The sequence below is a fragment of the Myotis daubentonii genome, chromosome 3 (assembly GCF_963259705.1).
Source record: "Myotis daubentonii chromosome 3, mMyoDau2.1, whole genome shotgun sequence".
In the NCBI taxonomy this organism is placed as follows: Eukaryota; Metazoa; Chordata; class Mammalia; order Chiroptera; family Vespertilionidae; genus Myotis; species Myotis daubentonii.
In genome coordinates this window covers 59,029,531-59,304,624 of record NC_081842.1, presented here as the reverse complement: position 1 = coordinate 59,304,624, position 275,094 = coordinate 59,029,531, and the positions used below count along the sequence as shown (strand labels likewise).

The window sequence follows — 275,094 nt, the reverse complement described above, 5'->3', positions numbered from 1 at the left end:
TGAGGCAGAGTAATTAATGGTGCTCAGAAGGAGGAATGGCACTTGACTGAGGCATGTCTAGCGCAGAATTATGAAAGATAGGAACGCTTCTGTCATTGCTGAATCTGGGTCAAATTTCACTATAACCACCTTTTTCTTCTTCTTATGTCTAAACCAGTTATCTTTAGCTTCAAGGGGGTGGTTATAAAGGGGTTTGCCATCCTCTGTTGTCTTCTGTTTGGCTTTAGGATTGCTGTGTAACCAGAGTAGTAGAAGGAGGATGAGTCCTGCAATTTGTGCTGAGAACCATAACCTGGTTAACATTCTTTATTTAAACTGAATTTATTGGGGTGACATTGGTTAATAAAATTATATAGGTTTTGGGTGTACAATTTTATAGTACATCGTCTGTATATTGTATTGTATGTTCACCACCCCAAATCAAGTCTCCTTCCATCACCACTTATCCCCCCTGTGCCCTCTTCTACCTCCCCCAACTGGTTAATATTCTTTTAAACTATCTCTGACATTGAATCTTCAGGGAAAGCCTCAAAATTATATCCTGCATCTCTAGATCTCGGATTTAAGCCATCTTCAATTTGTTCATTCATTCATTCCACTATTTTTTGAGTGGCTGGAATGTGTAAGACACTATGCTAGGCTCAGAGGAGGAAATGGTGAACAGATACAGTCTGCCTATGAAGCATATGGTGTAGATAGGCATACAGACCAAAGAACAAAAGCAAAATAAGCAATCAAAAAAAGGCAAGGAGAAACCAAGATGGCAGCATAGGTGAACACCTGAAATTGCTGGCTCGCACAACCACTTCAAAAACACAACTAAAAGACAAAACAAACATCATCCAGAACCACAGGAAGGCTGGCTGAGTAGAAATTCTACAACTAGAAGGAAAGAGAAAAGCACTGAGACTCAGAGGAGGTACGGAAGTAAAGTGCAGAGGTACGGAGGCACGCGGAGAAAGGGCTGGCAACTGAGGATGCAGTTGTCTTCTTCAATCAGGAGGGAGACACAAACTCCTGACGGCCCTGACTCCAGTTCTGGGCGAGTCTCTGGGGACCCAGACTCATATGGAGAGAAACTGGACTGTCTGGCAGCAGGCAGAACTTGAGGGTGGCTTTCTCTCAGAGGTGCTTGCAGCGATTACCGAGGGTCACTGAGACCTGGGACCTCTTAGGGCAGGGCTGAGGATCAGCCATAGCTGTTTGCTCTGCCCTGTTGATTCCCTGAGACCCTGCCCCACCCAAGCTGCTAGCAGAGGCTTTTGCATATGAATGACCTGGCCCATTGCAATCTAAAATTACCTAACAAACTGCAGCAGGGTCAGAGAGACCCAGATCATCCAAAAGAAGGCTCAAGCCCCACAGCAGATTGCATTGCTTCACAGCTGGGCCTCATCTGGGCACCTCCAAATCCCAAACAAAGAAGAGGAATCTGCAGGCCAGAAGGGAGTGGCAAGAAATATTCAAAGTGATGAATGCCAAGAACCTACAACCAAGATTACTCTACCCAGCAAAGCTCTCATTCAGAATTGAAGGTCAGATAAAGAGCTTCACAGATAAGGAAAAGCTAAAGGAGTTCATCACCACCAAACCAGTATTATATGAAATGCTGAAAGGTATTCTTTAAGAAGAGGAAGAAGAAGAAAAAGGTAAAGATAAAAATTATGAACAACAAATACATATCTATCAACAAGTGAATCTAAAAATCAAGTGAATAAAAAATCTGATGAACAGAATAAACTGGTGAATATAATAGAATCAGGGGCATAGAACGGGAGTGGACTGACAATTCTCCGGGGGTAAGGGTGTGGGGGTGCAGAAAGAGACTGGACAAAAATCATACACCTATGGATGAGGACAGTGGTGGGGGGGGGAGTAAGAGCAGAGGGTGGGGTGGGAACTGGGTGGACGGGGGCTATGGAGGGAAAAAAGAGGAACAACTGTAATAATCTGAACAATAAAGATTTTAAAAATATCCTATCTAATAAAAGAGAAACATGGTAATTGGCGAACAACCGCTACCCTTCCCATTGGCTAATCAGGGCGATATGCAAATTAACTGCCAGCCAAGATGGCGGCCAGCAGCCAGGCAGCTTGAAACTAACATGAGGCTTGCTTGCTTCAGTGACGGAGGACTCCAATGTTCCCCGCCTGCCTTGCCAGCCTCTGAGCTTGCAGTTTAAGAAGCATTGTAACAAATATAGAAGCTAAACAAAACCCCAGAAACCTGCTTTCAGCGAGCTGGGATCTCAGAGCTGGAGTTGATACAGAGTTTCGATTATAGAACCTAAACAAACCAGATACCGGCTTTCAGCAGCTGAGGCCTCAGAGCTGGAGCCAGGCTAAAGCTGGCCCAGAATAAAAAAAAAGAAATAAAAAAAAGGAGCAGTTGGGAGCTTCAGTCCCAGCCTGAAAACAGCCTTCAGCCCCTCACCCAGACTGGCCAGGCACCCCAGTGGGGACCCTCACCCTGAAGGGTGTGTGACCAGCTGCAAACAGCCATCATCCCCTCATCCAGGCTGGCCAGGCACCCCAGTGGGGACCCCCACCCTGATCCAGGACACCCTTCAGGGCAAACCAGCCAGCCCCCACCCATGCACCAGGCCTCTATTCTATATAGTAAAAGGGTAATATGCCTCCCAATACCAGGATCAGCGGAGCCGCGAGGCCTCCCGGAACTGGGATCAGTGTGACAGAGGGCAGCGCCCAAACCCCCTGATCGCCCTGCGGCTCTGTGTGTGAGAGGGGGCGGGGCCACAACCTCCCTATCGGCCCTGCTCTGTTCCTGACAGGGGAAGGCGCCCCAACTCCCTGATCGGCCCTGCTCTGTGCGTGACAGGGGGTGGCGCCACAACCTCCCCATCGACCCTGCCTTGAGTGTGACAGGGGCCTTGCCCCAACCCCCAAATCGGCCCTATCCTGAGCGTGACTGAGGGTGGCATCGCAACCTCCCAATCTGCCCTGCTCTGTGCATGACAGGGGGCGGCACCCCAACTCCCCAATCGGCCCTGCTCTGAGCCCGACCAGGGGCTGCACCTAGGGATTAGGCCTGCCCTCTGCCACCTGGGAGCAGGCCTAAGCCAGCAGGTCGTTATCTCCTGAGGGGTCCCAGACTGCGAGAGGGCACAGGCCGGGCTGAGGACCCCCCCCCCTCAAGTGCACAAATTTTTGTGCACCAGGCCTCTAGTATATATATAATAAATAAATAAATAAATAAATAAATAAATAAATAAATAAATAAATAAAGGCAAAACAGGCCATTACAATACACTGTGGTAAGAGCTCTGATAGAAAAATTGCAATTATGAAGTGCTGTAGGAGTAAGCAGCAGAGACATACAGGTGGCGGTTGGGGGGTGGGGAGACAGCGTTGTGTGTGTCCCAAGGGCTTAAATATTGTATTAATTTGCTAGAGTTGCCAGGACAAAATACTACAGACCTGGTGGTTTAAACAATAGACATTTGTTTTCTAACAATTTTGGAGGTTATACGTCTGAGCTCAAAGTGCTGGCAGGGCTGGTTTCTTCTGAGGCCTCCCTCTTTGGCTTGTAGATGCCATCTTCTCCCTGTCTTCACGTGGCCTTTCTTCCCTCTGCTTGTTTGTGTTCTAATTGCCTCTTTTTATAAGGACGCCGATCATATTGGATGAAGGCCCATCCTAGTGACCTCACCGTAACTTAATTGCCTCTCTAAAGACCACGTGTTCAGTCACATTCTGAAGTGCCAGGGGCTAGGACTTCACCACATAGATTTTGAGAGGGGAGACACTTCAGCCCATAACAAGCCTGAAAGGTAACGAAGAATCAGCCAGCAAAATGGAAGCACGGGGAAGGGTTTTCATCATGAGCAGAGGCAGAGAGAAAGGCAACCTGGGAAAAGTTAGCAGGAACCAAATCAGAAAGAGCTTGTGAGCCATGTTAAAGAGCCATGTCCAGTATCCTATGGACAATGGAACCCTATTAAAGGGTTTTAATTAATAATACAATGTGATCAGCCCAGCCAGTGTGGCTCAGTGGTTGAGCGTTCTCCCATGAACCAGGAGGTCACAGTTCAATTCCTGGTCAGAACACATGCCTGGTTTCAGGCTCCATCCCCAATGGGGGATGTGCATGAGACAGCCAATCCATTATTCTCTCTCATCATTGCTATTTCTCTCTCTCTCTCTCTCACTCTCCCTCTCCCTCTCTCTCTGAATTCAATTAAAAAATATACTTTTTTTAAAAAAGAATACAATGTGATCGGATTTACTTTGTTGTTGTTGTTAATTCTCACTGGAGGAAATTTTTCCTTTGATATTTAATTTTTAGAGCGAGTGAAAAGGAGGGGGAGAGACTGGGAGAGAAACATTGATGTGAGAGAGACACATCAATTGGTTGTCTCCTATATGTGTCCTCTAAGACCAGGGGAGACATATCCATCATGCCTTGCTATCAGGAAGTAGCTGTGCTTATCATAAGACCCTATTTGTTCTTATTTTCTCTTCTCCACGAATTGTGTAACTGACCTTGTTTCTGTCTTTGCTTTGGCTCCCAACGACCTTAAAAGCCAAATCTGCAGGCTTGCCTCTGGCAGCTAACCCCACCTTAGAGAAGTCAGCAGTTAGTCTAATCACCTCACCATGGCTTTATTTTTTTTCTTTCTTACTCTTATTTTTTCCCCTCCTCCAGTCCCAGTTTCCTCTACATATGGTACAAGTGTATCTTGTGGCTGTGTTTTAAGCACATAGGCATGCTGATTTAAGTCCCTTTTAGAATATCTCAGGATGGAAACAATCAATTCAAGGTGGAAAATCGAAGGTCGTGATTAGTGTTGTGTGAGTTATATTTAAACCCAGATAGGTAAGGAATGATAGCCAAAGCTAAATAAGGATTCTGTTTGCAATTTCAAAACCTGCTTCGGTTGTTCCACAGGTTTATCAATTCTGACCTGCTTCCTGACTCATTCCTAGTCACTACCCATGACAGAGATTGGCAAGGCTCTGGCTTCTCACAGGTGATGGGAGTGCCCTGCCTTTGTAAGCTGTTTGTCTCTCTAGAACCCAGCCATTTTCAGTGTAAAAATACAGAAAATATAGGCCCAGCTGAATCTGTATGAAGAAAAGAAGAAATATTCTTACCATTCCTGCATATGTGGAACTATGTTTTATCATAGTGAGACACAACGAGGCAAAGTGATAGACTAGATTTTTCTTTATTTTTGGTTACTTAATACCATTTAAACTGGTGGTTAAGTTTTATGATTAACAAGCACTGTGAACCCAAACTGATCCTCAGTTTCCTCAACTGCAAAATGGAGAACTTGACCAAGACATGCTCAGCCAATGACCTTCAAGGACACCATAAAACTGCATTAGAAGTTGCCTCTTGTCCCAATATGAAAATGGTGAGAGCTGTGAATTTTCTGGGCAGATGCTGTGCTTGATAATCTAGGACAGTGATGGCGAACCTATGACACGCGTGTCAGAGGTGACACGCGAACTCATTTTTTTGGTTGATTTTTCTTTGTTAAATGGCATTTAAATATATACAATAAATATAAAAAATATAAGTCTTTGTTTTACTATGGTTGCAAATATCAAAAAAATTCTATATGTGACACGGCACCAGAGTTAAGATAGGGTTTTTCAAAATGCTGACACGCCGAGCTCAAAAGGTTCGCCATCACTGATCTAGGAGGTATGTCTGCCATGGAAGAGATTAGAATCAGATCATGGACAAGATAAACAGAAGTGTTAATAGCTGAGATAATGAGAATACATAGTGCAAACCAAATGCTAAGAGGAACCACAGAGGCTCTGAGTGGTGTAGTTTTTGAAAGCAGTACTGAATGTAAGTTGATGGAGAAGAGGAAACATAATATCCCTCTCAAGGGGCATCACCTGAGCAGGAGCAGGAGGCATAAATGAGAATGAGGACCTGGTGCGAGAGACTCGGCTGAAGGGGAGTTCTGAGAGAGAAGGCTGGCTCAAGAAGAACCTTGAGTACAGTGGGGCCTTGACTTATGAGTTTAATTCGTTCAGAGACGGAGCTCGTTAAGGAGCTCGTTAACTCAAATTACTCTGTCAATTCAATGCAAAAAATCGGCTGAGAGACAGCTGGTATCTCAAAAAACTGGTTAGTCGGACACTCGTAAGTCAAGGCCCCACTATACTTGGGTGAGAGTTTTAAGAATTTAGAATGACCCAAGCCATTTTGGCTCAGTGGATAGAGCGTTGGCCTGTGGACCAAAGGGTTCCAGGTTCAATTCTGGTCAAGGGCACATACCTCAGTTGCAAGTTCCTCCCTGGCCCGGTGCCCTGGTCAGGGCTCGTGCAGAAGGCAACCAAAGGATGTGTTTCTCTCACATTGATATTTCTCTCTGTCTTTCCCTCTCTCTTCCGCTCCCTCTAAAAATATCCTCGGAAAATGGAAAAATATCCTTGGGTGAGGGTTAAAAAAAAAAAAAAGGAAAAAAAAAGAGAATTTAGAATGGATTTGATAGATGATAGGAAATTCCCAAGTTATGGAGCAACAATTTTTTTAAGGTTTATGAGGAAGAGTTTGGTATTCAAGAAGTACTAGAAGGGTGGACCCAGCTAGGAAATGTCAGCAATAATCCAGTAAGGAAGTGATGAAAGATTTGATGGAGCAGTACTGAAAAAAAACAGCGGGGAAATGTGAATTTGAGAGAACTTGTGAAATCATAACTGCCAGTGTATTTGAGTAATTTCTAGCAATATTGCCTCTGGGTTTCTGTTTTAAGTTGGAGATTTCCAGCACCTCAGAAGTATTATGCCAAGACATAATTATTCAGTTTAATGTAAGTTTGGGATTGCTAATGCTCTGTTTAAGTCTTTAGAATGCCCACTATAAGAATAGAGTATTTCTAAATATCAGTGGATGTAAAATAACAGCATATTTAATGTCCAGCTCTGCATTGATCCAGGGTGGCTGGATCAATGTAGAGAGGTTAAAAGAAAATAACACAGAAGGCAGAGACTCCACTTGTTATAGAGAAATATTGATCAGTTTGGCTTTTGATTGACGATGGGATAGTGCTGTGACCATCATCTGTCCCCTGCTGATTACAGAGCTTCGCCTGCCCAGACACAGAATTCTCAGCTGGAATTGGTGGCATGGCCATTGAGCTAGGACAGACTGCTTTTACGGACCGGAACATTACGCCCCAGTTGGATGTTCTACAACAGGAACCTAGTGAGATATAAATCAACAGGAACCTAGATATAAATCAATATGCAAAATTGATTTATATCTCACTCAATATGAATTGATTTATTGATTTGATTTATATCTCACTCAATATGAATAGTATGGGTTACCAATGTCTGCATTAGCTCTTTCCTTGGCCTTTTTTCATTCGTTTTCTCTTTGTAAAAATGGCTTTCATGTAGCAATGGACTGCTTGTCCAGATTTCTACCTTTTCACCTCCTTACTGCATCTATAAGCTTAGCACACAAACATTGTAAGTTGCTAAATTTAATGCACACAAGAATCACCTAGGGAGCTTTTTAGAAATGCAGATTCCAGGGCTCACCCTAGAGATTGCAATTTAATAAATGTGGATGGGGCTGAGGAATTTGCATTGAACAAGCATCCCAGGGGATTCTGGTGTAGGTGGTCCCCAGATCCTATGCTGGGAAGCACTGCTACGTTGAACCCAGTGTGGACAAAAGGAGCCACATGCTAACCTGACAAGCTCATGGGAGGCCTGCGTGGCAGTCTTGCAAACTCAGAGACCTAAAGTAACCACAAAAGATGGTCTGAAAATTAAATATTTAACTACAAACAGGTTATAGTGGGTAGTCATGTCCTAGGCTGATATTTTCCCTGACAAAGATCAACTTAGATCTTTACTGAGCCCATTTGCCTTTTTGCCTCTAAGATAACATATCTGGGTAACGTGTCTGGGTAACTTGTAACTTCCTTCCCTACCCCTCAGGGCACAACAAATGGCACCAGGACATTCCCTCATTGTTATTGTTATCAAGTTAATTGTCAACTGTTAATTATGTTAAAGTATCCTGTATCCGTCTGTGTAAAAGAAGCACATGTCCATCATTTCACTTTTTACCCTATCCCCGAGGTTTCCCCTGCTTTGCTTTATCCCACCTCCTTAATCTATCACCAATGGGTTTCATGTAACCCACCTACGTCCCTTTCCTTTGATTGCTGTGTAAAGGTGTCCCAAAATTCACGCAAGAAGTAATTTTGATAGAAAACACAGGTTTATAATTAAAAATTGTAAATTTTTTATTGATTCATAAAGTATATAGTATAGGGTTATGTATGGAATAGCATATCTGGTAAATGACCTCCACGGCTTTGCTGGCACATATGCACTCTTTTGTTGAAATTTTCCATGACCATTTTTGCATAAATGTGGCTAAATTTCGATGAGACTGATTTTCACCTTGATGGCTTGGTTAATCGACAAAATTGTCGCATTTGGGGTTCAGAAAATTCACGAGTGATTGTTGAGAAACAAATGCATCCACAACGTGTCACTGTTTGGTGTGGATTTTGGGCTGGAGGCATCATCAGACCATTCTTCTTCAAAAATGCGGCTGCTCAGGGATTAACAAAAGAGTGCGTACGTGCCAGCAAAGCTGTGGAGTCCATTTACCTGATATGCTATTCCATACATAACCTTATACTGTATACTTTATGAATCAATAAAAAATTTACAATTTTTAACTATAAACCTGTGTTTTCTATCAAAATTACTTCTTGCGTGAATTTTGGGACACCCTTTATAAATACAGATGTAACCCTCCATTCTCTGGAGCATTATCTCAATTAATTGAGGTTCTGCTTCCCAGCATATGTCGACAGTTTGGCTCAATTAAATTCACAAAAATTCTTTACAGGTCTGAATTCTTTTTTACGTTAACACCAGCAACACAATTAAGACAAGTCAAAGTCAAACTCATACATTAACATTGATCAAGATACCTTTGAGAGCATGGCCTGATGTTCCTGTGTGAACCCATTTATCCCAGGGCACAAGCATGAAAAAATCACGCTAGGAGACACCTATGACCCCAGTGCATATTTCTACAAGGACAGAATCTTCACCCCAGAGAGGCACGGTAACTTTGATTGCATAACAGTACTCCACCCTGTCATTTATTGTTAGTCATAAAAATTGGCAGCCAACTCCAACATCTCCAGGTCACTTGATCAGTATCCAGGGTCGGTAAACTCCTACAATTGCCTTCTCTGTCCCCTCAAAGGGCAAAAGCATAACTCCACTCAGGGACCAGGCTACTGAGCCAATATTTGAATGATCCCTGAGGCCATTCAAAGGTTTCTGCATTGTTCTGAGAGCCCCCAAAAGAGACTGTGGCTGTTGAGATCAGCAGTTCCTTTGTCCTGTGGAGAAAGAGGAGGAGATTAGGGCCATTGTGCTCACTTTTGAAGTGGAAGAACCTGCAGAGTGCTGAAAGGTTTATTCTTGAAGGATCTTTGACAACCTCATTGTTTCTATAACTCTCCAAACTATCCTCACACCCTCATCCTTAGTATGTTAGCACCCAGAGCAGCGGTTCTCAACCTGTGGGTCGCTACCCCTTTGGGGGTCGAACGACCCTTTCACAGGGGTTGCCAAAATACATCCTGCATATCAGATATTTACATTACAATTCATAACAGTAGCAAAATTACAGATATGAAGTAGCAACGAAAATAATTTTATGGTTGGGGGTCACCAGAACATGAGGAACTGTATTAAAGGGTCGCGGATTAGGAAGGTTGAGAACCACTGACCCAGAGGGTGTCCTGGGGCAGGCACAGCATGCAGACTTTTTGACTTTAGCTACTTTAATCCCACCGTCATTCTCAGCACATCTGCATAAGCTTCATTGAAGTTAGCCATGTGACCACTGGGGAGATTAGGTAAGGATCACCTGGACTAGGTGGTGAACAGAGAAATGGGCTGTGGCCTTGAAAAACGGTTGGAGGCCTTTGTTTGAAAGGGACTGACTTGGGAAGTTCACAGGAAGAAGTCAGGGATTTTCTGTAGCCAGACCTGAGCCAAAGTCTTAAGACAACTTGTGACCTCTTGAGTGAGCACCATGTCATCCACATTTGCTGTTCTCAATACATGGATGGGGACATTCCATGGACAGCCATCTGCACAGCACCCTTTAGATTATCTAGCAAGATACCTACATATCTCCAAGAATTGTCAAGCACCTGCCAAACATTACAATGAATGAAACACCTTTCTATGTAGTAATGTAGAACAATATCCAAAATATACAGTTAGGGGTAAAGCAAAGTATATAATAGTTTATGTAGTAGGGTACCATTTATAAAAGAAAAGTATATGCTCACATGTATATATGTTGGTGTATCATTAATTATTTACATACTAGAGGCCTGGTGCATGAAATTCATGCATTGTGGGGGGAGGGTTCCCTTAGCCCAGCCTGCACCCTCTCCAATCGAACAGCCCTCTCACAATCTGGGACTGCTGGCTCCTAACCCTCACCTGCCTGCTGGCCTGATTGCCCCTAACCACTCTGCCTGCCTACCTGATTGCCCCTAACCCCTCTGTCTACCTGCCTGATCACCCCAAACCTCTCTGCCTGCCTACCTGATCACCCCTAACTGCCTCTGCCTACCTGATTGCCCCCAACCACCTCTGCCTGCCTGCCTCATCATCCCTAACTGCTCCCCTGCTGACCTGATTGCCCCCAACTGCTCTCCCCTGACAGCCTGATCGCCCCTAACTGCCTCTGCCTCGGCCTCCACCACCATGGTTTTGTACAGAAGAAAGTCAGACGACTGGATGATGGCCAGTCGACCTGGTCTAATTAGCATATTACCCTTTTATTAGTATAGGTAGATTATATAGGATAGGATTGCTAAAATGGGGGGAAAGCCTTTTTCAGCAGGAGGAGATGCTCTTTGTAGACAAAAATACATAATCTCTATATCTGACTGATAGCCAGCCATATGCACTATTCTGCCAAACCAGTTATTAAAAAATTGAACTGCTCTCTTACACCTTACACTAAACAGCTGTTGCCCTTAAAACCCCACCTCAGCCCCCACCTTAGGTTCTGCCTTCGCAGTTCACCCAGATTTGGTTCTGATTGGTCGCTTTCTATGCCTGTCAGCGTCAAAAGCTTCACCTCCTAAGCAGCCATTGGCTCTTCTGGGAAATCCAGAAGGCCCTGCTGACAGCTGTCTCTCTCTCTCCAGGCCTATCTCTGGGCCTGATCGCAGCCTCCGCAGCAGCTGCGGATCAGGCCCCACCTCTCTCTCTCTCAGGGCCTTGCCAGCAGCCACGGAGGCTGCAGATAAGGCCCTGCCTCTCTCTCCAGGCCTCTCTCTGGGCCTGATCCTCAGCTGCCGTGTCTGCCTCGCTCCCCTCCTGCCGCCCACCCCCCTGCCATCCCCCCGCCCACCTGCCGCCAGCCTTGCTGTAATAGGAGCCTGTGGGCCACAGGGGAGGGACCGAGAGGTGCTCCATGCACTTCCTGGTGACCAGTTGTCCATCTGGTCATTTAGGTCATGACGGCCTAGGCTATTATTAGTACAGATTTGTATGTGTAAAGAATGTCTCTGCCTGGCCAGCATCTCTCAGTGGCTGAGCATTAATCTATGAACCAGGTAGTCATAGTTAGATTCCCAGTCAGGGCATATGCCGGGGTTGGAGGCTCGATCCCCAGTGTGGGGCATACAGGAGGCAGCCTATCAATGATTCTCTCTCATCATTGATGTTCCTATGTCTATCTTGCTCTCTCCCTTCTTCTCTGAAATCAATACTATATATATATATATATATATATATTAGAGGCCCAGTGCACAAAAATTTGTGCATTCGAGGAGGGGGGAGGTCCCTCAGCCCGGCCTGTGCCCTCTCACAGTCTGGGACCCCTCAGGGGATGACCACCTGCTGGCTGAGGCTGCTCCCCAGGGGATTGGGCCTAAGCTGGCAATCAGACATTCCTCTGGCAGCCCGGCAGCCATCAGGGGATGTCCACTTGCCAGCGGGGAGCAGACCTAAGCTGTAGTTGGACATCCTTAGCACTGCTGAGGAGGCAGGAGAGGCTCCCACCACCACCGCTGTACTGGCAGCCATCAGCCTGGCTTGTGGCTGAGCAGAGCTCCTCCATGTGGGAGCTCACTGACCACCAGAGGGCAGCTCCTTCATTGAGCGTCTGCCCCCTGGTGGTCAGTGTGTGTCATAGTGACCATTCATTCCCAGTCTTTCTGCTGTTAGGGCCAGTTTGCATATTACCCTTTTACTATATAGGATAGAGGCCTGGTGCACGGGTGGGGGCTAGATGGTTTGCCCTGAATGGTGTCCCAGATCAGGGTGGGGGTCCTGCTTGGGTGCCTGGCCAGCCTGGGTGAGGGGCTGATGGCTGTTTTCAGGCTGCCTGCACCTCCTTCAGGGTGGGAGTCCCCACTGGGGTGCCAGGCCAGCCTGGATGAGGGGCTGATGGCTGTTTTCAGGCTGCCCGCACTCCCTTTAGGGTGGGGGTCCCCACTGAGGTGCCTGGCCAGCCTGGATGAGGGGCTGATGGCTGTTTTCAGAATGCCCGCACCCCCTTCAGGGTGGGGGTCCCCACTGGGGTGCCTGGCCAGCCTGAATGAGGGGCTGATGGCTGTTTTCATGCTGCTCACACCCACTTCAGGGTTGGCGTCCCCACTGGGGTGCCTGGCCAGTCTGGATGAGGGGCTGAGGGCTGTTTTCAGGCAGGCCAAGCCTGCAACTGAGGCTCCCAGTCTCTCCTTTTTTTCTTTTTCTTTTTTATTCTGGGATTTATTTACCTTCTGTAATTGAAACTTTGTTGCGGCTCCAGCTCCGAGGCCGGCTGGCCAAAAGCAGGTATCTGGGGTTTGTTTAGCTTCTATAATTGCAACATTGTTGCTTAGAGTGCAGCTCAGAGCCGAGCCGCAGCAGGCGGGGAACCTTGGCTTCCTCCATCACTGGAGCAAGCAAGCCTCATGTTCGCTTCAGCTGCCTGGCTGCCGGCCACCATCTTGGTTGGCAGTTAATTTGCATATCACCCTGATTAGCCAATGGGAAGCATAGCGAAGGTATGGTTAAGTACCATGTTTGTCTATTATTAGATAGAAATATATATTTAAAATAATAATAATATCTCTGAAGACCAGGAGAAGCTGGTGAGTAGAGTGGGAAAGGAATAGAGTGGTTGAACTCTCTCATTCCTTTTGAACACTTTTATCATATGTATATGTTACATATTCCAGAAGTTGAATAAAATAATACAAATAAATATTCACACACAAAAAAATTTTACTTTTAGATAAGTTGCCTGCAGACACCCTCATACATGGACAAAAGGGGGAAATGCAATATTGTTTATAACAGTAAAAAACTAGAAACAATCAAAATATTCATCAATAGGGGAATAAGTATGTAAAATATGGAATAGCATATAACAGATAGAGCAAGTAGAGATGATAGATCTATCATAAAATAAAGTTAAAGGAAATTAATTAGATTGATCTGTGTATAAACATGGAGTGACAAAACATGTTAAGTATTTAAAAGCATATTATACAATGTATTAGAGACCTGGTGCACGAGATTTGTGCACTCGGGGAGTCCCTCAGCCCAGCCTGCATCCTCTCGCAGCCCGTGAGCCATTGGGAGATGTCTGACTGCCAGCTTAGGCCCAAGCCATCAGTTGGACATCCTTAGCACTGCCACAGAGGCAGGAGAGGCTCCTGCCACCGCCACTGCACTCGCCAGCCTTGAGCCCGGTTTCTGGCTAAGCGGTGCTCCCCCTGTGGGAGTGCACTGACCACCAGGGGGCAGCTCCTGTGTTGAACATCTGCCCCCTGGTGGTCAGTGTGCATCATAGCAACTGGTCCTTTCACCATTCAGTCAATTTGCATATTAGGGCTTTTATTATATAGGATGGCTAGCATAAGATTCAGCTAGATTTTTTTTTAACATACTAAGTCAAAATATAAAAATAGGCTAAAAGGATACCAAACTCAAACTGTAGTAGGGGGGAGGCAGGGTGGTGTTGTAATAATTTATTTCTTAAAAACAACTACCAGAAAAGATAGAAAGTAAAATGACAAAATGTTATAAGTTTGAATTCTGTCTAACAGGCATATAAGTGTTTGTTGCTTTATTCTTTGTGTTTTTCTATATTTTAAACAGCTCTAGAAATGTAAATAAATGTAAAATAAAATTATCCAGCCATGGCTTTTTACTTTCTTTGTAAAGAATTTTTTTACTTTCTTTATAAAGGCGAGTAAATTCTAAACATTCAGTCTTGACATTATTAATAAGTAATCCTTTAAAAAAAATTTCTGTGAGAGGTTTTCGGGAAACTCTGGCTGTGGCTTCAGATTCCACTGCTCAGATGCAGCAGGATGGAACCATCATGAGAGAATGCAGGGAGTATGACTCCTGCTAAGGCATGACTCCTGGTGCACACCCACTATTCACCCTCAGTCCTTCGTTCCTCTGAATTCCTGTTAGCTACTCTGTTGAGGAAGCAGGAAGACTTGTCTCAAGGCATCCTCATTTTCCTGTGCCCTTTGCTCTTTAAGAAAAATAAAACATTCTGTAGGCGGAGCTTGTGAACAACACCTTCTTTAAAAACAGGAGTCTCCACGCTTACCTGACCACTTCAGTTCCAGTATCCTGCCCAGCAAAGAACCAATTAGCCAAAATGATGCCTGGAGGTTTAACTGAAGCCAAACCTGCCACTCCAGAAGTTCAGGAGATTGCTGATGAGGTGAGTGATGCAACCCATGGAAAGGTTTGACCCAAAATCTTAGTTCCTAGGTTGGCCCTGGATGATGTGGGTGAACGTGAAAATCAGAACACTGGGAAATGTGTAGCTTTGTTCAGGCTTTTTAACAACTAAAAGTCTTTTTAGATGAAATCTCTGATAACCCCAATTGTGAGAATGATCTGGAGGAAGCCATGTCCCTTCTCTGTGACTCAGTTTCCCCATTTGTAAAAGAAGAACTTTTTATTGGATGATCTCTAAAGCTTTTACAATGTATGATTCTAGGATTTCTAACTGATGAAACATTTTTAATCTTACCAATTGGAGTCAACATGTAATTAAAGTCTGAGGTTATTAACAATTTGACAAACTAGACTTCAAACTCACTGCAGAGAAATATTTTTAAATGGTTGAATGGAGAACAACATTGTAAAGGCAATCCACTTACAAATTTCCTACAAACTTGGCCAAGTAGACAATGTCTTAGTCTTTTAGTATTTAGAAGATGGAAAACTAGTAGAAAAGAGAAGTGGAATAGTCTATGGTGATTCTGAAATTGATGATGGTGAAAACAGAACGCTAAATGCTTTTTAGCAAGTTGATATGTTTTTTTCTAAGTGTTTGATTAGCTATCCCCCATATAATAAAAGTGATTATATTGCATATTTTATGAAAAGGAAAATATATAAATTACTATTTTAGGATTGTATCATTTTCTGTTTTCTTGTATCATTCTTTCTTTCTTTGCCTCTTTGATGCTTCATTCTATGCCACTGTTGAGCCAACAAGATCAGCTTCTTGTGTAAGTGGAAGAGATGGGGTCCCCTATGTTAGAGCCCTGAAAAGCTCTCTAAGAGATCAGATGCCTGGAATTCTACCATTCATTCTTTGGGGCTCAATATTCCTCTTCTAAGAGTCCTTTTGAAAAATACATACCTTGGAGCTTTCTTTTTCTTGGAGATGATGATATTAAGTCATTGATACTTTCACTTGAATCCCTGTATAGGGTCAGTATTCTCAAACTTGAATGAGCACATGAATCACCTTGGGGGCTTGTTAAAACGCAAATTCTGGCTCAAGTAATTCTGGGATGAGCCTGATAGTCTGCATTTACAACCAGCTCCCAGGTGAGGCCCATGCTGCTGCCCGGGACTTCACTGGCCTGCAGGACCAGAGCCACAGTATCCTAAGAGACCTATGAGAGACGGGCTTTCTAAACTCAAAGTGCTGCCGAAAGCTTCTCAATTTCATTTGTGAGATGAAGATAGCATCTCTTGCCCTGCCGATCTCAGAGCTGGAAGGACTAAATGAGATAACTTGCATAAAAATTACTTGAAAACAAGAAATAAATAGCATAGATGAGGCGTCACAATTTCTTACTTCAAATTTTTGCCTGAAATCAGCCCTGACCCTGGAAAATCCCTATGAGACTCTTCAAGGATCAGAACTGTAAGGGGTTGGGGGATAACAGAGATTTAAAATATAGAGGATGCAGAAAATTTTAATGATTTTTAAAATTTTATTTATTTTTAATTTTTAAAATATATTTTTCTTGATTTCAGAGAGGAAAGGAGAGGGAGAGAGAGACAGAAACATTAATGCTGACAGAGAATCATTGATTGGCTGCCTCCTGCACGCCCCACACTGGGGATTGAGCCCACAACCTGGGCCTGTGCCCTAACAGGGAATCAAACCATGACCTCCTGGTTCATAGGTCTATGTTCAACCACTGAGCAATTTTAGTTATTTTTAAAATCCTGTCTTGGTTAGCAGCAATTTTTTTTAAGAAGAAGCTATAAGAAGGCTTTATGGTTAATAACACCCATCTGGTGCTCGCTTCAGCAGCACATATACTAAAATTGGAACGATACAAAGAAGATTAGCATGACCCCTGCATAAGGATGACACGCAAAGTCATGAAGCGTTCCATATTTTTTTTAAGAAAAAAAAAATTTTTGAGCATGTTTTCATATGTCTCTTGGCAAAAATAAAATATAAAAAAAATAACACCCATCTGTGAGCCAGGTCTTAAATGATAAATTTAATTTGAAAGTGTGTTTCTTGCTGCACATCTCAGGCTCCAATCTTGTCAGAGAGTAGAATGAGAGAGAGGTATTTACAGTAGCTACATCACCTCAGAAAGGTACTTTGCAGGTTTTTTTGTTTTGTTTTGTTGTTGTTGTTTAATATATTTTTATTGATTTCAAAGAGAAAGAGAGAGAGCAAAACATCAATGATGAGACAGAATCACTGGTGGGCTGCCTCCTGCACGCCCCCCACTGGGGACCGAGCCCGCAACCCGGGCATGTGCCCTAGACCAGAATTGAACCCAGGACGCTTCAGTTCCCAGGCCGACGCTTTATCCACTGAGCCAAACCAGCCAGGGTAGTACTTTGCGTTTAAAAAGCTTTCTCCTCCATTCAACTTCTCATTTGATCTTTAAAACCTCTGGGGCAGGGAGGAAAGGCATCGTGCCCATTTTTCAGAAGAGAAAACTGAGATTCAAAAATGTTAATAACCACCTTGTGAAGAAGCTAGCCTATCTCCAGATATTTGACCGCCTGCCTTTTCTATCCTACAGTGGCAGGAACAGGGAGAAGTACATGGGGTGAGGGAGATACCCTGGGGAGATAACATGTGGCAAATTTGCTTCTCTGTGCAAGCAGCAGGCCTCAGATTTAAATCAATATGAGAAATGGATATCAATGACTCTTTTCTCTAATATCTCTCCTGTGTCAGCACTGTATTTTAGAGTATAGGAGATACAGAAGGACTGTAAGACATGGCTCCTGCCCTCAAGGACTTTCCAGTCCATTTAGGGAAATCAAGATATCTGGAACATATAAAACAATCTCCAGTTAAGTACTTTTTTATAATCATAGGATTTGGACCAGGAACAAGATTAGAGATTGCTTGTCAAACCTCCTTACTTTCAGGTGAATAATTACTGTGTGGTAGTTCAGCTACTCAGGTGTTAACCTCCCAATTATCCTTTATCTTCCCTCTCTCACAGGAGCGAGCCTTAGGGAACAATTTCCGATTAAGTGTTGGAAGATAGAGGAACAGTCCATTCGGAAGCACTTTATAGTTTAGGAAGCTCTTTCACACCAATTATATCATTTGTTCCCCCAAAAACAATCCCAAGAGGCAGATATTACTATAACCACTTTTAAGTGAGTAAATATAATTAACACCTTCAAGATTATAGAATTTAGTTAGGTCCCCCGGCAGAGCCTGGCAAATCACATACCTAGTATGATTTGAGGGAGTCCCAGTCATTTACCTTATAGATTTGTTCCTTTGATTTTTTAATGTATTTCTATTTTGAAAAATCACTCGTTAAAATGCAGGTGTTTGGGGGGGGGGGGGGAGCTGTTTATCAGCTTTCCCTGTTCTTACCAGAGAGCTTCTTAGTGGAATGCCAACTGAAAGAAGAACCCCATTGGTGCCGAAACCGGTTTGGCTCAGTGGATAGAGCGTCAGCCTGTGGACTGAAAGGTCCCAGGTTCGATTCCGGTCAAGGGCATGTACCTTGGTTGCGGGCACATCCCCAGTAGGAGATGTGCAGGAGGCAGCTGATCGATGTTTCTCTCTCTCATCGATGTTTCTAATTCTCTATCTCTCTCCCTTCCTCTCTGTAAAAAATCAATAAAATATATTTAAAAAAAAAAAAAAAAGAACCCCATTGGTGAGGGAGGGGGAGGAAGGGGGAAGGTCATCTCATAGAGAGGGGAAAACATCAAAAAATAAATGAGCCCTATCTAGTTTGGCTCAGTGGATAGAGTGTCAGCCTGCAGACCAAAGGGTTCCAGATTCAGCTCCAGTCAAGACCACATACTTTGGTTGCAGTCTCCTTTTTGGCCCAGGCGCTGGTCAGGGCTCATTCAGGAGGCAACCAATCTATGTGTTTCTCTCACATCGATGTTTCTCTCTGTCTTTTCCTCTCTCTTTCACTCTCCCTAAAAGTCAATGAAAAAATATCTTCAGGTGAGGATTAACAAAAAACAAAATTTAAATAAAAATAAAAAATAAATGATAACTGCCTGTTCAAGGAATTTGATATCAAAATGAAAGAGGGATGTTAGATGAGGTCAGAAAAAGATCAGACAAAGAGGTTTGGGTTCAGAAGATGAGCATTTCTGAAGGGAGAAGAAAAGAGTTTCCTCATTCTGAAGATAGCAGAGGCTGGATGGTAAGTGCAGAATCATTACCAAAGAGTTTTAAGGGTGCTTGGGACCAGAGTACACCTGAAAGGAACCTCCTCTTCCAAGATTCTCTATATCGGGGTCCTCAAACTACGGCCCGCGGGCCACATGCAAATACAAATATTGTATTTGTTCCCATTTTGTTTTTTTACTTCAAAATAAGTTATGTGCAGTGTGCATAGGAATTTGTCCATAGTTTTTTTTTTAAACTATAGTCCGGCCCTCCAACGGTCTGAGGGACAGTGAACTGGCCCCCTGTTTAAAAAGTATGAGGACCCCTGCTCTATATCATTTGAGCATCTTGGCTATAACCTTCTTCTATCCTCTTTCCTATTTTGGGAGACAAGTTGTCACAAAATAACAAACCTAGTCTCTTCATTCAGAAAACATTGATTATGTACACAGTACTGTGTGAATTGTTATAGGGAGAGAAGGATTTTAGAGGGTATAAAAATAGTCCTGTCCTCAGGGAAATTTATAAAATAGATTGGAGATAAGAGATACACACAAGGAAATAAAGAGTATATATATACCTCACCTATGAAAAGCCATAATACTGGGTGGGGCAAAAGTAGGTTTAGAGCTGTGAGTAGGCAAAAGAGTTTATTCTTGTATTATGATTTATGTACTATTATGTTTTTCACACAAACAACTACACCTACTTTTGCCTCACCCTGTATATGTAATTAAGGACCAAATGAATGACCCTACTAGCAACAGCTTCTGCACCATTATCTTATCTTATTAAAACCATTGGGTAAAAAATCTGAAACTGTTTATGGGCAGGAAAAAAAATGTTATTTCAATAATTATTTTTAGAAATAAGAGCTATTGTTACACAAGCATGGGTACATACACATAGAACACCCACACCAACGCACACACACATACCTAAGTCAAACCTGATTGTTGAATACCATTCCTGGAATATACACTGATCGTGATTTTCATTTGCCAAGACTCCACACAAACACCCCATCTGCATACCATATGGACACACCCCAGGGCTTAGCATGTCATGGCACTCACTCACACACAAATGTGTGTTCTACTCTGACTATAGCCTCCTCGTCAATCACCTCTCCCACTGCCCCACACCCAGAGAACATGCCATTCAACCACCTACTTCAGAACACACATAGGCCCACCAGATCACTCACCCAGGCTGGACCTATGTGGGTGGTTCCATCCTCTTCTCCACCCCGATTTCCATGACCTGGTGAGCCAGTGGCATTCCAATCCTCAGTTAGAGACCATGCCCACTGCCACCACTTCCTCCTCAGCTTCTACTCTGGGTCCAGGAAACTTTGCTCAAGGGGGATGCAAACCCACAAAAAACTCACCCATTATAAATCTATGAATTCATGCCAACAAACAACCACTACAGAACCTTGGGGCTGCCAGAACACCATCTTTGTCATATCCTGTTGGTCCTTTTCTAGAAACTCCACAGAGATGGAGCTGGACCTTATGTCTCCTCAGTTCCTCAACCCCTCCCATCACCTTGGCCCCTCCAGCCGGTGTCTCGGTTCCTCTCTTAGAAGATCACAGTCATCCTGTGTAAGAACACCCCAGTTTACTTATCTGCTGCTGATCTCATTCCTCCCTCCAATCTCAGACTTTGTCCTCCTTTCTTAAGCCCTCCTCTCTTCTGTCAGATGCCATCACTTCTTGTACACCAGGTGCCTTGCCCCAAAATTTCTCCTTCCCTCAAAACATAGACAACAAATGCCCACGAGTCACCTCTCACCAGCCCTTACTGTACTTTCACGCTGCTACCCAAACGCCCCTTCCTGACTCTCTAAAACTTCCCAAAATATGGTCTATCCATGCTGCCACCATTACCGTTCGATCCATTCTTTCCTAAACCATGCATAATTCAAATGATTCTGCAGACTGGTTATAGATAAGATAAACTCCTGGGTGTTGGGTGCAGCGTGGCTGGAATCCTCAGATGCCAGAGAACAAGGTGCCAAGGTTCATGCTCTGCAACAATAAGAAATGCTGAACAGCCCTGGGGTAGATGTGTTTTACCAGGTGCTCCTCCCTGGCAGCATCCTTCCCCTAGCTGGGGCCCAAGCAGTACACCTACACTGTTTCTTCCAGCGCCTCAGCCACCACCAGGCGTGGCGGGCTGAGAAGGGTGAACACCAACTCAAGGTCTGTTCAGCTCAAGGTCTGTCAGTTTTCCACCAGGCTCCTGACCACCACTTCTGTTACCGGGAAACCCCCAGGTGGGCTGGGGCTACCTGTAGCTCTGTCCAATAATGAAGGCAGGGTTGAATCATATAAGGCTTTTATTGAGGAGGCCAGCCAACCAAGGAGACAGGAAGCTTACAAGCATCCAAAACCTGTCTTACAGCAAGGTGCAGGGGACAGGATTATAAAGGGGAAGGAGCTAGGGTGAGGCTGGGAACGGATGCTGCTACATGCAGAATTCAGCTATTGTTCTTGGTCATCAGACGATGAGATAATGCTTGACTCCTGATGGGGACAGCCTGGCCATGCTTAATGGTTCTGCTTGCTTGCTGGGTACACTGGACACTGTCCGCAGCTGAGTCACCTCCTCCATCACTTTGCCCGGGATCAAAGGGAGTATGCAGGTGCATTGGCCTAAGAAATGAAACTTAGAAAAACTTAACCCGCTGTTCCCATATAAGAAACTTAACCCTCTGTTCACATTAGTATATGTATTCTAAGATTTAAAATTAATATGATTATTTTTCAGATTAATTCAGATGCTCTATCAGATTATAGTCTCCCCCTCCCCCCCCCCCCCCCCCCCCGCATCACTCCCAGCTGGCTTTCACCTCTTAGCACTCATTCTGGGGGCCTCTCAGCACCAAGCTGCTTTCTGAAACAGGTTTGGCTGAGCAGCTTTTTCCTACTCTCCCCCTTTTCCTGTTCCTCAGCTTCAATCTCGTCACCTCAGGTTCATAGCATCCCACTCTAGAACAGTACAAATCTGTTTTACTGGAAAGGGGGAGAGTTTTTACAGGTAATAAGTAAGTAGGTCCTCCGTATCCACGGGCTTCACATCTGTGAATTCAACCAACCCCGGATCAAAAACATTTTGGAAAAATAATCCCAGGAAGTTCCAAAAAGCAAAACTTGGGTTTGCCACGTGCCAAGCTCTATGCCGAAAACACAGGACTGAAACACGTGGTGACCTATATGCAAACACAGGCTATGTGCAAATACTGTACTCTGCTGTTTTATATAAGGGACTTGAGCATCTGCAGATTTGGGCATCTGCAGGAGGTCCTGGGACCAAAGCTCCTCGGATTCCGAGGGACGAGTGTACAGCGAACCTGGAATCAGGGCACACACTCGGATAGGAGCAAGCCAGGACCATCGAAATCAGCTCTCTCGTGGAAAACTCTGGACTTACAGACTGCACTGATACAATGGAAAGGTTACAGATTTAGATAGGACAGATAGAAATAAAACTTCTGATATGTGATAAAAACAAGACCAAAAGAACAGACACCAGAAGGAGGACAGATAGCTGCAACAGATAAATCAGGTACTTAAGTTGTCAGGCAAGGACTTGAAAACTTCAAGTAACTATAATTAGTAACTTATCAGCCTCAAGCAGTCATCTTCTCACAACCTCCGTTCTTTGTAAAAGAGGTTTAAATAGATAATTTGGGGTTTTGTGTAGAGATTAACCCTTTCCAACTCTTTCTAATGTGAGTGGTACACAGTGTTGGCTGAGGGTTAGGACAGGGGCAGCAGACAGTAACCCCTTTCCTTACTCAATTTCTCTCTCCACTCTTGCCCATCGTTCTTCTCTCTCTCTCCTGCACCCACTTCTTCCCATTTCTGGTTTTTTCTCACTCTTTGTCTTCTTCCTTTTTCCATTTGAAGCTTATTTTATCCATCTCAGGATTACGGGAGAAACGAGTGGTAGGTAGTCCATGAACTGTTTGCCCCTCAAAAGTGGTCTGAGAATGCCTCGTTTGCAAATGTCTTCATCTTTGAAAACGGTTCTGGTACCCAAACTGAGCCACCAAAAGAAAAGTATTCAAAACATTTAGCGACTGATGGGAAGGCCTGGATGGCCTCGAGAGAACCCTACATGCACTAGAGGCCTGACCAGAGCTGTGTATGCACATTAAATGCTTCAGGGAAGGGCAGGGAGGCAGTGTCCCAATAAATAAGGCATAGCAAGCAACACATTTATTTCCTAGTAAATAATAGAAAAGGATTGAGATGAAAGGGGCACAAACATACAAATATAAAGACAACAGGAGATAGGTAAAGACCGCCTTAGAGGCACCGACAAAACTTTGGAAGTTGAAAACAAATGAACATTGGAAAATGACTGAGCCATCTACACAGAGCCTAAGCCACAGAGGGGACCGTCTGAGCCAGAAGCAAGCAGATTCACATGCAGAGCTCTCAACTACCTCAAGAACCAGACAATGACTAAGAGGAGAGTGCGGTGTGGGGCTAAAGCCAAGAGGATTGCAGAGAGATCTGTATGAGGGGCAGTTAGACTCCTCTCTCACTGTCCTCCATCCTACAAGGCAAGCTACTTCCTGTCCTCCACCCCAGCCTCTGCCAGAACTCTACTGTTAGCAGACACTGAGTCAGAGAGACCATGGTGGACGCTAGTAGATGCGGCCCAACTGAGAGCAGGAATGAAGGACCTACACTGGAAACTTGAATTCGGTAAAAGGATTCGGTATAGGATTTGAGACTTTCTTGCTCCCTTCTCAGGCTTGTTTCAAGAATTCTGACATCTAAGCTTATATTCCTCTATGATAGGCAGAATGGTGGCCATCCACATTTCTGAATCTTATAAATATGTTACCTTACATGGCAAAGGGACTTGCAGGTGTAATTAAATTAAGGATCTTGAGATGCTATGTTTGCAATTTTGAGTCAGGATTTTTTTTAATGAAGTTGTAATTACTGCTCTCCCTTTTCTATTAATCAAGGGCTTATATAACTATTACAGCTTTGCCCATCAAAACATTACTGTATAGTAGGGCCTTGACTTACGAGTTTAATTTGTTCCGTGACAGAGCTCATAACTCAAATTACTTGTATGTCAAATCAGTTTGACGTTGGCTGCGCCAACTAGCGATGGGTATCTGAAGCTGGCTCGTAACCCGAATTTTAGCTCGCAACTCAAAGCAAATAATCGGCCGAGAGATGGCTCGTATCTCGAAAAACTCGTTAGTCAGGACACTCGTAAGTCAAGGCCCCACTGTATTGCCTTACCATCATATCTCCACATTGAGTTGATGTACATGCAGCCTAAAGCAACAAAATTTGACCTTTTTGTTAGCCCATATAATCTTATTAAAGACTAGGGGGCCAGTGCACGAAATTCTCACATATTGGTAGCCCTCAGGGGATGTCCTACTGACGGCTTAAGCCCGCTCCCTGCTCCCCTTGGAGCCGGCTCTGCCCCTGCCCAGGCCTAAAGCCTTTGGCCAAGGCTTTAGGCCTGGGCATGGGCACCCTCAGCTCTGATCACAGGCTCAGCCCTGCCCAGGAGCCCCCTGGCTCAGGCCCTTCCTAGGCTGCTCAGGGCCCACACGGGGTCTACCTTGGAGTGACCTGGGTGCCCAATGATGTTCCTGGGACCCAGGCCACTGGTCACCTACATATGCAAATTAACCACTCTCTTAGTTGGGTTAATTTGCATACTCGCTCCTGATTGGCTGGTGGGTGTGACATGTGTGTGGTGGAGTGATGGAGTGATGGTTCATTTGCATGTTTCTCTTTTATTAGCGTAGATAGGTGTTTTCCTTTCTTGCAAATATGAAAATAGCTCATAGATCTCATTGTCATCATTTAGGAACTTGAGGTCCTAGATGTGTAAATCACATAAATGGAACCCAACATAGTTTTGATAATGTGTTTCTTTTTTTCTTTTCTTAAGGTTAAGCCACAGCTTGAAGCACAAACAAATGAGACTTATGAAGAATTTCAAGCCATAGAATACAAAACCCAAGTGGTTGCTGGAATAAATTACTACATCAAGGTTAGAGTTTAACATCCACTTTGGCACTAAAAGATATTGTGTTTCTCACTTTATGTGAAGTCCCCTGTCACCTCTAACGTATAACCTGTTTCTTCTCCTTGTCCTAAATCAAGATGCCCACCTAGCATACTTCCTAAGTAGTAAACTCTCAAATTTAAAAGATGACGGTATATGTATACCTTTTTGTTGTTGTTAATTTAGAAAGCCTTCTTATATTGATTCTTAACTTAATTTCCAAAAGTCGAGTAGAAAAAGATCTCATAAAAGTTCAGGTCCTGTTTAGCTTATGGCGATGGCTGCTTCATATGTGAAGAGGGAGACTGGAGGCCTGGTGGGGCCAGATGCTCTGCTAAAGCTTGCTCCACCTCAAAGCTTTGTGATTCTGCATGTCCTCAATTAAGTGGGACTAAAGAATGCCTTGAATCATTAGCTGGGGAAATAATTTAAAGCATTTTTGCCCTGTTTGCATTTTGATTATTATAATTTAAATAATCTTCACAACTCAAATAAATAGACTAATTTAAATAATTTTTGCAACTTAAATGAATAGATTAAACTTGTGGCACTGACGGTTTAGTTTAAAACAGTGAAATTTATTTCAGAGAGGAAGGAAGAGGGAGAGGGAGATAGAAACATCAATGATGAGAAAGAAACATTGATCGCTGCCTCCTGCACACCCCACACTGGGAATCAAGCCCGTAACCTGGACATGTGCTCTGACCGGGAATTGAACCATGACCTCCTGTTCACTCAACCACTGAGCCATGCCAGCTGGGCCATTAAAATAATTTTTTTATTAATTACATCTATAGCATAAAGTAAATGATTTATTGATCTGGTTCTAACTGAAGAAAAAATTTGTGTAGTTACTGAGAGGGAACCAGTCCAACAAGTCAACCATAGATATTTGTGAGCCATTTTTCTCCTTTTGTATTGAGGAGATGGTAATTCTGATTTAATAAATAATGACAGCCCTAGCCAGTTTGGCTCAGTGGATAGAGCATCAGCCTGCTGACTGAAGGGTCCCGAGTTAGATTCTGGTCAAGAGCACATGCCCGGGTTGTGGGCTCTATCCCCAGTGTGAGGTGTGCAGGAGACAGCCAATCAATGATTCTCTCTCATCATTGATGTTTCTATCTCTCTCTCCCTTTCCCTTCCTCTCTGAAATTAATAAAAATAAATTTAAAAATAGAAAAATAATAACAGACATTCAAATGTATTTATTTAATCTTTCCTAAATTATTTGACCAGGGCACAGTCTGGCTTATTTCTCTTTAACAAACAACTACTTAAAATATAAAATTTTTAAAAATATTTTTAGCAATGGAAATAGCATAAGTGGTGTTAACCAGCTCAGCATGAGAAAATCACAGAACTGGGTCATGTAACTGGATTAGCCCAGTTCTACCAAATTTGAACTCCTGAAATATGCCAGGCCCGGGGGTTGAGCCCATGAATGAGAGCCTGTTTTCTTCATAGCTGGAAAAGAATGCTTTCCAATGAAAAGATGATTTTATTCAATAAGAAACATTTCCTCCAAATTGGGATCATTAATACTTTTTAATTAATCTAAGTGAATAACTTTCACATATTAATTAGCTCATGTATTTCTTTAAAAACTCATCAGAAAACTATCTTGAAATTTTCCTCCCTTAAGATCACCTGCCCCCGACCCACCCCCCCCCCAAAAAAAAAACAAGAAAAAGAAAAAAGATCACCTGCCCAGTCTTAACCACAGTTTCTTCTCTTCCCTTCCCTTTTCTTTCCCTACCCTCTTTTCCCTCCCAACTCCTTCCTTCTGCTATCAAATTTCTGCTATTGGATTATAGCCACTGACCCCAATTCCCTCAGACTTCCTGTCAGTCTAGCTATTAATCCCTTTGCTCTGAGCCACTCTCTTGATTTAAGGTCTTGCTGGTGATGTGACCTTCTCTGTTCTTCCTCAAGTACCCACCCAGAGGCAGGTGGTTTGTACTTATTATTATTTTTATTTTATTTTATATTTTTTAATTTCTTTATTGATTAAGGTATTACATATGTGTCCTTATCCCCCCATACTTATTATTATTTTGCAGAGACTCAGCTACCAAGTTCAATAGGGCCAGTGATATCTGATATTCTTATATGAATGCCCGTTTAATGGGGATTGTAAAATTTTATCATTCAGTAAGATGTTTGAAATAGAGTTTCAATTTAATCACATTTTCTAAATGTTACAATAATTGTTATATTTTATTAAATTCATTTTCTGTAAAAAATAAATAAATAAAAAGGTGGGTGGTAAGAAGGAATTATTGTAATCTTTGGTCCTGGGTCTGAACTCTTGCTTAACTTGTCCTACTAATCAAAACCTGTGTGATTGCAGCTGCTCATCTTCTCTGAGCCTTCATTCCCTTATCTGCACAAAGCAAATAATAACCTACCTTTGCAGGGTTTTGTGTGGAATAAATGAACCAAAAATTTACTGAGCATGTAGAATGTACCAGGCACTGTTCTAAGAGCTGGGCTTGTATTATCTCATCTAATCCTCTCAACAAATATATTGGATAAGTATGATTATTTTTCTTGTGTTACTGATGAGACAATTGAACCCTGGGAAAGTAAAGTAACTAACAATAATTATAAAAGCAGAACCCAGCCCTAGCCAGTTTGGCTCAGTGGATAGTGCATCAACCTGCAGACTGAAGGGTCCCAGGTTCAATTCCAGTCAAGGGCACATGCCTGGGTTGCACACTTGATTGTCAGTAGGGGGCGTGCAGCAGGCAGCCGATCAATGATTCTCTCTTACCATTGATGTTTCTATTTCTCTCTTCTTCTCCCTTCCTCTCTGAAATCAATTAAAAAAGCATAACCCAGGGAGTCTGATGTTTAACTATTGCCTCTAATAGTATATGCCTAGGACAATTCTGCGGTTTTTCTCCCTTCTTAAATCATGTGGCAAATAAAGTGTGCCAGTTTAGGAGTCAGAATCACCAAAAAGGCTGTCACTTGTTTTTTTGCTCTGTGCATCTTTGAAAATGAAATGCAACTTATCTGTACCCAGATTATAGTCAAATATAAAATAAAACACTCCTTAGGGCCTATGCCTCTTGCCATGGCTTTAACCTGCCCGTTCTCTCATAGAATAAGGTGACAGGCTTATGAACACCAGGGGTCTAAGAAGGCGTGTCTAAGAATGCTGTTCCAGAAAAGCCATTGCAGCAAGGTCTTCAGGGTCTATAGATTCTCCCTTGTCATAGATCCATGCAAATAAACCTCCTTTCCCCCCCTTTTTTATCTTTCAGGTGCGGGTAGGTCATGATAGTTATATTCACATAAAAATATTCAAACCTCTTCCTCAACAACAGCAGTCTTTGAAACTCACTGGTTACCAGACAGACAAAAGCAAGGACGATGAGCTGAAAGGCTTTTAGTGGAACGTTCAAAAAGCGACTGGATTCCTTCCATTAATGATGGCATTGCTAATGAATGCAACTATCAATACAGAAACCTTCCTTTTTAAATAAATTAATCCTTTCAACTATCTGTCTATTGCATTAAATAGTCATTACCTTTTCTTTCTCAAAATCAATGTTATTGCGTTAGAGCAGAAATTCCATACAAATTGATGTCAATTGGAAATCTTAGTCAGGCCTACGCAACTGGCTGAATAATACTGCCCTCACCATGAGCCATCAGTGCCCTCTGGTTGCTGAGAATCTGACAAACCATCTCCACTCACATTTCAAATTTAAATCAGGTGTTTTACAAAACATTTTTATTTTGAAGCAATCTCAAACTTAGACAAGTTACAAAAACACTTTTTTTCCTGGACATTTGAGAGTAAGTTACCTATAATGATGCCCCATCACCAAAACTACTTTATTTTGCATTTCCTACAAACTAGTGTATTCTCCTGAATAACTGATATACAACCACCAAAATCAGGAAATTAACACTGCTCCATTTACTTGCATCTTATCACCAAATAACATTCAAATTTCCCTAGTCATCCCCAAAGTGCCTTTTATTGCAAAACTAGAGGCCTGATGCATTAAATACTTGCAAGGGGCTTGGCCCTCTCAGCCCCAGCTTCGTCCAGAAGGTCATCCGAAAGGTTGTCTGGACGGTAGTTCTGCTGTTCGGCCGTCTGGTGTAATTAGCATATTATGCTTTTATTATTATAGAAGATCGGGTTCAAAGCCATGTGTTTCATTTAATTGCATTTTCTCTTTTTTAACACCTTTATTGAGATATAATTTGCATACCATACAATTTGCCAGTAAAAGTATACAATTCAATGATTTTTGGTATATTCAAAATATGTACAACAATCATCACAGCCAATTTTAGGACATTTTCATCACCTCAAAAAGAAACTTCATACCCTTTGGCTCTCATCTCCCATCCTCCTCCATTCCCACAGCCTAAGTAGCCACTAATTTATTTTCTGCCTCTATAGATTTGCCTATTTTAGACATTTCATATTTATGGAATCATACAGTATGTGGTCTTTTGTAACTGGCTTCTTTCATTTAGCAGCATGTTTTCAAAGCCCATATTGTAGCATGTGCCAATATTTTATTCTATTTCATGGACAAATAATATTCCATTTTATTTTTATTATATATTGATCAGTTGGTGCATATTTGAGTTGCCTTCACCTTTTGACTATTATGAACAAGGCTGCTATATATATATTTATGTGTAAGTTTTTGTGTACACATACGTTTCCAGCTTTCTTAGTTCCTATGGTAACTCTATGTTCAATTGTCCAAGGGATTTATAGACGGTTTTCCAAAGCAGCTGCACCATTTTACATTCGCACCAGCAGTGTATAAGGGTTTGGATTTCCTCACATCCATATCAACATTTGTTATTACCTGACTTTTATTGTTCTTCACGCTATTAAAGATTTCCCACCCACCCCCACGCTTTGCCCACCTCCATCCAGCCCCCACCCACCCTCCCCCGCCCTTCACCACACTGTTGTTTGGGCTATGTATATATGTTCTCTGGCTACCCTCTTCACCATTTTATATTACCTGACTTTTTTTTAGTCTAGTCCAGGGGTGGGCAAACTTTTTGACTCGAGGGCCACAATGGGTTCTTAAACTGGACCGGAGGGCCGGAACAAAAGCATGGATGGAGTGTTTGTGTGAACTAATACATGTTAACACTGCTGCTGGTGGAGGAGCGGAGGGGAGAGCAAGAGAACCCTCCGCTCTTTCGGCTCCACAGGCCGGATAGAACAGCCGAACGGGCCGGATCCGGCCCGCGGGCTGTAGTTTGCCCACGGCTGGTCTAGTCATTCTAGTCAGTGGGTGTGGAGTGTTATTTAATTGTGGTTTTAATTTGCATTTCCCTAATAAGATATGATGTCAAGTATCTTGGCATGAGCTTATTATATATTTGCATATCTTCCTTTGAGACATGTCTCTTAAGAGCCTTTGCCCATATCTTATTGGGCTATTTGTCTTTTTATTATTGAGTTGAGAGTTCTTTGCATATTTTAGATACAAGTCCCTTATCAGATTTGTAATTTACAAATATTTTCTCATATTTTGTGATTGTCTTTCACTTCTTAATAGTATCCTTTGAAAAACAAATATTTTTAATTTTAATGAAATCCAAATTATATATTTTCTCTTTTGTTGCTCATGCTTTTGGGGTCAGGTCTAAGGATCCTTTGCCAAATCCAAGCTTATGATGACTTATGCCTATATTTTCTACTATGAGTTGTGTAGTTTTAGCTTACATATATATGGAATATAGGTTTTGGTCCTTTTTAAATTAATTTTTAAGTCAAGGTTTGTTCTTTTGTTTTTTGTTTTTTGCCTATGGATGTCTAATTGCTGCAGCACTATTTGTGAAAAGGCTATCCTTCCTCCTTGAATAACTTATGTTCCATTATCAAAAATCTGGAACCTATTCGTGTAGATCTATTTCTCATTCTCTGTTCTGATCATTGATTTATGTATCTATCCTCCACCAGTACCACACAGTCTTGATTACTGTAGCTATATAGTAAGTCTCAGCATGTAGAATGACCTCTCCCACTTTTTTCAGAATTATTTTAGCTATTGCATGCCCTTTGCCTTTCCATGCAAATTTAGAATAAGCTTATCTATATTTACAAATAAATTGCTAGAATTTTTATAAGAATTTAAGTTAATCTTATAGATCAAGTTGGAGAAAATCTATATTGTTACTAGGTTAAGTTTTTCAATCCATGTACACAATATGTCTCTCATTTATTTAGGTTCTCTTTTATTCCTTTCACCAATATTTTGTAGTTGTTGGCATAGAAATCCTACACACATTTTGTTCATCTTTTTCAGTAGTTAAAGGTATGGATACAACATCATTCTTTTGCATGTGGCTATATAGTTGTTCCAGCACCATTTGCTGAAAAGACTTCTTTCCTACATTGAATGGTGTTGGCTCCCTTGTCAAAACCAGTTGATTACAGGCACATGAATTCATGTCTGGACTCTCAATGCTATTCCATTAATCTACATATCTATCCTATGCCAGTTACATAGTTTTTGGGACTGAATTGTGTAGGAAGGAGAGGGGAAGTAGAAGTGGAAGAGAGGGGAAAGAGAAAGGAGGGGTAAAGGGGAGGGAAAAGAAAAGAGGAAACTGTTTTAAAGATGCCCTAATAACATCTCCCACCAAGCTGGCATAGCTCAGTGGTTGAGCTTTGATCTATGAATCAGAAGGTCATGGATGAACCTGAAGGTCACGGTTCAATTCCCCATCAGGGCACATGCCTAGGTTGTGGGCTCTATCCCCAGTGTGGGGCATGCAGGAGGCAGCTTATCAATGATTTTCTCTCTCTCCCTCTCCCTTCCTCTCTGAAATAAAAAATATATATATTTTAAAAATAGTAATCTACACTAATAAAAGACAAAGATGCTAACTGACCATACCTTTGCTATGCCTAAGCCATGCTCACCAGCCAATCAGAGTGACTATATGCAAATTAACCCAACCAAGATAGCGGCCGGCAGCCATGGAGCTGGAGCAAGCAGGAGGCTTGGTTGCCCCGGCGATGGAGAAAGCCAAGCTTCCCGCCTGCTCTGGCTGGCTGTGGCCTCCACAACAGGCAACAAAGTTTTAATTATAGAAGCTAAATAAATCCCAGATACCTGCTTCCAGCCAGCCTCCACTGGGAGCTTGGGTGGCTTGGCGCTGTGGCCAGCCTGTAAATAGCCATAAGCCCCTCATCCAGGCTGGCCAGGTACCCCAGCAGAGACCCCTACTCTGAAGGGGCTGTGGCTAGCCTTCAAACAGCCATCAGCCCCTCACCCAGGCAGGCCAGGCACCCCAGCGGGCACCCCCACCCTGAAGGGACTGTGGCCAGCTGCAAATAGCCATTAGCCACTCACCCAGGATGGCCACACCCTCATAGGGTGAGGGTCCCTGCTGGGGGGCTTGGCCAGCCTGCAAACAGCCATCAGCCCCTCACCCAGGCTGGCCAGGGACCCCAGCAGGACCCTCCACTCTGAAGGGGGTGTGGCCAGCCTGAAAAACGGCCATCAGCCCCTCACCCAGGCTGGCCAGGCACCCCAGCAACCCCCCCCCCCCCCCCGATCCGGGACACCCTTCAGGGAAAACCAGCCGGCCCCCACCCATGTACCAGGCCTCTATCCTATATAATAAAAGGGTGATATGCAAATTGACCCTAACAGCAGAGCGACTAGGAATCACTGATCACTATGACACACAATGACCACCAGGGGCCAGATGCTCAATGCAGAAGCTGCCCCCTGGTGGTCAGTGTGCTCCCACAGGGGGAGCTCTGCTCAGCCACAAGCCTGGCTGACGGCTGCCAGTACAGCAGTGGTGGTGGGAGCCTCTCCCACCTCCTCAGCAGTGCTAAGGATGTCCGACTGCAGCTTAGGCCTGTTCCCTGCTTGCAAGTGGACATCTCCTGAGGGCTCCCGGGCTGCCAGAGGGATGTCTGACTGCCAGCTTAGGCCCAATCGCCCGGGAGCAGGCCTAAGCCAGCAGGTGGTCATTCTGAGAGAGGGCACAGGCTGGGCTGAGGGACCCTCCTAAATGCACAAATTTTTGTGCACCGGGCCTCTAGTTAATCTAACAAGGAACATACAGAACCTATGCAAAGACAATGACAGCACCTCACTCTCAGAAATAAAAGGCTTGAATAAATGGATAAACATATATTGTTGCTGGTTAGGTAGAGTTCATATTAAAGTGAACACAATAATTAATAACAATAAATAGGAAAGAAGATTTAATAATGTGTGCAGGGATTCTCAATCTTGCTTACATATTAGAATTACTTAATTAAATTTTTTTTTAAAAATCCAGGTTGAGGTCCCACTGCAGACTGATTAAATGAGAATCTCTGGGGAAGAGTCCAAGTGATCCTAGTGTCAGCTGGCTTGAGTACTACTGTTATTTAAAGGAAAAAACAAAGAGCTTAATGGAAATATTTGCCCTTGTAATGAAGTTGAAAATATATTTCAAAGTTAAAAGTTTAGTATAAACTATTTCACTGAGAGTGGGTGAAAACAGAATAGATAATGAGAACAGAAAAAAAAAAGAATAAAAAAGAAAAAGGTCAGAAAATGTAACCCGAATCTGTTCAAGCCAGATTAAATAAAAACAGCACAAAAATAATTTTTTATTTCCTAAATTCTGTTGAAAATTTACACTTTGAGGGAAACAATCATTTGGATCTATGTTTAACATATATCATGATAAATTACAAATTTTTTTAAAACTGAGAAACTAAAATAGTTTAAAAACCATTTTAACCTAGGAGATGGCTTTTTAAAAGGGAGTGGCTTGTTTTAAAGAATAAGGTAATATTATTTGAACAATTACTAGACTTGTTCTCCAAGAGTTGGTGGGATTCTCAGAGTAAGAAAGAGAAAATAGGCCTACAACTGGATAAACTATTAATGAAAAAAGTGTTCAAAAATTAGTTGGCCATTTAGGGCTTATCCAAGTAAAGGAGCAACTTTCTCCCCAAAAGACCTAACTTCCCTTAACTGTACCATTGCAACTAAAGAAAAAATTACATTGCTAAAACATTTTTACCATCAAATTTAAAGTTGAATCTGGGATCGAGAGTTTTTACTCTGTTGCATAAATTATTTGGTCTAACCCAGAGAGAGAGAGAATGTGCTCTTGCCTCACAAGTGAGGAACTCAACCCCAGCTGTCTATCCAGCACCTCCAGAATTCCCAGCCACAGAGTCTGTGCTTAAATGACTGGAATTGGGCCAAATGAAAACTCAAAGGGCATAATTCTTCCCAGGGTTACAGGCAACTCCTGGGAAACGGGTTTCTTCACTTACGTAAGGAGTGAATCAATCATTTCTGCCTGGTTTCTTACTTAGGAAAAGGCCAGAGACTCTTCTGAGGCTTCCTTGGTTGGAACCTGAAGTTCAGACACAGTGAAGGTACCTAGGAAGCTAACCAAGCACATCCCCGGTGCTCTAAATAGTATGATAAAGTGTTGGATGAGGAAAGAATGTTCTAATGTCAGTGGAATATTTAAACATGGAGATATTGCTGGACCACCCGAATGTTCTTAAGAGGCTCCTTTGTTCAAGAAGACTTAATTTATTTTGTGTAATGCATGGATTGATCATCAAGATGCACCTGCTTGGGAATCTAGGAAATGACAGTCAGGCTTCATAGAGAAGAGGGACCTGTGCAGAACTGGGTCTCACAGCCAGAACTAGAACCCAAGGCCACTCTAGGAACCTGAGGAACTGTGCTGGTGGGTTTTCACCCCGGGCTCCATTATAAGTGGGTCTCAGCTATTCCCCAAACAGCTGTCTGCATCTCTGTCTCTGTCCACTTTCCCGCCAGCTCCAACTGGCATTGTCTCTTCTATTCTGCATGACTTTTCTCTGCCTTGTCGGGTGCATCCTCACAACTCCTGCTTTCTCAAAATATTGGGCTGCCATAGCCTCTATTGTACCTTATCACCACTCTCCTGCAAGCCTCACCTCTCACCGCTAACTACATCATTCTCTCTGTATTGCCCAGTTTCAAAGCCTGGAAGATTTTTTTTTTCTTTATTGATTAAGGTATTACATATGTGTCCTTATTCCCCCATTGCCCCCCCCCACTCCCCCCTCTGCTCGTGCCCTCACCCCCCTAGTGTCTGTGTCCATTGGTTATGCTTATATGCATGCATATAAGTCCTTTGGTTGATCTTTCCCCCTTATCCCCACCCTCTCCTGCCTTCCCTCTGAGGTTTGATGGTCTGATTGATGCTTCTCTGTCTCTGGATCTGTTTTTATTCATTAGTTTATGTTGTTCATTATATTCCACAAATGAGTGAGATCATGTGATATTTATCTTTCTCTGACTAACTTATTTCACTTAGCATAATGCTCTCCAGTTCCATCCATGCTATTGCAAATGGTAGGAGTTCCTTCCTTTTTACAGCTGCATAGTATTCCATTGTGTAGATGTACCCAGTTTTTAATCCACTCATCTGCTGATGGAACTTAGGCTGTTTCCAAATCTTAGCTATTGTAAATTGTGCTGCTATGAACATAGGGGTGCATATATCCTTTCTGACTGGTGTTTCTAGTTTCTTGGGATATATTCCTAGAAGTGGGATCACGGGGTCAAATGGGAGTTCCATGTTTAGTTTTTTCAGAAAACTCCATACTGTTCTCCATAGTGGCTTCACTAGTCTGCATTCCCAACAGCAGTGCATGAGGATCCCTTTTTCTCCACATCCTCACCAGCGCTTGTCATTTGTTGATTTGGTGATGATACCCATTCTGACAGGTATGAGATGGTACCTCATTGTGATTTTGATTTGCATCTCTCAGATAATTAGTGACTTTGAGCATGTTTTCATATGTCTCTCAGCCTTCTGTATGTCTTGTTTCAAAAAGTATCAATTTAGATTCATTGCCCGTTTTTTGATTGGATTGTTTATCTTCCTTTTGTTAAGTTGTATGAGTTCACTGTAAATGTTGGAGATTAAACCCTTATCGGAGATAACATTGAAAGCCTGGAAGATTTTTATTGTCTAGAGAACCTCTCTGCTCAGGACATGTCACAGGACACTGGCCAACTTAATCTTTGGCTGTTTTGGGCCAACTGCACAACCCTGACCAATCAGCATAGTGTGAAATGGGCTTTCAGTGGCTGCTCTTTCAGTAGCAGCTGTGGGGCAAAGTTTGCCTTAAAAGAGGGCTCTGGGGTGGCAGGTATCTGATCCATGTGACAAGTATATGGATGGTTTGATGGGTGGATGGACAGATAGTCAGGAATACTTTGTCCTCAGAAAAGTAAGGCATGATTGATTAGTGGGAGAGAGAGAGTCAATGTGGGTTGAACAATTGAGCAAAAAGAGAACTGCATTTGTATGTTAACATGTTTCACTGAGCTCTGACCTCTGTCTTTAGGAACCAAGTAATGGACAGGTCCTGCCCTGGATGAGCTGGCTATTAATGACAAGTCTTCCTTTTTAGGGAAATGATATGACTTTCCTCCAAAATTCCTGCACATACTTCTGGCTGTTCCTTCATAGAAGGTCTGATCTTCTCTAGCCTTTCCCTATTAGAATCTTCCAAGGTTCATCTCCCATCCTATCTAATAAAAGAGAAAAATGGTAATTGGCGTACGACGATACCCTTTTCATTGGCTCATCAGGGCTATATGCAAATTAACTGCCAACTAAGACTGGCAGTTAACTGCCAACATAGGCGCAATGCTGGGAGGCAAAAGGGGAAGGAGGGAAGAAGCTGCCTGCCGCTGACTGCAATCGGAAACCCAGGCAGCAGCCAAGAGCCAGAGAACCAAGCTGCCTTTGCTCGGAGAAGCCAGGCCTCCTTTGCCGGCTTCTGTGATTAGAGAACCTGGCCGCCTTTGCCGGCCCTGGGCCAGTAATGGGAGAAGCTGGGTGGGGCAGGGAAGAGGCAGATGTCTGCCTGGCTTCTCAGATCACTGATCACCAGTGATGGGAGAACACCCAGAGGCGGGGCCAGAGGCCAGGCTGCATAGCTGCCTGGGGACACCATCTGGACCCCAGGGGCGACGCAGCCAGGCCCCAGAAGGAGACCCAGGCACCGGGGCTGTTTTTGCCGCTGGGGCACGCAATCCGGTGCCCAGGTTGAGGAGACCCAGGGCCTGGGGCTGCGTCGCAGCTGGGGCACGCCATCCCGTCCGGGGGCGATACAGCCAGGCCCCAGAAGGAGACCCAGGCACCAGGGCTGTATCGCTGCTGGGGCACGCGATCCAGTACCTGGGCTGAGGAGACCCAGAAGGAGACCCAGGGGCCTCGCAAGAGGAGAGTCTCCATGGTCAGATGGCATGGTGTCGGGACAGGAATAAAGACCCGAGGTGACTCAGATGCCTGGCCACAGGGTTAGACCAGCCAGCAGGGCCTTTCAGTTGGGACTGGGGTGGGGGTGGGGCGAGGGAGGCAAGCCGGAAATAGAGAACTACAACTCCCAGGAGGCTTAGCGGCCAGGGCCTGGGTGCCTGGCTGTGAAATCGGATGGGCTGTAGTTTCGCAAGCCACTTTAAACTAGAGGCTTGCAAGGTTGGAAGTTCTGCGTTGGGAGCCAGGGAGAAATGGAGCTGGAGCAGAGAGAGGGGTCCATGGCAGCTGTGGGCTTTGAGGAGTTCTCAGCACCTCCCTGCTGGGAGCTGGCGCTGCCTCCGCTGAAGGTGGTCACATCCTGGAGAGCGAGCTTGAGACCGAAGTGGAGTTCGTGTCTGGGGGTCTGGGCAGCTCCAGCCTCCAGGAGCAAGACGAAGAGGAGGAGGCAGCCTGAGGCCAGCAAGGGCGGTGCCAACGGGAACTCAATCGCAGGAAGTACCAGGCACTGGATCGGCGCTGCAGGGAGATTGAGCAGGCGAAGGAGCGGGTCCTAAACAGGCTCCATCAGATATAGAGGATAACATGGAGACTCCAGCAGGAGTGGAGGTTCCTCATGAAGGTGCTGGACTCCTACGGTGACAACTACCGGGCCAGCCAGTTCACCATCTTACTGGAGGACGAGGGCAGCCAGGGCAGAGACGCCCCCAACCCAGGCAACGCTGAGAACGAGCCTCCAGAGAAAGAGGGGCTGTCCCCGCCCAGGAGGACGCCAGCGCCCACAGAAGCCAGCAGCCTGGCCCCTGGCAAGGGGCCCAGCAGTTGGAAGAGGCGGCGAGTGCCATAGGAAGGGCACTGGGCAGGAGTCCCGCTGACTCTGGAGCTGGTCCCCGTGCAGATAAAGGTGGAGGAAGACTTTGGCTTCTAAGCCCTCGAGGCTCTGGACTTAAGTTGGGTTTCTCGGGGGCCAGACAAGCTGCTGCCCTACCCCACCCTAGCCAGCTCCCCATTTGACTGACCCCCCAATAAATGGACCCGATGCAAAAAAAAAAAAAAAAGCTTACAGAGGCATGTTTATAGGATCAAATAGTATAAATATAGATGTAACAGGACAATAAAAAGAGAACCTGGCTATGATGATAACCTGAATGCTGCCTCTGTGTCATTCCTTCTTTGGGAACCCCTGGACCTGCTGGGGCTGGACCCCAACATTCCTCTTCTTATAAGGACTTCAGTGAGATGGGCTAAGGGTCCCACTGGAACTGCCACAATTTAATGTAATCCCCTCTTTAAAGATCTTATCTCCATATACAGGTACATTCTGAGGTTCTGGGGATTAGGATTTTAACATACATTTTGTTGATTACCCAAATCAGCCCTTAACAACCAGCATGTTTCAGAAAGTAGATTCCTACAGGGTTATTTACCAAACATTCAGAAGTATTTTTAAAAGAGCTAAGCCCCTCGCCCACCGTGTGGGCCCCTCCCAGCGAAGAGCGAAGGCCTGGGTTCCGGGCACCGGAGGAAAACTGGTGCCAGCAGCCAGGGGAAGGGGCCCCCAAGGTGCTCCAGATTGCGAGAGGGCACAGGGTGGGCTGAGGGACCCACCCGAGTGCACAAATTTTTGTGCACCGGGCCTCTAGTCTATAGATATAAAAGTCTAATATGCTAAGTGTCCTTCCCACTGTCCAATCGGTCGCTATGATGTGCACTGACCACCAAGGGGCAGATGCTCAACGCAGGAGCTGCCATGATGCACACTGGCCATTTACAGAGAAACGGCACCACGGACCTGGCACCGACAAAGCAACACTCAACTCTCCCCAAGTGAAACACAGGCTGTGCCACCACCCTGGAGTGACAGCCCACCAAATTGCAGCCAATGCTGCCATGGTGCAAAATGCAGCCCACAGCCCAGCCCAGCCCAGCCCAGCCTGCATACAGTGGCTGTGGGCACCGGGTAATGACGTCACATTTTTGTTGACATTCTGAAGACAAAACTGTCGACAGACTATGTCTGAAGACCAACTATTGGCACACCGTACCTCTGAAGCCAGAAGAAAGCGACGTCGTTGGCAGACTATGTCTGAAGAACAGTCATCAACAAGTGTGCCACGTCCAGCACAGGCAGGCTCGATGAGCCTGAGGAGGGGCGGCGAAGGATTAAAGAAGACAGACAAGAAAATACTGCTGGGGCTCGGTGGGATGCTGCTTCTCTGATGGAGAGACAGCACCACGGCCTGCAAACCGAGTCTTTATTTTATAGTCAGAGCACACAAAGCAAAACAAGGGGAGTGGTCAACATGTTTACTGCCGGGGTCCAACCCCAGCGGGTCCAGGGGTCCCCAAAGGTGTGGACGGAGTCGGCGAAGAAGGAATGACAAAGAGACAGCGTTCAGTTGATCAGCAGCCTAGCCAGGATCTCCAGCCAAGTTCTGGTCTCGATCTCCAGAGAGGTTCTGCTTTGGATCTCCAGTGAGGTTCTGTAGCCATGTTCCCTCACTAGGTTCTCCAGCCAGGTTCTGTCCAGGTTCTCCAGCGAGGTTCAGTCACCAGGTTCCAGTCAGGCTCTCCTGCCAATCTCCGCAGTCAGGTTCAGTCCAGGACCTTTTGCCATGCTCTCTCGCCAGGCTCCACCTCCAGGCTCCCCGGCCAGTCCCTCTCCAGGATCCTCCAGCATGCTCTCACCAGCGAAGTTCTTCTGTCTCTAGAGAACGTTCTGTGTAGGTTCTGTGCCTAGGCTCTGTCTCTCTTGGTCCTGTCTTCCAAGCCCCTGTGTTCTCAGTTCTGTCTGTTGTTGTCTTGTTGCATCTGTATTTATACCAGTTGATTCTAATCCTGTCAATTTCTATTACAAAGGTTAGGGCGTTTCTTATCTCCATTCCAGGGAGTAAAGATTATGTAGCTTAAGCATGATTGTTTGTAGTGATTAACTACCCGCCTGCCACTTAGTTAAGGAGTTTCATCCCCTCCCTGACTTCAGGGAAAAATTCCTACCTGGGGAAACAACATTTCTCAGGGAGGTGACCTTGGTTAAAACACAGCGCCAAGAAGGTGAGCAAACATATTAAGAACTGTATGCCATATATGCCAGGTCCCTTGAAACAGCAAGCATGGACCGGCTCCCGGCAGTTTACAATGTTCTTGTGAGTTTCACCTTATTTTGGCAGCACTTGCTGCACCTCCCACAGCCCATTAGCTACCTAGGGAGGAGCAAGGGAGGACTATAAGGTCAAGCTTAGTTATGCTAAGAGGGCTCTGCCCTCCAAGCTGGGACTTGTTTGTGGCCCTGCCACAGGTCAGTCCGAGACTTAACGCTATAGCCGCTCCCTACAAACAAGTACTACCAATACTGGTAGGAACTGCCTTCATAGAGAAAATGAGGTAAATGAGGATGCAATTATCAAAAGCAGTTGTGATGGAATGACTGTTACATGTCAATTTTGCCTATCCCTAAATTTCTCTAATGAAAAACCATCTAATGGAAAATTTACTCAATGTTGTAGTAAAGGCAAAGTTTGTCCAAATGATATAAGTTTTCCAGAATATCTTGCATATTTTTAAAAATTAATGATAAATGAAGATTCTGACAGTAAAAGTTTCATGGAAAATACTCATTGTTATATCATGTTGTTATTGTTTTTTATTAATCAATTTATATATTATTTTCATGTACATTTTACTAATTTTCTTTCATCTCTGACACTTCTATTAGAGAGAAAAGGCAAATAGCGATATTAAAATATTTCTTCTAATTAATTTTCCTTTCAATGTGCACTAATTCATGCACTGGGCCACTAGTCTCATATAAAGTACTTAGAATGGTGCCTAATTTGTAGTAAGCACTGAGTAAACAAGTTATTAGTAACAGTATACTCTTCATTCATTGAATGAATATTTGAACAGTCCATCGCCTATGGGGCTGTATTTAATAGAATTTTAAAGATAGAGGCTTAACCAAATAGGTTAACCACTCCTATTACATCCCTGAATGAACAGATAAAAACCCCTGCCCTCACTTAATAACAAGTGTGGTGACACAGTCTGGGGCTGGAAAGGCAACCCACAATGATGTTTAGAATCCAGTCTCCTGGGCTCTGAAACAGCAAGATGTCTCCAAACAGATGGATTGTGAGGTCCAACAGCCTCCTGGTCCCTCTTCTTCTCCCTCCTCCCCTGTCTCCTCCGGCCCAAGCCCTGCCCCACCCCACCAGAATTTTCCTTTCTTTCCCTGTCTCATGGGGTGCATCCTCATATCTCTTGCTTCCTAATGGAGGGTACCCAGAAAGGCACTAATATTTGAAAGTGATATTTTAAATTAAAGTATGCCTAACCTGCTAGCCCTGGCTGCAAATCAACATTTAGGGACATCCCACTAACTCATGTGGAAAACAGTGATTCTAGAACAGCAATCCTCAAACTTTTTTCAGAAAGGGCGCATCAGAAAATGCTGGAGCTTTAAAAACTCAGAGTGCAGAGCCCCACCCCCAGTTCTTCCCAGCAGGTCTGGAGGGGCCCCAGGAATTTGCATTTCTGCACATTACCAAATGTTGCTGTTATAGACAGGGGCAGGGCTGCATTTTCTGTTTTGTCCTCTGGTTAAAGAAGTTTTGCATGTGAACAAGATGTCAGGAGGACCAGCCACCTTTCCAAGATCCGCTGGCACTTTAGAAGCACACGTTTACAAACAACAAACATGTTCATTCGAAATCCTGACATTCTTCATTTACCCTGTGCATGCCGAAACAGCTCCTCTTGAGCACCTCAACTTAGCAACCAAGGTTGACTCATTTCAGGAATTTGGAAATCCAGCCTTTTATAGCAGGAGGTGACTTCAGAGAACTGGCCAGGCCCAAACCTCACCAAAAAAAAAAATAAAGCCAAAACTGGTTTGGCTCAGTGGATAGAGCGTCGGCCTGCGGACTGAAAGGTCCCAGGTTCGATTCCGGTCAAGGGCATGTACCTGGGTTGCGGGCATATCCCCAGTAGGAGATGTGCAGGAGGCAGCTGATCGATGTTTCTCTCTCATCGATGTTTCTAACTCTCTATCTCTCTCCCTTCCTCTCTGTAAAAAATCAATAAAATATATTTAAAAAAAAAATAAAATAAAAATAAAACAGCCCGGCTGGCATGGCTCAGTGGTTGAACATCAAGCTGTGAACCAGGAGGTTGGTTGGATTCCCAGTCAGGGCACATGCCCAGGTTGCAGGCACAATCCCCAGGAGGGGGCATGCAGGAGGCAGCCAATCAATGGTTCGCTCTCATCATTGATGTTTCTATCTCTCTCTCCCTCTCCCTTCCTCTATGAAATCAGTAAAAATATTTTTAAATAAACAAACAAATAAATTCTAAAAAGATCCAGTCTCTTTTTCTGTTCAGCATCCTTAATGTGTTATCTTTGAGTTTGTCACCACACAGGCAAGTAGTCCCCACCCTTGTCAGTTCTAGCCACTCTAACCATAACCCAGGTAGAAAGGAGGAGGAAAGGACAATGCGTTTATCAGGAAAGTAAGTTTCTCAGAAATGCTCCAGCAGTCTTCTGCTCATTTCTCATGAGCCAAAACTGCCTCACTGCTATCTGGAGCTGCAAAGGAAGCTGGGCACACTTCCACTCTAGACAAAATCAGGATTCTCTTTGGTCAGCAAGGGGAAAATGGATATAAAAGAACTAGCAGTATTTCAGGCTTACCCAGGCCAGGCACTGAGAATCACAGCGCCAGACCTCAAAAGTTGGCAGGGGAGAGGGAAAGCAGCCACGGAGAAGCAAGGTGAAGATTATGAAAGAGGTGTTGCTATTGGGAGCATTTAAAAGGGACGCCTAATCTGTATTTGAGAGGTCAGGAAAGGCTTGCTGACAGAAGTGATAGTTGAGACATGAAGTAGGACAGGGAAGAGAGAGCATGTGCAGAAGTTCAGAGGGGAGAATAGGTCTTTTCTGGGACTGGAGAGTGATGCCCTATTGGTGCGGAGCAGAGTGTAGGCAGGGGGCTGTGAAGTTGGGGGTAAGCAGGGACCACAGGACCAAGGACTTTGCAAGCCATTTAAAGAAACTGATGCTAATCTTCAAGACAGTGAGAAGCCACTGAGGAATTTTAATTAGGAGACAGATTTTGCTTATTCGTTTTAAAAAATGAAATGGGAAAAGAAAATCAATCTGCAGCAATTACCTTTAAGTGCCAGTAGATTTGCTGTCCTGTCCTAGTGCCCCAGGAGACCCACAAATTCTCCTAGACCAATCCTCTCCCCTTTCACAGGGTGGTCCTCAGCTGGCTGGCCACTGCATTTAGAGGCTGGGAACTCTTTGCTTAAACCTCTTACTAACATTTTGGGTTTCCTCCCCCACATAATGCTCTGGGGTAGTTTAGGCTTCTTCAGAAAATCCTGCCCCTATAAGGAGCAAGCACTTTTTTACTTCTTTATTCTTCAATGTTCATGTTCAACTATACAAGTTGTTTTTTAAAGAGTCAGTCAAGGCATAACTATAAGGCTAAGTACACATGGAAATCATGAGCTACCTAAGTAATCTCTAACATATTTTGATCAGGTCACCTAGCTTTAGAGAGAATATTCAATTTTCTTGATTTGAAATGAGACCACACATTTGACTAATCTCCCAGTTTACAAGTTACTCCTGGATGGTCTAAAGTAAGCAGTGTGGCACATGAGCAGGGCAGCACCTGGTACATTATTGCTCCACTTCCCAAAGTGGTATCTTTGGAGCACAACTTTAAAAAGAGAATGACTTAGGAAACTTCCTTTTTATTACTGAACTTATTTGGTACTAGAGGCCCAGTGCATGAAATTTGCACACTGGGGGGTGGGAGGGTGTCCCTCAGCCCAGCCTGCACCCTCTCCAATCTGGGACCCCTCGGACATCCCTCTCATAATCCGGGACTGCTGGCTCCCAATCGCTTGCCTGCCTGATTGCTCCTAACCCAGTGGCCAACAAACTGCAGCTCGCAAACCACATGCAGCTCTTTGGCCCCTTGAGTGTGGCTCTTCCACAAAATACCACGTGCAGGTGCGCACGTACAGTGCAATTGAAACTTCGTGGCCCGTGCACAGAAGTCGGTATTTTGTGGAAGAGCCACACTCAAGGGGCCAAAGAGCCGCATGTGCCTCGCGAGCCACAGTTTGCCCACCACTATCCTAACCGCTTCTGCCTGCCAGCCTGATCACCCCCTAACCACTCCCCTGCCAGCCTGATTAATGCCTAACTGCTCCCCTGCCAGCCCAGTTGCCCCCAACTGCCCTCCCCTGCAGGCCTGGTCACCCCTAATTGCCGGGCCATCTTGTGACCACATGGGGTGGCCATCTGTGGCCACATGGCGCGACCCTCTTGTTCAAGGGCATGAGTCAACTTGCATATTACCTCTTTATTATATATTTCAGTCTCTACTTAAATCATCTTTTCAAAGACAAGGGCAGCATGTCTAATCACCTGATAATAGTCACTTGCAACCTACTCTCCACTCCCCATTCCTAACCCTCCCTCCTTTTTGGGCATGGAACATCACTTTTAGCATACTATATAATTTACTTCTTTACCATTGTCTGTCTTCCCTCACTACCTGTAAACTCATTAAGAGCAGGTAGTCTTATCTGTTCTTGCTGAGTGATCTATTAATAGTACCTCGAATATGGAAGGCATTCAAGTGTTTGTTAAAGGAATTTGCAAATGGATTATCTCGGGTGTTTCTTCTATGGCTATCTTCTGTCCTGCTCAGGAAGGGCCAAACTCATCTCTGAACTTTCACACATTCTGTTTCCCCTCTTATTTTGGCTAAATTCTACCTATCCTCCATGGGACAAGGCTTGTTGTTAAGGCAGCAATTACATGTCAGACTATCAGTAGGTAATCAACTTTCAAGAGCAATGCACCGTATTTGAGGCTTTCAATGCCATTCACCACAGACAAAACATACTACTCATTTAGACTAAAAGTCACTCTACATTGCCAAAATTACACATTTTCATGTTACACTGGAATGATTCAGACATCTTAACATTACTAGGTAGTATTTTAGCAGACCTGGAATTCTGGAAAGGCTGTAATAAATCCTTCCCTAAGATTCTGTTTCTGAATTCCCACCTAAGCATCAGGAAGATCTTTGCTGAGTCTTATCTTTATTCTTGCAATTCACTCAAACATCCAATAATTATTAAGCATTAACTTTCTGTCAGGCACCCTTCATTAATAGGCAAGTCCTGTACAAAAATCGTATTTATTGCTGACCGTAGAAAAATATTTCTTGTTGAAGACTAGGTTAGCCCTAGCTGGTTTGGCTCAGTGGATAAAGCATCAGCCTGTCGATTGAAGGGTTCCGGGTTTGATTCTGGTCAGGGGCACATGTCCAAGTTGCAGGCTCGATCCCCAGTGGGGGGCGTGCAGGAGGCAGCCGGTCAATGATTCTCTCATCATTGATGTTTCTATCCCTCTCTCTCCCTTCCTCTCTGAAATCAATAAAAATATATATTTTTTAAAAAAGACTAGGTTACCATCTTCACAGAAGTAGGTATTGTGTATCAATACCCCCAATAACTAAGATAGTGTCTGACACACAGTATGTGCTTAAAAGTTCTATTAAAAGAATGGCAAGCACTTAATACTTGTATTGCTCACTTCCAACTGCATAATCTGACCAAGATCAACATACTACATAAGCCTACCCATGACCCAGTTGGTCAATCTCTCTGTGCCAGAGCCATGTGGCTTAACTTGTGGTAGGCAAAATCCTAAATGGCTCTCCAAGATATCCCACTCTAATTCCTCAGATGGTGAATGTGAAACATTTTATCTTTGATGTTACATTACCTGGTCAAAGGGATTTGCAGATGTAATGAAGATGCAGATTATCATGGTAGGCCTAAACTAATCACACAAACCCTGTAAAAGCTGTTTGTGTAGCTTACACCAGAAAAGGAAGTCATACTCCAAGAATGAAAAGGATTCAGCGCACTGTTGCTAGCTTGAAGAGGGAGGCAGCCATGTATCAAGAAATGTGGATAGTTTTCAAGAGGTTAGCCCATGCCAGCCGGCAAGGAAATGGGGATTTCAGTCCTAAAACAGAAGATCTCAATTCAGCCACCACACTGGAGAGGCAGGAAGAAGATTCTGAGAATGCAGCCTGACTGACAACTTGGTCTCAGAGAACCCAGCCTAGCCTGCCTGGGCTCTTGACCTACAAAACTGCATGATACAGGCGGGATTTTAAGCTGCTACACTGTAGTAATCTGTTAGGCAGCAACAAAAACTAATACAATCACCCTGTACTAAAAAGTACTGTTTTTTGCAAAGACCAAATCCTGACATTAGTTTTTTCACTGACTTACTTGATTACTATCATAAAGCCCTCCTCTGCCTTTCCCTTTTCTGAATTTGTTTTACTGCTTTCCTTTTCATGGTACACAGAAGTACTGTCCAGGAAAAAGTTTCCATTGCATTTGAAAACAAGAGAAGTTAACATACTAAGAGAAAGTTTCTTTGGACAGGATCCAGCCTATAACACTGCGCTTTTACTTAAGAGCAGTAAGCCTATAAACATAAAGGGATAAAATCATCAGCAACCAAAAAGGTCCATGTTCATCCCAATAAATTCATAAAAATCAAAAAGGTATAATACAAATAAAATCAGATACTAAAATTCTGTTCATATTCTCTTATATGAACTTACTGCCTCAACTTGGAAAACCATCAAATAAATATATACACTGAGTCAGAAAATTATTTTAATAGTTATAAAACATCTTTTTTTTTTTTAACAGAATCAGTATAAAATAGCAGTTGATTTCTCCATAATTATCAGAATGATTTATACTTGAGGTCTTGGCTAAGTGGGGCTGAAATCAACAAAAGGTCTTGGACTGTTGGCTCAGAGATCGTCCTGGAAAGCCCGCCTGGCTGATATCTGTCATGCTTAGCTCTTATGAGATGACACGGTCCTTTTAAAAAAAAAGTATCCTTTTATTCATTCTTTGGAGGCTTGAAGTGAATTCGGCAGCGTTCATTAAACACCTAAGATATTTAAAGAGAAACAAGTCATCGAGTTATCATGTGTAAATCAGGCCTGGGGCTAAATTAAATTTTTCATGGTTCACGAGGACATAATCGTTTGTCCCAGGCCAGCAGTTTTAAGAAGCAGAGTTTTCTCACCAGTTCAAACTGACCGACCAAGTGCTTTGATATGCATTTATAAGGCAATTTTAGTATTTTAATAAAATTTAAATTATTCAAGAAAAAAAGTCACAAACTAGCTTACTTAGTAACTAACAAACATTTCAGTTCCATATTCTGGACACTTAGACAAAAATACCTAAAATAAGTTTAAGGTTTCATCCTTTTTTTAAAATAACATAAAATGTATTTAAACATCGGTTGTGCTTTTCTAAATGAGTGCCAGATCCTTCTTACAAGTAGGTATGCTTGAAGGGAAAGTCTTTTGTTAAACTGTGTAAATTTATATAATGTGTTGTTCTATTTACTCTGCTTCCTAAAAATCTAAACAAATTACATATCATAAATGTTAAAAGAACATTCTGTGACTGTCCGTCAATATAAGATTGTGTTAGGGCTAAAATTAGTTTTTATAAGACGATTCTATTTGGATGCTAACCATATCCTCTGCACCCCCAACGCCCCTCCCAAGTGAAAACCCTCAGATGCTTATAAATGATCTCTATTCTTCTCAGGAGCCCTAGGGCTCTCCTCACTCGTCCTCCCAGTTCTCTCAGAGTTAAGATTATTTCATACCTTCCAGCTTCTGTCATTTACCACTTCTTCAACATTCAGTTCTGACTGCATCCATTTCAACTGCAAGAAAGGAAAAACAAACTTACTAATAAGTTATGAAAATTTAAATTAAAATCTAAAACCAAACTCTATAATGTTTTCCCAACAAAACCAGCCACCGCTCTTGCTTTCTTTGTTAGCTGTATTACCTGGGCTAGGTTTTGAAACCTCCTTTGACACACATTCTTTCTATAACTAATCAATTGTTAAATCTTATAAAACCCATGGATCTCAAGCTTTTCTGTATATTATAATCACCTTGAAAGCTTTTTAAAAAAAAATCTCAAATTCCCAAGTAGTTCACAGAAGAAATAAAAATAACCTATAAAGATAAATGGATGCAACCTCTATAAATGACAATTTGGAAAGATTTATCAAAAATCTATAAATTCACATGTCCTTAAACTAAAAAATCCCAGTTCTAGTTACTGATTCTACAATACAGATTTGCAGACAGCACAGAGGAATAAAAAGGATGGTAAAGAGGTGGCAATCTGATTTAGATTAAGAAAAAGGACTGGGGGGGGGGGGCGGGCAGGGGAGGGGTGGCGACGGGACAGAACCAAAGAGAGGAGGGGGACTATATAAGGCCCAAGTGATCTTGAAAGGCATGAGTTTTCTACACCTTGACCATACAGCTCCAGAGGTCTAAGGCAAAAAATTCTGAAGTCTTCCTAATTTTCTTTATAACTGCCAAACCTAATCATAAAAGTAGCCGATTCCATTGCTAGGTCCAGGTGTCAGGGCCCATCATATTCCCAGTCACCTCTGGTAAGAGAAACCTGAAAGGAAAGAACCTAACAATTCCAGGAAAAGGGCTTGAAAACATTCAGAAAAATTAGGAGAAAAAAGCAAGAACTACAGGTTGAAACAGCCAAGAGGTCAAAACCAGGATGATTTCCTCAGGCCAAAGTCAAGACCCAGGCCATCTGGGCAACCATGAGTCGGAGCCCCAGGCCAAAGAACCTGACCAACAAGATTGAAGCTCAGGCAGGAGGTTTGAGAACGTGCACATAATACAAATAAGACTGGAACTTTGTACTGACACAATGGCTCCTTGTAAATGCCCTTCCTTGGCTCAGAGCTGGTGTCAGAGTGTAGGCCAGTACACAGGACTGACACTGGGGAACACGGGGAAGGGCTGCATTTCCACGACTGGTGCTCTGCTATCAAGGAGCAACAAGCCTGAAGAAGCTACCTGCACATACCAAAGCCACCTCAGTTTTGGATTTCAATCAGCTATACGGACCAGAAATCATTAAAGCGTCACTGCTCTCTCAAAGCCTGGACTATCCACCAGAGAAGTAAAAGCTTCAAACATGCCACTAAGACAATCTTCATAATTGCTCTCAAATATTTAAAGGGATACCATGTAGCAATGGCTTTAGACCTATCCTATATAGCTCCAAGGGAAAGGTAAGGTGCAGTGATTTTACCCATTACAGGGAGGCGGGTTTTCACAATACATAAGAAAACCTTTGAACAATTACAAAGAGAGAATGCACTGCCACAGAAGACAGCGAATTCCTACCCCCTTAAGTAGTGGTTAAACAATATGTGGAAACCACTGGTTGGGAGATATTGTGAAGATGATTAATGTAACAAATATGGAGTCCCAGAGATCCCAAAAGGAAAGGAAAGGAGCTGCTAGTTTGTATCAGTCAACATGCTAGTTCTTACATACTTTATTTCATTTAACTCCCACCAAAAAAAAAAAAAAAAAGGAAAGCATAAAGTTAGAGTATTAACTCCATTTTACAAACTGAAAATCAGAAGTTTCAGAGCAGTTATTTACAAGGTTACAAAGCCAAGTGGTAGATGGGATTTACTTCCTTAGAGCTGTCTGTCTGCCTTGGTAATCCATGTTTTTTCTATTCTTGAACACTGCACATATTACAGCCAACTACTAATACAATTTCAATGCCACCATCATAAGGCTACCTTTGAGATGGTTGTTTCTGAAAATGCTCTGGGTCTTAAAAGAGGTAAATTTCTTCTCAAAGGTCACTAACAGGGACAGCAGTTATATAGTCCCAGCAAGGGATGTTCTTTTTCTGAGTTAAGGATTTAGGTAAAGAAGTGGGACTTTTAAGACTAGCATCTCTGTATATAAATTAAGTATGTCCACTACAGTAATCAGAATTTGACTATCAGCCACAACTAAATGTAAAAACACTGAATCCAGAGTCAGAAGAGATGGGTTCAAGTCCTGGTTCTAGCACTTACTAGCTTGTGAGTTGAGGGTGTGAGTTAGTATCTCTGAGTCTCAGTTTCCAATACAGAAAATGAAGACGTAGAGCTGGAACAGCTCTGTACAGCTGTCTCTTTCTGCCTGACCAGGTAGCTCAGTTGGTTAGAGCCTTGTTCCATTAGGGCACATACGAGAATCAGCCAATGAATGTATAAATAAGTAGAGCAACAAATTGATGGTTCCTCTCTCTCTCCAAAAAAAATTTTTTTTTTAAAAAAGAGCTGTTTCTGATTCAATAGCAAATAAAAAATTCAGGTTTCCTTATTTGCTTAAGTATTACTCATGGTTACCCTATCGTCCTATATGATATCAGGTAGAAAGCTACCTTTCCTGACTCACTGAGTGGTTTCTAAAGCTCCCCCTTTACAGAGGTCACCCTGGTGATTCTCTTTGGGTCCTAGAGGCAGAGGGCAGAACTGAGGGCGGGGTAAACTGTGTGACATGTCTAAACACTCACTGGTTTCTGAACTTTGCTCTCCACTAACAGTCACTTTATTCTTTGTTTGACTTAATTTGCAAATAGTGATTTTTCAGTTTCTGATGTACCAGTCTTGCCCTGCAGTTTTGTTTAATACCTTTAAGAGCCTGTTAAAATACAAACCCCAAAACAACTATATTTTAACGGGCATTATATAAATTATCTCTAGGCCTTCCTAAACACTAATACTATAGCAAGATGACCATTAGAGAAGAAGTCCCCTATTGAGAAACCCACCACTGATGAGTAAGCAGGTATGGAACACAGGGCTGAAGCAGCCTCATGACCAAAGAGAGCAGTGGAGACAGTGGGTGAATCCTGTATCCAGCGAGACATACAGCATCAGGGGGATGATGAGAAAGTGCACTCATCATGTGCAGCTCCAAGAACAAAGGCTTGAAAGAGATGACAAGGCCTCCTTTTCAAAGTTTGGCTACATCTACTAACAAAGGGCAAACTTCACAACTGTTCAGTATGAAAAACATGATTCGATCCCACAATGGATTTTCACTCACCTGACATGCAAGGCTCAGTAAGTCACCTGTCATGGCATCTTCAAATATAGACATTATTTTGATAATTGTACAGTGGTCATGTAAGAAATGCCCGTCCTTAGGAAATAACCAACATATGTAAGGCTAAAGGGGTACACCATGCCAGACATAATCTCAAAAAGGCTCAGGAAAAAAATGTGTATGTATGTATAGGTGGGAGGTAAAGGAAGACTGGGAAAGAGGGAGGGAAGGATAGAGGGAGAAGGGAGCATGGAGACAATGGATTGTGAAGCAGATGGAACAAAATGTAAACAAATAGGTCAATATAGGTAAAGAGTACATGGGAGTTCCTTGTACTATTCTAGCAACTTTTCTGTAAGTTCGAAATTATATCAATAGAAAACTACCCATTAAGAGACCGCCACACATTCCACGTAGAAAAATATGGTACATTTCACCTGTTTTCCTGACATGTCACATTTAAGGGCTATAAGAACTGTTGTTTCATTAACTACACTCTGACGTCCACACCTTATCTACATTATAGCTGAGTTTGGAAAATAAGGCTTCCTCTGACATAGCATTCAGAGGGCACTTGCTATTTTCTTAACTGCAAAAGCTACAGGAATGGGAGATTAAATGGAATGTCCAAAAAAAGAGCCAAAGACCCATAGCAACTTCTCCATAGTAAGGAAATAAAAATTATAATGAGGTTCTAGTATATCTGGTTATATTAAATTATACTATATTTTAACGGATGAAGAGGTTAATGTCCTGAAATTAATAATCTGTATTTAATTACTGAAGCAGTTTTTATACTGAAGCAAATTTCTACAAATAACACCAGAGGTGAATGTTTTCAAAGTGTAAATACATTTAAGAAATGTTTCTTCTCAAGTCAAGCCTCAGGACACAGATACAGATGTGATTTCCCTAGATTTTCTGGTGCGGTATTGGTCTGAATTAATCCTTTTACTTTTAATAGCAGGAATTGAAATAAAATATGATTACATGTTTCTTTTAGCTAAACCTGCTACACTGCATACATTCATGAAATGCACATTAATTTACCAATTTACCACTGGATATTTCCACTGAAAATGAAGTTTTAATCTCTTGGTAATTTTTTTAAAGTAATAATCATATCTTACTCTAAATTTTTCATGTTAAAAACTGTTTTATTTTGAAGGCTAAGTTTGGAAAAACTTTGCCTCAGAAATGTAAACCTTATTCAACTTACCTTTGTCTGTTCTTTTCTAAGTTGCTTTAATAACGTTAAATCGTCCAAATTCTTTTCTCTCTCTTCTCGGAGGTGTTTTACTACTGATGAAGTCTGAGCTATACAATTTTTTATAAATCTGTCCCTACTGGTATGAGCCTCCATCAACTAAAAGAACAAAGGAATGAAAAAAGAAAAAAAATCACATTTTAGTGTTGTTTTTTAAGTCCTTATTTTTAGACTACAAAAATGTAATACTTTCTAAAACAGTGTTTAAAAATTACGTCTATGGAAGAGAAGATTGTGCTAATCAGCTAAATCCCCTAAAAACAGATCAAAGGAAGCACCTCTGCCGTGCTCGGGTCGTGCTCTTCCTCAATAAGCTCCCAGGGCCTCCTGCTCTCTTCCTGAACCCCTCTTCCTGCACCCCCACACTGGACTCTTCGCCTTAGTCTCCTTTTCCCTACCACGCCCTTCTCTCCTCTTCCATCCATATGTTCCTCTACCCCGCACCCACTCTCACACATCTTCTGGGCCACTTTCTATTGGTATTATTCTTCCTCTCTTTTTTTGTCCTTTCATGCTTCCTTCAGCCTCATGTTGTCACCAAATACAAGGAATTATAAAGTAAGTGATGTAGAGCAGCTCTTAGTTACAATAAAGAAAAACAAAGGAAGTTACCTTACCTATGTAAGACAGAGCCCTTTTCAAGATTTTAAAGTTTAAGTATTAATAAGGAAAAATTATGTATAAAGTACAGATTATTGATTCCATCAATTGTGTGTGTTGATTGAAAGGACAACTGATAGAGCAACTTTTTACTAACCTTCATGCTGATGTAGCAAATCCAACATAACAATTCACATCTATTTTCTGCCTTGATTAATTTCAAACACCTTCCTATGATCATAGCCAAATTTTTATGACATCCTCAAAATTTGGGGCACAGAAAGAGCAAAAACACTAAAATACTATATTATCACCATTATAAAGGTACATAAATAACAGTGGTTTACCTACAACTAAAATTTGGGTTTTAACTTGCTCCGTGTAATTATTTCTTCTTCTTTCTGAAGAGAGAATAACCTGTGATAATTATAACAGGGATAACCCAACCATTATATATACAAAATACAGCACTAACTTAACCATTCTATAAGCATTCTTCATAAGTTATTTGAAATACATCTCCCAGATGATCATATTGGGACCCTATGGTTGAGAATGACTAGTGTATCTTTCACCTGGAAAGAATAAAACTTTGCAGTTCTAGAGTGCAGTACTAAAAGTGCATTACTAGTAATTATAAACCATACCAATGGAAAGAGAAGGAAAGTACAAGTAAACTGCCTGATAGACATTAACCTCACCTATAGTAAATTTCTCTAATATGCTATTTTTTTTTTCATTGTAACATTTGATTCACAAAGACAGCCTCAAGGCTCATATTCCATATTCCAATATGCTGCTTCTTTACTTGTTTACTCCTTCAGGTATAATTACAGGAAATTAAAGGAGCCACTGAGGGCAGGGAACTACTCTTCCTAAAAGAGAATAAAAAAGAAAAGAACCATCCTGAGAGGTAAGAAGTTCTTTTGCTGCGTAAGACTGACTAAATAATTAGCATTTCCAGGCTTCAGTTTCCCCTTTTGTAAAATTATGAGAAAATAATCACTGATATCCTTTCTACTTCTAATATTTAGGGGCAACATGACTCAATACACTGCTCAGATACCAGATGTTATTTAATCACATTGATATTGTGTCTAACTCCCCAGCAACTGGTGAAATAACACTCACACCAAATAGAAGTATAACAAAATAGTCTCACTTTTCTATCTGCATTTTAGTTTTTAGAATTTTAATATTTTTTCAACTCAGTTTTTCTTTAAATCCCTTTGGTTTCTGATATGATGGTCAGAAATCTCTCTCTTTAAAAAATATATTTATATATTTTTTTTTTATTTCAGAGAGGAAGGGAGAGGTAGAGAGAGAAACATCAATGATGAGAGAGAACCGCTGATCGGCTGCCTCCTACCTGCCCCTTACTGGGGACAAAGCCTGCAACCAAGACATGTGCCCTGACCAAGAATCGAACCATGACCTCCTGGTTCATAAGTCAACGCTCAACCACTGAGACGGGCCGGCTGGGCTTATTTTAATATTTTTCAGTCTGCATGCCAATGAGCTATCCACTGAGCCAAACCGGTTAGGGTTATTGTAATATTTTTAATTTTAATTTTAAGTTTTCAATTACAGTTGACATTTTTCTATCTGCATTTAAAAATTAAATTCAAATTTTGTCAAATTTCCTTTCAGTCTCTCTCACCACTAAGTTTCCTTCTTTGGTTGGACTTTCCTTTACTATTCTCCTCTTTAACTTGCCCCTTTCCTGTGGATAGACATCTAGCTGCAGATCACCCTCCTACCCTCACCTGCTTACTTCTCCTTCATATTAGCCTCCTGGGAACCCACTTGATGTAAAGAGAAATTACTGGGTAAATTTTCTTTTATTCTGTATAATCAATTGCTTTAATCTGGTTTCCATGACCATCCTTCAATAAAATTCAGAATTCAGAGCCCGTGCAAGAGGAATATGCCTGGACTTTTCTATGCACCTATGTCAAAGAAATGAGGACACTTGATAATTAGTAATAGATTACGTGACATGAGCCTAGCAGAGGAAAATATCGCACTAACCCAGGCTTGGCTCATTAGCAATTCAGATACTTAGGATTTGGTCAAAGGAGAACTGTTTCTGATCTATATGAAGTGCTTATCAAAGGAACTGAAGTAAATTTATTAAGAAACTTGGTAAAATGCAAGGAAGGCCTTTGAATAACGGGAAAAAAAATCCTGAACAGTAAGTATATTATAACCATATTTCCTTTGAGTTGGGGTAAGCAATTTTGAAACGAAGACATTGGAGTGAGACAGGAGAATGATTCAAAACTAGTCTTAAGGGGGTTATATCTAGGACTTTCGGTTTTATTTTATCAAAACTTTAAAAACTTCGTTTAATCTAAAATTTTCATGTCTTTTAATCATTATTTTAAAACAATGTTTTCTGTCTTTAAAGGAAATATGATGCCAACAGTTGTCCTAATTATAGTATGGGGTTTTTTGGGGGGTGTTTTTCTTTCTAGAGCAAAAGTTGATTCTAAGTATACTTCAAATTAAATTCTAATTTCCTCAACATAATTTGGTTTGTTTTAGTACCTTGAGAATGACCCTTGGTTAAGTATCATTCAAATAAAAAAAAAGCCCTGGCCAGTATGGCTCAGTTGGTTGGGCATCATCCCGTGCACAAAGGAAAGGCTGCTATTTAGATTCCCAGTCAGGGCACATTCCCGTGTAGCGGCTGGATCCCTGATCCCCTGTTGGGGGTGTGCAGGAGGCAGCCGACCAATGTTTCACTCATATTGATGTTTCTCCCTCTCTCTCCCTTCCTCTCTCTATAAATCAATTTAAAAAAATAAATCAAACAAAAATTACAAAGTTTTTGTCATAGCATTTTTTGTGTGTTTTAAATCTTCTTCCAGAACTTCTGACAAAATGATGTAAGGGGGAAGCATACCATTTAAGTATATATGAATCACCCTAAATCAATCACTATAACACCAATAATAGTTTGGAGCACTGTTCCAAGTTCATAGACGCTATATTGCTCAGGACTGATTTTTATGTTTACCTTGAGGACAATAAATATAGCTAGAAAAATTTCAGAGACTGAAGGGAATACGCTCTAATAAGGGGATCTCATAAAATTATTTTATTTTTACTACAAGTAATTTTTAAGATTTGGAATTTCTAAAACAAGTGCTTCATAATAACTTTGCTGATCATCTCCTATGAAGAAGCATTATCATTAGAGTGCAAATACTTGTTCAGCAGCTACAAAGGAAGGGTCAGGGACTAAAGTAAGTCAGGGTAACTACAGGCAGCTTAGACATTTCATGGAATTCCATTTCTTAGCTGAGACAATATCTGAAGGCACTCAGTGGTAACACTGTGCTGCAGATGGGATCCCTGGCACAAAACTACTTGGTAAACAATCTTTTGCATGATGTTCATGTTGCTGAATCCCTCTAGGACAGCGATTTTCAACCAGAGTGCTGTGGTACATTGGTATGCCACAAAAAATTTTAAAACATGCAACACCTGACTACTTAGTCAGGGGCACTGACCTCTTTTCCCTTAGCTTATCAAATGAAAAACTGACAGCAGCTAACACAACAACAGCTGTTTGGTGTGAATCAAAATTATACCTATTTTTTTTGTCAGATCAGCAAAAAATATATTTTTTGATATGCTGCAAAATTTTAGTAAGTAGTTTATGTGTGTCATGGAGATTAAAAAAAAGGTTGAAAATTGCTGCTGTAGGATAATGACAGAAAAATATCCAAACACATACCTAAGAATATACAAAACAGAAAGGTTCCAAATTTAGTATGCAAGGTTATCTTGGCTCAGCAAAAGGATAACAAGTAATAATAGCAATAACTAATAATAGAAGCATCAAGCATTCATATGTAAAACATTTAGTACAGTAAGCACTTTATATTAGCTCATTTAATCCTGGTAACAACTCTATGAATGAGATATTCTTATGATACTATTTTACAAATAAGGAAGCTAAGGCAGAGGTTATGTAACATGTTCCAGGTCATCTTCCTAGGAAGTAGCAGAGGTGGGATTTAATCTAGATCAGGAATCCATTTTGTTAATCACTACAATATAAACCTCTAAATCAGTGATGACGACGAACCTTTTGTGTTCGGCGTGTCAGCATTTTGAAAAACCCTAACTTAACTCTGGTGCCGTGTCACATATAGAAATTTTTTGATATTTGCAACCATAGTAAAACAAAGATTTATATTTTTTTATATTTATTTTATATATTTAAATGCCATTTAACAAAGAAAAATCAACCAAAAAAATGAGTTCGCATGTCACCTCTGACACGTGAGTTATAGGTTCGCCATCACTGCTCTAAATTAATAAAAACACTGGAAACAATTAAATAGGTTACAAAGATTATATGGGTAGTGGGGCGGGGTCACTAAAGTGATCATAATTTTTAGTTCTTTAGACAGCTACCCAAAGAAGCGAAGTGAACAGTCAAACAACCTCACAATAAATTAGGACTAGGACGATGCTCCCTACCTCCAAAACTGGGTTCTACTCATCAATGCCCACAGCCCTGTGATTTTCTCAAACCACTATAATGTACTTTCATATAAAAGCAGAACAAAAATAGCAGCAGTTAACCGCTTAAATTTAACTGATATGAATAAGCTCATCCAAACTGATTTTTTTTCATAACTGAGAAACGGACTTTAGGTTTTAAGAAATACCTTCTTTATGAGACAATGAATCCAAATAATAATCTTGCAGTAGAGCCTAAAAAAGCAAATGCCATTTGAACTTTAGCTTCTATGTTAAAGAAAAGATATAAGTAAACTATAAAAAATACTTAGCTACATCATTATTTCCTTCCGCTTTTAGAAAGTAAAGAGAAAAATAAAGGGCATCTTAAAGAGTCAATGAAAATACATACTTGAGAAACCAAAGTCTCAGGAAAAGACATTTATCTGTGACTTTCCTTCTCTCTCAACCACCAAATGCTTCTCTCCCCTTCCTAATGAGTAAGGGAAGAAAGGAGACACAGAAGGTGTGACGGGTTTTACCAGCTGTCTGGCTTCTCAGGACTGAGCCCTTCTCTTGTTTCACTATTTTACTTGACAGTTTTCACTCTCTCCTTCATTCCTTTGTATATAAGATTTTCTTAAGTTAAAGGCTTCCCAAGAAGGAGCCAAAAACAACCACTCCCATTCCTTAGAACCATCTCTTCACAGTCTCTTCACAGACTGTGCTTACAATCACACATTTCTTCAGTTGATAGAAACTAGGACAAAACTTATACACACCTTCAGGTATGAGCAAGAAGAAAACATAATGTCATTATTTTATCCACAGTTTAATTATAACATTTATCAAATGAGTTCTTATTTTGCCTGCAAAGAAACGCATAGAAGCACAAAAGAAAAACTCAAAAGATACACTTACAGACTCATAAAGTTGTTTACAGGTTTGGCTGGCATCAATTTTCCCTGCAAAGGAAGCTGTTGGAACCGTAGTGTTTAATTCATGTACTATTCTGTCATCAATCGTCCTCATCACCTTGAGTAATTCCTATATATTTTTAAAATAAAAGAAGAATAACCTGAATGGAAAGTTAAGTGATTTTTTAAAAAAGAAGCATTTAAACTAAAACATAAAGCTCTTGATTTTACAACCCTGTATGTTAGGAGTGGGGAAACCACGCCAAATATAGTGCAAATACAGGAAAACTTTCGTTACAAGAATTATATAATAGTAATTCTAATAATGGGTGCCAGCTCTGTTTCCTTGGCTCCAATGTGATCATCTTAAGGGTAAAGATTGTTTAATTCATTTGTAAGCCCACAGTACTTAACAAATAGTGTGTGCTCTTTGCATCTCCAGGGTACAGACAATAAAGTGTTCTACTGAGCTGGATTCTCACAGTCTCCAAATCAATCCAGCATAACTGCTTATTCCATTCCCTCTCTATCACTCTAAAATGTGATGCTAGGTAGAAAACTTTTGGAAAGATAACACAAGAAACTATTGGTAGTGGTTAACTTGCTGAAATTAATCTATTCCCATTTAGGCTTTTTGTTGTTAAGTTTTTGTTGTTTTTTTACCATGTGGTATAATTTTTGTGACAAAAATAAGTAAAACAAAATATGCTGCTAGAGAAGGAATCACATCTCTTCATGGCTCTCTTGTTTATAGAACAAGCAAGAATCAATTTTACCTTTCTTAGGATCTCTAGCCTCACACTTCCCAAAGACCTCCTCCCCGAGAAAGGCTCCAACTCTCAAACCAACCAAAAGAAAAATGATAACAGGCAAGAGGACTTGGATTTTGGTGAGTAAGCCTTCGTAGCATAGTCCCTTCTCCCAACATTTTGACTAGCATACATTTGTCAGAGAAATTGGGAGTTAGCTACATCCTGTCTCCAAATAATATAAACACTAGAAAAGGTGTAGTATACCTTTCTCTTTAAATTATTTCTTAAACCTGCCCCCTCCCCCCCACCCATAAACAAACATGATCTCTGCAAAATCATCAAGAAAACAGGAGCATACAATTCTAGGAAGAGATTTATTACTGACAACATCCAAGTTCACATTCTATATTAATGTGTATGAAAATCAGGGAAGTCTCTTCTATTTGCTAGATGGGATGCTGCCTGATTCATTAATCATTCAATAAAGCCAATTAGATCTTCTATTTCCCTCAGCATAACATTCTATTTCTTTCCTTTGCCAAACTTTAATCTAGACAGAAACCAACTCCTTTATTTCTTTCTTTAACCACTTGTTAAATATTTTTACTAGCATTAAAGCATTACAAATTCAAATTAGAAAAAAATTTTAAAGTTAAAATCACTCAGTTAACCATTATCAGTATTTTAACATGTCCCTTCAGTTTTTTCCTATAAATATCTATGAATATTTTTATAAAACTGAGATACTATGTAACAGTTTAAAGTCCAACTTCATGACATTATACCATGAGCATTTTGCCCTTGTTATTAATAATTATTTTATCCTGTGCAGGTAGCACAACTTTTCTGACCACTTCCCCATTAGTGAACATTTAGGTTGTTCCCAATTATAATAACCACTTAGACCACTAATCTTTCATTAGTAATTTAATGATCTTTTCTAGTTTCAATCTAGAAATAAAACTGCTTTTAGAAGGCTCATAATTTCGACTAATAAAACACAGGCCAACACCAGGTCTAAAAACAACTTCACTATCTTATCTCCGCTTCTTGCATGTTTCTATTTTTGTCAACAGCATCATCATTCTCTGTACACTGGAATTCTTAGGGGTTAATCTCAACATATTCACTAAGCAACTTTAAATAATGTGTTATGTACAGTACAGGATGTATCATGTCAGTAAATGGCAAATTCCAAACAAATGATGGTTAGCACTATTTAGAGTCAAAAAGTAAGTAAGTAGCAGAGAGGGACCTACCTTGTTAACTTGATCTCCTATAACTTGACTATTAAAAAAAAGAGCCTCTTTTAAAATCAAACCGATCTTCTGAGCCAACATTTAAGGTATACCCTTTAGATAAAGCTTTCCTTGACTGAGAGGCCTCAATAATCTTCTAAAAACATATGTAATTAGAGACAGTACCACACAGTTCACTCATTTATTAACTCACTGTTCATTAAAAAATATTCACTAATGTCTAATTTATGTCAGACATCATTCTAAACACCAGGACTATTGTGGTAAATGAAACAGAAAAACTCCTTGTGTTTATGGAGAAAAATTCTCGGAGATAGGCAAAATAATTTCAATAAAGTAGTCCCCCATTATTCACTGGAGATATATTCCAAGACCCCCAGTGGATGCCTGAAATCACGAACAGTACTAAACCCTATATATACTGTGTTTTCCCTTATACATGCATACCTTTTCACTTAAAGAAAGCCATTTATGGCTTCTTCTTGACACATCTGAATTGCCAGCATCACTACTCTTATGCTCTGGACCATTATTAATGAATACAAGCACTGCAATATCAAGATAGTAGATCTGATAACTAAGACAACTACTAAATGACTAATGAACAGGGACCAAAGAGATGATTCACTGATTCATGTCCTGGGTGGAATGGAGCAGGACAGCACGCTACTCAGAAAGTTGTGTAATTTAAAACTTATGAATTGTTTCTTTTTGGAATTTTCCATGTAATATTTTCAGACTGTGGTTGACCACAGGATGAAATCACAGATAAGAGGTTTCAGAAAACAAACTAAGGTAACAGGGATGAAGAGTGACTGGGTGGGATGGAAGGGTCTACCTTAGATAGGGAGATCAAGGCCACTGTGAGGATGAAGCATTTGAGCTGAGACCTAAATATGAATGAGCCAACTATAAGAGCATCTGGGGGAATAATAAAAATAATGAGACAAGAACAAACTCTGGGGTGTTTGAAGAACTAAAAGAACGTTAAGTGAGCTAGGAGTGAGTAAGGGAGAAAGTCATATAAGGTAAGGTCAGAGCAGAATAAAATGAAGGACAAGAGACCATGGAAACAATAAAGGATTCTGTTCTAAAGGTAACAAAATTTTAGGCAAGGGGATGATATAAACAACTAATTTTTTAAAAGATAACTTTGGCCGAAACCGGTTTGGCTCAGTGGATAGAGAGTCGGCCTGCGGACTGAGGGGTCCCGGGTTCGGTTCCGGTCAAGGGCATGTACCTGGGTTGCGGGCACATCCCCAGTGGGAGGTGTGCAGGAGGCAGCTGATCGATGTTTCTCTCTCATCGATGTTTCTAACTCTCTATCTCTCTCCCTTCCTCTCTGTAAAAAATCAATAAAATATATTTAAAAAAAAAAAGATAACTTTGGCTGCTATGTAGAGAATGCACTAGAGAGAGGAATGGAAACAAGGTGACCATTTAGCATACTATGGTAGTCTAGGCAAGATAAAGGTAGTTTGATAAAGTGGTAGCAGTAGACTTAGGAAGAGGAAGCTGGATTCAGGGTTTATTTTGATAATAAAGCTGATAGAACTTGCTGAATTGGTAGGGGTAGTGGGTGAGAAAAAAAATGGGATAACTTTTAAGTTTGAGGCCTGAGCAACTGAATGGATGTTGTAACATTAATTGACGATGAGGAAGAGGCTGAGGGGAAGAAAAGATTTAGGAGTGGGCAGATCAATAGTTCTATTGTGACTCACAGGGTATTTGATGATATTTAGGATTATTATTAATTGTATTACTTGTATTATGTTATACTTGTATTATGTTTAAAACTGTAACCTTTTAGCCTGGCCAGTGTGGCCCAGTAGTTGAGCAGTGATCTTTGAACCAGGAGGTCATGGTTCGATTCCCGGTCAGGGCACATGCCTGGGTTGTGGGCTTGATTGCCAGTGTGGGACATGCAGGAGGCAGCCAATCAGTGATTCTCTCTCATCATTGGTTTCTCTCTCCCTCTCTGAAATTAATAAAAATATATTTAGAAAAATAAACTATATATATAAAAGGCTAATATGCAAATGTCCCCTTGGGAGTTCAACCAGGAGTTCGATCGCTCACTATGACGTGTGCTGACCACCAGGGGGCAGTGTGGAATGAAGGAAGGTCCCAGCCGGCAGCTGGAAGGCCCTGATCACTGGCCAGGCCTAGGGACCCTACCCATGCACAAATTTCGTGTACCAGGCCTCTAGTAATAAAACTTGTAACCTTTTAGAGCTACAGACTGAAATATTTATAGAAAAATATCTATTTGGGATTTGTTTTAAAATAATCTGGTTAGGATGGGGGAGTGGTAGGAGTACAGATGAAACAAGAGTGACCATGAATTCATTGTTGGAGCTAAGGAATGGGTACATGGAACTTTATGATACTCTTTCTCCTGTTGTGTATGTTGAAATTTTTTAGAATAAAAAGTTTTTAAGTTCTGTTTTGGATGCCTTTTTGATATCTGAGTAGAAAGTTGAATATACCATTCTGACACTGAGTAGGACTAGAGTTATAGTAACAAATTGATGTATTTAAAGCTGTGGGATCAAAAGAGATCACTGAGAGACCATAGCAGTGAAGGGGACCAATGGACAAGAAGGAACTCCAGCATCTAAAACTACACAAGGAAGACTATTATGTCACAGAAGTCAGATGAAGAGAGGCTCCAAGAATGGTCAGCTGAGTTGAACTTTACTAAGAAAGATATGAACAGAAATTAACTTTTAGATTCAGCAGGGTGGAAATCATGGGTAACCCGGGCAGTCATTTAAATAAAGTATTTAATGGACTCAAAAGTTAATACGGCTTAAGTACAGATAGTAAGAGAAAACATGGTGTAAATGAGGACAAACCATTATAGGTCATATGATAGGATCTTAGTCTTTTTCCTGGGAACAATGGAGAACCAATGAAGTATTTAGGTACAGTGGGACTACATGATCAGACTTATGTTCTGCAATGATTGTTTAAAGTATTAAATGACTAATGGGCAGATGGCACAGGGATAATTCATTGTGTGTAGCTAGGGCTCCACATTAAAGTGTTTGGATCAGTGGATAGAGCATCAGCCTGCAGACCAAAGGGTCACGGGTTCTATTCTGGTCAAAGGCATGTACCTAGGTTGCAGGCTCAATCCCCAGCCTCAGTCAGGGCGTGTACAGGAGGCAACTAATTGATGCCTCTCACATCAATGTTTCTCTCCCCCTCCTTCCACTCTCTCTAAAAATAATGGAAAAAATATTCTCAGGTGAGGATTAACACACACAAAAAAGTGTAGAAAATGGAATGCAGAAGAATAAGAGTAGATGTAGAGATACTAGTTAGGAGACTGACACAGCAATCAGGGTGGAAGATTACCTAACTTGATACTGCCTAGGGTTTTGATTTACCTGGAACTTTAACCAATTTTGAATTTGATGGTAGCTATACAGTCAAATTTCCTCCAATAAAACTATTTGGACAGACTGTTAAATTACTTATACAGCAGTGGGAATTCATCTGCATTACTAGGTGATGAATGAATCAATCAATAGAACCTACAAATGTGGATTATCAACTATAACAATTCTTCTATGTGTGCTAGAAAATTATCAATATTTGACCTAGAAGAAATAAAAGATTTTTAAAAAAGACAAAAAAAAATATTTGACCTAGAGCTTGGTTTTCATATGGTACAGCCTAGCCACATGAGGTTCCTTTAATTAAAATTAAATAAAATTTAAAATTTAGTTCCTCAGTTGCACTGGCCATAAATGAAATGCTAGTGCAGTGATGGCGAACCTATGACACGTGTACTCATTTTTTTGGTTGATTTTTCTTTGTTACATGGCATTTAAATATATAAAATAAATATCAAAAATATAAGTCTTTGTTTTACTATGGTTGCAAATATCAAAAAATTTCTATATGTGACACGGCACTAGAGTTAGTTAGGGTTTTTCAAAATGCTGACACACCAAGCTCAAAAGGTTCTCCATCACTGGTTTAGAGACTGTCATATTTTCTTAAATTCAGCACTATCCATTAGATCTTTCTGTGATGGTGGAATTTGTGCTGTCCAATATAAGTAGCCACTAGCACAGTGATGGCGAACCTTTTGAGCTCGGCGTGTCAGCATTTTGAAAAACCCTAACTTAAAATCAACAAAAAAATGAGTTCGTGTGTCACCTCTGACACGCGTGTCATAGGTTCGCCATCACTGCTATAAACTAATACTGTACTTGTTCAGGGATTGCTGAGTACTATAAGCTATTCTTAGATGTCACAGAAAAGATACTAGAAAAGCTAAAAGATAAGGGAAATTTTCCCCAAAATTCTAAAGGGAGAAGGAAAAGACCTATAAACCCACTAGGCACACATTTCGTTATAGTGGAAAAAATGCTAGAGCTCTCAAGGCAACTAGAGGTCTAGAGCAGTGATTTTCAACTCTTTCCATCTCATGGTACAAATAAACTAATTCTGAGGCACACCAAAAAATAGATATGCCTATGTGACAAAAAGCAAAAAAAACAAAAAAAAAATGCACAAACAGGTATAATTTTGATTCATTCACACCAAACAACTATTATTGTGTTAGCTGTTGTCATTTTTTTATTTGGCAACCTAAGGGAAAAGAGGTCAGTGCCCCTGACTAGTCAGGTATTGCATGTCTTAAAAATTCTTGCAGCATACCGGTTGTAAACTGTTGGACTCTAGAAGAAAGCCTGGGCGGCCCTCACAGACTAACGGCAATGGAAGATTAATGTAGGTACAAAAGTACTGCCATTAAATGTGTCTCATTCATAAAGAATTACTACCTACCTGATGCCTAGCCCTAATCACATACCCTATCTCACAAATTCAACCAAGAAAATGTCCTTGGTAGCTTATCTATACTAATAGAGGAATATGCAAATTGGCCGGGATGCTGGCACATAACAACTAATCAGGATGGGGGTGGGGCCAAGGCGGAGAGCTCTCAGCACGCCTGCACCGGGTCTGAAGGGCACAGAGAGAAAGGGAGAGCAGTTAGGCAGTTAGGGGGATCAGGCCAGGAGGGGAGAGCAGTTAGGGGGATCAGGCCAGCAGGGAGGAGCAGTTAGGCAGTTAGGGGGATCAGGCAGGCAGGCAAGTGAGTGGTTAGGAGCCTGGGGTTCCAGATTGCGAGATGGATTCCAGATTGAAGAGGGTGCAGGCTGGGCTGAGGGATCCCCCACCCCATGCACAAATTTCATGCACCAGGCCTCTAGTATACAATAAACTGCAACTGAAGTTCACAGAAATACACACACTTCAGTGGTTCTCCATAGGCTACATCTTTGTGTAGAACCTGGAACCCTAATCAGCTTCAAAATGTCAAAGCATAACAAAGAGAACTCTTCAAATTTTATAGTGCCTCTACCTTCTCCTATCTTTCACCTTCCTCAAAACAAGAAGAGATTCTAGTATATCATGAATCTCTAATTTTAGACTGACTCTTTAAAATTATTTATGTACTTTATCTTGGAATTTCATTTTCTGTCTTACCTATAATTGTGGGGTAAAATCTCAATTTCAGTACTGAAAGAGTAATCATATTTAGTAGTAGGGAAGAGTAAATGTGTATTGTCTCTCTATAATTATACTATATTTCTAAGGTTAACCCTCTGGTAAATTCCTTTTATTATTTTGGGCAGCTTTTAGGTTTTATGGGCAGTGGGGGTGGGAAAAGGTCTATTACAAGTCAATAAAATACAAATGTACTCCAAAAAAATAATCTCAGACTTAACGTTTCCTTTCCACACCCTCTGCCTGTAGGCACCCAGTAGATCCCATGTGCTCTTTTTAGACAGACCTAGTTCCTCAAACCCCATTTTTACAGCAGTACTCATACTGTTCCTCCTAAGCCAGAAACAAAGACTTGCCTCCAACTGTCAAGAGTCCTCTGACAACCAGCACCCCCAGGCACAGGGACAGAGAGCAGCTGGGCATGTCGCAAGAGGAACCATAACTAATGCTAGACAATAGTCTATTTAGTTTGTACCTTATTATTATATAACTCAAAATCAACTGTGTATAAACGAATAAGTATTCCTAACAGAAATACTAATACTTAAACATTCTGGTAAGGAATACTGAGTTGGTTTTGTTCAGGTGATATATGAACTAGATCTCAGACGGTCAGGAAAAAAGGATTTCAAGGTAGCCACAATTGAAAAAAAAGCATGGAAATAACAAAGAGCATAATGTGTTCAGAGAAAAGTAGGCCTATGTGGTTGGACAACTGAGATCAAATATACATTGGAAGAGGTAAGGGTTTGGGGGAGAAGAAACATGCATGAATAAGGACAGTGGTAAGGGATATAACTAGAGAGAGGCACTTTGGGACTGAATGCCATGTTAAGTATTTTAGACCTAGTAATATAAGCCTAAACTTAGATGCATGGTTCAGATTCTAAAATTTCGAAGATAGCAGTATAAAGCCACAATATTATGGAGATTAGATTGAAGGAGGGATATATTAGAGAAAGGAATGACTGAAAATAAGGAGACCTACCACAAAGCTAGTTGCAAAAATAACAGAGCCTGAACAAAGACCATGGCACAAGTGATGAATTTTCCTAAAACACTTGCTTGATCATCTCACACCCTCTGCTCAAAATTGGCTCCTTAATCTCACCCTTGGCATCCAAGGCCTTCTACAACCTGGTTCTAATCTTTTGTGTAATCTCAATGTGCCTCCTGAATTCTAGCAATACTGATTGGCTATTTCTCCAAATACATAAAATTGCCTTATATACTGTTTTTTCTACCGAAAATAGCCCTGATCCTATTCACTTAAGGCCCAGTTCATTTATTTATTTTTAACTGATTGCAGAGAGAGGAAGGGAGGGATAAGAACATCAATGATGAGAATCATTGACCGGCTGCCTCCTGCACACCCTCTACTGAGGATTGAGTCAGCAACCTGACTGGATATAGAACTATGACATCCTGGCTCATGGGTCAATGCTCAACCACTGAGACACACAGCTGGGCAAGGCACAACTAAATTATCACCTCTTGAGTTATTTCTCTCTGAACTGTTAAAGCATTTTATTCATATTCTCAATATTTTCTACATTTTATATCCAGTCCACTGGGTCTTCCCAAGTGCCTGATAGCTAGCCGTAACTGTTTTGAATTGCATTGTGCCTTCCCAAAATTTCTATGTGACTATATCTGGAGATAAGGCCTTTAGGAAAGTAAGATAGGGTCCTAATCCCATAGAACTGGTGTCCTTGTGAGAGAGAGAAACCAAAGATTTTTCTCCCTCTACAAGCCCAAAGAGGCCATGAGAGAATGCAGTGAGAAGGCAGCAACCGGCAAGTCAGGAAGAGAGGCTCACCAGAAACCAATCTCGACAGGACTTTGATCTTGGACTTCTGGCTTCCACAACTGTGAAAAAATACATTTCTGTTGTATTTAAGCCACCATTTGTGGTATCTATCATGGCAGCCCTAGCAGACTAATACAATATTCAATAAATTGTTGCTGAATGTTAAAATGGGATTCCAGACATTCAATTTTCAACATTCTTTTCTGGATTTTTAAAAATATTGTATTTTTTAATTATTTCAGAGAGGAAGGGAGAGGGAGAAAGAGATAGAAACATCAATGATGAATCATTGATTGGCTGCCTCCTGCATGCCCCACACTGGGGATCAATCCCGAAACGCAGGCATATGTCCTGACTGGGAATGGAACTGTGACCTCCTGGTTCATAGATTGATGCTCAACCAGTGAGCTATGCCGGTCGGACTCTTTTCTGGATTTTATTTCATTTTGCAAATAGGATATTTTCCAGGAGTGCAAAGTCCAACTTTTTTTTTGTTTTTGTTTTTGTTTTTTTAATATATTTTATTGATTTTTTTTACAGAGAGGAAGGGAGAGAGATAGAGAATTAGAAACATCGATGAGAGAGAAACATCGATCAGCCGCCTCCTGCACACCCCCCACTGGGGATGTGTCCGCAACCCAGGTACATGCCCTTGACCGGAATCAGTCCACAGGCCAACGCTCTATCCACTGAGCCAAACCGGTTTCGGCAAGTCCAACTTTTATAAGAAAAATAAGAATTGTAAAAATTTAAAACACTTTAAAAACTCTTAAACTTTACACCTATATCCTGGCCAGGTAGCTTAGCTGGTTAGAGTGTCAGCCCAATGAGCCAAGATTTTGGGTTCAATCCCTGGTCAGGGCACATATAAGAATCAACCAATGAATGCATGAATAAGTAGAACAACAAAATCAGTGTTTCTCTCTCTCTCTCGACAGAAAATTGTGTGTCTGATTTTATCTAGCCCTGCTTCTTATTTATGTTATATTAGCATCTAAAACTTCAATTTTTTGTTGCTTTTATTTTATATCATCTGCAATTGTAGAATGAAAGTAATTTTCGCTCCCTGAGGCCCAGTTATTTGCTAACATTTCATGGTAGTTTTGTAGAGTTCAAGTAATAAATCCTTCATTAAAATTTTAAAAAATATATATATATATATGTGTGTGTGTATATATATATATATATATATATATATATATATATATATATATAAATAAAGCATGCACCTATACAGAAAAAAATCAGAACACTAGTTGTCAGAGGAAAGAAGGATGGGGCAAGGATTGACTGGAAGGGGCATGAAGAAACTTTCTGTCAAAACTCATTTAATAGCCCTAGCTGGTTTGGCTCAGTGGCTAAAGCATCGGCCTGCAGATTGAAGGGTCCTGGGTTCAATTCCGGTTAAGGACACATGCCCGGGTTACAGACTTGATCTTCAGTAGGGGGCGTGCAGGAGGCAGCTGATCAATCAATGATTCTCTCTTGTTGATGTTTCTATCTCCCTCTCTGAAATCAATAAAAATATATAATTTTTTTAAAAGGTGGATTGATGGGTAGAGATTGCTATTTGATAAATACAGCAATCACTGGTTAAAGAATCGAGATGGTAGGTACCAGTGTTCACTGTACAATTCTTTCAACTTTTTGTAGTGTCTGAATATTTTCATAATAAAATTCTGAAAAAAATACAACTAATCTTTATAGTGGTTAGAGCATTACCCCCAAGAACCAAAAGGGTCTCGGGTTTGATTTGGGGCTATGAGGGAGGCAAACCAATCACTGTATCTCTCTCACATGGATGTTTCTATCTCTCTCCCCCTCCTTCCCTTCCACTCTCTCTAAAAAAATCAATGAAAAAAAAATGATTTACAATTAACAAGAACAACAAAAATACATACAAGAAAATAAGAAAGAAAAAAATCAAAAGAAACACACACAAAAAAATATACGTGACTTGTTTCTCTTTGAAAGTATTCAGTGCAGTGCTTTTCACATTTAGGATACTCACACAGAAAATGTAATGGTTCCATAGCTTTAAAAAATTTAAACTGCTTAATAATTTGTGAGTAGGCCAGTTAAATTCATCTAAACCTCAATGCTATTCTAAAGCTTTATAATTTCACAGCACCTTCCCTTATGTTATTGTGTGCTGAGGCAATAGAGACAAATGTTATTCTTATTTACAATGAGGTTAAATGATGTGTCAAGACCAGCTCTGGGAAAGCAGTTCTTCTGACTTTTAGCCCAGGATATTCTCCATTATAAACCATGCACTTGGAAAAGTCCTAGAGAAAGTATCTAGAAACTTCCCCTAGATATCTAAAAATCATAATTATTTTATGATTTTTTTTTCTCTGTGAATGGAATGGCTTTGCACGACAGTTTAGCTTTTGCCCCACTTACAACATTTTAACTCCCAAAAGGAAAATCAGTGTTTTAACAGCAACAAGAGATCGTCTGAAATTTAGTTTTAGAGTCAAATAACATTACAGAGATGGAAAGAAGTTTTAAATATTACTTAACATAATCTTTTTTTACAGATTCAAAAGTTAATTCCCAAAGGAGTTAAGTGATTAGCCCAAGGTCCCAAAACTAATGGCAGAAGCAGTACTAGAACCCAGAACATCTAACTCACTAACCAAGACTCTTTCTCATAAACCTTAAAACTATCCTTGCACAATTATCTGAGTGTATTGATTCAAGTTAAATCACAGAGCTAATGTGACAAGACCAAGGCGACAAATGGTGCAAACCCTAACACGTTAAGCGCCACGTCAGTCACCGGTGACTGATACTATACTTTCCGACCGCACAGTCACTGGTGCCGCCAGCATATCGGTGAAATCGGAAAGGAAGACAAAATAGGCTTGGCGCTTAACGTGTTAAACGGTCCATATACTTTAGAATTCAAGTTTGTTTTTTTCCTACTTAAGGTTTTTACAAATGTTTGCATTTGTTGGGCACATGAATCATATTTGAAGTCAACTGCAGTGTTGAGCTAGTCTAAAAAACAGCTGAAGTGGTGAAGAGGATGCAAGTAATGACTTCACATAAAAAAGACCCCATATAAGTCCTTTGACCAAATGGTTTGTCAAAGAATTCGGTCTGTTGAGGTTATTTTCAAGAATACCACTCCCTACAAAATGGCTCAAAGCACAAAGCTGACTACAGATAGGTCAATGACATGTGAAATAATTTTTCAGTACATTTAGTTAAAAATACATTTGTAGCTCTAGCTGGTTTGGCTCAGTGGATAGGGCGTGGACCTGCAGACTGAGGGGTCCTGGGTTCCATTCTGGGAAGGGCACATGCCTGGGTGGCAGGCTTGATCCCCAGCGGGGGGCGTGCAGGAGGCAGCCCATCAATGATACTAACATCATTGATATTTCCATCTCTCTCTCTCTCTGAAATCAATAAAAAATATTTAAAAAAATACATTTGTAATCTAGACAGCAGCACATTTGTGCTTACAATGGAACAGATAACTTTCATTGCAACTTGGTCAAAATCCAAACCCCTGTTAATTCACGGGTTAATATTTAACCCTAGATCTCTGGTGCTTGTATAAAAGATACAGCGTTTTTCTTAAATGTTACATTCTCTCTAATGCTTAGAAAGGCCAGGGCAGGTACTGGAATTACTCGCTCTTCTAAGACTTCGAATGTTATACCCCAACAAAACAATAAAACTTGCGCCAAGTTGATTTATCAAACGAGTAAGCTCTCGTTCACTTTTTTTTTTTTTTTAAATCTCCTACAAACGCTCAACTTACAATACGAGAATGGCACAGGCTAGGTACAGATTTCGGTGGATGGCTAAAAGACTGTTACAATCGCTACCCACCGGCCCGGGCTCGGCTTTCCCACCGCGCAGCCACCCGGAGTGTCCCGTGCGGTTACTCGGGGCCTGGGCGGCGCAGAGAGAACCATGACCCCCAAGGAGTAGCCTGGCTCTCTAAGGCCAACCCCGCGCCCCCATGACCTCCAATGGCTCGGAAAAGGAGCCTCGAATTGCCCGCTTCTTCCATAACTTGTCCGCATTCCCTCCTAGGCCAGAGGCGGGTACAGGACCCGGGGATAAAAGAAAGGACACACCAGCCACTGGGAAAAACCCCATCACCTGGAACTCGGCGAACTCTTCACAGTTCACACCGCCACTGGGCGCCGCCATATTGGACAAACGCGAGGCCCCTGCCGGGAGCCAATCACCGCGGAGCAAAGGTGCCCGCGGCAGCGCCTGACAAAATATTTCGAGGGAAATCGGCGATAAAATAGCTCTCGTCTTTTCCCTGGTCCTCATTCACTTCGCAACCTGGAACTTTGCAGTCCTTTTCACTCCTGCCCCTTTGACAGCTGACTTTCATCGCAACTTGGCCATGTCCTCCTAGAAATGACCCCTATGCATGGACCGAAGAATGTCAGAACTTGAAGGGATTGTTTTACCCTAACCCCATCTTCTTATAAAAAGGGAAACGATTTCCTAGTCTCACCAACCAGATCCTTCGAGGAAGAAACCTGGGGTAGAAGTGGTTTTTCTTAACCCTCCCACTCCAATATCTGTCTCCCGTCCCTAGAGATGAGGGGCCTTTGATTGTTAAGAATTGGGATCACTAAGAAATGTCAAGAAAAGACATTTCTGACAATGCATAAGGGTTGGACAGGTGTCAGGTGTGCAAATGTTTGATTTCATAAAAATAGGTAAATAAGTAGGAAATAAACATGCTAATTTTTCAATTAGCCTGATACTCCCAAAGCCAACAGGGTATGGGGGCCACTGAGCCCCGGCTACGTGTTTTTGATAAAGGCGTGACTCAAATGTACTGAAATGCTGATTTACCTAGGCAGCGTGATGTCGGGAGTCTACAGTTGGCAAAAGTTCCGCAATGAATGAGCACAGTACTTTCCCTCTATTTTAAAGGAGTAATTTCTTAAGTTTCTTAAGATGCAAAGAATAATATTGCCAAGTCCCGTTATGCCCATGCTCTCCAAGAATATTTTAAGGACGCGTGGAGGACGCTACGCCAGGTGGGACCCGCCGGACGCGCCACTCACACATTCCACACGTCACCCACGTCCCAAGCGTCACCCAGGTCCCGCCCGTAAGCCCCGCCCATAGACCTGCTGCGTCACGCACGACCCGCTCGCTCCGCCCTTACGTCGCACACGCCCCGCCCGCCGTCGCCGCCTGAGTCCTCGTAGCGGCGCTCAGTGACATTGAATGCTCCAGCGCCTCCGCCTTCCCCGAGGCGCCGTGCCGGTCAGCGGAGTAGGCGGCCATGGGGAGCCTCCGCGGCCTGCGCCTGGCGGCGGGTGAGACGCGGGACGGGCTGAGGGAGGGCGGGAAGCCAGCTTGGCCCCTGGGGTTGGAGGAATCCTGCAGCCGTCCTAGGCCTGGAGGTGGTTTGGTGCCATCACGCACTCCCCTCCGGTTGCTCGGAATTCTACCCGCACGGTAGTCACAGTGGGAGCGAGCCAGGGCTGATCGAGCAAGGCTGCGCCGGCCCTGGGTGACGCTCGCAGCCTGGCTCTCCATCCACAGCTCCCACCAACTTTATGAGCCCCGTTCGCCCTGTCTTCCCACCTCCTGTCACCAGCCTCCGCGGAGCTCAATTCACCCGCCACCCCCAGAACTCCCTGGTTGCCTGATCATTCCACGCTTCTCAGGCTAACCTCTCCCTTCCCTCCGTTACTCTCCTTGAGTCTTGAGTCTCCCCCGCCCCCCATCTCGAGTGGATCCTTGCTGTCAGAGAAAACCTGTAGTCTGGAGTTTCCTACCCACTTAGTGTCTGATTAGGCAACGGAGTTAAGGTCCCACAGTTTTCTTAAAATGAGGGCTGCATTGTTTTATAAAAAGCAATTCTACAATTAAGTGCTTTGAACTTCTTCTACTGCTATGTAAATGCAGGATCCGCAGTTTGTTTTCCTAGTAGAAATTTGTAGAATGGGCAATGCTTTCTCGGGGAACCAGTAGAACTTGTACTTATTAGGGGCCATTTTATAGCTGAATGTATTCACATACGTTATTCTATTTGACTGATTTTTCATAGTCTTCTTAGGTAAGTTTTATCATTCCCTCTACATTTTACAAATGAAGAAACGTAGGTCAGAGGGCTAATGACTTGTCCAAGATCACTTCCCTTCACAATGTTAGAGGCAGGACATGAGCCTCCTCTCTAATTCCAACCTGTGCTCTTTGCCTTGTTCAAGCTGCCTATTCACAATGTGTATGTATTTGTCATCGTTAATTGGATCTCTTTGATGTGCAATGAGTCATGAAATGCAGAATTACTTAAGAAAAGGAAGCACACATCCATATGCAATTGGGTTTTCAAGTAAGATTGATGTAACAAGCATCCTGAACCAAGTAATGTATACCATGTCCTCCTATCCAAGGATTCAACCAAGCACCAATCAAAAATACTACAAAAAAAAAGTTACCTTGTTGCTGATATGAATTATGCAGTTTGGTCTATGATGGTTGCAACTCTACTGAACATATACACTGTTTTTCTTGTCATTATTTCCTAAACAATACAGTATAATAGCTATTTGCATAGCATTTACCTTGTAATAGGTATTATAAATATTCTAGAAGCTATAAAGCATTTGGGAAGATATGCATAGGTTATATGCAAATACTATGCTAGCCTATATAATAAAAGGCTAATATGCAAATCGACCGAATGGCTGAAGGACTGGTCACTATGACATGCGCTGACCACCAGGGGCCAGATGCTCAATGCAGGAGCTGCCCCCTGGTGGTCAGTGCACTCCCACATGGGGAGTGCCACTCAGCCAGAAGCCAGGCTCACGGCTGGTGAGCGCAGCTGTGGTGGCGGGAGCCTCTCCCACCTCCGTGGCAGCACTAAGGATGTCTGACTGATGTCTGTGGGGAGTGGGCCTAAGCTGTCAGTCAGACATCCCCCTAGGGCTCCCAGACTACAAGAGGCTGCAGGCTGGGCTTAGGAACACTCCCCACCCCGACTCCCAAGTGCACAAATCTCATGCACCGGGCCTCTAGTTTTATATAACTCCTTGGAGTTTGGTATCTGAGGAGGTCCTGGAACCAGTGCCCCTCAGGTACCAAGGGACTAATGTATACCTTACTCATCTGGAAAATTACTTGGAATAAGATACTCTAGGTGAGTGAAATTTCAAGTAGCTAAAGCTTAATACTTTAAACAATGGCCCTTTATTTTTAATTGTTTCTGTTGGAAATCTTTGCTATGCTCCCTTATCAAACAGAATATGAGCTTTTATGAGCTTGAATTTATTTGTTGTTTTGAAGCTATAGGTCAGAGTTAACTTGCAATACTTGGACCACTTCACAGATGAGAGGTCCTGAGAACCTCTGGAATTCTATAATATAATTTTTATTCAAATGTTTATGTTTACATACCTGTTTATGGAGAGTCCTTAGCTTGCATCCATTATTCAGATCAATTTGTACTCTTTAAAAGTATTGATACAGATGATTTGGAACTAAATAGCTACTGACTGACCCACACTAGTATGGGTTTCATGATGGAAAAGACTGTTTTATTTTTGCTAAATCTTCAGCACTTACCAGCGTCCAGCTCACAGTAGACAGGTAGTAGATATTTTTTTTGGATGAGAGACATTAGGAAGTATCATGGAACATGCTGCAGAAGTATCTCAGAACTTGCTTTTCCAAAAGTAGAATAAAATAGATATAACTTTCAGGACATTGTATCTTTCTACAGAATAATTACTAGGTCACAGGAATGGAAGGGCCTTATAAGAATGTTTCTTCACACCTTAGAAAAGTTACTGTCCTAAATTCCTTTGACTTGTTAGTGGATTTTAAAATGAATTTATTACACTTTTATACCAATGCAATGGACCATTGTCTGCCTCCTTGTCAGTTTAACCCACTTCGCAGAGCATTTCAATCAAGTTACAAGTCCTGTAGTCCAGTTCCCTAACTTTAAAGATGAAGGAACTTAAGGCCCAAGAAGTAAATTGACTTGCCAGGGGTCACATGAGTACAAAGGTGGGACATAACCAATATCTTCTGGGTCCCATTCTCATTTTATTTCCTACGTTTATAGTTCTTTTTGTTTGTTCTTGCTAACCAACCCTAAATGAGTACATGCCCATTTTTCCTGCTCCAGACTTCGGCTTTGCATATCTCTTCTCCAGGTCTTGCCAACAGGTTTTTATTAAGCACACACTTCGTGCCCTGTACGCTATGAAAGCTCTAAAATGAGTGGACTGCCACTCCTAGGGCTGGAGTTTATTGTGATGAACAAATGTACTTACATAGCACACCTGGAGAGATTATACATGACAATATAAAGTTTTCGATTACAGAACAGGTTTTCAAGTCTGTGGTGTCCTGGAGCCATTTCCTAGTGGCTTTGTGCACATCTCTTCCCAGTTTCACAATCGGTGATGTCACATTGGTAGCTTGAAGTCTGCTATGGTGAAGGTAATTGGCAAACACCTCAAATCAGGGCTTTTTTCTGCCAGCCCTCTCCCAAGAGCCTGCATTCCACTGGCTTTAAAAATTCAGAGAAAGGAAAAGCAGTATAGGTTATGATTATCTATTACTGAAGGCTTCATTGAAATGGAAAGGGTGGGAGAGTTCATAAGTAAAGATAGGGAGGGGTATAATGAGTCTGGAGATGGGGTATAATATGGGGGTGAGGGGCAAAAGGGCAGTAAGGAGAAAGGATGACGTTGGATTTTAGTCAGGAGGTAATAGGAGATTAAGTGTGGTCTTTTGAAGATTTTGAGCAGAAGTCATAAAAAAAAACATTTTTCGAAAATTAACATGGCTGCTACATACAACACTAATAGCTGCTGCCTATGAAGGTAGTGCAGTAATCCATGTGTGAAGTGATGATGGAAATGACACAAGACCAGTATATCTGGGATATGTTTTGAAGAAATTATAAGTATGACTGAGACAGAGTGATTTAAGGAAATACTTAAAGACTTGACATTTTTCACATGGAGGACTGAAGGAGTGTTACCCCACCGTCAGAAATGAGAAAGTTGGGAAAGGGTGCTGATTTGGCAGAGAGGATGGTGTATTATTGAGTCGTGGGTGGCACTGAGTTATAGGTGAGCATGGGACCTCTCAGTCAAAGGCCTGAAGACAAAGGAGGGGTACAGTTAGGGAAATATATGGGAGCCATCAGTGGGGAGCTGATTATTAAAACAGTATGGAGGAGTCCTCCCTGAGAGGAGTGTGGAACAGAGGCAAAAACTGAACCGTAGAGGCCTGACATAGTGTAAATAATAGGAAGTGGCAAAGAAGACATTAAAGAAGGTAGATCATAGAGGTCGTAGATGAAGGGAGAAAATGGTGTAGGATTTCAGGAGGGATCGAGTCCTTGTAGAAGGATGAGGTCAGTAGAGTCAAGTGGCTACAAAGACGGGAAGAGTGGGATCAAATGAGGTAATGATGAATCTAAAAAAAGTATGATTAGAAGGAGATCACTAATGTTTTTAGAACAGTTTTAGTAATGGGTGGGGGAAGGAATGTTGTAAAATGTGTGAGTGGTGAGGTTAAGGTAGGATACATGCCACTTAATCATTTGAGCTATGAAAGGAAGCAAATTAGTATTTTATTTATAGGAGCTGTTGAGAGCAAATAAATGTTTTGTCCAAGATAGTAGACTCGCAGTGCCACTGCGGTGTGATGAAATAGGAATTCTCACCTACTGATAGAAGTGTAAATTGATTCGGCCTTTCTGGAAATCAGTTTATTATAAACATTAAGAATCTTAAAAGGGTTCATATCTTTTAGCCCTCTACTACCAGGATTCAGTATAAGAAAATAATCAGAAATGTCATCAGAGATTAATGTAGAAAACTGTTTGCTGAAACATATTTGTATAGTGAAAATGTGAGACAAATCCAGCCATAGGGAATGACTGAATATTTTACAGCTATCAAAAGTACTTTTAATTAATATCTAGGAAAAGTGTTTGTGACATAAGTAAGATATGGTATTTATTATGTTATTATGAAAAATGTATATGGCCCTGGCTGGGTAGCTCAGTTGGTTGGAATGCCATTCCAATACGCCAAGGTTGTGGGTTCAATCCCTGGTCAGGGCACATACAAGAATCAACCAATGAATACATAAATAAATGAAACAACAAATCAGTGTTTCTCTCTTTCTCTCTCTCTCCCTTCTCTCTCACTAAAATCAATAAGCAAAAACATTTTTAAAATGTACATGTTGTGTGTAAGCATAGGGAAAAGTCTAGGAAAAAATACACCAAGTTATTCCTGAAGAGTGTGATTCTGGGTGCTTTTATTTATTTATTTATTTATTTGTTTATTTATTTATTTATTTATTTATCTTTTAGCTTCTAAATTTTTTTATAATGGGCAGGTGTTAACTTTTATGATTTCAAGTTTTTATTTTTTTTTAAGAGTGGGGAGACAACATTTGGCATTAAAAGGGCCATGGAAAGGAAGGATCTAGATCAGTGGTTCTCAACCTTCCTAATGCCGTGACCCTTTAATACAGTTCCTCATGTTGTGGTGACCCCCAGCCATAAATTATTTTCGTTGCTACTTCATAACTGTAATTTTGCTGTTGTTATGAATTGTAATGTAAATATCTGATATGCAGGATGTATTTTCATTGTTACAAATTGAACATAATTAAAGCATAGTGATTAATCACAAAAACAATATGTAATTATATATGTGTTTTCTGATGGTCTTAGGCGACCCCTGTGAAAGGTTGGGAACCGCTGATCTAGAGGTAGTGAGGTAAGTTTAATAAGAAGGATCACAGATGGAAGGGCTCACTATTTCAGAGTGAAGGACTAGTGTTCTCCTGAGCCTGTAGGGAAGCCTGAGAAAACAGATGGAGAGATAAGGAATCTGTTTCTGTCACAAAGCCAATTTAGGTCAACAGCTAAGGCAAGAGAGTTTCAAATCACCCCTGTTGGGAGTGGGCTGGAATGTGGATGGGGGAAAATGATCACCAAGGCGTAGCCCCATCTCACTGAAGTTTGGCCTTCAGATAGATGGAATTGCAAGACTTTTCCATAGAGTCCCCACTCCCCAGTTAAAAACTGGATAGATGCCAAAGATTTATTTATAAATCTGGGTTTTTTTCAACTCTAAAAGATTTTTCCCATAGAACTATTGTTACAAATGGTGATTAGGGTTCTGGCCAGCCCACAAAAACTCATTATCAATCTGTCTTGCCAGTTTTCCCTCAGTATTTTACACATATGGTCCTTTAGCTATCCATTTTCTTTACACAGTCCCCTTGAATACAGTGTTGCAACATGACGCCACCTAAAGGGAGGTTCTATGTTCTCGAAGCTCCCCCCCTTTTCCTCTACCCCAGGCCTGTCCTGCATTCTGCACTCAGATTGATCTTCCAGAAATATCATTGTTATTGTTTTCCTGCTCAAAACTGCTTTGCCTGTTTCCCAGATCCTTTTGGGGGTGTAGCAGACAAAAGGACTCTCACTGGGCGGGGAGCATGAGTAGCCACAATACCCAGAGCCAGTGAGCTGGGCCAGTACCATCACTTAGGTTCTGAGCCCTAGAACGTCAGTGTGGACCTCATTAACAAGGCAGAGATAGATTATGAGTGATGGTAGCCTGGCAGGCAGACCCAGAAGTCTATGCTACGTGCAAGAACAAGCACATCAGATTTAAAGCCAGACAAAATCCGTTCCTTGTCAGAATAGTTGCAGACGGAAAATCAAGCCATTCAGGTCTGATTTTTGAAAAGCTCAAAGCAAGTTAATACACGCTGTCCCCCAAAAATGTATACACTCTTTAATAGCTAATAGCTCAATTGATGTTTCTTTCTTTTCAGAATTAATCCATTGGAATTAATAATTATTCAAAGTGTATGTACATTTTGGGGGGAACATCCTGTATTTCAGGTTTGTTCATTTGTTTTGTTGTGGTTGGTCTTTGATGCAGTCCAGCTTTGTCTTTAATGTGGAAACTAAATCAACGGTTCTCTATTTTAAAAGAGCTCTGGGTGGCCCTGGCTGGGTGGCTCAGTTGACTGGAGCGTTGTCCCGTTTGCCAAAAGGTTGCAGGTTTGAGTCCCGGTCAGGGCACATACCTAGGTTGTGGGTTCAATCCCCAGTCGGAGTGAGTAGTAGGGGAGGCAACAAATCTCTCTCTCTCTCTCTCCCCCTCCCTCCCTCCCTCTCCGTCTCTCCTTTTTCTCTCTAAATATCAATTAAAAAACAACAGATCCTTGGGTGAGGATAAAAATGTATATATGGGGCATGGGGGGCACCGGGGAGCAGTCAATGGGGGGAAAAGGAGACTTATATAATACTTTAAACAATAAAGAATTTTTTAAAAATATATTTCATTGATTTTTTTACAGAGAGGAAGGGAGAGGGATAGAGAGTTAGAAACATCGATGAGATAGAAACATCTATTCAGCTGCCTCCTGCACACTCCCCACTGGGGATGTGCCCGCAACCAAGGTACATGCCCTTGACCGGAATCGAACCCGGGACCCTTCAGTTCGCAGGCCGACGCTCTATCCACTGAGCCAAACCGGTCAGGCGATAAAGAATTTTTTTTTAAAAAAAGTATATAAATGAGCTCTGGGTGGAAATAAGAGCTCTAACTTCTCTACATGACAGAATTATCCTAATTATTCTTCTTTCTACTAGGTCAATTAGAGCAGCTATAAACAAATGACATACAATTCATCATAATTATAAAATAACATTTTTTAAAAATATATTTATTTATTTCAGAGAGGAAGAGAGAGATAGAAACATCAATGATGAGAGAGAATCATTGATCAGCTACTTCCTGCATGCCTGCAACCCAGGCATGTGCCTGACTGGGAATCGAACCGTGACCTCCTAGTTCACGGGTTGACACTCAACCACTTAGCCACACTGCGGACATAAAATACATTATTGATGAGACAGTGTATGTATATGAACTATGCTATACTCAGGATAGGCCTACATGTAGCTTTGTTCCTCCTGAGACTTATAATTGATTGATTCACAAAACAAATTTTCAACGTTCCTTAGTCTTGCGCTTTTCCATCATAGCAAACATTTTAGGACTAGCAATATCCTATTTCAATTCTGAAAGGATTAAAGAGGCATTTGTGGACTATCATGGGTACTGTGTATTTAGATTAGAAGAGCTTTCCATAGGACACGAAAAGAGGAATATCATTTGCCCCAAGAATAAGCTTTTCCCAGTGGAGGTCATGGCAGCAGCCACTGGCCTGGAACACTAGGAAAAGAGAATGAGGTGGTTGGGCAAACAGTCTCACATCCCTGCTGTAGGATCAGCTCTGTGAGCTCTGGTCATTCACTGTGAGATCAGACAGTGACTGTGTTCCCCCACGAGGGTGGCCAGCTGCTGTGGAGGAGGGATGTGAAATAAGCCTATTTCAAGGGGATGAAGAAGGCAAGGCAACTATAGACCTGTTCACACTGCATGTTATTAAGAACTGAGTAGTGTATTACAGACTTGAGGGGATGCGGTGGCGGGGGGAGGGGAGGCTATAAAATCTGAAAGCTGGGCATATTCTACAGGGATTCTAAATTTACTGCTGATATGCCAAACTTAGAAGTAAAGCTGAACTGGTCCGTAAATTAACTGTTGAAAAGAGGGATTTTGAGCCCAGACAGAGGAGACATAGTATTAAGCTCTGCAGGTGTGCTCTGGCATTCATGAAGCTTACATTCAACAGAGACTGTGTTGAAGAGCAGTGATTCTTAAATATGGCAGCTTGTTAGAATCCCAGGGGTGGGGAACCTTTTTTTCTGTCAAGGGCCATTTGGATATTTATAACATCATTCGAGGGCCATACAAAATTTTCACCTTAAAAATTAGCCTGCTATATTTGGTCAAACATTTAATTAACTCACCCCTAATGGGTTGGGAGGGCCAGACCAAATGAATTCGTAGGACTTGATGGCCTGAGGGCCTGACTTTCCCCATCCCTGCCTTAGATAATCTTTTAAAAAATATTAATGTCCAGGCCCTGCTCCCAGAAATTGGGATTTCATTGTTCTGTGTTGGCCCTGTGTATTTTTTTTTTTTTTTAAGGTATTCTGGTGATTCCAGTATGCAGAGTCTGGAATCCAGGTTTCTAGAGCAGTGCTTCTCAAACTTCAGTATGCCTAAGCATCACTTGGAGGGCTTGTAAAAACAAGATTCAAGGTTTGGTGTGAGGGTCTGAGAATTTGTATTGCTATGACACTCCCAGCTGAGGCTAAAGAGCCTTGCCTTAGACTTTGGAGAACGTGATATTGGTTCCCATGTGTCTGGCACACAGGAAGTACTCAGCAACTGTTGAATGAATACGAGTATCTTTTTGATTCTCAAAATTTAATGTTCGTGTGAATCATTTGGATATCTCATTGAAAATTTTGTAGGTCTGGGGTAGGAGCTGAGATTCTGCCTTTCTCAAAGGCTCCCAGGTAATGTCAGCCACACTTGAGAATAGCAAGGTGTGACAAGATACATGCTATAATATGTAATTTTCTCATCTCATTTTCACCAGGGTACACTTGTCAGATGACCTTCACCTGTGCATCTTTGGTCTACCATGAATTGGGCACATTTCCTACCCCATTCCTTTCTTTTTCTCTCCCATTCCAAAAGCATATTGGAGTGCAAGTGAGTGAGTGACATTTTTATAGTGAGAACATCAAATTCTAAGTTTTTAATATTGACTATCAAGTAAATATTCATAAAACATGTATAAAGTAAAAACAAGATACAGTTGCCCTAGCCAGTTTGGCTCAGTGGATAGAGCGTCGGCCTGCAGACTGACGGGTCCCAAGTTCGATTCCAGTCAAGGGCACATGCCTGGGTTGTGGGCTCGATCCCCAGTAGGGGGCGTGCAGGAGGCAGCTAATCAATGATTCTTTCTCATCATTGATGTTTCTATCTCTCTCTACCTCTCCCTTCCTCTCTGAAATCAATAAAAATATAAAAACAAAAAACAAGATACAGTTAATACCTAAGTACTCATGTTTTAAAAATATTTTTATTTTGGAGTAATTTTAACTTACAGAAAAGTTGCAAAGGTAGTAGAGTTCTGTATAGCCCTCACCCAGTTTCCCCAGTGTCAAGATCTCACATAACCACAGTTCATTTGTTAAACTAAGAAATTAACATCAGCCCTAACCGGTTTGGCTCAGTGGATAGAGCGTCAGCCTGCGGACTCAAGGGTCCCAGGTTCGATTCTGGTCAAGGGCATGTACCTTGGTTGCAGGCACAACCCCAGTAGGGAGTATGCAGGAGGCAGATGTTTCTAACTCTCTATCCCTCTCCCTTCCTCTCTGTAAAAAAAAAAAAAAAAAAAATCAATAAAATATATTTTTTTTAAAAGAAATTAACATCAGTTCATTATTGTCAGCTAAAAGACAGACTTGATTCGGTTCTCCAGTTATTCTGTTGTCCATTTCCTGTTCTAGGATTCAGTCCAGGACACCACGTTGCATTTAGTTGTCGGGTTCCTTAGTCTCTTCTGATCTGTGACAGCGTCACACACTTTGATTTTCATGATCTTGATAGTTTTGAAGAGCACTGGCCAGATATTTTCTAGAATGTCTCAATTTGGGTTTGTTTGATGCTTTCTCATGATGAGACTAGGGTTATGGGTTTCGAGGAAGAATAAATAGCACAGAGGTAAAGTGTCCTCATCATATCATACTAGATAATACACGCTATCCACATGATTTATGACTGGTGATTTTGGCTAGTTTGTTTCTTTCTTGTAAAGTCACCAAGTCACTAAGTCCAGCCCATACTCAAGGGGAAATGAATCCAGGAGGGAAGAGTATCTACATGTATCTGGGATTTCTCTTTAAGGAAGATTTGTCCCTTCTCCCCCATTTATTCATTCACCCAGATATCAGTATGGATGCATATATGTTATACCTTAAGTTATAATTTATAACTGCATTATTTATTTTGTTGGTCAAATTATTCCAGGGTAGGTTCTATTAACTCAGCTCCTGTGTCCCGTTATATGCCCCCATCCTTTTGATTTTTGAACACTTTTTCTTTCTGGTCCTATAGGATGTTCCAGATTCATCTTGTATTTTCTCTAGAATCAGCCATTTTTCTCCGAGGAACTCTAGTTCCTTTTATTGGGTAATGGTATTTAGAAACTAAGATCTGTGCACTGAGTGTTCCTGTTGCCACAGAAGTGTCACTGAGTCCAAGCCGACTCAGTGGGCAGAGCTGGAAAATACATATATGTAAACTAAGTTCTATACACATAATTATGTCTGTATTTATATGTCTTCTGTCATCTCTCTATAGAATGTTTACAAATACATAATATATATAAGTATATGAAGCTAAAATAGTTCATATACTGTTCTCTGGCCCTGATCCAGCACCACAGGGTTTACTCTAGCTTTCCACCCTTGCTTTTGGAACTTCTTTCTCTGACAGTGAGAAACCTGGCTCATTATCTACCACTTGTTTACTTATTTGTTCAACCCTAGTATACGTGTATAGAGTCGTTTTAGAATTGTTAACCCATGCTCATATTTAAAAAATCTGCCAATTAAAATAGTGTTTTTGTATAGTTCTTTTTATCTTTAGTCTTAGTTTTCAGTCAAACAATGTTTTTCAAAGTTACTTAGGTCAGCTCCTTTTCCCCTCACCTTGAAGGTTATGAGGTTAGGTCATTTCATACATTTTAGTACAGTTAGGTACATTTGTCACATTCTGCATTCCATCCTGGGATTCCTCCAGCATCCTGGTTGATATTTATTTGTTTGTTTATTTATTATTGATTCTAGACAGGGAGAAAGAGAAACATCCATGTAAGAGAGATAATAGTACATCAACCAGCTGCCTGCCATATGTGCCCCGACTGGAGATCAAACCTGAAACCTAGCTATGTGCCCTGACCGGGAATTGAATCCCCAACCTTCCAGTGCACAAGACAATGCTTCAACCAACTGAGCCACACCAGCCAGGACCTGGTTGATTTTTTTAAAATATATTTTTATTTATTCCAGAGATGAAGGGAAAGGGAAAGAGAGATAGAAACATCAATGATGAGAATCATTGATCAGCTGCCTCCTGCATACCCCACACTGGGGATCGAGCCCGCAACCCGGGCATGTGCCTTTGACTGGAATGGAACCTGGGACCCTTCAGTCCGCAGGCTGATGCTAGCCACTGAGCCAAACCAGCTAGGGCGATATTTTTAAATTTACATCTGTTAAAGTTCTTTGTGATGTACAGTATTAGGAGTTTTAACAAATGTCATGATTTTATTTTTAAGCAAATTAATGGCAAACTTCATAGCTAGCAACACACCTGACAACTGATCTTGACAAAGGTTAAGAAACACTAACTTAGATCATCTTGTAAAAGCCTCTTTGTCATCTAGCATTCATTGACCCTTCATTTATCATCACTGATTCCCAGAGAGTGGTCATATCTCAGGTCACATAACTGATGCTTCTCTCTAGGAGGGTCTTGAAAGATTCAGAGAAAAAAGGCATCCCTGCTCTCTGCACTGTCCATCATGAGGTTGGAAAGGCTTTTTAGGGAAAGGAAGGGACAACAAGATAGAAGACAGTATTTGAACCAGCCTCATCCCAGCTGATCCATGACAACAGCAGTCGCCAACCGGTGGTCCGTGGATGACTGGTGCTCCGTGAGGTCTGAAAGGTTGGCGACTGCTGCATTACAGTGTCCAGCTAGCAACAGTACCTCTAAGGCAGTGATGGCGAACCTATGATGCGCGTGTCAGAGGTGACACGCGAACTCATTTTTTCGGTTAATTTTTCTTTGTTAAATGGCATTTAAATATATAAAATAAATATTAAAAATATAAGTCTTTGTTGTACTATGGTTGCAAATATCAAAAAATTTCTAGATGTGACACGGCACCAGAGTTAAGTTAGGGTTTTTCAAAATGCTGACACGCCGAGCTCAGAAGGTTCGCCATCACTGCTCTAAGGCACTGGTTTTCAAATTGTGAGCCCCAGGACCAACAGTATCAACATCACTTGGGAAATTGTTAGAAGTGCAGATTTTCAGGTTCCACCCCATACTCGCTGAATCAGAAACTCTGGAAATGGGGTCTAATAACATATATGAAAGTTTGAGAACTTCTACTCTTCTTTTTTTAATTTTTTAAAAAGGACTTTAGAGAGAAGAAGTGGGAGGGAGAAGGAGAGAGAGAGAGAAAATCATCAATTTGTTGTTCTACTTATTTATGCATTCATTGGTTGCTTCTTGTATGTGCCCTGACTGGGGATCGAACCTACAATCTTGGCATATTAGGACCACACTCTAACCAACTAAGCTACCCGATCAGGGCAAGAGCCTTTACTCTTAATATTAACCAGCCATTGCCAGTCACAGTCTTAGAGGCAGCTGTGAGGCTTCATCTTGACTTCCTGCTAAGGCCCTAGGGATGCAGAACTGTCAGCCAGGGACAGTCTGCAAGTTCAACCAGAGAGCTTAAGGGCTGTTTTCTTTTTAATTTGTATGTTTGTTTTTAATTGTAGTCCACCAGAGATGGAAAATTTTTGACTTGGATATCGGGGGCAAAATATTCTATCTCTTGGAGATAGAAAAAGAAAGCCTTAATAATACTAAAACTTTAATGCTTTCATTTTTTTTTTGTAATTGCAAAGTAAAAACTGAGATCACATCAAGTACTTCATTTTTTAGTGATGTCAGTTTTTTAAAATTATTTTTTGCATTGGTATATTATTTCTAATATGTATAATAAGTTCATATTTGTATAATTTTAGTTACTTATACCTTAGGGAGGTAAAAATTATTGGCATCTAATATGAAGCTGTAGTAAGAAAAATTTGGTAAATATTTTCTGATTTAGATAAACCCCTCATGCTTTCAAGTCCTTTTCCCCACCGCCACCTCAGGTACCTCTGTGATCTCAAATCCTTTTCACATTATTTACTCTGTTCCAGAATCGCTCTAGGGCCCTTGTACTTACTGTTGTTTCTGTTTGAAATAGCATCCCACCAGATATCTGCATGTAGATATGTATAGCTAGCTCCTTCACTTCCTTCAACAGCGGTTCTCAAAGAGAACTTCCCTGACTATCCTATCTGAAATTTCACCCACACACTCTACTCCAAGCACACAAGCACTGCATATCCCCGCTGTTCATGTTTTCTCTCTGGCACTTACTATCTAACTATATAGTTTTACCCTCCAATAGAATGTAAGTTCTACTGGAATAGATTTTTATCTCTTTTTGTATATTGCCTGGACCATGGTAGGCACTCAATTATTTGTTGAGTATCTCCAAACATGCGTTTATATGACCGATTGTTAATAGGTGTAGATGTGAGCATTTTTGCTTTATATTACTACCTAAACTGAGCTGAGAGGCAACTTCTGTTCTTAACTGTCTATTCTTCTCTCTTCTCCTAAACTGCCTGTGTTCTAATTAAGTGGGATGGGGCACCCTAACCGGTTTGGCTCAGTGGATAGAACGTTGGCCTGTGGACTAAGGGTCCCAGGTTCGATTCCAGTCAAGGGCACATGCCCAGGTTGCGGGCTGGATCCCCAGTGGGGGACGTGCAGGAGGCAGCCAATGAATGATTCTCTATCATCATTGATGTTTCTCTCTCTCCCGTCTCTCTTCTCTGAAATCAATAAAAATGTATTTTTTTTATTTTAATTTTTTAATTAAATCTTTATTGTTCAGATTATTACATTTGTTCCTCTTTTTCCCCCCCATAACTCCCCTCCTCCCAGGTCCCGCCCCACCCTCCGCCCTCACTCCCCACCCAGTCCTCATCCATAGGTGCACGATTTTTGTCCAGTCTCTTCCCGCATCTCCCACACCCCTTTCCCCCCCGAGAATAGTCAGTCCATTCCCTTTCTATGTCCCTGATTCTATTATGATCACCAGATTATTTATTCACTTGATTCTTAGATTCACTTGTTGATAGATGCATGTTTGTTGTTCATAATTTGTATCTTTACCTTTTACTTCTTCTTCCTCTTCTTAAAGGATACCTTTCAGCATTTCATATAATACTGGTTTGGTGGTGATGAACTCCTTTAGCTTTTCCTTATCTGTGAAGCTCTTTATCTGACCTTCAGTTCTGAATGATAGCTTTGCTGGATAAAGTAATCTTGGTTGTAGGTTCTTGCTATTCATCACTTTGAATATTTCTTGCCATTCCCTTCTGGCCTGCAAAGTTTCTGTTGAGAAATCAGCTGACAGTCGTATGGGTATTCCCTTGTAGGTAACTGAGTTTCTTTCTCTTGGTGCTTTTAAGATTCTCGCTTTGTCTTTTGCTCTTGGCATTTTAATGATGATGTGTCTTGGTGTGGTCCTCTTTGGATTCCTTTTGTTTGGGGTTCTCTGCGCTTCCTGGACCTGTAAGTCTATTTCTTTCACCAGGTGGGGGAAGTTTTCTGTCATTATTTCTTCAAATAGGTTTTCAATATCTTGCTCTTTCTCATCTTCTGGCACCCCTATAATTCTGATGTTGGTACGCTTGAAGCTGTCCCAGAGGCTCCTTACACTATCTTCGTATTTTCGGATTCTTTTTTCATTTTGCTTTTCTGGTTGGGTGTTTTTTGCTTCTTCGCATTTCAAATCTTTGCCTTGATTCTTGCGCTCCTCTGGTCTGCTGTTGGGAGTCTGTATAGTATTTGTTATTTCAGTCCGTGTATGCTTAATTTCTAGTTGGTTCTTTATCATAACATCGAGGGTCTAATTAGATTTCTTGAGGATCTCACTACATTTATCGGCGGCTTCTAGACAGTTCTTAAGAGACCTTAAAAGTGTGGTTCTGAACTCAATATCCTCCATTGACAGTTTTGTCCTGTTTCTTTGTCTCCGCATTTTTTATGCTTTCTTGGTGCACCCCCTAGTGGTCTTTGTGTGCAGTCTTGTTGTAGTTAAGCCTTGATTGTTGTCGGCAATACCGGGGGTGATTTGACCTCCAGGCTAACTGGCTATGAGAGTCCGCTGTTGTCTGCAGTGGGAGAGCTTCTGTGCTGGATCTCTAGGGCGGTGCTAATTAGCGTTTGCCTGAGGCTATCCGGCAAATGGCTCTGCACAGGGCTTGGGCGGGGTGGGTCCCCCGGGATCTACAGGGCGGGTCAGAGTGAGCAGTTATGGCTGCTCTCAGTTCCGTCCCTAGGGGCTCTGCCTCACAGAGTCCCAGCAACCGCTGCAAACCTTGGAGAGAAAGCTGCCTTCAAGTTCTGACCGAAGCCAGACAGTCCCACTTCTCCCATTTGAGTCTGGGTCCCTAGAGACTCGCCCGGATCTGGAGCTCAGAGTCTGAGACTCCCTCCCGATTGAAACAGACAACCTCGCCCTCCGCCGCCAGCCCGCTCCGCGTGCACTCCGCACCTTAGTATTTCACTTCAGCACTGCGCCTCCTCTGAGTCTGGGTATGATATTCTCTTTCCTCCTAGATGTAGAATTTCCACTCAGCCAGCCTTCCTGTGGTTCTGGATGATGTCTGTTCTGTCTTTTAGTTGTTTTTTGAAGTGGTTGTTCGAGGCAGCAATCTCCGGCGTTAACCTATGCCGCCATCTTGGTTTCTCTAAAAATGTATTTAAAAAAAAAAAAAAAAAAAAAGAGGGATGGGGAAAGGCAGTTACCAAAGGAAATAATTACTGATTCTTTTTTTCTTTTTTAAATATATTTTTATTGATTTCAGAGAAGAGAGAAGGGAGAGAGAGAAACATCAATGATGATAGAGAATCATTGATCGGCTGCCTCCTACACATCCCCCACTGGGGATCCAGCCTGCAAACCGGGTATGTGTCCTTGACCAGAACCGAACCCAAGACCTTTCAGTTCACAGGCCAGTGTTCTATCCACTGAGCCAAACCAGCTAGGGCTGTTGATTATTTTTCTGTTTCCTACTTAGAGAGCAGCGTTCTAGCTCACTGCCAATTACCTTTGTTCCTTTCTGTCTCAGTGCCTGCCAGAAGGGAGTGGGATAGGACTGTGAGATGGGGCCTGTAGGTCTAATGAAACCATTGGCTCTCTGGGGAAGATGAAAAAGTCCTGGAGATGGATAGTGGTGATGGTGAATTCTGGTGATGGTGTCACACCAATGTGAATGTACTTAATACCACAGAACTGTACATTTAAAAATGGTAAAATGTGTGTTATATATATTTTACCACAATTTGTTTAAAAAAACACAGTGGTTCTCAAAGTGTAGTTCCAAACCAGAAGCAGCAACTTCACCTGGTAATTTGTTAGGAATGCAAATTCCCAGCCTCCACCTCATAACTATTGATTCAGAAACTGGAGGTAGGTGTGTCCAGTGATTTGTGTTTTAACAAGCCATTCCAGTTATTCTCATGCACACTAAAGTATGAGAACACACCACTAAATAATTTTGTTGTAATTCTGAGAGCCATAAAAATCTTTTGAAGAGTTTTCATAAAATTTTCTCATGTCCTGGTAACTGCATGATTATCTTGGTCAGAAAAAGTGCTCTGGAAATGTTTTGAAGATTAATGTCTTAAGTAGTGTTTCAGAAAACAAACTTAACCTTTAAGAGTGCCTGCTATGTTTCAAACATCTTGCCAAATGATTCAACATTTGTTTTTTTCCATTTAATCTTCAAAGCAGCCCTGGTGAAGTAAAGACTACATTAACCACATTTTAAAATGAGGAACAGGCATGCTTAATTGTAGTGTGTACTTGCTGCCACAAGGTGGCACTGATGGGGTGGTTACCGGGACCCAGGCAAAGCTTTCTGGAATAACAGCCCTAGGAAACGGGAATAACTGAGGTCTCCTATGAAGGAAATCAGACTGCAGGTAACCACAGATCCTTGCACAAATAGGGTCTCTAACTTCTGGTATGTCAGAGTAAGGACCTCTGAAACTCCACTCCTATATAAAAATAATGAAAAACTGCCAAAAATTCTTAGAATCAATTTTTGCAGAACTCTAGAAAATAACCAGAGGCTTGTGACAATCCAAGTAGCATTTATCCAAGAAAAATGACTTAATCATGGTAAGAACAGCAAGCCTTGTGGAGTTTAACTGATTTGCTTTCTTCTCTCAGCTTCACAGTAGCCTTGAAAACTAATAGCCCCACAACCACAGTAGCTATGGAAACCAGCATTTTAGCACTGAAGAAGGCAGAATAGATTTAGAGTTCCCAAAACCCTCAGCCTCAGAGGATTTTTACTGCTTGACCTGACACTTCTCTGGAAACCCCCATTCACAGAGCTAGCCTCTCTCTCTCTCTCTCTCTCTCTCTCTCTCTCTCTCTCTCTCTGCCTCTCCCCCTCTCTCTCCCTCTCCCCCTCTCATGCTCAGAGCTAATTCAGTGCCACCAGCTCCCTGCCCCATGACCCCCACCCTGGAGCATGGCCCAGCATGCACACAGTTTTTCAGCAAAGACTCACAAGCCTTATTGGTGAAACACATTTAATGAAGTCCCTGTCCAGTTATTGGCTGACCACCAGGCTAACATGGAACATAGACTTCTGTGGCAAAACACAACAAAGAACATGAGAGACTATAGATCAGTGCAATAGAATTGAGAGTCAGAAATAAACCCTCACATTTTTGGTCAATTGATTTTCTGAATTGTGCCAAAACATTCCAACAGAGCAAAGAATAGTCTTTTCAACAAATGATGCCCTGGTGAAGTAAAGATTACATTAACCACATTTTACAATGAGGAACAAGAGAGCTCAATTGTAGTGTGTACTTTCTGCCAAATGTCACTTCATATCAAATATCACTTTAAAACCCACAGAATCCAGTGGAAGAACTGAATGTTGACATGCAAAAGAATACAGTTGGACTCCTCCTTTCCACACACAATGTACCAATATTAACTCAAAATGAATCACAATCCTGCCCTGGCTGGTAGCTCAGTTGATTAGAGCATCATCCTGATACACCAAGGTTGTGAGTTCGAATCCTGCTCAGGGAACATAGAAGAATCAACAAATGAATGCATAAATAAGTGGAACAAATCAATGTTTCTCAAAATCCTAAATAAAAGTATTTTTAAAGGATGAGTAAGTTGGCCTAGCCGGTTTGGCTCAGTGCATAGAGCGTCAGCCTGCGGACTGAAGGGTCCCAGGTTCAATTCCGGCCAAGGTCACATGCCCGGGTTGCAGGCTCCATCTCCAGTGGGGGGCGTGCAGGAGGCAGCTGATCAATGATTCTCTCTCATTGATGTTTCTATCTCTCTCTCCCTCTTCCTTCCTCTCTGAAATCAATAAAGAAATATGTAAAAAAAAAAAAAGATGAGTAAGTTAAAAAAAAAAAAATCACTATTTTAAATGTTAAAGCTAAAACTATAACATTCTTAGAGCAAACCTTTGTGACCCCGTATAACACCAAAGCTCAAGCAACAACAACAACAAAAAATGGAAAAGTTGGACTTTATCAAAATTAGAAATTTCTGTACTTAAAGGACATCATCAAGATAGTGAAAAGACAGCATATGAATGGGAGAATATATATGCAGTCATACCAGTTAAGGAACTTTCATCCAGAATATATAAAGACTCTTTACAACTCGATAATAAAAGACAACCAGTTAAGAAATGAGCAAAGGAGCTGAATGAACATTTCTCCAGAAAAGATATATAAATAACTATAAGCATGTGAAAAGATCCTCAACACCATTACTCAGTAGAAAAATACAAATCAAGACTACAGTGAGAGACTCCCGCTCACTCCCGCACTCACCCAGAGCAGCTTCCAGTCCCGTAAGCTCCATTTCATGGAAACCAAGATGGCAGCATAGGTTAACGCCAGAGATTGCTGCCTCGAACAACCACTTCAAAAAACAACTAAAGACGGAACGGACATCATCCAGAACCACAGGAAGGCTGATTGAGTGGAAATTCTACAACTAGGAGGAAAGAGAATATCATACCCAGACTCAGGAGGCACAGTGCTGAAGTGAAATACTCAGGTGCGGAGTACGCGCGCAAGCGGGCTGGCGGCGGAGGGCGCGGTTGTTGTTTTCAATCGGTAGGGAGAGCCCTAGCCGGTTTGGTTCAAGGGTCCCAGGTTCGATTCCGGTCAAGGGCATGTACCTTGATTGCAGGCACATACCCAGTAGGGAGTGTGCAGGAGGCAGCTGATCGATGTTTCTCTCTCATCGATGTTTCTAACTCTCTATCCCTCTCCCTTCCTCTCTGTAAGAAATCAATAAAATATATTTAAAAAAAAAATCAGGAGGGAGTTTCAGACTCTGAGCTCCAGATCCGGGCTAGTCTCTAGGGACCCAGACTCAAATGGGAGAAGTGGGACTGTCTGGCTTCGGTCAGAACTTGAAGGCAGCTTTCTCTCCAAGGTTTGCAGCGGTTGCTGGGACTCTGTGAGGCAGAGCCCCTAGGGACGGAACTGAGAGCAGCCATAACTGCTCGCTCTGACCCGCCCTGTAGATCCCGGGGGACCCACCCCGCCCAAGCCCTGTGCAGAGCCATTTGCCGGATAGCCTCAGGCAAACGCTAATTAGCACCGCCCTAGAGATCCAGCACAGAAGCTCTCCCACTGCAGACAACAGCGGACTCTCATAGCCAGTTAGCCTGGAGGTCAAATCACCCCCGGTATTGCCGACAACAATCAAGGCTTAACTACAACAAGACTGCACACAAAGACCACTAGGGGGTGCACCAAGAAAGCATAAAAAATGCGGAGACAAAGAAACAGGACAAAACTGTCAATGGAGGATATTGAGTTCAGAACCACACTTTTAAGGTCTCTTAAGAACTGTCTAGAAGCCGCCGATAAATGTAGTGAGATCCTCAAGAAATCTAATTAGACCCTCGATGTTATGATAAAGAACCAACTAGAAATTAAGCATACACGGACTGAAATAACAAATACTATACAGACTCCCAACAGCAGACCAGAGGAGCGCAAGAATCAAGGCAAAGATTTGAAATGCGAAGAAGCAAAAAACACCCAACCAGAAAAGCAAAATGAAAAAAGAATCCGAAAATACGAAGATAGTGTAAGGAGCCTCTGGGACAGCTTCAAGCGTACCAACATCAGAATTATAGGGGTGCCAGAAGATGAGAAAGAGCAAGATATTGAAAACCTATTTGAAGAAATAATGACAGAAAACTTCCCCCACCTGGTGAAAGAAATAGACTTACAGGTCCAGGAAGCGCAGAGAACCCCAAACAAAAGGAATCCAAAGAGGACCACACCAAGACACATCATCATTAAAATGCCAAGAGCAAAAGACAAAGCGAGAATCTTAAAAGCACCAAGAGAAAGAAACTCAGTTACCTACAAGGGAATACCCATACGACTGTCAGCTGATTTCTCAACAGAAACTTTGCAGGCCAGAAGGGAATGGCAAGAAATATTCAAAGTGATGAATAGCAAGAACCTACAACCAAGATTACTTTATCCAGCAAAGCTATCATTCAGAACTGAAGGTCAGATAAAGAGCTTCACAGATAAGGAAAAGCTAAAGGAGTTCATCACCACCAAACCAGTATTATATGAAATGCTGAAAGGTATCCTTTAAGAAGAGGAAGAAGAAGTAAAAGGTAAAGATACAAATTATGAACAACAAACATGCATCTATCAACAAGTGAATCTAAGAATCAAGTGAATAAATAATCTGGTGATCATAATAGAATCAGGGACATAGAAAGGGAATGGACTGACTATTCTCGGGGGGGAAAGGGGTGTGGGAGATGCGGGAAGAGACTGGACAAAAATCGTGCACCTATGGATGAGGACTGGGTGGGGAGTGAGGGCGGAGGGTGGGGCGGGACCTGGGAGGAGGGGAGTTATGGGGGGAAAAAAGAGGAACAAATGTAATAATCTGAACAATAAAGATTTAATTAAAAAAAAGGACTACAGTGAGAGACCACACCTGCTAGAATGGCTTTAATTAAAAAATAAAAATACACAAAAAATATAAAAACAAGTGTGGGCCAGGATGTGAAAAATTGTAACCCTCAGACATTGCTGATGGAAATGTAAAATGCTACAGCCTCTTGGAAAACAGTATTGCAGTTCCTCAAATGATTAACTGTAGTTACCATATAACCCAGCAATTTCACCTCATAGTATATGCCTCAAAGAAATGAAAACAGATGTTCCCTCCTTATACACAAACGTCCATAGCAGCATTCTTCATAATAGCCAAAAAGTGGGAACCGCCGGAACCAGTTTGCCTCAGTGGATAGAGCGTCAGCCTGCGGACTGAAAGGTCCCAGGTTCGATTCCGGTCAAGGGCATGTACCTGGGTTGCGGGCACATCCCCAGTAGGAGATGTGCAGGAGGCAGCTGATCGATGTTTCTCTCTCATCGATGTTTCTAACTCTCTATCCCTCTCCCTTCCTCTCTGTAAAAAATCAATAAATATATTTTTTTAAAAAGTGGGAACCACCTAAAGGTCCATTGACTAATATTTAAACAAAATCTGGGATATCTATACAATGGAATAAAAGTTGTCCATGAAAAAATCAAGTACTGATAAATGCTACAACATGGATGAACCTTGAAAATTTGCTAGGTGGAAGAAGCCAGTCACAAAAGGCTACATATTATATTATTTGATTTACATAAAACGTCCAGAATATGCAAATCCATAGAGACAGAACGTAGATTAGTAGTTTCCTAAGGCTGGGGAGAGGAAAAATGTGAGTACTAATGGATTTGGGATTTCTTTCTGGGATGATGAAAATCTTCGGAAATTACATAGTAGTAATTAGTACATAAATTGTGACTACAGTATACTAAAAACCACAGAGTCATATGCTTTAAAAGGATCAATTTTATGATATGGAGTCATGTAACAAAAATGTTCTTTCAAAAATCTTTACACAAATACATATGCCCATGAGAAGTCCACAGTAGTGTTTTTTATTTTATTGGTAAATATAATGCTTTATTTTCTTTTTAAAACCCTGTCATTAATATCACTTCAAAGAAGTTGCCCTTTGGTTTTTCTATTTCTGGATTTGCTGAGTAATTCCACATTCACCATGGTCAGTCCCCACTTATTCTGACTCTTACTTTCAAAGTAACGTAGCCTCATTTAAATCTATATTAAAAAGTTGGCCTAGTATTTTATTTTATTTTTGCTTTTCCCTCATGGGACAATGATTAGAATCTGGTGACATGCCCCAAGGTAATGGCACAGGAGGTTTTGTGAAGGGTCAGTGATAGAGGTTTCCCTGCCCTTCTTGATTCTGTGGTCAGGAACTGGGGCTGACGGTGTGGGGTCAAGGTCTTCCTGCCTCTGTGAAGCAATCCCTGGGTATAAAGGAATGCAATCACTCCCTGTGCTTTTGCCAGTCCCGGGAAGAAAATAAAACTCTGAAAGTCCTTTCTGGATGCGATGCCTGAAGTGAAAATAATAATAGAAACTAAAAATGAACTCAATTTCAATTACAGGAGGACCTCAATATTTCCATAGGCATCAAAGAAGGGATAGTGAGGATGCCCTAGGGTGGGAGAAATAACATTCAGGGGCAAATTGGGGTTACAGCTAGTAAGCAATTTGATACATCATAGTTATTTTATGTAACAATGCCAATTTTATAAGGCATGAGATTTCAAAAACATTTCTAGGTGTATTTAGGCCATTGTGGCCTATGTCCCAGGTTCTCCTTTTATTATTATTTACTGGGGTGAGATAGGCTAACAGGGTCATATAGGTTTCAAGTGTACATTTCTGTGATATATGATCTGTACATTGCATTGTGTACCCACCACCGGAAGTCAAATCATCTTTCATCACCATATATTTCTCCCTCTTTTACAAACCCTTACCCCCTTCCCTCTGGTAACCACCATGCTGTTGTCTCTGTCTCTGAGATTTATGAGAAGAAATCATATGCTTCTTAGCTTTTTTCTGACTTATTTCACTTAGCATAATATTCTCAAAGTCCATCCATATTGTCACAAATGGCAGTATTTCATCTTATGGTTGAGTAATATCCATTGTGCATACATCTTTATCCCAACTATGGAAGGACACCTTGGTTGTCTCTATGTCTTGGCCACCAGGAATAAAGCTGCAATCAATATAGTACATGGGCGAGGGCATGGACAAGATGGAGTTCACCGAGGCCGAGAGCAACATGAACGACCTGGTGTCCGAGTACCAGCAGTACTTTATGTAGAAATGTTTTTTAGTTTTTCAGGTAGATACCCAGAAGAGGGTTACTACGTCATATGGTAACTCTATTTTTAACTTTTCTGAGGAACCACCAGTCTGTTTGCCAAAGTGGCGGTACTGATTTACATTCCCATCAGCAGTGAATGGAGGTTCCTTTTTTAAAATATTGATTGATTGATTTTAGAGAGAGAGAAAGGGGGAGAGGGAGGGAGAGAAACTGATTTGTTGTTTCATTTACTTATGCATTCATTCACTGATTCTTATATGTACCCTGACCAGGGTTTGAACCCACAACCTTGGCATATCAGACGACACTCTAACTGAGCTACTGGCTAGGGCCAACGATTCTTTTTTTCTCCACAGCCTCTCTGACACTTGTTATTACCTGTCTTGTTGATAATAGCCATTTTAACAGGTGTGAGGTGGTAATGTCATTATAGTTTTTACTTGCATTTCCCTAATAGCTAGTGAATTGAACATTTTTTCATATATCTGATGGCTTTTTGTATGTCTTTTTTTCAATCCTCACGTGAGGATATATTTATTGATTTTAGAGAGAGAGGAAGGGAGAGAGAAACATTGATTGGTTGCCTCCCATACGCACCCCAACCGGGGATCAAACCTGAAACAGGTATGTGCCCTGATTGGGATTCAAACCTGCAACCTTTTGGTGTACAGGAGGATGCCGAGGCCAACTGAGCCACCCAGCCAGAGCTTTATGTCTTGGGAGAGGTGTGTGTTCACATCCTCTGCCCATCCTGTGTAATAAAGAGGCGGTATGCAAATTGACCATCACTCCAACACAAGATGGCTGGCAGGGGAGGGCAGTTGTGGATGATCAGTCCTGCAGGGGAGGGCAGTTAGGGGTGACTGGGCCGGCAGAGGAGGGCAGTTGGGGGTGACCAGGCCTGCAGGGGAGGACAGTTGGGGGGAACCCAGGCCTGCAGGGGAGGGCAGTTGGAGGGGACCAGGCCTGCAGGGGAGGGCATTTGGGGGGACCAGGCCTGCAGGGGAGGGCAGTTGGGGGCAACCAAGCCAGCAGGGGAGAACAATTAGGGGCAACCAGGCTGGCAAGGGAGGGAAATTAGGGGTGACCAGGCCAGCAGGGGAGGGCAGTTGGGGCTATTGGTATTTGCCAATTTAATTAAAATGTGCCTTGGCATTGGTCTTTTGGGGTGCAGCATTACTTATTGAAGAGACTTTCTTTTCTCCATTATATGTTTTGGCTCCTTTGTTAAAATTTATTTTCCCATATGTGGTTTTATTTCTAGGCTCAATTCTGTTCCATTGGTATGTGTGTCTGTTCTTCTGCCAGTACCATGCTGTTTTGATTATCAGAGCTCTGTAGTGTATATAATTTGAAGTCAGATAGTGTGATACCTCCAGCTTCATTCTTTTTCCCCTCAGATTTGCTTTGCCTATTTGGGTGCTTTTGTGGTTTCATACAAATCTAGAAATTTTTAAAATTCTATTTCTTTAAAAAAATGACATAGGGATTTTGATGGGTTATTGCATTAAATTTGTATATTGTTTGGGGTAATTATGACCATTTTAACTATGTTGATTCTTCCATTCATGAACATGGTATATCTTTCCATTTTATTGTATCCTTTTCATTCTTTTTTAATAATGCTTTGTAGTTTTCAGAATATAGGTCCTTCACATCTTTTGTTAAGTTTATTCCCAGATGTTTTATTTATTGCAATTGCAAAAAAAAATTGTTTTTTTTATTTCTTTGTCTAAAGTTTCAATTTTAGTATATAGGAAAGCAGTGGATTTTTGTGCATTAATTTGTATCCTGCAATTTTACTATATTCATTTATTGTTCCTAGTAGTTTTTTAGTGTTGTCTTTAGTATTTTCTAGATACAGAATCGTCATCTGCAAAAAGTGATAGTTTTACTTCTTCTTTCCCAATTTGGATGCCTTTCATTCCTTTCTCTTGCCTGATTGCTCTGGCTAGGACTTCCAGAACTATGTTGAATAAGAGTGGTGAGAGTAGGTTTCTTGTTCCTGATTTTAGAGGAAAAGATTTCCATTTCTCACTGTTGAGTATGATAATGGCTAAGGGTTTGTCATATATGGCCTTTATATTGTTGAGGTACTTTCCTTCTATACCCATTTTATTGAGTGTTTTGACCATACATAAATATTGTATCTTATCAAATGCTTTTTCTGCATCTATTGATAAAATCATATCCTTTTTATCCTTTCTTTTATTAATGTGGTGTATTACATTGATTGATTTGCATATGCTGAACCATCCTTGTGCTCCTGGAATGAACCCCACCTGATTGTGATGTATTATTTTTGAATGTATTATTGTATTTGATTCGCTAGTGTTTTGTTTAGGATTTTTGCATCCTTATTCATCAGAGATATTGGTCTGTCTAACCTTAATCTTAAAATCTGATCTTAAAATCAAAGTATGCCTCTTGATGGCAGTGCAGTAGGAGCTACAATGCCACCTTTGACATTTTGCTAAAAAAAAATTCTAACTTGAATCTGATCAAACCTCAAACATTTGTTTACAAGAAATAGGGGAGTTAGAATATGTTAATCAACACTATGGGGATGCAATTAACAAAATCTCAAATGAGGGAAATTCTGTAGAACTAATTACCTAGTTTCTTCAACAAATAAATCACACCAAAAAAGGAGGGGGTGACCTACACAGGAAGCATTAACCATATTCAATGTGTGCACCTATTTAGAATAAGCCAACTAAAATTATGAGCCCAAACTGAATCATTATTTGACTAAAATGTGATGATAACAAGGAATTATTTTATAGTAATACAAAAAGTTATTATTTGAAAACTTATTTGGGTTGAGATGCATACTGAAGTATTTTTGGAATAACTGACATGATGTTTTGGATTTGCTTTAAAATAATTAAGTAGGGGAGAAGGAGAGGGTGGGGTTCAGATGAAACTATACTAGCCACGTATTAATTGTTGAAACTGTGTGGTGAGTACATGGAGATTTGTAATACTACTCTGTCAGTGCTTAGAACTTAGATTTAAAAAATTACCAACCTATATCTAGAGGCCCGGTGCATGAATTTATGTACATTGAAAGGAAATTAATTAGAAAGAAATATTTTAGAGACCAGGGAGGGACCGTGGGAGGGCTCCAGGGCATGTCCAGCCCATCTCCCCGAGTCCCGATTGGCCAGACCCCAGCAGCAAGCTAACCTACCTCTCAGAGCATCTGTCCCCTGGTGGTCAGTGCACATCATAGCGACTAGTCGAGCAGTCAACCGAACGGTTGGACACTTAGCATATTAGGCTTTTATATATATAGATACAGTTTTATATATTTACTAGAGACCTGGTGCACAGCCTGGTGCAAGCCTGGCCTATGGAGATCATGCCGAACTGGCAGTCCGACATCCTCCAAGGGCTGTAGCAGTGCCAAAGTGGCAGGCGGCCAGAGACGGACCCAAACTGGGGCTGGGCGCCACACCACTCCTGCTCATCCCAGCCCCGCTGCACCTGCTGCCGCCAGTCGGTAGCACTGCCATGGAGGCAGGAGAGGCTCCCGCCGCCGCAGCTGCACTCGCCAGCTGTGAGCCCAGCTTCTGGCTGAGCAGCGCTCTTTCTGTGGGAGTGCACTCACCACTAGGGGCAGCTCCTGTCATAACGGGTCACTTAGGCTTTTATATATATGGGCTAGAGACTCAGTGCCTGAAACCCGTGCACTCGGGAGGGTCCCTCAGCCCAGCCTGTGCCCTCTCTCAGTCCGGGAGCCCTCAGGGGATGTCCAACTGATGGCTTAGCGCTGCTGTGGAGGCGGGAGAGGCCCCTGCCACTGCCGTTGCGCTTGCCAGCCATGAGCCCGGCTTCTGGCTGAGTGGCACTTCCCCTGTGGGAGTGCACTGACCACCAGGGGGCAGCTCCTGCATTGAGCATCTGCCCCCTGGTGGTCAGTGCCCATCATAGCAACCGGTCGTTCCGCCATGGGGCGGAAACCGGCTTTCCAACATCCCCTGAGGGCCCTGGATTGTGAAAGGGCACAGGCCAGGATGGGGCCACAGGAGGGCACCAGGGCATGTCCGGTCCATCTCATGCAATCCCAGTCGGCTGAACCCCAGCAGCAAGCTAACCTACTGGTCGGAACGTCTGCCTCCTGGTGTTCAGTGCATATCATAGCAAACGGTTGAGCAGCCTTAGCATATCATTAGCATATTATGCTTGATTGGTTGAATGGCTGACTGAACGACTGGACACTTAGCATATTAGGCTTTTATTATATAGGATGGCTGTGTGTATAGTTTTAAAATTACACATAACTCATGACTATATCCAAAGGTGATTTCAGAGAGAGGAAGGAAGAGAGAGAGAGAGAGAGAGGGGTGCATGAGAAACATCCATCGATTACCTCCCACATGGGGATCAAACCTGCCAGTTTCCTGTGTATGGATGACACTCCAGTCAACTGAGCCATACTGGCCAGGGCTAAAGTTGGTTTTTAATTGGAGAAATGTGACTTGGAAGGAGCAAGGCTTTATAGAGCCCCTTGCCATTGCAACTCCCTACCCAGAATTGGCCACAAGAATATTGGCAACTTGGTGTCTTGGTTTATCATGTCTGCGGGGTTGCTAATCTGTACCTAAAAAGCCAGGTGACATAAAACATAATATTTCCACCAGAACCTTTATTGTTATGAAAAGGCCTATGAGAAGTACTTCTATAAAACTTACAGCTGATAAAATGTTTATGTTATAAATTGCTAATTTTCTAATCAGCAACACATGTATATTTTAAAACAATACCAAGCATAGCATCCCTAAACATAGTATATGTAGCTTACATACAGAGTAGTATATTCATTTTCTAAATGGGTTAATTTTATTAAATGAAATATATACTTTGTGGGCATTTCTCATTTGGAGACATCAGATTTTCCTTCTCTGAGACATTTTTCTCTCTTTTCTAGGAAATTGTTTTAGGTTATGTGAAAGAGATGCTTCCTCATCTGTAAGGCTTACCAGAAACTCTGATTGGAAGAGAATAAATGGATTTTGCACCAAACCCCAGGAAAGTCCAAAACCTCCGTCCCGTAAGTTTTTATTACTTTTCCAATTATGGACGAGGCAGCTCCCAAAGAGTCAATTTGGAATAAAAAAAAAAACCTAAAAGAAGGTGGCCACTACATTATGCCTTGTCATGTAGTTCAGACCTCCAAATTGTACTGACATTGGCTGTGCTCACAGGTAGCAATTATTTCTTCATTTTCCTCATTTGTCATGTTTATTTCTTGCCTCAAAGATTGGACTGTCACTTTTTGTAGGAGAATAGATGCACCAAAGAATAGTAGTCTGGAAATTAAAATTATCTTTTAAGGAACCCCAAAGATGAACCAAATCAAGAAATGATGTTTTGGGTAAAATACAACCTGGGCTAAGGTTTGGCTTGGGCTTTAACTTCAGCCACGTTTAGTTCTATCCCTAACTCACACCCTTCTCACTCACCACTATAGGAAGAAGGAGCATAATTTACAAACCGTAGGGTCCTAAGAACAATTTGCTTGTTGCTTCTTCATGCTCGGGCCAGGCAGATCTTGGTGAGTGGAAAGGAATCATACTCAAAATATATTTATCAAGAGCTTAAAAATGTTTGTGCCCTTCGACCTGGTGTTTCACTTCTGGGCATGTATCCTAAGGAATAATCCCTACATATGGGAAAAGCTTTGAGTATAAAGATGTTTCAATTTTTTATATATAATAGGAAAATGAAAATAAATCTAAATGTCAAATACTCTGTGAATGATTAATTATGTATGTCAGATCTACTTGATGAGATTATGCATATGTTGGAAATGTTGCTTATAAATACCATGTACTAGCATGGGGAATGTTATAATGCTAATGAATAAGGCAGGAATTAAAAATTTTACATTGTGTGTAGCGATGTAAAATTAGCATGATACAGATATAGCATTACACATACATATATAATTATAGAGATAAGCCTTAGGAAATAAACCAAAATAAAAATATAGGGATTATGCTATGACAAGAAAATTAGGGATGATTTTTATCTTTTTCTTTTTTCCACATCTATACTTTCTTTTTTCACATCTATGTTTTCTTTTTTCACATCTATACTTTCTGAATTATCTTTAATGGGTGTATAGTGCTTAAAATGAGAAGGAAGCCCTAACTGGTTTGGCTCAGTTGATAGAGCGTCGGCCTGTGGACTGAAGGGTCCCAGGTTCGATTCCAGTCAAGGGCATGTACCTTGGCTGCGGGCACATCCCCAGTAGGAGGTGTGCAAGAGGCAGCTGATCGATGTTTCTCTCTCATTGATGTTTCTAACTCTCTATCCCTCTCCCTTCCTCTCTGTAAAAAATCAATAAAATATATTTTAAAAATTAAAAAAATAAAATGAGAAGGAAAAAATACTATAGTGACAGTTGTGCCAAATCCTGGAAGTTTCAGGTAAAACTACAGCAGCACTATTTCTATACTTCTAAACCTCTTTTCTCGCCTTTGGTTCTTTGGATGTTTTCCTTATTAACTTTCCTGTTCTTTTGCTGTTGCCTTCTGATGAAGTGAAAGGAACAGCATAAACAAAGGAATGGAGTGGGAGTGAGTGTGACAGGTAGGTAACAGTCAAGGAGGTCTGTCTGCAGTAGAGATGTGGGCAGCATGCTGCATTTGGATGAGACTATCTCCAAGATCCCTTCTAACCTTGACATTCTGTCATTCCCTAACCTTTTCTGCTCCTTATCTTCAATGACTTCCCCTTTCTTTAAAAGTCTTTTTCCTACGTCTGTGGTTTTCTACCCCTCTTACTCAACTGCCTCTTGGGCCACTCCATTTTCTCCTGTCCCTTTTCTTGGGCCATGCCTGAGGTTCAGCCCTTGGCCTCTTCTCATCTTTTTCACCCTTGCTGATGGTTATCTCTACTCCAGAATAATTCATGAAACCTACACAGGTGGCAAAAAGTCAGACCCAATAGATCTAAACTGGCACAAATAGCATTTTTTTGTTGCTGAATTTGAGAGTCATAATCTCACATAAGTAAGCTGTCTCGTCTTGTTTTTCTCACAGAGACTTACAGCCACAGAGTGCCATTACACAAACCCACGGACTGGGAGAGGAAGATCCTGATATGGGCAGGTCGCTTCAAAAAGGAGGAGGAAATCCCAGAGACTATCTCGTGAGTGCTGACCCTCGGGTTATAAGCAGCTTTGTTTCTCACTGATCTGTTTTCAAGGAGAAGCAGTTCCTTTGAATCTACTTAAAACCTGTCAACCCAATTTTAAAATAGTTTCACTTCTTGCCTTGGTGGTGGTGCTCAGTGGCTGGAGCGTCATCCTGTGCACCAAAGGAGTCACGGGTTCCATTCCCCGTCAAGGGCACATGTCTGTGTTCAGATTCAATCCCTAGCCCCAGTCAGGACGTGTGTGGCAGGCAGTCAGTGAATCTCTCTCTCTCTCTCTCTCTCTCTCTCTCTCTCTCTCTCTCTCTCTCTCTCTCTCTCTCTTTTCTCTTTCTCTCTCTCTGTTCCCCTCACTCCCTCCTTTCCACTCTCTCTAAAAAAGCAATGGAAAAAATATCCTCAGGTGAGTATTAAAAAAAATAAAAGTTTTCACTACTCTAAATGTTTCCTCTTTATCAAGTACCTGGGATAAAAACATCTAGGAGATCTCTCTTATCATTGATATGTCATGTAGTGCCTAGTGAACAGCATACTCTGAAGTCAACTGAGTTGATTTCTTCTTCTAGGTACAGGGACCAAACAGTGATGTTCACTCTTTTTAGGTTGTTTTAATCTGGGTGTATCAGTTAGGTACCAGTGACAATAATTATATTCTATACAATTCACTCAAGTCTTCAGACATAGGCATAAAAGTATTTAAAAGCAGCGTATTCCTTCTCTGGGATCCAGGAAAGAGTGCCTTCTGCCACCAAATTTGGGATCTTGGGGCTTTTTCAAAGTCTGTAGATGATGGGTACAGATTCCTATAACCCAGGGTTTCTCAGGTGTAATCCTCACCTGAGGATATTTTTTCCATTGCTTTGTTAGAGAGAGTGGAAAGGAGGGAGTGAGGGGAACAGAGAGAGAGAGAGATTGAGATCCACTGGTTGTCTCCCACACACATCCTCAGCACTGTTGACATTTAGTTGTTGAGGGCTGTCTTGTGTATTATAGGATATTTAAGCAGCATCCATGTCCTCTTCACCCTGTATATGCCAGTAGCACTCATTAATGACATCAAAAATGTCTCCAGCCCGACCAGCATGGCTCAGTGGTTGAGCGTCAACCTGTGACCCAGGAGATCAAGGTTGGATTCCTGGTCAGGGCACATGCCCGAGTTTGGGCTCGATGTCCAGTGGGGGTCGTGTAGGAGGCAGCTGGTTCTCTCTCATCACTGATGTTTCTATCTCTCCCTCTCCCTTCTTCTCTGAAATAAATAAAAAATAAATAAATAAAAATGTCTATAGGCATTGCCAGTGTCCCCTGGGGGGGAGGGGAATCACCCCCAGTTGAGAACCATTACCTCACTGATTGGTTGCATCTTGCCAACAGAGATTATGAGAAATAGATGCCATCTCCCCCATGGGGCATCATCCTCTTCAGAGACAGGGACTTGGGACAAAGCTCCTAGACAGTCCCTTCTAGCCAGGAAACTATTCCTGCACCTTCTGGTCTCTGATTTCAAGTTATGATTGTGAAAGATCTGGGTTCATTTAGAGTATCTTTTTCTAGGAAGATAAGTAGTATTTGCCTTCTCTTTACAACAGCTTTGAAAAAGAGCCCTTCTGCTTCTGCATGTCAAATTAGCACATTCTTTTCAGCAGGAGAAAATTACTTCAGCAGGAAATCCCTGGTCCTTCTTTGCTCAAGTGACAGTGTGCTTTCCTGGGAAATATCAATGACTTCAGTTTCTTGCTTATCCCAATTTCTTCCTAAAAATCCCAGCAGAAAACAAGCTGGTATAAACCCGTGGCTCTAATAGGTGCTATATAGACTTTGTTATGGAACACCTTCTTTAGTTCCCTTGTAGGCCCCTGGCCCTCAGACCCCCTGAAGCCCAAAGTACTGCCCAGTGAGTCACCCTAGAAGGCCTTTCTCTGAGCCCAGGCAACCATTTATCCTTGTGCTCTTAGTTCTGAACAGGCACTGCTTAACTTGCCCATTGGGATTGGTCCCTGTAGAATGGAGGGTAATATCACAGCCTTATTTATGTGCATTTTACTTTTTAAATGTTTCCTCAAATGTAAACTATATCACTTTTCATGAGGATCACAGCACATCAGTTGGAAATACCAATTTACATAAAATATGGTCAACATGGGTTGGTGGGATCTTAGATGTTTTTTTATATTGACTAAGGTATTACATATGTGTCCTTATCCCCCCACTACCCTCCCACCCACCCCCACTCATGCCCTCACCTCCCTGGTGTCTGTGTCCATTGGTTATGCTTATATGCATGTATACAAGTCCTTTGGTTGATCTCTCCCCCTTACCCCTACCCTACCCTATCTTCCCTCTGAGGTTTGAGCATCTGATTGATGCTTCTCTGTCTCTGGATCTGTTTTTTTGTTTTGTTTGTGTTTTGTTTTTAATTTCTTTATTGATTAAGATATTACATATGTGTCCTTATCCCCACATTACCCCCCCATCCCCTCCACTCATGCCCTCACCCCCTGGTGTCTGTGTCCATTAGTTAGGCTTATATGCATGCATACAAGTCCTTTGGTTGATCTCTTCCCCTTACCCCCACCCTCCCTTACCTTCCCTCTGAGGTTTGATGGTCTGATCGATGCTTCTCTGTCTCTGGATCTGTTTTTGTCCATCAGTTTATGTTGTTCATTATATTCCACAAATGAGTGAGATCATGTGACTTAATTCGCTTAGCATAATGCACTCAGGGTCCATCCATGCTGTTGTAAATGGTAGGAGTTCCTTCTTAGATGCTCTTAATAGAGCAAGTCAGTGTCCTTAGCAGTTGTCCCTGGTTTCTCCCACCTGCAGGCCCAGCTTCAATGCCTGGAGACTCCATCGCCACCTCACTGGGTCCCAGTGTATATGCTTTCAGGGAACTCCTTCCAAGCATTTTTTGTTGTTGTTAATCCTTATCCAAGGATGTTTTTTCTATTGATTTTTGGGAGAGTAGAAGGGAGGGAGGGGGAGAGAGAGAAATATCGATGTAAGAGAGTCACATCGATTGGTTGCCTACCACACGTGCCCCAACTGGGGCTGGGGAATGAACATGCAACCCAGATACATGCCTTGACCAGGAATCAAACCTGTCACCCTTCGGTGCATGAGCCAACATTTTACCACTGAGCCATACCAGCCAGGGCCCAGGCATTTTTTTAAAAAGACCTTTTTTTATTGATCTTTAGAGAGAGAGGAAGGGAAAGGGAGAGAGAGGAAGGAAGAGAGAGAGAAACATCAATGTGAAAAAACATTGATTGGCTGCTTCCTGCACGCCCCCATTGGGCATGTGTTTTGACCAGAAACTGAATTGGCGACCTCTTAGTTCATGGGTCGATGCTCAACTATTGAGCCACAACAGGCAGGTGGACCAAAGCATTTTTAAAGTACTTTTTGTCTTTAGATTTCAAATGTAATTTGTGTTAAAAACATGAGAAGGAAAAACAAAACAAAACATGAGTGTGGGGGAGAAAATTAGCACTCCAATCCCATCAGCTAGAGATAATCACTATTTATACCCTGCCTAGTAGCCCGGTTCTTTATTCTGGGACAACTAGGACTCCACATGCCCTATCCTGAAGCTCTACCAGACATTCAAGGTAATAGAACTTCAACCCACTGCCCACCTGCGGAATCACCAAGGTGAAAGGGCCTTTTCTTCAGAATTTCTTATTTTGCCTCTCAGCTTTCACACAAGAATAATAATCTAATCCTCAACTTTCTGTTAAGGCACGTGGATCTGTATTCAGCGGACAGGTAAGAAGAGGCACTTGAGAAAGAGCTGAAGTTTACTGTCACTCAATTTTAGTAAAACATTAGTTAAAATATAAACAAGGTTCAGCCAATATTGCTCAGTGGTTGAGTTTGAACCCATGAACCAGGAGGTCAGGGTTCCATTCCCAATCAGGGCACATCGGGGTTTCCAGGCCCGATCCACACTCGGGGGTGTGCAGAAGGCAGCCAACCACTGATTCTCTGTCATCACTGATGTTTCTATCTCTCCCTCTCTCTGAAATCAATGAAAATATATTTTTTAAAAAATATATAAAGGGGGTATTGTTAAAGGTCTTTCTTCTGATCTAGAGATATTTTTAAATCTGTTCCTGGTTCAAAGCAGAGAACATAAATCTGGGTATAAAAAGCACATTAACTCTCTCCTGTGTTTGTTTCCTTCTGAATTGTGCTTTGTGTTGAAACTTATGAGATTCATTATAGTATCTGTCAGGATGTTCAGGTAATCATTTTATCAAATAATATCCTCTTGAGAACCTCAAGGAGAAAGAGCTACTGATTCCAATTTTAGCACTGACGACTAATGTGAAACTTGAGAGCCAAAATCAGGGCCCACCATAGCAAGCATAGATTCATATGCCTCGCCTTTTTTGTTCCTGACTTCACTTCCTATCTTTACCCTTCTCCTTTTTTTCTCCTGTAAATTTGTGCTGTCTCACTGTATTTTATATATAAAGTGAGTTGTGAGAATGCCCAATCCTCCCTAAAGTCCTACAAGATTTCCAGGCCCTATCTCCTTTTTCATATTTATAGGCACCACTGCACTTCTGATTTGTGGTACACAAAGCTTTATATCCTGCTGGCAACTTCAGAAAGTTAACTCTTTCTCATGATCTCATTGTATTACTAGGTTTGAGATGCTCGATGCGGCAAAGAACAAGCTCCGGGTGAAGATCAGCTATGTAATGATTGCCCTGACAGTGGCAGGATGCATCTTAATGGTTATTGAGGGCAAGCAGGTGAGAGTGGACTTCCTATCTCTGTTTGTTTTCCACAAAGGGCCTATAGGAAATCAGGGATTGACTCCCATATTTATTCTCTTGAGAAGAAAAGGCTGCTTTTACACAAGAAATTATAAGAAACAAAGATATAATAGGGCCAAACCTAGGATCATGCCTGGGGATAAATAGCAAATCCTAACTTTGGCAGGGGGAAGGACTAAGTTAGTTTTCTGTAAAGTAAAAAGTATTCATCAATCCCCGGATGTCATAAATAATGTGAAACAAGAAATATGACACTGGCAGATTTAGTGATAGCTCTGTGCATGTCTGTAAAGCACTCTGAGTACATGGGTTTATTTATCCTCCTCCTAACTGCCTGAATCCTGATGAGCAATCTCATCACACTTCTCCACTTCAAGCTCAGCCAAGCTGGTCATATATCTGAAGACCATAGCTCCTAAGCAGTACATAGGAATTCTTTTATTTTAACATAGATAATTATTAATAGCATCACGAATTGAATACTTTGCTGTTGTCTCATTTGAACTTCACAACACTACAAGATCGGTACTATTATTTGGACCTCATTTCCAGCTGAGAAAATATAGCTTAGGAAGGTCATGCATCTCCCTAATGGCAGAGCCACAGTTTGAACCTAGACCTAACTGAGGCGATATTAAAATTGCTCCCACTGATATAATGATCAACATAATTTGATGAACAAGAATAGATCCAGAGACAAATGGTAGGGGAGTGGGGAGGGGGGTTAGAGAGCAACCAAAGGACTTGTATGCATGCATATTAGCATAACCAAAGACACTGGGCTTTGGAATGGCTGGGGGCGAGGGGGGGGGGGCTGCAATTTGAGAAAAAGGAGACATAAGTAAAACTTTAGACAATAATAAAAAAAAATTGGCTCCCACTTATTGAGTGCTTATAATATCACAGGCATTGTTAAACTCATTTACCACAATAACCCTAAGAGGTAGGTTCTCTTGCTTATCTGTACTTTATAAAAGAACATAAAGCTTAAAAGGTGTTAAATAATTTTCCCAAAGTCACATAGCTAATACTAGTAAGAAGATAAAAATTGAGAGCCAAGTATGCAAATCATCAAACTTTATACTGTACTATCCTGTGATTAAAATATAGTTTTATATGCAGCAGCACTGGTTAAGCCTTTATTTTAATACTGTGTCTAATTCCGTTTCACAGTTTACATGTGGAAATGGATGTCTTGTATCTATTATCAGATATTAAAAGAGGTTTTCTACAAACCCAGTGGTAAATGATCTCCTTCTCTGAAGAGTCTGAGCAATGGTCGGCAAACTGCAGCTCGCAAGCCACGTGTGGCTTTTCCTAAGCCTTAGGAGTACCCTAATTAAGTTAATAACAATGTACCTACCCATATAGTTTAAGTTTAAAAAACTTGGCTCTCAAAAGAAATTTCAATCGTTGTACTGTTGATATTTGGCTCTGTTGACTAATGAGTTTGCTGACCACTGGCTAGAGTAAAAGGGAAAGGAACTACCAGCTCTCTTTAGTCTTGGAATGTTAAATACTGTTAGGCTGACGTTCTGGGAGTAAAAAGGGCAGTGTGCAGACCTGGGTGAAGTTCTTTTGACAACTCCTCCTGCCCCACTTCAGTTTTTCTTCTGTCTCCCTCTTTGACCTCTCATGCTTAGTTCTGAAATCTGCAGAAGCAGGTGAACAGGACACAGGGGTTTCTAGAACTCATTATATGTGAAATTACACAGAAAATACTACCTTATATGGTGGTAGTATCACTTACTTGGTATTAAAATTTTTTTTTAATATATTTTATTGATTTTTTACAGAGAGGAGGGGAGAGGGATAGAGAGTTAGAAACATCAATGAGAGAGAAACATCCATCAGCTGCCTCCTGCACACCCCCTACTGGGGATGTGCCCGCAACCAAGGTACATGCCCTTGACCGGAATTGAACCTGAGACCCTTGAGTCCACAGGCCAGTGCTCTATCCGCTGAGCCAAACTGGTTAGGGCTGGTATTAAAAATTTTGAAGCTGGTCTGTTCATATAAGCTTCACATATAATGTAACAGGTCACAAGGAGGGAAGCAAGGGAAGAGGATGGTTGCCTCTCCCCCACTGCCGTTTGCTCTTTAAGGATGGAGTTTTAGGATAGAAGCTGCTGGAAGTCATCAATGATAATATTTGGGAAAGTCTGTGATCCCCAAAGCTGAATGGTTTTTGGTATGAAAGAATACAAATGAGTTGGAGAAGGAAAAAATGGTAGCAGCAAAAAAAAAGTAAAAGGAGAAAAAAGGGATAAAAATGAGAACATATTTAATACTAAAGGGAGGGAAAAGGGAAAGACAAGGGAATAAATTGTAAGAGAAGAGAGACAAGATTTAAAGAATGAGGCCAGGAAGGAAGAGAAGTGCTTGAATGAATGGACTGATGGACTGTGAAGCAGTAGAGGAAGCAGAAGTCACATGGAAGGGACTGCTGTGACCAGTGTGCATGCTCCAGACCATTCCATTCTCGTACTCTTGTACCATCGCTAACCTGCTGCTATCAGTGACATCATTCACAAACGGGCATAAATAATTTCTTGTTCAAATTTGTTTCATTTTAGGCTGTCAAAAGACATGAGTCTTTAACAAGCCTGAACTTAGAAAAGAAAGCTCGTCTGAGAGAGGAAGCAGCTATGAAAGCCAAAACAGAGTGAGAGGTATTCATGTTGGCTAGATTTTGAAAACCCAGGAAAAATGTGTCAGCAACAAGCCTGTCTTAAAAGAATGTGGTATGAGGATCCATTTCATAAAAGTTATGGTTTGTACAAACATACCATTTCCCTATTTCTGCTCTAGAGGTACAAATAAATTTTCTTAAATGACTTGTCTAATTTCACGGCTTTGATCCAGGTTAATGCGTCCTCTCAACTTTTTTGATTAAATGAAAAACGAGACAACTTATTTTGACTTAAAAATTAACTCTTTAGAGTCAGGATCCATATCTTACTTTACTTCCCATTACCAAAGTGATCTCTCCCCAGAAGTCAAAATGCTTATTTTTCTGCATTTCTCTCTCTCTCTCTCTTATTTGTATTCCTTTCTGGAAAGAGAAGGAAGGCCATCTGAGAACACCGCCCAAGTGCATCTTACAGAGCGAACCTCCTCAAGTGCCATGGTTCTTCTGAGAGCCCTGGAAAGCAGACAGAACACACTTTGCCATTCTGGGGTGTGCTGACATAGAGGCTTTTAGGAGCACAGTCCTTGAAAATGTCCTAGCAAGGTGATGATAATGATCTTGCCACAAGTTTCTGAGGACTTTGAAATCCCAGCATCATTGAATTGCTTGGGACCAGCAGTCACCTCTTCTGCTCCATGGCTTAGAATTCCTAACTGGTCCTTGTCCTGCTGCCTTTACACTAAACTTCTCAATTATGAAAGTCTACCAAATGCATTTTCTTATTAGTGTTGCATTTGCACCTGGTATATATCTCACTTTGACCGGTATGCCAAGCTGTCTCATATTTAGGTAAGGATGCTGGTTTCTATTTTAAATAGTCATTTATTCTCTCACAAATAATAGTGGATGACAAGTCCTCACAGCCATCTCAATCTGCTAGGTCTCCTAAGAGGGTTATAGCAGATTAAAATGCAGCTGTTTGGGAACTTGGCTTAATAAAATGTAATACATCAGTCTACCTAGAGCTTTATAACTATCTGATGTTAATGATGTTTGTCTATAAATTTTATTTTGTAGTAATTTGACCATAGCTTCTTTTTAGATACCAAATTCTTTGATTTTTATCACTTGAAAATTTACTATCAAAAAGCACTGTTCCTTACACATTTTAGATTAGTTTATTTTGGAACATTTATGTTACATCTTACCTAAACCAATGTTCTAAATATGGGTAAATTTTAATGTACTTCTTTTAAAAATAAGTAATCTTTCTTCATAAAACAATACCATTTTTAATTTCTAAAGTAGCATTTTAAAGTGTTGTATCTTGGAGTTTTATTGTAATAAAAATGTTTTCTTAAACCAAAGCTCACATATGCAGCAAGAATACACACAATCTTTTTTCATTTTGTGTCATTCTCCTGTTCAGTAACTTATAGTGACTACCTCCTTATGGATTAAATACAAATTTCTTGGCCAGAATTTCAGACCTACCCCTATCTAATCTCACTTCTCCCAGTACCCTCACATGCTAACTTCTCAGCAGTCATACCCTACTAGTAACTTTTAATATCTTATGTTTTTCAGAACTTGTCAAGCAATTCAGATTTAGTGAGCACTAGTATAAAATACTGTAGAACACAAAAGACAGTTTTGCTCTTGATACTTTCAATTAAATTACTGTTGTACTATCTTTTGCTTAATTTCTAGATTTTTTTTTTCATGTTTACCATGTCTCTAGATCAGGGGTGGGCAAACTTTTTGACTCGAGGGCCACAATGGGTTCTTAAACTGGACTGGAGGGCCGGAACAAAAGCATGGAGTGTTTGTGTGAACTAATATAAATTCAAAGTAAACATCATTACATAAAAGGGTACGGTCTTTTTTTTCAATAGTTTTATTCATCTCAAACGGGCCGGATCCGGCCCGCGGGCCGTAGTTTGCCCACGGCTGCTCTAGATAGTGGGCAGAAACCATTTTCCACTTTATATTTTATATAAGCCTTGTGTGAGATTATACTCAGATACAACAAAAATAATAGCATGGGGAATTGATTCCAAAAATTTAGTGAAAGCAGGCAAGGAATGAAGTGCTGGTGATATAATTCCTTGTCATTCATCAAACATCACTTGAGTCCCTTCTATATACAAAAACTGAGAATACAAAGTCCAATAGCATAACATATTTCTTGTCTCCACAGAACACATAATATATGGGAAACATGGCCTATGAAACATTACAATACAAATTGATAAGTGATATATTTTGAACTTTAATAACAGAAACGATAGAAATAGCAATAGCCCTAACTGGTTTAGCTCAGTGGATAGAGCATCAGCTTTGAACTGAAGGGTCCTGGGGTTCAATTCTGGTCAAGGGCACATGACTCGGTTGCTCGATCCCCAGTAGTGGGCGTGCAGGAGGCAGCTGATCAGTAGTTCTCTCTTATCATTGATGTTTCTATCTCTTCTCCCTCTCTGAAATCAAATATATATTTTTTTTAAAAAATAAAAATGCTTTCTTTTAAAAAAAAAAAGAAATAGCAATAAAATCTAACTCAGCTGCCAACTGTGGTTGGAGTCAGGCAGGCAGTGATGGCTCCACAAAATACTGATTTCTGAACTAAGTTTGAAGCATGGATAGGAACTAGTGAGTCAGTCACATAATGAAAGAGAGCAGCCTCACCACTCCAACATTTAGCTTGTTTCAAAATCATGAGGGCACAACCTGACAAGCCATCTAGGGGTAATTCAGAAAAATGCCATTTATAATGTTTTACACTCTCAGAACAAACCTAACCATGACTTATTTTTCCCAATTAAAGACTTGATTCCATAGACTATTTCATGTCCCATTTGGTAGGCTATCACTATACAGGAATTGCACTTAGTGTGAGTGGTGCCTGACACACATCTCTAATCCACCACCATCCCAGGCCTAAGGCTCTTATTCATCTGATCTCCCAAACCAAAAACCTTGGAGTTATTCCAGACTCCTTTGCTCTCCTCATTTAATTAATCATTCTGTCTTGTGAATCTTCTAAATATTCCTCAAATATACCAATCCTTTAAATAGTCATTGAGAATAGAATGGAAATCTATTCAATGACAGACACAAGAGATTAATAAACTTCAAGATTAAGAGTCAGAAGCCCTGGGTTCTAGACTTGCTATTCCAACTGTCTTGCTTTGAAAATGTAGGTTGTATGTCTTAAAATCTTATATAATTCAAGACAATGTTAAGAAATACAAAACCATGCCAAAATTAAGAGAAATCATCTTTTAAAATATACAACTTTTTGCCAACTTGGCTCTACTACTTGATTTCTAAAGGGTTTAGTAGTTACTTATCCACAGTTTAATTGTTTTGTCATTTCCTAACGCTGCTGATGCAATGATGTTTTCTGTAGGATGACAAGCTGCTGAGATGACGACGTCTGTGTGACCTTGTAATTTCTGTACAATCTCTTTAGTCTGAAGGTTCCAAATGTAAACTAGGTTATCCTCTGAACCAGACACAATCCACTTCCCACCAGTAACTGAAAAACTGGCAAATATGCAGTATCTCTCATTTTTATGACCAGTGTATGTCTTCAGGCATCTGCCTCTGCTATAATCCCATAGTTTAAGAGTATTATCCAAAGTTGCAATGAGAATGTATTTACCATTTGGAGAAAATTTTACAAAAGAGACGGGAGGGTTATCATCATCAATAAGTGTTTTTAAACACTGACCTGATGCAGCATCCCAGATTCTACAGATGCCATCGTAACTACCTGACGCTATCAAGGACCCATTACAACTAAAATGAACAGCAGAAACTGGGTCAGAATGAGCAGACAAAGTCTTGAGGCACTTGCCTGTTTTCACCTCCCATATTTTCACACTCTCATCAAAAGATCCTGAGATTATGAGGTTGGATGGTGGATTGAAATTACAGCAAAACACATAATTACTGTGCCCCTTCAGCGTTTTCAAACATTTTCCTGATCTCACATCCCAAATCTTGAGAGTTTTATCATCTGAGGCAGAAACAAGACGACTGGAATCTGATGACCAGTCAACATCTGATATTTCCAGACTGTGACCATGAAGAATTTTCTCCTTTTTTCCATCATAGGCTCCCCAAATTATAATTACTTTGTCAGCAGAAGAACTTGCTAGCCACTCGCCATTAGGACTAAACTTCACTGATGATACTGCTTCCATATGCCCCACAAGAGTACATCTGAGAGCATAGTTTGGTTTTTCATACGCTTGTTCGCTCCGATTGGCTGATGAGGTGAGGGCCGACTCTGCTTTGGCATCTGATTCCTTTGTTGCCATGGCTTCGAAATCACTAGGTTGGCTCAGCGTCCGGCCCAGAACCAGGCAGCCCAGTATTCTGATTTTCTGCCCAGCAAAATGAAGATTAAAACATTAGATTATTAGACTAAAAAATAAACGGTCTTGAATGATAATTTCTGGATCATCTTTAAATTACCATATACACATGGCTTGCACCGCTTCAGTTTCTCCTTGCTTCCTTCTGTAAACAAATACTTGAGAAATATTATTAAAAAGTCCCATGCGCAGTCAGCAAGTAAGGTATTAATGTTGGGTATTTTGTGAACGGGGCGGGGCAGGGCGCAGGGAAATCTCTATACAAACTATTTTTCACGGCCCCTCCCCCAGTTCGACAGGTTTGAGAACACTGAGAACCCTCACAGTATGGCAGAGTTTAGGTACTTTAGCATGAAGGCAGCACCGCTTTAGACAGATTTCAGAAGCTAAGAGAAAACCTGCGTATTCGCCGTTATTCGAGGTCCGGCCTGCCGACTGCGTTCTGCAGATACAAACGGCATCACCGCCGCGTCAATCGCTAAAACAGCCGGCCGGACGCTGAGCGCATGCGCAGAGGGAGCCACCTACTTCCGAGTCGAAGTGACCAATGGGGGGAAGCCTTCGTGCGCTTGCGCAAAAAAAAAGGAAGCGGTTTCCTTCCGGTCTTCTTCGCCCCCGCCTCTACACGGAAATGCGCAATGTCTTCTTAACCCCGGGGACGGGATTGTTCCAGACTTGACCGGCTAGAGTGGGAAGCGGTGAATATGTCAGAAAAGATTTGTTTCTTTTTGCAAACCGTGTCACAAGAAAGGACTGCATTTTCCGCCTTTAGCCGCAGGGCTATGCCCACAGTTGGGACGTGAGCTGCCCAGACAGTGCGCGTTTGGGAATGTAGCTAAGTCTTGTATACAGCAAGGCTGCAAATGGGCTGGGGGAGCGAAGCGACTTCTGGTTTTAAAGTTTTCCCTAAAAGCCATGGCCGGATTGCTCAGTCGGTTAGAGCGTCATCCCTCTACTCCAAGGTGACAGGTCGAGCCCGATCACGACACATAACAGGAATCAACCCCTGGCCTGTGTGTCCTGGTGGTTGAGCGTGGACCTAGGAACTAGGAGGTCCCGGTTGGATTCCGGGTCAGGGCGGGCTGTGGGCTCAATACCCAGTAAGGGGCGGGAGGTGGAGGGGGCACCAATCAATGAATGATTCTCTCTGATCTTGGATGTTTCTCGCCCTTCCTCTCTGAAATCAATAAAAATATATTTTAAAAATAAAAAAAAGAAGAACCAATGTAAGTGGAACAACAAATTGATGTCTCTGTCCTCCTCCCCTCCCTCTTTCTCTAAAATCAATCAATAAAAATAATGAAGTTTCCCCTAAATGTTTAGAAAAGGATAAAAGAATATGTGTTAGGGGCCTTGAAACGCCAGTGCACAGAGAGCATGATCTGGTAGTGCTGGGGTAAACTTCCAAATAGTTTAAGCTTCCAAAGAAAATTAAGGAAAGTTCCTATCTGCATAGGTGCTTGAGACAGAAAAGGGACAAAGAAGTTGATGGAATGGGGTAAGAAATGTGTATGGTTTCTTCTAATTAGACTTTAGAGAGTTTACCTCAGGTTTAAGAAATGAGTAATGGCTGTGAAAGTATTACCTGAATGATACATGTTTTTCAGATGTAATTACTCTCTTTAAACAAAAATAGGTTTACCAAAAAAAAAAATAAAAAAAATTGGTAATTTCTCCAATCCTTGAATTGCTCAATAAAGAGTGCCCTAGAGAGTCAGCAAGTGTTCTGTTTTAAATGGTTTTCCCCATAGATAAGTTGAAGTCAGGAGGCAAATATCCTTCATGTTTTCTGTCAATCAAGAATTAAAACATTTGCCCTAGCTGGCTTGGCTCGGTGGATGGAGCATCAGCCTGCGGACTGAAGGGCCCCAGGTTCGATTCCAGCCAGGGGCACATGCCTGGGTTGCGAGCTCGATCCCCAGTGGGGGGCATGTAGGAGGCAGCTGATCAGTGATTCTCTCTCATCATTGATGTTTCTAACTCTCTCTCCTTCTCCCTTCCTCTCTGAAATCAATAAAAATATATTTAAAAATTTAAAAAAAATAAAGATTTAAAACATTTAAAAACAAAGGGTTTCCTATTTTTTAAGGGATAATTGGTACAACCGCACAATTATATCACCTATAATTAGGTAACTATAGTAAAAACCTCATTACTTTAAGACCCTACTACTTTAGTTTGGAAATTATACAGGAATTGCACAAATGCTTTAGTCTTAGCTAGTCCAAATCAATGAGATAAACATCTTTTTTTTTTTTTAGATAAACATCTTTTAAAAGGTTTGGAGCTTCCATTTATACACATTATGATTCCTCTTAACTACCATGGACCTCCCCTCTGTAACACTTTTAAAAGACACACTTTTTCACTGTACTGTATCTTAAAGTTCAATTCTGTTTAAACTGTGCCTTCTCCCTCTCCTATCCTCCCATTAGCCTAGATTAGTGTGATTGTTGCTGGGAAACATAGAACCATTTTAAATTCTGCATCAATTGAAATTATTTCCACTGGAATTAATTCATTAAAAATAAATTTAAAAGTACTTAAGAAAAAAAAATGTAGGCTTTGTTCCAAAGAATTTAAGCAAATCTATTTTTCCAATAACTGTTCTATGTGCTGGGAGAGTAATGAAAGAGGAATTTAGACAAGGTAAACACATGACATGAGGACTAGGTTGGGGTGTTAGTGCTGGAGTGTAGTTAGCCCACTAGAAATACCACAAGCATGAGGGAAAAGGGGCACCTGAGAATGTGTTGATAGGAATATCCAGAAAGATAATTTTCCCAGAACTTGACTGAAAAAATGTCCAGTATTAAAATTCATTTCTTGATTTCTGGGGTTTTTTTGGTCAGGAATTCATGTAAAGGAAATTAAAGCTATGACTATAACTAGTCAAACCATTATCCACTAGTCATGTTATAATACTAACATGTAGTCATAATATTGTAGTCCTTGTGAATTAAGACTAAGAATTTAATAGTTTACTTCCTGGGGGGCACAGGAGCATCAGCAAGTATGGAGTAAGAGCAGGGTAAAAGGGACAGGAACCATAATTATAGATTTGCTTTGGGGCTCTCAAAGTATCCTACACAGTCCGTATTTAACAATTTCTATATTTGCAGCCTTTAATTGCCACCAAATAAGTGATTTGGAAGTTTTCTTTCCTGTAGAAATCAAGTTATTTTCTTTAAATTTCCCATAACATTTTTTAAAGTTTTTATTTATTTTTTTAATGCTCAGCCAAAGATATTTTTTCATTGATTTTCAGAGAGTGGAAGGGAAAGAGAAGACACAGAAACATCGATGTGAGAGAGGCACATTGATCGGCTGCCTCCTGCACACACCTCGACCAACCGAGGTACGTGCCCTTGACCACAATTGAACCTGGGACCCTTCAGTCATCAGGCCCACTCTCTATCCCAGTGATGGCGAACCTTTTGAGCTTGGTGTGTCAGCATTTTGAAAAACCCTAACTTAACTGTGGTGCCGTGTCACATATAGAAATTTTTTGATATTTGCAACCATAGTAAAACAGAGACTTATATTTTTGAAATTTATTTTATATATTTAAATGCCATTTAACAAAGAAAAATCAACCAAAAGAATGTGTTCGCGTGTCACCTCTGACATGCGTGTCATAGGTTCGCCATCACTGCTCTATCCACTGAGCCAAACCTGCTAGGGCCCATAAATTTTTTTTTTTTTGAGAGAAACATCCATCAGTTGCCTCTGCACCCCCAAGTGGGGATTGAACCCACAACCTGGATATGTGCACTGACCGGGAATTGAGCCCACCACCTTTTGGTGTAGGGGATGACACTCCAACCAGCTAAGCCACACAGGGCTTCCATAGAAGTTTTGTTTTAAATATATTTTTATTGATTTCAGAGAGGAAGGGTGAGGGATAGAGAAAAACATCAATGATGAGAGAATCATTGATTGGCTGCCTCCTGCACACCTCACACTGGGGATCAAGCCCACAATCTGGGCACATGCCCTGACCGGGAATCGAACTGTGACCTCCTGGTTTGTAGGTCAATGCTCAACCACTGAGCCACGCTGGCCAGGCTTCCATAGTTTTAAAATGGAAAGTCTCATCTGTGGTTGAAAAGTTTATTCTCCTTGCCCCTCAAATTTGTAAAATTTGCAAATATTCTAAATAGAAATGTTGCCACAAATAGATCATTTTAAGATTTATGAAAAATGTTTTGATTTTAGAGGGCAAGAGAGAGAAATATTGATTGGTTGCCTCCCCCATGCGCCCTGACCAGGGATGGAACACACAACCCAGGTATGTGCCCTGACTGGGAATCAAACTGGCGACCTTTCAGTGCACAGGACTATGCTCAACCAACTGAGCCACACCAGGCAGGACATTTAATTTATTGACTTTAGAGGGAGGAGGGAAAGAGAAACATCAATTTAATTGTTTCAGTTATTTATATATCCATTGGTTGATTCTAGAATTTTCCCTACCCAGGGATTGAACCCCCCACCTTGACATATGAGGACAACACTCCAACCGAACTACTCGGTCATGGCAGTTGGTTTTTGTTTTTTATTTTTATTTATTTAATAAATATATTTTTATTGATTTCAGAGAGGAAGGAGAGGGAGAGATAGAAACATCAATGATGAGAATCATTGATCACTACTGCCTGCATGCCCCCTAATGGGAATCGAGCCCACAACCCGGGCATGTGCCCTTGACAGGAATTGAACCCGGGACCCTTCAGTATGCAGGTCGAAGCTCTATCCACTGAGCCAAACTGGCTAGGGCTGTTTTGTTTTGTTTTGAAATATATTTTATTGATTTTTTACAGAGAGGAAGGGAGAGGGACAGAGAGTTAGAAACATAGATGAGAAAGAAACATCGGTCAGCTGCCTCCTGCATACCTCCTACTGGGGATGTGCCTGCAACCAAGGTACATTGCCCTTGACCGGAATTGAACCTGGGACCCTTCAGTCTGTAGGCCGACGCTTTATCCAGAGCCAAACCGGTTAGGGCTGTTTCGTTTTTTAAAATATGTTTTTATTGCTTTTTAGAGAGAGGAGAGAAACAGAGATAGAAACACAGATGGACTGCCTCTTGCATGCCCCCTACTGGGGATTGAGTTTGTAACCCTGGCATGTGCTCTGACCAGGAATCAAACCAGTGACCTCTTGGTTCCTGGGTTGATGCTCAACTGCTGAGCAACACCGGCGGGCTGGTTTCTTTTCCTTTTTTTTTTAATTAAAATTTTTTTTTATATGTGTGTCAGACCTAAACATAGCCTGGGAGTGATTTCCTACATTAAGGGTCATCTTGACTGACTTGCTTTGTAGTAACTCTGATTACCCAATTCAATCTCAAAAATCAAACTGAATAGGACTGTGTACATATAGTTGCTTTAGACCACCAGCAATTTAAACATATGAAAATCTACTTGAGTTTAAATATGGGCTGGCCATATAACTTATCTAAACTGAGACTTTTTTTTAAAGCGAAAGGAGACACTGAAATAATGAACAGGTGTTGATCTAAAAACTGGGACTGCCCCCAGAAAACCAGTACAGCCACTGCTGACTTCTCAAGAGGGCTCTCTCCTCATAACCACAATTTAATCTTGGAAAGTTCCGCACTCTTCACAGGATATTTTACACCCGATCCTGCCGAGCTCTCTCTCTGGTAGTGTTCTGTTCCCACCACTGTGGTCTTCTGAGTTTCTATTTTCTCCCTTCCCATCACTCTAAATAATGCTGGACCCAAGTGGTTTTGGTAAGGAAGTGAACCACATTGTGGACACCCACCTGCTGGACTCCTTTGGCTTCCTTAGGGTAAGTGGGAAAGAAAAAGGAATTTAAGAGTAATTTTATTCTTTGCAAAACATTCAGTATCACAGAAATGACCACTTATTTTTTTTCTCAAACAAGGCTCTTTCAAAATGGCAAATGAAATAGGGAAAACAATCATCTAAGCTGACTACAATAAACTTGTAAACCCAACAGTTTTGTACTATAGATGATAGTGTAGTCTGCAGGAGTTAAGGCTATATTTTAAGGTTTTGTTTTGTTTTCAGAAAAACAAAACACCTGGTCAGTGGAATCTCTCAAAAATAGTAGAGAAGCAATCATGGGATGAAGAAACCTACCATCTTTCTGTTTCTGATCTGTCACTTAAATTGGAGGAATGGATAATGTTCTCCTGCAGCAATACATATAATATGTAACAATAAAAAATCCCTATTTAATAGTGTAGGGCAGTGGTCAGTCGGCAAACTCATTAGTTAACAGAGCCAAATATCAACAGTACGACGATTGAAATTTCTTTTGAGAGCCAACTTTTTTAAACTTAAACTATATAGGTAGGTACATTGTTATTAACTTAATTAGGGTACTCCTAAGGCTTAGGAAGAGCCACACTCAAGGGGCCAAAGAGCCGCATGTGGCTTGCGAGCCACAGTTTGCCGACCACGGGTGAAGGGTAACCATCAATTTCCACATCAATTGGATATAATTGGACAAAAGTTTTAACCCTAGACTATGCCAGAAAAGACTGGAGAGCTATTTTTAGTATACATAAACACATGGGGTTGATTTTATAATTAGCTATCCTGTAAAATACACCATTAACTTCTCTCAGAAGGCATAGGTTGTTTTTATATAACAAATCTCTGCTACATTTGCTTTTGTAAACTTCAGATCAAATTGTCTCTTGAAAGGTTACTACATATAAAATACATTTTAAGACAGTAGCTTTACGAGTTGTTAATCCTGATTTCAGACAGCAGCATAAAAGGAATTCCTTTGAACTTTTTGGTAACCAAATGCCCTTTACTAATATCATATAGTTGCATATTCCTTCAGTCATTTAGTGCTTATTAAAGATCTACTTGGTGCAAGGCGCTCACCCATGGCCTGACATACTGTATTCAAGTACAAAGAATTAGTAGAACCATTCCAAAGTGTAAGAACACTTTGAAAAAGGACATAGAGGTAAGCGGAACATAACAGCATACATTAAAAAGTGATCTTTTTGACATTCCTTGGGACGATTCTCCTTTAGGAAGTTAGCTGTGTTAAATTCACATCCATGCGTGGCACTGCTTTCTAAGGCAGGATTTTTCTGTATTAAAACCTTACTTCTGTATTAATACCTTCTACATTTGTTGAATGGAAACATGCTTCTGAGTTTAGCCACTATGCTACTAAACTCAAAATCATTTGCATATTATTTTTAAATTTCTGTTGTTTTATTGGTCGGATTATACATAATTTTAGCACCACAGAAGGGGAAAGATGTTTGGGCTGAGGACCTATGTAATCTTAAAATAACTTATACCTCATGTAGTCAGTTTAAGGATGCTGCTGCTAAGGAAGATTCAGAAAGAATGGTCCAACAAAAAAAGCTGGCCCAGCTGTGGCTGCCATGTGTAATTCTGAGAGTTCCTGGCACAGAACACCTCCATGACTGCTTTCTTTGACATAAAACCTGCAAGACACTTCCCCATCTTTGGACAAACAGTATCTAATAGTTGTGACCTTGAGCAAAGTAAATTCTCCTAAGCCTTGTAAGCCCTGATTTTGGCATCGATAACATAGTGACAACTACCCACATCAAAGAGCAGTTGGAGGATTAAAAGAGAACAAGTGAAATCCCTTAGCCAAGCACTTGGGAAACCACAGAAGCTGAAATAGTAATCTTTATTTGACCTATAGGAAAACACACTGGGACTCATCTCTCCTTAGTTGAGAAAGGATGGAACTTCAGCTACTTGTAATGTTCTTATCCCAAATTTCCAGATACATTTTTCCCCAGTAGCAATTTGATGTTAAAATTAGCATTTAATATTTGTTGCATTTTATCACACATTATTCTGATGTCCGGTACCATTATTGCCCATCCTTTTTGGATTGGCTGCCTACTGCACATCCCACACAGGGGATCGAGCCTGCAACCCAGCATATGCTCTAACCAGGAATTGAACTATGACCTCCTGGTTCATAGGTTGACACTCAACAACGGAGCCAAGCCGGCTAGGCTATATAGAACTTTTGATAAGAAAATGTAGCCCAAATATTTCCTTATATATATACTCTGCTCACCGCACAATAAAATGGCTTTATTTTCAGATGGCAAAAAATTCAGATTTGAGTCTCCCATGTGTAGGTTTATACCTATCACTGCAAATGAGCAAAGTTTAGAATGTAGGAGGTAGCATATCCTATATAATAAAGAGCTAATATGCTAATTAGACCAAACAGCAGAACAACAGTCCGGATGACCTTTCGGACGAAGCTGGGGCTGCGAGGGCTAAGCCCCTCGCACGAATTTTGTGCATTGGGCCTCTAGTATCTTATAAATATGGAAAACAAACAATACCCCTTTCTAAAAGTGGAACTCTTTTCTTTACTGAACATCACAATTTTCTAATCCTTTACAGGGTAAGGCAAAAGTAGGTTTACTGTTGTTCATATGGAAAATACAATAACTAATAAATAATACAATAAACTTTCGTGTACTCACAACTGTAAATCTGTTTTTTGCTCCACCCAGTTTGAAAAGCCCCAAGACTTAAAACAGCTATGACTTACTAATATAAAAATGTTCACAAAACTAATCAGCAAAAAAGAAAAATCCTTCAACCCGAGGTATACCTTCATAACACAACCCCAAATTGGGGGATTAAATAACTAAAATGTTTATTCAACACTAGATAAGTAAATTCAAAGTTGCCTGTGGTGGGGTAGCCATGTACAACAGAAGATTTAGATGGGGTAGTTTGGTTTATAAAATATGCTATTTTCTTAGCAAAATCAGCAACAATCTGGAATAATTCAGATTTACTGTGGGATAATTGTCAATGTTTATATCTGTGATGATGAAAGCAACCCAAGTTTTATATGGCAGATGGAAGAACCAATCCTAGGGTAATATAGTTTTAAAAATCAGTACAGCTTTCAAAGGTAACTATATCGTGACAAGAATATGAATTAATGTGTTCCATGGAAAACTCCATCTCCTAAATCTCACCATTCTTCATATCAATCATCTTTAACTTTCCCAGTATTTCCCAATCTAATCATATCTACTTGCTGGTCCTTCAGCTATAAGGTCCCTTTAATTCCCAGATCTTCTCAATGCTTTTTTCCCCCTACTGAAGTTCTCATTATGAAGACTACACTTTGAAAGTTCAGAGGAGAAAAGGAAAAGGGGGAGAGACTATCAAGCCACTCTCTCCCTCATCAGTATATAAAACCACAGAAGAGTTTTCCTGTGTTGAAATTAACATGCTTTTGTAATGAGTAACATCTTAGTGATAGGGTATATTTAATATATGGAAAGTAAATTAACAGAATCTGCCAGGCAGAGAACTAAAAATAGGACTTAGTTACCTCCTGAAATGTCATTTCTATTACAAAAATAGGCTGCTTTCTCAGTTCCCATATTTATGCTCAGTTTTCCAGTTAGTCAATTCCAGTTTTTATATTTAAAAAATCATTTTATTCTAAAAAAAATTTAGCTCATATATCACGGCTCATGAACTTCTAGGACAGGAGCAAGACACGTTTCTCTGTTTTAAATAGAAAATAAACGACATTAGTTCAGTGGACTTTGCTTTAATTCATTCATTGAGACACCTGCAATTGCTAGCAAGAATTTCCAATGTATGCTATTCTAACTTGGAGAAACAACTTTGTGTGCTTTATATATACTTTCCATTCAAACTGGTTTATCAACATGAACTGAAAACTATTAAAATTACCCAATAGAAGATACATAATTTAAACACCCTACAGAAATGACGTGTTACCAGTAATTTACAATTTTTAAAAACTCAGCCACAAACAAAAGAAGTCAAAGCTAAAACCCAAGATTTTTACTATGAATCAGTGCTTCTATTACCCTTCTGAAAGAAGATATATTTTAATGTAAAGTCAAGGCAACACTAAAAATTTTTCTTTAAACTAACCACCTAACTTGTCCCTAAATTACAAAGAATCAAAGTCTTTTACAGGTCAAGTGCAGTAAACTAAACTGTCTTTTCAGCACAAAGCAGCACTAGAAAAATTAACAGTTATAAATGAGAGTTGACTAGTTTTGCAGTGGCTGCTCCATCAATGACAGACAAATATCAGACCGTATCCATCCAGAGCACAGACACAACTACAAGCTAGGTGTGAAGACAGTGTCACAGGCTTGGCTAAAATGTCCATTGTTTTTGTTACCTTTCTACTTTAAATGAAGTGGATTTTTAAAAAATCTAAATCAGGTCACATAAGTTGACTGCTTAAATGACAACATGATGAGGTACGAAAGCTCTGAATATCCCTAACGTTCAGCAGGATTTACCAGAGATGTATAAATAGCTTATCAGGGGAACTTCCAAATACTTACACTGTGGGGTTAAAATGAATTCTAGAAGAGGACAAGATTGAAGAGGATTAAAAGGGCATTCTCTGAAACAGAAATGAGCAACTTTTCCTTCAGAATTCATTTTGAATAGCACATTAACAAATATAAATCTTCTCTGAGAGTGTGTCCCAACATTGAGTCAAGATGGCCAACTAGCACCAAGAAGTCGTATGTTCAGTTGCAGTTCTCTTGGCAATTAAACTTATTTTTTCGTTCCAGTCCAAGCTCAAATGTAGATCACTGAAGACAGTACTGGAAGCGCTTTTTGCAGGTACAGATTGCAGTCATCATTAAATGAGCCAGAAGGTAGAAACTGGTTTTATTTTATGACAAGGGGGAGGGCAACTTGACTGGGCTATACTAACTAGTAGGAGATGAAATGAAATGATTAGGGAGGGAGTAATGAGGTTATAAAAGATCACTGCCCTTATTTGGGTTAAACAGGTCATGTTGAGAAGATAGTTATTTGTTCAAGATAAGGATGCTGCATTAAAGGGAGCATATATTCATATATGCAGCATGAATACATTAGAATCAAGCTGCACCTAATTAAAAAAAAAAAAATGTCCCTAAGTAACCTTTAAAAGTACGTGTTCTCTGCCAGTCACAGAGGGGAAAAGCACCTAGGGTGAACTTTACAATTTAATGAGGACCTTATCAGGACCACAAAGCCTGAAACATCTGTTTAAATGCAGAAACACAGCCTCTAAACACACTGGTTAAGTTGGGAAAATTGGAGGGTTTTTTTAAATTTTGTTATTAAATGAATATAGTTTAGATTACTAAGCATTCTAAATCAATCTTCACCCAGCATTAGAACTGAACCACTTTCAAATCCAAAGACACAGAAGACCAAAGAGAAGCAATAGCCATACAGATTAATATGTGCCCCTCTGCTTTCTGCTCTAAGGAAATCTTCAAACCAGTATCACATGAGAAAATCAGTGTTAATTCTTCAGCATTCCTGACAACTAGAAAGCACATTCACCTGAAGGCTGGAGGTGGGAGAGCAGATGGTTTAACTTTAATATCTGTGAAGAATGGCGCCAACAGAGGAAAGAAAACCATCCAATCTCAGTAAGAATTAATGCAAATTTGGCTAGAAAAAGCCACCAGGGTTCACTGTGGAAGAACGCATGAAAAGTACTCTGAAGTACACAACAGGTCTAAACATCTCCCTTGTTGCAAGTAGTTGTGTGAAACTCAAGATAAAGTTTTAGTCTTATCTTTTTAATGTCAGTATTTTTTCCCACTTAAAAGGGAAGGAGGAGTCCTCTTTTTTCTGCCACAAAATAAGAAAGCCACATGAATATGTGTATATTTCCATGACTCTTAGAATATAGAAGTGCAGATCTCCAAAGACTAGGGATTTTCCGTTAAGAGTGGGCCGTTCTGGTTACTCTTTCCTTAGAAGGATATTCCACCACAGAGAGCCAGAGGTTTTCCAGATGTGTGTAAGAGAGCAGGTGCGCAAGGCAAGCAAATGAGCGCAAACAGTATTATGGAAAACATTTGAGAAGTCAGCTCCATGAGGACTGTGGGCTCCACAAGAGGACGTGACTAGGTAGCCTGGTCTGACACAGGAACATGAAAGCAGTGCATTGCCTCAAAGCTGGAAGCCTTCCATAGGAGCCTCACACTGCTGGAAGATGTACTGCTGCTGGCTAAGGTCAACCTGGGGTGCAATGCTGCTGTCCTCATCCTCGGTGCCGAAGTAATGCTCAATAAGATCAAAGGCCTTCTGGTAGATATCCTGGTTTTCATGACTCTGTAGGAACTCAATTTTATCCAGACCTAGAATAAAGAATAAAGGAAAATCTGTTGTTTATCTATAGGAAATTCTAATGAAGCCATGTTTTGCCATATGTTGTCTTTCTTGAGATAACGGAAGACTCTCTTCTTTACTTATAGCTCATATGTATTCTGTAATAGCATAGACAGTATTGCTGGGGATTACATCTGAATACCAGCACATTACAAACTGACATCTTAAATGCATGTGCAAGCAACAGCCAGACCCCAGAAACAGCAATTTCCATAACAGTCACATCATTCAGTGCCAAGGGCCAGTCTCGGAAGAGTTCCTGCTGGACTGTACCTATGGCCTAATTAATTCCTGGCTCTAGTTCTATCTATAGACGCTGTTATCCAATATCATTACAGCAAAGGTGTAATATCCTTAAATCAGTCAGAATCTATTTCTATTGCTTAAACTTAGAAGTCCGACTAGAGCAATTAGCCAACACATTCCCTTTATTAAGGTCAAGCCCATCTGATCTTAATATTAACATCACTCAAAGGAAAAAATAACATTGCTCAATGGAAAAAAAATACATTCATATATATATCCATATTAAAATATATAGAAATAAAAAAGTAACAATAGTTACCTCTGTGGAGAAAGATCTCTGGTTAAAGAACATTTTTCTTTTTTATACATTTCAAAATCCCTTACACTAAGTAGGTATAGCTTTTGTAATCATGTTTTTAAAAAATAAGTTGTTAAAATAAATTTGGAAAACAATTCTGCATCAGCTTATAAATCTGAAAAATAAATGTACCCCCATGATCCCTAATTCCAATTTCAGGAATAAACCCCAGGCCATGCATTAAAATCACTTAGGCAACTTAAAAGGTTAAAGTACATTAGTAAACTGATGATTAAGAATACAGTAAAGACTGAAATAGAAGAATGAGGAAACCAAGTGACTCTAAGATGAAACTCTAGTCAGAAACTCTTTAGGAACACAGGAACTGAGGGTGCAATGCAAAATCAGAACTCTCAATCTTACAAGAGCAAAGGAGTCAGGCATCAGATACAGTAGATATGGATGTTCTTGAGCATCAGATGGACTAGTAAGAATGAAGAGTACCCACAAGGAAAAGCAGTCGGAATTGGGAAGATCCTAAGAGCCTAGTGTAAAACTGGATAAATTGAAGGTATTTGCTTCCCTTTTATTTACAATACATATTCTTTTCCAAGTCTACATACTAAACATTATCATTCATAAGAGAACAATTTTTGTATATGTTTGCTAATGACAGATGTGGACAGGCCAGAAAAGAAAAGAGAAAAAGAAAATAATTTTAGGACATCTGCTTAATACTCTGTCTTACCATAAGCTTCTTCAATCAAAGCACAGTAAGGATTAATGCCAGTGCCGTTTCTTTTGGCTTCTTGTTCTCCAAGCCTCAGGATATTTTCCAAGCCATTTAGGGCAACCTGTACAATCTTAGAGTCCATGACTGTGAGGAGATCACAGAGTGGCTTGATACAACCCAGTTCTACGAGGTACCTAAAGTAATAAAAAGAATACTTTAGTCAAAGCTTTTAATTCAATAAAACTTATTAGGTTGGTGGAAGGATCATCCTCAACCTGACTACAGAGATAAAAAAAAGGGCACCCATTCAACCATAAACTACACCTTATCACACACAAAAAGCACAAGTAAATGAAAAAAAGCACTGTTCTCTAGCAGCCAGTTCCGTTCTTTTTTCCTTCCACAATTACTGGACTCCAAGAAACTAGAATACTCTCTTTTCTCTGAACATGCGCAATTCATAAAATACAATAGTTTTGTTTCTATACGTAACTGCACCTCTGAAATATGACACACTTGCTGCAAAAGCCAGCATAACAGGCCCAACAGGCCACTCTATTTTGTACAAAGAACGCTTAAATATTAAAGATAAAAAATCAACTCAATATAAAAATGGGCAAATGATCTGAACATACACCCCAAAGATAACAATGGCAAATAAGCATATAAAAAGATGCTCAACTCGTATACAGGGTATCCACAAAAAAATGTATACACACATTGAATAATTATAAAGACAGTGCTTATTAAGATACATTTCGTTTTCAAAACGTAACAGAATCAGCTGTTAAAGTGTGTATACATATTTTTGGGACACACTATATATATCATTAGGGGGCTATAAATTAAGACAATGATACTACAGACCTACTGATATAGCTCAAACCCATAACATTGACAATACCAAATCCAGGTAAGGATGTGGAGCAACAGAAACTCATTTTTTTTGTTTTGTTGGTGAGAATGCAAATTAGAATAAACCACTTTCAAAGACAGTTTGTCAGTTTTTTACAAAGTTTTCTATACAATCTGGCAATCTTAATCCTAGGTATTTACCCAATGAGGTAAACTTATGTTCACACAAAAACCGATACACCTACATTGCTCAGTGGTTGAGCATCAACCTATAAACCAGGAGGTCATTGTTTGATTCCTGGTTGGGACACACGCCTGGGTTGTGGGCCCAATCCCCAGGGTGGGGTGTAAAGAAGGTAGCTGATCAATGATTCTCTCTCATCAATGATGCTCCTATCTCTCTCTTCCTCTCCCTTCCTCTCTGAAATCAATAAAAATACATTAAAATAAATAAATAAAGACCACTATGGTGGTATGTTTATAATTGGTTAATTTAGCATAGAATTATGGATATTTTCTATAATTGAAAACTATCTAAATCTTGTCTTCCCAACAAGAAAGAGCAGAAGCCACATAGATATCTTTATCTGAAAGCCAGTCTATTTTCAATAATTTGGACTATAATATTTTTATAATAATCTTCTTAAGAAAACGCTTCATCTAATTAATAAGAAACTGCTAGAATATTGATAACTAACTTAATTATTATAAATAGCTATGCAAAATTTTTAAAAGGGTAGGTGCCATTCTCTTCTCTAACTGTGCAAAATATCCCTGAATACTTTCTGATGAAAGCTACCACAGTATTTTAGAAATGTTTTCAAAATATGTATGTGTACAGTTTAACCATTTCAATTAGGGAAACAGATTTGGAGAGGAAAAACCAAGATAGCGGCATAGGTAAACACCGGAGATTGCTGCCTCGCACAACCACTTCAAAAATACAACTAAAAGACGGAACGGACATCATCCAGAACCACAGGAAGGCTGGCTGAGTGGAAATTCTACAACTAGAAGGAAAGAGAAAAGCATAACGAGACTCAGAGGAGGTGCAGAGCGGAAGTAAAATACAAAAGTGCAGAGGTGCATGTGGAGAGGGTTGGCAACTGAGGACACGATTGTCTTTTTCAATCGGGAGGGAGTCTCAAGCTCTGAGCTCCAGTTCTGTGCGAGTCTCTGGGGACCCAGACTCATATGGGAGAAACTGGACTGTCTGGCATTGGTTAGAACTCGAGGGCAGCTTTCTCTCGAGGGGCTCGCAGCAATTGCCGGGGCCTCTGAGGGCAGGATTGAGAGCAGCCATACTGCTCACTCCGCCCACCCTGTTGATCCCCTGGAACCCCGCCCCACCCAAGCCCTGCATGTAGGCTTTTGCATATGAAAGGCCCGGTCCTTTTTAATCTGAAAATAACTTAAACTGCAGCTGCCCAAAGGCCCCAGGGCAACTTGCATTGCTTTACAGCTGGCTTCTGCTGGGTAGCCTCAGACAGAGGCTAGATTAGCACCTCCTTAGATCCAAGAGCCAGTGTACCCAGTGGTCAGAGTGGGACCATCCAATTACAACTCCTCAGATCCACAAGGGACATACTCAGGGGGCAGATTCAGTGAGCACCAAAGCCCCACTGAAGCAAGTCTTACTCCATGAGGGTGTCTTCAGCACAGAAGTTCTCCCACCATAGACACAACTGATTCTCACAGCCAATTGGCCTGGAGGTTAATTCCTCCCAGTGTTACCTAAACAATCAAAGCTTAACTACAACAAGACTGTGCACAAAGCCCAGAAGGGGGTGCACCAAGAGTGTCCACCTCAGGTAATTGGAGAGGCTGAGCCACTGGGCCCTATAGGACACTTAGCACAGAAAGCCACTCTATCGACACAGCGAAGCATAAAAAATGCCGAGACAAAGAAACAGGACACAAATGACAGAAATGGAGGAAAGCAAACTCCATTTTTTAAGGTTTTTCAAGAATTTTCTAGAAACCGCCGATAAACTTAATGAGACCCTCAAAAAATCTAGTGAGACCCTCGATGTTGTGATAAAGGACCAACTAGAAATTAAGCATACACTGACTGAAATAAAGAATATTATACAGAATCCCAACAGCAGACCAGAGGACCACAAGAATCAAGTCAAAGATTTGAAATACGAAGAAGCAAAAAACACCCAACCGGAAAAGCAAAATGAAAAAAGAATCCAAAAATACGAAGATAGTGTAAGGAGCCTCTGGGACAGCTTCAAGTGTACCAACATCCGAATTACAGGGGTGCCAGAAGAAGAGAGAGAGCAAGATATTGAAAACCTATTTAAAGAAATAATGACAGAAAACTTCCCCTACCTGGTGAAAGAAATCGACTTACAAGTCCAGGAAGCACAGAGAACCCCAAACAAAAGGAATCCAAAGAGGACCACACCAAGACACATTATAATTAAAATGCCAAGAGCAAAAGACAAAGAGAGAATCTTAAAAGCAGCAAGAGAAAGAAAGTCAGTTGCCTACAAGGGAGTACCCATACGACTGTCAGCTGATTTCTCAACAGAAACTTTGCAGGCCAGAAGGGAATGGCAAGAAATATTCAAAGTGATGAATACCAAGAACCTACAACCAAGATTACTTTATCCAGCAAAGCTATCATTCAGAACTGAAGGTCAGATAAAGAGCTTCACAGGTAAGGAAAAGCTAAAGCAGTTCATCACCACCAAACCAGGATTATATGAAATGCTGAAAGGTATCCTTTAAGAAGAGGAAGAAGAAAAAGGTAAAGATACAAATTATGAACAACAAATACACATCCATCAACAAGTGAATCTAAAAATCAAGTGAATAAATAATCTGATGATCAGAATAAACTGGTGATTATAATAGAATCAGGGACATAAAAAAAAAGAAAGAAAACAGATTTGGTATACAATAAAGAGACCATTAATAATTATAAATCTGAATTTGAACATAAAACTTGACTATCAACTGTTCCAAATTTCTATAGTATTGCACATGACTGCCACCTGGTGGTGGCATACTTGCAATCATGGTACATACATTAAAGCCTCAACATTATCCATTCGTTCTACACTTTAAGTGAAACAACACATAATAAAATCAATTTTACCACAGGCTCATTTATATAAACAAGAATTAAGTTTCTGCACTATAACAAAATGGTATTCAGTCTTCGATGAATAACCTGTCCATGATGAACTTTACCAAAATAGTTGTTGCATGTATTAACAACCTATTTATAATTTTACTATTTCAGGTAAATACTTATCTTCCATACTGGATCAATTTCTGAAGTGTTAGGATTACTTTACCTTTTCATTTTTAAATTTTCAACAGAGCAATAAAAATTAGCATTGATTCAGTGCCTACATTTAAACTGCCAAAGCAGCAATATGAGAGGTAGCTGCTTCCCCAATACTACATATGAGGAAGGGGCTGATGCTTTAACTCTCATCCGAAACCATCTTCCCCATAAAGAAAGTTGAGGCAGCCCTATCTGGTTTGGCTCAGTGGATAGAGCATTGACCTGTGGACTGAAGGGTCTCAGGCTCGATTCCAGTCAAGGGCACATGCTCGGGTTGCAGGCTCAATCCCTAGTAGGGGGCATGCAGGAGGCAGACAATGATCCTCTGTCATCATTGATGTTTCTCTCTCCCTCCCTCTCTGAAGTTAATAAATATATTTTTTTTTTTAAAAAAAAGAAAGCTAAGGCAAGCTAAGAGTTGAGGATTCAATTTTTTCTTCATCACTACTTGTTTATTCTATCTGAGATACTGAATGTCCATAATTTAGCATTTAACCCTTTGTGGTCTAATGTTATTTTTGGAATTCAAACAGTCTGGTCCAAATTAATTGACGGGATAGAATGTTGAACTTTTTAATGTTCTTATTGCTCGACATTGGACCTGCTCCTAGCGCCTGGTCTGTCGAGTCAGCCTCAAGGTTGGACCGAAAAGGGTTAATTATGTAATATTCTTTTGAGAAATTAATTCCTGTACACATTTTTTTCCCCAATTACAGTTTACATTCAATATTATTTTGTATTAGTTTCAGGTATACTTGACAAAGTGTTTCCCCAGTATTTCCAGTACCCACCTGGCACCATGCATAGTTATTACAATATTATTGACTATATTCCCTGTCCTGTATTTTACATCTCATCCCCATGACAATTTTGTAACTACCCATTTATACTTCTCAATCCCTTCACCTTTTTCACCCAGTCCCCAACCCCTAATCCTCTGGCAACCCTCAGTCTGTTCTCTGTATCTATAACTCTATGTTTTGTCTGTTCTTTAGATTCCACATATAAGTGAAATAATATGGTATTTGTCTTTCCCTGAGTTATTTCACTTAGTATAACACCCTCTAAGTCCATCCATACTGTCACAAATGGTAAGATTTCATTATTTTTTATGATTCCTACCCTACAAATGCCTTTTCTAGCTATCCCATACAATAAAGAGGTAATATGAAAATTAACCCTCACAAGATGGCTGCCTACGACCAGGCTGGCGGGGGGGGGGGGGGGGGGATTAATGAGGGAAACCAAACAACTGAACAGCAGGCTGCATGGGGCGACCAGGCCGGCGGGGGTAGGGGGGGGGTAGTAAGAGGCGACCAAGCTGGCGGGGGGGGGGGGTGCAGTTGGGGGCGACCAGGCCGGAAGAGGGGGCAGTTGGGGGCGATTAGGCTGGCGGGGGGGGGGGGCAGTTAGGAGTGACCAGGCCAGCAGGGAGGGGGCAGTTGGGGGCAACCTGGCCGGCAGCGGGGTGCAGTTAGGGGCGACCAGGCTGGCGGGGGGAGGGAGGGCAGTTAGGGATGATCAGGCCAGCACACAGAGGCAGTGAGGAGCAATCAGGTTGGCGGGCGGGCAGTTAGGGGCGACCAGGCAGGCAGACAGGTGAGCGATTAGGAGCAGCGGTTCAGGATTGTGAGAGGGATGTATGACTGCTGGTTTAGGCCTGATCCCTGGTATTGGGCCTAAACCGGCAGTCGGACATCCCCAAGGGGTCCCAGATTGGAGAGGGTGCAGGCTGGGCTGAGGGGACCACCCCCCTGTGGATGAATTTTGTGCACCGGGCCTCTAGTCCTATATAAAAGGCTAATATGCAAATTGTCCCCTCAGGAGTTCGACTGGGAGACCAGGAGTTTGATCACTCACTATGATGTGCACTGACCAGCAGGGACAGTGCAGAACATGGTGGGCAAACAGCAGTGGTGGCAGGGTGCTGAGGGAGTGGGGTAAGGAGGAGGCAGAAAGGCGAGGAACCTGATCAGCCCTGATCACTCACCAGGCCTAGGGACCCCACCCATGCATGAATTTCATGCACCAGGCCTCTAGTTAACACATTAAGCGCCCAGTCACCGGTGACTGACACTATACTTTCCATCCGGAAAACAAAACAGGCTGGGCGTTTAACGTGTTAAGATTATAAGCTGCTACTACCCAAGGGGCCATTTGAGTCTCAAGCTGATACAGATCTCTCTCTCTCTTTACTGAATACTATAGTACTTTAGGAGACACTTGCCTCCACTGAATTTGGGACTTTACCCTAAGATAGACCTCTCTTTCAAGTCTAGTCCAATTAAACCATTTAAACTAGAAAGAGCAAGAGTTAACTATTAAAGTTGGACTCTAAGGATTCTACATGTAACCTTCTAGACTACTCAAAATATTTCTGACCAAGCAGCTCCAGAGTGTGCTGAAGCCACCCCTATAATTATTTCTGCTTTAAACCTCAACTTTGCCGTACTCTCACATCCCAGAATTTGTTTGCAAGAAGGCATGGGAAAGGTATAAGGAATAAAACACCTATTTGTGTCTAATTATGAAATAGAATCATGTTCCAGGAGGCTAGAATTAGCATTCTTAAATGGTAGAGAAAAATTTTCCTTTAATTTATAAGATGCTACCTGGCTAGTACTTACTTGATCTGTTCAGCTGATCCTCCAGAAGTTGCATTTGTGATGGCCCAAGCAGCTTCTTTCCTTGTTCGAAACTCAGCAGTTTGTAATATACTAATGAGGGCTGGGAAAATGTTGCCATCTATCACAGTCTGAAATTAAAGAAAAAATTAAATGGGAAGGAAAATTGTAAGATTTGTAATGTCTAACCACTATGTGTACACGTGAAACTAACATAAAATATTAAATGTCAACTGCAATTGACAAATAATAAACAAAAATTTATAAAAGTGTTCATGATATGCCCTGGCTGCTGTAGCTAAGTTGGTTGAGCATCATCCCATGCACCAAAAAGTCTTAGGTTCAATTTCCAGTAAAGGCACATGCCTGGGTTTTTGGGCTCAAACCACAGTAGGAGGCATGCCTAAGGCAGCCAATCGATATTTCTCTCTCCCTCCCTTCTTCCCTCTCTAAAATCAATAAAAACATGTGCTTTTTAAAAAAAGTGTTCATAATACTAATTATAACTTTTCAGGTGGTTTCACTAATGGCATTCCTCCCCCTGTTAAAAATAAATAGGAAGGAGTTAAGTCCTCATTATCCTTAACCTTTTGGCCATACTTGATATCTGGAGTCTGTGACCTTGTAATCTAGTTTTACCTCTGAGTTTTCTCTTTTATTATCCTGTCTTGGTCCACCCACAATAAAAGTTCAATTCTTTGTTCCTCTGCTATTCTCATTTCTCTCATAGCATCCATCCTGACATGTGTGTTGTAACTCTGGTTATGACTCCCTTCTCACTGGAGCTCCAACCCATGATGGCCAACAGCTTACTTTAGATCTGCTAATCGCCTCAAGCACATCATCTGCCCTCTATACCAGGTTTCCTTTCAAATTTGTCAAATTCACAAAGGCTCTCTTTGTATTTATTTATTCTAAATTCAATCAGTCACCACATCTTTTACATTTTCAATTTAAAGTGCTCTAGGTCCATCCTTTCCTTTCCTTTAGCACTGCCACCATTCTGGTCCAAGCCACCACCTCAATCCAGATTACCAGAAAAGCCTTTAGTTGGACAGAGTACTTTTACTCAGTCCCTCTCACCTACCCTACTAACACTAAAGTAGTCTTCCTCAAATTATTTATTTCATGTTTCTCCTTAGCTCAAGTACCTAAATTGGTTCATACCATTTTCTAATAAAAAAAAACTTGAGTTTTACATAGCAGTCTGGTGCATAGCAAGCAATCAACTGCAGTTAAAATCACCCTGTTATGTAAGCTATGAACTGCAATAGCTACCAATGTCAGTCCATGATAGAATTCTGTTAAGGGATGATTAACCTAACCCATGCTTTTTTGGATGAGAACTTTATCTATTATACCAATGAGAGCAGTAAGCAAAGTTAAGCAGAAAGACACTTAATCTTGGTTCTGTCATTTACTTGAGATGCCCTGTAGAAAATAATTTTATTTCTCTGAGTCTCAGTTTCATCTATAAACAAGAATGCTGGATTAGATGACCTCTACGATTCCACTCAGCTCAAAATCTCCTAAGTTGTTTTTCAACCCATTGTTCCAGCCTTTCTCATGGCCTATGTTGGACCATTTGGACCACTGCTAATCTTCCACTTGGCTTATTCTCCCATTGATCTATATATATAAAACCCTACTATGCAAATAGACCAAACGGTAGAACAACCAGTCACTATGACGTGTGCTGACCACCAGGGGGCGTGCATGGAACATGGTGGGTGTCGGCCGCAGCAGGATGGTGGAGCAGGTGAGCGGGGGCACCAGACCAAGGCGGGGTGCCAGTCACTGTCATTGGGGTGAACCTCTGGTGGTTACTGAAAATTCTTTGTTTCTATGCGCCGTGGTCCTGCCCGGTGCTCGCACCTGCTGCCGTTGCTGGCCCCACTCAGCACCAGCCCTGATTGCTTGGCGCCATCAGTGGTGCCAGTGGCAGCTGCCGGCCCCGATTGCCCCACAGGGCTTCTCCACCTCCCCCTGCTCCTGAGGGGCGATCGGGGCTGGTAGCCAGCGCCTGAGCTGCCGCTCGCACCTGCTGCCAGCTCTGATTGCCCCTGAGGGCTTCTCCACCTCCGCCTGCTCCTGAGGGGCAATCAGGGCAGCATCCACCTTTTGCACCGCTGCTGGCGCCAGCCCCAATCGCTCTGCACTGTCAGCAGGTGCAAGCTGGGCTGGTTTTTTTAGTGTGTGGGAGCAGCGGCAGCAGGAACGGGGCTGCCAGCAGACAGGGAACCGGGGGCTGCAGTGGGAGGGCCAACATCCACCCCTGTGCCCACTGCAGCATTGCAGCCCACGGTTCCTTTGAAGGTGCACAAATTCGTGCACTGGGCCCCTAGTGTAAGAATAAAAGGGCAGATAACCAGCTAGAGAAAAATGGGTCCCCAAAGGTTCATGAAAAATTAAAGCAATCTAATGCATGAGTCCAACAGAAAATAAGTATTTTACTTGGCAAGAGTGAAGTTAACCTGCTTAGCATAAAGTCCAACAAAACTGCAAGAATACAAGACACTATTACACTATCTTGGAAAATCATCAAATATTAAAGGCAAAGGGAAATACCAAGGCCCAAGTGTAAGTTCAAAAGACTTATCTTCTTCAAAGTAGGGTTTTTTAAAAAGTAAGATGCAGACTGACCAAATAAGAGAACAATGTTGGCAGTAAGTAGCCTCCAAGGCAATAGAAAAAATATATACTTTAAAGACTGACAGAAAAAAAAAAATCTTATTTATCCATAAAAATATGCAAAAAAAACCACAGATGCTATGTATTGAAATTACCTGGATCTGGGCCCTATTTCCTGCTGTGATATTAGATATTGTCCAACATGCTTCCTTTTTGATAGATTCCTTTGGGCTACTCAGCAAATGCAATAAACTCTGCAGAGCGGAGCAATTCAAAATTACCTAAAATGAGAAGTTTGAAAATTTTACTTATTGATGCAAACAAATATAAGTAAATCTTTAACTCAAAAACTTTATTTTAGGAAAAAGGCAAAGAAATAACTTAATGTCTCCCCTTGAAATTTTAGAAACAAATAACTTTAAATATGTAAAAAAGTATTCATTGCTAGTAAGAATTAGTTTCTAACATCATCAAAGCAGTTTCATTGTACACATTGTCAACTACTAAAACCATACTTAGTAAGATATAATAATGTCTTAGTTACTTTCCTATCCCTACAGCATATTAAAATGCCTTTGAATGGGTACTGTATCAAGCAGCCAAAAATTAAAAAGTGGTCTCAGAATTTTAAGTCCTCTGATAACCCTCTAATTGGTAGTCAATGAACCAATACATACTTAATGAAGCACTATAAGATACAAAGATAAAAAGAGTATGTCCCCAGCTACCAAACAGCTTACAAGGGTGAGGGAGATAAGAAATGAAGGAGAGCTACTCTACCAAAACTAAAATCATAAAGTTGTCATGATTAAAATAATAGGTGGCTGGCTCAAGAATCAACTACTGAACAACAGAATAGATAACAAGTACAAAAGCAAATGCAGATATTTATAAAGAATTAAGTACATAATAGAGTTAATCCTTTCCTCCCACAATAACTGGTGGTCTTATTTAATAGTTGGTACTAGAATAAAGGAGTTGAAAATATTTTTTTAAAAATCAGTTCTTAACCCTAGTTATAAAAATAAATTTTGCAGCTGGTTTAATGAATATAAAAGAGAAATCATAAAACAGAAGAAAATCTCAGTAAATAGCTGGTTTGGGATAGTGAAGGACGTTTCAAGCATAAAAACAATGAAAAAATAGGAAAATGCAACAGATAAGAGGGTTGCTATCTTTAATATGTAAATTGGTGAGAAACTAAAATTTTAATAGAAAATTATCTCACAAGAAATGACAGAAATGCAAATTAAAAGGAAGTCTTTTTTTTGCCTGTTAAATTAATGTAGCTCAAAAAAATAAAAAACTTTAAACAAATACAACCTTTCTAAATAACAGTATAAAAGATGTCACAAAGCAACTTTTAAAACATCAAAATACGTGATCTGTAAAATAAACACATCAGAAGTTAAACATAAGACTTGGGGAAGAGTTGTCAGAAAAAGACTTCATAGGGAGTAGGGGTAAGATTTCAAAAGCAGAGAAGGACCCCCAAAGGTAGGTTAAAAATGAGAAAATGAGCTATTTCTCCATCGTCGAGGTGAATGCGTTAGCTTCTTCTTCACCATGTCTTCTGACAAGACTTTCAGGTTCAAGAAGTTCCTGGCCAAGAAATAAAAGCACAACTGGCCCATTCCCCAATGGATTCAGATGAAAACTGGTAATAAAATGAGGCACAACTCGAAGAAGAGACATTGGAGAAGAACCAAACTGGGTCTATGAGGAATCACATATGAGAGATGACTCACATATTTATGCTGTATCCAGGTTTCCTACATCTTTAAATGATTGAAAAGATCGCTACTGTCTGGACAGTTGGGGCATTTTAATTGAAAAGTTAAATGGACTCATGATTTTTTCTGCTGACTTTTTTATTTCTGCAGTAGTCGGTTGGTTTAATAATAAATGTGTGAGACCTTTAAAAAAAAAAAGAAACTGAGAAAATGCACGCTGACCCAAGAACCAGGTCAGTTTTGATTCCCAGTCAGGCACATGGCTGGGTTGCAGGCTTGATCCCCAGTAGGGGGTATGTAGAGGGCAGCCAATTGATGATTCTCATCATTGATGTTTCTATCTCCCTCTCTCTGAAGTCAATAAAAACATTTTAAAAAAAGAAACGAGAAAATGCTGAGATCGGCTACCACAAGTACCAAAATAAGAAAATAGACCAAAATTAACAGTAGGTCAAAAAGAAAAATGAGACTAAAATTCTGAAGTACAAATTCCTTAAAGTATTTGCAAGTTCTTTATCTCATAGGCCAGTGGTCGGCTAACTACGGCTCGCAAACCACATGCGGCTCTTTGGCCCCTTGAGTGTGGCTCTTCCACAAAATACCACATGCAGGCGCGCACATACAGTGCGATTGAAACTTCGTGGCCCATGTGCAGAAGTCGGTATTTTGTGGCTTGCGAGCTGCAGTTTGCTGACCACTGTCATAGGCATTAAAGGAGCTTGTTGGGTTTTTTTTAAGTTTCCCTGTAGTTTATTTTTTAAAAAATATATCTTTGTTGATTTCAGAGAGGAAGGAAGAGAGATAGAAACATCAATGATGAGAGAAAATCACTGATTGGCTGCCTCCTGCATGTTCCCTCCTGGGGACCGAGCCCACAACCCAGGCATGTGCCCTTGACCAGAATCGAACCTGGGACCCTTCAGTCCGCAGGCTGACGCTCTATCCCCTGAGCCACCCAGCTAGGGTGAAGCTTGTTTCTAAGAGGAAAATAAATAATGTGAACAAGGTTATTTTAAGAAAGGTTAAGCTGTTATTAGAATAAACTGAGGGGGATAAATGCTTGGGAGAGTAGGAAGATGAATCAGGTGGGTACAGCAACAGCCTTTATGTAAAAAAAAAAAAGGAAACCAAAATAAGATGATAGGACGTGGATTTGGCAACACTAAGAGAAGACATGAATCAGAAAACAGTAAGAATCAACAAGACCTGGTGACTTACTATACAAAGTCTGAGAGATATGGAGACATCAAATATGACTGCAAAGTTTCAAGTGTGGATGAAGAGTTGTATCTTTAATTGTTGTATCTTTAATTGCAATGGAAAAAATCAAGATTTGGAACATGCTTTGTGGGAAAAGAACATAAATTGTAAGACAAATGTGAGACAAGCAAGCAGAAATATCTAACAGGCTACCGGATATATGGGACTGAAACTTAAGAGAAAGTCAGAATTAGATGTATAGATTCAGAACTTCATTCAATAAATATTTTTTTTAGTTCCTACACATTGTGTCAGGAACTATTAGATTACAGAGACATAAAAATGAACAAGATTAACACAGATTCCCCTCTAGAAGCTTACAGTGATTAAACAGCTATAATACAGTGGTAATCCTATCTAATAAAAGAGAAACATGGTAATTAGCGTACGACCGCTACCCTTCCCATTGGCTAATCAGGGCGATATGCAAATTAACTGCCAGCCAAGATGGCGGTTAACCACCAACAAAGATGGCGGCTAATTTGCATACATAGGCGCAATGATGGGAGGCAAAAGGGGAAAGATGGAAGAATGGTGGCAGGCAAGAGCTGGGGGTGATCACCATCAGAAAGCCCAGCCAGTCAGGCGACACCCCTGGCAGGGGTGCCGGTGACTGCCATGGCGATCGGAGGAAGAGAGCCGGGGTGTAGGACCACCGGGTCGGGGTGCCAACTGGCCTGCGTCCCCCTGATCTGCGATGGTGAAAAAATGGGCGGGGCCCCAGGCACAGCGGCACCCCGGCACCGGGTGCCCCTGTGCCTGCAGTCCCCTGATCTGCGATCTTGAAGGGAGAGGCAGCCCCGGATATGCAATCACGAAGGGAGAGGCTGGGCAGCAGGCACGGCAGCATCCTGGGCACCGGGTGCAGGCCCAGGGTGCAGCTGTGCCTGCAGCCCTCTGATCTGCTATCCTGAAGGGAGGGGCAGGGCCACAGGCATGATGGCACCCAGGGCATCCGGTGCAGCCCTGCCTGCAACCCCCGATCTGCAATCGAGAAGGGAGGGGTGGGGCAGCAGGCATGGCAGCATCCTGGGCACTGGGTGCAGCCTGCCTGCGGCCCTCTGAACTGCTATCGTGAAGGGAGGGGCGGGGCCACAAGCATGGTGGCACCCAGGGCATCTGGTGCAGCCGGTGCCTGTGGCCCCTGGATATGTGATCATGAAGGGAGGGGCGGGGCAGCAGGCATGGCAGCACCTTGAGCACCGGGTGCAGGCCCAGGGTGCATGCAGCCTGCCTGCAGCCATCTGATCTGCAATCACGAAGGGAGGGGCTGGGCGGCAGGCATGGCGTCACCCAGGGGACTGGGTACTGAGGTGCCTGTGGTCCCCTGATCTGAGATCAGGAAGTGAGGAGCGGGGCCACAGGCAGGGGAGATGGGGGCTGGTGGGGCGACCGCAGAGGTCAGCCAGCACTCAGCCCCCAACCGGCTCTCCCTGGGAGTCTGGATCGGAGGGCGCTCTCCCTGGGAACCCGGAAATCCACCTCCCAGGGCAACTGCGCAGAAACCAAGCCTAGTGAGCCATGGAGAGGGTGACCTACCTGGAGGCCACGTAGCTTTTATAGTTGTGAAGTCGCCCTGGATGGAGGACTGGGGGTAGCAGGGATCAGAGTCAGCCAAGTCAGCCATGGAACCCCCGGTCCCCGCCGAATGACTAGAGCACATGGACTTCAATGGTCCTCGGTCACTTGCTGAGCAGCAGTCAGCCTGGACCAGGAATCAAACCCAAAACCTGACAGGATGGAACCCAAACCTTTGCTGTGGCAGAGGAGCTCCGATCCACAGCAGGGGCCAGGGCACACCAGAGGGATTTTGTTGAGGGGCCCTGACAGGCAGCACCCTGAGCAGTGGGTTAGAACCTCCTCCTGATACAGCAAAGTTGCAGGTTGGATCCCTGGTCAGGGCACAGATAAGAAGCAACCAAAGAGAGCATAGTAAGTGGAACAACACACTGATGTTTCTCTCGCTCCCTTCCTCTCTCTAAAATAATCAATAAAAATGAAAATAAAAAATAAACCCTCTGGCCCTAACCAGTTTGGCTCAGTGGATAGAGCATCAGCCTGTGGACTGAGGGGTCCCGGGTTCAATTCTGGTCAAGGGCATATACCATTGTTGCGGGCACATCCCCAGTAGGGGGTGTGCAGGAGGCAGCTGATCGATGTTTCTCTCTCATCGATGTTTCTCACTCTCTATCCCTCTACCTTCTTCTCTGTAAAAATCAATAAAATATATTTAAAAAAATAAAAATAAACCCTCTGGCTTGCAGAGTTGCTAAAACAGAAAGCAAAGTCTCATCCCTTCCTATTCATTCAACAAATACTTCATATGCTCCTTCAATAATCACACTGGGAATGGGTGTTTGTTTGTTTGTTAGTTTGTTTTGGTTAATCCTCACCTGAGGACATTTTTGCATTGATTTTTTTTGTTTTTTTTTTACAGAGAGTAGAAGGGAGGGAGAAAGACAGAAACTAATATGAGAGACATCAAATGGTTGTCTCTTGCTGAATCCCCAACCAGGGCCCTGGATTAAGCCGGCAACCCAGGTATATGCCTTCGATTGGAATCCAACCTGGTACCCTTCAGTCTGCCTGCAGAAGCACTATCCACTGAACCAAACCAGCCTTTTTTTTTTTCTTTTTAAGTCCTCCTCTAAGGATATGTTCTTCTCATTGATTCTAGAGAGAGAGGAAGGGAGAGGGAAAGAGAAAGAGAAACATTGATCAGTTGCCCAAGCAACCCACAACCTGTGTATGTGCCCTCACCTGGAATCAAACTCATGACCCTTTGGTGCATGGGAGGACACTCTAACTACTGATTCACACCAACCAGGGCCTGGAGGTACAATGAGTTCCCTCTGGGTGAGTGCTGCTCATCCAGAAGCCGGGCTCATGGCTGGTGAGTGCAGCGGAGGTGGCAGGAACCTCCGCGGCAACACTGAGGAGCAGCCAGCCGAGTGGTAGGGAGCAGCAAGCAGGCGGGCGGTAGGGAGTGAGGGGTCCCAGACTGTGAGAGGGCACAGACCGGGCTGAGGGATTCCCCCACCCCCCCACCCCCATGCACGAATTTCGTGCACCGGGCCTCTAGTTACTTATAATACAGTGTGATAAGTGCCATGATGGATGAAACAAAAGAAGGAGCAGTAACTTAAGAGTATGACAGCAAACAAGGCTTCTCAGAGAAAACAGTGTTCTGTCATAACAAGACCTGAAGATGAGAAGACAGGGCAGAGTATGGATACATGTGAGGTAGTGATCAAAGCAGGAATGGGGGGTAGAGATATATTCCATGCAGAAGGAAGAAAGCATGTGTTAAGGCTCAGAGCTGAGTGTGCTCTTAGCTAAAAAAAACCCAAAACGGCAAGAATATATAAAATTTGATGTGGGAATGGGAACATAGAAACTTAGCAAATACACTGAAACAGTTACAAATACACAAAGTACAGACAATATACTGGAAAGCCTCCTTTCCATTCTCCTTGGGAGTTCTTGAGGTGACGTCATCATGGTCAGGATTATTAGCTGCATTCTCCCGATTCACATGGTTGTCCTGCTGCCAGGACCTCTTATTATTGAACTTTTCTGCCTGTGTGATTGTCTCATTCTTGTACTTATCCTGGCTGGCTTTGCCACTGTGGCCAGTGGAGTCACTGACCTTTTGGTGTGCCTCAAAGGGTTCCATGTGACTGCCCACCTGCCTGGTCCAGTTCTCCACCATTCTACCATCTGACTCATAATCTAGATCAGCAGTTCTCAACCTGTGGGTCGCAACCCCTTTGGCGGTCGAACAACCCTTTCACAGGGGTCACCTAAGACCATCCTGCATATCAGATATTTACATTACGATTCATAACAGTAGGAAATTACAGTTAGGCAGTAGCAACGAAAATAATTTTATGGTTGGGTCACAACATGAGGAACTGTATTTAAAGGGCCAGAAGGTTAACCACTGATCTAGATCTTCTTGAATCAGGGCTCTCTGAATGCAGTGCAGCATTTTCCTCTTCTGGATTCTGTCTGTCTCCCATTTAGACTTCTAATAATACTGATCTATTTCCTTGAGAATTTGCTTCCCCTTCTCCTCAAGGCCTCTGGATTGGGGGCCAGGACAGGAGGCTTGAGCTGTATCCTGAGCCAGCAGCTTGGCTAACAAGCCACTCCCTTGGCACTGAGGCACTGCCATTGCTCCACAGCCCCCTTGTTTTTCTTTATAAACAATACTAGAGGCCTGATGCACAAAATTCGTGCAAGGGGCCTGGCCCCTGGCCCCAGTTGTGGCTGCCTCTGCCTCGGCCCCCGCTGCTGTGACTTTATCCAGAAGGTCATCTGGTCTACTTAGCATATTATGCTTTTATTATTATAGTAACCTGGAGAGCTTTCTATATCAATGATTAAGAGCCCCTTCCTTCCGTTGCATAGCATTCCATTATATAGTTATCAGATTTTATTTTTAAATATGTTTTTATTATTGATTTTAGAGAGAGAGTAAGGGATAGAGATAGAAACATTGATGAGAGAAGAAACATCGATTGGCTGCCTCCTGCATGCCTCCCACCAGGAATCGAGCCAGCAACCCAGGCATGTGCCCTTAATAGGAATTGAACTGGAGATCTCCTGGTTCATGGGTCAACGTTCAACCACTGAGCCACTCCAGCCCTGCGATACAGCTGCCAGATTTTAAATTATCTTAAACACCATCAAAGGACAATAGAGAGCCATAAAAAGATTGTAAATAAAAGATACATGATCAAATTTGTGTTTTACAAGCATTCTTCTGGTAACATGGGAATGGTACAATAAATGTCTGAACTAAGCATTACAAGAGATAAGTAGAGATGGAATAACAGAGTTAGAGACTGATGAGAGTAGGGAGGAAGAATCAAACTGATGTCCAGGTTTTTGCCTCAGGTAACTGTCGGTGCCATTCACTGAAATGGGGAACATAAATAAGCAGAGGCCCAAATATACAAGGGAAAACAATGAGTTCCTTAGTGGATAGAATAAATTTAAAGAACATATGAGAGTTTGAAGACACCTCTGAGAACAAACTCAATCTTCCTTAATTTTAAAGATTAGAAAAATAAAGACATTAAATGTCTGTTGAAAGTAAATGGCGGTTAAGAAAAAGCAAGGTAAGGCTAAAACCTAATCCTCAAAGTGATGGCTGAATTTATAAAAAGATCAGTGCATGAGGCTGAAGGATTATCTCCTGGAGAATTCCCACAAAAAAGAAGAAACAGAAAAAAGAGCTCACTAAAGGGAAACAATCAATGAGGCAGGAGACCAAAATACTTCAACACCACAACAGCTTAAAAAGATAATTTAAAGATGACAGCAATGTGCCAATGTACCTGAGAGATCAAGAAGGAAAATGGCTAGCCAATCCACTGTGAGTAATGGATCTGGATATAGAAGTTGAATGGAGTAACATGAGGTGCTAGGAGGGAAGAATCCTCCTGACACAGGAGACTTATTGACCATATACAAAGGAGAAAATTATCAGAGATGTTGACATAAAGATGACAGAGATAGAGAAAAGATGCTACTGAAAGCTTCATATGCTCACAAGAACCATTTCAAGTAGAAGTAGTAGGAAAGAAACCTGCCTGACCAAAGGTTAAGTTACATCATAGGGAAACCCAAAATTTCTACAAGTACCACGTCAAAACAGAGATAACCAAGGTAGTGAAAGTAGTTGCCTAATTTTTTGTTTGTTTTACATGCCTAATTTTTAACAAACATTAATGAAACAAAGTATTAATTTTCTCCAATAATATGGAATTTAATAGTATAATACAAACTTAATCATGGAGTTCTATGTACTATTTTTCAAGAAAAAAAAACAGTTGTCACATATTCATACCTGTGTCTGAATATCATCCCCTGTGACAATGTTTCCCACGGCCCGCAAAGCAGGAGAAACCACTTTGTAATCATTATGCCTGCAACCATAAAAAGAAATGTTATTTCTAACAATTCTATCCTTAGTTTCTTTTCCTTAGGGCTGAAATACAAACTAAGTAACATATGATAGAAAGGTACTGATGGTGATTATTAAGGGAACCCTATCATGATGACAGAATGTTTGCTGTCCCCTAGAAAAGCTGACTCTCCGTTTATTTAGTATTTTTGGATAAGAAACTACAAATCCCTCCTAATAATATTTCCCAGGTATCCCATCACTGGGAATCGAAGTTTTCTCTCTCACTGTTTGTGATAGTCTTCATTTCCTCTCTACACCACTCCTGACATACCCTTCCACACAACCCTTTATGTATTTGAAAACAAATATTAAATCTTTATTTCAGACTAAGTAAATTAATATCCTTTAATTTTCCTTCAAAATTCTATGTTTTCTCCCTTTTAATAAGATTGATCACTCTTCTCAAAACTATGACAGTTCCTTCACATTTAAGATTGGATGATTAAAAAGAAATGGTTAAGATATATATATGTAATCTAATGACTGAAGAGTACAATAGATTACTTCTCAGATTTTAAATGCTGTAGTTCTGACCCCTGGAGCATCAGATTGCTTTTAATTCACAATAGCATTTTGCTGCTGATCTGCACCCACTCTGCAACCAGCTATAATCCCAGAGTTTGGCATTGTGTACATTATACTCATCTAATTCATTTCACGTGTCATGTTTGGAGCAGTGTCTCCTTGCATCGACTTTGTACTTACTTGAATTAAAATTTCATGCAGCTTATAATTGTATATTATTTCCCCATTATTTTATCACTCTAACTTTTTTCTTTATTATCTAAAAATTTGAGTAATACAGTCTTTATTTATGTTGTCAGTAAATCTTCCACTCCATAAATCAAAGGCATCACAAAGAAATTTAGCAAATTAAAATTCAAAGGATGACACCAGTCTAGAATAAGCTCTAAACCAGACAGAAAGATAAGGAATGATTATTTTTAGTGGCAATTTGCCTTTCACTATCCAGTGAACATGAGCTGAAATTACATACATCAGTTTACCCAATGTTCCTGAAGGAATGCTAACAGCAGAAAAGTGAGAGGTTCTTCATAAGTCTCAAAACAAACAAACAAACAAACAAAAAAGAAACAAACAAACTTGACATCAATATAAACAATTACAAAAGACAGAAGCCCAAAGCACAATAAGTCAATATAATGAATATTTGAGTTCAGCAATTAATATTGGGACAAAAAAAAGCATATACACTTTCTTCAAGATTACTTACATCAGCAACTCCACAAGTCTTCTACACACCCCTGCATCAATAACTGCTTGAATTTTATCATTAGGTCCATCAGATAGATACGAGAGGGCCCAGCAGGCATCAGCCAGTACATCAGTGTCACTGACAAATAGCAACCAGGAAAGCACATTCAGACAGGGGGAAACCTGCAAAGGGAGGATGGTATTATTATAAAATTCACAGAATAAAACCAAGAAGTGAGGTGAGAAACTCCAGAAAGCAACCAGACACACACTTGTTGACTTCTGGAGTGACTAGCAGTACTTCTAGAGATGGAGTAGCAAGTGGTCAAGTGGCATGTCCATCTTTGGAAAGCTGTCGGTGGCCTTGTAGTTTTACTTTAATGAGGCAGTGAGAGCCCAAGGAAAATAATTTCAGAGAGCAAAGTTTAATATACACCGATTCTGAGAGATTCCTTGTCAAAACACACTCATTGCAGAACAAAGAGGTAAAGGAACTTCCATAAGTGTAAAGATAGGAAATTGTGTATTTTAGATACTTTGTTATGAACAAAAAATGCTAGGTTTAAGGATTAATTCAGAGCTTTTTACAGGTAGTGAAAATTTATCCCAAATTAAAACAAAAATAAACCAAAAAAAACCCATTTCTCTAGAAACAGATACTTTTTTGATAAAACTTATAGTGTTAGAATTTTATTATTTCTTTCCTTTCATATTAATATTGGTTGCTCACTCTTTTAATTGTAATTTTTCTGCCAATTTCCCACAAGTATAATCTTTACCTTTGCAAATTCTGGAGGTGGACTTTTCCCTCTACAGAGATTAGACAAAGCCCACACAGCATTCCGGGTCATAGTCAGGCGGTTTTGCTTTGAAAATAACCTACAAGTATGATGACACAATGGTAAACAATATAATGAATATTAATTCTGTGATGGCATAATATAAATACTAAACCATTTTCTCCAGAACTATAGCTTAATTCTAACCAAATAATTCAGAATTTTGGGACTGGAATTTCTTCAGATACCTGAAGAAATTATCTGAATAAGTCAGTAAATGTCTATAACAACAATAACAAAAAGCACAGAAAAATCCAAAATGATTTCCAAAGATGAATTAGCATTCTGGAGAAGATCCCATATTTTTATTACTTAAAGAAAAAGAAACTTACTGCAAAAGAGGGGGAAGAATGTTGCAGTCTAAAACATAGTCCCTGCACATGGTACTATCTCCAGCAATGTTGCCAAGAGCCCAGACTGCCTGTGAAAAATCATTCATTAATAACAGGTTGTATATTTTTATTCTCTTATAATTCTTTTTGTAAAAGTCAACAAATCACAGTAACTCTACAAAATTATACTGTAGTTAATCTACATATATTATACATCAAGGAGTCAGATGAAATAGTTGTGGGATTAGGGAAACTAGATCAATCTACACTAATAAAAGAGAAACATGCAAACTGGTGTCACTCTACTACACCCACCAGCCAATCAGAGCAACTATGCAAATTAACTCAACAAAGATGGCGGTTAATTTGCATAAACAGGCACAGAGCAAAGACTTAAGGCTCCAGTCAGAGTGCAGACTGAAGAGGCTTGGCTTCTCTGCTGCAGCCGGACCAAAGGCCTGGGTCCCGGGTGCCGGAGGAAAACCAGGGCCAGCAGCCAGGGGAAGGAAGGCCTATTGCACGAATCTTCATGCAACGGGCTTCTAGTAATATTATGAAAGTGTGCATGTGAACACTCAAGATGGTAAACTTTGTAAAGAAAGGAAACAGTTCTTACATGTATTCTTTACCTTTCCGGAACCCACCCTTAAGTAACATTCCACACAGCTCTTGGTATAGAGCAGTGATGTCTATGGCTTACTCAGCTGGTTTAAAAATGTATTTTAAGCTTGCTTGCAAAAGAAAACAGTAAGCCAAAATTTAAGAACAACCAAAATACAGAAAACTTTTGGACAGGTGATGGATATATCAACTTTCTTGATTATCATAATGGTTTCATGGATATATATATACATATATATATATATATACACACACACACACACATATATATATTTCAAAACGTATTTAAATATATGCAGTTTATTATAAGTCAATTATAGCTCAATAAAACTGCAGAAGAAAATCATTCTCATTTAGTTTTTTATATTTATGAATTTGATAAAGTTGGCAGTAATAAAAAAATACATGTTTCCTAGGTCTTTTGTGCACAAAAATGGCAAAGACCTGTTATTTCAATCAACACTAGATCCCTATAAAAAAAAGTTCAATAAGTGATCTAAAAAGTGTGTGTGTGTGTGTGTGTGTGTGTGTGTGTGTATGGATGAAAGAAGTTCAGGATTAGAAGGAAAATGGTTTTGTTTCTAGGAGAAATTCTACCTATATTCACTATGAAATTTTTTATTTTGGTAAATTCAGATTTCTAGAATGTTCCCTGTAATGAATCATAGACTGTCATGGCCAAGTGGTAAAACTGAGGCCCTAAATATAAGAAAATTGTATTCTTTCACCTACTTCTCTTTATCGGTTTCATTTTTTTACCTGCTCCTGGACATCTTCAAACTCTGAGCTGAGCAACTCTATGAAGATAGGCACAGCTCCTGCCTGAATTACAATCCGGGTCTGATGAGAATTTCCTGAAGCAATATTTGTCAATACCCAAGCTGATTCAAACTATAAAGATAAAAATAATTTCATTATATTATTAAAATTTTAATAGCATGTTTAATTATAACAATTAGGTTTTCTATACATGAAGATAAAAACCCTGAGATTATTTGTATATAACCTATCAGGTAAATACTACATTAATTTTTAAAAAAAAGAATTCCCAGAAGAAATACCTCAGCAGCCCAGAAGACTATTCAGGTGTCTAAAATTTATGATCAAGGCAGAGCTGACAAGAGACCATAAAAAAATGAGGGAGTGCTTCATATGCTGACATGGAATGATCTCCCAAATTATGAATTTAAAAAAAAATGAAAAACAGCATACATGAACATGATACCATAATATATTTTCTAAAAGGGTTAAGAGGGAATGTATGCATTAATTTACTTATTGTACAGAGTATCTCTGGAAGGAGTCACCAGTAACTGTAAATACTTGTTATCTACACCGAGAGGTCAGGGTGATTAGGGAACAAAGATGGGAAGAAAAAATACTTCTCACTGTAAAATCTGTACCTTTTGGCCTCAAACCATATAAATTATCTAATAAAAACTAATTAAATAATTTCCATAGGACAGGAAAAGTGAAATGGGGAGAGGATGTTAATGTAAAATGTATAAAATACAGGTAGAGTGAAAAAGGCAAAAGATGTTTTAAATCAGCGGTTGCCAACCTTTTAGACCTCACGACTACCAGTGGTCCATGGGGCCACCAGTTGGCGACTGCTGCTCCAAAGGTTTCCATAAACCAGCGGTCACCAATCTTTCGGACCTCATGGACCACCAGTGGTCTGCAGACCACCGGTTGGCAACCGCTGCTTTAAATGGTAAGTAGGCCAAAATAAGTTAACAGGCATATAATTAATAGAAATGGGTACTTCAGCGCATAAGAGCTTCCAATAAATGAGAAGGCTCCACACGAAGGCACAGAGGTAAGATTAAAAAGAACATTCTTAGCCCTAGCCGGTTTGGCTCAGGGGATAGAGCACCAGCCTATGAACTAAAGGGTCCCGGATTCGGTTCCAGTCAAGGGCACATTTCCCAGTTGTAGGCTCGATCCCTAGGAGGGGGCATGCAGGAGGCAGCCAATCAATGATTCTCTCTCATCATTGACATTTCTATCTCTCTCTCCTTCTCCCTTCTCTGAAATCAATTATATATATATATAACATTCTTAAAGGTTAATAAATTGGTAAACAGAGATTCTCTTTTTTTTTTTTTTTTTTTTTGCTTTTTTTCTTTTTTGCAGCCTGGCACCAGCCCCTCACCCTCATTCCTTCCTCCCCCCTCCCTCTGCCCTTCTAAACAGAGATTCTTAAGACAATTATGGTCAATGAAAATAACTGCATATTACTAATCTCACCCCTCCTATAATAACTTGACTAGAGCCTATTATAAAGAAATCCAGGAATTAGCTATTAAAATCCAAAAATGAACTCTTACAGTTCTATTATAGTTGAGTTCTTAGTTTTTTATTCCTTCTCCTGTTTTATCTTTTAATCATCCTTTAACAAAGCTCATACGCAGAAAAAAATTCAGTGGTATGCCCCTTGAATGAAAGATCAATTAAAGCCCTAGCCGGTTTGGCTCAGTGGATAGAACCCTGACCTGTGGACTGAAGGGTTCTTGGTTCGATTCCCATCAAGGACACATGCCCAGATTTGTGGGCTTGATTCCCAGTTTGAGGCATGGAGGAGGCAGCCGATCATTGATGTTTCTATTTCTCTCTCCCTCTCCCTTCCTCTCTGAAATCAATAAAAATATATTTTTAAAAAAGATCAATTTTAAAAAAGGAGCTATGACTCTTCTAAGCTTTGGGGTAGACTGAAAGGCAGTTGTCATATATAAAACCCCCACATAAATCATAAGGAGAGAAGATGGAAGAAATCTAGTCAGCACAGTTCAAAACCACATATGAATGATAGCAAATTCATAGGAGAAGATATTTAAAGAAGAGGATGTTCAAAGAAACCTATAAATGTGACATCCACAAGTGAGATAAAGTGGCTTGCTAGCTACAGTGAACACTGATAATACAACAGCAATGAGTACCGGACTAGGAACACCCTTTCTGTCAACTTTTTTTAAAAATATATTTTATTGATTTTTCACAGAGAGGAAGGGAGAGAGATAGAGAGTTAGAAACGTCGATGATATGAGAGAGAAACACCGATCAGCTGCCTCCTGCACACACTCCACTGGGGATGTGCCCGCAACCAAGGCACATGCCCTTAACCGGAATCGAACCTGGGACACTTGAGTCCGCAGGCCAACGCTCTATCCCAGGGGTCCTCAAATTTTTTAAACAGGGGACCAGTTCACTGTCCCTCAGACTGTTGGAGGGCCGGACTATAGTTTAAAAAAAAACTATGAACAAATTCAGCAACAGGCAGTGGCGGCAAAAACACCCAGCGGGCCGGATAAATGTTTTCGGCAGGTCACATGTGGCCCGCGGGCCGTAGTTTGAGGACCCTTGTTCTATCCACTGAGACAAACCGGTCAGGGCTGTCTGTTAACTTTTTATTATGAGAGAAGTTCAACAGACTTTTAAACACTGAATCATCACAAAACCCATCAGCCCAGCCAGTCAGGTGGCTCAGTTGGCTAAGTGTCATCCTATACACCAAAAAGGTTGCAGGCTCAATCCCCAGTCCAGGCACTTATGAGAGGGAACCAATTGATGTTTCTCTCATATATCGATGTTTCTCTTTTCTCTCTAAAAAATAAATAAAAATATCCCCGGGCCCAGCAGGCATGGCTCAGTGGTTGAGCATCAACCTATGAACCAGAAGATCACAGTTCAATTCCCAGTCAGGGCACATGCCCAGGTTGCAGGCTTGATCCCCAGTGTGGGGTTTGCAGGAGGCGGTCGATCAATGACTCTCTCTCATCATTAATGTTTCTATCTCTCTCTCCCTTTTCCTTCCTCTCTGAAACCAGTAACAATGTATTTCTTTAAAAAAAATCAAGTGAGGATTTAAAAAACCAAACACATCAAATAACCCCCTATAATTAAATCACTACTGAAACTAATGCTCAAGCCCAAATCTGTCTGAATTGAAACTTTACACTTATAGAGCACTTTATATTTTCAAAGCATTAGTCACATACTCTCAGATGTTTCTCACAGCAACCCAGAGAAGTCTGGCCCTTCTAGTTTATGAATAAGGAAATTATTGGAAAAAGATCCAACAATCTAACTAATGACTTGAGTAATGTTACACAGCCAAAGAGAACTAGATTTTAGTCTCCTATTCTAATACACTTGTAGCTAGCCTCTCTGGCTTCCTTTCAGTTTTCTCTCTGAATTATACCTGTAACACTGACAGGACTATTTCAATTGTGGTTTTGGTATCTAGGGCCAGAAATGTCAAATAATGTCAGATTGTTTAGTGGATACTAAAATGAAAATACAGTTCACCTAAAATGTAGTTTCTTTTGCTTACTAGGAAAATTAATTAGTAAAACAGACATGTATGATGTGAATACGAAAGCAAACTTTCCTACTAAAAGGCAGGCTCAAAGTTCAACAAAGAGTTGTCATTTATGGAGAGACCACGACAAAGAAATAAAAACTGTGAGGCAAAGCAATCTGTAAATAATGAGTAAGATCAGCATACAAAACAATTAATATCTAAGTGAAAAGACTGTGGTGTGATTTTATTGCAAAAGAAGTGGTAACAATAATCTGAGTAGATAAAGAATATATTAAAGAGATATCAATGAGAAGAAATTAAAATAATAATTGCTGCCAGAGTCCAAACTGCTATTTGTCTGATGACCAAAGGTCTCACAGAAAATGAGAGAGAATTCCAGATGCTACGTAAGTGAATAAACTGGAGAAACAAAATAAAAGAGTGACAATGATTAAGAAAATATGGAGTAAGTGAAAAATAGCCTAAACATGAATTGATGGAAATTAGGACTTCTCAGCAAAAGAAGAATGTACCAGAGTCATGTTTATTACTAAGAAGAAGAACATAATGACAACCTCTGAGCACAAAGATTCAACGTTTCTCTGATAAGAATGAAAATCAGAAATTAGTTCTGCCATTACTAGGACAAAAAAAGACAAATTAATTAATAACCAGAAAGCCACCGAAAACTATATCATATTCATGCATTAATAAAGTATTAAAACATACAAACGTACACACCACACTAGGTGCTGATTAACGTTTACCTCATAAAAACTCATTAAGCTATATTTGTGCAATTAGCTATACCCATGTATTATGTGTGTGATAAACTTCTCTTTCACTGGATTCTGCAATCACTTTTTAGGTTAATGTTTTGGCGTTGGGTCCCTGATTAGAATTTAACATGAAAGGTAGTTGCAAAATGGGAAAGCCCAGAGTTCACAGCACAATGGCCTAAAGTTATGATAGAAATGGCAAGGAAAATTAATTTAAGTAACCATGTGATTCAAAAACAAATCAGTAACATGAAATGAAAAAAATATCTAAGAAATAGTACTACCTAAAGTAATAAATGGTAGCCAAAATAGCTATCATCTTTACTTCCTGATTGTAGTTGTAAACTACTATATTCTTAGTGCTACAAGAATGGCACCATCCAAGGAAACAACCTGTCATGCAGCTGTAATTGCTTATAAATTGTAATTCCATTATTTTTCACTATCCAGAACTTGCTAAATAAGGCTACAGCTGAAATCTGAAGGGTACACTGAAGATTTGATATTTTCTCTCTTCCCTGAGTCTCTACCTTCTGGTGCTCAGTTCCTTAAATAAGGAAAATGAAAATCCAAAGCTGAAATACTTCTGACCTCCTATCAAGTTTCCCACTCCAGGTTGAGGTACGCCTGGTTCCCTTTCTCCATTTGGATCAGGACTCTGTTGCTGGCCACTTTGCTGGGTCCACTCTGGTTCCTAGCAAATGCCAGGCTCACCTGGAGAGCAAGTGAAAAGAAAGGCTCACATCAGAAAAATAAACCCAGATATAAAACTCTGTGGAGAACAGTGCCTGAGTCATCTGAGCAACCTTTGAAGAAAGGAAGAGGAATCAATGAAGATGGGAAAAGAAGTAGGAGGATGAAGGCTTACTGCAGTTTACTCATATTAAGCTTTAGAAGGGACGAGAGGCAGGAAATGGAAAAACTAAACTGTTTTTCTTTTTCAAATTTATGACCTTAAGGAGAGTATGTGTCTAATGATGGGAGCTGGGAGGCAATTTACTAATTTCTAAAAATTTTTATAAGCTTCTATATAGTTTGAGAATGTAACCTTTTAGCATTGCAAAGGACAATACACAGATGCTGGGCCTGGACTCAGGATGCCTTTAGTCAAATGGTATTGTCTGCTTTCTAAATCCTAGATTCCACCCATGTTCATCTTGTTTGAGGGTAAGAGAGTATCTGAATAGCACTGCCCAAAGCAGGAGTTTTTATCTCCCTAGTTTGAGACACCTCACTGATTTCCGGATAAGGAAAGCCAGAAAGGAAGTGAAGAGACACTTTACTAGGATTCAGTCCTTTATCTACGGAATGAATGAATGAAATTTGTCCACAGGATTTATTATTGAGTTTAGCTATTATCACTATGTTATTCTCTTCCTGGAAGTGAAATGGCAAAAGCCCCATTCCAAAGACACATTATCCAACTTTCTAGCAAGCAGGTAGGAGTATCCAAAAAGACAGAGGAAGGAGTGCCCTCCAAGTTTACCAGAGCACATCTAATTATTTGAGCACAAAGCCTCTTGGCCCTAAGGTCTCCCTCAATATACTTGCTCCTCCTGCTTTTAGGGGGAGAGAGGTCAAGATTACCCATTAGTCACACTGGAGAAAGAACACCATGTTGTGCTTAAATGTACACAGAAGAAAAGCTGGGAATGACCTTTAGATAATAAATAGGTTGATTATTTCTCAGGATCTTTGGACATCTAAGGTTAAAATCATCAGATGGTCACTTCCAGAGAAATAATTTCTCAATCTTTCAGCCTAATTATTAGTTTATGCAAGGGGTGGAATCTGAGAATTTAGATAGAAGCAAATTAGAGATTTCTGAAGGCATTCATCTTCAGATGTTTTAAGGATACAAATTCTAGGATTACAGAATAAAAAATGATGTAAAATTTACACAGGCTAGCCAGGAGAGGGCACTGTCTGAGAGAATACTGGAGAATGTAGAGATGCGGAAGTACCCATTTCTCTGACTTTTCATTTTAGGCGTAGGTTATACCATTTATCTTTAGTGCATTAAGAAACTGGACCTCTGCAATCCCCTATTAAGAACTGCTAGATCGAGGAGAAAATTCAGCACTCGGAACTACTCTCATTGTCAGAGACAGGATAGAAACATATTTTCACATGAACAAAATAATTTTCCCTACCTCCCTCTTCCTACAAAGCTTTTCAAATGATAAACTGCAGTAAGGATCTTCATTGGGTTCCTCTGGTACTCTTGGCAGATAGCTTAGGGGCTCAGGCTCTGTTCTCTGCAGTGTTGGTTGTCTGGATTTCCTTTTTTTCTGACAGGTCTTTCTTTCCTTGCTTTCTAGGTGAACCTGGTAACTTCAGGTGATGGTGATCCTGGCCTTAGATGGGGACCAGAATTATAATCCAGGAGGCAGCTAGCAAAACAGAATCTTAATTCAAATGAACTTGGGGATTAGTAAATATCAAACTGGAGAAGAAAAACTGAAGGGGCACTGAAGTACTCTACCTTTTCTGGATTTCTTGTTTTTCCTCTGGAAGAAACGCATCACGGCAACAAAGAGAGTAAAAGAGAGAGAAAGATGGAGTGGGAGGAAAGGAGAGAAAATATCAAGACAAAGTATCAAGTTTTATGAACTATCTACAAGACTCTGGATGGTAAGGAAACTGGGGACAAAGTTGTCATTTACAAAAATGTCTTAACACTACAGCCTTATGGTAAGGCAAAAGCAAACAAGGGGACAAAAGTTATCTTTGATTAACTTATTGGCAAACATTCACTTGGAAAAATAACCCCATTTTTGTAATCTGCTTGGTACCTAACCAATTATTATAGTTGCCTGAACCCTTCATCTTAGATCTTACAAGTACTCGATAATTTAGGTGTCACAGGTATTTTGTTAAAGAATAGAGAAATAAATTCAGTTGGTTATTCCAAGGAAGTCTAACTAATGAAAAAAAAATGACCAACTAACTAAAAGTCCAACATTATTCAGGAACAAAATAGTGTTGTTTTTTTAATTAAATTTATTGGAGTGACATTAGTCAACATGAATACATAGGTTTCAGGTATGTGTTTCTATGTTATAAGATCTGCATATTGCACCATGTGCTCAACATCCAAAGTCAAATCTTTATTAGGACCCCCTTTTCCGCCCCCTCCTTCCCTCTGGCAACCAACATACTGCTGTGTTCACGAGTTTCAGTTTTATATCCCACATATGAGTGAAATCATGTGATTCTTAGCTTTTTCCGACTGATTTATTTCACTCAAGATAATGTTCTCAAGGTCCACCCGTTTTATTGCAAATGGCACTATTTCATCCTTTCTTATGGCTGAGTAGTATTCCATTGTATATATGTACCTATCATCTTTATCTAGTCCTCTATTGCAGGACACTTCGGTTGTTTCCATGTCTTGTCCACTGTGAATAATGCTGCAATGAGCATAGAGGTGCATATATCTTTGCAAATACATGATTTCAACTTTTCCAGATATATACCCAGGAGAGAAATTGCTGGGTCCTATAGTAGCTCTATTCTTTTTTTTTTTTTTTTTGAGGAATCGCCAGACTGCTTTCCATAGTGTTTGTACCATTACATTCCCACCAGCAGTGGATGAGGGTTCTTTTTTCTCCACAACTTCTCCAACACTTGTCATTACTTGTCTTGTTGATAATGGCCACACTAACAGGTGTGAGGTGGTATTTCATTGTAGTCTTGATTTGTATTTCCCTAATTGCCAGGGAGGTTGAACAACTTTTCTTACATCTATTGGCTGTTTGTATGTCTTCTTGGGAGAGGTGTATTTTCAGGTCCTCTGCCCACTATTTGACTGTTTGGTATTGAGTTTTATGAGTTCTTTATATATTATGGAAATTAAACCTTTGTTGGAGCCACTGTGTGCAAATATCACCTCCCATCTGGTTGGCTGCCTCTTTGTTTTGTTGTCAGTTTCTTTTGCTGTGCAGAAGCTATTTAGTTTGATATAGTCCCAGTCATTTATTTTTGCCTTTATTTCCCTTAATATTCTCTATGACTAAGGTCCATCAAGTTGGTGCCTATATTTTCTTCTATGTAACTTATTATTTCAGGTCTTATATTTAGGTCTTTGGTCCATTTTGAATTAATTTTTGTACACAGGGACAAAATGTAATCCAGTTTCATTAGTTTGCATGTGGCTTTCTATTTTTGTCAGCACCATTTGTTGAAAAGACTATGTTTGCTCCATTCTGTGTTTCTGGCCCCTTTGTTGAAAATTATCTGTCCATTTACATGTAATTTTATAGCTGGGCTTTCTATTCTGTCCCATTGATCTGTGTGTCTGTTTCTCTGCGAATACCATGCTGTTTTGATTATCATAGTTATGTAGTATAATTTGAAGTCAGGTAGCATTATAACTCCAGCTTTGTTCTTCTTTTCTCAGGATTGCCTTGGTTAATGGGGGGGGGGGGAGGGGGTCTTTTTTTTTTTTTAATTGCTTAAAGTATTACAAAGAGTATTACATATGTCTCCTTTTTTTCCCCTGCCCTTGACAATTTTGGGGGTCTTTTATGGTTCCATAAAAACCTAATGGTTTCTCCTTCTATTTCTTCAAATAATGACATTGGGATTTTGATGGGTATTACATTAAATCTGTATATTATTGCTTTGGGTAATATGGCCATTTTAACGATGTTGATCCTTCCTAATCCATGAACACAGGCTATTTTTTTCATTTTGTTGTCTTTTACTAATGCTTTGTAATTTTCCATATATAGGTTTTTCATGTTCTTTGTTAAGTTTATTCCTAGATATTTTATTATTTTGGTTGCAATTGCAAAAGGATTTATTTTTTGCATTTCTTTTTCTGAAGTTTTGTTGTTAGTATACAGGAAGGCAATGGATTTTTGCACACTGACTTAGTATCCTGCAATTACTGTATTTGTTTATTGTTTCTAATAGTTTTTTGGTGGAGTCTTTAGGGTGTTCTATATACAGAATCATGTCATCCACAAAAAGTGATAGTTTTACTTCTTCCTTCCCTATTTCGATGCTTTTTATTTCCTTCTCTTGCCTTATTGCTCTGGCTAGGACTTCCAGCACTGTTGAGTAAGAATCATGAAAGTGGACATCCTTGTCTTATTCCTGATCTTAAGAAAAGCTTTCAGTTTTTCACCTCTCAGTAAGATATTAGCTGGCGGTTTATTATATATGGCCTTTATTATGTTAAGGTACTTTCCTTCTATCCTTATTTTATTGAGTAAATTCATATTGGTGAAGTAACCCTGCTGAGAGCAGCAGCTAAAAACCACACTTGAGTGACAGTAGTGTGTGAACTGGAGGACTATGCTGCCGTGTCCACAGAGATGCAGAGCTCCAACAGTAAAGACACCTCCTTGGAGACCAGACACCAGTTGGCCTTGAAGGCTTTCACTCACATGGCACAATATGATGAAGAAATTTCAGATTACTTCAGGAAACAGCAAAGGAATATCTCAGATGTCCTGCGGTACGGAATGAACTCTCATCAAACTCTAGCCCAAGCTTCCCATCACAGTTCTAAATGGAGCCCCTGGATTTATAAACTTGTGTGATGCTTTGAATGCCTGGCAGCTGGTGAAGGAACTCAAAGAAGCCTTAGGCCAGTGATGGCGAACGTATGACACACGTTTCAGAGGTGACATGCAAACTCATTTTTTTGGTTGGTTTTTCTTTGTTAAATGGCATTTAAATATATAAAATAAATATCAAAAATATAAGTCTTTGTTTTACTATGGTTGCAAATATCAAAAAATTTCTATATGTGACACGGCACCAGAGTTAAGTTAGGGTTTTTCAAAATGCTGACATGCCGAGCTCAAAAGGTTCGCCATCACTGCCTTAGGACTTCCAGCTGCTGCCTCTTTCAAGCACGTCAGCCCATCAAACGCTGCTGTTGGAGTTCCCCTTAGTGAACTCCAAAGTGTGCATGGTCTATGACATGTATAAATCCCTCATACCCATAGCAACTTCATATGCACGAGCAAGAGGGGCTGATAGGATGTCTTCATTTGGTGACTTTTTTGCGCTATCTGATGCCCTATGTGATGTCCCTAATGCCAAAATCTCCAGAGGTATCTAATGGTATTACTGCCCCAAGGATATGAAGAAGCAGCTTTGAAAATACTTTCTAAAAAGAAAAATGGAACTACTGTGTTCTTCAGATGGACCAATCTTACAATCCAGATAAATGAAGTTCGGACTCTCTTTGGTCTTTGTTTAAGTCAGAAAAGAAATAATGGTGTCATTATTGAGCAATGTTGTTACCAAGAAAAAAGATTTGCTGGAATCTGTGCTCTAAGACCTCATCATGGTCACCAGTGCTGGGAAGTACTAGATATACCAGTTAATAATAGAGGATTTGGTAATCAAAGAAAATACAGTAATTTCAAGAGAAACATCAAAAGTGCTTTATTCAAAGTAATGTCCATCGCTAGCTACACATTTCCCCATCTTTCAGGTAATTTGTGGATACCGTCCCAATAGAATTTTTCTTGTTTTGAGACAATCATTAAGAGACCCAATTTTCCACTTCTTTGTACATTTTGAAGTGCTGCTCAGAAAGTGCTTGTGCCATCGATGGGAACAAATGGTAATCTGAAGGAGCAAGGTCTGGTGAATACGGCGGGTGGGTTAATACTTCCCAGGCAAGATCTTTAAACGTGTCTTTAACTGGTTTTGAAGTGTGTGATGGTGCATCACCATGAAGCAAAATTACTTTGCCGTGTTTTCTGGAACATTCTAGTCATTTCACGATCAAAGCATGGTTCAAATGATTATTTGTTGTTGGTAGCGAACAGTATTAACGGTTTCACCTGGTTTTAGAAGCTCATAATACACCACACCTTCCTGATCCCACCAAACGCAGAGTATTGTCTTCTTTCCGAAGCGATTTGGCCTTGCAGTCAATGTTGATGGTTGACCTGGATCAACCCATGATTTTGTGCATTTGGGATTCTCAAAATAAATCCACTTTTCATCGCCAGTCACAATTCAATGCAAAAAAGACTTTCTTTCATGCCATTGAAGCAACATTTTACTGTTGACGTTTTGGTTTTCTATTTGTCTTTCATTCAGTTGATGAGGCACCCATTTTCCTTCCTTTAAAATCTTTCCCACTGCTTGTAAACAATCAGAAATTGTTTGCCGAGCAACGTTTAATCTTCCTGCAAGTTGTTTTTGAGTTTGACATGCATCTTTATCCAATAATGCTTATAATTGTTGGCCTTCAAACTTTTTTGGTTGACCTGGACATTGTCTATCACATTGAAATCATCACTTTTAAAGCGTTTAAACCAGCATTCACAAGTATCTTGAGATGGAGCATGTTCACCATAAGCTTCCCGAAGTATTCAGCAGTACTTTTCTTCAAAATAATGAATTAAATCTTCCCGCAATGCTTTTTTGGCACGAAATTCTACTTTCTCTCTCTCTCTCTCTCTCTCTCTCTCTCTCTCTCTCTCTCTCTCTCTCTCTTCTTTTTACAGAGAGGAAGGGAAAGGGATGGAGAGTTAGAAACATTGATCAGCCAAGGTACATGCTCTTGACCAGAATCGAACCTGGGACCCTTCAGTCTGCAGACCGAAGCTCTATCCACTGAGCCAAACCGGTTTTGGCTAAATTTGACATTTTTAAGTGTAAAAATATCTATGATGTTAACACCTTCAGAAAATTTGACATGAAGTTTTAAAGCTTGTTGTCAATGCAACAAAACAGCATACATATCAAATTGCATATATATCAACATATGTGTAACTCCCATCTATTGAAAAAGATCCACATTATTAACCGATACACCTAGTACAGTGGTCGGCAAACTGTGGCTCGTGAGCCACGTGCGGCTCTTTGGCCCCTTGAGTATGGCTCTTCCAACAAAATATCACATGCGGGCGCGCATATACAATGCAATTGAAGCTTCATGGCCCATGCCCAGAAGTCGGTATTTTGTGGAAGAGCCACACTCAAGGGGCCAAAGAGCCGCATGTGGCTTGCAAGCCGCAGTTTGTTGACCCCTGACCTAGTACACTCAGTTCAACTCAGTGTGCTGCGCCAAGAATGGGCAGGTGATTGCCGCTGGAGCAGAACAGCAGTCTCGGATCCAGTGCATGCTCCTGGCAGGATGTACGGCAAACTTCTGGTGGCTTCGGCATCACCCATGAGTGCTCTCAATAAAGTTCAAAACCAGAGTGAACAGCAGAAATCTCCAATGCCATCGATCAGTATGTTAATGGTACCATCAACTAGGATGAAAATTTGGTAAAGTGGAAGGCACTGTTTGAAAAAGTCCCTGATTTACTGACCACGGCCAAGAAGAAGGAATGGGTGGACAAGCTTAGTGAAGTGTCCGTTAGTTAGGATGCCTTCTTTCCTTTCAAGGGTAATGTGGACAGAGCTAAAAGGAGTGATGTGGCTTATATTGCTGCTCTATCCGGTTCTGCTGCTGACAAGGTTGTGATTGAGGCCCTCGATGAACTGGGAATAGTCCTCACTGCCACGAGTCTGTAACTCTTTCAACCACTAATCTCATAACAACTGCTTTAAGTTTGCTTATGTTGGTGAGAAATCATGTGGGCAACTTTGAAAACACTTTGGAAAAAATAAGACAATAAATCTGAATAATAATCTTGGGGGGGAAAAAGATGTGATGTTCGCCGTATCTCCTGCCCTAGCCAGTTTTTCTCAGTGAATAAAGCGTCGGCCTACAGACCGAAGGGTCCTGGGTTTGATCCCAGTCTAGGGCACATACCTCGGTTGCAGGCTCCTCCCTAGCCCGAGCTCTGGTCAGGGCTCATACAGGAGGGAACCAATGATGTGTTTCTCTCACATCGATATTTCTCTCTTCCTTCCCTCTCTCTCTAAAAATCAATGGAAAAATATCCTTGGGTGAGGATTTAAAAAAAAAAAAAAGATGTGATATTAGGTTGTTTACTTCGGATTTCTCATCTCTTGAGATAGGCCTGCAATGACAGAAACTTTCTTCTTTTTACTTCTTTCACTGCATCCCAGAGTTTTGTTATGTTATACTGTCATTCTCATTTGTCTCTATACATCTTTTGACTCATCTTTTATTTCCTTCTTTGACCCATTCATTTTTTAATAGTATGTTGTTTAATCTCGATGTATTTGTGGGTTTCTTTTTCTTTTTTTGTTAATCCTCACTCAAGGATATTTTCCCATTCATTTTTAGGGAGAGTGGAAAAGAGAGGGAGAGACAGAGAGAAAGATCGATGTCAAAGAAACACATTGATTGGTTGCCTTCTGCAAGAGCCCTGACTAGGGCCTGGGCCAGGGAGAAGCCAGCAACTAAGGCACGTGCCCTTGACCAGAATCGAACTCAGGACCCTTTGGTCCGCAGGCTGACGCTCTATCCACTGAGCCAAACTGGCTAGGGCTCCATGATTTTAAGAGAGAGTGGAAAGGAGAGGGAGAGACAAGAGAAAGAGAAACATGGATGTGAGAGAAACACAAGGATTGGTTGCCTTTGCACACACCTCAACCAGGGCCAGCATCAAGCCTGCAACTGAGGTACACGTCCTTGACTGGAATTGAACCGGGGACCCTTCAGTCCGCAGGCTGACTCTCTTATCCACTGACCCAAACTGGATAGGGCTATTTGTGGGTTTCTTTACTTCCTTTTTACAGTTGATTTCTAATTTCAAGGCATTGTGGTTAGAAAATATGCTTGGTATAATTTCAATCTTCTTGAATTTGTTGATGCTAGTTTTGTGACCCAATATATGTTCTAATCTTAAAAATGTTCCATGTGTACTGGAGAAGAATGTATGCTCTGATGTTCTGGGATGACAAGTTCTATAAGTGTCAATCATGTCCTTTTGATCTAGTGTTTCATGTAAAGCCGGTATTTATTTATTTTCTGTTTGGTTGATTTGTCTAGAGATGTCAATGGAGTGTTAAGGTCCCCAGTATAACTGTGTTTTGATCTGTTTGTTCCTTTAATTCTGTGAGTAGCTGTTTTATATATTTCGGTGCTCCTTGGCTGCATGCATATATATTAAGAAGTGTTGCCCTGGCAAGTTTTTCTCAGTGGGTTGTGAGTCGGCCTGCGGACTGAAGGGTCCCGGATTTGATTCCCTGGTCAAGGGCACTTACCTTGGTTGCAGGCTCGATCCCTGGCCCCAGTTGAGGTGTGCAAGTGAGGCAACCAATCGATGTCTCTCTCACATCGATGTTTCTCTCTCTCCCCCTCCACTCTCTCTCAAGATCAATGGAAAAATATCCTGAGGTGAGATTAACAATAAAAAAAGAAGTGTTATGTTTTCCTGATATAGTATCCTCCTTATCATTATAAAATGTCCATCTTTGTCTCTTATTACTTTTGTTATCTTGAAATCTATTTTGTCAGATATAAGTATGGCTACACCTGCTTTTCTGTGGATGTTACTTGCTTGGAGAATCATTTTCCACCTTTCACTCTGAATCTACCTTTGTCTTTGCAGCATAGATGTGCCTCCTGAAGGCAGCATATAGTCGAGTTCTGTTTTTAATTGTCTGCTACTCTCTGCCACTTTATTGGTGAATTCAGACCATTTATATTTAGGGTAATTATTGATGTATGAGATTTCCTTACAGCCATTTTATCTTTTGTTTTTTGTTAGCTCTGTGCCTCCACTGGTTCTTTTCCTTTCTGTGTCTATCTATTCTTTTTGTTTGGTGGTACTCTATACTTCTTTCCTCTTGTTTTAAGCTATGTGTTCTGGTTTGGTTACTTTTGTGTGTGGTTACCATTAGGTTTATAAAAAATAAACCTGTACTTATACCGTAGCGTATTTTCTTTTGAGTGCAACTGATCTTCATCCTCCTTTGGCAGTTCAGACTTTTACTTCCCTCCCCTTTTATGTTTTTGTTATTACAGATAATCCCTATTTATGCTCTAAGTTTTCTGGTGACCTTACTCACAGTGCTGTGACCTCATGTTCTTTGTTTCAGGTAGAATAACTACCTTGAGTATTTCCTGAGAGAAAAACATTGATGTGATAAAATCCTTCAGCTTGTGTATATCTGGGAACATCTTTATTTCCTGTTTCCCACCTTCATATTTAAAGGACAATCTTGCTGGATATATTACTCGTGGCTTGTAATTTCTCTCTTCCAGATGTTTGAATATTTGGTTCCACTCTCTTCTGGCTTGTAGAGTTTCTGCTGAGAAATCTGATGAAATTCTGATGGGTTTTCCTTTATATTTAGTTCACTTCCTTCTTTTCCCTGGTTGTTTTGAGAATTTTTTCTTTATTATTATTTATTTATTTTTAAATAATTCTTTATTGTTGAAAGTATTACATATGCCCCTCTTTTCCCCCCAATTGGCCGCCTCCAGCCCACATCCATACCCACTTCCCCACCGCAGGCCTCCAACACCTATTGTCTGTGTCCATGGGTTATGCATTCGAGATCTTTGGTTGACTACCTCCCACCCATCCCCGCCTTCCCTCTGAGATTCTCACTCTGTTCCATGCTTCCATGTCTCTGGGTTCATTCTGTTCATCAGTTTATTTTGTTACTTAGATTCCACATATGAGTGCAATCATGTGATACCTGTCCTTCTCTGACTGACTTATTTCACTTAGCATGATACTCCCCAGGTCCCTCCATGCTGTCTCAAAGGGTAAGAGGTTCTTTTTTACTGCTGAATAGTATTCCATGGTATAAAAGCACCACAGATTTTTTATCCACTCATCTACTGATGAGCACTTGGGCTGTTTCCAGATCTTAGCTATTATAAATTGTGCTGCTATGAACACAAGGGTGCCTACATTCTTTCTGATTGGTGCTTCGGGTTTCTTCAGATATAGTCCTAGAAGTACGATCACTGGGTCAAATGGCAGGTGCATATTTAATTTTTTGAGGAAACTCCATACTGTTTTCCATAATGGTTGCACCAGTCTGCATTCCCACCAGCAGTGTACTAGGGTTCCCTTTACTCCACATACTCACCAGCACTTGTCATTTGTTGATTTGTTGATGGTAGCCATTTCTGAGAGGTGCGAGATGGTACTTTATCGTCATTTTGATTTGCATCTCTTGAATGAGTAGTGACTTTTAGCATTTTTTCATATGTCTCTTAGCCATCTGTATATCCTCTTTGGAGAAGTGTCTATTTAGGTCCTTTGCCCATTATTTTTATTGGATTGTTTTTCTTTTGTTAAGAGGTAGGAGTTCCTTATATATTTTGGATATTAACCTTTTATGAGATATATCATTGCCAAATATCTTTTCCCAGAGTGGGCTCTCTTTTCATTTTGTTGAGGATTTCTTTTTCTGTGAAGCTTTTTATTTTGATGTAGTCCCATTTGTTTATTTACTCCTTAGTTTCCTTTGCCTTAGGAGATGTATCTGTAAACATATTGCTACAAGAGATGTCTGAGGTTTTGCTGCCTATGGTTTCTTCTAGGATTTTTATGGTTTCACGACTTACATTTAAGTCTTTTATCCATTTGAGTTTATTCTTGTGTATGGTGTACGTTGGTGGTCTAGTTTCATTTTTTTGGTATGTATCTGTCCATTTTTCCCAACACCATTTCTTTTTTTTTTTAATTGTTTTATTGCTTAAAGTATTACAAAGAGTATTACATGTCTCCTTTTTTCCCCCGCCCTTGACAATCCCCTGGCCTCCCCTACAACCCAGTGTCTTATGTCCATTGGTTATGCTCATATGCATGCATACAAGTCCTTCGGTTGATCTCTAACCCCCAACACCATTTCTTGAAGAGACTCTCTTGACTCCATTGTATGCTCTTGCGCCTCTTTTGTCAAATATTAATTGAGCATAATGGCTTGGGTAGATTTCTAGGTTCTCTGATCTGTTCCATTGATCTATACGCCTGTTCTTGTGCCAGTAACAGGCTGTTTTGATTACGGAGGCTTTGTAGTATAACTTGAAATCTGGTATTGTGACTCCTCCAACTTTGTTTTTCTTTCTCAAAATTGCTGCAGCTATTCGGGGTCTTTTTTGATTCCATATAAATATTTGGAGTATTTGTTCTAGTTCTGTGAAATATTTCATTGGTATTTTAATAGGGATTGCATTGAGTCTGTAGATTGCCTTCGGTAGTATGAACATTTTAATGATGTGTCAGTAATTTTTGATAACTTGAATACCAAGTGCTTTGGAGAGAGCCTCTTTGGACTGAGGTAACTAAGTGCTCTGTTTGCTTCTTGGATTCGAGATCTAAGTTCTTCCCCATAGGTTTGGGAAGTTCTCATCCACTATTTGTTTAAACAGACTTTCCATTCCAAGCTCCCTCTCCTCCTTCTCCGGAATGCGGGAGTTCGACCAGGAGTTCAATTGCTCGTTATGACATATGCTGACCAACAGGGGGTGGCGCGGAACATGGTGGGCGAATAGCAGCGGCAGCAGGGTACTGAGGGAGCATGGGAAGGAGGTGGGGAGGCGGGGAACCTGATTGGCCCTGATCGCCGGGCAGACCTAGGGACCCTACCTGTGCACAAATTTCATGCACCAGGCCTCCAGTAATTCTAATATTGCTTTTTCTGATGCAGTCAGAGCTTTCATTTTTCTTTATGCTAAGATCTCTCTCTTCTCCCCTCTTCATCATTTCTAGATTCCTATCTTCGATATCACTAATTCTTTACTCCATCTGGTTGGCTCTGTTTTCTATGCTCTGTAGTTCACTCTTTTTTTATTTTTTATCCTCATTTGAAGATATTTTTTCATTAATTTTCAGAGAGAGTGGAAGGAGAGGCAAAGACAGAGATAGAAAAACATCTATGTGAGGGAGACACTGGTTGCCTCCTGCATGTGCCCCAACTGGGGCTGGGGATTGTGCCTGCAACCAAGCTATTTGCCCTTTACTGGAATCAAACCTGGGACTCTTCAGTCAGCAGGCTGACATTCTATCTACTGAGCCAAACCAGATGGGGCAGTAGTTCATTCTTAATGTCCTTAACAGCATGCTTCATTTCTAGGATTTCTGATTGGTTCTTTTTTAAAGTTCCAATCTCTTGGGTAAAGTACTTGTTTTATTCATTCATCTGTTTTATGAGTGCACTGAATTGCCTGTCTGTATTTTCTTGCATCTTGTTGAGTATTTTCAGAACTGCAATCTTGAAATCTCTTGTCATTTATATCACATACTGAGGCCCAGTGCATGTGTCCCTCAGCCCGGCCTGCACCCTCTCCAATCTGGGACCCTTGGGGGATGTCCAACTGCCAGTTTAGGCCCAATCTCGCAACAGGTAATCAGACATCCCTCTCGCAATCCGGGACCGCTGGCTCCTAAACGCTCACCTGCCGACCTACCTGGTTGCCCCTAACTCCTCTGCCTGCCTGCCTGATCAGCCCTAACCACCTCTGCCTGCCTGTCTGATCACCCCTAATTGCTCCCCTGCCAGCCTGATCGCCCCTAACTGCTCCCCTGCCAGCCTGATCGCCCCTAACCGTCTCTGCCTCGGCCCCCGCACCTGGGACCCAGGCTTCCCTCCTCCGGCGGGCCGCAGGAACCCTGGGACCTGGGCTTTCCTGCATGGCAGAACCCTGTCAAGCATCTGTTGATTCGCACACTATTCATTCCTTTGCTGCTAGGCCTGCTGGGTTGGCTCCCCACCCCGCAAAGCTCTCTGTTTCTCCAGCTGAAGGAAGAGCCTGCTACCACAGGCTTTCTCCCTTCTCCTGGCCAGCCGAACCGTGAGCTCCCCAGTGCAAGGCTGTCTAAGGGCCATCTGCACTTTCCTCCCTTCTTGTCTCCCATTTATTCCCAGTTGTTAACATTTAGATGTTTCAATGTGCAGGTCTCTCCAGCATGTGTCTGTGTTGAGCAGGGATTTCTTTGTTGAATTATAGTTGATCAACTTGCTGAAATTTCAAGGGAAGAGGACAAGGGGCTCTCTCATGCCGCCATTGCTCTGATGTCACTCACAAAATGGTATTTTAAATTTTCTAAATTAACTCCTAGGATGTGTCAGTTGATAGTAGTTCTTTTTACTGTGAAAATTACCCAACCCAGAATTTGTAGAACTTCTTCTTAGAATTCTTAGATAACACAGTATTGATAGACAAAATTAACACAGCACAAAACAGATAGATTCCTAACAAGGCTATCTCGTCAGTTCTTTGGAAGTAGGGGGGAGGACTAATTAGGACCAGATTTGGGGATTAGTGAGAAAGCTAACAAGTATAATCTAAAAATCCTTCAAAACCAAATTTTACGTAGCCCACATTTAGATCCTATAATGGCTCCTCTATGGCAAACAACTTCCTATTGGATAAGTATTATCCACAATCATAAAATAATTTTTTACATGACAAAAAAAAAAAAAAAGACAAAAATTCTAAAGAGTAAAACCAAGGGCCTGGATGTTAAAAAAACTATCAAAGAAACTTGCAATGTGGTTGTTGGAAACTTCATTATAAAAAACTAACCCTTCATATAGATTAAAATAAGTAACAAAATGTAAATTTGCAAAGAGAAGATATGAGGCAAGAAATGTAAAGGCTCATACCTGCAGTGTACAATTCTCTTTTCGTTTGAGGAACTCCACAAACCTGGCCACTACTCCTGGTGTGCTGATGACTTCATCAATAGGAGGATTAGGTTCTGTCTCCCCATAAAATAAAAGGAAAGAAGAAAAATAATTCTTTGATTTCAATGCAAAGACTTTATAGGTCAAAATTACTTCATAATATCCCTCCCTCCATTTTAGCGTCTCTTTCATGCTGGAAATCTCAAAAAGAAAAACAATGTAAAATTGACTTTGGTCACTTTGAGACTACAGCAGCTTGAAAGATTTCACAATAAAGTAAGCCTTAACATGAAAATGATAGGCAGAATTCTTAAAAATTAAAATTACTACCTCTAGTATTTTAGAAAATAGAGGGAAAACCATTCAAAGATAACCAGTTATTATTTTGGTATACTTCCTTCTAGTCCTTTTTCTGTGTATGGGTTTATTATTTGTCTTTTTCATTTAACACTAGAGGCCCAGTGCAAGAAATTCGTGTATGGGTAGGGTCCCTAGGCCTGGCTGGCAATCAGGGCCAATTGGGGCCTCCCTTCACCGGCTGCTAGCCGGGGCCTTCCTTCATTCCACACCGCCCCCGGTGGTCAGCACACTTCATAGTGAGCGATTGAACTCCCATTCTCCCAGTTGGACTCCTGAGGGGACACTTTGCATATTAGCCTTTTAGATAGATAGATAGATAGATAGATAGATAGATAGATAGATAGACAGACAGACAGACAGACAGATAGATAGATAATAGATAGATGATAGATAGATAGATAGATAGATAAGCTGTCTTAAGAAACTGGATCAGGGGAGCATCTGAGATCTTGCTTCCTGGCACAGGTCATCAGTTTGAAAATGGAAAGAAATGGGATTAGGACATTCTGAGCATGCTTGCAGGACTTAATTTTGCGGCTGTTAAGTTGTTAAACAGAAATCAGAGCAAGAATGCACCAAGGATGATTGCCAAATTAATCTCATTTTCATTTTTAACAACAGAGTAGCTTATAAATGAAGTCAGTAGAAACTTGTTGGATGAATAAATAAGTAATATCCTAAACAATCAGCATAATAATTTCAGCAAGAGATTTGACAAAATTTTTTATGAGATTTATGTAGCAATGCAAGAAAAATGGCAGCTGGACTACAGTACTACTACAAATTCTTAGCCAAGTCAATGGCTTTACTGAAAGAGGTAACTAATGGTTCAATGATAATTTGGAGAGAGCTCTAATGGCATGTTTTTTGCCTGGTTTGACATTTTTACCAAGCATTCAAACACAACAAATAAATTTGATATTATAATAAAGACTAAGTAGTTAGTATGCTAGATTACAAAAACAACATATAGAAAGAACATTAAGCCAAAGTTGGCAATATAAGCAATAGGGGTAAAGCAAAACTCAGCAACTGAGTTTTTAAAAAAATTAAAACAACAATCCACATGACTTCACAGACAACACTTTAAAATAATTCACGAAGAAAAGTACAAGGAGTTTAGAATGCTGAAATACAATGAAACATTACTGTGCCATGACTATGGAAATAATTGATAACATCTTAGAATACATTATTATAATGTATAGTCTGAGGAAGTCAATCTCTCACCATTGAGAATACTAACACATCAGCAGTACTGTATTTCAGCTATCACATTCTAAGAGAGGAGGCTGGCAAACTACAATACATGCAGGAAAGTAATAGAGTGGTGAAAGGCCTTAAAAAGCCATATTATGTGAGAAACCCTTTAGGTTCAGCTTGCTGAAAAGAAATAAGACATTTTTAGAGGGGAGGGGGAAGATGTAAATGATAATGGCCTTCAAATATTTAATAAGTTGTCTTGCAAAAAACAATTTTTTTGTTATGGTAATATGTTTTTATTCCAGTTAACCTCAAGGAGTATGTCAACTTCTCATTAATAATTCTAAACAACCATAACTTACTACTGGGAGCCAAATATGATTCTGAGTTACAGAGTTCTTTTTACTTGTCCAGATGACAAAAAATATTATATTCCATTCTACCCTAATTATTCAAAAGGTAGTTAACCTGTCCACCAATAAATCCATACTTAATATCAGTGATAAACTGCTAACATTAAAACCAAAAATCATTGCTCTTTCAGTGATATTTTTGAAGTTTTTCTTAAAAAAGTGTGGAGTTTCTCAATATGAATTAACATAAAATATTGACTACTGTTCTTACCAATTTAAGGTCTTTTATAAGATAGCTCAGAAATAAAAATAATGCTGCTTTCTGGTCCTGATAAGATCACACAAATAAATAAGGAAATCCAAAAGTTAGCTATGGATCATAGTTATACATATTTCTGTATGCATCCTTTTATTCTGTTGATAGACAAACTCCAAAGCAAGTCAATAGGTTATGGAAAAGTAATATTTTGTAAATAAACATTATATGTAACACTAGTGGCCCGGTGCACGGGATTCGTGCACTTGGGGGGGGGGAGGGGGCGTGGCCTGCGGGGATCAGCCTGCTGTGGGAGCGCATTGACCACCAGGGGGCAGCTCCTGCACTGATTGCCCCCTGGTGGTCAGTGCACATCATAGCGACTGGTCGAGCCGTTGTTCTGGTTGTTCCGCCATTCAGTTGCTGGGTTTTTATTATATAGGATATTCAGAACTCACCTTTTGAAAGCAGTTTTCTGAACTTCTGCGTTGCTGAAAGTTGCTGCTCTGGGCTATTGGAAAATATCATTTCAATCATGTCAGAAGTAATAACACCACCCTGGGATCACAAACAAAAAACAAACATAAGGAAATTTTTAACTTTAATTCAAAGATAAACAGAGATAACATTGCAGCCATGTTATTAAGTTAATCAAATTTATCTAGAAGTTACACAAAGGGAGGGCAATCTTTACATGTAGAAATGAGATGATTAATAATGTGATGAAACCAATCTCTATCATTAAAAAGCTCACAACAGTGAGAAAGTAGTAATCTTAGTAAATACTAAGACAAGATGTTTTTTATTCTTCCTCTCATTGCTCATCAAAGAGTTAGCTATTCCTTGTAACTCAGATTAAATGTTAAATTCTAAAAGAAGGCTTTGCATGACCTCCAAATCTAAAGGATCCACTCCATCTCTATCCTATCCCTCTATATTAATCCTGGGTACATCCCTTTTCACTATCAGATATATATTTTTCTTAGTTATTTGTTTACTGCCCAGGTTTCCTTAGTACACTGTAAGCTCCTGGAAAGCCAAAGACCCTGCCTATCTTACCACTCTATCACTGAAGCTGGCATACAGTAGATGCTCAACAAATATTTATTGAATGAGTAGAATCATACAATATAAAACACAGATTCTAGCCACTGCTAAATTCAACAGCTGACTCTTAAGTTTATTTAAATTTTCTATTTTCTGGCTTTATTAAAACTTTTCAGCTTCTAACTATTTTCTTGCTTTATTAGAATTTTTCCACATTCCACTATAACTGATCCCCAGTATTAGTAGTTAACTCTCTTCTCGGAATCATTTGTCAATGAAGTAAAAGTTCTTACCATTTCATGAAGGGTTAGAGTCAACGAGATGAACTCTGAAGAAAACTGCACTGAGTTAAAAACACTAGACGGTTGGTAAGCAATATCTAACACTTAAAAATCCCCATGGGGCGAATGAAGCATTCTGCTTTTAAGACTCAGAAAAGTGCCCGGCAGGTGTGGCTCAATGGTTGAGCATTGACGTTATGAACCAGGAGGTCATGATTTGATTCCCAGTAAGGGCACATGCCTGGGTTTCAGGTTCAACCTCCAGTAGGGAGCAGGTAGCAGGCAGCTGATCAATGATTCTCTCTCATCACTGATGTTTCTCTCTCTCTCCCTTTCCCTCCTCTGAAATCAATAAAAATATTTTTTAAAAAGGGTTTTAAGAGTCAGAAAAGTAACTGTACTTTGAAACTTACAAGACCGATTCCTGAATAAACAAAGGGTACTTATATATAATTCTATTATGAATTTATATATCTGTACCTATATATCTTTTTCTTCCCTCTCAAAACCCCTTATCAAATAACAATGTACTGATTTTACATTCATAGTATTTAAGTATTATTAATTTTACACCATAGTATTTAAGTTACAGGATATCAGGATGAGACGTGAATAACACTCAAGAACTTTGCATCCTATTCTAGGAAAAAGGTTAGTGCATTTTAAGTTACATGCAGGTTAGTTATGTCATGTTATGTGAAGGTCTGACTTTGTTCTTGTCTTTATCTGAGACTCAGTATGGTTTAAGGAGTTGTATATAGATGTCAAACTGACAAAGAGTGAACTAGGAGGGTTAATTTTGTGTGTCAATTAATTAGGTTATGGTATCCAGCTGTTTGGACAAACATCAATCTAGATGTTGCTGTAAAAATATTTTTTAGATGTGATTTACCATTTTAAATCAGTACACTTGAAGAAAGCAGATTACTCTCCAAAATGTGAGTGGGCCTCATTCAATCAGTTGAGCAAAAACTAAGATGTCCTAAAGAAGGAATTCAGCCTTAAAACTACAACTCTTAACTGAATTTCCAGCCTACTGACTTGCCGTATGGATTTTGGACTTATCAGCTCTAACAGCAGCATGAACCAATTCCTTAAAATCAATTAATCAATCAATAAATCATTACCCCCCTCTCTCTCCTACAGGTTCTGTTTCATCTGCAGAACGCTAATATAGTCCACAAAATACTTCACATTCATTTAACATCCACTTAAAAAAAGATAACAGCTTGACTTTCTGAAGGGCCTAGAAGAATTCACCAGAAAATGAAGGTTGTCTACAATGTCTATATCAACTCCAAAAAGATTTTAAACTGCTCTAATTCCAAAGAAAATCGGTCCATAAAAACTAGAGATATATGAAGTGGAAAAAAGGAAAAATCTATAACACTGTGTATAATATGCCACCATAAAAAAAAGGGTGGGAGTAACTTATTTTCTCAAAAGAAGAATAATCTAGTAACAGTGGCTATCACTAAGACAATGGGTGACTAAGGTAAAAGAAGAGAGATTTTTCTTCTTTTTGAAAACCAGATATATATGTTCTAATAAAACAGTATTAAATTTATCATAATAAACTGAAAATGTAGACAGGTGTGATCCATATAAAGCATAATTTTTATCTGTTTTGGTAACCTCAAGACAGTTATAAAATAGGTTATAATAAAAATTCCACTCACTCATTTATGGATAATAAAGACCATTATAAACTTATGAACAAAAATAGATACAGAGGCAGAGCAGCCTCGAACAGACTGTCAAACTACAGCTGGAAGGCTGGGGAGGGTTGGAGGGTGGGGGGGGGGTGTAAGAGATCAACCGAAGGACTTGTATGAATGCATATAAACATAACCAATGGACATAAGACACTGGGGGGTAGGGGAGGCCAGGGGATTGTCAAGGGCGGGAAAAAAAGGAGACATATGTAATACCCTTTGTAATACTTTAAGCAATAAAACAATTTAAAAAAATTCCAATAGTTGTGATATGGAACCAATTTTTAAAATCATATAAACATATCCAATTTTGTAACTGAAATGAATAACAAATTGGGATTTCCATTAACATATCCTTTATATTCAACTTTTAAGGAATAATTTTATTATAATTATCTTTGTACATTTTAATAGCTGGATTAATCTTCATAATTTAGCTAATCCTGTTTATCTGCATGTTAGTTAAAATATACTAAATATTTAGTAAATCATGAGATTAAGTATATGGCTTCTTTTTAAAAATCAAATTTCAAGTACTTTTTATAGACATGTAACCTTTTTTTAAAAAACAAAAATATCTTAAACCTCATATTTTCATCAGAGAAACACTAAAAAGAGTTTCTTTTATTATCTTACTTACTGGTGCCATTTCCATATTATTAATCTGAGCTTCATGGAAGCCTCCATCTGACATAACTTCCTCTTCTGTTTCTTCTTCTGCTGTAGCAACATTTCTTCGCTTGAATAACTGAAAAATAAAAGATGTTACTAAAGTAATGTTAACACAAGGGAGTTCAACAGCCAAACACTAGTCACCCCACTTAAAAGGTAATAAGGATGGAGATTTTGAAAATTATTTTAAAAATTCGAAAGTCTGTGCCACCTTCAACCTTTCCTGATGAACTATTTCAGAACTCTCCAGTCTTATAATATACTGCAAGTAACTATCACTTGATGAGTAAAACTTACTGAGAGGTCTCACACTGCATGACCTATAAAAAAGGTAAGGTTGGAAAATGGAGCTGGGGTATGCTTGGCCATTTCCTGAGAGATCAACACAGAACTCCAAAAACCTGCAGAAAGTATTCATTGACTCTTTAGCTTGATATTGATCACTGCAGGTGTGTGAGGAAAAGATCCAAAGTTGGAAAATGAACCACTTTCAAGGAGCATGCAGAACAATTTCAGAGGTCACAGAGATCAAGAGATAGTTTATGCTTTGACCGGCTGGAATAGAAAAAAAATCCTAATATATGGGGCATTGAGTAGAAGACTCAGAACAGTATTGATTTAGTTGTGATGCTAAATTAGCCCTAAATTAAAGGCTGTTCTGGTCCAGCCTGATGAAACTTTTTTGCAAACTGCTTCCAAGTTGATTAACTACATCTAATGACAATGTCACAATTATATACATTATGGGGAACAAAATTATACTTATTAAAAAGTATATTAAAAACTCCAACACCAAATGAGATCAAAGTCACCATGCTTGGCATTCAATTAATAACTACCAACCATGCAAAAGAAGTAGAAGACTACCAATGGGGAAGAGAAAAATCAATCAAATCAATCAAAATCACCTAAAAATGATAAAGATGGAAAACTGGACCAAGACATTAAAATAGTTTTTATGAATATATCCACAATATTCAAAAAGTAGAGTAAAATATAAACATAAGAAGGAGAGATTGGAAAACACACACACAAAAGGCAAATCAAATACCTAGAGATGAAAAATTTTTCAGAGGAAAAGTATGCTGGGTAGATTTACAGATTAGATACCATAGAAAAAAGATTAGTGGATTTATGGACATTGCAATAGAAGCAATCCAAAATAAAGGAGAAAAAGGCTGAGAAAATATGTACAAAACATAAAAATATTCCTGTGGGACAAGGAATATATTTAAACAGACTTCATTAAAATAGATATATAGATGGCATATAAGCCCGTGAAAGATAGTCAACTTTAGTCATTAGAAAAATGCAAATTAAAATCATAATGAGATACTATTACACATACCTTAGAATAGTTAAAATTAAAATGACTGACCATACCAAACGTTGACAAGGAAATGAAACTCCATACGTTACTGACAGGTAGGTCAAATAGTACAACCCATTGTGGCCATCAGTTGACAGCTTCTTAACTATGCAATGACTAAACAATCCAGCCATTTTGCTCCTAGACCTAGATATTTATCCCAGAAAAAGGAAAATATGTATCTATAAGAGCTAGCTATAAATGTTCACAGCAGCTTTATTTGCAATCACCAAAACCCAGAAACGCTCCAAATTACCATCAACAAGTGAATGGATAAACCAACTGTGGTTTATCCATGCAACAGAATACTAAACAATATAACAAAATGAACTACTGATACATACACAGCATAAGTAAACCTCAAAATTAAGCTAACTAAAAGAAGGCAGACAAAAATATAAATACATATTTTATGATTCCATTTATGTAAACTAATCAGTGGTGACAGACACAGATTATAAATTGCTTGGAGACAGGAAAGGGTACTACAAAGGTGTAGCAGAAAGTTTTCTTTTTAAATATGTTTTTATTAATTTTTAGAGAAAGGAAGGGAGAGGGATAGAGAGATAAAAACATTGATTGGCTGCCTCCTGCACACCCCCTACTGGTGATTGAGCCCACAACCTGGACATGTTCCCTGACCTGGAAAAGAACCAGCAATCTCTTGGTTCATGGGTTGGTACTCAAATACTGAGCCACACCAGCCAGGCAATAGGTTTACTATCTTAATTACAGTAGTGGTTTCACAGAATATATCAAAACATCAAACTATACACTTTATTATATGTCAACTATATAGACAAAAAGTTTTTTTTTAAAGACAGCATAGAGTTATAGCTGTAATAAATTGAAATATTATGTTAAACACTTTAAGTTCCTAATAACATTAAAAACACTCATTCTACTGGTCCCTTGGAAGATGCTAAGGAACCAAATTTCCATTTTGAAAACAAAGGAGAGAATCAAGTGTTTCTCTTTCCTATATGATTAATAATAATTAAGGAAAACAAACAAAAAAACAAAAAAAAACAAAAAAAATTTGAGGAAAAGCTCTTCTTTAGAGTGATCTACCAGCTAATAAAAGCAGAAGAAATGATAGAATGGTCATTTAATTATCAAGTAATGGATCTAGGCAATGACCATCAAAGGTTGCTAAAATCTGAAGTGAAAAACTCATGGATATTGAGTAGATGTTTTGATATTAAGTAACCTAACTTTTTAAGATATGATAATACTACTCTGGTTTAAGTTTAAAAGTCTTTATCTTTTAGAGATACTCTGAAATATATAAATGAAATTATTTGCTAATGGGATTTGTATCCAAGTAATCCAGGGTATTATTTTACTTCTGTCTAAAGGACATCCTTTAACATTGCTTGTAGTGCAGGTCTGGTGGTGATGAATTCTTTCAGTTCTTGTATGCCTGAGCACATCTTTACTTCACCACTGTTTTGAAAAATATTTTTGCCAGGTACAAAATTCAAAATAAAGTTTCTTTCTTTGAGTACTGTAGAGATGTTTTTCCAGTGTCTTCTGGCTTGTACCAGATGTTGCCATTGAGAAATTTGACATCACCTTTATCTTTGTTCCTCTGTATGTAACATGTCTGTTTTCTCTGGGTGTTTTTTTGTTGTTGTTGTTGTTGTTGTGTGTTTTTTTTTAAATATATTTTATTGATTTTTTACAGAGAGGAAGGGAGAGAGATAGAGAGTTAGAAACATCGATGAGAGAGAAACATCGATCAGCCGCCTCCTGCACATCTCCTACTGGGGATGTGCCCGCAACCCAGGCACATGCCCTTGACCGGAATCGAACCTGGGACCCTTCAGTCCGCAGGCCGACGCTCTTTCCACTGAGCCAAACCGGTTTTGGCTGTTTTTTTAAAAAAAAAATATTTTTATTGATTTCAGAGAGGAAGGGAAAGGGGGAGAGAGAGATTGAAACATCAATAATGAGAATTATCAATCAGGTGCCTCGTACACGCCCCCTACTTGGGACTGAGTCGGCCCCTGGGCATGAGCCCTTGACCAGAATTGAACCCGGGACCCTTTGGTCCACAGGCCGACACGCTATCCACTGAGCCAAACCAGCTAGGGCTTTTTTTTTTCTTCTTTTAAAAATAATATTTAATTAATTAGCTAATTTTCAAACCAGTTATTGGGCATATGTAATTTTTAAGTAGGAGTAATCACAAAACTATTAATATTATTTTTCTTTATTCACTGTTTTCTGTAGGTAAAATGGATACACATTTATGTAATAACACAAAATCTGCTTCTTTTTAAACACCTGACTTCAGAAACACCAGTGAAAGTAAACTCAGCATTGGTGGTTGCAGGCGAGTCGCCGTTTTATTTATTTATTTATTTATTTATTTTTAATATATTTTATTGATTTTTTACAGAGAGGAAAGGAGAGAGATAGTTAGAAACATCAATGAGAGAGAAACATCGATCAGCTGCCTCCTGCACATCTCCTACTGGGGATGTGCCCGCAACCCAGGTACATGCCCTTGACCGGAATCGAACCTGGGACCTTTCAGTCCGCAGGCCGACGCTCTATCCACTGAGCCAAACCGGTTTCGGCGAGTCGCCGTTTTAAAGGCAATTCCAAGTGTGTCACGCTTCTAAACCGCGCGTGAGGCCTAGTACTGAACAAGCAGTGCTAGCGTGAGACCTGAACATTTCATGTCCTGGAGAGGTGGTCCTCCCCGGGCAGGGCAGGTGCGGTGAGCTGAGGGGAAGGGAAAGGGGCAGGGGCGCCAGCCCGGCAGCAGCAGTGAGGCCCGTGGGCGAGCTCACCCCTCACCAGGGCTTTTCGAAGAGGTACTCGAGGTGAGGGGGCGCAGCTGCTACTCCTTGTTTTTTGTTTTTAGCGAAGTCTCTCAACAGCGCCAGGATTTCGTTTTCAAATATTTCTGGCGCCGGTTTTGCTTCTGTAGCCCAGTGGTAAATATCCCAGTCATTACTGGGTTTGTTAATCAGGCGATCGTACAGGTTCAGCTGTTTCTCTGTCATTTGATGCAGATATTATTTATCAAAGAGGCTGAGCAGGATGCAGTTCTCCAGCATCCCCCCCTTCCGGCTCTCATACAGCAGGCGGGCTCTTTTGGTCTCTATGGGCTCATCAGTTCACTCCTGCCACGGAGGCAGAGGGATTTCAATCATATCCTTCTGGGAATCTGACGGGCTGTCACCTCTGTAGAAAAGGAGACACGAGGTGCTGCCTTGACAGAGCAAGCATAAGGAAAAGGAAGAGAGGCCATATGATGCGGCGTGCAATCATGCCAGGTATCAGGAAAGACAACAGAGACTGGGGTGCCCTGAGGTCGTCGACCTCTCCTTGGCCTGCCCTTGCCCCGGGCCGTCAGCAGCTGGACACCGCTCGCAGGCTGAAGACTGCAGAGGAGGATGAGGCTCAGCGCCCACGGTGACCCGACTGGGGCCCCAGAACCTCCAAGCTCCTCACCCGAGTCAGAGCCGGCAACACTGCAGCCAGTGCCATTTTGCCCCGACCTGGACCGGAAGCCCGTCACCTCTCTGGGTGTTTTTTTAGAACTTTTCACAACTGGTTTTGAGTAGCTTAGTTATAATGTATCATGGTGTACTTTTCATTATGTTTTCGTGACTAGGATTCAGTGAGTTTCTTGATCAGTGGATTTATAGTTTTCAATAATTATGGAGTTTTTAGCTATTTCTTTCAATAGTTTTTTTCCTCTTCCACCCTCTCTCCTCTCCTTCAGGTACCTCCAATTGTCCACAAGTTCCTTAAAAAGTTGTCTTATAGCTTATTGATGTCTTCTCTTCCATGCGTGTGTACACGTGTGTGTTCTTTTACCTCTTCTTAATTTTGTATAGTTTCTATTCATATCCGTTGAAGTTAACTAATATTTTCTCCTGTAACTTCTCATTTGACATTGATCCTGTGTATTTTTCATTTCAGACATTGTACTAGTAATTGTCATCTCATTTGAGTTTTCTGTATACCTTCCATGTCTCTATTGAATTTTTGAATATACGCAATATAATTACAATAATGCTTTAATGTCATTATCTGCTAATCCTAAATCTGGATCAGTTCTGGGTCAGTTTCAATGGATTGTTCTTTTCATTAATGCTCATGCTCTCCGGCTTCTTTGTATACCTGGTAATCTTTGTATGCCAGACATAGTCAATTTGATTTTGTTGAATACTGGATATCTTTGTATTCCTATAATCCTTAGCCATTGTTCTGATATGCAGCTAAATTATATGGAAATAGTTTGATCCTCTAGGATCTTGCTTTTATGATGTGTTACGTAGGTCTGGAACAGAACTGCTAAGTATATGGCTAATTAATCTCTACTACTGAGGCAAGACTCTCCTGAATCCCTACATAATGCCCCATGAATTCTGAGTTTTTCCAGTCTGGCTAGGAGAATAAGCACTATTCTGAGCCCTGTGTTAATTAAGTGCCAGACACTATTCCCTCCAATTTTGGATGATATTTTCTCTAGTGTTGGGTAGTTTCCTCAAACACATGTACTGACCAGACTCTGCTGAACATTCAAGGAAACCTTTTGAAGAGTTCCAGGCTTCTCTCTATCTGTACAGGTCTCTCTTTTCTGGTATTCCATCCTATGAAATTTTATTAGCCTTGGTCTCCCTAGACCAGCCATGGGCAAACTACGGCCCACGGGCCGGATCCGGCCCGCTTGAAATGAATAAAACTAAAAAAAAAAAAAAAAAAAAAGACCGTACCCTTTTATGTAATGATGTTTACTTTGAATTTATATTAGTTCACACAAACTCTCCATCCATGATTTTGTTCCGGCCCTCTGGTCCAGTTTAAGAACCCATTGTGGCCCTCGAGTCAAAAAGTTTGCCCACCCCTGCCCTAGACTCAGGTCTGTCTTCTCAACTCGGAAGCTTACCTCATACCAGTTTCCCCCTGTGATGCAACTTGAAAACTCTGGTAGTAAGCTGAGGCTATCACAGGGCTCACTGCATTTGTTTCCCATCTCTTGAGATCACTTCCTTCATTGCTTGATGTCTGGAATCTTTAACTACTGCTTAATGTATTTTATCTATTTACTAGAGGCCCAGTGCATGAAAATTCATGCACTCGGGGGAGAGGGGGGGGTCCCTCAGCCCGCCCTGCGCCCTCTCACAGTCCAGGAGCCCTCAGGGGATGTCCACCTGCTGGCTTAGGCCCGCTTCCCGGGGGGATTGGGCCCAAGCTGGCAGTCAGACATCCCTCTGGCAGCCCAGGAGCCCTCAGGGGATATCCAACTGCTCTCCTGTTGGGGAGCAGGCCTAAGCCACAGTTGGACATCCTTAACACTGCTGAGGCAGCGGGAGAGGCTCTCACCACCGCTGCTGTGCTCACAGCCGTCAGCCCAGCTTATGGCTAAGTGGAGCTCCCCCTGTGGGAGTGCAATGACCACCAGGGGGCAACTCCTGCATTGAGCATCTGCCCCCTGGTGGTTAGTGTGCATCATAGCAACCAGTCATTCCCGGTCATTCCGTGTTAGGGTCAATTTGCATATTACCCCTTTATTATATAGGGTTCTTGTTTTTTTTTTTTTTTCTTCAGGGAGGAGAATAAATCTGGGCTCTGCTACTCCACTTTGGCGAGAAACAGAAATCCTCATAGTACTCTTCCTGATACTCAAAATATCCTATTTTTGGCTAATGGAAGCCTGTTCAAGCCACCTCCTGAGTCTTTTCAACACAACACTATTTCAGTGGTCTTAGATTACTTCTTTGCTTTATGTTATGAAAAAAATGTTAAAGGTTCACCTTGAACATTTCCTACCTATAATCAAGAATCAGCTATTTTTCTAAGGAGCTTTGCTCCTATGAGAGAAAATTCTAATGACCACAATCTTAGGATGCTGAGGGTGCTCACTACCTCAAGGTATTTCACTATTTCTAGAGATGTGTGTTTAAAAAATATATCATAAATACCTACTGATACTACCAATTCAAATTTATGTAACTGCTTTGATTTTCTATATCCATATTCTCTTAATCTAAAAAAAATCCAGGTTCCTAAGTTAACAAATACTTATTTGCTGTAGCCATAACTATCAATCCTATGACTGTCAACTATGAATACTATAATTACTAAAAGCATTGAAGATTTGTTTATACTTCTTTTTTATCTTTTATATCCCAATATAGACAATTAATCACACTGCCATATTTTAAATGTATTAAAATAATTTTTCTCTGTATGATTTAGCAACAAGCATGACCTAAAGGGATATTTAATTACTTTTGCTTATTTTTAAAGATTTCTTTCCTCATTTTGATTTAATTTTATAATCATTTAAAAACATTTACATGACTGCAAAATCACTTAATCACTAAAAGTACATCTACTGGAACTGCAAAATTTATATCCACAGGCAGTGTCTTTAATATGATATGGCAGGATGTTGTTAGTGATCTTTAATTACTATAGGTCATGAAGCATACAATTGCTGATAACAAGTGGAGTTTTTTTTTATATCCTCACCTGAGGATATGTTTACTGATTTGAGAGCGGAAGAGAGAGAGAAACACGGCTGTGAAAGAAACATTGATCGGTTGCCTCTGATACACACCCAGACTGGGAATTGAAGCCTAAGTATGTGGACTGACCAAGAACTGAATCTGCAACCTTTTTTGTGTACTCTGGGATGATACTCCAACCAACTGAGCCACCTAGCCAGGGCAAGAGGAATTTAAAAACAATACCATTTACATCACAAGAAGAGAGATGAGAAATTCTCAACAAAGGGAAGTCATACTAGTAATACTACAGCTATACAGCAAGCCTACAGGATAAACAATACTGACTGGAGCAAAAGGACAGAAATACTTAGATATTGTGATATAATTATACTAGGAGAATTGATATAAAGGAAAGAGTGGTATAAGAGCTTAAATCTTCACCTCATACAACAGATCAATAAATATTTTAAATTGATAAATAAACATATATAGTAACATACACATATCACCTAGAAATGTAACAGTATAAACCACATTGAACAGTTAAGAGTGGAAGAAATACTTCAAGTAGTCAACAAGAACAGAGGATTTGGCTGACCCTAACTTATTCTCTTTACCCCTTTTGGGAAATGTAGGATATCCCCCCCAAAATATGCATACTTTGAATGATTACAAAGTCAGTATTTATTAACATACAATTCATTTTCAAAATTTAAAAGAATCTACAGAAATGAGTCATTTGTCAGTGCCTGTTTTAAAATTGATGACCGTTCTGATCCAGGCACTGCTGATAGCGTGAAGCAATGGAATCGCAAACATCAAGAATCATTTCCTTTGGTATTTGTATGTCCTCAACTCATCAACTGCTGCTGGTTTTGTAATGTAAACTTTATCTTTTATGTATCCCTGTAAAAAAAAGTCTAGTGGCCGAGGCCGGTTTGGCTCAGTGGATGGAGCATCGGCCTGTGGACTGAGAGGTCCCGGGTTCGATTCCAGTCAAGGGCATGTACCTGGGTTGCGGGCACTTCCCCAGTGGGGGATGTGCAGGAGGCAGCTGATCGATGTTTCTCTCTCATCGATGTTTCTGGCTCTCTGTCTCTCTCCCTTCCTCTCTGTGGAAAATCAATAAAATATATTAAAAAAAAAAAAAAAGTCTAGTGGATAAATTTTCTTTGTTCAAAGTTTAGTCTGGCTTCACCCATTATTTCGAATCAGTTAAACCTGAAAAGAGGTGAAAATTAAGTGAGTTATCAGCTGTTAACGTATATATAATTATAAGGGCAGTACTTGTACTTCAACTGCATCTTCAAACTTCCAGTAGCATTTTAGAATGAATTTCCTTTGTTCCAAGCTTAATCTGGCTGAAAAGAAACATCAATTGAGCTATCAGCTATTAAAGTGTGTATACGTGTTTTGGGGATACCCTATATTTTCAAAAGTAAAATTAACTCAAAATTTAAAAATAAATTAATAATTACCTACACATGTTCCTGAATAATACAGAATCAATCCAGGGGTGAAAAAACATATTCCCTGAGGTTTTGCTTTAAAATATTACATAATAAAAAAATGTAGAGGCAGATAAGACACAAAATAAGGCAAATTGTTGACAATTACTGAACCCAGAGAATGGGTTTATGAAGTTATTTGTCCTTTACTTCTGAACATATTTAAAAAGTTTCAAATAAAGTTTAAAATGAAAAGCAATGTTTTCTTGGCCACTTGAGAATTCATTAACAAATGCACATAAAATCTTAAGTTGCAACTTTAGAAAAATAAAATACACTATAAACAAATAGGTCAAAGTATTAAACAGTGGTTATAGTGGGGAAATGGGAACAGGAGAGATTTCTTCATTCTTGTATTTCACTTCTTCCCTCAACCCCAAAACGTGTTGATTTTATAGTGTGTCTGTGGAATATATATATATATATATATATATATACACACACACACACACACACACACACACACATACACACACACACATACACACACATACATATATATACACACATACATATAGATATATAAAAACATTGTTAAAATTAAAGGAAAGTGGGTTCAGTCTTAAAATGTTCTTTAAAAGGAATAAATAATACAGTAAATGACTTACCTGCTCTTCTCTTTTCTGTTTACGAAGCTGCAGTCCTTCTTCTTCCCTCCTCCTGCGCATCTCATCAGGATTCAGGGACTTATTTTTATAACTTTTCAGGCGAAAGTTCTCTTTTCCTGGGGTAGTCATGATTTCTACAAAAATGAGAGGAAAGGAATAGATGAGCTTAGCTTACTGTAAAGAGCTCTGCCCAGGTTCACCCCATACGGATACCAGAAATGTAACACCTTTATTAAAGTACTAGAGGCCTGGTGTACGACTGCCAGCTTAGGTCCGCTCCCTGCCAACACTGCAGCCAAGAGCCTGGCTTCTGGCTGAGCGATGCGCCCCTCCTGCATTGAGCATCTGCCCCTGGTGGTCAGTGCACGTCATAGCAACCAGTCGTTCTGCCATTCAGTTGATTTGCATATTAGCCTTTTATTATACAGTGGGGCCTTGACTTACGAGTTTAATTCGTTCCGTGACAGAGCTCGTAACTCAAATTACTCGTATGTCAAATCAATTTTCACCATTACAATGAATTGAATGCTGGGCTGATGTTGTGGCGTTCACTGTGACGTTAGCTGCGCCAACTAGCGGTGGGGTATCTGAAGCTGGCTCGTAACCCAAATTTTAGCTCGCAACTCAAAGTAAAAAATCGGCCGAGAGACAGCTCGTATCTTGAAAAATTCGTTAGTCGGGACACTCATAAGTCAAGGCCCCACTGTATAGGACTAGAGGCCCAGTGCACAAAATTCATGCACAGGTGGGGGGGGGGGTCCCCTAGGCCTGGCTGGCAATCAGGGCTGATCAGGGCCAAGTCAATTGGGGCTGGGCCAATTGGGGCCTGAAGGGCTCCATCAAGGTTGGGAGAGGAGGTGACAGTCACCAGGCCAGGTGCAGAAGGAACAGGTACCGGACACCAACTTCGTAGGTGCCGCGCCACCACACAGTTCCCTGCCTCCCCGCTCCTCTATCCCTCCCTGCCGTGCCACCAACGTGGCAGGCGTATGGCAGGCCAATTGGGGCCTGCCGGTCAGGGGGACAAACAGGACACAAAAGGTTGGCTGCTGGCCCTGAGGAGGGAGCCAGCCCTCGGCCCCCCTGGGAAAGGGTCCATATCTGCTGCAACACAACCCCGGTTCCCCATCCCAGCCCAGGGCCTGCCGGCCAGGGGAAGGAACATGGGAGGTTGGACAACCGGGGAAGGTTGGCTGTGGGAGTGCACTGACCACCAGGGGGCAGCTCCTGTGTTGAATGTCTGCCCTCTGGTGGTCAGTGAGTGTCATAGCGTCTGGTCGTTCTAGTCATAATGGTCACTTAGGCTTTTATATAGATAGATACAATTCAATGGTTTTTAGCATATTCACTTCTATATGCAACCATTATACATATAGCTATGTATGTACAGTTAATCTATACATATAAAGAGGTAATATGCTAATTGCCATTACGGTGTCCCTGTAATGACCAATTTGCATACTGATGTGCGCACAGCAGAGGGCAGGCAGCTAGAGCCAAGTTCCCAGGGCTCTGAGGATAGCGCCTGAAAGGAGCCCAGACTGCAAAGGAGGAAGAGGATGCGGCCACGGGGAGGTCTTCCAATCCCCCTGCACCCCTGGGGGGACAGGGAGGCTGACCAAACGGGGAGAAGACCCAGCCTCAGAAGTAGCTGCAGCCCACACCTCTGACTCCCGATCTCTTCCCCCGCCATCCCCGCCAGGGGCACCCACAACAATAGCACGCCAGCCACCACCCATCAGGGCCCCCGAGGCACCTGGGGCCCGCGGCCCACCGCTGCCGGGCCCCCTCTGCTGGGACCAGGCACACCTCTCCTCCCTACAACTCCAGACCCAGGTGGAGGCAGGCCTGAGCGGTCCCACAGGGTCAAACCCCCCCCCACCCCCACCCCCACCACAGCAGCAGCGCCATCTCTGCGTCTCCGCAGCGGAAGCACACTGAACCTCGCTGGGGGCACGGCTAAACACGCCCTCTTAGCCCGCCTGGCTCCGCCCTGGCCTGGCCCCCATCTGGCTCCTGCCCTGAGCAGGTACAGCTGCAAAACAGCCACATACAATTTAAAGAATGGTGCCAAGCAGGAAGGTTTGACAGTTACTTCCCCTTTGGCCTTACCAACCCCCTAGAGCCCCCCTAACACCCTGCCCCCCGCCAGCACCTCCAGGGACGACCACTGCTACAGGGCTGCTGGCCAAAGCCTGCCCCTCCGAGGCCTGCAGAACCTTCTGCAAAGCTTCCATAGCTACAGTCCCAGGAAACAATCATACCCTCCTCCCCTAATCAGCACCTGCTACCCAGGAGGGTACCCATGGGCTTAAAAATAACAATCCCTTCCTGTTTAGACATCACTCACTTGATGAAACATTTCTAGGTTTATTAGCTCAGAACCTCCTCATGACAACCTAGTGAGGTAGACGGAGAAGAGATTACAATTCCCATGGTATATGCATATGTATTCAGAAATGAAGCCCAGAGAGGAAAAGTGTCAGGCCCAGTGGTTCCCAAGGTGCAGCACACGCCCCACTGTGGGGGGGGGGGGGGGGGCAACTTGATTTTAATGGGGGCAATTCAGGAATGAGTTAACAGTGAATTTTTGCATTTCTTATGGTTCTAGGGGGCCTCATCAACGTATCCTACATAATAAAAGGTTAATATGCAAATGACCAAATGGTGGAATGACCGGTCACTATGATGCGCGCTGACCACCAGGGGGCAGACACTCAGCGTAGGAGCTGCCCCCTGGTGGTCAGTGTGCTCCCATAGGAGGAGCACCGCTCAGCCAGAAGCCGGGCTCGCGGCTGGTGGGAGCCTTCTCCCGCCTCCGTGGCAATGCTAAGAATGTTCAACTGACGGCTTTGGCCCACTAAGCCATCAGTCGGACATCCTCCCAGGGCTCCCGGATTGCTAGAGGGCGCAGGCCAGGCTGAGGGACCCCCCCTATAAGTGCACAAGTTTCGTGCACCGGGCCTCTAGTCTTTAAATAATTTTCATCACCTAAAAAGAAACCTTGTACCATTAGTAATCATTTATATTCTGGACATCTCATATGAATCATATGTGTGATCTTTTATGGCTGGCTTCTTTCACTGAGCATATTTTCAAGGTTCATCCATATTGTAGCTTATATTAGTACTTTATTTCTTTTTGTGCCTGTATTATATCACACTGTATGGATATACCCCATTATATTTATATGGTTCTACTTTTTTACTATTATGAATAATATTTCTATAATTATTTGTGGACAAGTTTTGGCATAGGCATGTTTTCATCCCTCTTAGGTATATACCTAAGAATGGAATTGCTGGGTCATATAGTAACTCTGTTTAATCATTTGAGGAACTGCCTAACTAGTTTTCCCAAGTGGCTGCACCATTTTACATTGCCACCAGCAGTATATAATGGTTGACCATTTCTCCACATCCTCGCTAACACCTGCTATCAACTTTTTTTTCCTCTCAACTCCCTATATGTCATTTCACGTTTATTTTCCAACTGTATAACCTCCATTTTAAAATTCTTTGCCCATTTTAAAATTAGGTTGTCTTTTTATCAGAGTTGTAAGCTATTTATATATTCTAGATAGAAGTCCTTTATCAGATATTATGATTTTAAAATATTTTCTTCCATTCTATCAGTTGTCTTTTCACTTTCTTGATGGTGTGTCCTTTGAAGCACAAAAGTTAATTTTGATAAAGTGTAAATTAATCTATTTTTTCTTTTGTTGGTCATACTTTTAGTATAATAATTAGGGATTCTTAACCCTAAGTTTCCTTCTAAGCGTTTTAGCTTACATTTAGGTCTGTCATCCATTTTGAGTTATTTTGTATATGGTATAAGGTAAGGACCCAATTTCATTCTTTTGCATATGGCTACCCAGTTGTTCTAGCATCATTTGTTGAAAAGACTGTTTTCTATTGAATAGTCTTGGCATACTTGTTGAAAATCAGTTGACCGCAGATACATGGTTTTATTTCTCAATTCTTAATTCTATTTCATTGGCCTGCATGTGTATTCTTGTGCCAATATCAGTCTTAACATTTTTGTAATGAATTTTTAAATCATGAAGTGTAAGTCCTCCTTATTTTATTCTTTTTAAGATTGCGTTGGCTTTGCTGGATAATTTACAATTCCACATGAATTTTCGAATCCATTTGTCGATTTCTATGAAGAAATCAGCTAGGAATCTGATATGGACTGCACTGCATCTGTAAATCAATTTGGGGAGTATTGTCACTTCAACAATGTTAAATCTACCAATCCACAAATATGGGATGTTTTCTATTTATTTAGATCATCTTTAACTTCTTTCAACGTTTTGTAGTTTTCAGAGTTTTTCACACTTCTCGTTAAATTTATTTCTAGGTATTTTAATCATTTTGATGATATTGTAAATGAAACTGTTCTCTTAATTTTCACTTTTGAACTGTTCATAACTAGAAATACAATTGATTTTTGTATAGTATTAATTTTGTGTCCTGCAACCTTGTACAACTTGCTAATTAGTTCTAATAATTTTTTAATGGATTCCTTAGGATTTTCCACATACAAGCTCATCTACCAGAGATAATTTTGCTTCTTTCCAATTTTTATGCCTTTTCTTTTTCTTCCATAATTACCAGGTTTAGAATTTCCAACACAATGTCAAATAGAAGTGGAGACAGCAGACAATCTTGTCTTAATCCTAATCTTAGGGGTATCAATGTCTTTGACCACTAAGTATGATGTTACCTTTGGATTTTTCATAGATGTCCTTTATTATGATGAGAAAGCTCCCTTCTATTCCTAGTTTTTGAGAGATTTTATCATTTCTGCATCTATTGCAATGATAATGTGGCTTTTTTATTTTACTGATATATTACATTAGTGGTTTGTAAACTTTACACCAATCTTGCATTTCTAGGATAAATACCACTTGCTCATGATGTATAAATCTTTTCATATGCTGTTTAATTTAGTTTGCATTTTATGTTCCTATTCATAAGAGATATATTGGTTTGCAGTTTTTTTGTGTGACACCTTTGCTATTAGGATACTACTAGCATCATAAGTTGGGAAGTGTTCTCTCTCTCAATTTTTGGTAAGAGTTTGTGAAGAAATAGTCTCCTTCTTAAAATGTTTGGTAGAATTCAGCAGTAAAATCATATGGACCTGGGCATCTTACAGGTAATTTTATAATTCGATCTCTTTATCTGTTATAGGTCCATTCAAATTGTCTATTCCTCAAGTCAATTTCCGTACTTTTTATCTTCCTAAAAAACTGTCTATTTTACCTAAGTTATTCATTGGTATACATTTATTCAAAGTATTCCTTTATAATCCTTTAAACTTTTGTAAGGTCAGTATTAATGTTTCCCCCTTTCGTTTCTGATTCTAGTAATCTGAGTTGTCTTTCTTTTTTTCTGTCAATTTAGCTTTAAAGGTTTCCCAATTTTCTTTTCAAAGTACCAGTTTTTGGTTTCCTTAATTTTCTCTATTGCTTTTAATTGTATCTAGTTCATTAATTTCTACTCCAATCTTTATTATATCCTTCCTTCTGCTAGATTTACTTTGCTCTACCTTTTCTAGTGACTTAAGGTGGAAGGTTAGGTTATTAATTCAAGATCTTTAATTTTTTTTGATTTTAGAAAGAGGGGGAAAGGGAGAGAGGGAGAGAGAGGAGGAGAAAAAGAAACATTGATGTGAAAGAGAAACATAGATCAGTTGCCTCCCGTACACGCCCCCCTGACCAGGGATGGAACCACAACCTGGGTATATGCCCTGACCGGGAATCGAACCCACCACCTCTTGATATATGGATGATGCTCCAATCAAGCCACAATAGCCAGGGAGTTTCTTGTTTCTTAATACAGGCATTTATTGCTAGAAGTCTCTCTCTAAGCACTGCTTTAGCTGCATCCCATAATTTTTTTTACGTGGTAACTTTATTTTCATTTATCTCCAAGTATTTTCTGGTTTTCCCTTTTTATTTCTTTGACCCACTGTTCATTCAGAAGTATGTTCTTTAATTTTCACATACTTGTGATTTCCCCAAATCTCTTTCTTGTTGATTTCTAATTTCTTTACATTGTAATCAGAGGGCATCCTTTGTATTATTTTATTTATTTATTTTTTTAATATATTTTATTGAACTTTTTTACAGAGAGGAAGGGAGAGAAATAGAGAGTTAGAAACATCGATGAGAGAGAAACATCGATCAGCTGCCTCCTGCACATCTCCTACTGGGGATGTGCCCACAACCCAGGTACATGCCCTTGACCGGAATCGAACCTGGGACCCTTCAGTCCGCAGGCTGACGCTCTATCCACTGAGCCAAACCGGTTTCGGCTTTTGTATTATTTTAATCTTTTAAAATGTATTAGGGTTTGTTTTGCAGCCTAGCATACGGTCTATTGTGGAAAATGTCCCATGTGCTCTTAATATACAGGGTAGGCAAAAGTAGGTTTACAGTTGTGAGTACAGGAAACTGAGTTTATTCTTGTATTATTTATTAATGATTGCATTCTTTATTTGTATTACAACTGTAAACCTATTTTTGCACACCACTGTATATTCTGCTGTTGCTGTATATATAGCTGTCTGCTGGGTCTAGTTGGTTTATACTGTTTTTCCGTAGTTGTTTTGACCATTTTTGAAAATGGAGCACTGAAGTCTCACAACCATTGTTACTGTTTTTTTCTCCAACCATTATTGTTGAATTGTCTATTTCTCCTTCTTCAGTTGCCAGTTTTTGCTTCATGTATTTTGTGCTGTTATTAAGTACATATATAACTGTTTTATTCTTCTAGTGGGTTGACCCTTTCATGTTTATAAAATGTCCCTCTTGCCCTAACCGTTTTGGCTCAGTGGATAGAGCGTCGGCCTGCGGACTGAAGGGTCCCAGGTTCGATTCCAGTCAAGGGCATGTACCTTGGTTGCAGGCACATCCCCAGTAGGGGGTGTGCAGGAGGCAGCTGATGGATGTTTCTCTCTCATCAATATTTCTAACTCTCTATTTCTCTCCCTTCCTCTCTGTAAAAAATCAATAAAATATATTTTTTAAAAAATAAAATGTCAGCCCTAACCGGTTTGGCTCAGTGGCTAGAGTGTCGGCCTGTGGATTGAAAGGTCCCAGGTTCGATTCCGGCCAAGGGCATGTACCTTGGTTGCCGGCACATCCCCAATAGGAGGTGTGCAGGAGGCAGCTGATCGATGTTTCTCACTATCCCTCTCCTTTCCTTTCTGTGAAAAATCAATAAAATATATTTTTTAAAAAATAAAATAAAATGTCCCTCTTTATCTCTAGTAACATTTTTGTTTTAGTTATTTTTTTCGATATTAGTATAGCCATTCCAACTTTCTTGTGTTTGTTGTTTGCATGATATATAGTGTTCGATCCTTACACTTTAAATCTATTTTTTTTCCTTGCAGCTGTCTTATAATTCCTTCCCACAGATCTAACACACAGTTCTGTGAATAAAGGAAACAACATATTTATTCTATGAGGCGTTTCCAACGATGTAAGTCTACAGAAAAAGACCCATCGGGATAGACCTCAATTTAAATCTATTTTTATCTTTAAACTTAAAATGTCTTTCTTACAGAAAGCATTTGTTGTACCAAATCTATCAACATCTGCCTTTTTTTTATTGGACTGTCTAATCAACCCATATTTGTTATTATTGACAGTTGGGTTTGACAGATTTTTCGTTTTTCATTTTGACATGTTCCTTCTTTTTCATTCCTTTAGTACCCTTTCACTGCTTTATTTTTAATTTAGTGAATATTTTCAAATGAAGCACTTAAATGTCTTTAGTGTCTTTTCCACTATATTTTTTGTTTTTTCCCCTGTTGGTTGCTCTGGGGCAGCGATTTTCAACCAGTGTGCTGCAAGAATTTTTAAAACATGTAATACCCTGACTGTTTAGTCAGGGACACTGACCTCTTTTCCCTTAGACTGTCAAAAATGATAATAACCAATACAACAATAGCTGTCCAGTGTGAATGAACCAAAATTATACCTATTTTTTGTAGGTTGGTAAAAAATATATTTTTTGGTGTGCCACAGAATTTTAGTAATTGGTTTTATGTATGCCATGAGATGAAAAAGGTTGAAAAAAAAATATCACTGCTCTAGGGCTTACCATATACACTAACTTATCAGAATCAGCTTCAGATTTATACTACCTTAATGCTGGTGAGATATAGAAATATTATGCTGTATAACTGTATCCCCTTTTGGTACTGCTATGGTACATATTACACTTGTTACAAACCCAACAACACAGTTTTATAATTACTGCTTTGTCATCTATATTCATGTCCTTAGCTTAACATAGCTCTACTCATTCACCTCCTCTGTGCTATTATTGGCAGATACATTATATTGCTATATATTATAGGCCCAAGAATACATTATTACTTTACAAAATTGTTTTAAATATTTTAAGAGAGTAAAAATATGTGGTTACCCTCTCTTTTAAAATTGCACCTAGTAATTACCTTTACTAATGCTTCTTGTTCATGTGAATTCGAATTACCAAATAGGGTCATTTGCTTTCTTAATCATTCTTGCAAGGCCGTTCTGCTGGTAACATTGCTTTTTTAATCTGGGAAAGTCTTTACTTCACCTTCATTTTAAAAAGGTAGTTTTGATGATATATAAAATTTTTGGTTGACAGCATTTGTCTTTGAGTACTTCAAATACAGTTATGTACAACATAATGACATTTCGGTCAACAAAAGACTGCATATATAACAAGTTGTCCCATAAGATTATAATGGAGCTGAAAAATTCCTATCACCTAGTAATATCATAGCTGTTGTGACATCATAGAGGAACACATTATTCACATGTTTGTGGCAATGCTGGTGTAAACAAACCTACTGGTCTGCCAGTTACATAAAAGTACATACAATTAAGTATAATACATAATGCTTGATAATAATAAATGACTATTACTGGTTTATGCATTTGCCATACTATATACTTCTTATATTAGTGTACACTTTCTACTTATAAGAAAAAGTTTGCTGTAAAACAGTATCTATTACATTGGCAGTGGCTTCATCTCGTGCTTAGCACATCTCAGTTGCATCACTTTCTCTAGTGATCTAATTCTGTGTTTTTTGTATATGCTATACAGGCTTACAGCCTTTTAGCAACAGGCTATACCATATAGCCTACCTGTGTAGTAAGCAGTCCCATCTAGGTTCGTGTAAGTACTCTATGTTTCACACAACAAAATCTCCAAATGGTGCATTTCTCAGAACTTATCCATTAAGCAGCACATGACTGTATTATTCCACTGTCTTCCCTGGCTTCCACTGTATCTGCTAAGAAATCAGCTGTTATTCTTACCAAGGTCTCCTTGTAAGTCAGTAACTAGTTGTTTTTCTCTTGTTGCTTTGAAGATTTTTTCCCTTTTCTTTGACTTTCAACAATTTTACACTGATGTGTCTGTCCATTTGTGGACTTTCTTGCATTAATGCTACTTGAAATTCATTGGATTCCCTGAAAGTCCAGGTTAGTGTTTTTCAATAAATTTGAGGGGTTTTTTTGTTTGTTTACTTTTTTTTTTTTTTGCTTAAAGTATTACAAAGGGTATTACCCCGCCCTTGACAATTCCCTGGCAAATTTAAGTTTTTAGCCATTATGTATTTGTATACTTTTCTGCTCCTTTTTCTCTTTCCTCCTCTTCTGGTACTTTCATTATGTGTACTATAGTGTACTTAATGGTGAGCTTCATTTCTCTGAAGCTCTTTTCAATTTTCTTCATTTTTCCTCTCTCCCTTTTATGAATCTCTATCAATGTATTGGCAAGTTCATAAATTCTTTCTTCTACCAGTTCAAATCTACTATTCAGCCCCTTCAACTTTTCATTAGTTATATTACTTTTCAACTGCAGAATTTCCATTTGATTCTTCTTTGGAATTTCTATGTCTTTACTGATAATCTATTTTATGTGTGTTGCCATCATACCTTTATTTATTTAATCAAGGTTTTCTTTGATCCTTTGAACATTATTTATAATGGCTACTTCAAATGTCTATTTTTGTTCAATCCAACATCTGATCACTCTCACAGGCAATTTCTGTTGTCTGTTTTTTCCAGTGTATTAACTATACTTTCCTGGTTATTTTGGTTTGTTTACTTGTTTATTTTGCACTATCATAAATTTTTATTGGAAACTCAGTATGTTATATAATGTTTTGTGGCAACTCTGGTTACTGTTGCCACAGACACAGGTTTCTTTGCTTATTTGTTTAGTAATTTGCTGGATTATTTTAAAGAAGTCTATTTTCTCACCCCCACACCTAACACTGCAGTGTTAAGCCTCTGATGCTGATCCTTAGGAAGGATAGCCTAAATATGCCCATAATCACCTTAGCAAAACAGTAGTTTGGTAGAGCTCTCTTTCCCTGATAACTCATAGCTGTTAACCTCCACTAATCATTACCAGCTGATTGCTCTACTATTTTCAACAATGGTCTCAGGCATAAATTGCTCTACAAAGAAATCCAATCAAATTTATGCTCCTTTAAGGGAACAGTTTCAGGGGTCAGTTTTTGAAGTTTGCTTTGACCCCTGGAAGACTCCCTTCCAGCTATCTCTTATCCTAATTCTCTGCAGCAAATTAGCTAGCCTGCAATTTATCCTGTATCTTCTTGAGTCTACAAATCTCCTAAATGCCCCTGCCTTTACCACAACCCCCACTGTTTTTGAAAGTGCCCTTAAGTTTGAATGTCTTCAGCTCTATTGAAAATGAAGTCAGTTCCTTGAGGAGATTAGAGTTATCTGTTTTAGGACCTGCTTCTTCCCTTCCCTAGAGCCCCAAGTAAAACCTCTGATCAGGCTCTCAAGCTGTGGGTGCAAACAACAGTATACTTCTCTAAGTGACACCCCTTTTAGGACCTGCATATTTAGCGGGATATAGCTTGTCTCTCCTGACATGGAACCACCTTTTTTTTACAACAGGAAAAAGGTAATCTAGTCCCTAATACTCTCAGTGGCTCTGTGCTCAAGGTAAAACCTCTCTTCCACAAATGGGATCTGGACAGAAGGCCTTCTCTGCCTCATTGACCCAGGACTTAGCCTCAGCAGCAGGCAGCTGGAGCAGGATGAGAAATCCTGATGTCCTGCTCTTCCCAGTAAGGAAACCTTCCCTCCGACTGGAAGCTCTTCAATTACTGTATGCCCTAGGATCATTTCCAGAGGCTTTAAATAATTGTGTTTTAGTTATTTCCCCCCGTTTTACTATGGAGCTGATCTGTAGCACTCCTTATGCTGTCAGGCTAGAAGTCACAAGAAGAGTTATTAAGATGATTTTCATGCAAGCCTGGGTTGAGAATAACTGATTTACAATGTGCTGTGTTACATCATCTAATTTACCTGAATCTCTTAATAAACCTATAAGGCAAGAATTACTATTCTTATCCTTTATAGTTAAGGTTTCAGGAGGCTTACAGAGATTGTGACTAGGCTAGGATTACACACTTAATAGAAGATAAAGCAAGGATATTATTTTAGGTCTCCTAATTATAAACCCGGTGGCTCTACTGTTATGAACTTGTGTCCTCCCCTCCAATTCACATATTGAAATCCTAACTCCCAATGTGACTATATTAGCTATAGGGCCTTTAAGGAGGTAACTAAGGTTAAATGAGGTCTCGTGGGTAAGGCCCTAATCCAGCCGTGGGCAAACTACGGCCTGCAGGCCGGATCCGGCCTGTTTGAAATGAATACAACTAAAAAAAAAAAAAAGACCGTACCCTTTTATGTAATGATGTTTACTTTGAATTTATATTAGTTCACACAAACACTCCATCCATGCTTTTGTTCTGGCCCTCCGGTCCAGTTTAAGAACCCATTGTGGCCCTCAAGTCAAAAAGTTTGCCCACCCCTGCCCTAATCCAATAGGACTGGTGTTCTTGTAAGAGGAAGAGACATTGGACTTTCTCTCCTTTTCTCTTAGCATGTGCTCAGAAAAAATACCATAGGTGGGCATAGGGAGAAGGTGGTCACCCACAAGTCAGGGAAAGAGGCCTTACCAAAAACCAACCCTGTTGGCACCTTGATTTTGGACTTCTAGCATCCAAAACTGAGAGAAAATGAATTTTTTGTTGTTTAAGCCACACAGGCTGTGGAACTTTTTTATGGCATCCCAAGCCCACTAACACATTTACCCAGAAGTATTTTGTCAAATTGGATTTCATTAGTGCCAGCAATGTAGGAGATCTCCAGTTATGTCACAGTATTGTTTTGAGATACCTCTTTTTCACACACACAAAAAAAGTTTATATCTAAGTACCACCTCTCCATAAATTTTTAAAACATGCCGAAACCGGTTTGGCTCAGTGATAGAGCGTCAGCCTGCGGACTGAAAGGTCCCAGGTTCGATTCTGGTCAAGGGCATGTACCTGGGTTGCGGGCACATCCCCAGTAGGAGATGTACAGGAGGCAGGTAATCGATGTTTCTCTCTCATCGATGTTTCTAACTCTCTATCTCTCTCCCTTCCTCTCTGTAAAAAATCAATAAAATATATTTTAAAAAAAACATTTTTAAAACATGAAATGTGTGTAGAATTATATCAAATGCCTTTTTGCCAGTTACTAAAATGGTCACTGTTTATTTCCTTTGACCTATAAATATAATGAGCTAGTAAGAGATTTCTTAATATTGAATGACTCTTGATTCTTGTAATTAACACACTTGATCATGGTATATCATGTTTCTAAATTGTCTGTTAATGTTTTCTTAAAACATTTCTACACCAGTATCCATAAATGAGATTGACTAATTATTTCTATAATTCCCTTCTTTCCTCCCCCCTTCTCTGGGGGGGACACATATTCTATTTGCCACATTGAGAGCTTTTCAAAAAAATATGTGTATGATTCCAATTATATGACACTATGGAAGAGGCAAAACTATGGAGACAGTTAAAAGATCAGTTCTTTGCCATAGGTTTGAGGGGTGGGAGGAATAAATAGCAAAGCACAGAGGATTTTTATGGCAGTGAAACTACTCTGTATGTTATTATAATGACTGATATATGTCACTATACATTTGTCAAAACCCTTAGAATATATAGCACCAAGAATAAGCCCTAATGTAAACTATGAACTTTGAGTAAGAATACTGTGTCAATGTTGATTCAATTATAACAAATGTACACTCTGATACAAATGGTGGTGGTGGGAGAAATTGTGCTGGGGGTACAGGATAGATGAGAACTCTGAATGTTCCATTCAATTTTACTGTGAACCTAAAACTCTTCTGAAAAATAAAATCTATACTTAAAATATAAGAATGAGCTCTAAGAAATTTAATATATAGATAGAAATTAAATTTTCAATAGAAGGGTTGGAAGATAATAGTGAAGAAATCCCTCAGGAAACAGAACAAAAAAACTAAGAGACAGAAAATAAGAAGAAAAAGAAGAGAAAATTAGAAGAACAACCTAAGAATCCCAATACCCAAATATACAAATTCCAATGGAGAAAACAAAATATCGACAAGGAAGAGGTTATCAAAAAAGCAATCCATCAAATTTAGAATAGTCATTCAATAAAAGACATGGAAAAAATTAACAGAAAGATGACAGTCTTAGAGAAAATATTTTCCAAGCCTCAAATCAACAGTCCATTCCAATTTAACCTGCACAAGGAACTTCTTTCTACAAATAAAAAACGAAGACAGGAAACCCAAAGAAAGATAGACACTTGTCAAAAAGGAAAACCTGAATGGATCAAAAAGATGCTCAAACTCATTAGCAGTCAGACAATGTAAATTGAAACAATGAGATACCACTTCGTTTACATGTTTGTTTTGCATTGTCAAAAATTAGAAAGTTGGATAAAACCAAATACTGGCAAAGTTGTGAGCAAACAAGAACCTTCCTACACTGCTAGTAGACACATAAACTAGTTCTATTCTACCATCCAGGAATCCTACTCTTGGGTATAGTATAATCCCAAAGAACTTCTCACACAAGTCCATAGGAATGACAAGTAAGAGTATATTTACCAGAGTATTTCTGATGCCAGAAAGGCAGCTCAGGTTTCAATCGATCATTAAGGAATAAAAAAGTAAAATGTGGTAGATGTATACTATGGAATTCTACATTATACACAACTATATGTACATACAACAAAACAGAAAAGTCTGCAAAACAATGCTGTTAAAAAAGTAAGAAACAGCAAAAAGTTATATAACACAATACAATTAACCTTTGAACAACACAGGTATGAAATGCATGGGTCCACTTATATGAATATTTTCCCTCCCAAAATACCAGTACTGTTTTTGATCTGTGGTTGGGAGTTTGCAGATGCAGAGGGACGACTGTATGCACTGATCTATGACACTTTATACAGAGGACTTGAGCATCGGTGGATTCTGCTACCCACAGGGAAAGGGAGAGGTCCTAGAATCAATCCCCCAAGGATACTAAGGGATAACTAAGTCTTGGGGATACAAAGTTATACTTGGATTTTGTACTGCATGGTGTTGGTACTCCAACGCAAGCTGCTCAAGGGTCAACCCGTACAGTCATGTACCACCTAACAACGGGGACACATTCTGAGAAATGTGATGTTAAATGATTCATCTTGCGGGAACATCATGGAGTGCACTTATACAAACCTACAAGGTATAGCCTACTACTGTAATTGCATATGCTATACTTCTTTATGACTGGCAGTGTAGTAGGTTTGTTTACACCAGCATTACCACAAATACATTGGCTAAGATGTCATGGTGTCACTAGTGGACAGGAATTTTTCAGCTCCATTATTTTATGGGACCACTGTAGTATATGTGGTCTGTCGTTAACTGAAATGTCATTAAGTTGCATATGACTGTACATAAACTAAATACATACACACACACACACACACACACACACACACACACACACACCCTCTAAATATTTTACAATAATTCATATATAGTCCAGGAATTATCAACCACAAGGGAGTGGGTGCTTGCTGAAAAGGGTAATGGAAGTAGGGCTCAAAAATGAAAAAGAAAAATTTAAAGGAGCATGTATGGCCTGTTGATAGATGTCAAAAACTGAGAAGAATAATTAATGGTAAAACTTACTTTGCCAAAAGTCAACTAATAACAGAAATTTCTCAGAACAGACATGAATTCTCAACTTGTAAGGCTCCAAGGAATGCCCTTAAATGAAAAAAGGACCACATCTAGACGTATCATTATGGAATTCAGGGGTTAAAATTAACATCCTAGCCGTAACCGGTTTGGCTCAGTGGATAGAGCATCGGCCTTTGGACTGAAAGGTCCCAGGTTCGATTCTGGTCAAGGGCATGTACCTAGGTTGTGGGCACATCCCCAGTAGGAGATGTGCAGGAGGCAGCTGATCGATGTCTCTCTCATCGATGTTTCTAGCTATCTCTCTCCCTTCCTCTCTGTAAAAAATCAATAAAATATACTTTTTTTAAAAAAAGAAAAAAAAATAACATCCTACAAGCTCCTAGAGCAGTGGCTCTCAACCTGTGGGTTGAAACCCTTTTGGGGGTCCAATGACCCTTTCACAGGGGTCACCTAAGACCATCAGAAAACACATATATAATTACATATTGTTTTTGTGATTAATCACTATGCTTTAATTATGTTCAATTTGTAACAATGAAAATACATCCTGCATATCAGATATTTACATTACGATTCATAACAGTAGCAAAATTAGTTATGAAGTAGCAACGAAAATAATTTTATGGTTGGGGTCACCACAACATGAGGAACTGTATTAAAGGGTCACAGCATTAGGAAGGTTGAGAACCACTGTTCTAGAGACTGGAGAAATGTCATATAAAAAAGAATCAGCATAGCTTTGGACTTCAACTGCAACACTAGAATGTATAAAACAATAGAGTTCTGACTTCCAAAATTTCTAAGCCTAAAATTTTATACCCAGATTACTGACAAAATGTTATGGTAGGATAATGATTTTTTTTCAATCATGCAAGCTCTCAGAAAGTTTTTACTTTACTTCCCAGGTATTCTTTCTCAGGAAGCTAAAAAAATAAAGGAATAAAGAGGGTCAAAGAGAATTTTAAGAATGATATAAAGATAAATTCCAGGATAACAACTATGAAGTAGGCTAGAAAGTAACCAACCAGACTGCATTTAAAGGATAGAGGATTACAGGACAACTGTCTCAGGAAATGAAGGGGTGGATAATAACTCCTGGAAAAACAAAAATTGATTAAATGAATAAATGACATAAATACACTACATGATTCAGCTGTGAATATTGAAATTTGTAATACTATAAATACACTGAACATTTACTTAATAAATATCTGTGATAATTACATTGGGAAGATGGCAGAGGCAGTGTGGAAATGTGGAGAAAATTTTAAAAATAATGTCCAAAACTGCTATATCAAGAAATAGCAATAGAACCAAGTTATTTATAAATATGAAACAGCTAAAAGAAAGAAAATGTTAGCCTTTAATGTGCAGAAGCTGGGGAAGGGGACAGTTGTTTTCAGATATTACTCTAAGTTAATAACAATAAAGCAGGGAACAGGAACAGCTTTCACCTTTTAGTAAATTAAATCTTCACAACATTATTTCAAGATGCTAAACAAACTGTGTCTAGTTTGTTCTGCTGGAGACACGGAACTGCAAACCAAAACAAAAATCAAGTTTTTTCTTTTTTTTTTGGGTTCTAGGACAATTTAATTATTCAAGAAAAAAAGTATACCAAAATAACTTCCAGAGGGAACAAATTTTAAAATGTAAAAAACATAACACAAAGAACAAGAGAATACAAGTGATTCTTTATCTAATACAGAGGATGAGAAACAAAGAATAACAACAGAAAAGATAGATTATATAAAATTATACAAATCAAGCTTTAATGACTGGTGTGAACATAGTCCAAATAACCCTGCATTTGAATCCAAACTCCACCACTTACTCTGTGAAGTAGGACAAGTTACCTAACCACCCTATTCAGATAACCACCTCTTCAAAGTGGTTTTGCAAGGATAATTAAGTGAAAGCACCTGGTGTAGTGCTTGACCCATCAATAGATGTTAAAACTTTCTGCTTGTCTCTCTGGTCCCCAGCTACTAACCCACATTTTGACCCCAAGCTGCTTTGCGGGTCACAGAGTACAGAGACTCTTGGACAACTCAGCACATATCCCTCCCCACACTGATGGGGAAAATCAATGATGATGAGTAAGCAGACTTACTTTGTATATGAAGGGCAGCATTCTTCTTGTTATGTTGGGGAGATTATCCCCATTACCCATGTTCTGGATTATTGCCTGCTTTCAAGAACTGTCCCAATTCTACTACACTAGGTCAGAACCATTTTATCACTTAGATCTGTTTTGTTAAGTTGGAAAATCTTTAAACAAAACAAAAAACAAAACAAAACAAAACAAAACACTGTACTGTTTCATCAGTCTTCATCCCTGCTCTTTCCCTGCAGGGCCTCAAAATTTTCTAGTGTAGGCCCTTTCTGACCCCTCTTTGGCCTGGGGCTGCCTCCTGCTTACAGCAGCAAGAATAGAGTAAAATCAACCCCAATCAGCTAATTAAATTGTTTACTATTTCCAATGTTTCCTCCCATAATTATGGCTGAATTCATAATAACTGGCAAAGTACAGCGATCTTAAAACAAAGAGAGTAATAGAGAATTATCTTTATCACTGGGTTCAATCATCTTTATTTGCATGGCCAAAGTCTTGATTTTCTACAAAATAATCATACATACTTCTAAAATAAATCTGACATTTGTAAAAACACAAACATCAGAAAGTATCAAGATTTTATCATTAATTCAAAAACACTATGCTAAAACATTGTCAATTAAGATATAATCTCTCTTTCAGATGAAAGGGAAAAGATAAAAAACAAAATTGAGAGCAACAAGGAAGAAAGAAAATAGTCCAGGAGTCAACTGAGAGCAATTCCAGACTATCTGGTATAATTTATAACATAGTTGAAACTAAGGAAAATTAGTCCTATTCTAAGCCTCCTGACAGCCAAAGTGCAAAGTGAAACAGGATGGCTTACAAAACACAAGTGATCTAATAAAAGCAGTTCTTAAAAAAATAGGGGGGGCGGGGGGGGGCCGGGGGAGATGGAGGGAGGCAAAAATAGAAAAAAGACCTATCACTGGGTGTTTTGTTTTTTTTAATTACCTCTAAGGTCGCTACTTTATAGAAATTGGTAAATAAATTAGAAATAATGTCTTGGATAGTAATGAAGATTTTTTTTCATGTTGCTTTCTCTTATGTGCCAATTCTGGATAAAAGTCTTGGTGCATAATATTAAATAGTAGTTCTGTAAAGAAACTTATCTAAAGACCTAAAATAACATAATGCAAGTGTATTGACTTCAGGTGAGGTATTTATTTCTATCATTTAGTTTATTTTAAGCTTTTATAAACATGTGTTTTGTTTCCCTACTAGACTATAAACTCAAGGATTATATTGTTTGATTCTATTTGAACTTCCTTTGCTATTTGTAGAATACAGTTTCTGATCAATTACGACAGATAAGATGTCACGTAGTATTTATGTTCAATATTTGTTACTCTTCCCCAATACACTATTAATTCCATGAGGACAGAAACAGTGTCCTAATCATGTCTATATCCCCAGCCTCAGGGCACATGATCACTCCGTAAGTATTCACTGAATGAATGGATTAAAGAAAACACAACCAATAAGTATGAAAAACAAAAAAAAAGAAAGAATTCATAAAATGGCAGTAACTTTGGGTTCTAAGGCTGGGACTAACAGGAGCTGGATGACCTTACCTAAGTTACTTAATTTCTCGGACCTTCAAAACTTTCACCTGTAGAATAAGAAAAATTACTATCTACTTCAGTTACTGTAAGCGTTAAGTGTTTTAATATACATAAAGTATTTAGCACAATAACTTAGAAGGACCTCAATAAACATTCATTCCTTTACTTTCGCTCACAGCCTCAATCTTAAATAGGTATTCTTCCTATGTAATAAAAGGCTAATATGCAAATTGACCAAACTGCAGAACAACCAGTTGCTGTGAAGCATACTGACCACCAGGGGCAGACGCTCCATGCAGGAGCTGCCCCCTGGTGGTCAGTACGCCCCTGGTGAGCACAGCGGCAGTCTCCAGGGCAGCACTAAGGATGTCCACCTCCCTTCAGCCAGACATACCCTGAGGGCTCCGGGACAGCGAGAGGGCACAGGCTAGGGAAAGCAGTTGGCAACTCATTAGTCAACAGAGCCAAATATCAACAGTACAACGACTGAAATTTCTTTCCAGAGCCAAATTTTTTAAACTTAAACTATATAGGTAGGTACACTGTTATTAACTTAATTAGGGTACTCCTAAGGCTTAGGAAGAGCCACACTCAAGGGACCAAAGAGCCACACATTGCTCGCAAGCCACAGTTTGCGGACCACCGGGCTAGGCTAAGTGCATGAATTTCGTGTACTGGGCTTCTAGTTACACATAACACAGTCCCAAGAATAATTATTACAGTGAAAACACCATTCTCACTGTCCTTCGAAAAGTTAAGATTTCATCTCTCCAATTTTTAAAATGGAAAGGGGGATAACTTGTGAATTATTTTCAAAATACCATAAATGCAAGAACAAGTTACGGAAAGAATGTCGAGAATGAGACCTGAAGCAACAAGACGGAGGGGGTAAAAAAAAAAAAAAATCACTCATCTGCTAAGAAATAGAGATTTTGAAGAAACTGTTCACTGAAGGAATAAAGGATTGAAAGGGTTAGTAATATTATATAATAGTATGTTTTAGTAAAATACCTCAAAATGGTTGATGCCGAATTTAAACCTGAAAAATCAATTACTGTGAAATCTCCCACTTAGCAATGGAACATGAAATCCTTCCATTCAAACCTACAACGTTCCTTCAGGACGACTCCCCTTGACGCCAGTGCCCCTTCAGGTTCCTCCTCCCATTTCGAGCTGAACACTCTGCGGTCCCCCTCGAGCCGCCACTCGCACACAAGCCGTGTGCAGGCGGAGCTCCGTCATTCCTATAATTACCACACCCCTGTCCGCCGCTGCAGGCCCATGTTGTTATGACATCGGTAAACTGCGGCCGTCCGTCTCCACCCCCGGCCTCCACCCCCGGCACCTCCCTCCCGGCCGCCGGCTCCCGCTCGGGCAGTATAACTTCGGAATCCCGGCCCGCGCCTTCCCGCCCAGCTCCGGACCGTGGCAGGCCCCCCCACCGCCGTCGCTCCTCCCAGCCCCTGTCACCACGCTCCGCGCGGCCCACCCCCGCCCGTTCGCGCCGGGCCGCGGCGCCGCCAGCGCTCGTCTCCTCTCCGCCCCGCTGCCTCGGCGCCCCGCAGTCAGCCGCGCCGCTTCCAACCACGCCGCGGCCCCGCCCCGCCTCAACCGGCGTCCCCTATGGCGATCACACCACGCTCCCCACCCCCACCCTCCCCTCCGCCGGTCGCGCGGCCGTTAGGACAGCCGGGCCCGTGACGCACACACGCGGGGCGAGCGCCTGGGCCCAGGAAACCAAGCTCGAGCACGGCCAGCGTCCGCCCTCGCCCCGGGACCTCTCCAGGGTCCCGCCGAACAGCCGGATCCGCCGGTGGGAGGGGGAGGGGCCGGGACCACGGGGGGCACCCCCGCACTCACCAGGCTAACGGCAACCGATCCCGGTGCCACTGTTGGGGTGAGCCGCTTGCTCGCTCGCCGGCCCGCCGTACCTAGCGCGCACACAGCTTCGAAGGGTCGGCTCGCACCTCCTCGGTGCTCACCAGGCCTCGCTCCCCGCGGCCGCGCACCAGCAGCGAGACCCAGCTCAGCCGGCGTTCGCAGAGCGTCTGCGCGTGGGGGCCGGCCCTCGCGCCTGCGCACGCCCCTCCGCTGCCCTGCCTCAAAGGCTGCCGGGAGTTGTAGTCTTCCAACGGCCTTTCGCTGGAAGTCCTTGCTGTTAGTCCAAACCAGCGCAAGAATCCCGAGGTTGGGAGGTGTTGCTGAGAAAGTTCGCAACAATGGCAAAAGTCGAAGAGTCGTGGTGGAGTCACGATGAAAGGATACTTCTTAGGTTGAACTGAAAGGTTAAGTTTACAAACCTGTCTTCCAAACTTTTCCAGGAGGATCGATCCTCGCTCACCTGTCGGTTTCTAGTCTCTTAACACCTTTGATACCAAATGCACGTTTACTGAGTGAAGGGTGGGGTGAATGAAGGCTGAAGGAGTAGATCAAAAGTGTTAAAAGTCAGTGCCTCATGTCTAAGGCATTCACGTGCAGCACCTTTGAGAAAGATTTTGGTTATTCCTTTTTTAAAAATCTCCCCCTTCCCCTTTGCTTAGTTAGGTATGAGGAGTATCAAATAACTCACTTGATGAAACACAAATACTTGCTTTACTCTCAATCAGTGCCCGCAAAAGAAAATTTGGGGCGAATAACTCTTACTATTAAATTTGATGGGATTTTAAAAAATGTTTTTATTGATTTGAGAGAGAGAGAGGAAGAGAGAGGGATAGATAGGAACATCCATAGATAGCGACACATCAGCCATCAGCTGCCTCCTGCACGCCCCCTACTGGGGATGGAGCCCGGAGCCCTGGCATGTGCCCTGAATCAAACCTTGACCTCTTGGTTCCTAGGTAGAAGCTCAACCACTGAGCAACATCCGCCCGGCAAATTTGTGTTTGTGTGTGTGTGTGCACATGTGTGTGTGTGCGCATGTGTGTGTGTGCGCATGTGTGTGCGCGCGCGCGCGCGCACGCGCGCGCGCTTTTTGAGCAGTGGCTTCAAAAACAAAGACTGAAACCAGACAAGCAGAGGTCAAAGAATAGAAAGTCTCACGTGGGGCATGATTTATCATACCGACTTATTTATTTTACTTTAAAAATTCTTTTGATTTTTCCCATCACCTTTTATCCCCTCTATGCCCTCTATCATCTTCACCCATCCCCTTTGATCCCCACAATCATCACACTATTGTCCACGTCCATGAGTTTCCTCTCTCTCTCTCTCTCTCTCTCTCTCTCTCTCTCTCTCTCTCTCGATTTAAAACACCCACTAAGAAGCAAGGTGAAAGAGATGGGGTAGCTTAATACATTTATAAGTGTGGGAAAGAGGATCACACTACCAGAATCTTAGGCTATACAATATTCATTTGTCCTGGATCTTTCTCTGCAGCATCAATAGTCCCCAGTGATGATGTGTTTTCTAGGACCAGAGCCGAGTTTGAGTTAGAGGGCTAGGGAAAGGGAAGGTAATCTAAGAGACTTAGGGGCAAGTATGCCTGACCACAGGAAAGCTGAGGACTGATCACTTTATTTCAAGCAGGAGCTAAGATTATTCAGAGGTGGACTTTAGTCTTTGTGAAAACTAGTTCATTTCCAGGTCATCCTTAATCCTAGTTGGGGTATCCTTTGAGGATCCCAATTGTAAAAAATAATATCAGAGTCACTTTAAAATGGAGCCAGAGTTGTTGTCCCAGAGGAACTGCCTTGCACATCTATCTTATGCCTCAAATGTTAAAGCAGAGCAAAATAACCTTGGGATTGGGCCTAATGTAACATTGTGTCGCAAAGAACTGGTTGCAAAGATAACAAGAAAGCAGGTAGTATTTCTACCAGACTCATGAAAACCGGACTGAAAATTTAAAAAACTGTTTGGAATTAACATCACTGTTTTGTTATCTGCACCAATAGAAATTACTTCCTTCTATTAATGTAATTGTTCCCCTTGCCTTCTCGTAAATATCCCTTGCCTTTGTCTCTACTTGGACCACTATTTGGGTTTCTTTCTGAATCAGTGTTTCCTGAATAGCTATTCTTTGTTGCCTCTCACTTTGAAAGGCCTTTTGTTTTTAAGTTAACACAACCAAAAGTCTGGTGCATTTACTAGGACTTCTCTTCCTCAGCCAGGCCTCTTAAGCTCGATGAGACAGCCAAAAGCTTTATTCAGCCACTGCTTTCAGAATTAGCAATCACCTCAGGTGGGAAAAGTGATGGCAAATATCTAGATCATCTCTCATGGCTCCCTTTTCTTCCAGATCTTGGACCCACAAATTCTCACTGCCATGGTAACAGTTCAGTGCCTTAATGATTTTTATTTTGTCCAGTTCTTCTCATTGGTGGGAGGATTTGTTCAAGACAACAGCAGCTGGCCATTACTAAAAGAGAATTCTGATATACAAGGTGTCCACAAAAATGTATACACACTTAAACAACTGATAGCTCAATTTTGAAAATGAAATGTATTTTAATAAACACTGCCTTTATAATTATTCAAACTGTGTATACATTTTTTGGACACACTATTTTTGTTGCTTTTATAAAAATACCATACATGGTGTTTTATTTGCTAGTGTCTTTCTGACAATATCTTTTTGTATTTTGAGAAATTTAAGAACTACAAAACAATAGTTTTGCTATTACAAACAATGCTGCTATGAACACTCTTGTACATATCTTTGTGTATACAGGGAAACTGCTAGATACTAGGACATTGCATCTTTAACTTTATTTGAGATGGTAGGCAGAATTTAAAATGGCCTCACGGTCTTTGCCCCTCTAGTGTTGCTGTATATAATCCCTACCCCTGTAGTGCGGGTGGTACCTTTGACTTTAGCTAATATATAGAATGGGCAACAATGATGTAATGTCACTCCCATGATCCCATTTCATATGTAAGTATCTTAGCAACCTGGCACTGGCCCTGAAGAAGTGAGCTGTCATGTTGTGAGCTGCCTACAGAGAGGGTCACATGGCAAAAAACTGTGGATGCCCTCTAGGTCCTGAGTAGCCTCTAGGACTAGGACGATAGCCAGTAAGAAGCTAGGGCCCTCAGTCCCACAACCACAAGGATATGAGTTCTGCCAACAACCTGAGAGAACTTGGAAGTACACTCTTCCCTAGTCAAGCCTCCAAATGAAAAGATGCCTTGACTTATACCTTTTTTTTTAATCCTCTTAACTAGGCCATATTTTTTTAAATTAAATCTTGATTGTTCAGATTATTACATTAATTACTCTTTTTTCCCCACCATAACTCCCTTCCACCCAGTTCCCACCCCACCTTCCGCCCTCACACCCCACCCACTGTCCTCATCCATAGGTGCACGATTATTGTCCAGTCTCTTCCCTCACCCCACACCCCTTCCCCCCCCCCAAGAATAGTCAGTCCACTCCCTTTCTATGTCCCTGATTCTATTACAATCGCCAGTTCATACTGTTCATCAGATTATTTATTCCCTTGATTTTTAGATTCACTTGTTGATAGATGCATATTTGTTGTCCATAATTAGTATCTTTACCTTTTTCTTCTTCTTCCTCTTCTTAAAGGATACCTTTCAGCATTTCATATAATACTGGTTTGGTGGTGATGAACTCCTTTAGCTTTTTCTTATCTGTGAAGCTCTTTATCTGGCCTTCACTTCTGAATGATAGCTTTGCTGGATAAAGTAATCTTGGTTGTAGGTTCTTGGTAGTCATCACTTTGAATATTTCTTGCCACTCCCTTCTGGCCTGCAAAGTTTCTGTTGAGAAATCAGCTGACAGTCGTATGGGTACTCCCTTGTAGGTAACTGATTTTCTTTCTCTTGCTGCTTTTAGGATTCTCTCTTTGTCTTTTGCTCTTGGCATTTTAATTATGATGTGTCTTGGTGTGGTCCTCTTTGGATTCCTTTTGTTTGGGGTTCTCTGCGCTTCCTGGACTTGTAAGTCTATTTCTTTCACCAGGTAGGGGAAGTTTTCTGTCATTATTTCTTCAAATAGGTTTTCAATATCTTGCTCTCTCTCTTCTTCTGGCACCCCTATAATTCGGATATTGGTACGCTTGAAGCTGTCCCAGAGGCTCCTTACACTATCTTCGTATTTTTGGATTCTTTTTCATTTTGCTTTTCCGGTTGGGTGTTTTTTGCTTCTTCGTATTTCAAATCTTTGACTTGATTCTTGTGATCCTCTGGTCTGCTGTTGGGAGTCTATATAATGTTCTTTATTTGAGTCAGTGTATGCTTAATTTCTAGTTGGTCCTTTATCACAACATCGAGGGTCTCATTAGATTTCTTGAGGATCTCACTACATTTATCGGTGGTCTTGCCAGTCTTCTTGAAGATCTCGCTACATTTATCGGCGGTCTCACCAGTCTTTTCGAGGGCCTTATTAAGTTTATTGGCGGCTTTTAGACAGTTCTTTAAAGACCTTAAAAGTGTGGTTTTGAACTCTATATCCAGCAGTTTGCTTTCCTCCAATTCTGTCGTTTGTGTCCTGTTTCTTTGTCTCAGCATTTTTTATGCTTTGCTGTGTCGATAGAGTGCCTTTCTGTGCTAAGTGTCCCAATTACCTGAGGTAGACACTCTTGGTGCACCCCCTTGTGGGCTTTGTGTACAGTCTTGTTGTAATTAAGCCTTGATTATTGTAGTTATCACTGGGAGGAATTGACCTCCAGGCTAATTGGCTGTGAGAATCAGGTGTGTCTGCAGTGGGAGAACTTCTGTGCTGGAGATACCCCTCTGGGTGTAGACTGGCTTCGATGGGGCTTTGGTGCTCACTGAGTCTACCCCCTGAGTGTGTCTTTTATGGTTCCACGGAGCTGCAAACTGGATGGTCCCACTCTGACCTCTGGGCTTTCTGGCTCCTGGATCTCTAGGGAGGTGACAAGCTAGCCTTTGCCTGAGGCTATCCAGCAAAAGTCTCCCTGCAGGGCTTGGGCGGGGCAGGTCCCACGGGATCAACAGGGCAGGGTTAGCAATTATGGCTGCTCTCAGTCTTGCCCTCAGAGGCTCTGCTTCTCAGTGTCCCAGTAATCGCTGCAAACCCCTCGGAGAGAAAGCTGCCCTAGGGTTGTGAGCGATGCCAGACAGTCCCACTTCTTCTGTATGAGTCTGGGTCCCTAGAGACTCGCCAGGAACTGGAGCTCAGAGCCTGAGCCTCCCTCCCAATTGAAAATAACAACCACGCCCTCAGCCGCCAGCCCGCTCCGCATGCACTCTGCACCTTAGTATTTTACTTCAGCACTGCGCCTCCTCTGAGTCTCGGTATGTTTTTCTCTTTCCTCCTAGTTGTAGAACTTCCACTCAGCCAGCCTTCCTGTGGTTCTGGATGATGTCCGTTCTGTCTTTTAGTTGTATTTTTGAAGTGGTTGTTCGAGGCAGCAAATTCCGGTGTTTACCTATGCTGCCATCTTGGTTTCTCTTGACTTATACCTTGATTGCAGCCTTGTGAGAGCCTGAACAGAGGAACCAGCTAAGTTGTACCTGGACTCCTGGCCTGAAGAAATTGTGAGATAATGAATACAGGGTGTCCCCCCCCCCAAAAAAATGTATATACACTTCAAATAATTATAAAGACAGTGTTTTTTTAAAATATATTTTATTGATTTTTTTACAGAGAGGAAGGGAGAGAGATAGAGAGTTAGAAACATCGATGAGCGAGAAACATCGACCAGCTGCCTCCTGCACACTCCCTCCTGGGGATGTGTCCGCAACCAAGGTACATGCCCTTGACCGGAATCAAACCTGGGACCCTTCAGTACGCAGGCCAATGATCTATCCACTGAGCCAAACTGGTTAGGGCTTAAAGGCAGTGTTTTTTAAAATACATTCCATGCTCTAACCGGTTTGGCTCAGTAGATAGAGTGTCAGCCTGTGGACTGAAGGGTCCCGGGTTTGACTCTGGTCAAGGGCATGTACCTTCATTGAGGGCACATTTCCAGTAGGGGGCGTGCAGGAGGCAGCTGATCAATGTTTCTAACTCTCTATCCCTCTCCCTTCCTCTCTGTAAAAAATCAATAAAATATATATTTTAAAAATAAATAAATAAAAATACGTTTCATTTCCAAAATGTAATAGAAATCAGCTATTAAAGTGTGTACATGCCCTAACCGGTTTGGCTCAGTGGATAGAGCGTCGGCCTGTGGAGTCAAGGGTCCCAGGTTCGATTCCGGTCAAGGGCATGTACCTTGGTTGCGGGCACATCCCCAGTGGGGGGCGTGCAGGAGGCGGCTGATAGATGTTTCTCTCTCATCGATGTTTCTAACTCTCTATCCCTCTCCCTTCCTCTCTGTAAAAAATCAATAAAATATATTTTGTAAAAAATAAAAATAAAGTGTGTACACATTTTTGGGGGACACACTCTGTTTTAGGACACCAGGTTTCTAGTAATTTGTTACACAGTAATATAAAACTAGTATATTAGATATTGCTGGATTATTTCACAAAGTGATTGTACCAGTTTACCTGGTATACTCCATAAGCAGTGTTGGTACAAATGATGTCAAGCTAAATATTCTCTTAACAACAGTGTTTGAGCATAGAATACTTAGGGTTTTATTCAGATTTTTAAACTTGTTGGAATTCATTTCCAACTCTCCAAAATGTCCACCCATTTTGTATCTACTGACTTATTTTGGTAAACCAACTGCTTGTCAATCAGGTCCTTTGCATCTATAAATTAACCATGCAAGCTCTCTCCCATCATTTTTAAAACACTCTGAAGCACGTTGTAAGTCATATTAAGTTAAATCTCTCTTCCCTAGGGAAAATGGCTTTATGGAATAAAGGTAATTTGCCCTAGCAGGTGTGGCAATATGGTTAGAGCAGTGATGGCGAACCTATGACACACGTGTCAGAGGTGACACGCAAACTCATTTTTTTGGTTGATTTTTCTTTGTTAAATGGCATTTAAATATATAAAATAAATATCAAAAACATAAGTCTTTGTTTTACTATGGTTGCAAATATCAAAAAATTTCTATATGTGACACGGCACCAGAGTTAAGTTAGGGTTTTTCAAAATGCTGACACGCTGAGCTCAAAAGGTTCGCCATCACTGGGTTAGAGCATCAGCCTGTGGACTGAAGGGTCACGGGTTTGATTTCCAGTCAAGGGCAAATACTTCAGTTACAGGTTCCCCAGCCCCGGTGGATGTTTCTCTTTGTCTCTCTCTCTCTTCTAAGCTCTCTAGATATCAATAGAAAAAAAATCCTTGGGTGAGGATAAAAATTTAAAAAAAGAATAAAGGTAATTTGGCTCTGGCTGGGTGGCTCAGTTGGTTGGAGCATCATCCTGTACACCAAAAGATTTCAGGTCCTATTCCTGATCACAGCACATTCCTAGGTTGTGGGTTAGATTCCCCTGTCAGGGTGTGTAGTGGAGGCAACTGATCAGTTTGTCTCTTACATCGATGTTTCTCTCTCTCCCTCCCCGCTCTCTAAAATCAATGAAAACATATCTTCCAGTGAGGAATTAAAAAGAAGAAGAAGAAGGAGGAGGAGGAGGAGAAGGAGAAGGAGGAGGACCTAACCGGTTTGGCTCAGTGGATAGAGCATCGCCCTGAGGACTGAAGGGTCCCAGGTTTGATTCTGGTCAAGGGCATGTACCTTGGTTGTGGGCACATCCCCGGTAGGGAGTGTGCAGGGGGCAGCTGATCGGTGCTTCTCGCTCGTCGATGTTTCTAACCCTCTATCCCTCTCCCTTCCTCTCTGTAAAAAAAACAATAAAATATATTTTTTTAGAAGAAGAAGAAAGGTAATTTGAACTTGTGAAACTGAAGTTAGAGTCCAGCTAAGTTCACAGTTTTAATAAATAAGTTCAGAAAGTTATTTTTTAAAACTAAACTTACTGGGTGACATTGGTTAATAAAATTATACAGGTTTCAGGGGTACAGTTCTATAATACATCATTTGTATATTGTATTGTGTGTTCACCATCCCAAGTCAAGTCACCTTTCATCACCATGTATCCCCTCTTCACCCTCTCCTCACAAAGTTCTGTTTAATGTGGTTGCCTTTTTCTAGGGACATTTTTTTTTGTTTGTTTCGAAAAAGTCTTACAAAAAATTAGTCTTTTTTTCTGTTAAAGTTTTTGTCACAATTTACATACAGCATTAAATAACTCAGACGCAGTTGGTTGTTCCTTTTCTAGATTCCTTATAGCATCTTTAAGATTATTAGACAGTTTTGGAGAATCAACAGGTTTATTCCTGTTTCACTATAATCTTTCTCTCCGTTCTCATCTTCAACATATTTCCAAATTGGAGCAAGACATTGTTCTTGTGCCACACTTTGAAATTTGATTTTATGGCAGGCCAACATTTTAACATCTTTTCTATGGCTGGCAACAATGATAGCCATCTTGTAGGCACATATTTAAGAAAGCTATCTCCTTCCATTTGTATAAAGTAAAAAAATTCATTCAATGCTTCTCCACATTGCGGGGAAACTAAAATGACCACAATTTCCTTATGAAAATCTCCATATAACAGGTAATCAATCACACCCCTCTTTTTACAGTGTTCTGTGTAAGGCTTTTACCAGATGAGATAATTTCATTTTCTTTGGTAAGAAGTTTATAAACTGAATAGAATTTGTCAAAGTTAACATTTGCATTGAAAGCAGATAAATGAGTCAAATCTATTTGGTCTTTGGACAAGATATGGTTTCATTTTAATCTAAATAGATATCATGAAGACGATTACAACTCAATTTTTTTAAGTCAAATTACCTTATGAGCTAGGGGGCACACTTTTTTGAATCAGGAAATGTAACCTCAGTTCCATGGAACAATCAAAGGTGTGATACAATAATGCATGTTGGTTCATGTGATATGCCCAAGATAATTCAGCAGCCACTATTTTCAACTGAGCTTGGGTATCTTGAGGGGAAACTAAAAGACTTTTGATTGGTTTTGAAGTACTTGTCTGTCTCATTCCAGACTTATAAATTTCAGTCTCCATATGTGCTTTCACACCCTTCTCCACCATACCCGGTCCAAAATTCTTCTCTGTGTATTGTGCAGTATGCTCTATTTTTGTTCTTTATCTTCCTAATCCAGTCATATTGTCCTCTGTCTGTTATTAATATTACACAGTTGTTTAGCTTTCTTTTTCAGTGATGTGTGGGTCATGCTGTTGGTATCATAAACTCATTTTCATTATCTTAATACATGGTCACCATACTCAGTGTTAAAAAATTCACCTTCCACAAGCAGAACCAAAGATAGACTGCTAATGTTTATGATTACAATGTACTTAAATTGCATACTTAGGTGACATCCCTCAGAATGATGCAACAATGGATGATCATTATTATGAACTGTAAATCATGGTTATCAATATCAATGGTCAGGGGAAAAAAAACAATGATGGTGACTATAGAAGTCAAATAATCTATGCTGTATCCATTCAACACTAAAAACAGTTTTGCTTTCAGTCTGTATTTTTGGGGGCAGTCGTGGATTTTGTAGCCCCCCCCCACCCCCTCAACCTCCCACACCCATCACAGAAGACCAGGAATTTTTTTGTGTGTGTGTGTCCTGGGGGAGCTTTGTCTGGGATGCAGGAATTTTGGTGCTAAATCCTGTCAGGCAAATCAGGACAGTTGGTCACCCTTTTCCACTTGTAGTGGCCAGATGTATCATCCCCTTCATCTAGCCAGTATACCCGTCCCCTACCTGCTGTGAGTGCTGGCTGATAACGCTCAGTTGCACCCTTCTCTGAAGAATTGCAGGCCTAACAGGGGCCAGCTTGCTAGAAGGTTCCCACTCCCACCCACAAGGACAGATCTAGGCCAATAACTGACATCAGAGTTCAAAAGGCGAATAACTGACATCAGAGTTCAAAAGGCCAAACCTTGATACAGTGTGCGATTTACTCTAACAGTTATAATTTGTGCTCTAGATCTTCCCCCTGGAATAAGACTAAAAAGCTAGTCATCAGCTCAGACCACACTTTTGCTAAACCCCCCCCCCCCTGCCCTGTACTGTAGTCTCTCCTGATCCCATATTCATGAAAACACTCCCCCAATAAGTCACTTGAACAAGAATCCCCATCTCAGGCTCTGCTTCTAGGGAACCCAACCTAGGTCATGATCCAAATGTATTATTTTCCATTTCCTTAACCAGTTGGCCAAGACCACTTACTGAGATTAGTCCATTGTTTTCCCAGTGATCTGCAATTTTACCTCTGTCAGTCATAAAAACACACACTCAGGGCTCTATATTGAGAAAAGTATGCATATATTCACATCATACTCAGAAAATAAAAAGAGCTAGTGAGCAAAAATGCAAGCATCAAGTAGCAGTTTTGACTTGAACATAGAAACTTGAGTAAGAAATCAATTATATTCTTTATCTCACAAATTCTGACTTTTAAATGGCATTTAGCTTCTAATTAAAAACACTTGCTGGATATTTTTTAAAAAAGATTTTTAAATTGATTTTTAAAGAGAGGCGGAGAGAGAAACATTGACATGAGAGGAGAACATTGATTGGTTGCTTCCTGTACACCTGCAGGGATCAAGACTCAACCTGGGCAAGTGCCCTGACAGGGAATTGAACCAGCAACCTTTCCATGCATGGGAGGCCAACTGACTGAGCCACATCAGCCAGGGCTGGAAAATTTTAAATGTACCATAAAAATATTGACACCATAAAGCCTGAAATGTGAAAAGGTGGATTATAAATATTGTAGAATATATATTTATATGACTTATATAGTATATGTAATATAATAAACTTGAGAGATATATGTATTTTGAATACACTAGTATATATTCATACATTTGTATGTATTTTATATATATTCAATACATATATAGAGATACATATACAGGGTGAGGCAAAAGTAGGTTTACAGTTCATATGGAAAATAATACGATCCTATATAATAAAAGCCTAATATGTAAATTGTCCCCTCGACCAGGAGTTTGACCAGGAGTTCGACTGCTCACTATGACGTGCGCTGATCACCAAGGAGTGGCATGGAACATGGCAGGGTGTCAGTGACGTGGCACTGGCAGTGGGCAGCTGTGGAGGTGCTTCCGGCCCTGATGGGCCCTGACGAGAGCAGGACCACAGCAGGATGGAGCAGGGGAGTGGGCGACGCCAGGCCAAGGCAGGTGTGAGTGGGGGCCCCATCGCCCCACCAATCACCCTGCAGACAGCGCTGATCGGGGCCGGGCCCCAGACTGGGACGGGGAACTGGGGGTGGGAGGTGGTGACCAACCTCCCACGGCACCCAGATGGGGGGCTGTGATTTCTCGGTGGCTACCTGGAGGCAGGGGTGACAGGGACGGAGGTGCAGTGAGAATGCAGGGTGTCCGTGGAGCTCACGTTCATTCCCCCTGCTACCCTCCCCCAGGAAGCCAAGGCTCATCCGCTTGGGAAGTCTCTGCATTCAGGTGCCAGGCGCCCGTGAGGAGCCCGTCCTGCAGTCCTGCACCTGCCCCGCCTCTTCTGGGTGAGCCAGGCCACAGCTGCCAGGACCACAGGGGCTGGTCGGGCTCCCCATGGGTTCACTCAGGAGCCAGTCTGCGAGGCTGGCCAGGAGAGAGCATGCTGCCCTCCTGGCTTCCATGCGGCGCCACTGGGTGGCCCAGAGGCCCACGCTGTGCCCTGGCCCACAGCATATGGCTGCGCTCACTGCATCTCCACATGGGTTCTCGGGCACCATGACTCAGGCGGAGGGGAGCACGTGGAGGCCCTGGAGCCCAGGTGCTGCCTAGGGCCCAGAGGTCAGCTGGGGCCTGCCCTTCCATGCCAGACGCTCACGCTTCAGTTGCTGACCAGGACTAGGGACTGCACCCGTGCATGAATTTCATGCACCAGGCCTCTAGTAATTAATAAATAATAATATTAGACTAAACTCTATTCTGCATACTCACAACTGTAAACCTACTTTTGCCATACCTTGTATATTTTGAGATATATATACAAGATACATGTATTCTCAAGTTTCCTTACTAACACAGGTCTGTTTGGGAGCTTCCTGTTCCATTTAGTTGGTCTGTTTATCTACCTGTGTACTAATAACACATTTAAATACTGTGGCTGTATAATAGGTCATGCTATACTGTAGGTCAAGTCACCTCCACTTTGTTTTTCTTCTTTAAAACTGGTTTGGCTCTTTTTGGACCTTTTCATTTTATATAAATTTTACAATTACTCCATCAATTTTTATGAAGAAACTCTGGAATGATTTTTAAATTATATTGAATTGATAAGATTAATTTTTGGAAAATAATCATCTCTATTATATTGAGTCTTCCTCTGGGTGGGAATCTATAATAACGAGAGGGCACAGGCCGGGCTGAGGGACCCCCCCCCTCCCCCCGAGTGCACAAATTTTTGTGCACCGGGCCTCTAGTCTATAATAATAAAAGCACAATATGCTAATTAGACCAGACAGCCGAATGACCTTTCAGACATCCTTCCAGATGAAGCTGGCATGGCAGAGGCCAAGGCAGAGGTGGTTAGGGGCAATCAGGCAGACAAGCGAGCAGTTAGGGGCGATCAGACAGGTGGGCAGAGGAGTTAGGAGCCATCAGACAGGCAGGCAGCATTGTTAGGGGCAATCAGGCAGGCAGGCGGGCAGTCGAGCAGTTAGGAGCCAGCGGTCCTGGATTGCGAGAAGGATGTCCAGCTGCCGTTTAGGCCTGATCCCTGGGGGGTCCCAGATTGTGAGAGGGTGCAGGTTGGGCTGAGGGACACCCCCTCTCCCCGTGCACGAATTTCATGCACCGGACCTCTAGTATAATGTGGGGAGCCGCTATAGGGTTAAGCCTCGGACTGACCTGTTGGCAAAGTCACAAACAAGTCCTAGCTTAGAGGGCACAGTCCTCTTAGCATAATTAGGCTTGACCTTGTAACACTCCCTAGATTTTATCTGGGTAGCTAATGGGCAGTGGGAGGTGCAGAAAATGCTGCCAAAACAAGTGAAACTCACAAGAACAGTGTAACTATGGAAACCACTACCTTGTTTACCTCTGACTATAAAATAAAGGCTCAGCTTGCCTCAGGATCTTTCTCTGTAGCCTCAGCCAGGCACAGGAAGATCCACGGAGACTAAAGAGAGCTAGAGAGTTCTGAACGCTGTCTCCATGTAAAACATTCTTTGCCGACTCCATCCACACCTTTGGGAACCCCTGGCCCACTGAGGCTGGACCCCGGCAGTATAATATATCACTTTATTTATTTAGGTCTTCTTTAATGTCTTGCAGTGACATTTTATAATTTTATTTCATGAATTTTTACAGATCTTTTGTTAAATTTATTTTGTTACCTTACTTTTTTTTTTGCTGTTGCTATGGTAATGGTAAAAAGAAGTCATTACATTTACTGTTTCTCATGCATAAGAATGAAATTGATTTATGTATAACTTCTATTTAGAACTTTGGAGAATGCTTTTGGTAATTTTAATCATTTGTCTCCAGATTTTCTTGGATTTTCCATAGGCAATTATATTTCCTGTGATTAATGACATTCTTATTTCTTTATTTTCAGTCTTTTTTTTTTTAATCTTTATTGTTCAGATTATTACATTTGTTCCTCTTTCCCCCCCCCCCCCATAACTCCCCTCCTCTCAGTTCCCGCCCCACCCTCCGCCCTCACTCCCCACCCACTGTCCTCATCCATAGGTGCACGATTTTTGTCCAGTCTCTTCCAGAATCTACCACACCCCTTTCCCCCCCAAGAATAGTCAGTCCATTCCCTTTCTATGTTCCTGATTCTATTATAATCACCAGTTCATTCTGTTCATCAGATTATTTATTCACTTGATTCTTAGATTCACTTGTTGATAGATGCATATTTGTTGTTCATAATTTGTATCTTTACCTTTTTCTTCTTCTTCCTCTTCTTAAAGGATACCTTTCAGCATTTCATATAATCCTGGTTTGGTGGTGATGAACTCCTTTAGCTTTTCCTTATCTGTGAAGCTCTTTATCTGACCTTCAATTCTGAATGATAGCTTTGCTGGATAAAGTAATCGTGGTTGTAGGTTCTTGGTAGTCATCACTTTGAATATTTCTTGCCATTCCCTTCTGGCCTGCAAAGTTTCTGTTGAGAAATCAGCTGACAGTCGTATGGGTATTCCCTTGTAGGTAGCTGGGTTTCTTTCTCTTGCTGCTTTTAAGATTCTCTCTTTGTCTTTTGCTCTTGGCATTTTAATGATGATGTGTCTTGGTGTGGTCCTCTTTGGATTCCTTTTGTTTGGGGTTCTCTGCGCTTCTTGGACCTGTAAGTCCATTTCTTTCACCAGGTGGGGGAAGTTTTCTGTCATTATTTCTTCAAATAGGTTTTCAATATCTTGGTCTCTCTCATCTTCTGGCACCCCTATAATTCTGATGTTGGTACGCTTGAAGCTGTCCCAGAGGCTCCTTACACTATCCTCGCATTTTTGGATTCTTTTTTCATTTTGCTTTTCCCATTGGGTGTTTTTTGCTTCCTCGCATTTCAAATCATTGACTTGATTCTTGCGCTCCTCTGGTCTGCTGTCGGGAGTCTGTATAATATTCGTTATTTCAGTCCGTGTATGCTTAATTTCTAGTTGGTTCCCCAATATAACATCGAGGGTCTCATTAGATTTCTTGAGGATCTCACAACATTTATCGGCGGTCTCACCAGTCTTTTCGAAGGCCTTACTAAGTTTATCGGCAGCTTCTAGACAGTTCTTAAGAGACCTTAAAAGTGTGGTTCTGAACTCAATATCCTCCATTGACAGTTTTGTCCTGTTTCTTTGTCTCCGCATTTTTTATGCTTTCTTGGTACACCCCCTAGTGGTCTTTGTGTGCAGTCTTGTTGCCTTTAAGCCTTGATTGATGTCGGCAATACCGGGGGTGAGTTGACCTCCAGGCTAACTGGCTATGAGAGTCCGCTGGGTCTGCAGTGGGAGGGCTTCTGTGCTGGATCTCTAAGGCGGTGCTAATCTAGCCTTTGCCTGAGGCTATCCGGCAAATGGTTCTGCGCAGGGCTTGGGCGGGGCGGGTCCCAGGGGATCTACAGGGCGGGCCGGAGCGAGCAGTTATGGCTGCTCTCAGTTCCTTCCCCAGGGGCTCTGCCTCTCAGAGTCCCAGCAATGGCTGCAAACCTCGGAGAGAAAGCTGCCTTCGAGTTCCGACCAAAGCCAGACAGTCCCGCTTCTCCCGTTTGAGTCTTGCTCCCCAGAGACTCGCCCGGATCTGGATCTCAGAGTCTGAAACTCCCTTCTGATTGAAAACAACAACCTTGCCCTCCGCCACGCGCGCACTCCGCACCTGAGTATTTCACTTCAGCACTGCGCCTCCTCTGAGTCTGGGTATGATATTCTCTTTCCTCCTAGTTGTAGAATTTCCACTCAGCCAGCCTTCCTGTGGTTTTGGATGATGTCCGTTCTGTCCTTTAGTTATATCTCTGAAGTGGTTGTTCGAGGCAGCGATCTCCTGCGTTAACCTACGCCGCCATCTTGGTTTCTCCCTATTTTCAGTCTTTTTGTTTGTTTGTTCTTTACGGTGTTTGACAGGAGCTCTAATTTGTTACTTAATATAAGTGGTACAGGAAGCATCCATGGTCTCACTTCTAATTTTTTAGGGAATCATTTTAATGTTTTACCAGAAAATATGCTGCTTGTTATAGGTTTTTGGTAGACATCATTTTATGAATTGTTTATCAAATGATTTTCCTCTATGTATTGAAATGAGCATACTCTTTAATATACAGTTGACCCTGAACAACATGAGTTTGAACTGCATGGGTCCACTTATGTGCATACTTTTTAAAGTAAATACCTATAATGTATTCCATCTTCAGTTGGGATTCTGCAGATGTGGAGGGCCAACTATACGCATTGATGTACACCATTGTATATAGGGGAATTGAGCATCTGCGAATTTGGGTATCCATTGGGAGTCATGTTACAGTATATACGGATTTTCAACTGTGCCAGGAAGCTGGTATCCCTAACTCCGGAGTTGTTCAAGGGTCAACTATGTTTATATGGTGAGTTTAATAGATTTTCTAAAGTTAAATTATCTTTGCATTTCTGACATAAACCCAAATTGACCATGATTTATTTATTTATACAGAGCTGAATTATATTTGTTAATATTTTTGTTAGGATTTGTGCATCAATTTACATAAATGTCACTAGTAAAATCAATTTAACCTGTTGAATTTACTTGTTTATTTGTTTGGTAAATTTTCAATTACTAATTCAACTTATACATAGTTAAAAATTCAGATTTTTTATTTTTTCAGTCAATTTTGGTAAGTTATATTTTGCTAAGAAAATCTACATTTTTGTCTAATTCTCAGCTTATTAGCATAAAATTATTTCTAGTCTTACCTTTAGATCTCTAATATATTTTAGTTATATCCTCTTTTTATTTCTCAAATTCTTTATTTGTACCTTTTATTATTTTTTCTTGATCAGTCTTACCAAAGATTTGTCTGTTTTTCAAATCTTTACAAAGAAATAGCTATTGGTTTTATTCTATGTTGTATTTTTTTTCTATTTCCTTATTTTTTGTGTTTATTTTTCAAGTTTATTCTGATTTTCTTTTCTTACCTTAAATTGGATGCTTACTGGTTAATTGCTACTTTTATTTTTTTAATGTATCAGTTACTTAATCGGGTTCTTATAAGAAATTCAGAACACCAGTTTGTGAGGATAAAGCCCATTGGTGAGAGCAAACAGAGCGGAGGTAGCCCTGGAGCTGAGGACCAGCTTTGATTTTTGGCAGAATTTGTGAGTCCACAGCTTTCTGGTCAACCTTGCACTGTTCTGTAATCTCATATTTCTCTTTCTCTGTGTCAAAGATCTCACCCTCCTGGTGTCTGGGCTTGCGCAGCTTCTTCTTCTTGAAGTAAGCATCCATGAGATGTTTGGGGATTTTCACAACACTGATATCAATTTTGGTGGAGGTGGCGATGACAAATTTCTGGTGTGTTCTACGAAGAGGAACTCGATTGAGGGGCAGAGGTCCAGTCACAAGTAGCAAGCCACTGCCCAGCTGCTTCAGGAAAACCACCCTCTTGCCTCCGTGGCGCCCAGTGAGGATGCTCAGAATGGTCCCAGGAGTGATGCTGGACCGCAATCTCCGCACATGCTCACTGAAGGGTTTCTTACCTGGCTCAGCAGCTTTCGAGGCACATCTTCAGTAGGATAATATCTAGGCATTTTGTGAGTTTAACCACTCGGGTACCACCATTCTTGTCGCCACAAACTGGTTTTGTGACAGTAGCAAGAACTTTCTCGTTCTTTTTCTTTTCTATCCTGGATTTAGGGGCCGAATACTTCCTCTTGTATATGGCCTTTCGCGAATACATAGCCGACCGGGAGTATCTGCCAATTCCTCTGACTAGGACTGGGTTTTGGCTGCAGTGGTGCTTCCCCTTCTTAGGGGCCTTAACCTTGCCGCTGACATCGGCCTTCTTCTTGGCTTCAGGTTTCTTCTCCTTAGTATCTGGCTTCTCAGTCTTTTCACCCGCCATCTTGCAAGATGGGAAAGAGCCTACCTTTATTTTTTAATATAAGCTTTAAGGATATGAATAATTTAAGCACTATTTTAGCTTTAATGTCTCAAACTGTATAGCTTCATTAGAATTTGTTTCTATTTTCTAATTTGTTACATTTTCGTGACCTATGAAGTGTTATTTTGAATTGTGTAGCTAATCCCCAAACATTTATTTTTAAGCTATTATTTTTTATTGATTTCTAAGTTAATAGCACCGTGGATGATGGCCAGAGAACACAGCCCAGTTGAAAAATGTCTTTAAAATTGTTGAACTTAGAATATGGTTAGTATATATAACTGTTCAGTGTTTAATTGAGAAGAATGTATATTCTCTAATTATTGGGTGGAGCGTTCTAATAAGTACATTAGCTAAAAATTGTGTTATCCAAATCTTCTATAGTATTATTATTTTTAAAACCACACTGATCTAGTTATTCAGAGAGCTACGTTAAACTTCTCATAGTGGAGTTATCAGTTTTGCCTATAATTCTGTCAGTTTTTGCTTGATATATATAGATTGGGGCTATGTTATTAATAGCATACAGAAGTCTTGTTATTATCAGAAGTCATTTTTATTCGTAATAACACTTTTATAAAAAAAAAAATATATATATGTTAAATATGTTTATTGATTTCAGAGAGGAAGAGAGAGGGAGAAATATCAATGATAAGAGAGAATCATCGATTGGCTGTCTCCCACAGGCTCCCCACCGGGGACCGAGCCCACAACCTGGGCATGTGCCTTGACTGGAATCGAACCCAGGACCCTTCAGACCAAAGCTCTATCCACTGAGCCAAACCGGCCAGAGCTAAAATATACATTTTTAATTGATTTCAGAGAGGAAGGGAGAGGGAGAGATAGAAACATCAATGTTGAGAGAGAATCATTGATTGACTGCCTCTTGCACACCCCACACTGGGGATCAAGCCCACAACCAGGCATATTCCCTGATGGGGAATTAATCCATGATCTCCTGGTTCATAGTTCAACACTCAACCGCTGAGCCATACTGGACAGGCTCCTAATAACACTTTTTAACTAAAGGTCTATTTTGTTGTTATTAATAAAGGTACACCAGCTTTCTTTTGGTATTTTTGGTAATTGCATTTTTCTATCTTTTTATTTTAAATCTTTATGTATTTTAATGCTTTTTATATCGCCTCTAAACAGTATGTAGTTGGATTCCAAAAGCCAATCTATCAGTCTATGATTTAACTAGAAATTTTATCTAGGGCAGGGGGATAAAATGGACACATATGTAATACCCTTTGTAATACTTTAAGCAATAAATAAAAAAAATAAAAAAAAGAAATTTTAGTCCAAATTACACATAGTATGGTCACTTACATATTTGGAATTACTTCTAACATTTCATGCTGTTTATCTCACTTATTTTCCTGATTCTGTTATCTCCCTTCCTTACTTTTCTAGCTGTTTTTATGTTTATTTTTAAAACTAGAGGCCTGGTGCATGAAATTCGTGCACAGGTGCGGTCCCTAGGCCTGGCTGGCGATTGAAGTGTGAGCATCTGGTGTGGAAGGACAGGTCCCAGCTGACCTCTGGGCCCCCGGGCCCCTGCACGTCCCCCTCTGCCTGAGTCACTGTGCCCAAGTCCCCACATGGAGATGTGGTGAGTGTGGCCAGACGCTGTGGGCCGGGATGCAGCGTGGGCCTCTGGGCAACCCAGTGGCGCTGCATGGAAGTCAGGTGGGCAGTGCACTCCTGTGTGAACCCACGGGGAGCCCAACTAGCCCCTGTGGTCCCGGCGGCTGTGGCCCGGCTCACCCAAAAGAGGCCACGCAGGTATGGGGTGGGCTCCTCATGGGTGCCTGGCACCTGAGTGCAGGGGCTTCCCCGGCACACTAGTGTCCCAGGGGAGGGTAGCAGGGGGAGTGAGAGTGAGTTCAGCAGGCACCCCACATTCTCACTGCACCTCCATCCCCATCACCCCTGTCCCCAGGTAGCAGGCAAGAGGTCACAGCGCCGACGCCCACCATGTTCTGCGCCACCCCCTGGTAGTCAGCACATGTCATAGCGAGCAGTCTAACTCCTGGTCTCCAGGTCGAACTCCTATCCGATGGGACAATTTGCATATTAGGCTTTTATTATATAGGACTAGTGATCCGGTGCACAAAATTCATGCACATTAAAAGGGAATTAATTAGAGAAAATATTTTAACATTGCTATTTGTCCTTTCTCTATAATAGAAGTGTCAGGGATGAAAGAAAATTAGCAAAATGTATATGAAAATCTTCCTCCTGTCAGAGTCTGGGGCGAGCCATGGAACCAGAGTCAAGTCCCCGCCCATCCACATGCACCTTGAAATTGCGTGATACTCAGACCCGGCTGGCCCCACCCCCATTGGGCTAGATCCATACCCAGTCGGCCCCACCCCCTTCAAGCCCTGCCAGGTGGGGAGTGCGGCCTCAGGTCACCTGGCCTGGCACCAGGGTGGAGGGCGAGGCCTGAGGTCTTCTGGCCCAGGCTGGGGCAAGGGACACGCCTTGAGGTCCCCATCAAGCCCTGCCAGGTGGGGGGCATGGTCTCAGGTGTCCTGGCCCAGCGCTGGGGTGGGAGGTGCGGCTTGAGTTCCCCCATCAAGCCCCGCTGGGTGGGGGGCGTGGCCTCAGGTCCCATGGCCTGGTACCGGGGCGGGGGGCATGGTCTGAGATCCCCCGTCAAGCCCTGCGGGGGGCACGGCCTGAGGTCCCCCAGTCTGGCGTTGGGGCAGGGGGCACAGCCTGAGGTCCCCTGTCAAGCCCCACCAGGTGAGGGGAGCAGCCTCAGGTCCCCTGCCCCGGCCCAGCGCCACGCCTGAGGTCCCTGCTGATTGCTCGTTAAGGCTCCTATGGGAACTCGGCCTTTGCTGTGAGCACAGCCATCTTGTGTTACAGCGTGATGGTCAATTTGCATATTCCCTCTTTATTAGATAGGATTCCTTTAAAAAAATTCTCACCTGAGAGTGTGCTTTCATTGATTTTAGGGAGAGGAACAGAGCGAGAGAAAGATCAAAGTAAGAGAGAAATATCTATTGGTTACTTTCAGTACTTGCCAGGACCAGGTATGAGACCTGCAACCTGGGCATGTGCCCTGACCAAGAATTGAACCCAAAACTAAATTCCTTTTTTTTGGTCTGCTATTTAGAAGTTAGACACTTTATTTCTCTTCTTATAGTGTCTGTCCTTAAATTTTAATCTGTATAAGAAACTTTAATCTCTTGAACAACACAATGATTTTAAACCCCTTTAACTGTAGTCATCCCTCCACCATTTTACATGGTTCATTTTCAATATTTCATTTCAATCTTATTTTATTTCCCAAACTGGACATTCCTGTTAGTGCTGTTTTATGAAGACAATGACTTTTTACATGTATTCATATTTACCATTTCTTTGCTCATCATGCCTTCTTGCAGCTTAGATTTTTGTTTTTTGCCCTCTTCTTCCTGAAGAATATCCTTTAAATTTTAACTTTCTTAAATAAGAGTCTATTTTTGGTAAATTCAGTTTGTGTTTTTTTTGATGGTCAGATAGTGTCTTTATTAAAAAATAAAGGCAAAATAAAAGTTTAGCTAAATATAGAATTCTAGGTTAACAGTTAATTGTTCTTGGCCCCTTTGAAAATATTATACTAATGTCTTCAAGTTTCCATTATTGCTGTTTTAAAAAGTGTATTAGTTTTTTATTACTCCCATAACAAATAACCACAACTTAGTGACTTAAAAGAGCACATATTTATTGCCTCACATTCTGTTGGTCAGAAGTCAGCTACGGGCCTCACGGGACTTCATTCCTTTCTGGAAGCCTTTGAGTCGACTTCCTTGCTCACTCAGGTACAGGCAGAATTCAATTCCATGCAGTTAAAGGACAGATACCAGTTTCCTTGTTGTCTGTCAGCTGGGGCTACCCTTCCCTGCTAGAAGCTTCTTTCTGGTCCTTGCACGTAACTCCCTACATCTCAGAACCAGCACAGGGCATCAAATCCTCTCCTGCTGCTATCTCTTTGACACAGCTAGGAAAGGTTCTCTACTGTTGAAGATATATGTGATTAAACTGGGTCCACCTGAATAATCTGGCTAATCTCGTCTGAAGGGTAACCTTAATCACATGTGCAAAATTCCTTTTGCCATGTAAGGTAACACATTCAGATTCAGATAACAGTGTGGATATCTTTGCAATGGGCAGGGGGAGGACATTATTCTGCCTACCAGACATATGCTGTCAATCTAATTGTCATTCCTTTGTAGATGATTTGGCTGTTCTTTCTGGCTGCTTTTAAGATCACTTCTTTGGTGGTGTACAGTTTCACTATGTTTCTTGGTATGGATTTTCTTTTGTCCTTATCCTTGTGGATATTGCCTCTCCTCCATTCTCTTTTGAAATCCATATTAAACATATACTGGTTATTTCAAAGCTGTCCTGTCATCCTCAGCTTTGTGCCGTAGGCCAAATCCACAGGCATATGAATACCTAAGCCTCATGTTCAAGCCCTATCTCTGTAAACAGTCACCCTGAGACCATTCTTTTTTTCTTTTTATTGATTCCAGAGAGGAAGAGAGGGGGAAAGAGAGATAGAAACATCAATGATGATAGAGAATCATTGCTTGGCTGCCTCCTGCATGCCTCCCACTGGGGATCAAGCCTGCAACCTGGGCATGTGCCCTTGACCAGAATTGAACTCGGGACCTTTTAGTCCACAGGCCAATGCTCTATCCATTGAACCAAGTCAGCTAGGGCCCTGAGGCCATTCTTGATGTAGACTGTGACACAGTCCACCTTTTGGAGAGAGAGGTTCAATCAGGCCCTATAAGTAGAGGTGGAGCTGTTTAGGCAGGAAATTTGGGGGTTCCAGGCACCTATTATGTGGTTTAGGAGTGAGATATGCAGTGACCCTATGGATCCCTCACTTTGTGGAGATGGGTACAGCTGGAGGAAGGCCAGAGTAGGGCCCTCTTGCCCATATCCAAGGGCAGTACCATGTGAGACAATAAACATGCTTCTATTAAGAGGAAGAATGCTGGTTACAGTAAGATGAGAAGGAAATGTGTTCTTGCAAGAGGATGAGGATGTGAGAATCACAAGGTTTGGAAGTGTAGAGAAATATGGATTTCAGAATAGGCAAGAGTTGCATGGTGAGGTTAGCTGGCCTCTACATTGCAGAACTGAAGACAAATTTGGGCAGTCACAGTGAATCCAGCCTTTATAAGAACTGCTAGAGGCCCGGTGCATGAAATTCATGTACTCAGGGGAGGGGAGGGGGACCCTCAGCCTGGCCTGCACCCTCTTGCAGTCCAGGACTCCTCGGGGGATGTCCTACTGCCGAATTAGGTGTGGGGAACGGGCCTAAGCCATCAGTCGGACATCCTTAGCGCTGCCACAGAGGCAGGAGAGGTTCCCGCCATTGCCACTGTGCTAGCCAGCTGTCAGCCCAGCTCAAGGCTTCTGGCTGAGTGGCACTCCCCCTGTGGTAGTGCACTGACCACCAGGGGGCAGCTCCTGTGTTGAGCGTCTGCCCCCTGGTGGTCAGTGTGCATCATAGCGACTGGTCATTCTGCCATTCAGTCGATTTGTCTATTAGCCTTTTATTATAGGATTCTCTCTGCATAAATAGTCTTCAACTCTGCTCCCTATCTGCTGCATCCCTTACTTACCTGACTCTTCCAAATCAAATTTTTCAGGTCTCTGCTTTTGTTTCACTTTCTTTAGGTGGCCTTCCCCCAACCCATGGTCCCTTTCCCTCTTATATTTTCCCAAAGAATCTGTAATTCCTCATTCCAATTATACTTATTAAGTTGTCCATAGCTGCCTTTCTAATTAGTCAGGCTGAAAGCTGTATGAAGACATTTGTCTTGTCCAGCATCATATCCCCAGGATTCATAAAGTGACTGAAACACATCTGGTGGTCAAAAAATATTTGGTAAATTAATAATTTGGCCTAGTGGTACTTCAGTTGCATTGCTTGATATGGCTGAATTCACACAGGTGATCAGGAGAATATCAGCCTTTCGATGTCCTTCCACTTCAAATAATTTCATTTAACATGTGATTTTTCAAAGCAAAGGTGATTTATTTTGTTATCAAAAGCACTGCATAAGATTATCTGGAAAATATAAAATCATCCTGCTTTGTTACACTATCACCACTTTAGAAAATAAAATGGATTATATATTAGAAAAGTCTTTTCATTGCATGCAAAACATTTTTGCTATTATAGTAAAGGAGGTGAAAGAACAACTTGAAGGAGAGAAATAATAGATGATGGTATACATCTATCCCAGCCCCAGGAGAGAAAGACTAAGATGCTAGTAGTATGTAACTGGCCCCTTCAATAACCCAATTAGTCCATACAAACAACCCACTTAACACATTCAAACCACGCTTTGAGCCATCAATGGTCATTATTGGTTAGTTTCTACAAAGCAAGGCCATGCCAGTTGTTAAAATTCTATGGAGATTAATCAACAGGGCTACCTCTTGAGAGTTCCCTCCCAGTCAACTGTGGATACATCATTGGTTTTGGTGAGTAATCCTGTGACCATGCAGGATCTTGGATGCAAGTCCACAAATATCGGGGCATGGCCTGCACACTACTAAAAATAACAAAGATTTCTGGGCTGTAGGTACTGTCAACCACACTGTCATGTCTATCTGTGGCTCCAGGACTCATTAGTGGGGGAATAATATTTTCCTGATGACCCTGACAGAAGGAGCCTGTGAGTACTTCAGCCTCAAACACGTAGATCAGCTTATCTGTAGTAGATGTTTTCTTGACCGGGTATGCTAGGTTTCTGAGGTTCTTGATGAAGTATATGCCAGCTCCATACTGTGGGTCTGATAAAAGAAAAAAAAATGTAAACAGTTATTATGAGCTGCAGAAACATATTGCCCAATTTGGGTACTAATAAATATTCGCCGTCTAGTCCTCCAAATAATCACTACTCTTTGGTCCCAAGTCCCTGTGTCTGTAGCAAAGATACCCAAAGTTGTTCCCTTAAGACACATTATCACTGATATCATCAATATAATAATAGCTTACATTTAAATATAGCTTCCTTCCTTCCTTCCTTCCTTCCTTCCTTCCTTCCTTCCTTCCTTCCTTCCTTCCTTCTGTCCCTCCCCGCCTTCCTCCCTCACCTTCCTCTTTCTTTCTTTAATTTACTTGGGACTTAACCAAACACTGTATCAGGTTCTAGAGCAGCACTGAACAATAGAAATGTAACATAAGCCACACACATAATTTTAAATTCTCTAGTAGCCACATTAAAAAGGGTAAAAAGAAACAGGTGAAATTAATTTAATAATAAATTTATTTAACCTATTATATCCAAATGTTATCACTCCAACATGTAATCAATATGCAAAATTATTAAGGAGGCATTTTACATTTTTTTTATTTGGTAGCGGTCTTTAAATACAGTGCATATTTTATACTTACTGTGTAATTCAATTCAGATTAAACACATTTCAAATGTTCAACAGCCACAAGTGACTGGCTCATGGCTACCATATTGGACCGTACAGCTTTAGAGCTTCAAAAATGACTAAGACATGATCCCTATTCTCAAAAGTTCACAACGGGAACTCCCGACATAAAATATAGTACAATTTCATGTGGCAAGCAAGTATTTTGAGATAAATGTCAAAGATTTCTTTCCTGGGAGTGTCTTCTTACTCTTTGTTCCTCCACCCACTGAATTCTTGCTACTTATACAGGGGCAAAATATATAAAGCTTAGAACAAAGTCATTTGAATATATATGATACATATCATATATAATATACAATTATTTTTAATTAAAGCAGAAAATATGGTCTTGAAAGTATGGCCTTGACAGTTAGATTTTCTGAGTGAGGAAAAGAGTTTTTTGAACCAAAAGGATAAAAGCCTGAAGGATTCAGCGCATGGATTTTATACCACCTATAACAGAAAAGAGAACAACACAAGATATTCTAAGAGCAGTTTTTTCACTTCAAGATAAATGTTAAGTTCTTTCTCCCACCTTCTGGGAAGAGAAGAATCAGGGAAGACATAACGAGAACTCACTTCTCTGTCGTTCTCTCTCAAGAGTGCCCTGGGAGTCAAGATGGTGAAGAACCAACAGAAACCTCAGAAGAATGAGGGGGACTTCCAGAGTAGAAGGGAGCATTGCCTGACTCCGCTGTTTGCAGCCCCCTCATCCAGCCTGGCACCTGAGTGGAAAGCAGCAATGGCCGGGGAAGATTTCCAGAAGGGGGGAGGCCTTCCACACAAGACCCCACATTTCAGCTTCACTCAAACACTTCGCGTGCTATAGGAGGAACACAAACACGGCCTGGAAAGGAATTCCCTTGACATGAAAAACAGAGTGCCCTGTGTAGACCCTACCTAAGAGCAAAGGGGACTGGAAATTTAAGTAAAGGAAGGTGCTAATGGCCAAAGGTGTTTTATCTAGCAGAGGACCCTGAGAGGCAGAGGACTGATGGGGCCATGAACCAGACTACCCTCCCCTCAATGCCTGTCCCATCATGGAGAACACTCTCAGAAGAGGAGAAGTAAAGGCAAAACCTTGCAGGAATTGAGTCTAAACTCCAAAGGGACTAGGAACACTCTGAAACGACTGAATTCATCTGTCAAGATGGAGTTTTCCACATCTGTTGCCTTGGGAGCATAAAAGGTAAGTGAAGTTCAATTATACAGCCATATAGAAAACAAGTCCCATACCTGAATTTTGTAGAACTGAATTGGTGTACTTGTTAGAGTTACAGAGGCTGTAACAAAGGAATGGGGGGAGTGCAGGAACATAGAGAAGGAAGCAATTCACTGGGTCTGCAGGAGTTGGGGAAGTGTCCACCAGGAGATGCCATTTGAGCTATGTCTTAAAGAAGGAATAAGAATTTGCAGGGCTGACAAGGGTGAAGAGGGAAGACATTCCACATGCAAAGGCACAGAGGCATGAGAGCATACAGCATACTCAGGAAACTAAGACGTTCATGGCTAGAGTATTGGGGAACATAGTGAGTTATGAGGCTGGTGAAATAATGTGGGGCTAAGGCCTTCTGGACTCTGCTAAGGAGTCTGAGTTTTTACCTTCTAGGTAATTAGGAATGCAGATGCTAAACAGGCATGTAATTTTTTAGCACGATAATTCTGGAAGAGAAAAGGACAGGTTAATAGAGGTGTTTTGAGGCAAAGAAGGACCTGGTAATCATCTAGGCTTATGGGAAGGTAAACTAAGGCAGCAGGAAAAGAGAAGTGAGGCTGTGCTGAGAATTTTATTGAGAGAGAATCTGTGACTGCCTGGATATGAGAGAGAAAGGAGGGAATGGAGGATGATTCAGTTTCTACCTTAGAAGACCTCATAGATGGTGATGGTATCAGCCAGGTTAGGGAGTATCAGAAAGAAAGAAAAAAAATAGCCTATGTCTTAAGGAATAACATGGCCAAGAAAAGAGTTCAGCTGGAGTTGGCTATGGGTCCATAGGTAGAAATGTCCGAAAGATAGTTTGAAATATGGACCTGCAGGTCAGGAGAGAGGAGGTTGCAGATGGAGAGGCAATTAGCTATATCTGCCACAGGACTGAAAAGAGGGCACCTGCTGGATTTGGAAAATAAGAAGATAGCGATGATCTTAGAGTAATTTGAGTAGAAGGTGGTGATTGTGTGTGGAGGGGCGGGAAGAGTGGGGTGCAGAGGAGCCAGTTACAATGGTTTAGGAGCAAAAGAAGTTGTGAGTTTTTAAGATTGCTAATGAAAGGACCATACCAATCATCACTTTCCTGACTGCACTGGAAGATTTCTTGGAGGGGATTCACTGATCAATTTTTACCTCCAGGAGTTGAGCATGCTCAATTTTTCCCCTAGGTATTGCTTATATTCTCTCTGGGGCAGAGATTTAAAAACTCTTTGCTTTCCAGAAATCAAGGATCATGCTACATATCTTGAAGGGTAAAGATGAAGGGATTTCACCAACCAGGCAAAATCAAGCTGCATTGCTAGGTATCTCCCACAATAATTACAAAACTTCTTGGCCTCCTTTGAAGAGATCTAAAGGGGACCCTACAGCAATGAAGTAAGTTGTTGTTATTTTGTTAATCTCCACCCAAGGATGTTTTTTCCATTTCTTTTCAGAGAGAGTGGAAAAAAGGGAAGGAAGGGGAAAGAAACAGAGAAACATCAATGTGAGAGACACATCAATTGGCTGCCGCCCGCACGTGCCCCGACCGGGGCCGGGGATCATACCAGGTATGTGCACTTGACCTGAGACCCTTTGGTACATGGGCTGACACTCTTAACTGCTGAGCCACACCAGCCAGGGCTGTATGCAATATTTTTGTACAACTGAAAAGAGACATGGAAGCCACACACAGAACTCTTATAGCTGAGAGGGATCTTAAGATGTTAGTCACTTCACCTGCCAGATGAAATCTAATTCATTCACTATCAGGCTATAGGAAATGAAGAGGATGGAAGAGAAAAGACCAACTTTATTAAGTTCAGGAAAATGCCCTTTTAATTAAGGGATTAGGATGGTTAGGTAGTGATAATAATTTGCTTGAGATGGGTGGGAGGAGTGAGGGAAGAAAGAGAAAGAAAAGCTCCAGGGTACTCTGCCTATAGGACACATAAACACCAGAAAGGAGGGAACCTGAACTGTACATCTTACTGCAAATACTTTCATCAGCATTAAACCCATCAGCAACAAAATATATGAAGGAAAATAAAAATAAGGACCCTTTCCAAATGACTTAACCACTAAATCCTAGTTGCAAATGATCCCCTCACCACAGCAACAAATGCTATTGGTGGAGAGTCCTCTGCTGATGTCTGCTCACCAATTCCCACACACAGTAGCTCCAATAATGAGGGGCTGACACCTACCGCAGGGCACTGAGTACATCCTTTGAAAGCCGACTCTGCCTACCACTTCGCAGAATTGCTGTGGGACTTGCTGAAACAACCGGTGGCTCACAGGTTTCCCACGCATTTTCTCTTCCATCATTTTCTTCTTTCTTTGGAAGACAGCCATGAGAACCATGTTTTCTATCTTCTCTACCTGGAACCCAAGGGAATGAAAATCTGAATAAAAGACTGGAGAACTGCTACTTAAATGGCCTGATGCACTGCTTCAGAAATAAAGACACTAATGTGCATATAGCTTTGCATGCAATTTGATTTTCATTTCAAATTACATAGGGGTCTCTCCTGGCCGCAGCCCTCTCCTAGCTTGATTTCTATCTCTTCAAAATTCCCTGTCCCTTCTTTGATGAATTCATTTAATAAAAATGCACTGAACAACCACTGTTAATGAAATGGCCAACAATGTATTTACTGTCTTTGCCCTCTTAAAGCTCATAGTTTAGTGAGAGATAAAAATAGGTACACAATTATAATAGCACAGTGTGATAAGTTCTATTCCAGTCCTCTTATTTTGCATCAACATAGGCAGCTTTTAACTGGGTCTTGATCCATGCTTCTGTATATCCTGACATCATTTCTGCCTCCTATATCTTGGTATCTGCCCATCTCTAGCCTCCTCTCCATCTTATTTCTGAGACTCCAGTCAAATGAGCAGCTAGCTTACAGGTGTTTTTTTTTTTTTTTTTTTAGCTATGGAACAAATGGATTAATAGCAAGGCAAGTCAAATCTTTCCCTTAATTACATATACCTTTATAACCTGCAAGCCACAGTTTTCAAATTCTTTCTTCTGATTCTGAATTTTTGGAGTTGAAAGCGTTAGACATTTCAGAAACTTATTTTCTTTCATTTCATCTTGGTGTATTGGTTGCTGTCCTAAAAATGAGTAACACAAAACACTTTTTCAATGCTCTGTGAAAGGCAATCCTATATAAAAAAGAGCTAATATGCAAATGGTCGTCACACCATCAAGCCCTTGGGCCAGAACTGATCAGACACTCAACACTGGGAGATAGGAATGGGGACCAGCCAGGCACAAATGAGCTCGCGAGTAAGGAATGGGGACCAGCCAGGCTGCAGCCTGGGAGAGGGACAAGCCGCCCACCCCACGGTCCCAAGCGCCAGCAGCTGGGGCTGTGGCCGGGAGAGGGACAAGCCACCCGCCCTGTGGTCCACGGTCCCCTGCGGCTGCGGCCGGCCTGGGTGAAGCTGGCCGGGGTCATGGGTGCCTGCGGACAACCAGAGGGAGGGAAGTCCAGGTCCCGGATGCCTGCGATGGCCAGAGGAGGGGATCCTGGGTCCCGGGTGCAGGGCAAGACAGAGGTGGTTAGGGGCGATCAGGCCAGCAGGGAAGCAGTTAGGGGTGATCAGGCAGGCAGGCAGAGGGGTTAGGGGTAATCAGGCAGGCAGGCAAGCTGTTAGGAGCCAGTGGTCCCAGATTTTGAGAGGCAGTAGGACATCCCCCGAGGGGTCCCGGATTGGAGAGGGTGCAGGTCGGGCTGAGGGAGCCCCCCCGCCCACCCCTGCATGAATTTCGTGCACTGGGCCTCTAGTTTTACAAATAAGGAAATTAAAACCCAGTTATGTGACTTGCCCAATATTACACAGCTAATAGGTAAAGAGGTCCAAGTTATAAACCTGACTTTCACCAGTGCCTTCTGTAAGGGGCAAGGCAGAATATTTGGCATGTACATCACTCATATGCCACTCCCAAGCAAGAAGAGCAAAATTTGGAGATTAAGACTAAATTGTGTCATGTATTTCCTCCCTTTCTCCCTTAACTTCCTTCCTTTTTTAAGTTCAAGGGACTACCTGTTATTGTCCAAAGAAGCTCCTTATTGGACTAAATGCACAGGTGGACAAAATGAAAATACCCCAAAAGGCTTACTTTCTTCCCGTTTGAGTTTGACTTTAGATCAAGTATACTAAAATGACCTAATGCCCAGCACATTTCTAATGGAGTGGGCTCAATTTAACTACAAAAGAGGATGATACATCCAGAGAAACTCGCTAGAGCAGGGGTCCTCAAACTTTTTAAACAGGGCGTCAGTTCACTGTCCCTCAGACCGTTAGAGGGCCGGACTATGGTTTAAAAAAAAACTATGAACAAATTCCTATGCACACTGCACATATCTTATTTTGAAGTAAAAAAACAAAATGGGAACAAATACAATATTTGTATTTGCATGTGGCCTGCGGGCCGTAGTTTGAGAACCCCTGCACTAGAGGGTCAAGTTGTAAATCTGGAAGGCAGGAAGGACAAAACACCATAGCAAAGGAACTCAAAGGCCAGGAAATTTCAAAGGAAGAGACTCTAAATGAAATCTGGAGAGCAATAGCTCACATTGATGAAGTATAGTATTAAGTCCAGTTGACTTGAGTTCAGCAAACATTTCCTGAATTACTATTACATGCCAGGCACTGGCCGGGCACTGGAGATTCAAAATCTATAAACTTGCTATCAGAAAAGCTTGCCAGGAAGGATTAAAAGAACAACGCAATAGAGAGGCGATGCCTAACTTCTATCATTTAAATTTTATTCTGATGGATAGTTGATGTTCTCTGTAGTAAGAGCTCATTTCAAATTTATCCATTTTGTTAATGATGATCCTAATCTGGTTAAGAGAGGATGAGTCTGTATGAACCTCTGAAACTTAGTCATCAGCTACTAAAAATGCCACCTTTGCAGCAGAACAAGGAACTTACTAGTATATGGCTAAGTTGCCAGTAGCTGGAGGAGGGCTCAACCTTATAAATGCAGTTAAAGTGATGCTACAGGCTTTACAGGAGATCAATATTTCTTTGTCTCTTATTCTCTTGAGAGGTATCAGTGTCAGTTTACATATTCACAGACATTACACTTTAAAAGCTAAGTAGAAATCATAACCTTGGGTCTCATTCTTGCATATGACTTCTGTCCATCTTTTTGGACACTGAGTTTTCTGTAGAATGTGGATACAACGTTTACTGCAAACTCCCACTCATTTTGACCATTTCAGCCTAAATAATTTTTATAAACACAAAGTGAAAATAAGGTGTCCTTTAAAATCCTGCATCTGAATTGCTGTACTAGATCCGTTCTCCGCAATACAACCAGTGATCTCTCTAAAATACAAGTCTAGTTAGGGTGCCTCTCCTAGGTGCTCCCAGAGCACTTTCACCCTCTTTCCTAACTAACCTTGCTTGCTTCTCAGAATCCCCAATTAGATTCTTAGTGAAAACAATGTCCATTTTATCACTGTATCCTCAGCACCTAGAACAATGCTTGGCACATATCATAGATGCAATATTCATTAGCTGAATACGTGAATGAAATAAGCCTCTGTCTCCTAAGGTGGTGATTCCATTGGTATAATTTCCTAGTTAGCTCTAGGACTATGTTAAAAGGATCTCTGCAGACCTCAATTCCCCATCATCCCGATGGATTTTTGCTCCACTAAATGGGTGCTGTTTGCATGTACTTAATAGTACCAATTAATAATATATTTTGGTGAGAAGGCTCAAAGTAAGTAATTTTAGGGTTCCTAAGGTTTCCAGCAACAGATAAATGCACTAAAACTCAATTTTAAAAAATCAGTGGAATGTGTCTACATTTGAACACTCCATCTGCAGAATTAGATATGTTTTTTCCCCCTACTGCCTAGGAGTGGGTTACCCTAGGCTTTCCATGGAATTGCCTCTTAGGTCATCTAAGTCATCATAAGTAAATCCAATTGTGTGAGTGTGTGTGTTCATTTACTAATAATTAACCCTGCTGGTAGAAACAGAGCCCCAAAATGGTTATAAAAGTTTATGGCCTAGCACAGAACCTGCACAGTTTGCTCTCTTTTCTCTTCCATTCTCTCTCTTATCCACATACAGACATACATAATCACACCCAAAAGGACAGCTGGGAGAGCTGACTTTCCAACTAAAGAGTAAGTTACTCACCTGCCAGGCTCCAAAGGGCTCGCTCCTTTTTTTTTGCTATTTCCTCTTGAACTTGACACAGCATTCGTTCAATGTTCATAACCACCTCAATGAGGTCAGCCTGGGCTCCTTCAATCTCTAAAGTTGCCTTTCCTGGACTGATAGTCTCTGTGATAGAGACCCTTGAGGTTTTCTGAAGCTGAGACAAAATGTCATGTTCCTTTTTTCCAAGGGAGAGGATATGATTATTCTCAATGATGTGCTTATCCTGGTGGGTTAGTATCCTTTGGATCCATTCTTCGGCCTCACTCATTTTCTCCTTGTTAGAGCCCATCAGATGGATGGCAGGAGATTTAGCTTTTAGTTCATTTTCTCTGTTTCCTCTGACCTCCTGGGGGACTGAAAAGGCTATCATAAACAATCACAGAAGACAGGTGGGTTTTAAACCAGAGCAGAACAATACACCATGGCCAGTGTTTGTCCCAGGATATTGTCACTGTTGTTGGCTGTGGCAGCTTCAATTAAGTACTTTGTCTGAGAGCTGTGTTGGGTATAAAGGAAATCTAAATGTATGGTTTACAGTTTCCCTGAGTTGGGTTTATCATGTCCTGCCCCTTCTGTGTTGCATTTACCAATTCACAGATGAGTTCACCTTGTGATCTCACTCTGGATTTTGACCAACTATTATTTCCTGCTGAATGGGATTTTCCTCAACCTCTTACTAATCCCAGGTTTAAAATCAAACATCTCAGAAAGCAACAGAGCTAAAAGAGTAAAATTCTTTTTAAAAAATGTATTTCTGATTTTAAAGAATAGATGTTTATTACTGAAAAATTAGAAAATTATCCAAGTATAATGAAAGGAGGAAATACCCATAATTCCACTACCTGCGATTCTTATTTACATCTTATCTGTGTGTGACAGGACATTTCGCCCCTCCACAAGCACTGGGAGCTTAGCAGCTCCTGCTGCTGGACACAGTCTATCCCAGCAGAAAAAGGAACAGAATTTTATTCCAACCCACCCATGTATACCTCTCTCTGCAACCCCCTCCACAAGGAGTAAAGATATATATCAAGAAGAAGAATCTCTGATGGATTAGGGTGACTCTGAACCCAAATTCCAAAAGAAATGGGGGGGGGGTGTGGACCAATTGAGAGAGAATTTATAGGTGAAGCAGCACCTAAAATGTATAAAGAATTCCCTCAAATCATTAATAAAAAGAAACAACCCAATAGCCAGCTGGGCAAAAGAATTCACAGAAAAGGAAACACAAATGGCCCATATATGTGTGAAAAGATGTTTCTCTTCATTCGTAACCAGGGACATGAAAAACTACCCACCAATTGGCAAAAATTCATAAGTCTGACAATCTCAAGTGTTGGGAAGGACACAGAGCAACTGGAACTCCTATGTATTTATGATAGATGTAAAATTGGAGCAACCACTCCTATAATTATATTATTTAGAAAAACACTGGCACATGTGTATCAGGGGATGTGTACAAGAAAGTTCACATTCTTATTTGTAACAGCCAAGAACTGGAAATAACGCATGCCCTTCAACAATGGAATATTATTATAGCAATGGAATGTAGTGAATTTAGCTACATGGACGAATCTCAGTAACATTTTGAGGGGGAAAAGTAAGTTGAGCACTTACTATGTTCTAGGCATTATTCTAAGAGCTTTATATATTTTAATAGAGGCCCAGTGCACGGCATTCGTGCACTCAGGTGTGTGTGTGGGGGGTCGCTCAGCCCGGCCTGCACCCTTTCGCAGTCCAGGAGCCCCTAGGGGATGTCCAGCTGACTCCTGGGAGCGGGCCTAAGCCAGTCAGACATCTTTAGTGCTGCTGCAGAGGCAGGCTGCTGCACTTGCCAACCGTCAGCCTGGCTTGTGACTAAGCAGCATTCCCCCTGTGGGAGCGCACTAATCAGCAGGGGGCAGCTCTGCATTGAGTGTTGGCCCCCTGGCGGTCAGTGCGCATCATAGCAACCAGTCGTTCCATCATTTAATTGATTTGCATATTACCCTTTTATTATATAGGGGTCAATCCTCACAACCCAATGAGATACTATTAGTACTATTAGTAGCCCCGTCTTACAAATGAAGACACTAACTCAGAGTTATTAAGAAACTTGCCCATGGTTTTAGGACTAGTAGGTGGTGGCCAGGGAGTTAGTAGGTGTGGGCAGTCTGATTCCAGTGCTCACACAATTCTGCCTCCCAGTAAGTGATTCCAGGATAATAGCGGTAATTAGCATATTTTACCTAATGTAGTGGTTGGGTGGTATCAGGGACTATGGAGAAGTATCAGGACAGATTTCAAAGTGTGTGGGGGGGAATAGAAGATGGCCTCCTCTGAGTAAAAATCAAAGTCAGTGTCTTATACAACACTAAGAAGTGTGTGTGTGTGTGTGTGTGTGTGTGTATGTGGGGCGGGGGGTGTTTCTTAAATTGGAGGCATACTTTTTTTTGAACCCTTGTTCTGCTTGGGAGCTTACATTACTTTTTTTTTTTTTTTTAATTGCTTAAAGTATTACAAAGGGTATTACATATGTATCCATTTTATCCCCCCGCCCTAGACAGTCCCCTAGCCTCCCCTATCACCCAGTGTTACATTACTTTTTAGGAGAAAATAAAAACATGTGTTGATACTTCTTTAATCCATCATCATCAAGAAAGAAGAATTGTTCTAGGTAACTACATTGTTCAGATCACTAAAGTTAAATAGTTTAACTTTTCCTTGGTTACCTGAGATCATTATCTTTTTTTTATCTATTTGTTTTTTGTTTTTAAATCCTCACCCAAGGATATTTTTCCATTGATTTTTAGAGAGAGTGGAAGGGAGTGGGACAGAGAAACATTAATGTGAGAGAGACAGATTGGTCGCCTCCCAGTATGAGGTGTGCAGGAGGCAGCCAATCAAGGACTCTCTCTCATCACTGATGTTTCTATCTCTCTCCCCCTCTCCCTTCTTCTCTGAAATCAATAAAAATATATTTAAAAAAAAAAGAAATGTAGTTATAAGACAGAGGTAAACATTCTCCAGCCCCCAACAACCAGGATTGGTTTAGTTCAGTGATCCCCAAACCTGCTTTCGTACCAAAATTGATTAGGAGGCATTGAAAAATACACATGCTTGGCCCAAGACCCAGAGTTCCTGGGTCAGAATGTGTAGAGTTGGGGCTTACACATATCCTTGTTGGTGTGTTTGTTTTTTAAAGTTCTCATCATGATCCTAGTGATTACTTAGGCTTGGATAGCATTGGGTTAATCCATTTATTATTATCTGTTATTCCTGAGATGTGTTTTCTATAATTATTACAGAGTAACTCCATTTAGATGTTTGCTTATTCAGAGCAGAAAGAGTGCTGGCTAAGTCAGTTTGTGAAGGGCAGAACTTTTTCTTAGAAAAAAAATTATAGATGGCATTTGTAAATGAACTATCCACACTGTGAATTACCTAATGCTACCTTGCCTCACTCTGCTCATATCATAAAACTGGACTGAACAAGAACATGGCCAGATATAGAGCAGGTTGGTATCTAAGCAGGAGCACAATGAGATATATTTGGCTTCTTTATTCTTCTTCTCCTCCCTTCCATTAGTTTAGATGATCAAGAATAGAATGAGCCTAGGGTGGGAGAAGCTGCTTCTAGCTCCATGAATTTCTTACTCACCACTGTAATTGTTGGGGAGCCTGGACTTAATCTTCTCCATTGCAGTGCTGAAAGCCTACAAGAAGCAAAACAGGGCAGAGCAAGGGCTTTTAGTCATGGTCATCAAAATCCCTCCCTCTACCTGTACACACCACACTTGACCTCATCCACTCTGTGAGCCCCCATTTCCGCTGCCACAAATCTAAAGCAGCCTGTAGGAAAGTCTCGGGGAATAACAAGTGCAGCACCACAATCTGTTAGAACATGTACGAGAACCAAGGTTAGGAAAAATGGAAAGAAAACCAATAGGCAGATGCTCTTGTAGTTAATAAAACATAAATTTATCTTTAAGAAGTTACACACACATTGCCTTTTCTGTAGATTGAATAAATGATCAATTCCTTTAAAATGCTTAATATTGTATCTGGCACATAGAAGACATTTGTCTATTTTAAAGAAGCTCATCTCTCCTAGAGTTTCGAATTACCATATCCAGTATCTTCCTTTTTTAAAGTTGATACAATTGGCAGTAGTTACTTCATGGAAAAGATGGTAAATAATGAGGTGAAAACGAGATTTTGCTTGGCATCTGAACTTACAAAATTTCTTAATCTGTAGGCCATTTTTCTTCATAAATTATATTTGCAGCTTCTATTTCCAGAGCCAAAGGCCCTCCATCTTACCATAGTTTATACCTGGAGAGGTCATTATGGGGAACTTCCCTGCACTCCCTATCCAAGAACTTGGAAATAAAACAAATGAGATAACATTATCTGCTGATAAATAGATTAAGAATAGTTGCCATACACAAAATGGATAAAAATCAGCTCTCCCCCAAAGTCCCTTTAAATGTCAGTATGTGTTTCAGGATGAGAAATCAATTAGGCAAGGCTTTCGAATTAAATTGGAAAGAAATCTATAACTTAACCAGCAGCAATAACTTAGAAGAATGTGTAGATACCAAGCAGATGGTCTGCAAGAAGTTTGGAAAAGTGGAATTTGGAAGTCTTCCCAGCTCTGTCCACAAATGACCAATGCCTAAAGTGAACGGTGCTACTAGTGTGTTCCTTATTCTGAGACATACTGTCTGGCACAAGGTAGATACACAATAAATATCTGTTAAATAACCAAATGAACGACTATCCATCACCTTTTACAGATACTCGGCTCCAACGAGGACCCTTTATCACCATGAAATACTGGTGAACACAAGCATTTCAGTCAGCTGAAAAGTATTACTCACTGAATGTTAAGTATCACCCTATTGTGAGTGTAGTGTAGGCTGGTCATCCGGAGTCAGGTCAACTCTGGATGTCTAACAAATCCATTTTCTGAAATGTAGGGACTTGCCTCTGTAGGTAAGGCCCCTGTGAGAAATGTGTAAGTTGCCCTCTGATCTTTCTGAACACACAACTCTCACTGAAAGACTTATTTAGGAAGCAAAGATGTATTTCTCAGAAGGCCAGAGGGTATACATATGTGTGCACACATATCATGCCTCCACATGGATGTAATGTATGGCTGATACTGAAATAAACCTGAAGGAATGGTCCATGTTAGGGTATAGTGTCAGTTACTGTGTAAGATCGTCCTCTCCTTTGAGTCACAGAACTGAGAGATGTGTCATCTCTCCATTTATTTTGTTCTGTTTTTCTTTAGTGGTTCAGAACACAGGCTTTTGGGACAGACAGACCAGGTTGGAGTCTTGGTTTGGCCATTTGACTAGCTGTGTGCAGTTTTCATTTGTAAAATGGAGATGACAACAGTGGTTTCACCTCAGGTTTAGGGGGGAGAATGGAATGAGACAGCTTCTTAGCACAGTACTTGGCTGATGTAATACACAGCAGCTATTTTTATTATTAGCCCTCAGACTGTGGTCAGTCTTTCTACTTTTGTTGAACTGCCATGTACACTTTTACTATAGGTTGGAAAGAATGAACTTTCTTTTCTAGACATGGTTAATTCTTCTTGTAGGGATGGGGTACTTCATGAATAGTTCAAAGATATACCCAGGGCCCAATTATAGTCCTCTGCTTCGGGGGAACTGGTGAATTTCATTTGAAGGACGGGATGATTCATTTTATCAAGAAGGCGAGCTATTTCACGGGGTAATTCACCACCATGTTCTGTGAATGAGACACAGTGGTAAGCTGGCACTGGGTGATGCTGGCTTACAAGAGCCCATTGTTCACGTATCCTCTCACCTCCACCTTCAGTGGTGTCACATGGATCGTTTGAAGTCAGCAGGGGAAATCAGCCAACACTACAAACCTCCTTGTGTCTAGTCAGGCAGCAAAAGCAATACGAACCTTTACACTTGTTCCAGGAAAGAGCAAGCTGGAACCAATATGTCTGTTTTCCTGTACAAGGAGGTAAAATGGCAACCACCCACATAAAGACTGGCTGGGTGGGGGTGGGAAAGAGGACTAATGTTCAGAGCCACGCTCTGGGCCGGGCCCTCAGAAGGCCCTTTATACCCAGAACCCAGACACATGCCTGGGAAATCGCACTAGCACATTGACGCTGCTGTCGACAGAATCAGAAACCTATGCCTTCAAAACCTAGTGTAAGGTGCTGTACCTTACCTCATTTCTTTTTCAGTCTTTCTAACATCATTAAAGTCCTTTTGGAAAATGCCAGCTAAGTGAGAATGAAACAAAAAAGACAGTACTCTAAGGGCAGAACAGTACAGCAATATATACTAATCACGCTGAATATGTCAGTGACCTATTCACATGTGAGAAACTCAGCTGATCTGGCCACTCAAAAACAAAAAGCTGAGATGAAGTGAAATCAAAAGAGGCACTCAGACACATAGACACACTCCCCTACACCACAGCTGCTTTCCCTCTGAAGCCACCTATAGGTGAGTTAGGAAAGAATAGGATGAATTTGAGGACAGTACTCGGGACATGGCAAAAGTAGTCAGATACGCCCTTACTGTTAAAAAACTAATCTAATTGGAAAAAAGATAACAAACAATTCATTTAATTTAGTATACAGTTCAGAACTCAGTGAACCTTAGCCCATTACAGTTAATATAACAACTAACCTTCATAGAGGACTTACTGTACATGAGGTACTGTTTTAAGTGTTTTACATGTATTAACTCCTTGAATTCTCACAACAGCTCCTGAAGATGGTGGTTATTACCCGTATACTAAAGCTAAGGACTTGCCCAAGGATGTTGATTGATTGGAGAGGAAAAGACAAAGAATTTGTTTTAAATATGTTGGATTTAAGATGACAGTTTGATATCTAAGTGGAAATAAGAGAGGGTTGGTGATGTGGATCTGAAGTTGACTCAGAAGATAGGACTCTGCAGAAGTTATGGCAGAAATGTAAGAATAGTTGTGTTCTTAGAAGAAGAAAGAAGAGAGAGGAGCATAGGACCCTACACTGAAATTAGGAGTTTGCTTACCTTTAAGGACCAGAGGGAAGAATAAGTGCCAACAAAGGAAAAGAGTGAAGTGAAGTAGTGGGTTAAACATGGTTTCTCTAATGGCATTCCAATGTCTCATACTAATACAGGAAGGTCTGAGGTGGACAATTTACAAAAGTTAAGTTTCACTAAATTAGAAAAATCACCATGCCATACTGCTTAGCCCCGTGTCTTACATGGATACTAAACAGATGAATGAATGAATGAATGAATGAATGAATTAACTGTAGGACATTTCTAAGATATTAACTTACCTTGTATATGTGCAGGTTTTTAGGAAAGATCACAAACGTTATAGTTAGTTGTTTTCCAGGACGATGTTTGGCAAACTTTAAAACTTCCTCACACATAATCTGTGCTACTTTATTGTCCTCAATACCAATGCCTCCAGCCCCAAGAGCAGGAAAGGAAATGGAAGTTAGATTTAGTTTAAGGCATTTTTGCAAACACTCGTTCACTGCACGTTTCAATATCTGTAGAAAAAAACACAATTTTAAGATCAGCCTTCAAGTCAAAAATAAGATTTCACTTACCCCTTGATCCTGCCCATATTTAACAATGTTAATCTCCACTCTCCCTCAGGGTCATGTCCATGCCTCCTCAGAGGGCAGACAAAGTCCCACTCCATAGGGAACCCATTACAGCTATAAGGCTAAATGATGAAAAATGAAAAGGCTGAAGAAGCTGAAGTAATTGGTCCTTTTTGTGCTATTCAGGACCTTTGGGCACCATGATTTCTCCCAGCTTATGTAGTCTTGTTGACCTGACCAGGTCAGAGAGCCAATCATCAGTTTATCCCCACTCATCTGTCACTACCAGGTCAACATAAAGAGCTCTTGAGAGTTTAATAAAGGAGGTAGAGGTTAAAAGGAATAAGCAGCATTTATTCAAAGTCTTTTAAGGTCTGCCATGTATTTCTCCTTGAGAAGTACTAGTATATTTGGCAGATTTAAACTTTCTATCAATGTTTCAACATCCAAATGAATACTAATACAGGAAGGTTGTCCGTGTAAGGACCTTGGAAAACTGAGAAATAGAGATAGGGATTACAGGGCCCTCTAGCAAGAAAGAATCGGAAATGGTGACAAAACAGATAGACAAAGGCAGGTGGGAAGACACCAAAGGGAATAGATCTGACAAGAATGGCGCTAGAAGGGAAATCCAGGTCCTCCTGGAACTTAACAGTTGGAAGGAAACATAGAGAGGCTGACTCCCAGGTGCACTTAGGAAAAGGCCTACAGGGTACAGTGTGGTGAGGTGAATAGGAGTGCAGATGGATGTTTCTGTGCCTATCTGCGGTAAACCCATTTAAAATTTAGACATGTGTTAGGTTATATTTTAGATTAAACTTCTTAAGATAACTTATTTTTTTTAAATATATTTTATTGATTTTTTACAGAGAAAAAGGGAGAAAGATAGAGAGTTAGAAACATCGATGAGAGAGAAACATCGATCAGCTGCCTCCTGCACACTCCCCACTGGGGATGTGCCCGCAACCCAGGTACATGCCCTTGACCGGAATCGAACCTGGGACCTTTCAGTCCGCAAGCCGACGCTCTATCCACTGAGCCAAACCGGTTTCGGCTATACCAAGATAACTTATTAAGACAACAACGGCCCTAGCCGATTTGGCTCAGGGGATAGAGCGTTGGCCTGTGGACTGAAGGGACCTGGGTTCGATTCCAGTCAAGGCACATACCTAGGTTGCAGGCTTAATCCCTGGCCCTGGTTAGGGTGCATGTGGGAGGCAACCAATTGATGTGTCTCTCTCACATCAATGTTTCTTTCTCCCTGTCTCTTTCCCTCCCTCCCACTCTTTCTAAAAAAAATCAATGGAAAAATATCCTCGGGTAAGAATTAACAACAACAAAAAAGACAACAAAAGTTATTCAGTATTTCAAATTTTCACAGGAGTAGTAGAAAATGGGGATTATACAACCTGATAATATTTCATTAAATGTAATGATATGACGGAAATTCAACGAAGACTACACAGACTTTCAAGTTACATAAAGATAAATTTATTTTGAGCTTACCAGATCTCGGTCAGAAGATATTGAAAGCCACAACACATGGAATACATACTGACAGGACAATTTAAATCCTTTTGTGACCAGTACCAACTGGGAATCCTGAGATTTCTGCTGCCTTTTTTTGAGAAATTCCACTTCTATTTCATGTCCTGCTTGTTGTAGAATTGACTGCGACACAGGACCAGCTTCAAAATTAAAAGGTGGACTTAAAGAATTAACAATTACATCCGTCTGAAAGGGAAAAAATGGACAGGATTCCTTTTTAAATTACTTTTTGTTAAATGACTAATTAAAGTCTTTATTTCCCTGAAGAGCTTTGAAAAATACTTCTGAAGATCCTAAGTCCACAAAAATATCATTTAATAATGGATAGAAACTCATATTTCCAAAAAGTGATCATTTGATTAGTTTATCCTATCAGTAATTAGGCAAAATGTGTGGATGATACAATTTTTATTGCAAACATCTATCAGCCCCTTGCTGGCTTATCCCTCCATATTCCCATATTCTGAGAACTCCCTGTGATTTATTGTAAGCTTTATCAATGAATGGTTTCATTCCTTGCCCCACTCTCATCTCTTTTGGCTATTTTTGTGTGAACTTTCTGTTTTGTTTTAAACAGAGTGGAAATAAAATTTCTCAGGAAATTTTCACCTATTTTGTTTAAAGGTGAGTAGTACATAGTTAAAGAAAGTACAAATGGAGGAGAAACCAAGATGGCAGCATAGGTAAACACCGGAGATTGCTGCCTCGCACAACCACTTCAAAAATACAACTAAAAGACGGAATGGACATCATCCAGAACCACAGGGAGGCTGGCTGAGTGGAAATTCTACAACTAGAAGGAAAGAGAAAAGCATACCAAGACTCAGAGGAGGTGCGGTGCGGAAGTAAAAAACAGAGGTACAGAGGCGCATGTGGAGAGGTTTGGCGGCTGAGGACATGGTTGTCTTTTTCAATCGGGAGGGAGTCTCAAGCTCTGAGCTCCAGTTCTGTGCGAGTCTCTGGGGACCCAGACTCATATGGGAGAAACTGGACTGTCTGGCATCGGTCGGAACTCGAGGGCTTGCAGTGACTGCCGGGACACCGAGAAGCAGGGCCTCTGAGGGCAGGACTGAGAGCAGCCATAACTGCTCCCTGCAACCTGTTGATCCCTTGGGACCTCACCCCGCCAAAGCCACAGAGCCTTTTGCATATGAAAGGCCTGGCCCTTTGCAATCTGATAATTACCTAACAAACTGCAGCTGGCTCAAGGCCCCAGGCAACTTGCATTGTGTCCCAGCTGGCTCCTGCTGGATAGCCTCAGGCAGAGGCTAGATTAGCACCTCCTTAGAGATCCAGGAGCCAGTGTGCCCGGTGGTCAGAGTGGGACCATCCAGATTGCAGCTCCTCGGATTCATAAAGGACACATTCAGGGGGCAGACTCAGTGAGCACCAAAGCCCCACTGAAGCAAATCTTGCCCCGGAGGGGTGTCTCCAGCACAGAAGTTCTCCCACCATAGACACAGCTGATTCTCACAGCCAATTGGCCTGGAGGTCAATTCCTCCCAGTGATACCTACAACAATCAAGGCTTAACTACAACAAGACTGTGCACAAAGCCCACAAAGGGGTGCACCAAATGTCTACCTCAGGTAATTGGGGAGGCTGAACCACTGGGCCCTATAGTACAGAAAGCCACTCTATAGACACAGCGAAGCATAAAGAAATGCAGAGACAAAGAAACAGGACACAAATGACAGAAATGGAGGAAAGCAAACTACTGGATATAGAGTTCAAAACCACACTTTTGAGGTTTTTCAAGAATTTTCTATAAACCGCCGATAAACTTAATGAGACCCTCAAGAAATCTAATGAGACTCTTGAGATTGTGATAAAGGACCAACTAGAAATTAAGCATACACTGACTGAAATAAAGAATATTATACAGACTCCCAACAGCAGACCAGAGGATCACAAGAATCAAGTCACAGATTTGAAATACAAAAAAGCAAAAAACACCCAACTGGAAAAGCAAAATGAAAAAAGAATCCAAAAATACGAAGATAGTGTAAGGAGCCTCTGGGACAGCTTCAAGTGTACCAACATCCAAATTATAGGGGTGCCAGAAGAAGAGAGAGAGAGCAAGATATTGAAAACCTATTTGAAGAAATAATGACAGAAAACTTCCCCTACCTGGTGAAAGAAATAGACTTCCAAGGCCAGGAAGTGAAGAGAACCCCAAACAAAAGGAATCCAAAGAGGACCACACCAAGACACATCATAATTAAAATGCCAAGAGCAAAAGACAAAGAGAGAATCTTAAAAGCAGCAAGAGAAAGACAGTCAGTTACTTACAAGGGAGTACCCATACGACTGTCAGCTGATTTCTCAACAGAAACTTTGCAGGCCAGAAGGGAGTGGCAAGAAATATTCAAAGTGATGAATAGCAAGAACCTACAACCAAGATTACTTTACCCAGCAAAGCTATCATTCAGAAGTGAAGGTCAGATAAAGAGCTTCACAGATAAGGAAAAGCTAAAGGAGTTCATCACCACCAAACCAGTATTATATGAAATGCTGAAAGGTATCCTTTAAGAAGAGGAAGAAGAAGAAAATGGTAAAAATACAAACTATGAACAACAAATACACATCTATCAACAAGTAAATCTAAAAATCAAATGAATAAATAATCTGATGAACAGAATGAACTGGTGATTATAATAGAATCAGGGGCATAGAAATGGAGTGGACTGACTATTCTTGTGGGGCGGAAAGGAGTGTGGGGGATGTAGGAAGAGACTGAACAAAAATCATGCACCTATGGATGAGGACAGTGGGGGGTGGGTGAGGGCGGAGGGTGGGGTGGGAAACGGGTGGAGGGGAGCTATGGGGGGGAAAAGAGGAACAACTGTAATAATCTGAACAATAAAGATTTAATTAAAAAAAAAAAGAAAGTACAAATGAGACAAAAAAGTCTTCAGTGAAAAGTAGGCCTCCATCTTGGTTGGGTCCCCATATCCCCCACTCACCCACCTATCCTACAGGCAATCACTTTTATCAGTTTTTCATCTGTCCCTTCAGAAATAGACTGTAGAACCTGGCTGGCATGGCTCAGTGGTTGAGTATCGACCTATGAACCAGGAGGCCACGGTTTGATTCTCGGTCAGGGCACACGCCTTGGTTACGGACTCCATCCCTAGTGTGGGGCATACAGGAGGTAAGTAATCAATGGTTCTCTCTCATCATTGAAATTTCTCTCTCTCTCTCTCTCTTAAAAAAAGAGAAATAGACTGTATATTCACATGGGCTGTATTTTAAGTAATATCACCTAATTAGCTCTAAGGACTGTGCTAACAGGATTGTATCCTTTTTCTCCCTCATGTCCAAATCGCCCTAAAACATCCTGATGGTTTTGGCTCCCTTTGGGGGTAACTTATGTATTTCTCATAGATGTTAATGAATGCTTCACTTTGAAAGTACAATCAGAATTTGCAACTTGGGGGTACTACTTCCTTTTTAAATTTTAAGGTTCCTAATGTTTTTGGCAATAAATAAATACAATAAAATTTTAGTTAAATGAAAAGTTATTTAACGAGGTTGTTTCCACTTTAATTTTAAATTGACATATTAATGACATCACATAAATACAGTGGAACCTCAGTTCTTGAATTTAATTCATTCCAGAAGACTGCTCAAGAAGCAATTTGTTTGCAAACTGAATCATTTTTCCCAATAGAAATAATGTAAATTAAATTAATCTATTCCAGACCTCCAAAGGATTTCCTGTTTTAATCTTTCTTACATACCAGTGATGGTGAACCTTTTGAGCTCGGCATGTCAGCATTCTGAAAAACCCTAACTTATCTCTGGTGCCATGTCACAAATAGAAATTTTTTGATATTTGCAACCATAGTAAAACAAAGACTTATATTTTTGATATTTATTTTATATATTTAAATGCCATTTAACAAAGAAAAATCAACCAAAAAATGAGTTCGCGTGTCACCTCTGACATGCGTGTCATAGGTTCGCCATCACTGTTATATACAGTATATGTCTAAGGTCTATTGTTGTTCTCACAACTTTCTTTTCACTTTGCTGATATCACTAACTTTCTTAGAACCCATGAGACTTACTGTACATATCCTATACAATAAAAGGCTAATATGCAAATGAACCAAACGGCAGAACGACCAGTCGCTATGATGTGCACTTTCCACCCAGGGGGCAGATGCTCAACACAGGAGCTGCCCCCTGGTGGTTAGCTACTCCCTGGGGGAGCACCACTCAGCCAGAAGCCAGGCTCATGGCTGGTGAGTGCAGCGGCAGTGGCAGGAACCTCTCCTGTCACCTCTGCAGCAGTGCTAAGGATGTCCGACTGATGGCTTAGGCCTGATCCCCGCAGGGACATCCCCTGAGCGCTCACAGACTGCGAGGGGGCGCAGGCCGGGCTGAGGGACCCTCTCCCCGAGGGCATGAATTTTGTGTACAGAGTCTCTAGTTTAATAATACTAAGCAGCAACAAAAACAAAAAAACATGAAATAATCACAGTACAATTTCCTGAGATGTTAATAACTCAAGGTTTAGCAGTAAACTGACTCATACTCATGCAATCTCTTCTTTGTCACCTGAGACATGTGTGACTGATCATACATGTATCAACATGAAAGAGTTCTAGAATCGAAGTTTTGTTTGACAACCAAGACATTTTTCATGAACAACTTGTTCTAGAACCAAATTGTTCAAGAACCGAGGGTTGACTGTATTGCATTTTGTGGGGATCCCCTCAATCTTCTTTCTAACTGTCTTGCAGGCAGTATATGGTATTTTTTCATGTATGATTAAGTCTATTTGATTGCAGCCACAGGACAGTCTTAAGTGTGACATTATTGATCCAGAAAGAAAAAGAATTCTCTGTTGCAGTTCCTGCTACCTGCTTCCTCCTTCATTTATTCATCAATAATTTGCTCAACATCTAGAAACAGGCCCAGACTAGGCTTTGGGGCTACAGAGATGAACAATCCATGATCGCCATCCTCAAGGTACTCTGTGCCTAATAGCGGAGCTGCACAAACCCAGAAATACTTAAATCCACTGTCACCCTGACTCCCTACCCTTCCTGCCAGAGCTCTCTCCTTTGTGCCCAAGGAGTCCTGGCTAAATGCTAAGTCACACTTTGTATTATCCATAGCCCCTGGCACAGAGCCATATACTCAGAGTACAACTTACATCTCCACCTGGTCCAGCCCATTATTTTCTATCTACCATTCTCCGTTTCTCTCTAATCAAGTCATTCTAACAACCAGCCCACACCTCCTGCCAATTCATATCTATCATAGCTTGAGATCAGATCCAAAACACACATCTTCTGAAGTAATCTTTCTTGGTCTACCACACTCTTGTTACAAAACTGACATACTCTTAAATATTATGAATTCATTGTATTTTTGTTCTGTTTTGTTTTGGGTGTTTTTTTTTTGTTTGTTTGTTTTTTAAATATACTTTATTGATTTTTTACAGAGAGGAAGGGACTGGGATAGTTAGAAACATCGATGAGAGAGAAACATCGATCAGCTGCCACCTGCACACTCCCTACTGGGGATGTGCCTGCAACCAAGGTACATGCCCTTGACCGGAATCGAACCTGGGACCCTTCAGTCCGCAGGCCGATGCTCTATCCACTGAGCCAAACCGTTAGGGCTCATTGTATTAATGAATACATTGTTTACTATTGGTAGGTTGCTTCAGAAATGTTCGGATGGCTTGTCTCCCAATGAGATTTTTCAAATAGAGAATTTTTTAACATAAAAAGAGTATAACAGATTATAAGTTCCTGTTTTATTTTCTCATGGTGCCTAAGAATAATAGCAATAATAGTTATAAATACTTGTCATGTGCCAAAATTTGTTCTAAGCATTTTATGTGTATTAACTCCAACTCCAAGATATAAGTCTTATTATTATCACCATTTTCCAGGTGAGGAAACTGAGGGCCCAAAGATAAAGTAACTAGATTCATGTCACCCTGCTAGTAAATGGCACAGCTAGTATTCAAATCCAGATGGCCTGTCCCTAAAGCCCATACTCTTAACCTTAACAAGATTAAACAGTGTTTGAAACAGTTTATACTCAAAACGTACTTGATAGGTAATAAACAGTTCAGGGATGCCCTTTGGCAGTGCAAGAGAATAGGAACAAAGACTTACCTGCTGCAGTTCAATGTGGCCTTGGACAATCTGGAGAGTCATGCTGTTCACAACCATCGTATTGGAAGGAAGAATGGCTCCCTGACTCACTGAGGACCCCAGCTCGTTACTCCCTAGAATGTCTTCCGAAGCAGTTTTAAAGGCAGCAACAGTGGGGTCCTCATTGCTTACCAGATGAATTTCTTTTAAATTACTGGCCGGTCGCTTCCCTTGGAAATAAAGGCTGATAGTTCCCACAATGATCCGTGTACACAAACCCAGAGGGAACTGGAAAATCCCAGAGCTCAGGGCTGGAATTGCTACTGTCTCAGGGTATAGATTGCCAGCGGTGACAAAATCCAGAATATTTTCTATGGCTCTTCCCAGATCAGCTTGACATCTCCCTGCATCCCTTGCCACCCACCGAGGCCCAACAGCATGGATAAGGCATTTGCAGGGAAGTTTCCCTGGTCCTGTGACAGCTATCCCACCAATTTGTATTTTACCATGTGTGGAAATATACCAATCACTCTCCTCTTGGATTTCTTGGCCGCCAGCTTTCACCAGGGCCTGCGCCAGGCCTCCTCCATGTCTAAGTTCTTCATTGGCTGCATTCACCACAACATCAACAGCATGTCTGGTGAGATCACCCTTCCAGACAGATAGCTCTAGTCCTGGAGTCAGTCTTTTTCTGAAGACTTGCCGAGACTCACTGTTACTCTCCCCGGCTGGAGAGACCAGGGTAGACACACAGCCAAATTTATTCCGGAGGACTTCACACAGCTGACTCTCATTATTTTTTAAAATTTTGAAGTCATTGTGACTAATGGGTATTTGCCAACTATAGTTTTCTCCAAGGATGTCAGTCTCTGGAAAAGTAGAGATTAAAAAAAAAATCAAGAAATGGGCAAGAGTTCCTTTGAAAAGAATGTAATTCCACTTCACATCAGAAAACTGAGTGTCCCATATACAAAAGAGAGATGAACTCCCTCTACTCTTCCTGATTCTCTTTCTCACGTAGATATGTAATTAGACCAAGAATGTCCAAGAGTTTTCAATGGTAAATCATCCATAAAGTACTTAGTCTTGTGTCTGGCATACAGTAAATACTCCATAAGTGGTAGCTACGCTACCATGATACAATGATGGTGGTAAGAAAACTATGCGATTTCTATACATCAATAGTGAACTTTCAGAAAGAGAGATTATAAAAACAATCCCATTTACCATCGCACCAAAAAAATTAAGCTACCTAGGAATAAACTTAACTAAAGAGGTAAAAGACCTCTACTCAGAAAACTACAGGACATTGAAAAAAGAGATAGAGGAAGACATAAACAGATGGAAGAACATACTGTGTTCATGGATTGGTAGAATCAACATCATTAAAATGTCCATACTACCCAAAGCAATCTATAAATTCAACGCACTTCCCATTAAAATACCAATGGCATACTTCACAGATCTAGAACAAACTCTCCAAAAATTCATCTGGAATACAAAAAGACCCCGAATAGCTGCAGCAATCCTGAGAAAGAACAAAGTAGGTGGGATCTCAATACCAGATATAAAGATGTATTACAAAGCCACTGTTCTCAAAACTGCCTGGTACTGGCACAAGAACAGGCATATAAATCAATGGAATAGAATAGAGAGCCCAGAAATCGGCCCGAACCAATATGCTCAATTAATATTTGACAAAGGAGGCAAGAACATACAATGGAGCCAAGATAGTCTCTTCAATAAATGGTGTTGGGAAAATTGGACAGATATATGCAAGAAAATGAAACTAGATCACCAACTTACACCATACACAAAAATAAACTCAAAATGGATAAAGGACTTAAATGTACGACAGGAAACCATAAAAATTCTAGAAGAATCCAAAGGCAACAAAATCTCAGACATATGCCGAAGCAATTTCTTCACTGATACAGCTCCTAGGGCACTTGAAACTAAAGAGAAAATGAACAAATGGGACTACATCAAAATAAAGAGCTTCTGCACAGCAAAAGAAACCATCAACAAAACAACGAGAAAACCCACTGTGTGGGAAAACATATTTGCCAATGTCATATCTGATAAGGGCCTAATCTCCAAAATTTATAGGGAACTCATACAACTTAACAAAAAGAAGATAAACAATCCAATCAAAAAATGGGCAAAGGACCTAAATAGACACCTTTCAAAAGAGGACATTCAGAAAGCCAACAGACATATGAAAACATGCTCAAAGTCACTAATCATCCGAGAGATGCAAATCAAAACAACAATGAGGTACCATCTCACACCTGTCAGACTGGCTATCATCAACAAATCAACAAACGACAAGTGCTGGAGAGGATGTGGAGAAAAAGGAACACTCGTGCACTGCTGGTGGGAATGCAGACTGGTGCAGCCACTATGGAAGACAGTGTGGAATTTCCTCAAAAAACTACAAATGGAACTCCCATTTGACTCTGTGATCCCACTTCTAGGAATATATCCCAAGAAACCAGAAACACCAATCAGAAAGGATATATGCACCCATATGTTCATAGCAGCACAATTCACCATAGCTAAGATCTGGAAACAGCCTAAGTGCCCATCAGTAGATGAATGGATTAGAAAACTGTGGTACATCTACACGATGGAATACTATGCTGCTGTAAAAAAGAAGGAACTCTTGCCATTTGCAACGGCATGGATGGAGCTGGAGAGCATTATGCTAAGTGAAATAAGCCAGTCAATGAAGGAAAAATACCACATGATCTCACTTATTCATGGATAATAGAGACCATTATAAACTTTTGAACAATAAATACAGAGGCAGAGCTGCCTCAAACAGATTGTCAAACTGCAGCGGGAAGGCCGGGGAGGGTTGGGGGGCAAGAGGGATGGGGGTAAGAGATCAACCGAAGGACTTATATGCATGCATATAAGCATAACCAATGGACATAAGACACTGGAGGGTGGGGGCAGCCAGGGGATTGTTAAGGGCAGGGGGAAAAAAAGGACACATATGTAATACCCTTTGTAATACTTTTAGCAATAAAAAAAAAAAAATGCAAAACCAAAAAAAAAAAAAAAAAAAGAAAACTATGCGAATGGAGGCGCATGAATTTTTAAGTCGGCATTAAAATGATGAGTTTGGGAAGAACCATGCTTAAGGCACAAATATTGGAAAGGATTTAATTATGAGTCAAAAATAAGTGGAGGCTTTATTGGTAACTTGTTTGCTTGGTCTTAGTGCCTTAGTCTGGGCTCTCTTAGAAGCAGGCTCTGAGATAAGGATTTGAATGTAAGTTTATTTGGGAGTTCATCCTAGAAAATACCAGGGGCATGAGATGGGAGGGCAGAGTGGGAAAGTAAGACAGAAAAGGGAAGGAAATGAATGAAGGATGTGTTATGAAGCAAATTAAGCATAATTCCACTGGGGGACAGTGTGTCTCAGAGTAATACCACCAGAAGGGAAAGGAGCTGGGATATTCATCCAACCTTGTATCAGTCATTGGTCAAGGATGCTCTGTGGGGGGCATGGTCCAGCAAACGGGCGGAACATCATACTCTAGTTTCATGGAACAATTTTGGTGGAATTAAGGCCGATTGACTAAAAATTACTTACTGTATGTGGCAGGAAAAAAGCTGTGCTGTTCAGATCCCCGTTCAATGTGGTGATGAAGGAGGGAATACAGTTAGTTGACAGCCTCCAGTTGTTAGCCCCTCAGGGTCCATCTTGGCTTTCCAGCCAGGGTCACACTATTCTCAGGGTGGCCCCCCATCAGTGGCTGACCAAGGCCACTTATGTCCAATGTGGGACTCCCCTAAAGGGAAAGCTCAGGCTGCAGTCTGATGGCTCCACCTGCCCAATCTGGTTTCATCTCTTCTCCGTTCTCTGAACCTTTTTGCATTCCTAACTCCATCTCAGTTTCTGCTTCTATGAGAACCTAACCTGTGACTGTATTTCATGGAATCTAAGACATCATTATTAAATGCCACTGAGCAAGGAAAAACAATGCCAATTAAAACATGGCACATTACTGGTTGATAGAGTAGTTTTAACAGATGTGAAAAACTGTGTGTCCTAAAATAGGTAAAATGTGGTAATTAATTATATTTTACTTCAACCATATTTCTTTTTTTAAAATTTTTTTTAAGTCTGGGAAGTCTGTGAAGATGATTTTAGCACTTTTTTTAAAAAATATATATTTAATTGATTTTTTACAGAGAGGAAGGGAGAGGGATAGAGAGTTAGAAACATCAATCAGCTGCCTCCTGCACACTCCCCACTGGGGATGTGCCTGCAACCAAGGTACATGCCCTTGACCAGAATCAAACCCGGGACCCTTGAGTCTGCAGGCCGATGCTCTATCCACTGAGCCAAACCGGTGAAGGCTTCAACCATATTTCTAATCTCAGCCACCTAGAAAGACCTCTGATAGCTTCAATTATCCAAAAGCAGCAGCAGGCATATATGCATAACCCATGGACACAGACAATAGTGTGGGGTGGGGCAAGGGCTGGGTGGAGGGGGGCAAAAAGGAAACACCTCTATTACTGTTAACTATTTAAAAAAATAAAAAGATAAATAAATAAATAAGTAGCATGCAGCAGCCAGATTCAATTGGCCTGTGCTTTGGTAGAAAATCTCAAGTGGGCCACCCTTAAGATTAGGAAGGTTCCATTTGGCTCTTACAGCCCTTGTTGAGCCAGGGATGATCAGTTGGTCACCTCTTCTGATCAATTTTTAGGGCTGTGGTCAGAAGAGTCTGACATCTTGTGGGCAAAGAAAGGGATCAATGGGAGCCCTAAGAGAATGTGTCTGCTGATGCACACTGCCCCTGAAGCAGTCCCCTTTCTGAGGCACGGTCCAGGTTGCCACAGGTCCTGCAATTACACACCTGAACACTTGCAGGGAAGACAGTATCCTTCTGCATTTCCCTTTATCCACTGAGGACAGATATGAGTAAAGGCTTTCTGAAACAAGTCTGACAGTGAGGTGATCCTACCTGATTTCTCATTGTAAGCTGCTGCTCCAGCACCCTGTGAAAAATGAGAGTGGTTTTAAAAAAACTGAAACCGAATGACTACGGATTACTGATAACAGATACAGCCTAATAATCACAAAGCAACAGATAGTCTGCTAAAAGCCCTGGGTTTGAGGGAAGGGGAACACCTACCTATTTGTTCATTAGTTTAATCTGTGTGCCTGAAATACTTGAAATACTAAATGTCCTAGCAAACACTGACCCTACCCCTCTTCCTAGAGGCCAATCAATGCACTTCTGATTCAGGATGAGATGAAGGGTTAGAGATTAACACACACAAAGGCCCGAAGGTCACAGCCCAAATTACCAAAACTTTCAGATAGGCCTCCAATTTCCAAAGGCTTGTGGGTTTTTCTAGACAGAACAGAAAACATGGGAACATGAGCCTCATCAGCTACACCTCCCCATCTACCAGTTAGGGACCACTTTCAATTGTTTATTTCATGACACAAGCCTGAATGTAGAATTTTATGGTTGAACAAATGAGGTGTCTTTTCTCTATTTCTTTGTTTTTCTTCTTCCTCCATAATCCTCCTCCCTCCCTCCCCCCATCCAGCAAAAGCAGAATTGCTGAATAAGTAGACAGAATCAAAATGAATTGAGGTTCCATTTTTACATATCATCCACCCTCTGGCTGCATCTGATGATTAGATTAGCATATTCTGGATTCCCTGTGTCTCACATGGTACAAGGAGAAACTTTATTTTATTTTATTTTATTAAAATATATTTTATTGATTTTTTTACAGAGAGGAAGGGAGAGAGATAGAGAGTTAGAAACATCGATGAGGGAGAAACATCAATCAGCTGCCTCCTGCACATCCCCTACTGGGGATGTGCCCACAACCCAGGTACATGCCCTTGACCAGAATCCAACCTGGGACCTTTCAGTCCGCAGGCCGACGCTCTATCCACTGAGCCAAACCGGTTTCGGCAAAGGAGAAACTTTAATTGGGCTATTGATACCAAACTGAAGACCCAGATTTCTTGCTATTTTGGGAGGAACTATTCATGTGCTGATTAAAGTTCAAGATTCATCTATGTTTATATATAAGTACTTTTACCTTAGAAAGCTCCATCCTCTAGGACCCTGGGGTCTTCAAATGTTTGTACCCTTCAAATGTTTTGCTTTTCCAAGCATAGACTGCTGTTCCCAAATATGGTGGTCCACTTCTAGGAATGAATACAAAGGATGCAATAAGCACAGGCCCGAGTCTTAGGGAATTTGGTAAGAATGCACCATAAGAAAACTAAACATGATGATTTCTGGTCATGAGTCAGTTTTAGTTTTACTAGTGAAAAGGCACTATTGTTTTGCTGCCATAGTTACTGTTTACCTTCTATTTTTTACAATGAGGTTCCAATTGAAACCATAATGGGAAGGGAAAGAGACATACGTGCTATAGCAGGGAGAGCTTTATGGAGAAGGTGAGACTAGAACAAGACCTTGAAGGGTGGAACAAGTTTTTACAATTAGAAGAGGAGAATGGTACCAAGTCGTAAGACTGAGCACAGCATTAAAAAAAAAAAATGAGGAAAAACCAGCCTTCTGCGTGAACTTGAAGAACCCTGGAGAGTGTTTGAAGAAAGGGCTGTAGTTATGCCTGTAAAGGGTGCGTGTACTGAATTTGTGATAAATTCTTGATCTAATAAGAAAGAGGAGCCCTGACCGGTTTGGCTCAGTGGATAGAGCGTCGGCTTGCGGACAGAAGGGTCCCGGGTTCGATTCCGGTCAAGGGCATGTACCTTGGTTGCAGGCACATCCCCAGTAAGAGGTGTGCAGGAGGCAGCTGATTGATGTTTCTCCCTCATCAATGTTTCTAACTCTCTATCCTTCTCCCTTCCTCTCTATAAAAAAAGAATAAAATATATTTAAAACAAAAAGAAAGGGGAATATCTGGATAAAAATCCCCAAATAGAAAAACTATTTTGATGATTATCTATCTACTAGGTGGAAATGAAAATGCTTAATGACACAGTAGCCTGCACTTGTTGTCCACAGAGTTGCCAATAGGCCTCTGAAATGATTTGTAATGCCTTTGGAATAGGAAAAATTTTGTGCAGCTATCTACAGCTTCAGAGCACTATTCTTCTTCCATGTCAGGAAAAACAGCAAGTACAGTCCAATCCAGGACAAGATGCATTTTTGCCTCCAGAGGGCACTGCTGTTTTCACAAAAGAAGGAAGTCTGGCTGGGGCTTTTGCATTCGCTGCTGTTGCACTTGTTTCTTTTTTCCTTAGGTCAGGCTTTAAAGGCGTAGGAATACACTTGAGGGGTGTGTGTGGGTGTATATACCTCCAAAGAAATAAACAACAACAAGGAGCATATTGCCCATAATACAATCTCTTCAATTGTAATAACAACACCAATAGCAACAAAAGCCTTCCCAACTTTCCATCACTGGTTCCTAATAAGTTCTTTTCTCTTCATGGACAACATGAAGAAATGGACTCTCTATCCAATTGCTGGCTCAGCCCACGGTAGGGGGTTCCTGCCTCACCCTCTGTACTCCTCTGCTCATCAGTGTCCTCCATGAGGCTAATTAACCTCAACAGACTCTCTTCTGTATTTCATTCTTTGTTTCCCCAAAACTCTGCTTTCTTAGCATCTCTTATGCCATCTTCACTTGGTTCTTTTGGTACCTTTCACTTTACCTTTACAGGCCTTTTGCCTGGATTCACCTTCCTATCCTCACCCAACTCCCTCCAAAGTCCATGCTTTCTCTCCTAGACTCCACAGTTCAATCACAGATATACCACTTATCCACTCAAGTCAGAAATCTAGAATCTTCTCTTCTGTCCCATAAACAACCTATCAATTAGGTCTAAACACCTAAGTCACTTATGCGCCTATCTTTCTTGCCCATTGACCATTTCCCTTCAGTGCCTCAGGGGCTCTTGCCTGAGCTATGTCAACACAGTCTCTTTAAAAATTTAAATGTATTTAATTTTACATTTTATTGCTTGAATAGGTATTATGTTTCCTGGTTCAAATTTAGAAGTGTAAACGGCTCCCTCCTACCCCTAACTGCAGAATCAGAAAGTCTATGCAGTTGTAATTCTGCTAGTACTGTTAAATTGCTTTTCATAAAAATTGACCCATTCCCAGTCTTACCAGCCATGTGCAAAAACGTTCTCTCTGGCTTCTCTGCCTTCATTCATCCCTGCTTGGAAAAGTGTCCTCCACATGGTTGTCAACACCATCTTTCTAAAATGCACATCTGACAACCCTTCTGTTTCTTCCCACTGATCTCCATGCCTTTCACTGTCTAGACCTGTGTTGTATGCCCAGTGTGGACCATTAGCCACATTCGGCTCTTGAGCTCCTGAAGTGTGGCTAGTCCCAACTGAGGTGTGATGTTAAGTGTGAGATAAACACTGGATCACAAAGACTCAGAATGACAGAAAGGATGTAAAATATCTCATAAGCCAGTCACATAAAGACAAGTATCACACAATCTCACTCACATGTAGAATCTAAAGGACAAAATAAACATGAACAGAATAGATCCAGAGACATAGAAACATGGAACTGACTGATGAATCTCAGAGGGAAGGTGGCGGTGGATGGGAAGAGATTAATCGAAGAACTTGTATGCATATATGCATAACCCATGGACACAGAAAATGGTGTGGTGAAGGCCTATTGGGGAGGAGGGGACGGGCTAGAGTGGTTCAGTGAGGAAACAATGGGTCCATCTGTATAACTTTCAACAATCAAGATAAATCTTAAAAACGTTTTTAACATTGATCACATGCTGATTAATTTAGGATATATATGATTACATTCAGGATATATTGAGTTAAATAACATCATTAAAATTAATTTCACTTGTTTATAAAATATGGCTCATAACATTTAAAAAATTAAAATTAGATATTTGTAAGGACAGCACTGATTCTAGCCCCTTCCTCTATCATGTCCCTCACCCATCTCATGGCCTCCAAGGCCCCAGTGCTCATCCGTGCCTCAGATGCACCCTAAAACCTACTCATGACCCACCAACCCCCCACCCCCACCCCTCTCTCTAAGACTGTGCTTCAAATCTCCTCCTGGAGGCCTTCAAGAGATCTGCTTCACAAGTCCCCCTCCCTTTACCGGCCCGAGGGCATGCATGCTCATCTTTACTCTCAATGCGCAGGGCGGCACCCTTCATACTGTTGGTCAAGGCAAGGAATGAGGACGGAAAACCAGGAGAGTCGGTCTAAAAGGATAAAGTTGGAGGGAGGTAACTGGTGCTATGTCATATCGCAAGTTTTTTCAATTTTTTTTTTTTAATGCAGGTATTAATCTGAACTCAGAACGGGAATGACACTTTGGCTGCACATAATAGTAAGGGTAACAACAGTAAGAGTTGAGAGGAATCACAAGCTCAGGAGAAACTTTCTTTGACTTCAGCACCTGACCAGTCTCACCCTCGCGTGGCCGGCCTGCCCCCCCCACCACCCCCACGCCCCCTCTCCCCACTCCGCCCTCTCGCCGCCGCCCGAGCCCGAGCCCGCCGGAGAGGCCGCCGGTCCCCACCGCCCGGGCCCCACCGCCCGGTCCCCACCGCCCGGGGGACGCGGGACGGAACGACTCACTGCGCTGGGCCGCGAAGGGAAGGCAAGGCTGCGAGGTGAGGAGGGGAGCGGCTGTGCGGGAGCGGGAACGGGGAGGGACTTCGCGGAAAGAGAAACTGAAACTTTGCCGCGGGGCGGCGGGCGGGGGCGGGACGCACAACCCCCCACCCCCCGCCTCAGTCCAGGCCCCGCACCGCCCGGAGCCGCCGCGCACCCAACGCCCGCCCGCTCGTTCGCAGCCATGGCCTCCTCGAACCCCAGCCCGCCCTCCCCGCTGCTGGTGCGGGTGTCCGAGCCCGGCCTGAACTTACGTCGGAAGCTGGAAAGCTACTTCCAGAGCCGGCAGTCGGGCGGCGGGGAGTGCACCGTCCGAGACCTGGGAGCAGGCGCCTTCCGGGTGGAGTTCTTGGACCGGGCAGGTGAGCCGCAGGCCTGGGGCTGGGGGTGCAAAGGCCGTCCCCGGGGCCCGGCCTCACGGGGTTCCAGGCGGACCCAGAGCGAGCCGACGAGGGGAAAGGGCGGGAGAAAGCATGGCACAGTCTCGGGTGGGGGGTGGGGGGTGGGGGTCGGGGGAACTGGGGTCTCTTGCTGCCAAGCGACCAGCCCACGCGAGGATAGCGCCCAGAGGTGCCCGGTCGCTGATCTGGCCCGACTGCACCTTACCCTTGACACCTCCCAGCATCCTGGCCCTGACTCATCTTTCTCAGCTCTAACACCCTGCCGTCCCCCATAGGGCTGTGGCTCCTCGCCATTTAGATATTCCACTTTTATGTTTTAAATAATTACTCCATTGATTTATGTTTGAGGATTACAAAAATAATGTATGCCCACCGTAGAAAAGAGACAAAGAAAAGAATAAAGAGCAACACCTGGAGATAAGCAATGTGAACATTTTGGTGTATTTCTTCCAGCCTTTTTCTATAAATGTCAGAGCACACATGTATATTTACAAAATTCTGAGTCTGCACTGCTGACTCCCTGTTGTTGTTTTTAATCCACTTTATGTGAGTACTATGCCATCTGATTGAAAAAGGAAACCGAGACAGTTTCAGAGACATGACTTGTCACGAGTTGTCAATGTTTTATTATCCTTGAGCTTTCATTTGTTCAAGAAAATCGAAGCTGCCCATGTGAGAGTTTTCAATAGTTCCCTCACATTCCCTAACATACACACCCTCCCCGCAAGTAGGGAGCAGCCCTCACTGGGAGGGTGCTTGGGTGGGATACAGGTGCCTGAATAGAAGATTATTTGACATCACTCCCTTGTTTTTGTGTATGTGTGTGTTTAATGTCTCCACTGAAGCTAAGAAGGGAGTATTGGAAAAAGGAGAGCACCAAATTCCGGTTGATGACAAACTTGTGACCATTTCCCTGGAACGCACTGAAAATTCAGTAGAGAAGAATGGAATGTCTCAAGTGCAAAGACAGTCACAAGGGGCAAGGTCTGGTGAGAAGCATCGAAATGAAGAACATATTCCTCATCCTGTGGATTCCTGTGTCCAAAAGGTGAGTATGGAAAGGAGGTAGGTGTGTATTTGCAACTTCCTCTCCAGTCACCATATATTTCATTATTGTCTCAAAACCATTGGCTGAGCACTTACTATGAGCCAGGCACTGTTTCAGGCACTGGGACCCAGAGGACAACAAGTCCCTGCTGGGGGGGGCGCTACATAAAAGGACAATAAGCAAGTAAACCAAATAAAGAAGACAAGTTTTTTCTCTTAAATTTTAATATATTTTATTGGTATTTTACAGAGAGGAAGGGAGAGAGATAGCTAGAAACATCGATGAGAGAGAAACATCAATCAGCTGCCTCCTGCACATCTCCTACTAGGGATGTGCCCGCAACTGAGGTACATACATACCCTTGACCGGAATCGAACCTGAGACCTTTCAGTCTGCAGGCTGACGCTCTATCCACTGAGGCAAACCGGTTTCAGGAAGAAGACAATTTTTGATGGTAATATATGCCAGGACAAGGAAGGGGAAGGAGGTCTTGCTACTTCTGACCAGGAGTCAGAGACAAAGTCTCTGAGGTGACATTTGGCCTGAGACTTGAATGAGAAGGAGCTAGCTATGCCAAGAGTCATTTGACAAATCAGTATCAACTGCCTACTGTGTGCCAGGCACTGTCACAGAAGCTGGGGACACAGCCAGCTACATAGCAGACCCTGCCCTCAGGGACCTTACATTCTAGTGAGGGATACAGATCCTAATAGTAAACAAATCTTCCTATATAATAAAAGGCTAATATGCACATTGTCCCCTTGGAAGTTTGACTGCCTGCTATGATATGTTCTGACCACCAGGGGTAGTGTGGAACAAACAAAGGCCCTGATCGCCAGCCAGGCCTGGGGACCCTACCCGTGCTCAAATTTCATGCACCGGGCCTCTAGTAGATTTATAATAAAACTAGAGGCCCAGTACATGAAATTTGTGCATGGGGTGGGGGGTTCCCTCAGCCCAGCCTGCACAATCTGGGACCCCTTGGGTAGTGTCCCTAGGCCTGGCTAGTGGTCAGGGCCTTCAGGGCTTTCCTTCCCTTGGCTTCCAGCAGCTGGGCTTGCCCCCGCTGCTGCCACTGCTTGCCATCTGTGCGGTGCTGTCTCCTCCCTCCCCCGCCACTGGTTGCCACCCTCTGCAGGCGACAGGCATGGAGTGCGATTGCTTGGCTGGCCTGGGCCTCCCTCTGTGGGGCGATTGCTGGCTGGCCTTGCACACCCGCCACAGCGTCACTGGCTGGTGGCCTGGGCCTCCCTCTGTGGGGCCCCCAGATCGCGGGGCCCCCAGATTGATCTCCCTGCAGATGGAGGCCCTGCCCACCCACTGCAGCGCCGCCAGCCAGGTAGCCTGGGCCTCCCTCTTTGGAGCAATCGCTCACCCGGCTGGGGCTCTGCGATCAATCGATGTACAGAGGGTAGCCTGGGCCTCCCTTTTTGGGGCGACCGCAGATCCCCCCACCCCCAAATTGATCGCCTTGCCTGGGCCTCCCCCTGCAGGGTGATCGTGGGGTGATGGTGGGGCCCCCAGACTAATCGCATCGTACCCACCTTGGCTGGCCTGGCACCGGTGCATGTCATAGTACGGTTGTCTGGATGGTCTGCTGTTTGGTTGATTTGCATATTACGCTTTTATTATTATAGCTGTCTGACAGTGATAAGTGCTAGGAAGAAGAATAAAGCAGGGCAAATGACAGTGCAAAGACCACTACTTGGGATATCTCGAAAAACCTCTTGAATGAGGTAACATCTGAGTAGAGACATGCATGAAGTAAGGGAGCTAGCTAAGTGGATATTGGGGGGAAGAATGTTCTAAGAGGGGAGCACAAGAACAAAGGCCTCAAGATGGGAGCTTACATCCTGAGCCCCAAAGCTTCAAGAAGGGAGGCCAGTGGGCTAGAGGGCAGTGAGCAAGGGAGAGAGTGATATGAGAGGAACTTGGAGAGGTAACCAGAAGTCAGGTTTTTGGGGATGAAAGTAAGGACTTTGGATTTTCACTTAAATGTTAGGGGATTCATCAGATGGTTTTGAGCCAGGGAGTGGAGTGATCTGATTTATGTCTCTAAAGCAGTGGTTCTCAACCTTCTGGCCCTTTAAATACAGTTCCTCATGTTGTGACCCCCAGCCATAAAATTACTTTTGTTGCTGCTTCATAACTGTAATGTTGCTACTGTTATGAATCGTAATGTAAATATCTGATATGCAGGATGGTCTTAGGCGACCCCTGTGAAAGGGTCGTTTGACCCCCAAAGGGGTCACGACCCACAGGTTGAGAACCGCTGCTCTAAAGGCTCACTTTGGCTGCTGTGTGGATAACTGATTTTTGAAAGGGGCTAGAGTGGAAGGTCGGAGCCCAGTTAGGAGGAGTTGCTGCAGGCCAAGTGCAAGATGAGAATGGCTTGGACTTCAGCTGGTTCTGATCAAGGTGTAAGAAGTGGCTGGATTCAGTAAACATTTTGAAGGAAGATCTAGAAAGAGAATGGTACATGCAGAGGAAATAGCGTGTGCAAAGACCTTGAAGGGGAACAAAATATTAGGAATCTTGCTTTTTTTATTCCATTTAATTTGCCTATATATTTTTCAGCCTAAGTTGTTATGCTTGCCTTATACTTGAGCTACTAAAGGCTAGGTAGGGAGTAGAGGACTCAGCAACATTGCATGCACTTAGGTGTTTAGTTAAAAAAAAAAAAAAAAAAGGAGGGGGTTGAAGACTAGAAAAACCAGTAAGAAGAAAAAATCTCCTCAGATTTATGGGTCCCTTCTTGGCTTACAGACTCTTTTGTGAGAACCACAGCAGCTTGCCTGAAAAGACAAAGTGCCTTCCCTCCATCAAACAGATAGTGGCAGAATCCAGATTGCTTGTCCACAGAGCCTTTAAAATACGCTCATGTCCAGGCTCTACATTTACATCAGAATCTCTGGAGATGTGCCTAGGCCAGGCCCGTTTGAAATGAATAAAACTAAAAAAAAAAAAAGACCGTACCCTTTTATGTAATGATGTTTACTTTGAATTTATATTAGTTCACACAAACACTCCATCCATGCTTTTGTTCCGGCCCTCTGGTCCAGTTTAAGAACCCATTGTGGCTCTCGAGTCAAAAAGTTTGCCCACCCCTGGCCTAGGCCTTGTTTTTTTGTGTCCCCCCCCCCCCCCCTCTTTTTTAAGTTCCCAGGTGGTTCTAAATATGCAGACAGGGCTGAGAACCTCTGTGTGGGCTATAGTGTGCTCCATCCTCTGTGAAAAGGATTTGAAAGAACAAATCTAAGGGAGGACATAGTAGTTATTTCTCTAGTCTTTAGACATTCTCCTTAGAAGAGACTGTAGGCCTGGCTGTCTGAAAGATTTCATTTGTTCCTTTTAAATTTTCAGATCTTCCTTAGTGTCACAGCTGACCTGAACTGTAGCCTGTTCTCTAAAGAGCAGAGGGAACACATAACCACTCTTTGCCCCAATGTCAGGAAAATGGAGGGCTCCGATGGAATTGAGAAGGTGTGTGGTGACTTCAGAGATATTGAAAAAATACATGGCTTCTTGAGTGAGCAACTCCTAAAAAGTGAGCAGAAACAGGAATCAGCCCCGTTGACAACAGAGAAGGAGCCACTCCATCAGCAGGACCAGAAGAGCCGTGTTTCTCCCTCTGAACCAAGAACGAAGTCAGAAGGAAAAGGCAGTTGTTACACAGTTCCCTTGCCTTTATTTGAATACTTCAAAAATACCTACCCTGAAAAAATAAACTCGATAGAGAAAAGATTTGGTGTAAAAATAAGCCAGGAGAGTTCTCCGAATACGGTCTCTTTATACTTCACCTCAAGTCAATCAGGTGACCTCAGAGCAGCCGAAGAGACTTTTGTCAGTGAATTTCAGAAAAGCATAGGAAATATGGAGCAGGAATGTGTTGCATTAGCAGACAAGAAGCAGGCAAATAATGTCAATCAGGGATTTTATCACCAATTTAAAAAGTTTTTTATAAAGGAGAACAAAAGAGAATTACCTCTCCCTGGGACCCAAGATGACATTTCAGCAGCCGGACATTTTCTTGCCCCCCAAATCTCTGAAAGTCTTGTCAAGGTACCTGTGAAAATATTGCCTCCTGCATGCATGATGAAGGGAATTGAGGTTGACACGGCTCACTATAAGTTTTTAGAAGCTGAATTACTCCAGGAGATATCAGAGATAGAAAAAAAGTACAACACTCAAAGTAAGATTTTGGGGAAAGGTGATAAAACCTGCATTCTATTTGAACCTAAGGACAAGGAGTTAGATCTGTCTGTGCATGCTTATGCAAGTTTCATTGATGCCTATCAGCATGTTTCTTGTCAGCTGATGAGAGAAGTTGTTCCTTTGGCCAAGGAGAGAAAGGACTTATATGGGATCAAGTTTGCTGATAACTTTAAAAAAAGGCATCCAGGTGTAGACTTCGTGCTAACTCAAGGATCGGTTACTTTTATTGGATTGCCCAATCACATCGCAAAGGCAAAACAATATGTCTTAAAAACAGGGGGGATGTCCCCATTAGCTGGAGAGAAATCCAATGGGGATCATGAAACACCCATGGACGTTGATAGTAATGATTCAGAAACATTTTTACCAACATCCCAGCGCTCTGCCAGTTCTGGGGCATCAGGAATGAACAAGGAAGAGGATATGTGTGCCATCTGTATGGAGCCCATTAATAACAAGCTGGTGCTACAAAAGTGCAAGCACGAATTCTGCAACCCTTGTATCACCGAAGCCATGACATATAAGCCAGTCTGTCCTGTGTGCCAGACTGTTTATGGTGTCCAGAAAGGGAACCAGCCAGAGGGAACGATGTCTGTCAATTATATAAGAGATTCACTTCCAGGTTATGAAAACTATGGCTCCATCGTGATTAATTACAATATGAGAGGAGGCATACAAACAGTAAGTGTTTCTGAGATCCCTGTGTTTCTTTCCAGTGTGCTAGGATGACCAATGCAAAAGAGACTGCTTTTGCCAATTAGTGGATTTCCCAGGGACTTATTTCTATGGTCATATTTCTAAGGCTTTAAGTAGTGATGAAGTTAACAGTGTTAGCTTAGAACTTACCTTTTGTGTCTGTTAAGGGAGAGGAATGGTGGGTGGTGATTATGTGTGAGGGTGGATGGTATTCCCAGCATGAATTTAGGGAAAGAGGAGAAATATGAATTATTGGGAATATGAGCAAAATTTCTATACTTTTTTTGATTTACTCTATCTGCAAATGAACACATCTATCCTGTACAGTAAAATTTAGACTCGTGAGTGTTTTCATGTGACATTGTTTTGTCTTCACACAGGAAGAGCACCCAAACCCAGGAAAACCATATTCTGGAACACAGCGAACTGCATTCTTACCTGCTAACGAGGAAGGGAAGGAGGTTTTGACACTGCTTCAAAAGGCCTTTGCCCAAAAGCTAATTTTCACAGTGGGGGAATCTCGAGTTTCAGGAATGTCAAACGTCACTACATGGAATGATATCCACCACAAAACCTCCAGGTTTGGGGGACCAGAAAGGTGAGAACGTTTTGAAATACAATGATTGCCAAACAGAGTTTAGAGGTTGTAAGCTATGGCAATTTGAGGATATGGCTGTAAGGGACTATTTATAGAAGTGGGATTGGGTACAGTATTTTGAGAGAGGTTAATCTCAAAGGCAGAAAGATTGGTTCCCATCACCTTCTAACTGTATGATACCACAAAGTATCATATAGTTACTAAATTTTGCATCGAAAGGCAAGGGTCTTCAGAATCCAAGATCAATGATATCTCAGATGACTTGATTGGAGGTTTCCTGTTTATTTGAAGGGTAGATCCTAAGAATGTTATTTACTTTGCCTTCTTTTAAGATCATCCTTACACCCCTTCCTCCCATCGGTCCATAGAGATTCTTAATTTACTTGACTAATAGTACTCTAGAAAAGCTCTTATTTAATGTTGTGAAAATTGTATTGTAGGCAACCCAATTGTTCTTAGTGAAATTCAGATAGAATATCTCAGATCCTTAATATTCAAAAGGGTACTGAGATTTTTGCAATTTCTCCAAATTTGAAAATCCTTTGGTAGCATATACCATATATATATAGATATATTTATATAATAAAATATATACTACACTATATTTTTATATATAACATGTTTTTAATACATTTTATATTTTTTATATATTTATAGTATAGTATAACTTTATTAGAGTCACAGCTTACCACAAGCTGAAAATGAAAAGTCTTGTTGGGAGGCAGACAGCTAGGCTCACTCACTAGCTGAATGACTCACATCTGCACACTTACAAGTGATTATAATTCATCTGCCTCCAGGATTGCTTGTTAATGTTTGCAACACAATGTTAATGCCAGGGACCTGCTATACAGAATCTTTAAATCCATGTGTGAAACTAAGGGGCTTTTCCTTCTGCAGGTATGGTTATCCTGATCCTAATTATCTGAAACGCGTCAAGCAGGAGCTGAAAGATAAAGGAATTGAGTAAGAAGACTGCTGGAAGGATATTTTGAGCCAAGCGTTCCAAAGACACAGTTGAAAAGGCAGAGTAAATACCAATCTAAATCTTAATGTAGAAACAACCTTTAAAAATACTCATCTCAAGGGGATTCACGTAAGAGTAAGAATCTGATAGTCTGTCATTTCTGGAGTGTCACTTTTTATAGAAGATAAAAGCCCCAAAGATCTATGTGATTTTTGCTGCAGAGGTGTTGTGCCTCATTCTTGTGTCATTGTTGGGGGGAATGGAGTGCTGTGGGTCTGAAATCATATTCTGTGCTCTTCAGTTGAAATACTAGCTGCCAATTGATCCTTTTTAAATTACCATCTCTTGGTGGTCCTTTAGTTTTTGATTGTTGGTTGGTTGGTTAGCTCTTTAAGTACCCTAAAGGTAATATCCTAGTGTGAATGAGGGAGGGGAGAATCTTTGGTTAAAGAAAATTAAGACACATTTCCCTCCCTGATGACCAGAAAAGTGGCCAGGAGCAAACATTGGGCAACCTTTGCTAATAAATAGTATAAGGCTATTATTTTTCATGACATAGAGCCTGGTATATACCATTGGTGCATAATGTATTTTTGCTGCCTGACTCAGGATGCTAATACCCCAGCAGAGGGATATATGCTCCCGAAATCTTTAGCAGAGGCAGGAGTAAGGAAGTCATTTCTGGAGTCCTTTCCACTGATTTGAAAACTGAGTTTCTTATTTGGTTACCCACATCCCAGCCTCTCTCTGAAAATGATGAACACGATGTCTTTTTCTTTTCCTAAAGATACACATACACACACATATATTTTTGGCCAGAGGGTAATAGTTAATATTTATTGTGGACTTATTTTGTCCCCTTTATAAGATCTTTATATCTGTGTGATTGATACTATTAGCATCCCTATTTTATAACTGAGAAAACTGATGAAAAGAAAGGATACCTTGACAAAGGTCACATAGTTAGTAAGTAGAGGTGCTGGGATTTGAAGGAGATAGTCTGGCTGCAAGGCTTCTACACCCCAGAGCTATACTGCCTCCCATAGGGGGACTTCTCCATGGAGCGACTGAGGAGTTCCTGTTATTCTGGGCTTCTCTCAAAAACACATTCCTACATGTCGCTCACAGCACATTTTCTCCAAAGAAGTCCTATTTGAAGAACTTAAAAACCCAGAATCTTTTCCTTTATCTTGAGAGTTGAGGAAGTTTAAACTAAATGATAGGCCTTTAAAAATATTAGATGATGCATTTAATTTTTGATTATTCATTAAAGTCTTCACCATTGTGAGTAGTTATTTTGTATCTATAAAACCTTTAGCTAAATTTGCTTCGAAAAACCAAAAGTTTGGTTCCTGCTTAGGTCTAGATTCTTGATTACAATGTAGTGTGTGCATAGGCAGTTTAATGGTGTGAGTGGTTGGTGAGCCTTTAGATTGTTGCTTTTGCTCTGTGTGAGGTATTATCGGCTGTATTTGCTTTAAATAAAGTTACATATTAGGAACAGATGGTCTGTGTTCTTTCCCTACTCCTTTTTTCTTTTTCCTTAGGTTGAGATTCTCGTGGTTTTCTACAACACATACAGTGTACAACAAAACTACTTTTTACTCCATTGCTGTCATTTTCAGCTGTGAAAAATCACATTTCTTAATATTTTTCCTCCTTAACACAGAGTACTACAAAGGTAAGAGTAGGCTGCAGTTTCATCTCTTCTCTCCTTCCCACGACCCCACCCCTTGGATTCAACTAATTTACTAGAGTGACTCCCAGAATTCAGGAAACCAATTTACTCCCTAGATTATCTGTGTATTACAAAAAGATAAAACTCAGAAATGACTGACCAGATGGAAGAGATGCACAGGGCAAGGTATGTAGGAAAGAGCATGGAGCTTCCCTGCCATCTGAACTA

General features: G+C 41.0%; 7 protein-coding genes, 2 non-coding genes and 2 pseudogenes across 11 annotated transcripts; 5 read left to right on the top strand and 6 right to left on the bottom strand.

The window, feature by feature from the left end:
• Positions 1-14,584: 14,584 nt before the first annotated feature.
• On the top strand, positions 14,585-28,465 carry CSTA (cystatin A). Its single transcript, XM_059687679.1, has 3 exons — positions 14,585-14,737; positions 24,839-24,940; positions 28,225-28,465. The coding sequence occupies exons 1-3, from the start codon at positions 14,672-14,674 to the stop codon at positions 28,351-28,353; spliced, it is 297 nt and encodes a 98-aa protein (XP_059543662.1). The 5' UTR covers positions 14,585-14,671; the 3' UTR covers positions 28,354-28,465.
• LOC132232018 (U6 spliceosomal RNA) lies at positions 16,564-16,670 on the top strand. The gene has a single exon (XR_009452182.1). It is a non-coding gene; the product is annotated as a U6 spliceosomal RNA (small nuclear RNA).
• Positions 28,466-46,959: 18,494 nt separating the features above from the next.
• MIX23 (mitochondrial matrix import factor 23) lies at positions 46,960-72,130 on the bottom strand. 2 transcript variants are annotated; one of them, XM_059687676.1, is made up of 6 exons: positions 71,999-72,089; positions 67,911-67,960; positions 58,553-58,678; positions 52,505-52,651; positions 48,003-48,062; positions 46,960-47,267 (listed from the first exon to the last, which is right to left on the bottom strand). In XM_059687676.1, the coding sequence occupies exons 1-6, from the start codon at positions 72,072-72,074 to the stop codon at positions 47,217-47,219; spliced, it is 510 nt and encodes a 169-aa protein (XP_059543659.1). In that variant the 5' UTR covers positions 72,075-72,089; the 3' UTR covers positions 46,960-47,216. The 2 variants fall into 2 exon arrangements, with proteins under 2 accessions (XP_059543659.1, XP_059543660.1); XM_059687677.1 differs by lacking the exon at positions 67,911-67,960 and having other exon boundaries at positions 72,024-72,130.
• Positions 72,131-73,057: 927 nt separating this feature from the next.
• On the top strand, positions 73,058-111,787 carry FAM162A (family with sequence similarity 162 member A). Its single transcript, XM_059687678.1, has 5 exons — positions 73,058-73,213; positions 101,936-102,058; positions 104,055-104,163; positions 108,818-108,926; positions 111,527-111,787. The coding sequence occupies exons 1-5, from the start codon at positions 73,180-73,182 to the stop codon at positions 111,617-111,619; spliced, it is 468 nt and encodes a 155-aa protein (XP_059543661.1). The 5' UTR covers positions 73,058-73,179; the 3' UTR covers positions 111,620-111,787.
• A 2,301-nt stretch (positions 111,788-114,088) lies between these two features.
• WDR5B (WD repeat domain 5B) lies at positions 114,089-119,410 on the bottom strand. 2 transcript variants are annotated; one of them, XM_059687674.1, is made up of 2 exons: positions 116,065-119,409; positions 114,089-115,973 (listed from the first exon to the last, which is right to left on the bottom strand). In XM_059687674.1, exons 1-2 carry the CDS (start codon positions 116,065-116,067, stop codon positions 114,918-114,920), a joined length of 1,059 nt encoding a protein of 352 aa, XP_059543657.1. In that variant the 5' UTR covers positions 116,068-119,409; the 3' UTR covers positions 114,089-114,917. The 2 variants fall into 2 exon arrangements, with proteins under 2 accessions (XP_059543657.1, XP_059543658.1); XM_059687675.1 differs by having other exon boundaries at positions 114,089-119,410.
• Positions 119,411-125,548: 6,138 nt separating this feature from the next.
• On the bottom strand, positions 125,549-208,112 carry KPNA1 (karyopherin subunit alpha 1). The gene is made up of 14 exons (XM_059687673.1): positions 207,918-208,112; positions 187,282-187,415; positions 177,286-177,393; positions 174,061-174,160; positions 171,410-171,504; positions 151,613-151,744; positions 150,233-150,321; positions 149,841-149,940; positions 149,081-149,244; positions 147,727-147,805; positions 139,032-139,157; positions 136,249-136,376; positions 129,478-129,656; positions 125,549-128,154 (listed from the first exon to the last, which is right to left on the bottom strand). The coding sequence occupies exons 2-14, from the start codon at positions 187,408-187,410 to the stop codon at positions 127,967-127,969; spliced, it is 1,617 nt and encodes a 538-aa protein (XP_059543656.1). The 5' UTR covers positions 187,411-187,415; positions 207,918-208,112; the 3' UTR covers positions 125,549-127,966.
• LOC132230353 (large ribosomal subunit protein eL39-like) lies at positions 140,443-140,696 on the top strand (annotated as a pseudogene).
• On the bottom strand, positions 194,687-194,817 carry LOC132232200 (small nucleolar RNA SNORA18). The gene has a single exon (XR_009452338.1). It is a non-coding gene; the product is annotated as a small nucleolar RNA SNORA18 (small nucleolar RNA).
• A 15,358-nt stretch (positions 208,113-223,470) lies between the features above and the next one.
• On the bottom strand, positions 223,471-225,500 carry LOC132230347 (large ribosomal subunit protein eL6-like; annotated as a pseudogene).
• Positions 225,501-231,552: 6,052 nt separating this feature from the next.
• Positions 231,553-265,370, bottom strand: PARP9 (poly(ADP-ribose) polymerase family member 9). The gene is made up of 13 exons (XM_059687672.1): positions 265,228-265,370; positions 261,708-261,816; positions 260,606-260,639; positions 255,639-256,486; positions 249,455-249,682; positions 247,673-247,891; positions 243,998-244,052; positions 240,330-240,711; positions 239,316-239,325; positions 238,859-238,861; positions 237,155-237,274; positions 236,367-236,541; positions 231,553-232,340 (listed from the first exon to the last, which is right to left on the bottom strand). Exons 2-13 carry the CDS (start codon positions 261,720-261,722, stop codon positions 231,964-231,966), a joined length of 2,466 nt encoding a protein of 821 aa, XP_059543655.1. The 5' UTR covers positions 261,723-261,816; positions 265,228-265,370; the 3' UTR covers positions 231,553-231,963.
• A 1-nt stretch (position 265,371) lies between these two features.
• DTX3L (deltex E3 ubiquitin ligase 3L) lies at positions 265,372-274,693 on the top strand. Its single transcript, XM_059687669.1, has 5 exons — positions 265,372-265,625; positions 266,510-266,712; positions 270,076-271,608; positions 272,004-272,221; positions 273,122-274,693. The coding sequence occupies exons 1-5, from the start codon at positions 265,448-265,450 to the stop codon at positions 273,189-273,191; spliced, it is 2,202 nt and encodes a 733-aa protein (XP_059543652.1). The 5' UTR covers positions 265,372-265,447; the 3' UTR covers positions 273,192-274,693.
• The last annotated feature ends 401 nt before the right edge of the window (positions 274,694-275,094 follow it).

Bases quoted from the DNA above. Each gene is read 5' to 3' on its own strand.
- DTX3L (XM_059687669.1), top strand. From the start codon at position 265,448: ATGGCCTCCTCGAACCCCAGCCCGCCCTCCCCGCTGCTGGTGCGGGTG. The intron at 265,626-266,509 runs GTGAGCCGCAGG...TCTCCACTGAAG, and splicing joins GGAGTTCTTGGACCGGGCAG to CTAAGAAGGGAGTATTGGAA. The intron at 266,713-270,075 runs GTGAGTATGGAA...TTAAATTTTCAG, and splicing joins TGGATTCCTGTGTCCAAAAG to ATCTTCCTTAGTGTCACAGC.
- FAM162A (XM_059687678.1), top strand. From the start codon at position 73,180: ATGGGGAGCCTCCGCGGCCTGCGCCTGGCGGCGG. The intron at 73,214-101,935 runs GTGAGACGCGGG...TCTCTTTTCTAG, and splicing joins CGGCCTGCGCCTGGCGGCGG to GAAATTGTTTTAGGTTATGT. The intron at 108,927-111,526 runs GTGAGAGTGGAC...GTTTCATTTTAG, and splicing joins TGGTTATTGAGGGCAAGCAG to GCTGTCAAAAGACATGAGTC.
- CSTA (XM_059687679.1), top strand. From the start codon at position 14,672: ATGATGCCTGGAGGTTTAACTGAAGCCAAACCTGCCACTCCAGAAGTT. The intron at 14,738-24,838 runs GTGAGTGATGCA...TCTTTTCTTAAG, and splicing joins TTCAGGAGATTGCTGATGAG to GTTAAGCCACAGCTTGAAGC. The intron at 24,941-28,224 runs GTTAGAGTTTAA...TTTATCTTTCAG, and splicing joins GAATAAATTACTACATCAAG to GTGCGGGTAGGTCATGATAG.
- KPNA1 (XM_059687673.1), bottom strand. From the start codon at position 187,410: ATGACTACCCCAGGAAAAGAGAACTTTCGCCTGAAAAGTTATAAAAAT. The intron at 149,941-150,232 runs GTAAGTTTCTTT...TCATACTTGTAG, and splicing joins ATTCTTCCCCCTCTTTTGCA to GTTATTTTCAAAGCAAAACC. The intron at 147,806-149,080 runs GTAAGTAATCTT...TTATGGTTGCAG, and splicing joins AGACTTGTGGAGTTGCTGAT to GCATAATGATTACAAAGTGG.
- MIX23 (XM_059687676.1), bottom strand. From the start codon at position 72,074: ATGGCGGCGCCCAGTGGCGGTGTGAACTGTGAAGAGTTCGCCGAGTTC. The intron at 58,679-67,910 runs GTGAGCCTCTCT...AAAAATATATAG, and splicing joins CCTGTCGAGATTGGTTTCTG to GAATTACTCAAGGTGATGAG. The intron at 52,652-58,552 runs GTAAGTGTATCT...TTGTTCTTTTAG, and splicing joins GTAAACAACTTTATGAGTCT to TTGATGGAGGCTCATACCAG.
- PARP9 (XM_059687672.1), bottom strand. The intron at 256,487-260,605 runs GTAGGATCACCT...CTACTTTTCCAG, and splicing joins AGCTTACAATGAGAAATCAG to AGACTGACATCCTTGGAGAA. The intron at 247,892-249,454 runs GTAAGCTCAAAA...TTTTTTCTACAG, and splicing joins TATCTTCTGACCGAGATCTG to ATATTGAAACGTGCAGTGAA.